This window comes from Sphaeramia orbicularis, chromosome 8 (assembly GCF_902148855.1).
Source record: "Sphaeramia orbicularis chromosome 8, fSphaOr1.1, whole genome shotgun sequence".
Classification (NCBI taxonomy): Eukaryota; Metazoa; Chordata; class Actinopteri; order Kurtiformes; family Apogonidae; genus Sphaeramia; species Sphaeramia orbicularis.
Window position 1 is genome coordinate 23,451,650 of NC_043964.1, and position 288,358 is coordinate 23,740,007.

The window sequence follows — 288,358 nt, forward strand, 5'->3', positions numbered from 1 at the left end:
GTGGGCCCCCGTGGTCCCCCACCCCGCCACCCCGATCACCACCAAAATTTAATCATTTGCTCCTTGTGCCAGTATCAACATTTCCTGAAATTTTCATCCAAATCTGTCCATAACTTTTTGACTTATCTTGCACACAGACAAACCAACGCTGACAAAAACATAACCTCCTTGGCGGAGGTAATAAGTGGCACGGCAAATATATGTAAAGAGCAAAGTATGGAGTATTACAACTATTTGCTGAGGGTAATATACTAAAAATTAAAAAAAATAATAATAATAAAAAAAAAAAAAAAATACATTTTAAAAAATAAAATACACTATATAAAAAATAGGATTTTTTTAACTTAAGAAGTAAAAAGGTATTTTTAAAATAATTGCCTAAGCCTTTTTTTCCAGTTTTTCAGGAAACGCACACAAAAAATGAAACCGTAAATTGAGCATTTGATGATTTTAGCAAAAAAATTCTTGTCAAATGTTATCAAAAAATGACTTGGGCAATTCGTTTAGGATGATGATGACATATCAAATGGCACTTGATAAAAACAATAATAAATAAGAGCAGAAAATTAATGTAAACAACAAAGTCTGGAGTATTACAGCTAGTTGCTGAGAGTCATATGCTTTCTAATAATTGTTTATTGTAAGAAAATTGTACTTGTATTTGAAGAGTTTGACACAGCTGTGTTGCTTATTCAAGAGTTTTCCACTAGCGTATACATTAGATCTACTTATTAACACTGCGATCTGTGTGTGTTTTCTCCAGCTGTGAGTCATTAAAATGCTGTCACCTTCTACTCCACTTGTAATGAACTGCCACAGCGATACATCAGGCGGCTCTGAGGAGTGTGTGTGTGTGTGGGGGGGGTCATGTGGTAAATGAACAGCTGATCCTGCACACTGCATTCCACTGGTGCTTAACATGAGGCCCAGTGCCCTCGTGCCTGTTTGGACTATTAGCGCCGTCTACGTCTCGTAAGCACTCACTCAACCAAAACATGCAATTCACAAATGATGTCAAACCTGCAGACCAGGCTACAACTAATGGCTGTACGGCACAAATTCACTTAGAGGGGTACATGCATAATTTACACATCCTGCCATGGATATAATGGACATCAGAGACCCCCCCATACCAAGGTATTACAAATGAGTCTTCAACAGCAGGAACAGGATAGATCTAAAATTGTTATTTGTCCAGAAAGAACAGATTAAAAAAAACCAAAAACATTTCATTACTGTTTTTTTATGAGTAAAACACTTCATCTGGGAATCCGTCATCCTAAAAAAAAACCCACAGATTTTCATTTTCTGCCACTTCACAACAGATTTAATTCTATTGAAATATCAGCATGTGTCCATAGTTGCATTTTAATGACATTTTAAGCATACAGTGGTGGCCAAAATTATTAGAAGACAACACATTTAAGACGTTTCATTAGTTTTTCTCTTTAATTGGCCCATAAAATGAATTCAGTATCTACAAAGTAGTGCTGTCAACCGATTAAAATTTTAATCAGATTAATCACAGGGTTGCTGCGGATTAATTTAGATTAATCACAATTAAATTTCGTTAATTTTTAATCTATATTAATCGCATTTCATTTTGCATGAGCAAACAGACTCAAGTAAGAAGGTAATATATGCACTTAACATGTTTGTCACTAACTGGGTGATGTGTCAGCCGAAGTACTAGCAAAATCCCTGACTAATGTCCTGTATGCTTCGTGTTAATGTTGTTTTTTAAGCTGCAAGTGCTTCAGTGAAAAGAAAACTCCTTCCTGCAGAGTGAAAATAATAGTTTGTTGGCCGACTATTGTTTTGTTTGTCCTCATATTTCCATCCAGAGGGCCCTTTAGGTATTGTTTAGCGTCTTCCATCTTTATTGGTTTGGTTCTGTTGCCTGTCACTACCGGATCAACTGCCCATTTGTGCATGTGCGACGGTAACTCTACTTGGACAAACTGCCGAAAATGCGTTAGCAGAGATGTTTAAAGTCATTCTTTGCTGCAGATGGGTTAATTGCACTAAAATTTTCAATCAGATTAATCACGATGAATTAATCTGCGTTAATTTTGATAGCCCTCGTTAAAATGTGACTGAGCATTGAAAAGATTAGATCAGGAGACCACCATGAGTCATTAAGAAGAGTTATTAAAATTTATCTGAGGCCATAACAATGAGGATCTCAGTTGGTATTTTATTGTAAAATACAGTTTGATATATTTTTGCTCATCGTCTTGTTTTAATCTTAATGTTGTTTTAATTTTATGTTATCGTCCTCTTATTATTTTTTTTCCTACACACTTTGTACAGGTATCTATATCAATAGATAAGTCAAAGCATTGGCCTGTTTTTTTTTCCTTTGTTGAATAAACAATAAAAGTTTAAGTAAAAAAAAAAAAAAAAGTAAGTAGTCATGTGTTTTTTTGTTTTTATGCTGCAACAAAATCCTTGAGTAAAGTCATTTCATGCCACTGTGTCATGGCTGAAATGACAATAATGTCCTTTGACACTAGAGAAAGTATTTCCCAAGTACAGGAGAACTTCTAGAGTCAAAGTACAGTGCATAGGGATTTATACCAAGAGGCGGCTGTTGAAATATCACATAACTGTCCTGGAAAATGATCTAGAAAGATTAAAAAAAAAAAAAAAAAAAAACTGAGAGACTGTCACAACCACACTCATTTTTGGTTTCACAAATCAAGAAAAACAAATCATTCCAGAAAAAAGTGAATTTATGTGCATGTTCCTCACCATTTTTACTACCATTTCCAGATGATTATTCTAATGTTATGTTGGAAAGATAAACAAGCATCTCAGAGGAGATATAATGGCAACAAAAAGTATGACAAACAAAGCTTTTACTATCTGTGTTCAACAAAGGCACAAAATATCATAATCCTGTGTGTGGTATTAAATTAAGAACAATGTGCCTCATGCAGCAACATTCTCTCAAATTTATCTTATAAATTCACAACATATCACTAAATATTCTTACCTTCCAGATCTGATCTTCCCCAGGAGTGATGAACGTTGAATATCACCTGTTTGTAAATGAAACAAGTGTGGTTGATTGTGTGTAATCATTATATGTGACCACGCCCACTAAACACCATATAAGGGCAGGTGTTGGGCTATATGTAAACAGCTGACTTGGGGTCAGCAATTTCAGAGATGCTACCAAAAAAAAAGGGGCAGTATGAAAAAGAAGAACTTTATCAGCAGCAAAACGGAAATACTTTTAAAACAAACAGAGGAAACATGTAATCTTTCAGAGTGTCAGTACTGGTGTTACAGGAACACAAAAAACAAAGGAGATCCAGGAAGTTCTGTCAGATTCTCAGACGGAAAGAAACTATTGTACTCCATCTTGCAGTGAAAAAAATATATCAATGGATGAGTGCAATCAAACAAACAGGCCAACACATGTGGATGACATCTTCATCAGGGTCTGAATGAAGACTGTTTGACTAACTATAATACTCAGAATAAATAAATGCAAACATACATTTTTTCCCACTTTTTTTTTTCACTGCAAGATGGAGGGCCTTTTCATTTTAAGGACTTGTTGTATCCCCCCACTCATTTATTTATTTATTTATTTATGGGGTCTCATGACAAAAACAAATCTGAAGGATAACATGTTAACCCATAAAGACCCACATATCCACCATCTAAACTCATCTACTGACATAAAGTGTTTAGTCCCTGTTGATCTACTAATACATGTAAATAATTGGTGTAAAATGCAGTTTGTCATCTTTTCATGGTCATCAGATATGACCCATTTGGACGTTCAGACGCTCCGTAGTGAACATGGAAACACCGTCATCTTCTACAACATTGATTCACCCATGGATTCTGATTAATTACAATGGATGTAGATGCTTGTTTTTATGTTCAGTAAATGATATTCTTTACTGAAAACATCACTTTTTCTTCAGTTTTCTGTTTATATATATATATATATATATATATATATATATATATATATATAAAACTCTCAACTTTATTCTGAGCTTTTATGAACATCTACATGATCGGAGGAAATAGGAAATTTACTGATTTATCCTGATAAAATGCAAAATACAGAGGATAATATTATAATAAATGGTGATAAGTCACTTAAGAAAAGGTTAGATACAGAGAAAATTTCATGTGTGAACTCACACAAAAGTAGTGCTGGGTCTTTATGGGTTAATGAGCATCCTTCCTTAAAGTGTTATGTACTGTGTGTGTGTGTGTGTGTGTGTGTGTGTAATGTGCACTATGAAAAGTGACACATATGTATAATACTTACCAGTAAAACCCATGGATTCTGATCGATGACAGTGGATGGAGACACTTTGTTTATGTTCAGTGAATGATAGATTTTGCTGAAAAAGTCACTTTTTCTTAAATTTTCTTTAGTTTTTGATATAATAATCCTCAAGTTTACTCTGAGCTGTTATGAACATCTACATGATAAGTAAATTGTAGGAAAATATCAGGTTTTCACTGAACCCCCCCCCCCCACACACACACACACACACACACACACACACAAAATACAGAAGATAATATTACAAGAAATGGTGATAAATCACTTCAGGATGGTTAAACAAATTTATTTGGGAAGTGACACAATGGGTCCTTTTGGGTTAAAGTGAAAAACATTTATATCCTCTGCGTCCTTTTGTTTGATTATTTAATTTTGTTTTTTATTATTTCTGATACAAAGCTGTCCAGTCAGATGTTTAGACATAAATGTCCCACTATGTTCATAAAGTCGAACAAAACATTTGGTTGTCACATCACACATGACCACTAGAGGGAGACAAAGTTTTTTTTTTTTTTTTTTTTTTTTTTAACAAAGTAAATTACAGGTTTTCTATTAAAATGCAGAGGAAAAATGTTTGACTGGTTAAACGTATCACGTGAGAGCTGTAGATTCGGTACAAAAGTCATTTGAGGTCAGTCAGTTACTGGATAAAACATGAGATTAATTCAAACCAATTAAACACCAGGAAATAAAATGAATCACAACTGGCCTGAGATCAGAGGACTGAGGATAACTTAGACCATCAAATGAATGTTTTTCCATGGAAAACAAGATGAAGCTTGTTGGTAGAGGAAGAGGATGACATGATATAAAGACAGAATTCAGACTAAGTTTAATGTCAAATGACAAACATCTTGGCTTTTCTGATTATTATCAGAACAAACTAAATTGAGATGCAATGAAACAGACAGGCCCAGTGTTCTCTGGTTTGTGTTTTTCCTGAATCAGAAAGTCCAAATATCTCTCAAATATACAGTAATGATGCTGTGTCAAGAGTCTTTGAACAGTCCAGGATAAAACTGGTGTTTACTGAAGTTAAAATTTATGAAAACGTAACAAGTGTGGGGTTTGATAATTACACAGCATCTAACAAGATGTTCAGACATTAATACAATGTGGAAAATTTTTATGGGAAGGTAAAGGTAAATTTACACAATATAAGATAGAACAAAGATATTATTGGACACCTGTAAGACTGAATAAATTAGGTCTGATGAATAACTCACTGTGTTGGAAATGTCAAAATGATAATGGTACTCTGATCCACTGTTTGTGGGAATGTCCAATCATCAAACGCTTCTGGATGGTTGTAGTGCATACTCTGAATAACTGGTTGGACAGAATCGTCCCACTCTGTCCAAGGCTGTGTTTACTGGGTGAAAAAGGACAGATAGCTAACGTATCAAATGGAAAATTTTCTGTTATCATGGTTGGGGTCTCAGTAACAGTCAGGATTATTCTTTAACACTGGAAAACCCCTAAAGTCACACAATTTAAAGATGATAAAGACTGCTTCATATGAATGTGTGCTTCATAAGTTTAACAATAGGGATGGAACCACAGCACCAGTTTGGGAGCCATTCTGGTCTTACATAGCTATGACTGACAGTCAGCAGGATGACAGCTCAACTACTTCCCTCTAGTATTCATTCATTCATTTATTTATTTATTTAACTTTTTCTTTTTGGGAACTTACACGCTTTGTGGTATTTTTGATACTTTTCATGTATGTACGGAAGCCCTCTTTGTTAACATTAAGCAACACTGCATAATTGTTGCGTACCAAGTGAAAACTGTAATAAAAACTTGAATTATTAAAAAAAGATGCATTTTGAAGGGAATGTAAGAGGGTCTTGTATCATTAGTGTATCATAAAAATCCAAAATCATTACTATCACCATTTCTGCTAGTCAGGGAAATTTGTAATCTGAAAATTCAGACAATTATAGTGGAACAAAAGGTACATTATATTCCTGTGAAAAGCAAAGGACAAGAACAAGTACTTCAAATTTCTCCATAAATACTGTATACTGCAGTATTTATAGGTCACTCATATTGTAACTATGTACATTATGGAAAGGACTGATGACTTCCATTGACATTACACTGAATATATATTCATGTTTTTGAACATCTGAATGACAAATTGTCAGATGTTGGAAGGTTTTTAAGGCACATAACTCACTTGACTATGCTTGAGAAACCCAAGAGAGAAAAAAAGCTTTTTCCATCTCGTAAAAAGAAGAATGAATCACATGCAGCCAAAGATTACCTCTTTTTTTTTTTTTGTCTGGTAAATATTTATTGTTATTATATCTTATTATTGACATTTCCTTCTTTCCACTGCTGTTCACAAATACACATTTTAAACATTCACATGATTCTAAATCAGGCTCATCAGAAGTTGTTAAGTTTCGATAGTTTCATCTACAGCTTGTACATGAGAAAATACACTTTAAGACTAGAGCCCGATGGATTAATCTGCCGGCCGATTAATGGGGCTGATAATAGCGTATCACCGATGAATCAACGTCAGCCAATATGTAACCAATGTATTAACTTTTTATGCTGCGGAGATTCTGTCGCTTGCTGCTCCTGTGTGTGTGTGCTGGCAGAAGGGTTAGAGGAATAGTAAAGCCTGTCAGTTTCACTTTCACTTCTGCTCAGATAATGACGCTATCACCCCCACACACGCACACACACAATCACGGATTGCGCCCCCCCACCCCCACCCCGCTCCGACTCCCCTCCAAAAATCACGGACCACTACCCCCACCAGTCTTAATCTTAAGAATAATTCACCCCCCCACGCACACCCATGTACGTACGCTTCCTGTCTACCTCACAGTTTCATTCTGCAGGCAGGCCTGGGTGTTGATAGTGTAGGGGACACCGGGGACAGTTGTAACACAGATCAGTTGTAACTCTTGCAATTGCTCCAATCAGGAACAACTTAGGACTCACATAATTAACTCTGCACATGCTCAGTTTAGTCCTTAGTCCACATGGGCAGTTGTAGTGCCATGAGGCAGACACATCCAAATTTGTGAGTGAAAACATAATTTTGTGGTAGTAATATTTTTTGCTCTTATTATTTTTGTGATTGCATAGTTTGCATTGTAGCTGGACTCATTAAAGGTAGATGTCGCTTACATTTTAAAGAATGATTTACCAAACAATTTTTATGTCACTACTTAAAAAATATAGACTCGCATCTTTTTCAAAAGTCTGCTTTCCCTAGAATAAAACTACTACATCTAAATCCCATGGTTCCCCACAAGTCACATACTAGTCTAATATAAGACTAATATACAGCAGTTTAAAGTTGTGTACATTATCTTTGTGAGATAAACAAAGATTTATGCAACTGTTAATCCACCTGTCCACAATTATCTAATATAAGATTATTATATCCTGTGTAGATCAATGTTCTTATTTCATATATCGGCCAATATATATCGGTTATTGGCCAATATCGGTATCGGCATCGGCCCCAAAAATCCCATATCGGTCGGGCTCTATTTAAGACTCAAAAAGTAGGAGCTCCAATGCACTACGTTCAGATGTGTAAGACCCGCACATACTATGAAAAGATTTTCACCAAAAGTGCTGGATTCATCATCATTAAATCACAATCACTTTACATTATAGTTAGTTTACTGACATTCATTTAGCTTTTACATCATCTTTAAAAGACACAACATAGTATTAGTACGAGTATAATGTCACTTGGTCACAGTACAATTTTCTTGTCTGGTCAGTGCAGTGACAGGCGAATAGCATGTCATATCACAGGGGATGTAACTGTCAACTGCTCACATTTGGGACACAAACTTGGCAGACACTTACATATCTGGGAAGAGTTGCACAAAGTATAAAAGTACAGTGTTACACCAGTCTTTTTAAATACAATTAAATCATGGTTTTACCCTAAAATATATTGTAATGAACATTAAAACTAGCTAATGAATGAAAAGGCATTAACATTTAAACCTGTGAAAGGGACAATACATGAGATACAGTAAGAAAATGAAAACCATATAGTTCTCACGTGATATATTATTGAAATATAATTATGAATATTTGAGTCTTGACTTTGAGCTTGTTTTAAAGTTTGGTGCAACATCATTTAAAGTTTAACCATAATTATGATGAAAAAAACACACTTGTTGATATCCATAGTTTTGTTTAATGTAAGACAGTTTCACAAGTAACTAAAGACGAAAACATCAGATACCAAACATATTGAAGTATTATGTACTGGTGTATTATGTACTGGTGTATCATGTTAGACTAAAAAATAAAGACAGATTTATTTTAAACTGAACACCTCAGCCACCCCACCATCAACACCAGCCACCCAGTCAATAGAAACAAATAACAAAAAAAAACAAAAAAAAAACTACATATGTACCTGAACATTCCCAGTAAAATATCTCATAACTGTTAAACTGAGCTGAGTGGTATGAAGATCTAATGATCTAAGCCTTGTCTTTGTAAAACCAGGACGTAATAAAGTGATGGTAAGTAGGAACACATGGGTCATGATTGTTTTCTACTGATGATATTGCGGAGTAAAAAGTCAGAAGGGAAAGAATTTTAGAGACTGCAGTAGTCTGCCTAGTCATTTTAAGATTTCAAGAACTAAACAGCTACTGTTTGTGCACCAAATAATTGTTTTTATCTATCTGTAGCCACATTCAGAGTCTGTCGATGAAACCAGCCTCTGTTTACCACGTCTGTATCACATCCTGTTGTAAAAGGGTGTCAGAAAAATAGTGCTGAAATAACCTTTGTTCATCCTATTTAACTTTTGTCATTAAATCACCTATAATGCCTTGTTAAACCATTGTGAGTGCCACACATTTCCCTTCAACAGCTGTCAGAGTATTTGTTGGTAATGTGTGATATGCTTTTGTACTGAAATCATACATTCAATGTGCTGGTGTTCTTGTAAGACGTGAAAGACAATCTTCCATTGAAGAGGTATTTCAATTTTTTCAGCATACAGTTAATTTGATCTAAAATCTTTCATGGTTGATTATGTAATTCACATGAATAACTGAATAACATAAGGCACATGATAACACCTTAACAAAGGCCTTACAAAGGCTCTCCTTTAAAAACATAACTACTCTACCCAGATTCCAGCTAGAACATTTAGAATAATAAATATAATAGTAGGAACACTTAGGCTTCATGTTAAGTTTTTTTTTTTTTTTACAGTTAGGGATGATTGTAATCAGTGCAAATGCTGCTGCAGATTGGACAAGTCAGCATCCAACTCAGTTGGATACACTTGATCCATGACTTTAGTCAAAATAGATTCCTCAATTCACTTAAAAATAAAGGGAAGGCTTCACAGGCTTCATCCTGAGGATACAAGAAAGGCACTGTACTTCTGAGTTTTCCATGGGACAACATGGAGCTATTGTTCCCCACATTGTCCCAGGTGAAGCCTGAGCACCCCCTGACTGTGCAGCTGCAGCAGGAGTTTGAATTCAGAAGGCATGGAATGAAAGTAATTGGCCTTGCGGTCATCGTAGTAGTGGTGAGTGAGGGGTTGAAATCCGTGTGGGTGGTGACTGAAGGGCCAGAAGCCATACAGGTGCACATTGGTACAAATTTCCAGCGCCAGGCTAGTCACCACTAAACCAGTGCTGAGCCGGATTTCTCTTACGCCCTGGCTGCGCCAGAAGTCAGTCAGATTCTGGATGTACTCAGGGTTCAAAAAGACGGGCTGAATGGGGATCTCAAAGTCCTCAACGGAGTAAAGCGCCCGCAGGCACGGAGGAGTGGAAAAGGCGAAGCTAAATGCAGGAAGGAGCATCATGGAGTTTCCATATTTTTGGAGACTGTCCACAAATGGACGGCGTTGTCCTTGTAGACCCCCAAATCTGAAAACAATGTAGTTGAACAAGGATTCACATCTTTTACTGTCATAAAAGTACCACAAAGTAAGTACAGGAATGTGCAGAAGTCTTTGACCATGCATATCTATGTTGTTTTTACACAGTTGTAATGAGCATAATATCTATCAGTCTCTTCATTACTACGACTACTACTACTTCTCTTAGGGATCAGCAATGCAGATCTGCTTCCATCTGACCCTGTCTATTGTCTGAATGTCCTCCCTCATCACATCCATAAATCTCCTATTTGTTCTTGCTCTTTGCCTCCTACCTGCTAGGTCCATCATCCTTCTACCAACGTATTCAATATCTTTCCTCTCATTATCTTTATTAAAATACAACAAAAAATAAATTTGAAATATTGGGCAAAACATTAAAACAAACTACATGATTTCTACAGGAAAAAAAAAAAATCAGTGTTCCCATGGCAAAGAGTATTCCAAACAATAAGAAACATTGGACATGTGTTCAATGAAACCTGGTCAAACAGTTGAATATCAGTTCAGTAAATCTCATAAGGTCTGTACAGAAGAGTTCAAGACTCATTTAGTAAAAAGGACGGACACACTAAACATTAAAAATTCTTATTTTTAATCCAAGTTCAGTGGTATCTTCCTTCAGAGACAAAGAAATGTTTCTGTACATTATAATATATCATTATACTCCAAACTTACTTGTCACCTTAAACTTTTGCACAATATTGTATATCAAAATTAGTCACTGCAGAATGATGGCCTCTGATTTTAGATAGATGGATAACTTTTTTTTATAACATCGCCCTGACAGCATTAAAGTGTACCTGTAGTGAATTTTCATTGTATTGTGTTGTTTTTGCATTAATAGCAATTTTTACTTCAAGTTTCAATTGAACAGTACAAAAGTAAAAGCACTGGTTGTAGTAGTTGCAGTAACATGAAACATACTGAAACAGAATATATGGAGTTTTATGTACAGTTTATGGCAATTCAATTATTAATAGTGAAGTGTCAGTGAAGCATGTTACTGTTAAATCTGTGGAAGGTGAGTGAACTAATTTATGTATATAGTGGCTCATCATATGATTAATGGGAAAGTTGTGACACACATTCATTAAAAGTTTTTGGACTTTCCTGGATTTTTTTTAACATGAAATTAAATATAAGAAGTTTAGATTGAAAAATGTGTATTTTAATGGCATTTTTGACAACTCCTACACATCTGAAATGTGAGCCAGACAACTGTTATAGTTTAATCTGATCTGAATCATGTTGCATAAGGTCATTATATTTTTGTGACTTTGCCCAGATACAAACTAAATGAGCCTTACGTATAAAGCTGCATAAAACTGAAATATTAAGTTGTTAGCCTCATTGCATAATTGCCTAAGTCATATTTTTGGCCAACCATGGTATGTGCATAACATTATTCTAACACTGCTGCGTCATTTTTTGCAGATATCACAATTTGGCCAAAAATATGATAGAAAATTTTGCTATAAGGCTAACAAAGGGATAAAAGTAAGGCACAAGTATATCAAATTTAAGTACATTACTTGAGTAGTACCATGAAACTCTTACTCACTTCTTCATATAACTGCTTGGGTTTGCAGTCACAATGTCGGTCTTGCTGCCCACATGTGCCTTAAATTCATTCTCCAAAGGAGGTAGGTTGCACCTATGATGCAGACAAATGTTCATTCTCTTAGTTAACTGTCGTCATTATGTCAGTCGATTTGGTTCAACACTGCTCTCACCTGATGACAAACTGGGTTGAATCTATTGTGTTTCCACAGTTGCTGTTGGTCAGGATCCCTCCGTTTCCAACCACAGCACATGTGTCCCATGTTTTATTTGAAAATGGAGACTCCTAAAATCAACACAAAAAATGTACATGTATTAAAGGCACATCCCACGTCCTCCACAAGCTGGTCATCTGTTTGTAAATATTTTTCGGGGATGGGGGGGTAGCACGAAGCTCATGATGAGGTGAGTGGGCATTTGTTCAAAAAAGGTTGAGAACCACTGATTTAGAGGTTAAAGGTGTAACTACAGCATAAAGTATTTTTGACTGTTTGCCAATATAAAGCTGACTGCTGTTTCACAATCTCCTCCTTCCTCTCTAACTTTCTTATTCTATTATGTCTGTTTATTTTGTTTATGTGCCTGTATGATTTGTTAATTATCACGTTTGTCACATTTGCCCTGCTGGCCAACTGTGGCAGAGTATATGTATACATATATAAACACAAACACACTTATACATGTACGTATACATATATGTAACACCACTTATGTACCAAAACTTTTGAATAATGATAAAGGACTTTGTTAGAGTGCAGCAAAATGTCACTTGTTGACTCTGAAATAAGATGTGCAGTTCTGTCACTAGTTAACATTTATGACTTGAATTTTACAGGTGTCACAACTTAAATATATTATATATGTTATATTAAAATATAACATTCTGTCAAAAATTAAACCAGTCCCTGTGTTTCTTCTACACAAGTGAGTTTGATTATGAGGCTTAGGAAGGTATAAAGCTATTACGGGATGTCGTTTGTTTGTACATGATTCACACTAAACTGTGACAGTTCTGACCTCGTTTGTTTGATTCCAAACAGATCTTTAGTGCAGTTCCTGACAACATGAACCATATAGAAAACAGAGGTAATTTGTGTTTTTGCTGTGGTTGTTTTCTATGTAGAAACAGAGCTAAGCTAACAGAGCTATAATGTAAACTATCAGCTGATGCAGAACATGAAGATTTAAAGAGGTAGTGTTATTTTGAACAGCTGTCAAAATAACCAGGAATATAGTTTTATTTTGAGGAAGAAAACTTGATGATACCATAATACTAATGTGAGCGAACAAAGAGTTTTTATAATTTAATCAGTGAGTGATACAGTCTGTGCACTTCTTTGTTGTTAGTTTTGGTAGAACTTAGTGTGTTCTGAGAGTTTGGCATATCAATATTAGATAGAACCCATTTAGGAGATACTTACCATTATTATTATTATGTCCATGTTAAATAAATAAAATCTAATTTAATTCACTGGATCAGTTACATGTTGGAAGAACAGATACAAACAGGTAATCCTTCTACTTATGCATTCTAAATCATATTATATTGTGTCACATTACTAGGTTCCCCATGTTTTTCCAAAGGTGTTGTGTTCCTCAATAGAAAACGTTATACCTTCATAAATGTTCTGAAAAGCTCCAGGGTTACTTTGCGGAACCTCTGTTTTTCACCATCATACAGAATCTTCGATCCCACCGGGGTGTTGGCCTGGGTGAGAATGGCCTTTTCGGAGCCACGGCACCTGGTGTGCAACTGAGATCTGGGAACCACAAGATTATAGTCAAATAACATACAGTATATGAGAGAAAATGGGAGGTAGAGAAAGCTTTAGCTCTTAAAGAAAACCATCCACTTTCATGTGCACAAAGTTAGTTCTATACAAAGAGTCTGGGATCCTTTAGGGGAAGCCCTTCATTTCTATAACACATGACCTCAAATCGTGGTAAATTTAGACCATCTGCACTGGTGTAGTGGTCCCTGGAGAAGTGGGTATACTCTCTATTTCTGTCTTTTTTTTTTTTTTTTTTCCAAGTCGTCCAGAAAAAAACATCCAGTTTTAGAAACAGTGACATGTAAGACTACTCTATTTAGTTTACCCAAAAATCCATCTGTAGTATTTGCTCACTATTATAAAATTATCATGACTTGATAGGGTGCAGTTTGGAGGTATTACTAGTCACACAAGAAGCTGCATGAATGTAAATGTGTTCAACATGACACAAAGGATAACTTTAGCCTTTCATAACTTTAGCCTTTCATAACATTAGCCTTTCATAACATTAGCATTTCATAACATTTGCAAACTCACAGTTTAACTATTGGTGAAAAAATCTCTTCTCTAAATGTGCAGTCATATGACCAGTAGTTTAAAACAGTGACTCATTCTGAAACCACCTTAAAGCTTACCTCAGAATTATGTATTCCATGAAAATAGGTTCTCTTGATATGTGTCCCTCACTTGAAATATGTTTATTCTGCCTTTCTAGTTCACATTTCCAATAATCGCGTATCTTTCAACGAGACGTGCAGTGACCTGTCAATCAGCTGGAGTGGCAGTGGCACCTGAGGTGTCCGATCAGGTTCCACAGGTGGCCAGCGCTAGTTAGCAATATTTTCCTCGGCATGACCCGCCCTACTCTGCCTCTGATTGGCTCATCAGTCCTCATGCCTAAAGTTAACCAATCTAATCAGTGAAGGTACAGAGTATTAGCCAATTAGAGGCAGAGTAGGGCGGGTCATGGCTTCACCATCCTAGGTGAAAAAAATATCAATTTGGCTCAGACAGTACTGAATGGTGTGTATCAGGGGGATTTAGAAGTGGGTATACGCAATGCTGACTGAAAAATAAGTAAGTATACGCTGCATACTGCCGTATACCCTGGACTACACCACTGACCACATGGTTGTAAGTTCCCCTGATGCAATGCACATTTCTGGTTCTACTTCTCCTTCCCTGTGTATGGCTGTTCTTTCTCATCACCAAGAACAATACAATTGCTAGTTAGACAAACAAAAACCATGGTATCAAAAACTTAGGCAAAAATTCAGGCTGTTGTTAAAGAGTTAAACTGGGATGAATTAACACCTGAACAAAAGCAACCTTGTTAAAATACACTAGCAAGTAGTTTTAAGCATCAATACATTTAAATGACTTCTTCAATCAATATTTAGTATCACCTGAAGAAATGTAACTATAAAATACTGAAAAGACTTTTGAAGAGTAAGAAAATTACAGAATTTTACTCTTTTAAAGTCACTGATTTCAGTCATTTCCACATAACATTCACCTGACTTATTTAGGTTTTAAAATATAAAGTTGAATGATACTTTGAAGATATCTAGGCCTATATGATACGCCAACACCCTGCTTTAATGTAATATGTAAATAATGTTATGTTAGTTTACTGTTTCTGTACAATTCTTGAATGAATAGAGTGGAAGTAAATTACTTGTGTTAAAAAAAGACACTCATAGATAAGTTTCATGAAAATACATTAAAATGTAAATTAAGTCTACCAACATTTTCTAAAACAGAGTTTTATTGAATATAACATTTAGTCCATGGGTCAGGAGGTGGAGCGGGCCGTCCAATAACCGAAGGGTTGGCAGTTTGAATCCCGCTCTGTCCTAGTCTGTCCGCTGTGTCCTTGGGCAAGACACTTCACCCACCTTGCCTCCAGTGCCACTCACACTGGCATATGAATGTTTGGTGGTGGTCGGAGGGGCAGTAGGCGCGAACTGGCAGCCACGCTTCTGTCAGCCTGCCCCAGGGCATCTATAGATAGTGTACCACTACCAGAGGGGGAATGTGAGAGCGAATGAATAATGGGTCAAAAATGTAAAGCGCTTTGAGTGTCCCAAAAAGCACTGTAGAAATCATATCCATTATTATTATTTATGTTTTTGGGGTTCAACAAAGGACGGACATCTCTATTCTGGTTATTCTTCATGGGAACTTTTTGAAAAAAGTTGTTTTGCAGTCATTTGAATATTCACGTATTTTTTTTAACCTCTCTGAATAAAGCAATCACTTACACATATATTTGTCAATTAAAACATAGTTTTAAAAGCCACAAAAGTTGCAGTTTGTGGTAAAACTATTGGAACTATCAGACTGAAAATACACCCATAAAGTTGGAATAATATTTTTATTCCTATTTATACACATCAATAATCACCTTTAACTCTTTCCCCGCCAGAGCATTTTCCAGTGAGTTGGTAGCCAGCGCCAGCCGTTTTGGTCATTTTCACTAATCTTTGGAGGCTCACTGAAAATGTTGTGTTAGGAGTATGTGAACACTGAATACATCAAAAGAAAGAACAGAACTTCAACTTTTAAACACAAAAAACTATTTTATTCTATCTTTATTCGTTCGTGAGATATAAACATTTGAATATTGGTCATTTTCAGGAAAAAACTGAATTTTGAGCAAAAAGCTGAGAAAATTGCATTTTTTTCAAAGATATTGATTTTCAAGAGAAAACTGATTTCCTATTTACATTTTTGACTCTTTCTTATTTACCAACAGTAACACTGTCTTCAAAATCACAAAATAAAATAATAATAACAGCAATAATAATAACAAACAGCTCTAAGATATCCCATCATTCCACAAAATGTTAGGGGAATCCACACCAAACTTTAGACCGAACATCTTGTAAAGCACCAGGTTCCTTCTAAACTTTGCACATTTACATACATCAGTTATAAGTCTAACACATAGTAGTTTAGCTTTTGGATATAAACACCTCAATATTCCTCATTTTCAAGAAAAAAAGAAACAAATGCACTAAATACTGTAGATTTCTGGCCTTTGGCTGCACCAGGTCCTCCTGTTGGACCAGCTGCTGTGTTTGATCTGTAAATAATTCTATGGACATCTAGTTGTTTATCTCTGTATGAATATATGTATTTATTTATTTCATACAAAAGCCAAATCCAACAGTGTCTTCCATGTGTCCTGCTGACATTCTACAGCTGAATATGTTCTGTGTCCTCAGTCTGAATCTGAACTCACTCTAACAGATGCAGACTAGCTTTCCTTTGTCTTGTCCCATGTCTGTATGTCTGTCTTCTCCTTGAATGTCCACTAGAAATGTCTCTTTTCTCTTCCTCCTGTCTGTCATTTTCTCCGTGTTGCTCTGTGCCCCCGCCCCCCCCCCCCCCCCCCACCCGCACCTCCGTGTCGGACCTGAGCCGCTCCTTGTTTCCCGTGTTCCGTGTCCGTCTCCCTCACCTTCTGTTTCTCCGTTCCTGTCTCTAAATGGTTCTTCTGTAGCTCCATCATATATTGAATTGTCAGACTCTGTCTCCATAATCATCTTTAAGGCTTTTGAAACTGCGCGCGGTTCCTGCACAGTCTGCACTTCCTCATTCAGTGACTGCCGCTGGATGCGTTGCCATGGGATACGGAGACTCCAGTGCAAAAACGTTAAACCCGGCCCGTCATTTTTCCGAAAAAGCTGCTTAATTGTTTGTTTTTGGACTAAGGAAAGTAATTCACATGATCCACAATACCTCCAACTACAGTATAACAGTGAAAACACGGATTGACGGAAAATCTCGTCATTGGCGGGGAAGCGTTGGGAAGCAATTGACGGAATATCTCGTCAATGGCGGGGAAAGAGTTAACTAGGGGCAATGATTACATAGTGAGTCTCAGTTACACTTTATCTATCAATAATAAACTACATTGTCAAAATCACTTCATGAGAACAGGGAAGAACCTTTTATTCCAACTTTATGAGCCAAATACATATACGCAAAAGTACAGACTACATACCTGAAATTAACTGAATATGTCTCTGCAGTTTCAACATGACCAGAGTTGTAGTGATTTTCCCTCTTAATATTTTTCAACTTGCTCTTAAAAACTGAGGTAAAATAAACCAAAGCGGCGTCCATTTTGGTGTTAGTGAAGTGTATCACAAGCAACAAAAGGTAGAGTACACTGAGCTGTTTAACTGAAAACTATATGTTTCTTTACTGTTTTTTAAGACAAACTGTGACATTCTTGGCTCATCAAAGTATCTTTGAAATTGACAAACATCGTGTGTGTAAATGGCCTCAAACCGTTGAGCCCTGTTTATAGTTTGTCTGAGGTTAAATCCCATTGTGCACATAAGAAGGGGTGAGACTTGAGCTCTCTGTAGCACAGTACATGAGGATAATTTTATTGCATGTTATGACAGTTTACCTGTACTTTTGGTAATTTTCCTCCTGCTTGGTCCAGGTTTGAGAATAGTGCTCTAAAACTTTATTTATGACTTTACTGTAACACACACAAATACACAGTTAGGTGGTGACATGTAGCAGTTTGATAAATAGATAAAGACAAAGATGGAAGTGACTTTGCTCCCACCTGCAGCCTTTACAGTTGTCAGAGGACACAGAGGGGGCTTTTTCCTCAGTTTTCTTCTGAGGAGGCAGTTTGTCAGGCTCCACATGACTGAAAAGAAATGGAAGACAGGAATAATACATAGAGGCCAGAGATAAAACAGAGAATCTAATTTACTCTGAGCCTTGGAGCCTAGGAACCTGGGATGTTTGTGCTGTCATCATGACTCTTGTTGTGATGTTTACGTCAATACAGAAGGAAATCCTGCCATCAGAGTTCAAGAAGCTCTAATGCGTGTTGTTTCTTTCATTTCAAGATCTCAAGTCTTAACAGATCTCAGTCCTTTTTCCGGCTGCTTAGATGACGTTGGACATGTACCAGATGTAAGTGGTCAGCAGGGTCCCCCAAAACAGGACAGTGATCATGAAAGAGAAGAGTGACTTCCCCTCATACCACCCTCCCTCCTACACTAACCTACTCCCTCTTCAGCATCCTGCATTCACAGGAAAACGGTACCAGAGCTTCAGGTCCCACTCCACAGGACTGTTGAACGGCTTTGTCCATCAGGCTGTCAGGATGCTCAACTCTGTCCACTACCTCCCCCCTCTGCCCCCCACCCCTGGACTGTAACCCACCCCCACATTTACACAAGGACACTACCTTAACAGTTGTGGACATAAGACTCATTAGATTTACAATCTGTGATATTTTCACATCTGCTGCTGATGGTCTTCTGTACTTTATTATAAACATTGCACTATTGTCATATCTGCTACTGCTGTTCCATTATGAACCTCCTCACCTAATACTGAATTGCACTACTGATGCTATTATAAATAGATTTGATATATAACTATAATATTCTATTATAGTTTATACTTTATGCCACTTATGTATTCATATTTTGTTTTTCTTTAACATGTTATATTCTATTGTATGGCATTTAATAACAAGGTGAGAGAGAAACAGTATCTACATTCTTTGTATGTCCTGTGAATCTAGTGAATTGACAATAAACAAGTGAAAAAGTAAGCAGAGCTTACTAATACCCCCGCCTGGTCGCACAACACTTTGCCCTCCTGCTCACTGATACCCTTCCTTCCCAGGGATTAATTTTGAGTCTTGACTTTCAAGCTCTTAGAAACTTTTCCAAAATTTGTAAAAAAAAAAAAAAAAAAAAAAAAAAAAAAAAAAGCAAAAATTGAGAGAGAAAGGCACATGTAAAGAACATATGTGTACAATTTGAAAACAATTAGAGAATAATCCCAAAATTGAATTTCAGCCAGCAAACCATGCACTGCACCTCTCCTAGTGGTAAAGAACATGTGTCCAACTTGAAAAGAAATTGGGTGAATTGTGTTCGAGAAATCAGTTGGGCAAATTTTTGAAGTTGAAATTTACAAAAATTTGTAAAAGAAAAATCCAAAATTTGAAATTCACCCAAGAAACTCTGCTCTGTACCTCTCCTAGTGGTAAAGAACATGTGTGTCAAATTCGAAAAGAACTGAGTGAATTGGGTGAGAAATCGGTTGGACAAAAGTCTTGGACAGACAGAATTCCTGGTCTATTCCTGTATCTATTCCACTCTAAACCCTGCCCTCTGGGGCTGGCGGCAGTATGATAAAAATCTTTTAAACTAGATCTTTAATCATCTTGGGTGACTGAAAGCATGCCTCCTCTGTTATCAATCTCCTTTTTCCGTCTTGTTCAGTCAAACCTTGTTTTTTCTGCTGTTTTGTCTTTTCTCTCTTCTATGTCCCGATCACAAGTGTTGAAATGAGTCTTTTGCTGCTCTTCCACCTCTTCCTCTCCCCTTTGTACAAAAAGAAGGCAGTAGTGTGCAGAACTAAATTGGCCCACAGTTTACCCCTTCACTTGTATGTGTTAGGAAACATTCATCACCATCTCAGTTTCTCAACACTATTAAAGTTTCTCACACACAGTTTCATCCAGGTTTGAGAATACTGCTCTAACACTTTATAAATGACTGTTGTGTAACACACACAAATACACAGGTAGGTGGTGACACGCTGCAGTTTGATAAACAGATGAACAAAGACAAAAATGTAAGTGACTTGGCTCTCACCTGCAGTCATTACAGCTGTCAGAGGACACAGAGGGGGCTCTTTTCTCAGTTTTCTTCGGAGCAGGTAGTCTGTGAGGCTCCACATGACTGAAAAGAAATGGAACAGAGGAATAATACATAGAGGCCAGAGATAAAACAGAGAATCTAATTTACTCTGAGCCTGGGATCCTGTTTCTGCTGTCATCATGACTCTTGTTCTGATGTTTATGTCAATACAGAAGGAAATCCGACCATAAGAACATAAGGAGTTCCAATGCATGTGTTATTTCCTTCATCTCAAGTAAAAAAAGCTGCATCATCTTTCATAAATTGCAGCTCATGGTCAACTGATGAGTATGTGTCTATGCTGTACTTAAACACCCACAAAAATACAATCATCATGTTTTGCATCTGTGGGACATGATTGTAAGAGGACAGATTAGTTTTGAGAGTCTGAATTTCTTTCAACATCATGAATGAACAACCAGTGAACAAACACACAACCATAGACCTTTGACTCTGTGCCATATTTCAGTTGGAGACTGTTGTGTTTTGCATGTCTGTCTGTCCAGCGTGTATCCTGCCAAATGCCCTCTAATTTCAGGTGGGTAGTAGTCTGGTTTTGCCAGTGAGCTGAAATAGCACCTCATGTTTCAAGTGATGTAAACAAATAACGGCAATGTGGTACCTCCTAGAAGTGCCTTAGAGTCTGGAGTGTCTTAACACTGGAGCACATATTCACTAGGTATAGTTTGATGTTTATACCTAGGTGAAATAAGAAAAATCAGCACCTTTTTCATGCTTCAAGGACATCAGCAAAAAAGAATTGGAGTAAAACTTAACCTTAAACATTTAAAGCAGTAGAATGGATCAAAAACATGAAATACAATAGCAGGACACCAACAGGAACCGTTTTAATATCCATACTTTTTAACAGCTGCTCTGCATGTACTGCCTTCTAATCTTTGCTTCATCACTGATTTACCATAATGTGTAGTTGCAGTTGGTATAGGTGTAGTTTGTCAAGGAATCTGGAATCATTAAATGACTGTCATCAATTTACTGTGATATTTATTTCTCAAAGTTCCTTGATTGAAAGAGGTGAGCATTGTTTGCCAATCAAATGCTCAAAAACCTGTCTGACTGGATTCTGTGAAAGTGTGGAACTGTGGGTGTGGTTGACTGTTATCAAATCTGAGATAAAATTCAAATTTTGAAGGCAAACCTTCATTTTTTTGTGTGGTTTTTTTGTTTGTTTGTTTGTTTGTTTTTTGTTTTACTCCACTACATTTATCTGACAGTTTTAGTCACTGTTACGATGACAGTTTTTCACTTTCTATCTGTAAAATGGAAACAACTGATGATTCTGGATGTTTGTGAAAGACCATGTGTTACTTTATGAGCTGAAAGAATTTGACATGTTGAGTTAAATAACCACTTCATAACCCTCTTGGATTAGTTGCATTGTCACAGGCCGGTTGTTTTAGTGATATGTGGTTCTCACAGGACACATATGCTATAAACAAGATTATGATGCATGTTATTTTTTCGTTATTTTACATTCTGCTCCATTCAAGTGCACTTTTGTAGCTTTAGTTTCTGTCTTTCGGTGCCTCATTCTATCATCTGTCCTCATACTGAACATACCTTTTGCTTATAGTACCCCTATGTTCTTACTTAGTTCTGGGTTTTTTTCTACTTGCAGTGGAGTATTTTCACAGTGTGGTATTAGTCCTAACAGATGCGAGTGCTTTTTTCCGGCTGCTTACCTGTCGTTGGATGTGTACCAGATGAAAGTGGTCAGCAGGGTCCCCAGAAACAGGACAGTGAGCGTGCAGGAGAAGAGTGACTTCAAGTGCTGTCCCCTCATACCTCCCCCCTCCCACACTAACCCACTCACCCACTTGTCTCACTTCACCTTGCTCAACACTGACCCGTTACTGCTTTCTGTCACCTTGTCACTGTGTTTAAACTGTGTTTACATTGTTCCTCCTCCCCTCCCCGGCTGTAAACCTCACTCTCTTACAGTCACCAGTCACATTTACACTGGGTTTACTTTGATGCTAGGGTGAAATCTGTTTTTAGTGCATAAATGATGTCGGAAGAAAAGAAGTGGAGTAAAATTTAAGCATATAAATCTGTAGAATGAATCAAAAACATTAAATACAGTAGCAATTAATATCCACACTTAACCCTTTAAGCATCATAATAAAAAGTATAATATTATTATTATAGTATAATAATATAAGTATAGTAATAACAAGTATAATATTATATAATAATATAGGTATAATATTATTTATTTTAATATAATAAAAAGTCATAATACTGCAACAAGCAACATTACTGAGTGGAACAGACAGCTTTTTGAAGTACTGATATCAAAATTGAATATTTAAAAAAGAAAAACTCTGGTATCTAAAGGGTAACATACTTTTTACCCTTGGCCCTCGCTGCAGGGTATAGAGCAGGGGTGGCCAACCCTGGTCACGGAGAGCCACTATCCTGCATGTTTTAGATGTTTCCCTCTTCCAGCACACCTGATGGTCGTTTTCAGGCTTCTGCAGACCTTTATGATAGGCTTATCATTTGAATCAGGTGTGTTGGAAGAGGGACACATCTAAAACATGCAGGATAGTGGCTCTCCAGGACCAGGGTTGGCTACCCCTGGTATAGAGGGTATGCATGTGACGTCACCGCGGTTCCGCCCACCGAGTGGCAGAAAGAGGGAGATGAATGACAGCGTTGGCTTCAATACTGTCTAAATTTAAGAATAATATTTAGTAAAAATGGGGAAGAGCTGTTGTGAGATTGATTGTACGAACAGGTTTGAAAAGCAGTCGGAGCTATCATTTTACAGGCACCGAAAGACAAAGAAAAGAGGAGTAGATGGATCCACAAACCCAGGAAACCAAACCTAGATCTGTGGATCCTGTTTGGTGTCAGGTAACATTAATTTATGCTGTATTTTTGGGTCAAATCAGACCTTAAATGACGTATTGTTTTGGCTGACGTTACTTCTTAGTAAGCTCTTGGTTTCACGATCAGATCTTTCATGGTTTTTGTCTTCATTTTTTGATTATGAACCTTGTGCTCTACATGATTAGTAAACTAACTTAAACTGAGGCTAACCTAGTTTTTCAAATATGGGGGAACTGGAGAATAAAGCTACGATGGAGTATTAGGGCCACATAAGAAAATAAAAACACTTGTCACTACGAGTGTAAACTCATAAAATATTGATATAAAACCCGTAATTTTATGATAATAAAGTCGAACACAAAACAAATCACAATGTTATGAGAATAATGTCGTAGTTATAAAAAAAAAAAAAAACCTCATAATTTAACAAAAACGTCATTCGTTTATGAGATTAAAGTCATCATATTCCTACAATAAAGCCATAATATTACAAGAATAATGTGGTGATTTAAAAACAGGTGGGAAAAATATCCTAATTTACCAGAATAAAGTCATACCCCGCTCATCCAAAGCAGTAGTATCTGTGTTGTATAAAGTACTTGATCTGAATTGGATGTAAATCTCCTCAGTCCCAGTAGATCCTGCATATATTCACTGGGGTCAGAACCCTGTCTACTGTAAATGCACTTTGGATCAGCTGGTTCTGGGCCCTAGTTTTGGACCCTGGTTTTCAGTGATGATGAAACCATGTATATTTGTTTCAGGTAAAAATAGCGATGATCCCCTGCACCCTGGATGTCAGGATACTCCATTTCAGTCCACATGTCAGTGTTCATGGACCACTTGTTCTTTGGTAGCTCGTACAGATCCATGTCCAGTCCAACTGTCCTTCATCTAATTTCATATTTCACATTTTCCCAGTCTCTCTGTGTCTACTGCTATACTCTGTCATGTTGAGCAGGTTGGTTTTTGCCACTCAGTCTGACTCAGAGGGGCATGGCCCAGGGGGGAAGTGATGTATGTGCACACCCTCTATTGTCATCAGTTCGTTGTATATCCATCAGTCTGTCCGTCTGTATGTGCAAACACTTTGGCATGGACTGGAGGCTGAGGGTTTTCAAGGGCACGTTATGTTTAACTGCTGCCACACCTTTCTTGCTTATAAACTATTGTCTGTCTTCATACTGAACATACTTTTTATTTACTGCTCTGCATCTCCTCTGTTTCATCTGTTGTGTAATGTCACGGAAGTTGCCCTTAAAAGATTATCACAGATTTACTGTAATAACAAGTTCTTTGGCAAACAACATACGTTAATCAATCAAATTTTTTTGTTCATTCATTTTTTTTAAAAACCTGTCTGATTGGATTGGCTGGAATTCTATGGGACTGTGCCACTGTGGGTGAAGCTGAATAGAATCAGTGTGATTCTATTCATCCTACTGCGCCTAACAAACACACTTTTGCCCCCCCCCCCCCACTTAGAAACATTTTTCATAAACTGTAAGCCGTTTTATTCTCCGCAGGAGTTCTCATTTATTCTGGTTGGGGTTTACATTCCACCTCAGGTCTGTGTTAGTGAGGCTTTACATCACCTGGCTGACCAGATAACTGATATGGAAAGAAAACATCCAGACTCCCTACTCATTGTTCTTGGGGACTTTAACAGAGCAAACCTCAGCTGTGAACTGCCAAGATATAGACAGCATGTTAAGTGTCCCACCAGGTACAAAAACACTCTGAACCATTCATTCATTCATTTTCTGAACCCACTTTATCCTCACTAGGGTCACAGGGATTGCTTGGAGCCTATCCCAGCTACATAGGGGCGAAGGCGGGGTACACCCTGGACAAGTCGTCAGTTCATCGCAGGGCTGACGACTCTGAACCATTGTTACACTATTTTAAAGGACACATATCGTTCCGTCCCCCGTGCAGCCTCAGGGCTCTCTGATCACTGCATGGTTCATCTTCTCCCAACTTAAAGTTTGAAATTCAGATCTGCTCAGCATGTAATGAAGACTGTGAAGAGATGGACCACTGAGTCAGAGCTGGAGTTTCAGGCCTGCTTTGACTGCACTGATTGGTTTGTTTTTGAGGCTGCTGCAACAGATCTCAATGGACTCACTGACACTGTGACATCCTACACTAGCTTTTGTGAGGACATGTATGTGCCGATGTATTCCAATAATGAACTTATTGTATTTATGCTATTTATCATTTTTAACATTTTAACACACACCCATCACCTAATTTCCATCAGGCTACAATAATAATGAATATTTACTGCAAATCAGTGTGGCTTCTGCTGTTGTCGAGTGTGTGTCTTGACCGCCGAACCCCTGAGACTGACTCACCGAACCCCTAGGGTTCGATCGAACCCAGGTTAAGAACCACTGCTCTATACCAACAAATGCACCTTGGGAGATCCATCTGTCAAACTCCTGAAGTTTGCGGACAACATAACAGTCATTGGCCTCATCCACAACAGTGATGAGTGGAACAGCTGGCCCTCTGGTGTGGTCAGAACAAGGTGGAGCTGAACACACTCAAAACAGTGGAGATGACAGTGGACTTCAGGAGTAGCCCCCATACATTGGCCCCCATCACAGTCCTCAACAACACTGTTACTACCGTGGAAACCTTCAGGTTTCTGGGCTCCACCGTCTCCCAGGACCTAAAGTGGACTCCCAACATAGACTCCATAATCAAGAAAGCCCAGCAGAGGATGTACTTCATGCATCAGCTCAAAAATGTTCAACCTGCCCCAAGAGCTGCTGATCCAGTTTTACAACGCAAAAATCCAGTCTGTTCTCTGCACATCCATCATTATCTGGAAAGAAAACAAAGCCAAATTCCTTGTATGTGTTCACATACTTGGCCAATAAAGCTGATTCTGCTTTATTGAAGTTTTAGACATTGAACCCTAAATTGCATGGCAGCAGCTGCCTACTGGTGTGTGAATGGGTGAATTGTAAAGTGCTTTGGGCACCATGAAGGTCTAGAACATGTACTATATAAGTACAGTCCATTTGTAGGTGTAGTTTGTTAAGGAACTTGACATCAAAAGATGATCAATGATTTACTGTGATAAACATTTAACCATTCAAAGTTCTTTAGCAAACAACATACGTCGGTCAATCATATTTTTAAAAAAATTAACAAAACCAAAAACATATCTGACTGAATTGGCTGGAATTCTATGGGACTGTGTTAGTGTGGGTTAATCAAATATAATCAATGTGAAGTATTTTATAATCCATCTTATTGTCCTTATGGGTTCTACATCATTACATCTCACAAGCAAGCCTTGCATTTTACTCACCTACATTTGTCTGATAGTTTTAGTCACTTTTAAGATGACAATTTTTCACTATCTGTACAATGGAAACAACTGATGATTCTGGATGTTTGTGATAAACTGAAAGACTATGTGTTAATTTATGAACTGAAAGAGTTCAACATGTTGACTTAAATAACCACTTCATAACCCTTTTGGATCAGCTGCATTGTCACAGACTGTTTTAGTGATATGTGATTATCACAGGACAGTGTTACTATAAACAAGATGATCTTAGAGCATATAACATGTTATTTTTTTCATTGTATTACATTCTACTGCTCCTTACAAATACAGACTATGGATCATTCTATTGTTTGTCTTCATACTTAACACACTTTTTTGCTCATAGTACCCCTATGTGCTAACAAAGTTAATGTTTTCTACTTGTAGTTAAGTATTTTCACAGTGTTTTATAAATCCTAACAGATCCGAGTGCTTTTTTCCATCTGCTTACCTGTCGTTGGACATGTACCAGATGAAAGTGGTCAGCAGGGTCCCCAGAAACAGGACAGTGAGCATGACAGAGAAGCAGTGTCCTCTCATACCTCTCCCCTCCCACAGTAACCCAATCATCCTCTCGTCTCACTGCACCTTAATCAACACTGACCTGTTACTGCTTTCCATCACCTTGTTTGTACTGTATTCTGTTTATACTGTTCATAGTGTTCCGCCACCCCTCCCTGGCTGTAAACCTCATTGTCTTACAGTCACCAGATCAAAACTGGCAATCCTTTCCCTCACTGGTTTCTCTAGTTATGCTACCTTTTTCCTCCTCCTCACCCAGCCCTTACTCACCTGGATTTAAAAGGATTAATGCATGTGAATGCTGTTGTTAGATTTTAATTTCGGTTTCAACATGCTAATACAGAAAGCCAGACACCTGGGACTCAGGACACATTATGGTGAAATTGTATATCATGTTTGTTAGTTCAGATCAGCTGAAATATTGTTGTATTAGAGCAGAGCTAGCATCATAGATAAAGCTAACAAATGTAAGAGTTAGAACCTGTTTAATGAACCTTAGCCCTGTTTTCAGAACATACACAATAATATGGAGAGAACATCTGCAGACCTTTATGTTTTGCCCGTTTTCTATAAACTCTTCTTCTTTTTGTAAACTGAACACCTGACAGACCCACAGGTGAACTTTGGAAAAAAGCGTCTGCCAAATGCATGATGTAAATGTAAATGAACTGTCACACGCTGCCCCTCCCCCTCCTTCTCTCGCTGCTTTTGTGCACGCGCCGCACGGCACCACCACAGCATGCAGGGGCGCTTGCGCAACAGAGGGGGCGCTATTGTGCCAATTCCCTGGCACACCGTGACAGATGGACTCAATGTTTTGAAGAGCTCGTGGCACAGCGCCCCTCATGAAATGTAGTGATGGGACTGTTGGCTCTTTGAAGGGAGCCGTTCAATCCGGAGCCGTTCACTGAAAAGAGCCGTTCACTGAAAAGAGCCGTTCAAAAGACTGGCTCTTTTATGTTTTTTGCATTATTTTGAAGCACCAATGTTTTAATGACTAAATAGGCTACATGTGATGATTGACATGACATTTTAAAGGTGTTTAATTGGCGCGGTAGTAAGTATTATCTTACCGTAAAAAAGAATAGTTAGTTCACATGTGTGGGCTAAATACATGACATGAGAGGTGACATTAGGCAAATGCTGGAATTTGACCAAAAACATCACGGTACATTATGTGGACTAGTCTAGCCTAAAAATGAAGAAGAAAATAAAACATTTTCTTATGAAATAACATTTTATTCTCCTCAAAACAATTACAATAAATGTGTGTAAACATACGGAAAAAATTGCACAAGACACAACAGTGATTAATCACTGCAATTACTTAAATACCTGAGCTATGGTACAATTCTCAGAGCAAGAACAGCATGTTGGTAAACATACAGAAAAAATGCACAAAACACAAAAGTGATTTATCATTGCAATTACTTAAATACCTTAAAAATGTAGTGCATTTTCCCTCAGAACAAGAACCATAAATGTGTGTAAACATACAGAAAAAATTGCACAAAACAACACAATGATTAATCACTGTTATTAATTTAAAAAAAAAAATGAACGGCTCTTTACAAAGACTCAGTTCCTATCGTTCATTTTAAAGAGCCATTCAAAAGATTCGATTCGTTCATGAACATCACATCACTAATAGAAGGACTCAATTTTTTTAAGAGCTCATGGCACGGCACCCCTCATGAAATGCCGCCCTGGGCAAATGCCCACTTTGCCCAAATGAGAAACCGCCCCTGACTGTGGTCAGTGACAGGAGGAGCAGCGCAAGTGAAACGTCAGATTCAGAGGTACCGGTATCTGATGTGGGACTGCAGTAACAGATGACTGACAGGAGGCTCAGCCAGGCTCAGCCAATGATTGTATTTGGACCGAATAAAATGATTGGTCAGACTTTTATTAGAAATATATTAGAATTAAACATTTTTTAGTTTCAAAACCTGGTGGATTTCTTTTATATTTTAGTTTGACACACACTTAATAGAAGCATTTTAAGATGACAAAAGAGAAGTGTAAAAATGCCATATCATACGGTATAGCTTTAACCGGTGCATACAGCCTCTGTCCTTTGTCAAAACTACATGTTTTTATTGATGTCCAATGCTTGATGAAAAAGCATATTGGACAGAAATGGCAGAGTAGTGAAGCAGCAGTGTGATATCAGAAAAACATATAGACCATTGGTACAGACATATTTGTGAGGCGAACACTAGTTTAGGGTAGGTGTGATTCAGATCAGCATCTTTTTTGTGGTCAGTCTAAGGCACACCTGTGCAATAATCATGCTGTCCAATCTGTATCTTGATCCACCACACCTGTGAGGTGGATGGATTATCTCAACAAAGGAGAAGTGCTCACTAACACAGATTCAGACAGATCTGTGAACAATATTTGAGAGAAATAGGCCTTTTGTGTACAAAGAAAAAGTCTTAGCTCTTTGAGTTCAGCTCAAGGAAAATGGGAGCAAAAACAAAAGTGTTGTGTTTAATTTTCACTTATTACCTCCGCCAAGGAGATTATGTTTTTGCCAGGGTTTGTTTGTCTGTTTGTTTGTCTGTCCGTTAGTGTGCAACATAACTCAAAAAGTTATGGACAGATTTGGATGAAATTTTCAGGGTTTGTTGGAAATGGGATAAGGAAGAAATGATTAAATTTTGGTGGTGATCGGGGGTGGGGGGGCCCACGGGGGGGGGGCACTGATCTGCCTTGGCGGAGGTCTGCGCTCTCCGAGTGCTTCTAGTTGTAAATGGTACAGGTGTGGTTGATTGTTTGTAATTATTACCTCCGCCAAGGAGGTTATGTTTTTGCCAGGGTTTGTTTGTTTGTCTGTTTGTCTGTTTGTTTGTTTGTTTGTTTGTCTGTCCGTTAGTGTGCAACATAACTCAAAAAGTTATGGACAGATTTGGATGAAATTTTCAGGGTTTGTTGGAAATGGGATAAGGAAGAAATGATTCAATTTTGGTGGTGATCAGGGGTGGGGGGGCCCACGGGGGGGCCCACTGATCAGCCTTGGCGGAGGTCTGCGCTCTCCGAGTGCTTCTAGTTAGCATATGCGACCACACCCACTAAACACCATATAAGGGCAGGTGTTGGGCTATATGCAAACAGAGGATTTGAGGTCAGAAATTTTAGAGATAGCGCCAAAAAAGGACAGTATGAACAAGAAGGACTTTATCAGCAGCAAAACCAAAATATTTTTAAATCAAATCAAACATGCCATCTTTCAGAGTGTCAGTACTGGTGTTACAGGAACAGAAAAAACTGAGCAGGATCCAGTAAGTTCTGTCAGATTCTCAAAGGGAAAAAATATTGTACTCCATCTTGCAGTGAAAACCTCGACCACTCATAAAATGTTATCTTCTCTGGAGTAAGAGAAAAAATAAGAATGCATTTGTTTATATATGGTTTCTTGCATGAGGCCCATTGTGTTTGTGACTTGCATGTATAGATCACATCATATTACATAACCAATTCATGCAGAAAAGTAGGACATTCCAAAAGTTCCACACACTTTTTTCTTGTTATTGTATGTTTGCTCAATCATTACCTTTTATGGACTTCTTCATAAACAACAAACTTTGTTTCTTCACCTCAGTAAAACAGTGTGACTAGTTTTTCACTGTGATCCAGTGTCATAAGTAAAATTAATGGAAGAATACAAGCAATCAGAATTGGTCAACAACATTCCTCTTCTTAATTTCTTGTTTAATGGTTAAAACACAAATGTATTTCACATCTACTGTGACCCACCTAACAGTATTTGAACATAAAAGACCCAGGAATGTCCATGAAGTTAAACAAATGATTTGGTTGTCACATCATACATGACCACTAGAGGGAGACAAAGCAGGATTTTTTTTGTTTGTTCATTTGTCGTGAAGTGCAATTTACAGGATTTAACTAAAATTCATAGACATGTTTGAGCATGTTTGAGCTCTCAAGTGAGAGCTGTAGATTTGATACACAGGTCATTTTAGGTCAGTCAGTAACCTGACAAAACTGAGAATTATTGAAACTAACTGAACAGCAGGAAATAAAATCAATCACAACAGGCCTGAAATCAGAGGTCTGAAGATAACTCCATCCATCAGATAAATGATTTTCTGTAGAAAACAAGACAACGCTTGTTGGCAGAGGAAGAGGAGGATATGATACAAAGACAGAATTCAGACTGAATTTAATGTCAAATGACAAACATCTTGGCTTTTCTGATTATTATCAGAACAAACTAAATTGAGATGCAATGAAACAGACAGGCCCAGTGTTCTCTGGTTTGTGTTTTTCCTGAATCAGAAAGTCCAAATATCTCTCAAACATACAGTAATGATGCTGTGTCAAGAGTCTTTGAACAGTCCAGGATAAAACTGGTGTTTACTGAAGTTAAAATTTATGAAAACGTAACAAGTGTGGGGTTTGATAATTACACAGCATCTAATAAGATGCTCAGACATTAAACAGGAAGTACCGCCTTCATCCTGTGCCTCTGATTTATCACAGAGCTCATCGACACTATCTATCTATCTATCTATCTATCTATCTATCTATCTATCTATCTATCTATCTATCTATCTATCTATCTATCTATCACAGACATGTTGTAACTGTACAAAATAGTCCCCAGGCTAAAGCTCCTTCTGTTTTCTGCGCTCTCCCAAACCCCAGTCTGGCCTCTTACCCTCTCTCTCTTCCTTAAACCAAAGAAAACTGAAGAAATGGGACGTCTTCAGCAAAATGTATCATTAAAGCTATACCAACCAATGTGACATGTCTCACAGCACTTTGTAAAAATTTGAAGATGAGCCCAAAAGCCCCGCCCACTTCCCCCTGCCTGAGCTTGGACACTCCCCTCCTCTCACCTGATGCACACGGTGGAAGCGAAGGTGGAGGTGGTGGTCCGGTCTGCTTTGGTATGGTCGCAGACCCCTCCCTCAGCAATCAGACACAACATTCACCTGCTGCACAGTAGCAGCTCCTGTTTCATCAGTACACCCTGTATTTAAGGGTCTGGTCTGTGCAGCACTGGCTCATTGTCTTCACTGCACCTCATGATCTTGGCGGAGTGGGCCGTACTGTGAGCATGCGGACTCCACCACTGTCCGTGGACATTTGAGGTTTCTGTTTAGATATATTTATTAAAGTAAATTTCAAATATAGAATATACACAGGTATTCAAACATAAAAAAAATAAAAATAAAAATAAATAAATAAATCAAACAAAACCCACTTAACCCTCCCAAACCCCTTGCTGTCACCAATCTATATGCATATACAATATGGCACTGTAAATATAAATAAAGTCACATATCAAGGTGTTACAAATACATCTTGACTTGTTAAGGGCCTTGTACATGAGTCATAGGATTGTCAAAGAAGATTAAAAAAGATTTCCAGACTTTATGAAACTTCTGTTCAGATCCACGTAATGTAGATCGGATTTTTTCGAGTTTAAGGTTGGAGATCACATCTCTGACCCAGTGTCCAACAGAAGGTGGGGCAGGTTCCTTCCATCTTGTAAGAATAAGGCGACGTGCCAAAAGAGTAGTGAAGGCGACCACCTTGAGTCCTCCTGCGGGTAACTGCGGCCTTCCAGGAACGATACCAAACAGTGCAGTTAAAGGGTCAAGGGGGATCGTAACTCCTAGTATATTAGTAAGCGCTTCAAAAATACTCCTCCAATAGTGTTCAAGACTGGAACAGGACCAGAACATGTGTAACAGTGTTGCTTCATTTGTTTTGCATCTATCACAGGTAGAATCAATTTGGGGAAACATTTTAGTCAGTTTGGACTTTGACATGTGTGCCCGATGAACAATCTTAAACTGAATTAAAGAATGACGTGCGCATATAGAGGACGAATGAATCTGCTTCAAAACCGCAGTCCATACCTCTTCACTTATTGTCACCTGTAGGTCTTTGCTCCACAATTGTCATGTTTTCCCATTGAGAGGATGAGATATAGCAGACATTCTCCTCATTATAAAAGAAATGGCACCCTTTTTCTTCAGATCAAAGGTAAAGACATCATCCAAAATGGTAATATTCGGCTTGTTTGGAAAATCTACTATAGTGTTCTTCACATAATGCCTGACTTGGAGATACCTGAAGAAATGTGATGCTGTAAGATTAAATTTCTGTGCAAGCTGATCAAAAGAGGCAAATATGCCTTGCATGAATAGGTCCCCAAAGCATTTGATACCTTTGCTGTGCCAGACAGCAAATGTGCTATCAAGCAGCGAAGGTTTAAAAAAGTGATTGTGTGCAACAGGGCCAAAAAGACAACTTTCCTGTAATGTGTAATGTTTCCTGAATTGAGTATATATCAACATTTGAGGTTTCATAGTCCATACATTTATCATCCTACATAATCCTGCATTGTGTGACACCAAGTACATATATGCGGAGTCCCACTGTCGTAAAAATGTAGCTTTGTGCAGAAAGTAGGCCCGTTGTGTAAAAGTCCAGCCTGTCTCACCTCTGTTACTCCTTCGGCTCAGGGTGACCAGGTGTCCCGCTTTGTGCGGGACTGCACAGCATTATGTCCATTTTTTCCACATCCCACAAATTGAGACAATGTCCCACATTTGATTGGCTCTGGCTCTCCAAAGTGCAGGACAGTCGTCTTTCTCCAGACATGACTTTCATTTTATAGTGGTGACAGCGCTATCACCATTGGCTGTGTCCGCTGTCAATCAGCCAACATTCACGTGGCGTCAGGAGTCCATCAACCTGTCACCGGTGTCCTCCTGAGCTCCGCCCACTGACACACAAAAACAAAGGCAAAAGCCTCAGACACCAGCATATGCAAATATTGGCAGAAATCATGGAAACTCTGCACAAAAAAAAGAAGATGCAACTATAGAAAAGAATGGAAAAATGTTCATGCATGGGTGAAAGTGGTGGGGGATGATTCACAGAGGGTACTCTGCGAACAAACTTATTTCTCTATCACACATGGAGGTGAGATCACCATCTCACCTTTTTTTCCAGGATCTCTGTGTAAAGTGGGTTGTGCTTGAGAACCCCAAAAAGAGAAGAATGCATCCCATGCAGCCAAAGATGACCTCTTTTTTTTTGGTCTGGTAAATATTTATTCTCTTTGACATTTCCTTCTTTCCACAACTGTTCACAAATACATATTTTTACACATTCACATGATTCTAAATCAGGCTCATCAGAGGTTGTTAAGTTTTGATAGTTTCATCTACAGCTTGTACATGAGAAAATGCACTTTAAGACTCAGAAAGTAGGAGGTCCAATGCCATACTTTGAGATTTGTAAGACCCACACTAAGAAAAGATAATCCCAAAGATTTTCACCAAAAGTGCTGGATTCATAATCATTACATCACATCACCTTACATTAGGCAATTTACTGACATTCATTTTGCTTTTACATCACCTTTAAAAGACACAACATAGTACCAGTATGAGTATAATGCTACTTTGTCACAGTACAATTTTCTTTTCTGATGAGTGCAGTGACAGGTGAATAGCATGTTGCAACACAGGGTATGTAACTGTCAACTGCTCACATTTGGGACACAAACTTGGCAGACACTTACGAGGGCCGTTCAATAAGTTCATAGCCTCACCCAGAACAGAACAACACAGACTGGTAATTTATATTTTATTTTTCAACATAATCTCCATTTACAGCAATGCACTTGGTCCATCGATGTTCAAGCATCACTATCCCATCACGAAAGAATGTAACATCCTGTATTATAACAACCAGTATTTCTGGGTGAGGCCATGAACTTATTGAACAGCCCTCGTACATATCTGGGACAAGTTGCACAAAGTATAAAAGTACAGAGTTAAACCAGTCTTTTTAAATACAATTAAATCATGGTTTAACCCTAAAATATGTTGTAATGAACATTAAAATTAGCTTAAAATGAAAAGGGATTAACATTTAAACCTCATGTTTGTTTTCACTTTTTAAGTTCATTTTGTCACACCACAACATTGAATTTCAGTAACACCTCCAAGATATAGAAATTGACAAAATTATCCTCTGACAAAAATAAAGGACAGCCTCAACCTATTTGTGCAAGAGATTTAAAGGTTCAGCCTGTAATATTTAGTGACAACTAGTAGTGAGGTTGCAGGCTGACTGAAAACACAAATTAAAACTTAGTGTCAGTTATTTTGGCAGTTTGTTTAGCTACACTAAAGATCTGTTTGGTCTGAACCATGGATCAACAAACGGCAACTTACCAAAGAAAATAACATCCCATATTAACTTTACACCTTCATACGCCTCATTATCAAACACACCTGTTTAGATTAAATACTGCAATTTCAGCAACAAACTCCATTCTTTTCATTTAGAGTCCTCATTAGAGTTGCTTTTCTGTTCTGGGTTGTGAAGTTAAGGGATGTAAAAAATATAAATAGTCATAGTGGGTGGCAGTAATGTACCTTAATGATGGATGCAACCAGTGGTGTGGTGGTCCCTGGTGAAGTGGGTATAGTCTCAATTTTTGCCTTTTTTTTTTTTTTTTTTTTTTTTGAAGTAGTCTAGGAAAACGCTGTTTCAGAAACATTAACAAATAAGACTACTCAATTTACTTTACCCAAAAATCCATCAGTAGCATTTCCTCACTATTATAAAATTATCATGACTTGATCAGGAGCAGTTTGTAGGTATTACTGGTCACACAAGCAGCTGCATGAATGTAAATGTATTCAACATGAGACAAACAAAGGATAACTTTAGCCTTTCATAACGTTAGTCTACTCGCATAGTTGAACTATTGGTGACACCTTCTCTTCTCTAAATGTACAGTCATATGACCAGTAATTTAAACAGTGACTCATTCTGAAACCACCTTAAAGCTTACCTCAGAATTATGTAATCCATGAAAGTAGGTTCTCTTGATATGTGTCACTCATTTGAAAGATGTTTATTCTGCCTTTCTCATTCATATTTCCAATAATCACGCATCTTTCAACGAGACGTGCAGTGACCTGTCAATTAACTGGAGTGGCACTGGCACCTGAGGTGTCCAATCAGATTCCAGAGATGGTCAGCACTAGTTAGCAATATTTTCCTCTCAGTAACCCACCCTACTGTGCCTCTGATTGGCTAATCAGTCCTCATGCCTAAAGTTAACCAATCTAATCAGTGACAGTAGCGAGTACGAACCAATTAGAGGCAGAGTAGGGCGGGTCATGGCTTCACCATCCTAGGGGAAGAAATGGGCAATTTAGCTCAGATACTACTATACTATACTGAATGGTGCGCATCAGGGGGATTTAGAAGTGGGTATATCCAATGATGACTGAAAAATAAGTGAGTATACTCCATATACCCCTGTATGCCCTGGGCTACACCACTGGATACAACCCACTTTAAAACAAGCTATTGAAGAAACATGGCAGAGTCCATTAAAGGCATTAAAGGCATTCCCATTGAAGATATATGGCCCATCCACACTACCAGGGAAATTTTACAAAATGGACATTTTTCTCTATGTTTGGGCCTGTCAGTCATACATAAATGCACCATTAGGTTAGGGATAGGGTAAATGTAGAAACTGGAAAACAATGGCATCACACCAAGTTTTGCTAACATCTATTATTACTTTGTTTCATGAAAATGCACCTTTACATGACACTTAAAAAATGAATTATTGCATTGGTTTGACAAAAAAATTCAGACACCTCTGGGTAGATGACTTGCTAGCTCACTACTGACTATTGTTGTGCTCTGTGATGTTGTAGGTCAACCAAACCAATGGCCTAACAAGCTGAAAGAGCGCATATCCACCAATCATAGCGGGGCGGGCATGATTTCAATAATAACTCAATACACTACAGTGCATGTAAACTGAGACAAAGACAACAGTCCAATTAAACAGCCCAATAGAGCTATGGTTGTGCAGAATTCTTAAAAATACAGAGAAAGTAACTATCCATTTAGAAAAATACCCATGCTAGTGTAGAAGGGACAATACATGAGACACTGTAAGAAATAAAAACTATATAGTTCTCACGTGATTATATTATTGAAATATAATTATGAATATTTGAGTCTTGACTTTAAGCTTGTTTTAAAGTTTGGTGCTGCATTAGTTAAAGTTTAACCATGATTATGATTAAAAACACACACTTGTTGATGTCCATAGTTTTGTCTAATGTAAGACAGTTTCACAAGTAACTAAAGATTCAAACATCGGATTCCAAACATATTGGTGTATCATATACTGGTGTATCATGTGTGACCAAAAAATAAAGATAGATTTATTTTAAACTGCACACCTCGGCCACCCCACCATCAACACCAGCCACCTACTCAATAGAAACAAATAACAAAAACAAAACTACATATGCACCCAAACATTCCCAGTAAAATATCTCATAACAGTTAAAATGAGCTGAGTGGTATGAAGATCTAAAGATCTAAGCCTTGTCTTTATAAAACCAGGACTTAATAAAGTGAAATCGGCTGACGGTAAGTAGGAACACATGAAAAATGGTGCTGAAATAACCTTTGTTCATTTAACTTTTGTTATTAAATCACCTGTAATGCCTTGTTAAACCATTGTGAGTGCCACACATTTCCCTTCAACAGCTGTCAGAGTATTTGTTGGTAATGTGTGATATGCTTTTGTACTGAAATCATACATTCAGTGTGCTGGTGTTCTCATAAAACATGACAGACAATCTTCCATTGAGGAGGTATTTCAATTTTTTCAACATATAATTACTTTGATCTAAAATCTTTCATGGTCGATTATGTAATTCACATGAGTAATTAGTTAACATAAGGTACTACGAAAGCACCTTGACAAAGGCCTTACAAAGCCTCTCCTTTAAAAGCATAACTACTCTATCCAGATTCCAGCTTGAACATTTAGAGTAATAAATATAATAGTAGGAACACTAAGGGTTTAGGTTAAGTATATTTTTTACAGTCTTACAGATGATTGTAATCAGTGCAATGCTGCTGCAGATTGGACAAGTCAGCATCCAACTCAGTCGGATACACTTGATCTATGACTTTAGCCAAAATAGATTCCTCAATTCACTTAAAAATAAAGGGAAGGCTTCACAGGCTTCATCCTGAGGATACAAGAAAGGCACTGTACTTCTGAGTTTTCCATGGGACTACATGGAGCTACTGTTCCCCACATTGTCCCAGGTGAAGCCTGAGCACCCCCTGACTGTGCAGCTGCAGCAGGAGCTGGAACTCAGAAGGCATAACATGCAAGTGATTTGCCTTTTGGTCATCGTAGTAGTGGTGAGTGAGGGGTTGAAATCCGTGTGGGTGGTTACTGAAGGGCCAGAAGCCATACAGGTGCACATTGGTACAAATTTCCAGCGCCAGGCTGGTCACGACTAAACCAGTGCTGAGCCGGATTTCTTTCAGACCCTTGCTGCGCCACAAAGCAGTCAGACTCTGGACGTACCCAGGGTTCAGTAAGACAGGCTGAATGGGGATCTCAAAGTCCTCAATGGAGTAAAGTGCCCGTAGGCATGAAGGAGTGGAATCCAAAAAGCTAAAAGCAGGAAAGAGCATCATGGAGTTTCCATATATTTGGAGACTATCCGCAAATGGACGGCGCGGTCCTAATAGACCCCCAAATCTGAAAACAATGTAGTTGAACAAGCATTCATATCTTTTACTGACATAAAAGTACCACAAAGTAAGTACAGGAATGTGCAGAAGTTTTTTGTTTTTTTTTTAACATGAAATTAAATATAAGAAGTTTTAATTGAAAAATGTCTATTAATCCCACACATCTGAAATGTGAGCCAGACTACTGTTATAGTTTAATCTGATCTGAATCATGTTGCATAAGGTCATTATATCTTTGTGGCTTTGCCCAGATACAAACTAAATGAGCCTTACTAATAAAGCTGCATAAAATCAAAATACTAACTTGTTAGCCTCATAGCATAATTACCTAAGTCATATTTTGGCCAAACTCTGGTACGTGCACAACTTTATTCTAACACTGCTGCTTCATTTTTTGCAGATATCACAATTTGGCCCAACATATGATAGAAAATTATGCTATGAGGCTAACAAAGTGATAAAAGTAAGGTACAAGTATATCAAATTTAAGTACATTACTTGAGTAGTACCATGAAACTCTTACTCACTTCTTCATATAACTGCTTGGGTTTGCAGTCACAATGTCGGTCTTGCTGCCCACATGTGCCTTAAATTCATTCTCCAAAGGAGGTAGGTTGCACCTATGATGCAGACAAATGTTCATTCTCTTAGTTAACTATCGTCATTATGTCAGTGGATTTGGTTCAACACTGCTCTCACCTGATGACAAACTGGGTTGAATCTATTGTGTTTCCACAGTTGCTGTTGGTCAGGATCCCTCCGTTTCCAACCACAGCACATGTGTCCCATGTTTTATTTGAAAATGGAGACTCCTAAAATCAACACAAAAATGTACATGTATTAAAGGCACATCCCACGTCCTCCACAAGCTGGTCATCTGTTTGTAAATATTTTTCGGAGGTGGGGGGTTAGCAGGATGCTCATGATGAAGTGAGTGGGCATTTGTTCAAAAAAGGTTGAGAACCACTGATTTAGAGGTTAAAGGTGTAACTACAGCATAAAGTATTTTTGACTGTTTGCCAATATAAAGCTGACTGCTGTTTCACAATCTCCTCCTTCCTCTCTAACTTTCTTATTCTATTATGTCTGTTTATTTTGTTTATGTGCTTGTATGATTTGTTAATTATCACGTTTGTCACATTTGCCCTGCTGGCCAACTGTGGCAGAGTATATGTATACATATATACACACGAACACACTTATACATGTACATATACATATATGTAACACCACTTATGTACCAAAAATTTTGAATAATGATAAAAGACTGTTAGAGTGCAGCAAAATGTCACTTGTTGACCCTGAAATAAGATGTGCAGTTCTGTCACTAGTTAACATTTATGACTTCAATTTTACAGGTGTCACAACTTAAAATATATTATACATGTTATATTAAAATATAACATACTGTCAAAAATTAAACCAGTCCCTGTGTTTCTTCTACACAAGTGAGTTTGATTATGAGACTTACGAAGGTACAAAGTTATTATGGGATGTCGTTTGTGGATATATGATTCACACTAAACTGTGACAGTTCTGACTTTGTTCATTTGATTCCAAACAGATCTTTGCAGTTCCTGACAAGACGAACCGTATAGAAAACAGAGGTAATTTGTGTTGTTGCTGTGGTTGTTTTCTATGTAGAAACAGAGCTAAGCTAACGGAGCTATAATGTAAACTATCAGCTGATGCAGAACATGAAGATTTAAAGAGCTAGTGTTATTTTTGAACAACTGTCTGTCATACCTGCAGCCAGACGATAGTCTGGTTTTGTCTGTCTTTTATGTTTTGTTTGTCACTTCCTGTTTTATTTTGTTAAGTTTCCCCTCATGTGTCTTGTCTGTCGTCTTTACTTCCTTTTCCTTGATCGTTCTCACCTTTCCCCTGATTACCTGTCTCCGCCCTAATTTGTGCCACCTGTGTCTAGTTGTCTTCCCTCCCTTTTGTGTATTTAAACCCTGTCTCTTCCCCCTGTCAGACGCCAGTTTGTAACTCTCGTAGTTCTTACCAGCGTTTTGACCTTGTCTGTTCGTTTGTCTGCCTGTTGTGACCCGTTTTTGCATTCCTCGGTTTTTTGCCTTCTGCCTGCTCCCTGTCGGTTTTGTCTGCCTCATCTGATCTCCTGGTTCTGACCTTCTCGCCCTGACTACTGGTACGTGAGTTTAGCCTTGTCCTTATGTCCTGTCGCCTGTTTGATAGCCTGCCTGTGCATGACCTGTTTCCATCCCTGACCTCCCTTTGCTTTTCCCTAGTCGGGAAAAATACCCCAAAGGCCGCTCGGGGAGACGGGCTGTCGCCCTCGATCCGGAGGACGAATCAGAGGAGGAAATCCCCAACCATTATCCTCAAGATTGTCACTCATATTATTTTTACACCTGTGTGTAAATAATAAATCTTTTGAACCTTATTTTTTGTGTCCGAGTTCTGCATTTGGATTCAGTGCTTGTACTAACGTTATCACACTGTCAGAATAACCAGCAATTTAGTTTTATTTTGACAAAGACAACTTGATGATAACATAATACAGATGTGTGCAAAACGAGAGTTTTTATAATTTAACCAGTGAATGATACAGTCTGTGCATTCATTTGTTGGTAGTTTTGTGTGTTCTGAGAGTTTGGAATATCAATATTAGATAGAACCCCTTTAAAAGACACCTCCCATTATTATGTCCATTGTAAATAACTCTCAGTATAATTGCTAAATTTACTTCCGTAATTGTGTCTTGAAGTATTGTTTATTTTGGCTACGTAATGGGTAACTTCCGGGTTGGACGTAGCGGACTTCTGCTTTGAAGAGTAACTTCCTATCTTAACATCACAAGGACAAAAACACGGTTAAAAAACTGCAAAGAGAGTTCGACACAGTGAATTGTTTTGTGTTAGCTGCCCCTCTGAAGAGGCACAAGGTACGTTTGTGTTAAATGTAGAGATGTTACTGAATATTTTGTCTCAAAGGTTTATTAATTTATCATTTATGCTAGCGAGCTAAGTTAACGTTTATTGTTAGGTTTCAGTCAAGCTAATCCTCAGTTATTTTTGATAATGTGAAATGTAATTACTTTGTAGTTACACACGTTTTTTTGTGTGTTCTTTAGCTCTTATGGTTGATTTAAGGATTTAGTACCATTAAATCTAAAAAATCATCAGTAAAGTGTCATCCTTCATGGGGGGGATGCAACATCCATGTGAAGTAAATAAAATCTAATTTAATTCCCAGGATCAGTTACATGTTGGAAGAACACATACAAACAGGTAATCCTTCTACTTATGCATTCTAAATCATATATTTTGTCACATTACTAGGCTTCCTCTGTTTTTCCAAAGGTGTTGCAGGTGTTGTGTTCCTCAATAAAAAAAAAAAAAAAAACTTCATACCTTCACAAATGTTCTGAAAAGCTCCGGGGTTACTTCGCGGACCTTTTTTTCGCCATCGTACACAATCTTCGATCCCACCGGGGCATTGGCCTGGGTGAGGATGGCCCTGTCAGAGCCACGGCACCTGGTGTGCAACTGAGATCTGGGAACCACAAGATTATAGTCAAATAACATACAGTTTGTGAGAGAAAATGGGAGGTGGAGAAAGCTTTAGCTCTTAAAGAAAACCATCCACTTTCATGTGCACAAAGTCAGTTCTATACAAAGAATCTGGGATCCTTATGGTGAAGCCCCTCATTTTCATAACACACATGACCTCAAGTCATGTTAAATTTAGACCATATGGTTGTAAGTTCCCCTGATGCAGTGCACATTTCTGGTTCTAATTCTCATTCCATGTGTATGGCTGTTCTTTCTCATCACCAATTGCCAGTTAGACAAACAAAAACTATGGTTAAAAAAAAAAAAAATTGGCAAAAATTAAAGGTGTTAAAGAGTTAAACTGGGATGAATTAATACCTGAAAAGCAACCTTGTTGAAATATACTAGCAATTAGTTTTAAGCATCAATACATTTAAATGACTTCGTCAATCAATATTAAGTATCACCTGAAGAAATGTAAATATAAAACATTAAATAGACTTTTGAAGAGTAAGAAAATTACAGAATTTTATTCTTTTTAAAGTCACTGATTTCAATCATTTCCACATAAGTTTCACCTGAGTTATTTCGGTTTTAAAGTAAAAAGTTGAATGATATTTTGAAGATATCTGGGCCTATATGATACACCAACACTCTGCTTTAATGCAATATGTTAATAATGTTATGATTATTTACTGTTTCTGTACAATTCTTGAATGAATACCATGAAAGTAAATAACTTATGTTAACAAAATGACACTCATAGAAATAAACTTCATGAAAATACATTAAAATGTAAATTAAGTCTACCAACATTATCTAAAACAGTTTTAGTGAATATAACATTTATTTATGTTTTTGGGGTCCAACAAAGGACCGTCATTCACTGAATATGTCTCTGCGGTTTCAACATGACCAGAGTTGTAGTGATTTTCAGCTCTTAAAATTTTTCAACTTGCTCTTAAAAATTGAGGTAAAATAAACCAAAGCAGTGCCCATTTTGGTGTTGGTGAAGTGTATCACAAGCAACAAAAGGTAGAGTCCATTGAGCTGTTTAACTCAAAACTATGTTTCTTTACTGTTTTTTAAGAAAACTGTGACATTCTTGGCTCATGAAAGTAACTTTGAAATTGACAAACATCATGTGTGTAAATGGCCTCAAACCATTGAGCCCTGTTTATATTTTGTCTGAGGTTAAATCCCATTGTGCACATAAGAACGGTTGAGACTTCAGTTTTCTATAGCACAATACACAAGGATAATTTTATTGCATGTTATGACACAGTTTACCTGAAATTTAGGTAATTTTCCTCCTGCTTGGTCCAGGTTTGAGAATAGTGCTCTAAAACTTTATTTATGACTTTACTGTAACACACACAAATACACAGTTAGGTGGTGACATGTAGCAGTTTGATAAATAGATAAAGACAAAGATGGAAGTGACTTTGCTCCCACCTGCAGCCTTTACAGTTGTCAGAGGACACAGAGGGGGCTTTTTCCTCAGTTTTCTTCTGAGGAGGCAGTTTGTCAGGCTCCACATGACTGAAAAGAAATGGAAGACAGGAATAATACATAGAGGCCAGAGATAAAACAGAGAATCTAATTTACTCTGAGCCTTGGAGCCTAGGAACCTGGGATGTTTGTGCTGTCATCATGACTCTTGTTGTGATGTTTACGTCAATACAGAAGGAAATCCTGCCATCAGAGTTCAAGAAGCTCTAATGCGTGTTGTTTCTTTCATTTCAAGATCTCAAGTCTTAACAGATCTCAGTCCTTTTTCCTGCTGCTTAGATGTCCAGATGAAAGTGGTCAGCAGGGTCCCCCAAAACAGGACAGTGATCATGAAAGAGAAGAGTGACTTCCCCTCATACCACCCTCCCTCCTACACTAACCTACTCCCTCTTCAGCATCCTGCATTCACAGGAAAACGGTACCGGAGCTTCAGGTCCCACTCCACAGGACTGTTGAACAGCTTTGTCCATCAGGCTGTCAGGATGCTCAACTCTGTCCACTACCTCCCCCCTCTGCCACCCATCCCTGGACTGTAACCCACCCCCACATTTACAGAAGGACACTACCTTAACAGTTTTGGACATAAGACTCAGTAGACTTACAACCTGTGATATTTTCACATCTGCTGCTGATGGTCTTCTGTACTTTATTATGAACATTGCACTATTGTCATATCTGCTACTGTTGTTCCATTAGGAACCTCCTCACCTAATACTGAATTGCACTACTGATGCTATTATAAATAGATTTGATATATACCCAGGTACGTAGAATTGCGTAGGGACTCTAGGGACACGTCCCTACCAATATCCAGCCACTACTGTGTAGTAAGTCACTATCAATACAACCGCTGTCTGTAGTGTTTAGTCAATGATTATGGCACACAAAGGGTTAACACTCTGTCTGCTAGAAGTCCCACCTATAACGTAAATGTCGCTTTCCGATTGGCTCTTTGGTTTTGCTAACGTACATGTGATTGGCCATCCCTGCTGTCACTCCATCTACTTGTAAAAGGAACCTACTAGTTGGACCGTTAACTTAAGTTGTCAATATGTTTGGCATTTGTTCTAATTGAGTCACGTTAGCTAGACAGATTTGAATATTAGTGGTGTCATTAACATTTACATTTGTACATGTGTCTTTTTGCGTGCGTGCGTGCGTGCTTGGTAATTAGGATTTGAAGAATGTCAGAGAAAAGAAAACTGGACAGAAGACACTTCTTTAGTAGTCAAAGTGTAAGTTAGTTCAAGGGTATAGAACTGTAGAGGCTCAACAATACAGATATTGGTTAAAAGACATTATTTAATGCTAAACAGATACACTTTTTAAAGTTATTTTTACTTATTATTTTCTTGTATTTCTATGGAAGAGAGCAACTGTTTAAAAAACACAAAGAAAATTTGTGGGGAAAATACAATAAAACCTCTGATTCTAAATGTGATTCTAGATGTGAATTTATCCATATTTTTGGGGAATAAATTACATGTAATAATAGAAAGTAAAAGCCTTTTTTGCTCAGACAATAACTGTATCATCAAACTCTATGATCATTGTATCCCTAATCTAATCTGTTCATATGTCATGCATCAACATATTTGTGTCAGGGGACAAACAGTAGAGACAGGAAGAGATAGACGATAGAGGCTGGAAATTCACGGTGAGGTTAAATAATGGATATGTTCGTCATGGGAATAAAATTGCAGAATGCATTAAATTCTTGTATCGTCTTTAGATGTTCAGATAGGCATTGTAAACATGTCAGTTACTGAATTTTTTTTCTGACTATGATTGTTTGCTCATTTGATCAGCTCTACATGACATGAAATTATAATAAAACATCAACTTTCAGGAGTACTGCCTTTGAGCACTTTTGTGTCCTCACCAATGTCAAAATCAAACCTACTCCCTTTTATATACCTATAATATTCTATTATAGTTTATACTTTATGCCACTTATGTATTCATATTTTATTTTTCTACAGTATGTTGTATTCTATTGAATTGCATGGCATTTAATAACAAGGTGAGAGAGAAACAGTATCTACATTCTTTCTATATCCTGTGAATCCAGTGAATTGACAATAAACAAGTGAAAAAGTTAGCAGAGCTTACTAATACCCCCGCCTGGTCGAAAAACACCTTCCCCTCCTGCTCACTGATACAGGGATTAATTTTGAGTCTTGATTTTCAATTTAAATGTAACAACATCTCGCATATATAAAATGAGAACTTTTGCCAACTGTAACACCACACACGCGGTTTACAGATTGGAGTGCCCATGTGGCTGTTTCTATGTCGGACAAACAAAAAGAAGGCTCAAAGATCGATTGGTGAAGCATAAAAATGCCATCCGTACAAGAAATGTTGATTATGCTATGGCATCACATTATATGGAGGTGGGACATGGAAGCCCCAACACACTGAAAGCGGTTGTTCTGGAAGTTGTAGAAAAGGATATCAGAGGAGGCGACCGTGTAAAAAGACTACTCCAACAGGAGACTTTCTGGATTATAGAACTGCAAGCAACAAAACATCCAGGCCTCAATGGAGATGTGGACCTCTCTCCTTTTTTGTAAAGGGTTATTTCATGAGGGATATTTGGTTATGTGGGATTGGTAATGAGAAAATATGAATTAATAAGATTTTAAAGTGTATTGCATTTGAGCATGTGGTACTAATAGTGGGACTTAACTTTAGAAGTGTGTTTTTTTTTCATATTATTTTGTTTTATTTTATTATACTTTTTGATATACTTTTTTTGTTTGGTTTATTGATTTTTTTTATTGATTTTTTTTATTTTCATTTTTATTACTGTTTTTTTGTGTGTATATATGTGTAGTTGTGTTCATATGTATATGTATGTCTGCATGCATGTTTTTTGTTTTTTTTTTCTTTTTTCCCCTCACACCTCCCTCCTTCAGGTCATTAAAGTGATTGTATGAAGGTGTGCAACTCACTAGTGAAAAAAGCCCTGATAAAGACCAGAGGTCGCAACGTGTTGACTGTATTTTAAAGACTGCCATGAATTAATGAAGGCATTTTATTTTTACACAAATCTTACAGTGTGCCTTGGATATATTTTTTTAAATCTAGCATGCTAATGCGGATTTTTTTGATTCTAAATAACCAGACACACCACAAGTTTCCAAAGAGCACCTGTGGATAATCACCAAGAAGACCCAGCAGCACTTCCACTTTTTTGAATTACAATTAGGGAATAATGTCTGAGAAGTAGAAATTTTAAAAAAAATTTTTTTTTTTCAAAATCCCAAAACTGGATTTCAGCCATCAAACTATGCACTGCACCTCTCCTAGTGGTAAAGAACATGTTTACAACTTGAAAAGAAATTGGGTGAATTGTGTTCAAGAAATCAGTTGGACAAATTTTTGAAGTTGAAATTTGCAAAAATTTGTAAAAGAAAAATCCAAAAATTTAAATTCACCCAAGAAACTCTGCTCTGTACCTCTCCTAGTGGTAAAGAATGTGTGTAAATTTAAAAAGAATCAAGTAAATCAGGTGAGAAATCAGTTGGACCAAAGTCTTGGACAGACAGAATTCCTGGTCTATTCCTGTATCTATTCCACTCTAAACCCTTCCCTCTGGGGCTGGTGGCAGTATGATAAAAAATCTTTTAAACTAGATCTTTAATCTTCTTGGGTGAGTGAAAGCATGCCTCTGTTATCAATCTCCTTTTTCCGTCTTGTTCAGTCAAACCTTGTTTTTTCTGCTGTTTTGTCTTTTCTCTCTTCTATGTCCCGATCACAAGTGTTGAAATGAGTCTTTTGCTGCTCTTCCACCTCTTCCTTTCCCCTTTGCACAAATAGAAGGCAGTAGTGTGCAGAACTAAGTTGGCCACAGTTTACCCCTTCACTTGTATGTGTTAGGAAACATTCATCACCATCTCACAGTTTCTCAACACTATTAAAGTCTCTCACACACACAGTTTCATCCAGGTTTGAGAATACTGCTCTAACACTTTATAAATGATACACAAATACACAGGTAGGTGGTGACACGCTGCAGTTTGATAAACAGATGAACAAAGACAAAAATGTAAGTGACTTGGCTCTCACCTGCAGTCATTACAGCTGTCAGAGGACACAGAGGGGGCTCTTTTCTCAGTTTTCTTCGGAGCAGGTAGTCTGTGAGGCTCCACATGACTGAAAAGAAATAGAACAGAGGAATAATACATAGAGGCCAGAGATAAAACAGAGAATCTAATTTACTCTGAGCCTGGGATCCTGTTCCTGCTGACGTCATGACTCTTGTTCTGATGTTTATATCAATACAGAAGGAAATCCTGCCATAAGAACATAAGGAGTTCTAATTGGCCTCATCCGCAATGGTGACGAGTCTGCGTACAGATGAGAGGTGGAACAGCTGACCCTCTAGTGTGGTCAGAACAAGTTGGAGCTGAACACCTTCAAAACAGTGAAGATGACAGTGGACTTCAGGAGTAGCCCCCATACATTGGCCCCCATCACAGTCCTCAACAACACTGTTACTACTGTGGAAACCTTCAGGTTTCTGGGATCCACCGTCTCCCAGGACCTAAAGTGGACTCCCAACATAGACTCCATAATCAAGAAAGCCCAGCAGAGGATGTACTTCATGCATCAGCTCAAAATGTTCAACCTGCCCCAAGAGCTGCTGATCCAGTTTTACAACGCGAAAATCCAGTCTGTTCTCTGTACATACATTTACATTTACATTTATGCATTTGGCAGACGCTTTTTTCCAAAGCGACTTACCGGGAAAAAACAAAATTTTAAAAAATAATAAATAAATAATAAAAATAAAATGTAATAAAATACAAGAATAGATTAAAGACATAAAGCAGCTGTACAATAAAAACAGTGTCATACAGAAGATTAAAAAGCAAAATTATAGATTAAAAATACAAGAATAGATTAAGAAGACATCAAAACAGCTGTACAATTAAAACTGAAATTTAAATACATCTTCTGGGAAAAAGAAATGAAGCCATGTGTTCACATACTTTCTACATTTTTGAAGGTGTGGACTGACCTGTTTCGAGACATCATTCTGTTGTCTGTCTTCATACTTAACATACTTTTTTGCTTATAGTACCCCTGTGGGCTTACTTAGTTAAGGCTTTCTACTTGTAGTGAAGTATTTTCACAGTATTTTATAAATCCTAACAGATCCGAGTGCTTTTTTCCGTCTGCTTACCTGTTGTTGGACATGTACCAGATGAAAGTGGTCAGCAGGGTCCCCAGAAACAAGACAGTGAGCATGAAAGAGAAGCAGTGTCCCCTCATACCTCTCCCCTCCCACAGTAACCCAGCCATCCTCTTGTCTCACTTCGCTTTGCCAAACACTGACCTGTTACTGCTTTCCGTCACCTTGTCACTGTGTTTTTTACTGTTGCGCCACCCCTTCCCTGGCTGTAAACCTCACTCTCTTAAAGTCACCCACTCAAATCTGTTCATCTTTTGCCTCACTGGTTTCTCTAGTTATGCTACCTTTTTCCTCCTCCTCCTCCTCACCCCTCACTCGCCTGGATTTGAAAAAAATAATACATGTGAATGCTGTTCTTAGATTTTAGTTCCGTATTCAACACGCTAAGACAGAGAGTTAGACACCTGGGACTCAGAATCTCTCTCTGCAACTGGGTGCTGGACTCTTTTGTTCGCCCCCCCCCCCCAACATTTTCTTTGCCCTCCAGTTCCCCCCACACTTTTGGAATCCTGGTGCTGCCACTGTAAGTCAGTAACCTGACAAAGCTGAGAATTACTGAAATTAATTAAACAGCAGGAAATAAAATCAGTCACAAAAGGCCTGAAATCAGAGGTCTGTAGATAACGCCATCCATCAGATAAATGATTTTCCATAGAAAACAAGATGACGCTTGCCGGCAGAGGAAGAGGAGGATATGATACAAAGACAGAATTCAGACTGAATTTAATGTCAAATGACAAACATCTTGGCTTTTCTGATTATTATCAGAACAAACTAAATTGAGATGCAATGAAACAGACAGGCCCAGTGTTCTCTGGTTTGTGTTTTTCCTGAATCAGAAAGTCCAAATATCTCTCAAACATACACTAATGATGCTGTGTCAAGAGTCTTTGAACAGTCCAGGATAAAACTGGTGTTTACTGTAGTTAAAATTTATGAAAACGTAACAAGTGTGGGGTTTGATAATTACACAGCATCTAACAAGATGTTCAGACATTAAACAGGAAGTACCAGCTTCATCCTGTGCCTCTGATTTATCACAGAGCTCATCGACACTATCTATCTATCTATCTATCTATCTATCTATCTATCTATCTATCTATCTATCTATCTATCTATCTATCTATCTATCTATCTATCTATCTAACACTTTATCAATGACTGAAGTGTAACACACATGATGGTGTTTCCACATTCATTATGAAGCCTCTGAATGTCTAGATGAGACAAATGCGATGCTGCTGAAAAGCCCAGAAACTGCATTTTATCTGAATTATTTACATGTATTAATAGGATTATTGGTTCTAAAGTTATTGAACATTTTATGTCAGTAAATGCATTTAGACACTGGCAGCTGTTTAGGTCTTTAAGGGTTAAAAATAAAGCCAAGCCATCATAACCCAGTACACAATAGGCCTTCACCTTAACTCAGTATAAGAGCAAATATATGTATATGCTCCTGATCATTTTACTAAATTATATAATCGTTGGTTGAGTGGGAAAACCAGACATGCAGGTATGATAAATGACTGTTGTGTAAAACTCATTGTTTACACACATCTGTATAATGGTTTCTTCAAGTTTTCTTCTACAAACTAAAACTCATGGCCACAAAATGTTTACAGTCTCTCAGAATAACATTGTGTCTTATAATCTTCACATGCTTCATCAGCTGACAGTTTACATTCATACATGCTCTGTTAGCTTAGCTCTGTTTTAAGACAGAAAACAGCCACAGTAAAACTACAAATCACCTCCATTTTCTGTACGATTTGTGTTGTCAATAGCTGCACCAAAGATTTATTTGCAACTTAGAAAAAGTAATAACATCCCATAATAAATACCTTCATAAGCCTCATAATCAAACTCACCTGTGTAGAAGAAATGCTGCTATTTCAGCATCAAACTCCATTCATTTCATTTAGAGCTGTGTCCAGTGGTGAAAACAACCACAGTGCTTTTAGCTTTCATCACTTTGTCTCTTTCTTTGACACTTCACATGTAGTCTTTTGAGTAAAAGTCTGAATATTACATAATAAAATGCTTAAAGAATAAGACTTTTACTGTTGTACATGTTTAAGGTTGAGCTCTGTTGAACTACTTTATATCTTGATGTTTACAAAATAAAATAAAATTCATTTATAAAAAATTAAAATTCATTTAGAATTGGAACTTTGGCCTACTTTTCCCAAAATGTAATCAGATTCTGCTAAAGTGTTAACAAACAAACCAAACCAAAAACAATACTCCTTGCCTCTCCTTGGTTGGGGGGGGGGGCTGGGTAATAAATAAATAAATAAAATCTACATTTGATGGTCTTGGTTTGTGAAGATGCATTTTGAAGAGAATGCAAGACGGTCTTGTATCATTAGTTTATCATAAACATCCAAAATCATCACATTCACCGTTTTCACTAGTCAGGAACATTTGTAATCTGAAAATGCAGACATTTATAGTGGAATAAAAGGTACAATATTTTCCTCTGAGAAGCAAAGGACAAGTACAAGTACTTCAAATTTCTCCATAAATACTGTATACTGCAGTATTTATAGGTCACTCATATTGTACCTATGTACATTATGGAAAGGACTGATGACTTCCACTGACATTACACTAAATATATATTCATGTTTTTGAGCATTTGAACGACAAATTGACAGATGTTGGAAGGTTTTTAAGTCACATAACTCAAAAACACTTGACTCTGTTTGAGAAACCCAAGACAGAAAAAAAGCTTTTTCCATCTGGTAAAAAGAAGAATGAATCCCATGCAACCAAAGATTACCTCTTTTTTTTGTCTGGTAAATATTTATTGTTATTGTATCTTATTATTGACATTTCCTTCTTTCCACTGCTGTTTACAAATACACATTTTTAAACATTCACATGATTCTAAATCAGGCTCATCAGAGGTTGTTAAGTTTCGATAGTTTCATCTACAGCTTGTACATGAGAAAATACACTTTAAGACTCAGAAAGTAGGAGCTCCAACCCCATACTTTCAGATTTGTAAGACCCACACTAAGAAAAGATAATCCCAAAGATTTTCACCAAAAGTGCAGGATTCACAATCATTACATCACATCCCTTTCATTATAGTCAGTTTACTTACATTCATTTTGCTTTTACATCATCTTTAAAAGACACAACATAGTACCAGTATGAGTATAATGCCACTTTGTCACAGTACGATTTTCTTGTCTAGTTAGTGCAGTGACAGGCGAATAGCATGTTGCAACACAGGGTATGTAACTGTCAACTGCTCACATTTGGGACACAAACTTGACAGACACTTACATATCTGGGACAAGTTGCACAAAGTATAAAAGTACAGAGTTAAACCAGTCTTTTTAAATACAATTAAATCATGGTTTAACCCTAAAATATGTTGTAATGAACATTAAAATTATCTTAAAATGAAAAGGGATTAACATTTAAACCTCATGTTTGTTTTCACTTTTTAAGTTCATTTTGTCACACCACAACATTGAATTTCAGTCACACCTCCAGATATAAAAATTGACAAAATTATCCTCTGACAGGGATGTGCAAAGGATTATAGAGGGGCAGGGGCTCAAAGTCACAAAAGGGCAGTATGTGTGCGCCAGTGGCAATTTCTCACAGACTGCAAGGGAGGCCCGGCTTCCCCTAAAATTACGAAAATTAAATGGTTAAATATGTACGGTTGTGTTGACATTTTATTGACTATAAATGTGTTACAACACGTTCATCTTAAAGATGAGTTCGTTCAAATCAGCTTTATCACAAATCAACAGACTCGATGTTGTTCACTTCTCCATTCCCGTTGCACTGTTTTCTCATCCATCTCTGCTCAGTGTATTTGTCCGTAGACTCCAGGCGTCTCTGGGCTTCAATGGGACTGAGTGGAACAGGTTTTTTCATTGCCTCAAAACTGGACGGTAATTGGATAAATGCCACGATGTTGTCCCGCCCCCGGACGCCGGGCGTTTCTGGGGGTGAAGGGAGCTGTGGGCGGAGCTCAGCCGGGCTGGACGCCAGAATCCCACGTGCTGATTGGAGGATCAGTCGAAAGGCTGAATCCCGTTTGATTGACAGCTATTTTCAGATCTGCTCCTTCACTGACACAGTTCAGTTTAATACCGTCACACATTCTGCTGAGAAAGCAGAGAAACCACCACCAAATTACTCGTTCATTTCTTGCACTGTAAATAAAACACACTCATTGTACTTCCTTGTTTCAATTTAACATAATTTCACTGTTTTCTTGTTTCAGTTCCATAATTTAATCATTTCTTGTTCGAGTTTAATATCGTTTTGTAGACAGTTAAATCAATCATACTGTCGGCTAGGTCGGAGTGAAAGGAGCATCTGTAGTTTAAAAAGGCTGAAGTCTTACACCCACAACACAATGGGCCAAGGCAATGTGAGCAGAGAGGACACTGGTCCAGTCCCTGGAAAAGACACCTACTTGGTACGATAAGGTTACTGACCATTTTCTTAAAAAGGAACGGAGGGACGAATGTATGTTTAAATAACTTGACTTTTTTTTTTTGTTTGTTTTGATGTAAGCTGACAATGAGCTTCCCCTGTCTGAAAGACAAGCAGCCGCCACTGGTGTGCGCCAAATTTTTTTCAGGCCTTTATAATACAATATGTGGCTTAATGTAACATTAATAAAGTAGCCATAGATAACAACAACAACAGCATAGCTGTGTATATTGTGTAGCTGTGAGTGATGCAATTGCTGTTTCTCTTGTGTCATCAAATTATTGTCAAAATGAATCATAATACTGAGGTTTGGAGGACACGCAGTTCAGCGGCAATTCTAAAAAGCAATAAAACACTGGCGTTTTATCAAGCTATATATTGTTGAAGATAAAGATTATAACACATGAACATTCAACTGTGAAACATTGAACATTGACAAAAATATAGAAATAAATACTAGAAAAACAGTCCTGTTTAGTCTGTAGTTCAGCCTGCATGCCTACAGGACTGCAGCCAACATGTTGATCTCAATGATTTGTTGTTGACGTAGCATAGCTAACATAGTCTGAGACCTGTGAATAGCTACACAATAAACTACAACAATTTCCCAACTCCCCAAAACCGAGTCATAACTTCCAAACTGGTAAACTAAGGCTGAGAGAGAAAGGCACATGTAAAGAACATATGTGTACAATTTGAAAACAATTAGAGAATAATCCCAAAATTGAATTTCAGCCAGCAAACCATGCACTGCACCTCTCCTAGTGGTGAAGAACATGTGTCCAACTTGAAAAGAAATTGGGTGAATTGTGTTCGAGAAATCAGTTGGGCAAATTTTTGAAGTTGAAATTTACAAAAATTTGTAAAAGAAAAATCCAAAATTTGAAATTCACCCAAGAAACTCTGCTCTGTACCTCTCCTAGTGGTAAAGAACATGTGTGTCAAATTCGAAAAGAACTGAGTGAATTGGGTGAGAAATCGGTTGGACAAAAGTCTTGGACAGACAGAATTCCTGGTCTATTCCTGTATCTATTCCACTCTAAACCCTGCCCTCTGGGGCTGGCGGCAGTATGATAAAAATCTTTTAAACTAGATCTTTAATCATCTTGGGTGACTGAAAGCATGCCTCCTCTGTTATCAATCTCCTTTTTCCGTCTTGTTCAGTCAAACCTTGTTTTTTCTGCTGTTTTGTCTTTTCTCTCTTCTATGTCCCGATCACAAGTGTTGAAATGAGTCTTTTGCTGCTCTTCCACCTCTTCCTCTCCCCTTTGTACAAAAAGAAGGCAGTAGTGTGCAGAACTAAATTGGCCCACAGTTTACCCCTTCACTTGTATGTGTTAGGAAACATTCATCACCATCTCAGTTTCTCAACACTATTAAAGTCTCTCACACACACAGTTTTGTCCAGGTTTGAGAATACTGCTCTAACACTATCAATGACTGTTGTGTAACACACACAAATACACAGGTAGGTGGTGACACGCTGCAGTTTGATAAACAGATGAACAAAGACAAAAATGTAAGTGACTTGGCTCTCACCTGCAGTCATTACAGCTGTCAGAGGACACAGAGGGGGCTCTTTTCTCAGTTTTCTTCGGAGCAGGTAGTCTGTGAGGCTCCACATGACTGAAAAGAAATGGAACAGAGGAATAATACATAGAGGCCAGAGATAAAACAGATAATCTAATTTACTCTGAGCCTGGGATCCTGTTTCTGCTGTCATCATGACTCTTGTTCTGATGTTTACATCAATACAGAAGGAAATCCTGCCATAAGAACATAAGGAGTTCCAATGCATGTGTTATTTCCTTCATCTCAAGTAAAAAAAGCTGCATCATCTTTCATAAATTGCAGCTTATGGTCGACTGATGAGTATGTGTCTATGCTGTACTTAAACACCCACAAAAATACAATCATCATGTTTTGCATCTGTGGGACATGATTGTAAGAGGACAGATTAGTTTTGAGAGTCTGTGAATTTCTTTCAACATCATGAATGAACAACCAGTGAACAAACACACAACCATAGACCTTTGACTCTGTGCCATATTTCAGTTGGAGACTGTTGTGTTTTGCATGTCTGTCTGTCCAGCGTGTATCCTGCCAAATGCCCTCTAATTTCAGGTGGGTAGTAGTCTGGTTTTGCCAGTGAGCTGAAATAGCACCTCATGTTTCAAGTGATGTAAACAAATAACGGCAATGTGGTACCTCCTAGAAGTGCCTTAGAGTCTGGAGTGTCTTAACACTGGAGCACATATTCACTAGGTATAGTTTGATGTTTATACCTAGGTGAAATAAGAAAAATCAGCACCTTTTTCATGCTTCAAGGACATCAGCAAAAAAGAATTGGAGTAAAACTTAACCTTAAACATTTAAAGCAGTAGAATGGATCAAAAACATGAAATACAATAGCAGGACACCAACAGGAACCGTTTTAATATCCATACTTTTTAACAGCTGCTCTGCATGTACTGCCTTCTAATCTTTGCTTCATCACTGATTTACCATAATGTGTAGTTGCAGTTGGTATAGGTGTAGTTTGTCAAGGAATCTGGAATCATTAAATGACTGTCATCAATTTACTGTGATATTTATTTCTCAAAGTTCCTTGATTGAAAGAGGTGAGCATTGTTTGCCAATCAAATGCTCAAAAACCTGTCTGACTGGATTCTGTGAAAGTGTGGAACTGTGGGTGTGGTTGACTGTTATCAAATCTGAGATAAAATTCAAATTTTGAAGGCAAACCTTCATTTTTTTGTGTGGTTTTTTTGTTTGTTTGTTTGTTTGTTTTTTGTTTTACTCCACTACATTTATCTGACAGTTTTAGTCACTGTTACGATGACAGTTTTTCACTTTCTATCTGTAAAATGGAAACAACTGATGATTCTGGATGTTTGTGAAAGACCATGTGTTACTTTATGAGCTGAAAGAATTGACATGTTGAGTTAAATAACCACTTCATAACCCTCTTGGATTAGTTGCATTGTCACAGGCTGGTTGTTTTAGTGATATGTGGTTCTCACAGGACACATATGCTATAAACAAGATTATGATGCATGTTATTTTTTCGTTATTTTACATTCTGCTCCATTCAAGTGCACTTTTGTAGCTTTAGTTTCTGTCTTTCGGTGCCTCATTCTATCATCTGTCCTCATACTGAACATACCTTTTGCTTATAGTACCCCTATGTTCTTACTTAGTTCTGGGTTTTTTTCTACTTGCAGTGGAGTATTTTCACAGTGTGGTATTAGTCCTAACAGATGCGAGTGCTTTTTTCCGGCTGCTTACCTGTCGTTGGATGTGTACCAGATGAAAGTGGTCAGCAGGGTCCCCAGAAACAGGACAGTGAGCGTGCAGGAGAAGAGTGACTTCAAGTGCTGTCCCCTCATACCTCCCCCCTCCCACACTAACCCACTCACCCACTTGTCTCACTTCACCTTGCTCAACACTGACCCGTTACTGCTTTCTGTCAGCTTGTCACTGTGTTTAAACTGTGTTTACATTGTTCCTCCTCCCCTCCCCGGCTGTAAACCTCACTCTCTTACAGTCACCAGTCACATTTACACTGGGTTTACTTTGATGCTAGGGTGAAATCTGTTTTTAGTGCATAAATGATGTCGGAAGAAAAGAAGTGGAGTAAAATTTAAGCATATAAATCTGTAGAATGAATCAAAAACATTAAATACAGTAGCAATTAATATCCACACTTAACCCTTTAAGCATCATAATAAAAAGTATAATATTATTATTATAGTATAATAATATAAGTATAGTAATAACAAGTATAATATTATATAATAATATAGGTATAATATTATTTATTTTAATATAATAAAAAGTCATAATATTGCAACAAGCAACATTACTGAGTGGAACAGACAGCTTTTTGAAGTACTGATATCAAAATTGAATATTTAAAAAAGAAAAACTCTGGTATCTAAAGGGTAACATACTTTTTACCCTTGGCCCTCGCTGCAGGGTATAGAGCAGGGGTGGCCAACCCTGGTCACGGAGAGCCACTATCCTGCATGTTTTAGATGTTTCCCTCTTCCAGCACACCTGATGGTCGTTCACCCTCTTGTCTCACTTCACCTTGCTCAACACTGACCCATTACTGCTTTCTGTCACCTTGTCACTGTGTTTATACTGTGTTTATATTGTTCCTCTTCCCCTCCCCGGCTGTAAACCTCACTCTCTTACAGTTGCCAGTCACATTTATACTGGGTTTACTTTGATGCTGGGGTGAAATCTGTTTTTAGTGCACAAACGATGTTGGAAGAAAAGAAGTGGAGTAAAATTTAAGCATATAAAGCTATAGAATGAATCAAAAACATTAAATACAATAGCAATTAATATCCACACTTAACCCTTTAAGCGTCATAATAAAAAGTATATTATTATTATTATTATAGTATAATAATATAAGTATAACAATAACAAGTATAATATTATATAATAATATAAGTATAATATTATTTATTATAATATAATAAAAAGTCATAATATTGTGACAAGCAACATTACTGAATGGAACAGACAGCTTTCTGAAATATTGATATATTGATATCAAAATTGAATATTTAAAAAAGAAAAACTCTGGTATCTAAAGGGTAACATACTTTTTACCCTTGGCCCTCGCTGCAGGGTATAGAGGGAATGCATGTGACGTCACCGTGGTTCCACCCACTGAGTGGCAGAAAGAGGGAGATGAATGACAGCGTTGGCTTCAATACTGTCTAAACTTAAGAACAGTATTTAATAAAAAATGGGGAAGAGCTGTTGTGAGATTGATTGTACAAACAGGTTTGAAAAGCAGTCGGAGCTATCGTTTTACAGGCACCGAAAGACAAAGAAAAGAGAAGTAGATGGATCCACAAACCCAGGAAACCAAACCTAGATCTGTGGATCCCTGTTTGGTGTCAGGTAACATTAATTTATGCTGTGTTTTTGGGTCAAATCAGACCTTAAATGACGTATTGTTTTGGCTAACGTTACTTCTTAGTAAGCTCTTGGTTTCATGATCAGATCTTTCATGGTTTTTGTCTTCATTTTTTGATTCTGAACCTTGTGCTCCTACATGATTAGTAAACTAACTGAAACTGAGGCTAACCTAGTTTTTCAAATATGGGGGAACTGGAGAATAAAGCTACGATGGAGTATTAGGGCCACATAAGAAAATAAAAACACTTGGCACTACGAGTATAAAGTCATAAAATATTGATATAAAACCCGTAATTTTATGATAATAAAGTCGAATACAAAAAGAATCACAATGTTTTGAAAATAAAGTCGTAGTTATTAAAAAAAAACAACTCATAATTTAACAAAAATTTCATTCGTTTTTGAGATTAAAGTTCTCATATTCCAACAATAAAGCCATAATATTACAAGAATAATGTGGTGATTTAAAAACAGGTGGGAAAAATATCCTAGTTTACCAGAATAAAGTCGTACCCCGCTCATCCACAGCAGTAGTATCTGTGTTGTATAAAGTACTTGATATGAACTGGACGTAAATCTCCTCAGTACCAGTAGATCATGCATATATTCACTGGGGTCAGAACACGGTCTACTGTAAATGCACTTTGGATCAGCTGGTTCTGGGCCCTACTTTTGGACCCTGGTTTTCAGTGATGATGAAACCATGTATATTTGTTTCAGGTAAAAATAGCGATGATCCCCTACACCCTGGATGTCAGGATACTCCATTTCAGTCCACATCAGTGTTCGTGGACCACTTATTCTTTGGTAGCTCGTACAGATCCATGTCCAGTCCAATTGTCCTTAATTTAATTTCATAGTTCACATTTTCCCAGTCTCTATGTGTCTACTGCTATACTCCCTCACTTTAACCAGGTTGATTTTTGCCACTCAGTCTGACTCAGAGGGGTGTGGCCCAGGGGGGAAGTGATGTATGTGCATACCCTCTATTGTCATCAGTTCATTGTATATCCATCAGTCTGTCCATCTGTATGTGCAAACACTTTGGCATGGACTGGAGGCTGAGGGTTTTCAAGGGCACGTTATGTTTAACCGCTGCCACACCTTTCTTGCTTATCAACTACTGTCTATCTTCATACTGAAAATACTTTTTATCTACTGCTTTGAATCTCCTCTGTTTCATCTGTTGTGTAATGTCATGGAAGTTGACCTTAAAAGATGATCACAGATTTACTGGAATAACAAGTTCTTTGGCAAACAACATACGTTAATGAATCAAATGTTTTTGTTCATTTATTTTTTTAAAAACCTATCTGACTGGATTGGCTGGAATTCTATGGGACTGTGGTACTGTGGGTGAAGTTGAATAGAATCAGTGTGATTCTATTTGTCCTACTGCGCCTAACAAACACACTTTTGCTTTTTTCCCCCACTTAGAAACATTTTTCATAAACTGTAAGCCGTTTTATTCTCCGCAGGAGTTCTCATTTATTCTGGTTGGGGTTCACATTCCACCTCAGGTCTGTGTTAGTGAGGCTTTACATCATCTGGCCGACCAGATAACTGATATGGAAAGAAAACATCCAGACTCCCTACTCATTGTTCTTGGGGACTTTAACAGAGCAAACCTCAGCCGTGAACTGCCAAGATATAGACAGCATGTTAAGTGTCCCACCAGGTACAAAAACACTCTGAACCATTGTTACGCTATTTTAAAGGACACATACTGCTCCGTCCCCCGTGCAGCCTCAGGGCTCTCTGATCACTGCATGGTTCATCTTCTCCCAACTTACAGTTTGAAATTCAAATCTGCTCAGCATGTAATGAAGACTGTGAAGAGATGGACCACTGAGTCAGAGCTGGAGTTTCAGGCCTGCTTTGACTGCACTGATTGGTTTGTTTTTGAGGCTGCTGCAACAGATCTCAATGGACTCACTGACACTGTGACATCCTACACTAGCTTTTGTGAGGACATGTATGTGCCGACCAAAACCTTCTGCACATACAAGAACAATAAACCCTGGTTCACTGCAAAACTTAGGATGCTTTGTGAGGCCAAGGAGGAGGCCTACAGAAGTGGGAACAGAGCCAAGTACAACGAGACCAGGAACACACTGATGAAGGAGATCAAAGTGGCAAAGAGGTGTTACACTGAGAAGCTGAAAAACAGTTTCCCTACAAACAAGCCTGCATCAGTGTGAAGAGGTCTACAATCATCACTGGCTACAGGACACCTTCCCCCCACATTGCAATGAACTGCGAACTGGCTGATGACCTGAATGCCTTCACAGGGAGGTGTGCTCTCCCCGCTGCTCTTCTCCCTCTATACCAACAAATGCACCTTGGGATATCCATCTGTTAAACTCCTGAAGTTTGCAGACAACATAACAGTCATTGGCCTCATCCACAACAGTGACGAGTGGAACAGCTGGCCCTCTGGTGTGGTCAAAACAAGCTGGAGCTGAACACACTCAAAACAGTGGAGATGACAGTGGACTTCAGGAGTAGCCCCCATACATTGGCCCCCATCACAATCCTCAACACTGTTACTACTGTGGAAACCTTCAGGTTTCTGGGATCCACCATCTCCCAGGACCTAAAGTGGACTCCCAATATAGACTCCATAATCAAGAAAGCCCAGCAGAGGATGTACTTCATGCATCAGCTCAAAAATGTTCAACCTGCCCCAGGAGCTGCTGATCCAGTTTTACACCACAAAAATCCAGTCTGTTCTCTGCACAGCCATCATTGTCTGGAAAGAAACCAAAGCCAAATTCCTTGTATGTGTTCACATACTTGGCCAAGAAAGCTGATTCTGATTCTGCTTTATTGAAGTTTTAGACACTGAACCCTAAATTGCTCCCAGTAAGGTCTGGCAGCGCCTTGCATGGCAGCAGCTGCCTACTGGTGTGTGAATGGGTGAATTGTAAAGTGCTTTGGGCACCATGAAGGTCTAGAACATGTGCTATATATGTACAGTCCATTTGTAGGTGTAGTTTGTTAAGGAACTTGACATCCAAAGGTGATCAATGATTTACTGTGATAAACATTTAACCATTCAAAGTTCTTTAGCAAACAACATACGTCAATCAATCATATTTAAAAAAAAAACTAACAAAACCAAAAACATATCTGAATGAATTGGCTGGAATTATATGGGACTGTGTTACTGTGGGTTAATCAAATATAATCAATGTGAGGTATTTTATAATCCATCTTATTGTCCTTATGGGTTCTACATCATTACATCTCACAAGCAAGCCTTGCATTTTACTCACCTACATTTGTCTGACAGTTTAAGTCACTTTTAAGATGACAATTTTTCACTTTCTGTACAATGGAAACAACTGATGATTCTGGATGTTTGTGAAAAACTGAAAGACTGTGTTAATTTATGAACTGAAAGAGTTCAACATGTTGACTTAAATAACCACTTCATAACCCTTTTGGATCAGCTGCATTGTCACAGACTGTTTTAGTGAAATGTGATATGTGATTATCACAGGACAGTGTTACTATAAACAAGATGATCTTAGAGCATATAACACGTTATTTTTCCATTGTGTTACATTCTACTGCTCCTTACAAATACAGACTGTGCATCATTCTATTGTTTGTCTTCATACTTCACACACTTTTTTGCTCATAGTACCCCTATGTGCTAACATAGTTAATGTTTTCTACTTGTAGTTAAGTATTTTCACAGTGTTTTATAAATCCTAACAGAGCCGAGTGCTTTTTTCCATCTGCTTACCTGTCGTTGGACATGTACCAGATGAAAGTGGTCAGCAGGGTCCCCAGAAACAAGACAGTGAGCATGAAAGAGAAGCAGTGTCCTCTCATACCTCTCCCCTCCCACAGTAACCCAATCATCTTCTTGTCTCACTTCACCTTAATCAACACTGACCTGTTACTGCTTTCCATCACCTTGTTTATACTGTACACTGTTTATACTGTTCATACTGTTCTGCCACCCCTCCCTGGCTGTAAGCCTCATTGTCTTACAGTCACCAGATCAAAACTGGCAATCGTTTCCCTCACTGGTTTCTCTAGTTATGCTATCTTTTTCCTCCTCCTCACCCAGCCCTCACTCACCTGGATTTAAAAGAATTAATGCATGTGAATGCTGTTCTTAGATTTTAGTTCAACATTCAACACGCTAATACAGAAAGTCAGACACCTGGGACTCAGAATCTCTCTCTGCAACTGGGTACTCTCTCACAGGAAGGCCACAAAATGTGCGGTTGGCAGTAATACCCCCAGGACCATCACGCTGAGCACAGGGGTCCCTCAAGGGTGAGTGCTCAGCCCACTGCTCCAAGCCCTATTGACCCATGACTGTGCACGAATCTACAACTATATCAACTATACCGTTTGCTGATGATACAACCATGGAGGCCTCATCACCAACAATGATGAAGCCAACTACAGAAATGAGGTTAACCAACTGGTCCAGTAGTGTAAGGACAACAATCTCTCCCATAATGTGTGGAAAACCAAAGACACTGAGGTCGACTTTAAGGGAAGGCACTTACAACATCCCCCACTCACCATTGATAGTGCTGTTGTGGAGAGCATGAGCAGCACCAAGTTCCTGGGGGTGAATGTTACAGAGGATCCATCCTGGACAGATGACACCACACGACTGGCCAAGAAGTAGCCAAGAAGTCAAGAAGATGAGTAAAAGCATGCTTCTGTAATCCACCTCCTCTTCTTTCTGCGTCTTGTTCAGACAAGCCTTGTGTGCAGTGCTGTTTCCTCTCTTCTGTGTCCAGATCAGCAGTGTTGAAATCAGTCTTTTGCTGCTCTACCACCTTTCGAAGTCTACTCCATCTTGTTTCTTTTCCTTCATGTGCCCATACAGAAACTATTCTACTTTCCACTGGAGTCCCCAAGCTAAAGCTCCTTCTGTTTTCCGCCCTCTCCCGAACCCCAGTCTGGCCTCTTGCTCTCTCTGTCTTTCTCTTAAAACAAAGAAACCTGAAGAAATGGGACGTCTTTGGCAAAATGTATCATTAAAGCTATACCAACTGATGTGGCATGTCTCACAGCACTTAGTAAAAATTTGACCATGAACAACCTGCCTCCCTCCAAAGCCCCGCCCACTTCCCCTTGCCTGAGCTCTGCCACTCCTCTCCTCTCACCTGATGCACACGGTGGAAGCGGAGGTGGAGGTCTGGTCTGCTTCGGTATGGTCGCAGACCCCTCCCTCAGCAATCAGACACAACATTCACCTGCTGCACAGTAGCAGCTCCTGTTTCATCAGTAGACCCTGTATTTAAGGGTCTGGTCTGCGCAGCGCCGGCTCATTGTCTTCACTGCACCTCATCACCTGGGCGGAGTGGGCCGCAGCGTGAGCGTGCGGACTCCACCACTGTCCGTGGACATTTGAGCTTTCATAGTCTATACATTTATCATCCTACATAATCCTGCATTGTGTGACACCAAGTACATGTATGGCGAGTCCTGCTGTCGTAAAAATGTAGCTTTGTGCAGACCCATCTGTAGAGTCAAGTACACCTAACTCCCGGACTTTATCTCCATCCTTCATTCACCAGACTCTGACTGCTGCAATCAGGTTGTTCTGTTTATTCCCCATGGTTGTTGTTTATGTTAATAAATCCGTTTTTTCCCTTCATGTGCATTTGAGTCTTATCCATTCACATCCCTAGACAGGAGACTGCGGTTGGTGGCGGTCCTAGCTTGAATGACGCCCTGGACAAGAACCCCCTCGAGCCCCCCCCAAAAAAAAACACATCACAGTTCAGCAAACTGTGATGTTTTATTATATGTCCACAAGGACATCTAAAAATACAGAAAAACTGACAGGGTCTGTGTGGAAAAAAAAAATATAATTTAAATTAAATAGACAATACCTTGACAAGAGCCTACTGTAATGTGATGTGAGTAAAGGGGTAAAGGGCTCCCATGTTTCTAATTTGCCATTCCTGAACTTGTTAAATGAATGATCCATTTTTATAAAGAATTTGCAACAGAAGCAAAAAAAAGGTTGTTGATCTCCTCTAAATATATTAGTCAACTTCTATTTTTTCCTCTAAACAATCACACACACACACACACACACACACACACACACACACACACACACACACACACACACACACACACACACACACACACACATTTGCAAAAACCAACCTGAAGGATCCTCCTGCTGGGGAGAAGTAGGAGCAAACCAGTCTTCATCCTCAGTATCAAACATTAGTGGTGTCTTTGAGGACATAGATGGTGGCTCTCCCTGAAGTGTCCACATCATTCCAGAGGCCTGTATATCTGAGGAGGAAGATGGCAGCTCCTCATCCTGAGGCAATGAGAACATTCCAGAAGTTGAGGGGGTAGATGGCAGTTCATCCTGACCAGTGACATGGGATGATCCAAAATATTTTAGAAGTGCCCCTGAAACAGCATCAAAAGGCAGTAAATATAACTCTGGTTCTGATCTAAAACATCCATGAATTGAACATTTAGCCCTTTCATGCATGAATCATGAGAGGCTTAATCAAGTGTTTTTATTCATCTTTAGACATTAAAAAACAATGCGATTGATTTTTTTTTTTTTTTTAATAAAAACCTATTTATCATGTAGTTGCAAAAATGTCCAACCAGCTGGACACCATGCACTTAATTTATGAAGCAAAGAAACATGTTTTTAGTGATATACTGTGTGAAATCTATGCAATAAAACCATTTTTAATGCTGCTAATCTGATGTTTGCTCACATTTTTATCATACTCTAATACTAGTCATTACTCACTTCATGGAGATAATAAGCAAAAAAATAAAAAAAATAAATATCAAAGTAACAATAACAAGCAACTGATTTACACTGAAACATGTTACTGCAGATCAGGTTTATCGAGAACAGCAAAGTTACAGTAATGGTATGAATTACAGTCTATGAGATAATACATAAGCGTTCAATGTGTTGGCTGATATGAAACTAAAACAACAAAATCCATGAATATACAAGAGAACAACTGTAGAATAGCTGTCAACTGTAGTGACCAGTATGCATGAAAGGGTTAAATAAACATACCACAGACAGTTCCCATCGTTCATTTCATAGAGCCGTTCAAAAGATTCGATTCGTTCGTGAACGTCACATCACTAATAGATGGACTCAATTTTTTTAAGAGCTCGTGGCATGGCGCCCCTCATGAAATGCCGCCCAGGGCAAATGCCCACTTTGCCCATATGAGAAACCGCCCCTGACTGTGGTCAGTGACAGGAGGAGCAGCGCAAGTGAAACGTCAGATTCAGAGGTACCGGTATCTGACGTGGGACTGCAGTAACAGATGACTGACAGGAGGCTCAGCCAGGCTCAGCCAATTATTTTATTTGGACCGAATAAAATGATTGGTCAGACTTTTATTAGAAATATATGAGAATTAAACATTTTTTAGTTTCAAAACCTGGTGGATTTCTTTTACATTTTAGTTTGGCACACACTTATTAGAAGCATTTTAAGATTACAAAAGAGAAGTGTAAAAATGCCATATCATACGGTATAGCTTTAACTGGTGTCTACATCCTGTCCTTTGTCAAAACTACATGTTTTTATTGATGTCCAATGCTTGATGAAAAATCATATTGGACAGAAATGGCAGAGTAGTGAGGCAGCAACGTGATATCAGAAAAATATACAGACCATTGGTACAGACATGTTTGCGAGGCGAACACTAGTTTAGGGTAGGTGTGATTCAGATCAGCATCTTTATTGTGGTCAGTCTAAGGCACACCTGTGCAATAATCATGCTGTCTAATCTGCATCTTGATACACCACACCTGTGAGGTGGATGGATTATCTCAACTAAGGAGAAGTGCTCACTAACACAGATTCAGACAGATTTGTGAACAATATTTGAGAGAAATAGGCCTTTTGTGTACATAGAAAAAGTCTTAGCTCTTTGAGTTCAGCTCATGGAAAATGGGAGCAAAAACAAAAGTGTTGTGTTTAATTTTCTCTTACTTTTTCATTTAGAGACAAAAACAACAGAAATCAACTCCGGATGCACCAAATGTTCTTACCGTCCAAATCTGATCTTCTCCAAGTGTGATGAACGTTGAATATGACCTGTTTGTAAATGGTACAGGTGTGGTTGATTGTTTGTAATTAGCATATGCGACCATACCCACTAAACACCATATAAGGGCAGGTGTTGGGCTACATACAAACAGCAAATTTGAGGTCAGAAATTTCAGAGATAGCGCCAAAAAAGGACAGTATGAACAAGAAGGATTTCATCAGCAACAAAAAAAGGAAATACTTTTAAATCAAATCAAACACGTTATCTTTCAGAGTGTCAGTACTGGTGTTACAGGAACAGAAAAAACTGAGCAGGATCCAGTAAGTTCTGTCAGATTCTCAGAGGGAAAAAATATTGTACTCTATCTTGCAGTGAAAAGCTCGACCACTCATAACATTTTATCTTATCTGGAGTAAGAGAAAAAATAAGAATGCATTTGTTTGTATATGGTTTCTTGCATGAGGCCCATTGTGTGTGTGACTTGCATGTATAGATCACATCACATTATATAACCAATTCATGCAGAAAAGTAGGACATTCCAAAAGTTCCACACACTTTTTTCTTGTTATTGTATGTTTGCTAAATCATTACTTTTTATGAACTTCTTCATAAAGGATAAACTTTGTTTCTTCACCTCAGTAAAACAGTGTGACTAGTTTTTCACTGTGATCCAGTGTCATAAGTAAAATTAATGGAAGAATACAAGCAATCAGAATGGTCAACAACATTCTTATTCTTAATTTCTTGTTTAATGGTTAAAATACAAATGTATTTCACATCTACTGTGACCCACCTAACAGTATTTGGACATAAAAAGACCCAGGAATGTCCATAAAGTTAAACAAATGATTTGGTTGTCCCATCACACATGACCACTAGAGGGAGACAAACCAGGGTTTTTTGTTTGGTCATTTGTTGTGAAGTGTAATTTACAGGATTTACCTAAAATTCATAGATATGTTTGACCAGTTAAACATCTTGAGTGAGAGCTGTAGATTTGATACACAGGTCATTTGAGGTCAGTCAGTAACCTGACAGAACTGAAAATTATTGAAACTAATTAAACAGCAGGAAATAAAATCAATCACAACAGGCCTGAAATCAGAGGTCTGAAGATAACTCCATCCATCAGATAAATGATTTTCTGTAGAAAACAAGACAACGCTTGCTGGTAGAGGAAGAGGAGGATATGATACAAAGACAGAATTCAGACTGAATTTAATGTCAAATGACAAACATCTTGGCTTTTCTGATTATTATCAGAACAAACTAAATTGAGATGCAATGAAACAGACAGGCCCAGTGTTCTCTGGTTTGTGTTTTTCCTGAATCAGAAAGTCCAAATATCTCTCAAACATACAGTAATGATGCTGTGTCAAGAGTCTTTGAACAGTCCAGGATAAAACTGGTGTTTACTGAAGTTAAAATTTATGAAAATGTAACAAGTGTGGGGTTTGATAATTACACAGCATCTAACAAGATGTCCAGACATTAAACAGGAAGTACCAGCTTCATCCTGTGCCTCTGATTTATCACAGAGCTCATCTCTCTATCTATCTCTCTCTCTCTCTCTCTCTCTCTCTCTCTCTCTCTCTCTCTCTCTCTCTCTCTCTCTCTCTCTCAGACATGCTGTTACTATGTACATGATAGTGTTTCCACATTCATTATGAAGCCTCTGAATGTCCAGATGAGATAAATGTGATGCTGCTGAAAAGCCCAGAAACTGCATTTTATCTGAATTATTTACATGTATTAATAGGATTATTGGTTCTAAAGTTATTGAACATTTTGTATCAGTAAATGCATTTAGACACTGGCAGCTGTTTAGGTCTTTAAGGGTTAAAAACAAAGCCATCATAACCCAGTACACAATAGGCCTTCACCTTAACTCATTAAAAGAACAAATATATGTATATGCTCCTGATCATTTTACTAAATTATATAATCGTTGGTTGAGTGGGAAAACCAGACATGCAGGTATGATAAATGACTGTTGTGTAAAACTCATTGTTTACACACATCTGTACTATGGTTTCTTCAAGTTTTCTTCTACAAACTAAAACTCATGGCCACAAAATGTTTACAGTCTCTCAGAATAACATTGTGTCTTATAATCTTCACATGCTTCATCAGCTGACAGTTTACATTATAGCTCTGTCAGCTTAGCTCTGTTTTAAGGCAGAAAACAGCCACAGTAAAACTACAAATCACCTCCATTTTCTGTAATTTGTGTTATCAGTAGCTGCACTAAAGATTTATTTGCAACTTAGCAAAGATAATAACATCCCATAATAAATACCTTCATAAGCCTCATAATCAAACTCACCTGTGTAGAAGAAATGCTGCTATTTCAGCATCAAACTCCATTCATTTCATTTAGAGCTGTGTCCAGTGGTGAAAACAACCACAGTGCTTTTAGCTTTCATCACTTTGTCTCTTTCTTTGACTCTTCAAGTTGTTTTTTGTTGGTTCTCATCCCTTCTGGTCACTTTCTGATGCTTTGGTCAAAGGCAGACACTGGCAGAGTGACTCACTACTCCCTCTGGTGGTCACATAAATCTGGCCCATCAGTATAAATAAATTCAGTTCATATCTCATATCTCTACAATCCAATATATTGACATCTTTGGCAGACCTTCAGAGCTAATTATTCTAAACACCAATGGTCATTTATGTAATTTTTTTGAATGTCAAAGTAGAAATACTACTTGTGGTCTTTTGAGTAAAAGTCTGAATATTACATAAATAAGATGCTTAAAGAATAAGACTTTTACTATTGTACATGTTTAAGGTTGAGCTCTGTTGAACTACTTTATATTCTCTTGGTGTTTACAGCAATGCATCTTATTCCACATGATCATATGTGTGTAATGTTACTGTTCTGTGAGAACCATGCATGTGTAAAAATAAATAAATAAAATCTACATTTGATGATCTAAGTTTTGTGAAGATGCATTTTGAAGGGAATGCAAGAGGGTCTTGTATCATATGAGTATCATAAACATCCAAAATCCTCACATTCACCGTTTTCACTACTCAGGAACATTTGTAATCTGAAAATTCAGACGTTTATAGTGGAACATGAGGCACAATATTTTCCTCTGAGAAGTAAAGTACGTCAAATTTCTCCATAAATACTGTATACTGCAGTATTTATAGGTCACTCATATTATAACTATGTACATTATGGAAAGGACTGATGACCTCCACTGACATTACAAGAAATATATTTTTTTTTACATTTGAATGACAAATTGTCAGATGTTGGCAGGTTTTAAAGGCACATAACTCAAAAACACTTGACCACCACCCCTTTTACACAGCACTTCTCTCACGGGAATATTTTGCCTTTATTGCGGAACGACGTCTGTGTAAACAAAATAGTGGGATCATTTGGTCCCACCTTTATCACAGCTTTGAAACACCTCTGGAGATAGTAACAGAGCCATGATAAAGGTGGAATCGTAATTCCAGAACGATACACAAAAGGAACACATCTCATTCCGCAGCCAAGGTGTGACGTTTTGATGACATATTGCGTGTGAGACCCCTGTACCGGGGGGGTTTAAAAATGAGCACTGGCCGTGTACAGTAAACAAACATATCAACGCGACCAGAACAATGTCGAACTGGGGAGACGCTGAGATCCATGAGCTGTTGTCACTTTGGGCAGAGGATTCTATCCATGCTAACATTTGTGGAACGGTGACAGACTTTGGAGAGGTTAGCAACACCGCTATGCTCAGGGTATTTTCGATGCACAAGTTAAATCACGCTTTCCGCTGCATCACCACCCCTTTGATTCCGGAAAGCAGGCCCATAGTGTAAAAGTCCAGCCTGTTTCACCTCTGTTACTCCTTTGGCTCAGGGTGACCAGGTGTCCCACTTTGCATGGGACTGCACAGCATTATGTCCATTTTTTCCACATCCCACAAATTGAGACAATGTCCCACATTTGATTGGCTCTGGCTCTCCAAAGTGCAGGACAGTCGTCTTTCTCCAGACATGACTTTCATTTTATAGCGGTGACAGCGCTATCACCTTTGGCTGTGTCCGCTGTCAATCAACCAACATACACATGGAGTCCGGAGTCCATCAACCTGTCACTGCCGTCCTCCTGAGCTCCGCCCACTGACACACAAAAAACAAAGGCGAAAGCCTCAGACACCAGCATATGCAAATATTGGCAGAAATCATGGAAACTCCACGCAAAAAAAAAGAAGATGCAACTACAGAAAAGAATGGAAAAATGTTTACACGTGAGTGAAAGCGGTGGGGGATGATTCACAGAGGGTACTCTGCGAACTATATCCAACTTATTTCTCCATCACACATGGAGATGAGTATGACCTGAAACCACACTGTATGTATGTGATGTTTGGTTAGATTTGATCCATATTCCCTTTGAACTATTTTTAGGTCTGGAAATTGAACTGAGAGACTTGAGGCGACAAAATATGCTTTTGTTAAGTATATGGATATTTATTATTTGACAAAATTCCACAGGATATTTACTTTATCTTATTGTATTTTTATTACTGTGTTAGAATGTTAAATGTTTGACTGTTCTGTGTGTGGATGCACAAAGGTTTTTGGTCCAAATAATTTTAAATTGGCTGGAAGTGGAAACAGCTGTTCTACTGTTCTCAGTTCTGTCTTTTTGTCTTATTGCACATAGATTAGTTTACCTTTGAGGGTTGAGAATGTGGATCTATACTTTTATTTACTTTTAATTTCATTATGTCATTATTTCGCCATATTATACTATATGTGAACTTTGAACACACTTTTCAAGCTGTGAGAAATAATCTTAGTGTGCCAAGGCCTTCCAAGGATACAGTGGTGCCAGCTGAGCCATGGACTTATCTACAATTTACATAAACACATACATGTAACAACTCTGAGGAAACCTTGAAAAACCGGTCTCTAGATGCAACTTGTATTCGGATGCTGACACGCTGTCAGTATGCCTGTTTACCCTGTGGTACTAAATTAATCCTTCTGTTTTGAGATGATCCCATGTCTCTCGCCGTTTCTGTGAGCAAACGACGACAAGAACATGTACTGAAAAAAAAAAGAAAAAAAAGCTGATTTTCCAAAAGTATTTAATTACAATATTTGAAACTTAAGGTTTCTTTTTTGAGTTTTTGTTTTGTTTTTACAACCAAAAAAAGTTGTTGAAACCTGTGCAAAAAAAGCAAATAATAAATGCCCAGTGCAGAAATATGTATACTGCGTGCAACCAAATCAAATCGTTATCATTTAAATTTATAACCTCGACAATAAGATGCTCATTGTTTAAAAATCTAGACTTTGTTCCAGCATTATGGTTACGTATCCCACATTGTCCCACACAAACACACTCCTTGTCCCACACGTGGGTCGTAAGCACCCGGTCACTCTACTTTGGCTTGGCTGTGGAAATCAGTCAAAGGTGGAAGAAAGTGGGATCACCATCTCACCTTTTTTTCCAGGATCTCTGTGTAAAGTGGCTTATGCTTGAGAAACCCAAAAAGAGAAGAATGCATCCCATGCAGCCAGAGATTACCTCTTTTTTTTGTTTGGTAAATATTTATTCTCTTTGACATTTCCTTATTTCCACTGCTATTCACAAATACACACTTTTAAACATTCACATGATTCTAAATCAGGCTCATCAGAGGTTGTTAAGTTTCAATAGTTTCATGTACAGCTTGTACATGAGAAAATACACCTTAAGACTCAGAAAGTAGGAGTTCCAACGCCATACTTTCAGATTTGTAAGACCCACACTAAGAAAAGATAATCCCAAAGATTTTCACCAAAAGTGCTGGATTCATAATCATTACATCACATCACCTTACATTAGGCAATTTACTGATATTCATTTCGCTTTTACATCATCTTTAAAAGACACAACATAGTACCAGTATGAGTATAATGCCACTTTGTCACAGTACGATTTTCTTGTCTGATTAGCACAGTGACAGGTGAATAGCATGTCGCAACACAGCGTATGTAACTGTCAACTGCTCACATTTGGGACACAAACTTGGCAGACACTTACATATCTGGGACAAGTTGCACAAAGTATAAAAGTACAGAGTTAAACCAGTCTTTTTAAGTACAATTAAATCATGGTTTAACCCTAAAATATGTTGTAATGAACATTAAAACTAGCTTAAAATAAAAAGGGATTAACATTTAAACCTCATGTTTGTTTTCACTTTTTAAGTTCATTTTGTCACACCACAACATTGAATTTCAGTAACACCTCCAAGATATAGAAATTGACAAAATTATCCTCTGACAAAAATCAAGGACAGCCTCAACCTGTTTGTGATTCAAACATCGGATTCCAAACATACTGGTGTATCATGTACTGGTGTATCATGCTGGACTAAAAAATAAAGACAGATTTATTTTAAACTGAACACCTTGGCCACCCCACCATCAACACCAGCCACCCAGTCAACAGAAACAAATAACAAAAACAAAACAGCAACAACAACAAGTCAGCATCCAACTCAGTCAGATACACTTGATCCATGACTTTAGCCAAAATAGGTTCCTCAATTCACTTAAAAATAAAGGGAGGGCTTCACAGGCTTCATCCTGAGGATACAAGAAAGGCACTGTACTTCTGAGTTTTCCATGGGACTACATGGAGCGACTGTTCCCCACATTGTCCCAGGTGAAGCCTGAGCACCCCCTGACTGTGCAGCTGCAGCAGGAGTTTGAATTCAGAAGGCATGGCATGAAAGTAAGTTGCCTTTTCATCATCGTAGTAGTGGTGAGTGAGGGGTTGAAATCCGTGTGGGTGGTTACTGAAGGGCCAGAAGCCATACAGGTGCACATTGGTACAAATTTCCAGTGCCAGGCTAACCATGATAAAACCAGTGCTGAGCCGGATTTCTTTTAGACCCTGGCTGCGCCACAAATCAGTCAGACTCTGGACGTACTCTGGGTTCAGTAAGACAGGCTGAATGGGAATCTCAAAGTCCTCCACAGTGTAAAGTGCCTGCAGGGACAAAGGAGTGGATTTCACAACGCAAAACGCAGGAAGGAGCATCATGGAGTTTCCATATATTTGGAGATTGTCCACAAATGGACGGCGCTGTCCTGATAGAGCCCCATATCTGAAAACAATGCAGTTTAACAAGCATTCATACAGAAGCGTATTGCATTCACACAAAAAAATTAAATTCGGCTCTGTTTTTCCGAATTAACAAGATAATTATCTTGTAATTACAATAAAAAATACGTTTAAAAAAAAGAATTGGCTCTGTTTTTCCAAATTAACGAGATACTGTTTCCTGAAAAAATTTTAATTCGGCTGTGTTTTTCTGAATTAACTAGATAATTATCCCACAAAAACGGAGCCAATTTTTTTTTTTACTTATTTTATACTGTTTTATGAAAAATTAAAAATTCAACACTGATTTTCTCAGTCCATGGGCCAGTAGTAGCTCATCCACGCAGGAGCTCCTTCTACCTGTGCTGCTGAAAACCTTTCCGGGGAGCATGAAGTTGGTTCCGTTCTTGTAACCGGTTCCGTTACAAGAACCAAGAACCAAGCTGTGCTCCGACCTCCAAGCCCCGCTTACCGCCCTCAAAGCCTTCATTGGGGCTTGAAGGGGCTCTAAACTGCAATGAACCGGGAGACCAAGCTGCACCTCCATGGACCTCAGATCTAGTTCTGAGTAATGCTCTCCATCAGGTCCGACAAATAAATTAATACACATTTACTCTCCTCTGCTGTTTATATGTTATTTAATGCTGGAGAAAGCCTGACAGGAGCCGGTGCTCGAAGCCTGTAGCCCGGCTTCCTGCAGGGCACGACGTGGTGATGTGGGAGCTGGGGTTGGCATTGATGAAGTCAAATAAAATGACATTTGTCAATGACATTTAAAGAAAATATAAACTGCAGAGGAGTGTAAATGTGTATTAATTTATGGCTCTGACCTGATGGAGAGCATTACTCAAAACTAGATCCGTGGAGGAGCGGCTTGGTCTCCAGGTTTGCTGCGGTTTAGAGCCCCTTCAAACCCCACAGGAGCCGGGGCTTTGAGGGCACTAAGCGGGGCTTGGAAGTCAGAGCACAGCTTGGTTCTGAGTTCTGTAAATGAAACTAGTTCCATAATCCTTCAACGGAACTGAATCAGAATCTGTAGAAGGTGAGTGAACTAATTTAGGTATATACTGGCTCATCCAATGACACATTCGTTAAAACTTTTTGGACTTTCTTGGAATTTTTTTAAGTTTAAGTTTAAATTGAAAATGTCTATTTTAATGGCATTGTTGGCAACTCCCACACATCTGAAATGTGAGCCAGACTACTGTTATAGTTTAATCTGATCTGAATCATGTTGCATAAGGTCATTATATCTTTGTGCCTTTGCACAGATACAAACTAAATGAGCCTTACTAATAAAGCTGCATAAAATCAAAATACTAACTTGTTAACCTCTTAGCATAATTGCCTAAGTCATATTTTTGGCCAAACTGTGGTATATGCATAACTTTATTCTAACACTGCTGCTTCATTTTTTGCAGATATCATAATTTGGCCAAAAATATGATAGAAAATTATGCTATGAGGCTAACAAAGTGATAAAAGTAAGGTACAAGTATATCAAATTTAAGGGCATTACTTGAGTAGTAGCATGAAACTCTTACTCACTTCTTCATATAACTGCTTGGGTTTGCAGTCACAATGTCGGTCTTGCTGCCCACATGTGCCTTAAATTCATTCTCCAAAGGAGGTAGGTTGCACCTATGATGCAGACAAATGTTCATTCTATTAGTTAACTGTCGTCATTATGTCAGTGGATTTGGTTCAACACTGCTCTCACCTGATGACAAACTGGGTTGAATCTATTGTGTTTCCACAGTTGCTGTTGGTCAGGATTCCTCCGTTTCCAACCACAGCACATGTGTTCCATGTTTTATTTGAAAATGGAGACACCTAAAATCAACACAAAAAATGTACATGTATTAAATGCACATCCCACATCCTCCACAAGCTGGTCATCTGTTTGTAAATATTTTTCGGGGGTGGGGGGTTAGCAGGGGGTGGGGGGTGAGCTGATTGGTGTTCCGGGGTTCCGGTTGAGTGGACGCTGGTGCGACTTGCTGCCGCTGCTCACCGGTATTTTTAAGGTATTTTTAAAGCGTTTTAAATGGTTTTATGCTTGCAATACATTGCAACATTTTGGACAATTGTATGGCTGTGGGAGACATATCTCCTCGCACTAGCGCCTTGCACTTTGTACAAGGGCTAACTCCATAGCCTACCTGCTGGATCACTTCACCTGGCTCTATCACCTGTCGTTGCTGCCGCTATGTGGACCTGCAAGTTTTATGTTTGTTCTGCAATCGTCTGGCTGTTGCTGAGGACATTTCATCATCCTGCCTCGGGTCTCTGTCAATACACTGCCGCTGAGCTCCTCTGGCTCCGCCGTCAATTGCTAACCCCTCCACCTCCAGTGCTGTTCCACCACCCGGACGTCACTCTTCTCCCACGCAAGAAATACATCCATTGTGGGTCCCGCAGGAATTATCAATACGGCAGCTCCAACCCGGTCAGGTCCTTCTGGTCCGCTTCTCGCCGCCGTCCCAGAAACCCCGGCCGGAATGTTGACCACTGACCGTTAGCCAGCCTAGCCAGGTCGGCTAACGCTCCCGCTAAGCACAACAACACCGCTGTCAACTTCGGTCTCCTCAACATCCGCTCACTCACGAGTAAGGGTCCTCTGATCCAGGAGCTCCTCACCGACCGTAAGTTTGACTTCCTGTGTCTCACTGAAACTTGGCAACAAGCCAACGATTTCTCTCAACTTAATGAATCCACTCCTCCCGGCTATGTTTACATCTGCCGTCCCCGTGGCAACGGTCGGGGCGGAGGTCTCACGGTAATTCACCGCGAGAAGTGGAAGGTCCTACCTGTGTGTGTACCTGCTTTCAGCTCCTTTGAATGCACTGTGTTTATGCTCCCTGGCTCCACTCCATCAATTGTTGCAACTGTTTATCGCCCTCCCAAGTATCACAGTGACTTTTTAAATGATTTTAACACCTTACTCACCCACTTATCTGCACTCTCACCCAATATAATACTGCTGGGGGACTTTAATATCCACATGGACAACAGTACCTTACCCCTCTCCAAAGACTTCTCTTCCTGTTTGGACAGTTTTGGATTCTGTCAAGCCATTGACTTTCCTACACACAAAAAAGGACATACCCTGGATCTAGTCTGCTGTTCAGGTCTCACCCCCTCCAACTGTTCAGCAGATGAAGTTCACATCTCCGACCACTTCCTTCTCTCCTTCAACATCACACTCTGCCTCACCGCTCTGAAGCCATCACGTCTCATCTCATTTCGAAATATCAAGGACATCAGTCTACACACACTCTCCTCCAACATTAACAACATTCTACTCCCGGACTCCTCCTCAACTCCTGATGAACTTGCTGCATTATACAATAACAATCTAACCCACATCCTCAATTCTCTTGCCCCACTGAAAACACGGTCTGTTTCCTTCTCTTCAACTGCCCCCTGGTACACCCCCGAACTCCGTCAAATGAAAGCCAAAGGTCGACAGCTTGAGCGACTCTTCAAAAGAACTGGTCTCACTATCCACATGGACATGCTCAAAACACATATACAGCACTATAAGGACTTAATCACTATAACCACATCTAACTATTACTCTGGCCTAATCATCTCAGCAGAAGGAAACACCAAAACACTGTTCACCCTACTCAGTAAAACTTTCCAGCCACCTGACTCCCTGCCCCCCCACATGTACTCGTCAGGCACCTGCCAGTCTCTACTGCAATTCTTTAATGACAAAATCCACAACATCCACCAGCACCTCTGTCCAAACTCACCGCCTGCCTCTCCACCTGAACCACTCACACTCCAACAGTCATTTTCCAGTTTCCAACTTCCTGACACCTCTGTAATCGCCAACCTTATCAAAAACTCCAAGCCCTCCACCTGTCACCTTGATCCGCTCCCCACACCTCTGGTCAAATCCTGCCTTCCCTCTCTCCTTCCCCTCATATCTGCCATCACTCATTCTTCCCTGACCACTGGAACTGTTCCTCCACAATTCAAAACTGCAGCCGTCACCCCCATCCTCAAAAAACCTGGTCTAGACCCCAACAATTTCAATAACCTCCGCCCCATATCCAACCTGCCCTTCATTTCCAAAATTGTTGAAAAAATAGTCGCCGCTCAACTCCATACACACTTAATCACCAATAGTCTCTATGAGCCCTTCCAGTCCGGTTTCCACCCACACCACAGTACAGAAACCGCCCTTCTAAAAATCACTAATGATCTCCTCCTTGCAGCTGACTCCGGTTCACTATCCATCCTGATTCTTCTCGATCTGAGTGCAGCCTTCGACACCATCTCACACCCCATCCTCCCCAGTAGACTCTCATCTATTGGCATCACCCATACCCCCCTCCGCTGGTTTCATTCTTATCTGTCAGGCCGCACTCAGTTCGTTCAGCTCAAATCCTCCAGGTCAGATCCCACCCCAGTTACCTCAGGTGTGCCCCAGGGCTCAGTCCTGGGGCCCCTTCTTTTCATCATTTACCTTCTCCCCCTTGGCAATATTTTCAGAAAATTTAATATCCATTTTCACTGTTTCGCGGATGACACCCAGCTCTACCTCACCACCAAACCTTGCTCCACACTCCCACCCTCCTCCCTCACCTCCTGCCTCTCTGAAATTAAACTCTGGTTCACCTCCAACTTCTTGAAACTCAACAGTGATAAAACAGAAATGCTCCTCATTGGCACAAAATCCACTCTCTCCAAAACCAACACCTTTTCCCTCATTATCGACAGCTCCTCAGTCTCCCCCTCACCTCAGGTTAAGAGTCTGGGTGTCATCCTCGATGGCCTACTGTCTTTCAAATCCCACATCAATAACGTCACCCGGTCTGCATATTTCCACCTGCGCAACATCAACCGTCTTCGCCCCTCCCTCACCCCCCATACCACCTCTATTCTTGTACACAGTCTCGTAACCTCCCGCCTTGACTACTGTAACTCCCTCCTATTCGGTCTCCCCCAAAAGTCCCTCCATAAGCTCCAACTGGTCCACAACTCTGCCGCCCGCATTATCACCAAAACCCCCTCCTACCACCACATCACCCCTATCCTCCAGGAACTACACTGGCTCCCAATCAAACAGAGAATTGAATTCAAACTCCTCCTGTACACATTTAAATCCATTCACAATCTCGCCCCTCAGTACCTGTCTGACCTCCTCCATGTCACCACTCCAGTCCGTTCCCTCAGGTCCTCCTCCTCTATCCACCTCACCATGCCCCCTGTCCGTCTCAGCACCATGGGAGGCCGAGCCTTCAGCCACTCTGCTCCTCAGCTCTGGAACTCCCTCCCACCATCCATCCGTAACTGTGACTCTCTCCCCACATTCAAATCCAGACTCAAAACTCACCTTTTCAGAATAGTCTACCCCCCATAAGCTCTAATCTCCATTCTACTACTTCATTTCTATATATAGTAATTACTTGTTTTAATCTGTTTATTTCTTTGTATTTTATGAATTGTTTGTTTTATCTTGTTGTACAGTGTCCTTGGGTGTCTTGAAAGGCGCTTATAAATAAAATGTATTATTATTATTATTATTATTATTATTATTATTATTATTATATTTTATATATTGTATATGTTATATTAAAATATAACATGCTGTCAAAAATTAAACCAGTCCCCATGTTTCTTCTACACAAGTGAGTTTGATTATGAGGCTTAGGAAGGTATAAAGTTATTATGGGATGTCGTTTGTTGATACATGATTCACACTAAACTGTGACAGTTCTGACCTTATTTGTTTGATTCCAAACAGATCTTTAGAGCAGTTCCTGACAACACGAACCGTATAGAAAACAGAGGTAATTTGTGGTTTTGCTGTGGTTGTTTTCTATGTAGAAACAGAGCTAAGCTAACAGAGCTATAATGTAAACTATCAACCAGGCCCGGACTGGCTAATCAGGAGGACCGGGACAAGTCCCGGTGGGCCGGTGTGATATTTAGGCCACAAGGGCCCGAGGTCACTTTAAATATATATTTAATATTTTATTTATTTATTTGGTGGGGGCGGTGTTCAGTCATAGCACCGGGTTGATCCCGTAAGCTGCAACCGCTGTTCCTGGGCTGGGCTGGTTTTTTTTTCTTCCTTTTTTTTTTCCAGATGCACCTTGACATAATAACTCCTTGCATACGGTTAGTAGCTCTATACTGTAGCTGTGGAGCATATATGATCTGTGCTCTGTAGGCTGTCGATGGTCAGCTGTGTTTGCTGTTTGAAACATGGATAATAGAAGGAGCAAGGGTGGCGCGGAGAAGGCAAGAATTAAAAAGAGGAAAGCTCTGGAAGCAAACGCAGCCAAATGTGACAAAATCGGCAACTTTTTCACAGAAACGACCTCCCGGTTGGAAACAACTAATGAGGACGATGAAACGGGTAAACCACCTTTCAAGTTAGTTAATTATCGAGTCAGTGAATTGTGTGGCATTGTGGTGTGTAACATAACGTTATGCAATTTAAATAATAGTATGATGCAACGCCACATAACTGGGAAACTTTGTCTTGTAGCTCCTCAGAGTCAGAAAGCAGATCCAGCACCAGACACCAGCCATGAGCCCGCAAGTCCAGAGTGGGCAGGTAGGACTGCTCATAGAGGGAAGATTATTAGAATAAATAGGCTACAATGAAGAGTATGGTGTAGGCCTGTTCAGTATGAAAGGTGCTCTGAGATGCTCCAGGATTCAGCATTACATGAATGAAACTGACACCAAGGCTTTGCAAAATACAAGATTTGTGCTGAGAATTCTGAGCATTTTTAAAATGTGCTTTAGTGTCAGAAGCAGAGCCAGGAGCCAGTAGTGATGAGGGGATTGCTCCTGTCAGGATGGACGGAAAAGGTGAGCTGCTGGAACAGACTGTGTGAACAAGCATTAGTTCCAGTAAAACCACTTTCTATACCCAAACAATAGTACTGGCCTATTTTATTTTTTTATCATTAAAAGTGAGACAGTAAATACACAAAGCCCACAAGTGAAAGGCAATAGCATAAAGTAATGTCAAATAATCTTGCAAATTTTGCCAATGTAAATATATTGATTGGTTAAGTAAGTCAAAATGTCTGTAGATATTATTTTTTATTGTGATACAGGTGCAGGCGAGTCTAGAGAAACTAGAGGAAGTGTGAAAGGGAGAGCAGAGTCTACTGATGACAGAGGAGCAGCTCAGCAGCACAACCCTGAACCACTAGGCACAAATGAGACAGATGAAGATGAGTCTGTTGTTAGCTTTGATTGCTTTGGTCACCCTCAGTCACAGGATATACGTACATTTTTTTCTTATCATCCTTGTCAAACCCCTAATATCACTATACCAAAAGTTTTCAATAGCAAAGATGGAACAAACCGCAAGTGGCTGACTTACTGTGAAAAAAATCAGTCTCTCTACTGCTCTGTTTGTCTCAGGCTTTGCAGAACAGTGTGTAGACCTAACATGTAAGGTTATAATTACATGATTTTAATAATAATTGGTCGTGATCTAAAGTGGGCTGGTCTGAGGTATGAAACTCCAGGGCTGAGAATGAGTCTCAGTCCGGCCCTGCTATCAACTGATGCAGAACATGATGATTTAAAGAGGCAGTGTTATTTTGAACAACTGTCAGAATAACCAGCAATGTAGTTTTATTTTGACGAAGAAAACTTGATGATACAGATGTGTGCAAACAAAGAGTTTTTATAATTTAATCAGTGAGTGATACAGTCTGTGCATTCATTTGTTGGTAGTTTTGGTAGAACTAAGTGTGTTCTGAGAGTTTGGGATATAAATACTAGATAGAACTCATTTAGGAGATACTTCCCATTATTATTATTATGTCCATGTTAAATAAATAAAATCTAATTTAATTCACAGGATCAGTTACATGTTGGAAGAACAGATACAAAAAGGTAATCCTTCTACTTATGCATTCAAAATCATATTATATTGTGTCACATTATGAGGTGTTGCAGGTGTTGTGTTCCTCAATAAAAAACTTCATACCTTCACAAATGTTCTGAAAAGCTCCGGGGTTACTTCGTAGACCTTCTTTTTTTCACCATCGTACACAATCTTCGATCCCACCAGGGTGTTGGCCTGGGTGAGAATGGCCCTGTCGGAGCCACGGCACCTGGTGTGCAACTGAGATCTGGGAACCACAAGATTATAGTCAAATAACATACAGTATGTGAGAGAAAATGGGAGGTGGAGAAAGCTTTAGCTCTTACAGAAAACCATCCACTTTCATGTGCACAAAGTCAGTTCTATACAAAGAGTCTGGGATCCGTTAGGTGAAGCCCCTCGTTTCTACAACACACATGACCTCAAATTGTGGTAAATTTAGACCACATGGTTGTAAGTTCCCCTGATGCAATGAACATTTCTGGTTCTAATTCTCCTTCCATGTGTATGGCTGTTCTTTCTCATCACCAATAGCCAGTTAGACAAACAAAAACTATGGTAAAAAAAAAATTTGGCAAAAATTAAGGGTGTTGTTAAAGAGTTAAACTGGGATGAATTAACACCTGAACAAAAGCAACCTTGTTAAAATATACTAGCAATTAGTTTTAAGCATCAGTACATTTAAATGACTCCTTCAATCAATATTAAGTATCACCTGAAGAAATGTAACTATAAAACACTAAATAGACTTTTGAAGAGTAAGAAAATTACAGAATTTTACTCTTTTTAAAGTCACTGATTTCAATCATTTCCACATAACTTTCACCTGAGTTATTTCGGTTTTAAAGTAAAAAGTTGAATGATATTTTGAAGATATCCGAGCCTATATGATACGAAAACACCCTGCTTTAATGTAATATGATAATAATGTTATGATTATTTACTGTTTCTGTACAATTCTTGAATGAATACCGTGAAAGTAAATAACTTATGTTAACAAAATGACACTCATAGAAATAAACTTCATGAAAATACATTAAAATGTAAATTAAGTCTGCCAACATTTTCTAAAACAAAGTTTTAGTGGATATAACATTTATTTATGTTTTTGGGGTTCAACAAAGGACCGTCATTCACTGAATATGTCTCTGCAGTTTCAACATGACCAGAGTTGTAGTGATTTTCCCTCTTAATATTTTTCAACTTGCTCTTAAAAAAAATTGAGGTAAAATAAACCAAAGCAGTGGCCATTTTGGTGTTAGTGAAGTGTATCACATGCAACAAAAGGTAGAGTACACTGAGCTGTTTAACTCAAAACTATATGTTTCTTTACTGTTTTTTAAGACAAACTGTGACATTCTTGGCTCGTGAAAGTATCTTTGAAATTGACAAAAATCGTGTGTGTAAATGGCCTCAAACCATTGAGCCCTGTTTATATTTTGTCTGAGGTTAAATCCCATTGTGCACATAAGAATGGGTGAGACTTCAGCTCTCTGTAGCACAATACTTGAGGATAATTTTATTGCATGTGTAGCCGGAGGCGTTCTCCCTCCTTGCCACTGCACGGCACTGCGCCAGCAGCGCCGTACCTTAATTGTGGGGCGGTGCCAGACGCGCCTTTATAATCAGGTGAGTGGTCACACCTGACCCTCTCCTTCCAGTCCTTTGAGCCAGCGTGGCGGTGACTGCAGCTCGGCGTGGCGGAGCCCTTTGTTTGCGGTGGGCATCGCAAACATTCAACCCTCAGGTAGTGTGGCCGCTCTCTTTCTCTCTCTTCTTTTCGCTGTGTGCGCACAACGTGCGCATTGGTGACACCGGTGTGTTTTTTTTAGTGACTACAGACGGTGTAGGGGGAACAGATCACCCCGCCGGAGGTTTGGTGGGAAGTAACGTGGTCTGCCTGGTGAGTCGGCGTTGTCTGCCATTCTATCAGACTGTAGCTTAGCTCTCAGCTGATTGCTGCTGTGTTTTCCTGCAGTGTGGGCTGCAGGTAACTGCGGTTCTCCTCCTCCTGTTCTCTGTGACGCTGCGCCAGTGGTATGTATGTATGTGCATCATTCTCTTTAATTGAGTATTTTTTTTGCATTTATTAATTAGAGTGTTTTCTTTTGATTAATTTAAAGGTTGCAGTAAGTGGTGGCCTGTCATCAGCCACCACACTCATTGACTGTTGCTGTTTTGGCTTGGTGGTTTGGTTTTGCTGTCCCGTCTTTTTTTGCCTTGCTGTTCTGGTTTGGCTGTTGTGCTACAGTGGACCCTGGATATCGTCTCTGTCCGGTGCCGCATTGGCCAAGTCGGGTTCGGCCCGAGTGTTTCGCCCCCGGACCTTGGCTCGTCTCCCCTCCCCTTCTCCGGACGGTCCGGCTCCTGCTCGTCTTTCCGGACCTGATCCTCTACCTGTGGCGGGGGGCGGGCATAGATACTTTTTTTGTGTTTTTCATAGTTTCTTTATTGTTTGGATTTTTTTTTTTTTTTTACAATTTCCTTTGTTCATGTTTATTGGCAACACTATTTTAAGGAAATTGTATTTTTCATGGCTTTTAATATTTTGAGTTAATTAGATGTTGGATGGATGTGTGTGAGTGTGTGTGAGTTTTAATCGTTCACTGTCGGCCACCAGTGACCTAGGCACTCAGGCTGTTTTATTAATGGTTGTTTCTTCTTTTTCTTTGTGGTACAGGTGCTGGGTACCTGAGCGGCAGTCCAACCTGGTGGTGGTGTTTTCACGGTTTCCTTGTGTTCTTTTTCTTTTTGTGTGTCGTGTCACAGGTGTGGTGGTGGACCCCTCCCCTTATTTTTGGTTTCCTGCCGCGGTGGTAAGTCTCAGCCCTGTCCTCCCTTATTTTGTTTTTGTCAGCCTGAGTGCTGGCTGAAGGCCTGGTGTGTGCGACATTTTAGTTTTTTTTTGTTAACTGTTTAATAATTTTTGTTCAATAAATTCTGTCTTTAACTAAACATTATCTCTCCCGGGTGGATCATTACGAACCTGTGATCTTGTTAGTTAATTTTATTATTTGTATAATTTTCCCAGGGGTGAAATTCCCCTGGGTGGCGTTGTCGGACAACTGGGTAATCTGACTTCCCCACATACTGCCACACATGTTATGACATAGTTTACCTGTACTTCAGGTAATTTTCCTCCTGCTTGGTCCAGGTTTCAGAATAGTGCTCTAAAACTTTATTTATGACTTTACTGTAACACACAAATACACAGTTAGGTGGTGACATGTAGCAGTTTGATAAATAGATAAACAAAGACAAAGATGTAAGTGACTTTGCTCTCACCTGCAGCCTTTACAGTTGTCAGAGGACACAGAGGGGGCTTTTTCCTCAGTTTTCTTCTGAGGCAGTTTGTCAGGCTCCACATGACTGAAAAAAAATGGAAGACAGGAATAATACATAGAGGCCAGAGAAAAATTGAGAGAGAAAGGCACATGTAAAGAACATATGTGTACAATTTGAAAACAATTAGAGAATAATCCCAAAATTGAATTTCAGCCAGCAAACCATGCACTGCACCTCTCCTAGTGGTGAAGAACATGTGTCCAACTTGAAAAGAAATCGGGTGAATTGTGTTCGAGAAATCAGTTGGACAACTTTTTGAAGTTGAAATTTACAAAAATTTGTAAAAGAAAAATCCAAAAATTGAAATTCACCCAAGAAATGCTGCTCTGTACCTCTCCTAGTGGTAAAGAACATGTGTGTCAATTTTGACAAGAATCAAGTAAATCCAGTGAGAAATCAGTTGGACAAAAGTCTTGGACAGACAGAATTCCTGGTCTATTCCTGTATCTATTCCACTCTAAACCCTGCCCACTGGGGCTAGTGGCAGTATGATAAAAATCTTTCAAACTAGATCTTTAATCTTCTTGGGTGACTGAAAGCATGCCTCCTCTGTTATGCATCTCTTTCTTTTTCCGTCATATTCAGTCAAACCTTGTTTTTACTGCTGTTTTGTCTTTTCTCTCTTCTATGTCCCGATCACAAGTGTTGAAATGAGTCTTTTGCTGCTCTTCCACCTCTTCCTCTCCCCTTTGCACAAATAGAAGGCAGTAGTGTGCAGAACTAAATTGGCCCACAGTTTACTCCTTCACTTGTATGTGTTAGGAAACATTCATCACCATCTCAGTTTCTCAACACTATTAAAGTCTCTCACACACAGTTTCATCCAGGTTTGAGAATACTGCTCTAACACTATCAATGACTGTTGTGTAACACACACAAATACACAGGTAGGTGGTGACACGCTGCAGTTTGATAAACAGATGAACAAAGACAAAAATGTAAGTGACTTGGCTCTCACCTGCAGTCATTACAGCTGTCAGAGGACACAGAGGGGGCTCTTTTCTCAGTTTTCTTCGGAGCAGGTAGTCTGTGAGGCTCCACATGACTGAAAAGAAATAGAACAGAGGAATAATACATAGAGGCCAGAGATAAAACAGAGAATCTAATTTACTCTGAGCCTGGGATCCTGTTCCTGCTGATATCATGACTCTTGTTTTGATGTTTATATCAATACAGAAGGAAATCCTGCCATAAGAACATAAGGAGTTCTAATCGGCCTCATCCGCAATGGTGACGAGTCTGCGTACAGATGAGAGGTGGAACAGCTGACTCTCTAGTGTGGTCAGAACAAGTTGGAGCTGAACACCTTCAAAACAGTGAAGATGACAGTGGACTTCAGGAGTAGCCCCCATACATTGGCCCCCATCACAGTCCTCAACAACACTGTTACTACTGTGGAAACCTTCAGGTTTCTGGGCTCCACCGTCTCCCAGGACCTAAAGTGGACTCCCAACATAGACTCCATAATCAAGAAAGCCCAGCAGAGGATGTACTTCATGCATCAGCTCAAAATGTTCAACCTGCCCCAAGAGCTGCTGATCCAGTTTTACAACGCGAAAATCCAGTCTGTTCTCTGTACATACATTTACATTTACATTTATGCATTTGGCAGACGCTTTTTTCCAAAGCGACTTACCGGGAAAAACCAAAATTTTAAAAAATAATAAATAAATAATAAAAAATAAAATGAAATAAAATACAAGAATAGATTAAAGACATAAAGCAGCTGTACAATAAAAACTGAAATTAAAATACATCTTCTGGGAAAAAGAAATGAAGCCATGTGTTCACATACTTTATACATTTTTGAAGGTGTGGACTGACATATGTTCGAGACATCATTCTGTTGTCTGTCTTCATACTTAACATACTTTTTTGCTTATAGTACCCCTGTGGGCTTACTTAGTTAAGGCTTTCTACTTGTAGTGAAGTATTTTCACAGTATTTTATAAATCCTAACAGATCCGAGTGCTTTTTTCCGTCTGCTTACCTGTTGTTGGACATGTACCAGATGAAAGTGGTCAGCAGGGTCCCCAGAAACAAGAGAGTGAGCATGAAAGAGAAGCAGTGTCCCCTCATACCTCTCCCCTCCCACAGTAACCCAGCCATCCTCTTGTCTCACTTCGCCTTGCCTAACACTGACCTGTTACTGCTTTCCGTCACCTTGTCACTGTGTTTTTTACTGTTGCGCCACCCCTTCCCTGGCTGTAAACCTCACTCTCTTAAAGTCACCCCCTCAAATCTGTTCTTTTGCCTCACTGGTTTCTCTAGTTATGCTACCTTTTTCCTCCTCCTCCTCCTCACCCCTCACTCACCTGGATTTGAAAAAAATAATATATATGAATGCTGTTCTTAGATTTTAGTTCTGCATTCAACACGCTAAGACAAAAAGTTAGACACCTGGGACTCAGAATCTCTCTCTGCAACTGGGTGCTGGACTCTTGTTGGATTCATAATCATTACATCACATCCCTTTCATTATAGTCAGTTTACTTTCATTCATTTTGCTTTTACATCACCTTTAAAAGACACAACATAGTACCAATACGAGTATAATGCCACTTTGTCACAGTACAATTTTCTTGTCTAGTTAGTGCAGTGACAGGTGAATAGCATGTCGCAACACAGGGTATGTAACTGTCAACTGCTCACATTTGGGACACTAACTTAGCAGACACTTACATATCTGGGACAAGTTGCACAAAGTATAAAAGTACAGAGTTAAACCAGTCTTTTTAAATACAATTAAATCATGGTTTAACCCTAAAATATGTTGTAATGAACATTAAAATTAGCTTAAAATGAAAAGGGATTAACATTTAAACCTCATGTTTGTTTTCACTTTTTAAGTTCATTTTGTCACACCACAACATTGAATTTCAGTAACACCTCCAAGATATAGAAATTGACAAAATTATCCTCTGACAAAAATAAAGGACAGCCTCAACCTATTTGTGCAAGAGATTTAAAGGTTCAGCCTGTAATATTTAGTGACAACTAGTAGTGAGGTTGCAGGCTGACTGAAAACACAAATTAAAACTTAGTGTCAGTTATTTTGGCAGTTTGTTTAGCTACACTAAAGATCTGTTTGGTCTGAACCGTGGATCAACAAACGGCAACTTACCAAAGAAAATAACATCCCATATTAACTTTACACCTTCATACGCCTCATTATCAAACACACCTGTTTAGATTAAATACTGCAGTTTCAGCAGCAAACTCCATTCTTTTCATTTAGAGTCCTCATTAGAGCTGCTTTTCTGTTCTGGGTTGTGAAGTTAAGGGATGTAAAAACAAGAAATATAGTCATAGTGGGTGACAGTAATGTACCTTAATGATGGATGCAACCCACCATAAAACAAACTATTGAAGAAACATGGCAGAGTCCATTAAAGGCATTAATGGCATTCCAACTGAAGATATATACCCTGTCAATACTAACAGATAAATTTTACAAAATGGACATTTTTCTCTGTGTTTGGGCCTGTCAGTTATACATAAATTGTCTATTAGGTTAGGGATAGGGCAAATGTAGAAACTGGAAAACAATGGTGTGATAGCCCCTGCTTAGGTGGCTGAGTCTGGGTATGTGCTTGGCTGTGATGTCATTCTGTGTTCTCTTCCGAGGTGATCAGCTGATGCACCACAGTGATTGGGAGCACCTGGGCCCGGTGTTCCTGATGACCATAAAAGTGCCGGATTCGGCGTGGCACGTTCTCCTCTTCTTTCTCTTCCCTCTACCGGCACCGTTTGTTTGCTGTACCCTTTTGTTTCTTTCACCCAAACAACCTTACACTTATACAATCCACACATCCACATGCACACTGCTGATATTACTGACATACACACCTCATGTTTATTTGCATATTTTGTTATCTTGCTTTATGCTTTAATAAATATTTTGCATTAAGTTAAGCACTGTGTATTTCTCCCATCTTTTTGTCACGGCCTAGAGCCGGGTTATGACAATGGCATCACACCAAGTTTTGCTAACATCTATTATTACTTTGTTTCATGAAAATGCACCTTTACATGACACTTAACAAATTCATTATTGTATTAGTTTGACAAAAAAATTCAGACACCTGTGAGTAGATGACTTGCTAACTCACTACTGACTATTGTTGTGCTCTGTGATGTTGTAGGTCAACCAAACCAATGGCCTAACAAGCTGAAAGAGCGCATATCCACCAATCATAGCAGGGCGGGCATGATTTCAATAATAACTCAATACACTCCAGTGCATGTAGACTGAGACAAAGACAACAGTCCAATTAAACAGCCCAATAGAGCTATAGTTGTGCAGAATTCTTAAAAATACAGAGAAAGTAACTATCCATTTAGAAAAATACCCATGCTAGTGTAGAAGGGACAATACATGAGACACTGTAAGAAAATGAAAACTACATAGTTCTCATGTGATATATTATTGAAATATAATTATGAATATTTGAGTCTTGACTTTAAGCTTGTTTTAAAGTTTGGTGCAACATCATTTAAAGTTTAACCATGATTATGATTAAAAACACACACTTGTTGATGTCCATAGTTTTGTCTAATGTAAGACAGTTTCATAAGTAACAAAAGATTCAAACATCGGATTCCAAACATTGGTGTATCATGTACTGGTGTATCATGTTTGACTAAAAAATAAAGACATTTGTTTTAAACTGAACACCTCGGCCACCCCGCCATCAACACCAGCCACCTACTCAATAGAAACAAATAACAAAAACAAAACTACATATGTACCTGAACATTCCCAGTAAAATATCTCATAACTGTTAAACTGAGCTGAGTGGTATGAAGATCTAATGATCTAAGCCTTGTCTTTGTAAAACCAGGACTTGATAAAGTGAAACCGGCTGATGGTAAGTAGGAACACATGGGTCATGATTGTTTTCTACTAATGATATTGTGGAGAAAAAAGTCAGAAGGGAAAGAATTTTAGAGACTGCAGTAGTCTGCCTAGTCTTTTTAAGATGTCAAGAACTAAACAGCTACTGTTTGTGCACCAAATAAATGTTCATATCTGTCTGTAGCCACATTCAGAGTCTGTCGGTGAAACCAGCCTCTGTTTACCACGTCTGTATCACATCCTGTTGTGAAAGGGTGTCAGAAAAATAGTGCTGAAATAACTTTTGTTCATCCTATTTAACTTTTGTCATTAAATCACCTGTAATGCCTTGTTAAACCATTGTGAGTGCCACACATTTCCCTTCAACAGCTGTCAGAGTATTTGTTGGTAATGTGTGATACGCTTTTGTACTGAAATCATACATTCAGTGTGCTGGTGTTCTTGTAAGACGTGAAAGACAATCTTCCATTGAAGAGGTATTTCAATTTTTTCAACATATAATTACTTTGGGTCGGTGGGGAGTCTTTGCCCCAAGTGGAGGAGTTTAAGTATCTTGGGGTCTTGTTCACGAGTGAGGGAAGGATGGAGCGTGAGATTGACAGACGGATAGGTGCAGCGTCTGCAGTGATGCAGTCGCTGTACCGGTCGGTTGTGGTAAAGAAGGAGCTGAGCCGAGAGGCGAAGCTCTCAATTTACCGGTCAATCTACGTTCCTACCCTCACCTATGGTCATGAGCTTTGGGTCATGACCGAAAGGACAAGATCCCGGATACAAGCGGTCGAAATGAGTTTCCTCCGTCGGGTGGCTGGGCGCACCCTTAGGGATAGGGTGAGGAGCTCAGTCACCAGGGAGGAGCTCGGAGTAGAGCCGCTGCTCCTCCACGTCGAGAGGGGCCAGCTGAGGTGGCTCGGGCATCTGTTTCGGATGCCTCCTGGACGCCTCCCTGGGGAGGTGTTCCGGGCATGTCCCACCAGGGGGAGACCTCGGGGAAGACCCAGGACACGTTGGAGAGACTATGTCTCTCGGCTGGCCTGGGAACGCCTCGGGGTCCCCCCGGAAGAGCTGGAGGAGGTGTCTGGGGAGAGGGAAGTCTGGGCATCCCTGCTTAGACTGTTACCCCCACGACCCGGCCCCGGATAAGCGGAAGAGAATGGATGGATGGATAATTACTTTGATCTAAAATCTTTCATGGCGGATTATATAATTCACATGAATAACTGGTTAACATAAGGCACATGATAACACCTTAACAAAGGCCTTACAAAGGCTCTCCTTTAAAAACATAACTACTCTATCCAGATTCCAGCTAGAACATTTAGAGTAATAAATATAATAGTAGGAACACTAAGGCTTCAGGTTAAGTATATTTTTTACAGTCTTACGGATGATTGTAATCAGTGCAAATGCTGCTGCAGATTGGACAAATCAGCATCCAACTCAGTCAGATACACTTGATCCATGACTTTAGCCAAAATAGATTCCTCAATTCACTTAAAAATAAAGGGAAGGCTTCATGAACTTCATCTTAAGGGTACAAGAAAGGCACTGTACTTCTGAGTTTTCCATGGAACAACATGGAGCTATTGTTCCCCACATTGTCCCAGGTGAAGCCTGAGCACCCCCTGACTGTGCAGCTGCAGCAGGAGTTTGAATTCAGAAGGCATGGAATGAAAGCTATTGGCCTTTTGGTCATCGTAGTAGTGGTGAGTGAGGGGTTGAAATCCGTGTGGGTGGTTACTGAAGGGCCAGAAGCCATACAGGTGCACATTGGTACAAATTTCCAGCGCCAGGCTGGTCACGACTAAACCAGTGCTGAGCCGGATTTCTCTTACGCCCTGGCTGCGCCACAAATCAGTCAGATTCTGGATGTACTCAGGGTTCAATAAGACGGGCTGAATGGGGATCTCAAAGTCCTCAACGGTGTAAAGTGCACGCAGGGACCAAGGAGTGGAAAAGGCGAAGCTAAATGCAGGAAGGAGCATCATGGAGTTTCCATATTTTTGGAGACTGTCCACAAATGGACGGCGTTGTCCTTGTAGACCCCCAAATCTGAAAACAATGTAGTTGAACAAGCATTCACATCTTTTACTGTCATAAAAGTACCACAAAGTAAGAACAGGAATGCGCACAAGTCTTTGACCATGCATATCTATGTTGTTTTTACACAGTTGTAATGAGCATAATATCTATCAGTCTCTTCACTACTACTACTACTACTACTTCTCTTAGGGATCACCAATGCAGATCTGCTTCCATCTGACCCTGTCTATTGTCTGAATGTCCTCCCTCATCACATCCATAAATCTCCTATTTGTTCTTGCTCTTTGCCTCCTACCTGCTAGGTCCATCATCCTTCTACCAATGTATTCAATATCTCTCCTCTCATTATCTTTATTAAAATACAACAAAAAATAAATTTGAAATATTGGGCAAAACATTTAAACAAACTACATGATTTCTACAGGAAAAAAATCAGTGTTCCCATGGCAAAGAGTATTCCAAACAATAAGAAACATTGGACATGTGTTGAATGAAACCTGGTCAAACAGTTGAATATCATTTCAGTAAATCTCATAAGGTCTGTACAGAAGAGTTCAAGACTGATTTAGTACAAAGGACGGATACACTAAATATTAAAAATTCTTATTTTTAATCCAATTTCAGTGATATCTTCCTGCAGAGACTGAGAAATGTAACTGTACATTATAATATATCATTATACTCCAAACTTACTTGTCACCTTAACTTTTGCACAATATTGTATATCAGAATTAGTCACTGCAGAATGATGGCCTCTGATTTTAGATAGATAGATAACTGTTTTTATCCCACAATGGGTCATTCAGTTCAGCAGTCTCCAATTTTGGTTCAGGGAGCAAATCATAAATAAAAATATATAAGCAACAAGACATAAACCATTTCAGACAGACATCTTACAGTGAGAGCAGCTTATGAAAACACAGGTAAGTAAGTCAACAGACTCATATAGGTTAATAATAACCAACAACTACACCTGACTCATTTAGCAACCTGATGGCAGAGGGAATAAATCTGTTTGAATATCTGTTTGTTTTTGTATGAGGTAAATAACGTCTCCCTGACGGTGATATTGGGTACCTGTAGTGAATTTTCATTGTATTGTTTTGTTTTTGCATTAATATCAATTTTCACTTCAAGTTTCAATTGAACAGTACAAAAGTAAAAGTATTGGTTGTAGTATTTGCAGAAACATGAAACATATTGAAACAGAATATATGGAAGTTTATGTAAAGTTTATGGCAATTCAATTATTAATAGTGAAGTGTCAGTGCAGCATGTTACTGTTAAATCTGCAGAAGGTGAGTGAACTAATTTATGTATATACTAGCTCATCCTATGATTAATGGGAAAGTTGTGACACAAATTCGCTAAAAGTTTTTGGACTTTCTTGGATTTTTTAAACATGAAATGAAATATAAGAAACTTAAATTTAAAAATGTGTATTTTAATGGCATTGTTGGCAACTTCTACACATCTGAAATGTGAGCCAGACTACTGTTATAGTTTAATCTGATCTGAATCAAGGTCATTATGTCTTTGTGGCTTTGCACAGATACAAACTAAATGAGCCTTATGTATAAAGCTGCATAAAATTGAAATACTAACTTGTTAGCCTCATTGCATAATTGCTAAGTCATATTTTTGGCCAAACTGTGGTATGTGCACAACTTTATTCTAACACTGCTGCTTTATTTTTTGTAGATATCACAGTTTGTCCAAAAATATGATAGAAAATTATGCTATAAGGCCAACAAAGTGATAAAAGTAAGGTACAAGTATATCAAATTTAAGGACATTACTTGAGTAGTACCATGAAACTTTTACTCACTTGTTAATAAAAATGGTTGGGTTTGCAGTCACAATGTTGGTCTTGCTGCCCACATGTGCCTTAAATTCATTCTCCAAAGGAGGTAAGTTGCACCTATGATGCAGACAAATGTTCATTCTCTTAGTTAACTGTCATCATCATGTCAGTCGATTTGGTTCAACACTGCTCTCACCTGATGACAAACTGGGTTGAATCTATTGTGTTTCCACAGTTGCTATTGGTCAGGATCCCTCCGTTTCCAACCACAGCACATGTGTTCCATGTTTTATTTGAAAATGGAGACTCCTAAAATCAACACAATAATGTACATGTATGAAATACTGAGGAAGAAAATATCCGTCCTGGTCTGGAAGCTCAGAAGACACCACTTTTTGCATGCTTTTCTCTGCTGAGTAAACCTGTTTAGCATTGACCACTGATGCTCTGATGATATGGAAAGATGCCTACACCAGGCCTCAGAGACTTACCCTCCCTCCCCCTGGGTGTGAATCCCTTCCCCCTTCCTGGAGTGCAACCCCATCCCTTTCCCCTGAATGTGAATTCCCTTGCTACTTCCTGGAGTACAGCCCCTTTTTCCTTATCTCCTTGTTTGCTTTTTATTTTCTGTTCACTGCTTTGAAGCAAGGTTATAATCGTTAACAAAAACGAACGAAATGACGAAAACTAAAATTGAAAAAACATTTTCGTTAACTGAAATAAATAAAAACTCTAATTAAAAGAAAAAAACGATAACTAACTGAAATTGTATTGTGAGCTTACAAAACTTACTAAAACGTATGAAAATTATGGATAAAATTCCTTTCGTTTTCGTCTTTGTCAATGTCAGATTGATATCAAATTGATTAATTTCACTCCAGCAATTTTAACTAGTGGCATCATACGACACTTCACAGTCTGTCATTTGTGGTCACTGGTGGTTTCCAGTCGTCTTCTGGTCCCCACTCTACCTGGAACATACAGACTAAAGCTGGGACGAAGCAGCACAGTCCTGTCTGGGATTTACTTTAGTGATGCGTGGGGTTGTTGTTTTTTTTTGCTCACTGTGTGTGTGTGAGTGACAGATACAGAGTGGAGCGGAATGACAGACAATGTCAGACAGGTATTTGCACTAAACATCCAGGTAAAGACTGGAGAGTTTATCACCATGAAAAGGCCTTCCAAGGCCTTAACTGCACAGTTTAGAAGAGGAGAACAGAGGAGGATGAAAACTAATCCAATTACAGAGGTATGGAACCTGTTAGAATGTTAAAAAACGTTTGATGTTACTGGCTACAGCTAGCTGAATTAAAATGAAGCAAAGTTGGCTAATAATGGAACTGTAGATGATTAAGATATGAGATATCTGCTAAGGTGTGGTTTACTGTTGATGAACTGGATTATATATGTTTATATATGTTTCTATGCGGTATACTGCTGGTTGGCTGGTTTATATATGTTTCTATCTGGTTAAACTGCTGGCTGCTTTGTGCATCTTCTCTCACGCTTTGCACATCTTCGCATTGTTTTCACGTAAGTGACGTTGTGTATGGATCACACCCCCACCCCCCCAACCTGCTATAGGGAATTTATACATTATAATGTACATGTGTTTGTGTCTCTGCTCAGTCAATGAGCTGCCCTAACCTGACCCCCAAATAAAGTGTCCAGAGTAACCCATTGATCCGTGCCTCACTAATTTCTTTGAATTGGATGGTGAGGAAGATAAAATATATGAAATAACTAAAACTGATATTAAAACTAAACTAAACTAAAACTAAGCATTCAGAAAAAAGATAACTAATAAAAACTAGCAAACATGCTCTAAAAACTAATTAAAACTAACTGAATTAGAGAAAAAAAAAGTCAAAACTAAATAAAACTAAACTATGATTAAAAATCCAAAACTATTATAACCTTGCTTTGAAGTAACTGTATAAATACCATCTGAAAACATAGATTCAGGGTCAGACTACCAAAACAGACTCTGTCTGCATCAGTACTCTCACCGTGCTCCGGAACACTAAATAAAGCCACACTTATTGCTGCAAACTTTGAACCAGGCTTTGAGATTTTCTTCAACAAATGGTGCTATGACCCAGATGGCAGACCTTCAACGGAGCCTCCTCTTGCCAGACAAAAACAATGCCAGTGACCTAACAGCCAAATTTCAGCAGTAAGGGTCCTTTTAAAAATCCAAAATTATGTTGCTGTGCATTGTTTAGGGTCTGAGAACTGGAGTCCCAAAGAAGGGTGACGGTATTCAAATTTGAAGTAAGTTTGCTGTGTGAGTGTGGACAGAGGTTGTTGATGAGGTTTTTGCTCTGTTATTGTTATCCTGTGTATGTCTAGGAATGCCTGTATTTCATAACTGACTTGGTTGTAAAAATTACTTGCGTAGAATCCGACTTGCTCTCCAGTGGTTTAACATCTCAGGTAAACAGTCTGGGAGACACTGTAAGGAAAGTGTCTGGGACACTGTCAGGTAAAAAGACCTATACAGGACTGGTAGGAAGAAGTGGGGATGATTCGCTCTCCCAATACTTACAGGTATATTTCTCACTCGATGTATATCTCCTAAGTAGAATGTTGATTAGAGGGAATGGTAAAGTGATTTGTGGGGAAGAGAAAGTGTAAAGAAAAGTTGTTTTGGTGTTGGGAGGGATCTTACAGAAAGACAATAGAAGTTATTTTAGTAGAGAGTCAAGGAAAGAGCTGACCAGTCCTGTCAAGTACATGTACGAGAACTACGGTTCCAGTAGTGTTAAATTTGTTGCAACGTGGGTTCAGTTAACTGCAAATAATGGTCTGCTGAAATTTCCCTAAAACGGGACATTTGACCGGACCAGATTAGAAAATCTAAGGGAGAAACTGAGTTTCCGCACAGATAAAAACCACCACTTCAATTCCCTCAGATTTTGGACAAATGAAAGTAAATGTCGTCATGCAGAATCTCAAACAGCTTCACGTACCGATCAAAATAAAACGTGAGTAACCCAATTGGATAAAAATAAATAAATAACACAATGCAGACAAAAGCTAAATTAAGGACTGATAATTGCTTCTGTTGTGGTGAAACAGACCACTGGGTGAGAAACTGCCCAACCCAGACATACCCTGCCTACAGCACCTCCAGTAAGCCTAATGGAAGACCATCAAACCCCACAGTACAACTCACAGAGCTGCCAGGATAGAAACCAAAGTGAAACAGATATAAATGTGATCCAAGTTCCTTTAATTAAATTGGGGGAAAAAAAAAACGGATCAAGAATTTCATCTAATGGTAGATGTTAATGGTAAATCAACATCATTTCAAGTAGACACAGGAGCTTCACTTTAAACCTTAAAACCAACAGAATCAACTAATCTGAAAACATCTAAAGAAATTGTCAGAGCTGTAGGAATTGGAGGTATTCCTATGTGTCTACCAGTATCTGAGCCGACTGTAGTGTCTATAGGTTTTTTCACTGAAAGCATGTCAAGTTTAACCCCATAACTGCATGGAAGTCATCTCTTGTTAATCTAAACCTTGTTTTGACCTTTCTGAAACTCCTCTTTCTAACTCTGATCTTGTTTTCTATACTGATAGCTCAGCATACAGAGAAAATAGAGTGCCACACACAGGGTATGCAATTTGTGATCATTTTTCAATTACTGAAAGTGCCACTACGCCACCCTCAAGCTCCGCCCAAGTAGCTGAGTGATATGCATTGATGAGAGCCTGTCATCTTGCAAGAGGTAAAACTGTTAGATGTATGTCAACTACCTTCATCTAATGCTGTTGTTAAATGTGGGGCTCACACCAAATCAAATGATGCTGTTTCACGTGGCAATGCTTTGGCCACATGGTTGGCCAAAGCATTGCCACGTTGCCAAACTTGATGTTTCTAACCAGCTCTGTTCCCTAACCAGAGCTATAATGTAAACTATCAGATGGTGCAGAACATGAAGATTTAAAGAAGTAGTGTTATTTTGAGCAACTGTAAAAATAACCAGCAATGTAGTTTTATTTTGACGAAGAAAACTTGATGATACCATAATACAGATGTGTGCAAACTAAGAGTTTTTATAATTTAATCAGTGAGTGATACAGTCTGTGCATTCATTTGTTGGTAGTTTTGGTAGAACTAAGTGTGTTCTGAGAGTTTGGAATATCAATATTAGATAGAAACCATTTAGGAAATACTTCCCATTGTTATTATTATTATGTCCATGTTAAATAAATAAAATCTAATGGAATTCACAGGATCAGTTACATGTTGGAAGAACAGATACAAACAGGTAATCCTTCTACTAATGCATTCTAAATCATATTATTTTGTGTCAAATTACTAGGCTTCCTCTGTTTTTCCAAAGGTTTTGCAGGTGTTGTGTTCCTCAATAGAAAACTTCATACCTTCACAAATGTTCTGAAAAGCTCCGGGGTCACTTCGCGGATCGTCTTTCTTTCACCATCGTACACAATCTTCGATCCCACCGGGGTGTTGGCCTGGGTGAGAATGGCCTTGTCGGAGCCACGGCACCTGGTGTGCAACTGAGATCTGGGAACCACAAGATTATAGTTAAATAACATACAGTATGTGAGAGAAAATGGGAGGTGGAGAAAGCTTTAGCTCTTAAAGAAAACCATCCACTTTCATGTGCACAAAGTCAGTTCTATACGAAGAGTCTGGGATCCTTCAGGTGAAGCCCCTCATTTCTATAACACACATAACCTCAAATCGTGGTAAATTTAGACCATATGGTTGTAAGTTCCCCTGATGCAGTGCACATTTCTGGTTCTACTTCTCCTTTCATGTGTATGGCTGTTCTTTCTCATCACCAATTGCCAGTTAGACAAACAAAAACTATCGTTAAAAAAAAAAAAAATTAGGCAAAAATTAAGGGTGCCATTAAAGAGTTCAAGTGGGATGAATTAACACCTGAACAAAAGCAACCTTGTTAAAATACACTAGCAAGTAGTTTTAAGCATCAGTACATTTAAATTACTTCTTGAACCAATGTTAAGTATCACCTGAAGAAATGTAACTATAAAACACTGAATAGACTTTTGAAGAGTAAGAAAATTACAGAATTTTACTCTTTTTAAAGTCACTGATTTCAATTATTTCCACATAACTTTCACCTGAGTTATTTAGGTTTTAAAATATAAAGTTGAATGATATTATGAAGTTATCTAGGCCTATATGATACACCAACACCCTGTTTTAATGTAATATGTTAATAATGTTATGATTATTGACTGTTTCTGTACAATTCTTGAATGAATAGAGTGAAAGTAAATTCCTTGTGTTAACAAAATGACACTCGTAGAAATAAACTGCATGAAGATATATTAAAATGTAAATTAAGTCTACCTACATTTTCTAAAACAGAGTTTTAGTGTTTTAATTTATGTTTTTGGGGTTCAACAAAGGACAATCATCGCTATTCTGGTTATTCCTCATGGGAACTTTTTGAAAAAAGTTGTTTTGCAGTCATTCAAACATTCAGATATATTTTTTTAACCCCTCTGAATAAAGCAATCACTTACATATATATTTGTCAATTAAAACATAGTTTTAAAAGTCACAAAAGTTGCAGTTTATGGTAAAACTGTTGAACTATCAGACTGAAAATACACACATAAAGGTGGAATAATATTTTTATTCCTATTTATACACATCAGTAATCACCTTTAACTAGGGGCAATGATTACATAGTGAGTCTCATTTACACTTTATCTATCAATAATAAACCACATTGTCAAATTTACTTCATGACAACAAGTAAGAACATTTTATTCCAACTTTATGGAAAAATATATATATTATATACCCAAAATTACGGACTACAGATCTGAAATTCACTTAATATGTCTCTGCAGTTTCAACATGACCAGAGTTGCTAAATATTTTTCAACTTGCTCTTAAAAAAATTGAGGTAAAATAAACCAAAGCAGTGCCCATTTTGGTGTTAGTGAAGTGTATCACAAGCAACAAAAGGTAGAGTACACTGAGCTGTTTAACTCAAAACTATATGTTTCTTTACTGTTTTTTAAGACAAACTGTGACATTCTTGGCTCATCAAAGTATCTTTGAAATTGACAAACATCATGTTTGTAAATGGCCTCAAACCATTGAGCCCTGTTTATATTTTGTCTGAGGTTAAATCCCATTGTGCACATAAGAAGGGGTGAGACTTCAGCTCTCTATAGCACAATACATGAGGATAATTTTATTGCACGTTATGACATAGTTTACCTGTATTTTAGGTAATTTTCCTCCTGCTTGGTCCAGGTTTGAGAATAGTGCTCTAAAACTTTATTTATGACTTTACTGTAACACACACAAATACACAGTTAGGTGGTGACATGTAGCAGTTTGATAAATAGACAAACAAAGACAAAGATGTAAGTGACTTTGCTCTCACCTGCAGCCATTACAGTTGTCAGAGGACACAGAGGGGGCTTTTTTCTCAGTTTTCTTCTGAGGAGGCAGTTTGTCAGGCTCCACATGACTGAAAAGAAATGGAAGACAGGAATAATACATAGAGACCAGAGATAAAACAGAGAATCTAATTTACTCTGAGCCTTGGAGCCTAGGAACCTGGGAGGGATGAGGACTGACAAGCCAATCAGAGGTAGAGTAGGGCAGGTCATGCTAAGAAAAATATTGCTAACTTAGCGCCAGAGCCAGGGCTCTGCTTAGCACTGGCCACCTCTGGAACCTGATTGGACACCTCAGGTACCAGTGCCACCCCAGTTGATTGACAGGTCACTGCACGTCTCGTTGAAAGATGCACAATTATTGGAAATGCAGACAAGAGAGGCAGAATAAACATATTTCAAGTGAGCGACACATATCGAGAGAACCTACTTTTATGGAATACATAATTCTGAGGTAAGTTTTAAGGTGGTTTCAGAATGAGTCACTGTTTTAAACTACTGACCATATGACTGCACATTCAGAGAAGAGACTTTGTTGCCAATACTTCAACTATGCGAGTAGGCGAACGTTATGAAAGGCTAACGTTATCCTGTCCTGTCCTGTCTCTGTACACTTGGGGCTAGCAATGAATGAACATGTGAATATGAAGTTGGATATGACTACTTAAAGGTGCAGGAGACTTTCGTGACCAATTTTTCATCAAACCGGTAAAACCCCAGTCATAGCCTAAGTATCACAAATCTGTAAGTCTTTCTGTGATTACTCGCCTGAATCTCTTCCCTCACGGTGAACTATTTTGAAGTGTATTCCACCATAAACAAACCATGTGTTGACAAACAGAGCGGCTAGGTAACTCAGGCATCTTCGGAATTTTGTCGCAACATGCATTGTGGGAAGTGGAGGTTCGTGCTTGTTGCAGCTGCCACTGCCAGGTGGAGCTCCACTTCCTTTCAGCCGTTTCCGCGTTTCAGCCATTTCCGTGTCGTGTTTGTTGCAGCCATATGATATCATATTGATGCACTGCTGTTTCCAGGCGGCTACACAAACCCCCGCTTCCCACAATGCACATCGTGACAAAACTCCGAAGATGCCCAAATTATCTCCCAGCTCTGTAAACCAATGGTTTTTTTTATGATGGAGTACACTTTGAAATTGTTCACCGTGACGGAAGAGATTCAAGTGAGTAATCAGATTTGATGAAAAATGGGTGACGAAAGTCTCGTGCAGCTTTAAACAGGAGCTGTAATTAAAAATAAAGTTGTCCTCCGAAGAGGGGTGGTGGTGGCGGTTTTAAATAAATTTAAAAAAAAAAGAAAAAGAAATTTGCAAAAATTTGTAAAAGAAAAATCAAAACATTGAAATTCACCCAAGCAACTCTGCTCTGCACCTCTCCTAGTGGTTAAGAACATGTGTGTCAAATTTGAAAAAAAAATTCATAAATCAAGTGAGAAATCAGTTGGACAAAAGTCTCAGAGAGACAGAATTCCTGATATATCTATTCAACTCTAAACCCTGCCCTCTGGGGCTGGCAGCAGTATGATAAAAATCTTTTTAACCAGATCTTTAATCTTCTTGGGTGAGTGAAAGCATGCCTCCTCTGTCATCAATCTCTTTCTTTTTCCATCTTGTTCAGTCAAACCTTGTTTTTTCTGCTGTTTTGTCTTTTCTCTCTTCTATGTCCCGATCACAGGTGTTGAAATGAGTCTTTTGCTGCTCTTCCACCTCTTCCTCTCCCCTTTGCACAAATAGAAGGCAGTAGTGTGCAGAACTAAATTGGCCACAGTTTACCCCTTCACTTGTATGTCTTAGGAAACACATTCATTGCCATCTCACAGTTTCTCAACACTATTAAAGTCTCTCACACACAGTTTCTTCCAGGTTTGAGAATACTGCTCTAACACTTTATCAATGACTGTTCTGTGTCATGACCTGGCTCAGAGCCATAACAAAGCAACCAAACAAAACATGTACGGTTTACCAAAATTTATTATAAGTGATAAAAGAAAGCAAAATAATTCAACCAAAAGACAAAGAAACAAAACTGAAACCATACCTGCCCAGATGATAAACAACTCAAAACCCAAAGGAACAAAAGGTCTGGGCTGTGCAGCAGCACAGCCCATAAGGAGCAGGGAAAGGAAAGAGGCTGAATGCCTCTATAGCTTTATAGCCACATCCCAGGTGATTGCAGAAGACAGAGCACCTGCAGGCCCTAGAGCTAAAGCAACTAGAAAAAAATCAAGAAAAAGAAAGGCTGGGTCGTGAAAGTTGTAATACACACAAATACACAGTTAGGTGGTGACACGCTACAGTTTGATAAATAGATAAAGACAAAGATGTGAGTGACTTGGCTCTCACCTGCAGTCATTACAGTTGTCAGAGGACACAGAGGGGGCTCTTTTCTCAGTTTTCTTCAGAGCAGGTAGTCTGTGAGGCTCCAGATGACTGAAAAGAAACAAAACAAAGGAATAAAACATAGATGCCAGAGATAAAACAGATAATCTAATTTACTCTGAGCCTTGGATCCTGTTTCTGCTGACATCATGACTCTTGTTGTGATGTTTACGTCAATACAGAAGGAAATCTTGTCATAAGAGTGTGAGAAGTTCCAATACATGTGTTATTTCCTTCATCTCAAGTAAACAAAGCTGCATCATCATTTCATAAGTTGCAGCTTATGGTCGACTGATGAGTTTGTGTCTATGCTGTACTTAAACACCTACAAAAACACAATCATCACATTTTGCATCTGTGGGACATGATTCTAAGAGGACAGATTAGTTTTGAGAGCCTGTGAATTTCTTTCAACACCATTAATGACCAACCAGTGAACAAACACACATCTGTCTGTCTGTCCAGAGTGTATCCTGCCAAATGCCCTCTAACTTCAGGTGAGTTCTGGTCTGGTTTTGACAGTGAGCTGAAATAGCATCTCATGTTTCACTACAAGTGATGTAAACAAAAAATAGCAATGTAGTATCTCCTAGAACTACCTTAGTGCATAAATGGCGTCGGAAAAAAAGAAGTGGAGTAAAACTTAAACATGTAAAGCTGTAGATTGAATCAAAAACATTAAATACAATAGCAAATAATATCTACACTCAGGGGTGATTCTAGTATCAGAGGTTTAGGGGTGCTGAGCATCCAGAGTGCAGGCTGGCCAGGCAAGAGATCTTTCACTATTTTGTACATTTTAAAGCAATTTTGGACCATCATTCCCACATTTGTGAAAGAAAAGCATAACATTTTTTGGGTAGGGGAAACTCTGTGACTAAACCATCCAATCTGATAAAAGTTATTTAAATTCTGAGCCACAGTAAAAGGGGAATGGATTGGAATCATAAAAGAAATATATCCTAACCCTAATGTCTGGTAGAAGGCAATCCTCCATTTTGATACAGCAGCTCCTCAACATATATATAATCATGTGCTTACTTAGTTAAGGCTTTCTGCTTGCAGTGGAGTATTTAATCTGAACAGATCCGAGTGCTTTTTTCCGTCTGCTTACCTGTCGTTGGACGTGTACCAGATGGAAGTGGTCAGCAGGGTCCCCAGAAACAGGACAGTGAGAATGAAAAAGAAGTGCTGTCCCCTCATACCTCCCCCCTCCCACACTAACTCACTCACCGTCTTATCCCGTTACTGCTTTCTGTCACCTTATTACTGTGTTTATACTGTTCCTTCTTCCCTTTCCAGCTGTTAACCTTACTCTCTTACAGTCACCCTCTCTAACCCTAACCCTAACCCTCTCTGGTGAGCTCCTCCTCCTCCTCAGAGACCCAGCCTAACACACTCCTGTTTACCCAATAAGACTTCAACAGTACCTGAACCAGACCTGGTAGGACCTGTTATACTGATCTATCTATCTATCTATCTATCTATCTATCTATCTATCTATCTATCTATCTATCTATCTATCTATCTATCTATCTATCTATCTATCTATCTATCTATCTATCTATCTATCTATCTATCTATCTTGTTCCTGGTATCTGCTGGAGCTATCCACCCAGTTTGAAGGTTGCTGCCCCCCGTGCCCCAATCACTGGCACCACTGTTGCCTTCACACCCCACTTTCAACCCTTGGTATTTCTTCTTGTGTTCTTTCTTTCTGATGTTGCAAAATTGTATTTTCTTCACCTGTAATAACCAGTGTTCAACCTGTAGGGAGCAGATGAAATGGAGATTTAAAACATAGCATGCTCCAAAATCTATTTACAATGTAAGATTTTTTTTTTTTTTTTTTAATTGAAACATCAGGGTTTGTCTGCTTGTGTAGAGAGTCAGAATATTTATTGATATCATTAAGAATATTTATGTACTTGCATATGGAGGTGTATCTGTGTGTTTATTGCCTACAACATCCGTGACTCAGGCTTTGTGTACAGACATCTACAAGTGTTGACACTGGCCTTCAGGTTGCGATCAGAAGTTGTATCTGTTGACGTAAATACAAGTGTTTCCAACAGTAACTGAAAACTAGTTGGTAGAGCAGGGTAATAATTCTGCAGGTCATGTGTTTATGATATGTTCACGTTGCTCATAAGATAAGAGAGAACGTAACATAACATAACATGTCTACAGCCTCTTTCATTTGTCAAAGTACATGTTTTTTTTGGTGTGCAGTGCTTGATGAATGGTTTAATCACTGCCGATGATCATGTGAAGAATTTGCTTCAGTTTAGACAGAGATAAAATGTAGCCTGTGTTTTAAGTAAACTACTAACTGATAAAAGCACATTGGATTGAAATGGTAGCGAAGCAGCAGCAAGAAAAAATCAGAAAAAATTACAGGTAGGGCCTGTTAAACTGAACCATACTATTCATTCAATGCAATACATGATCATTTACAACTAAGACTTTCGGCTGCGAGCTGCCTCAGTTACCCTTGTTCCCGGTATCTGCTGGAGCCATCCACCAAGGTTAGGGGTTTCTGCCCCCTAGTGCCCCAATGACTACTGGCACCACTGTTGCCTTCACACCCCACTTTAAGTTCTTGGTATACACTTGAAATATTATTTTAATTTAGATAGTTGAATTCTTAAGTTTATTCACATATTAGTCAGTATTAGTTAGGATTCCTTTGTGTCACTAGATTTCTTTGTTTCACTTGTTAGTGGTAAAGTTCTTAGGATAGGTCACATCTTGGTCAACATACTAAACTGACAGATTTATGATCACAGGACTTAGGTTTTACCTTAGGCACACTTTTAAATACACATGCCCACATAGGATCGTAAACCACAGGAAATAAAAGAGGTAAACACACTATCAATATCGGGTTTTACATAGAGTTGAGGTATCGCATCTGCTTGACTTTAGAGTCAGATGACATCAGTCCATTTTCTGTGACCCAACCCACCTAGCACAAGGGGGTCAGCCCATAGTTTGAAGATCAGGTTACAAGGATGATAAAAATGATGTGCATTGGAATATCTGGATCCATTTCCTGCTTGGTGTGGATCCTCAGCACTGAGTCATATGTTGTACTTTGTTTGTGGTCAGATAAGCCAAATTAAATGTATAAAAATGAGACCTAAAAGAATCCGGACTTATTCTTGGAGCTTCCAACAAAAGAATGCATTAACAAACTCCTGATCAAAATTCTAAGACCAGTTGAAAAATTGCAAGAATTTACATTTTGCACTGTTGGATCTTAAGAAGGTTCTAAATAGAGTTTCAAAATGCAAAAAGAACTGGGAATGATACAAAAAAAATTGGGTGAGCAATTTATTGAAAACAGTTAAACTGAAATAGGCTGTTCATCAGCCGATCAAAAGTTTAAAGACCACAGCCTTGAAAAGCCAAAATCTGCCCAAAAATGTGGACGGACAGACAGATGAACTTCAACCAGATCTCATATAAAGGGAAATTTATTCTTTAAATTTTCGGTGAATGTAAATTGGCCATAGGTGTGAATGTGAAAGTGATTGTTTGTTTCTATGTCAGCCTTGTGATGAACTGGCGACATGTCCAGGGTGTACCCCGCCTTCACCCATAAGTAGCTGGGATAGGCTCCAAGCGACCCCCGTGACCCTGGTGAGGATAAAGCGGGTTCAGAAAATGAATGAATGAATGATGAAATTTTCAAAACAGGAACTAGGTTTGAGTCGGCACCTTTTTTGAGTGTAGACTAATTTCTTTTTGTGTACATTTGTGCTCAAAATTATTCACTGCCATTTTTTGTGAATTTTTATTTTTGTGATGAATGTTGTATCTTTGCTAGTGGCACCAGAATATACAGAGGAAAACATAATAATAAATGGTGATAAATCACTTAAGAACAGTTAAATGTTGATAAAAGTACTTGTGGAAGTCACTCAGTAATGATGGAAAGTTCTTTTCAGATAAATAATTCTTTTTACACAGCTCCCAAAGAAGAACCAGCTCTTTTAGCTGCTAAATGGCTCTTAATTTAATATCATTTGTAGCATCATATCTCAACTTTAAGTAGCTAATGTCATGGGATTGTGTGTTGATAAACCTCCAGTGTTTATATGAGAAGCCTTACAATTGTGCATTTTGTGCATTTTGTTCTGTCACAAAAGCATTCTTACTTCTAATATTTGAATCAAACTTTTAATTGCACAAAAACACATGAGCAAACACATCCACAGAACACAACTAGAACAGAAACACAACCAAAACAGAAGCAAACTCAGTAACCAAACAGTATGAATGTCAGGTTGGCATGGACAAAAATCAGATGTGTTAGCTTGGATGGGCTGATGCCATTCCTTCTATCTGCAAGTACCTACCCCATTTTTGAGAAGATTCTCTCAGAAGGAACAAATTTTGGCAGAATACAGTTGCGGAAAAAATTACTAGACCACCCTTGTTTTCTTCAATTTCTTGTTCACTCGAATGCCTGGTACCACTAAAGGTACATTTGTTTGGACAAATATAATAACAACAAAAATGGCTCATAAGAGGCAAGGCAAGGCAGATTTATTTGTATAGCACAATTTATACACAGGGCAATTCAGTGCTTTACAAAAATGGAAAAGAGACAGGTTAAAAACACACAATTATAATTAAAACATAAATAATAATCAATTAAAACAAAGCAAAAAAGAAGCGTGCAGATAGAACCCTTTCAGTATGCACAGTTGAACGGAGCTGTTTTCAGCCTGGACTTGAACATTATCACAGCAGAGGTCTGTCTCACGTCATCAGGAAGACTGTTCCAGAGTTTAGCTGCATGGAACTGAAACGCAGCTTCACCCTGTTTAGTCCTGACTCTGGGCACCAGCAGAAGACCAGTCCCTGAGGTTCTCAGGGTCCGAGATGGTTCATATGGCACCAACATGTCACAGATGTACTTTGGTGCTAGACCATGGAGAGACTTATAAATGAGCAGAGCTGTTTTAAAGTCTATTCTCTGAGCCACAGGACGCCGGTGCAGAGATCTGAGCACAGGACTGATATGGTCGTACTTCCTTGTTCTAGTCAGGACTCGAGCAGCAGCGTTCTGGATGTATTGCAGCTGTTTTACAGCTCATTTAGAGAGTCCAGTGAGAAAGCCATCACAGTACAGCAGAACAAGAGTTTAATTTCAGAGCTGATATCGAGCCATTTTCCATGGTTTTCTTGATAATGACCAAAATCACTTCAGGTCTTACATCAAAAGCTATGGCACTGTAATGTCAAAAACAGTGCTTTTAGGCATTCCATGTTTTCTTTTCTGTCTGTTTTAGTCACATGATACACACAGGAGTTAGCACTTAATTGTATAACCATTGTTTTTGATGACTTTTGATGGTCTAATAATTTTTTCCACAACTGTACATAGTCTACCCTCCATCACCTTCACCAGGCATGAGAAGACTGAGGGGTCGGCCTGATATCAGCCACTGTGGCTCATCTGTTGGTTGGATGAGGGGTTCCTCAAGATAACATCCCATCTTGGCTCCATGTCTACCATGTTGCCCAATCAAAATGAAGTTCTACTGTGAGCAGAGATGAGCCACAGAGAGTTAGAGCTGAGCAGCGAAAGAAAAAAAAGTGGGGAGTCATATCACCTGATTCACTACAAAGCATCGGCTCACATCACTAATAACAATGTGCAAGAAAAACTGGAATCACACATGTGAGATGTCTGTATGACATGTCAACATTCACAGTGTTTAATGTGTGATTCACATTATTACCGGTAATTTAGATTGTATTATCGTGTTGGCACTGACATGATAACATCTGAACACCGAAAAGTTGATTCAGTGGAAAGTCCGTAACCATGAGCAACATTTCTGAGTAAACATTAGGTATTTGTCGTAGACCTAGCCCTGCCTAAATATTTAACTTGATCAATATTAGCTAACTCCACTGTTAGCTTTCACTGTCAGTATATAAACCTGTGATCCACCCATCTCATTCTTTTTGATTTATGACCAGATAGCACTACATAAATTCAGGTCATCCACAGCTTGAATTGTAATGTATTGATAGAGGTTGGGCACACACGTTTTCCCAGCTGTTAAACTATGCAACTATACTGTGACTAATCCCTAAATACTAGACTAGAACTATGTTTGCGGTGACTTCCAGATGATTGTCAAAACATCTAACCTATTGTAAATTATAAAAGTATAACAGTGAGTGAAAACAAAGGTTTAATCTTGAACAGTGAGTTGTATTTTATTTGGAAAGACCTATTTTAGAACTGTTTTTGTGGTAGTTTCCAAATCAATTTAACTTTGCATCTAACCTTTCCTTAGTAGTTTGTCACCACTTACTATAAAATTATTCTCATCATTTTGTATTTTCAGTTACTTCAGCCAGAGGATGTGAACCCAAAGGTCACCTTACTTTTTCCTGCAGCACTATGAGTATTTGCTCTATGAGGGCACGACGCGGCAGTGTGGGAGTTGGGGTTGGCATTAACCCTTTCATGCATAGTGGTCACTCCAGTGGACAGTTCTTCTCCAGCTGTTCTCTTGTATAGTCATGGGTTTTGTTGTTTTAGTTCCATATCAGCCAACACAGTGGACACTTATACATCATCCCATAAACTGCAATTCATCCCATTACTGTAACTTTGCTGTTCTTGATAAACCTGATCTGCAGTAACATGTTTTAGTGTAAATCAATTATTTGTTAGACAAAAAGTTTTGGGGTTTTTTTGGGTTTTTTTTGCATATTACCTCCATGAAGTGAGTAATAACTAGCAGTAGAATATGTTAAAATGTGACAAAACATCAGATTAGTAGGATTAAAATCTTTTTTGTTTTTATCTCACTTTCTGATATTGGGTTTTAAACATGTTTCTTTACTTCAAAAATTAAACGCATCGACATTTTTGTAACTTCATAAAAAAAAAAACACTCAGTTGCTTTTTTTTTTTCATGCCTAAGGGGGGATAAAAACAAGAAGAAAGAAAAAAATCTTGACTATGGTTGTCATAATTCGTGCATGAAAGGGTTAACTAGAAGCACTCGGAGAGCGCAGACCTCCGCCAAGGCTGATCAGTGCCCCCCCCCGTGGGCCCCCCCACCCCCGATCACCACCAAAATTTAATCATTTCTTCCTCATCCCATTTCCAACAAACCCTGAAAATTTCATCCAAATCTGTCCATAACTTTTTGAGTTATGTTGCACACTAACGGACAGACAAACAAACAAACCCTGGCAAAAACATAACCTCCTTGGCAGAGGTAATTAAGTCAAACAAAATTTCGTTCGCAGCATTAAAGAAAATATAAACAGCAGAGGAGTGCAAATGTGTATTAATTTATGGATCGGACCTGACGGAGAGCATTACTCAGAACTAGATCTGAGGTCCATGGAGGTGTGGCTTGGTCTCCCGGTTCACTGTGGTTTAGAACACCTCCCAGTCCCACAGGAGTAGCCTTCTCGAATAGTTTTCTAGAAAAAAAAATTCTGCTCCAGAAATGACATCACAAACGTCACAACTGACAACACAGAGCACCAGAAGGTAACACCATAAGTTTGGTGAAAAAACCAAATGGGTTTCTAGTTATGATGAAGAAACAAAATTATGACAGATGGATGACCATGCTTATCACAAATCCCCTGCATTTATACACCAGAAGAATAAAGTGAAAAATCACAGACATAAAATATTAAGACAGACCCATTTCAATTTGTCAATATCTGGTTATAATCCTCAGAATAGTCTTTAAATGGACAAGAAAAACACCTCAGACATTTTAATCTAATGTGTAGTTCAACAATAGGAGTGAATGTGTTTCCTAACTCTTCTGTTGCCATCCTTCTTACACTAAACTAATGAATCACCACTAATTAAATAATTTCCAACATAAAATAAAGAAGCACAGGAGGTCACCAGTGTCTTTATGTACACTTTTATTGTCAACACTTGACGGGTAGCAGATTCAGTCAGAACACAAGGAGCCAGATTACTTCTTGGTCTCCTCCTCCTTGGACAAGTTCTTGATGATCTCCTCCTTCTTGGCCTGGAGGCGCTCCTCTCTGCGCTTACGAGCCTCCTTTGTCTTGGAACGACGAGCCTCGGCCTGATCACTGCAACAGACACAGATAAGAGTTTGAAAACCAAGCTGAAAAAAGTGGGAATCTATCTGCTGAAACAAAACATACATAATTAACACACATGTTAATATTAACTGATCAAACTCTTCTATACTTACAAAGGTCACGTATGTCATCTCTATACTATTGTATGTGTTGACTTGATTAATAAGCTTAACTGAAATTGTTCTGTCGCATCAAGTCCCTTTGTGTATTTGTCAAAATGGAATTCACCAGGACATGTTTGAACTAAAAGATGATTAAAGTGGACAGATCACTGTAGATGTATAAAAACCAAATTAAAGGAGTGATATTTTGCTTTTTTAAAATGGAATTATGCTTTTTAAAACATTTCCCTGTGGTCTACATAAACTGTAAATGCTATTTGGGTCTGAATTCTTCATTAAACTCCACTGGTCCATCTTCAACCCTATTTTTGAGTAACGACACGAGAAAGGTTGTTTTAAGCGCTGGCCCCTCAATTGCAAATGACCCCACCCACTCCAGGTTTTGACTGTGCGCTCTGTCCCGGTGTTAACACAAGCCACAACTGAACATTTTAGGTAATCAGCTTGAAGTTTGAACATATTTTCACTATGGACTACAACCGCTGCTGCTAATAAACAAATATGGCGTACTCAGAGAAATGTTCGTCAAAAGTCTTGACCTCATATGTGCAAATGTTGTGACGTAACTAATTATAAAACATAACAAATTAGAAGGAATTGAAACTGGTTGTAGAAATCCACTCGATTTTTGCCGGAATGAATATAAAGATAGCTTTGCAGCACCTGGGGGATTCAAATTCAAACTTTATGAACTTTTAGGGTCCAAATACACAAAGAAATGTACCAAAGACTAATAAAAGTGGGTTTAGCAAAATATGACCCCTTTAACTGACTCCATCTGATGTCAATGTACATAATCCACTGTTTCTATAAACAACTAAACATAGGTTTGATCAACACTTACGCCAGGAGCTTCTTGCGGGCCTTGTCAGCCTTCAGTTTGTGAATGTGCTCCATAAGAATACGCTTATTCTTGAACACGTTACCCTTGGCCCTCAGGTAGAGGCTGTGGTACCTGAGGAGACAAAACAGGCATCAGGACAAAATACAAAAGCTGCACTAACACATGCTTTTACAATGTATATCCACGGTTTATGGTTCTTGCTTTTTTAATGCTTTTATGTTTTATTTTTTTTCATGCCATTTACTCGTGTGCAGCTCTGACCTTATGATCATGTCAGTAGCTTTAGGTTTTTAATGTCTGATGTTGCTTATGTTTCATTTCATGCTCCATGCTATGTTTTTTTTAAAAGTGTTGTTAGTTTAACTTAAGTCAGTATAACATTTGCAAATATTTGTGCATCGCATGGCTGGAATATATAAAGATCAGCACCAAATAGGGTTAGGCATTATGTCAAATTAAGTCCATTATGTTCTTATGTCCTTAATCAAGGTTTTTGCTTTCTGAAAATCATGAAAAATACCTACATCGTAAAATCGAAATAATTCATCTGAAGACCTTTCTTGCTTAACAAAAATTCAAACTGCAATCTGTTTGCTTGTTGCAATATATTAATTAAGAATGTGTTTCTCCAGCCAAATATAGCATATAATATCAGTAAAGAACAAGTATTTTTGAGTCCAATTTGGTCTTCACTTCATGTAATCAGAAAAAAAAAAAATTTGGTTAAAAGAATAAATAATCTATAACACTGGCTAAAAAAAGTATTACATTTCTTGGTGCATTGCCAAACTCTAATGCTACATACTAAATGCAGCATTATGAAAACGTTATTAGTTAAATATAATTATGTTCTGATTACAAAATGTTTACGGTTTACTTTTAACTTTCAGTTAAACATAAAGCATACAGCAACAGGGGAAAAAGAATTCCAATCAATGAATAATACAAATATCTAATGCAAAAAGAGTGCAAACCAACTTACATATGCCTGTCAATCTTCTTGGACTCCCTGTAACGACGCAGCAGACGGCGCAGGATCCTCATGCGATTCATCCAACACACCTTCTCTGGCATACGGGCGTTGGCTGTACCCTTTCTCTTACCTAGAGTCAGACGTTACAAAGACATCTGAGCTTTAATGGGTCGGTTCACCTCAGTCCAGTTGCGCTGTTAGTCAGAAATCATGTAACTTTCTTGTCAGACTGTCAAATAGTTGTTTTAACATACCATAACCCATGTGTCTTCCCTTGCGACGTGCCAGTGTGTTCTTGCGGCAGCGGGCCCTGGAGTGGACCGTAACGGGTTTGCGAATGATAAGACCATCCTTCACCAGTTTACGGATCTGCTGACCTGAGGACAAGAAAAAAGTTAACATACATGGATTCTCTGATAAATCGGCACAACAAAGTCTATACAATAAAATCTAACAGATGAGTCATGCTTTATGTGGACATGATCGGTAAAACGGTAGACGCTTTCATCTTTTCATCCAGTGAGTTAATATTGTTTCAGTCAAAAGTAATGTAGGCGCTTTGACCAGCAACAGAAACGACAAGCGCTATCAGGTTATTATAACAGACATCTCATCGAATTTTGTTACTGGATGATTACATACCGACTGTTCTGACTGTAGGACTGTGTTTTCAGTTTGATATACTAATTTCTTAGGGCATACACTGTTTTTATTTGATTGTACCGCAGCAAAAAATGACTGGAAACAGAAGGGAAGAGACAGCATGACATCCTGACAAACATCCTCTAGTCAATGATTCAATATGCAGAGAGTAAACATTTTATTTATTTTTTTTTTTACAACTATCTTATGTTATTACTTACAAAAATGTACAGAGGAGACGGAAATGTTAGAGTGACTATGGTAAGGCAAGGTCACATTTACTGGTGTATTTATTCAGTTATATATACATGATACACATGGTCTATATATGTATAGAGTTTATGTTTATGCATGCACTTAGGTGTGTGCATGTATAGTAATACACAATATTATAGCAATATTTAGCTTTTTAAAGAACTTTTCTCCCCTTTTCCTATTTTTCTCTTTCATTACATACTTGTTTATTTTTGTGTATTATTTTATTTTATAATTGTGCATGATCATGTATATTGTAATCTTCTGTTATTTTTTTTACACGTTACACAATGGTGTGGCACTTAAATTTAGAGGAGAAGGAAATATTAGTGTGATTTTGGTAAACTCCAGTGGCTTTACACAGCTGCCACAGCTAGCAGTTACGGACTTACAAGTGACGGTTCATTGGGCAATAACTTTTAAACCAGATAACTTACAGCAACTTGCAATACATATTTCTGTAGGCTTTTCTAAGTACTTTAACATAGTTAAATGAAAGGTTTGTCTTAAATCATTTTTAAATATGAAATTTGCAAAAAACATGCTTGGTCATCTTTGCTCAGCTTGAGTAAGCTGGTCCTGCTTATGTAAGTGTAGAGAGGCCATTCTGGCATGAAAAGAATCCTGTAGTTGACAGTTTGACTGATGCAGACCCCAAAAAGAGTCTCCATTGCAGTAGTCAGTAATGACAAAAATGTAGTTTTCGAAACCTTTAAGCGTTAAATATGCAGTAAAACAAATGTCAGCAATGCAAATTACCTGACATGAAAAACCGTTAATAAGTGCAGTACACATCGCCACACCAACAGATCAATTCCACAGAAAAGACTGTAGGTCAAATATTAAGTATAATATCCGTTCATTTAAATAAAATAACTTTATAAATGTCCCTCTTGATCAACAGTATGCATTAACAGGAGTTATGAATGATTTGGATATAAAGGTTGGGTAACAGAGAGTCTGGTCTGTATGTTTTGGTTTCACTAATCTGTCACTGGTTACAGAAATATGAATAATAAAAGGCATTAAATGCAGGAATCAGTAAATTTACATAATTTTAGGCCTAGAAATTATTCAGTTGATAATGAGGTATAAACAGGTTTCTGAGAAACATCAGAAGTTTTCAAACTTCAAACAATTTAAACAGATGTAACTTTTTTTTCACTTGTGTTCAAAAAGCAAAATTAGATCCCTAAACTAGACAAATTAAACTAACAGATGAGCCCATTTACTATGTAATATGAAGAAATATGATTTGGACCCATGATGTTCACTTTTGCTTGGCCAGGCCCATTCATTTACACACTTTAATCAAGTACTAATGTCAATTAATTCATACATCCTATCAAGTACAACAGAGTATAGAAACTACACCTCACATTCAAAATTTTACACATTACACAGACCTATAGAAACCCAGTGGTTGTGAAGAGGAGTCTTCATTTGACCATATACTGTCAGACTACACCTAAACCCAACATTAACATTAAAGGGTCAGGTCATAATCTATAACTATTTAAGTCTGACAATATAAAGACTAGCTTTCCTGCCAACAATATAGATCAACCTCAGAAGACGACAAGGGATATGTCTATCCTGGATCAGACAGTCAGGACATTTTAAAGCATCCAGTGAACATGTGTCTTTCCATCAGTGCATTTATTTCACACAGGTGCTGCCAACGAGCCCTTACTCTAACAAACAACAGCAGAGCACTGTCACGACTGTACCCCAGTACACAACAGATTATCTGACATTTCCAGACAAACTACGAGGCTGATTTTTGCTGTACTCACGGGAGTTGGCGTTGGCGATCTCGTTGGTCTCGTTCGGATCCAACCAGACCTTCTTCTTACCGCAGCGCAGGACGCTGGAGGCCAGCCTCTTCTGGAGCCTGAGCATGCTGCGAGAGACACACACACACACCGATTCAGACACGTGTTACATTAACTGTTAACTATAAGCAATACGTGTTTTAGACAACTGACAGGAGGGCAAGTTATAAAAGATTTGTTTGTATTGTAACACATCATCAGTGGCTGGGTCTGTTAGCCGTAATGCTAAAGCTAGCCGGGATGCCAACATGGCTTCCCGGTCTGCTACATCGTGTCACTCAAAATCTCGTATAATTGTGGAATATAAGTTTGGGAAAGAGGCACAACCTATAGATATCACTAAATGAGGAAGATGGTGTGTCGGTAAGGGGACGTGTTGTGTCAAACGTGTGTGTTTTAACACTAAAATTTAGTCTTTTTCTTTGCCAGCAACTGCAGTCCTACCTCATGGCTGCTACTTCAATGGGAAAGGAAGGCTCCAGAGTCGGGCTGGAAGCTACCACTATAGAGGAGAGTCCATCTGTGACAGTCAAACAACTCAGTCTTTACCTGCACGACTTAAAATACCAATTATGCTCACAGACTTTCATAATATTTGTTTTATTGTGTATTTGGATAAAAATCGTTGGCATAAACACATTCTTGAATGTATTCTAAACTATCAAGTCGCTGAATCCCCCCTACCTCTACAAATATAATGGTACCTACCCATATGCTATAGTGCATTATGGGTAAAATACTATTCTATGCATTCTCTAGAAGCGCCACATGATGGCAGCAGCGAGAGCTGAGACAGACCACTCTTATTACTCAATAACATTTATTTATTGATTTACTTATTTATTTCAGTTTGCACAGAGAGTAGGAGCTTAAATAGAAACCCAAAGCTGTTTAAACCCATTAAATCACCACTATAAGGTAATAATTGTCTTTTCCTATAACTTATTGATAAGAACAATCAAAACCTTATAGCTTACGCTAGGTTTAAGTTGGTTTACTTGTTACAAATCACATCAGTGATCTGATCCTGCATTTCCCATCCTCAAATCTGAGCTGTTATTTTGTTGTCAGTTGTCAAAGTAAAATGTGAAACAATAATTTGAATTTTCCTTATCATTATAAAAAATGTGTTCTCTAGAAGTGTTTATAAAAATGATTATACACAAATATACACAAAGAAGCCAGTAACAAAAAACAGAACAATATGAAAATGGCAAAAAAAAAAAAAAAAAAAAAAAAAAAAAGACCCTAGATGGAAAGGCATGTCGAAGGTGTAACATAATCAAAACAATGTAAAGGATGCAACTAGAAGAAAATGACAAAAGGCACACAAGATCTAAATGGTATAACAGCTGTAAAAAAAAAAAAAAAAAAAAAAAAAAAAAAGAATAAATTACATGTTTAAAAAAAGATGTGTTGCAGCAACAAGATAAATCAGTGACAAATATAATGTCATAAAAGAACAAAAAACTTAAGTAAAAGATGCTCCAGTAAAAATACACAAAAAGACACATGAAACCAAAAATAACATAGAAGACATAAAACAAAAAAAAGTAAGTAATGTAAAACCAAAATTATGTAGAAGGTGTGACAAGATTAAGGTTATATAAAAGGCACAACAAGATGAAAACAACAAAAAAGAAAAAAAAAAAAAACTACTTGACAACAATTTGAAATCAGCCTAGAACAAAGTATTTTATTCAACATAATATTCTGACAATTGAATAATCAGTAAAGAGGTAAACATCATGCTGATTTTGTGTACTATTGCAAATTTGGGTTTGGGAGTTGAAGAAATTTAGGCACCATTGCTCTGGACATTGCAATTTCTCTGTTATCCCTCAAACAGATAAGAAAAGATGTAAGATAAGGTATTTAACTAAACATTAAATAATAGAATTAATGGATTTAGAAAAAGAAATTGCCCTGTATAAGGACATTGCACTATTATATATATATATATATATATATATATATATATATATATATATATATATATATATATATATATATATATATATATATATATATATATATATATATATATATACACATATATATATATAGTCTACAGTGATATTACACTATAAACCTATAAACAAGGTCCTGGAGACTGTGCTGCAGCAGATAATACAAGAAATTATTTTGGTTGGTCAACCCTATATTCAGCCTCATACAACACCAGTGAGTGTTCTGTACCTCAGGGAATATCAAAGAAAAATGGCTTCCATTTATCTTGTGTCAGGGTAAAACAAGCTTTTGTTTTTGTTTTTATTCTCTTCAATGATGTCTACAGTACATGAAAATGGAAAACCCTGGGTAGTTTCTTTATGTGGGTAGGTTTAGATCCCCAAAATATTGCATGAAGTGTTTGATGGATTGTAAGTGAAATTCATTTTATTAAAGACACATTAAACAACAAGATTTAGATAGAAGAACAAACTGATGTGCAAAATTTCCATGTAAGATGTATGACCGTGAGGGGCATGCTAAGTGATTAGTCATATGAGTGGCATCCAGAAAAACATATCCAATTGTCCTGAGTGATTTAGTGAGAGGCAACTTAGGAAGCCTGTTGTAAAAATAGCCAGCTGGTACATTTCCATGCCTGGCTACTTATTAAGGTTGCCACTGTTGCATCCTCGACTCTTCAGCAGCACCCCGTCGTCATGGTAACGCTGCAAGCTGCATAGAGTGGGTGCATCGGGATCGCATTTATGTGACTTCTTCACCTCAGGTAACCCAATATCTCAACAGAAATCTGACATCACCCAGTGAAGAAAAACACAAAGTACCAGGTCACACATTTACCAGAAGCAGAAGAACCACATATCTGAATCTTAAAGTCAGATGGTCTCTATGAAACCCTGCGATCTCCAACAGAACAGGGTTCGTAATGTGTTATCTTATATTTTAGCTTTGCTGTTAAGGTTCGGTTGTTCCTATGACAAGCTATTAATATTTATGTGCAGTTCAGAGTGAAGAACTGCCCTGCCTCAGTCCAAAGTGGACCCTTTATTTGCAATGCAATAGCTGATCAGCACTGTCTCGACAGTGTCTAAAAGCCAATTATTTAAATCAGGGATGAATCTCTGAGCGATTACTGAATGGATATGCAGGAAACTTTTTATATTTTTTTTGTAGATCCTGATATTGGACATTTTCCTCTCATGAATACAGATCCATTAAATGAGTCTGCCTCGTAGCAGCTATGATAATGTCAATGTAATCACACTTAACTGTGACACTTTTATCTTTATGCTCTCGAAATCTGAGATGTGTTACTTAAGATTTCCACTTCTCAGTTGTCAGTCATAAAAATGTAGATTTTTTTGCGCTATTTGTCAAGTCAGAAGCAAAACTAAAGTATTCACCAAGAAAAATCTACAACATGTCCATTATTATGTTCCTAACCATAACTAGATGTGGGAAGTCTGTCAAACTTTCAGAACAACTGAAAGCAGAAGCTGTGTGAATAGAGCTCATAGATTTAAACATCTATTTGTTCAGTCATATAATGTTTTACCAATTACTAATGTCTGCTATTTATCAAGTAGAAACATTACACCACTGTTTTTTCTCACTAGTTAAAGTAATAATTTAATAGAACATAGCTAAGTTTCCTTGTAGACACACTGACATTAAACACCATCACTCATTAATTCATCTTATATGACTGTTTATATTATCTATATTGGAGTCTGTAAATCTGACAGAAGATATATTTTTTTTCTTTTCTGACATGAAACACCACTTATTATCGAGTGTTATTGACCATGTTACTTATTTCACTTCACATGGATGCTTATAAACAAACAAAAAACAATATGATGATTTTATTTCAGTTTAAGGATGAGAACACGTGAAGGGATTTTTCCATCTTCATTGCATTCACAGAAATATCAAAGTTTTGTAGTAGTGATTCTGAAATATCAGAGTACTGTGTTTCAGAGCTACTTTCATAATTTGTTAAATGAACTAATATTAACCCATACAGACCCAAACATCCATCATCCATTCTATTCTATTCTATTCTATTCTATTCTATTCTATTCTATTCTATTCTAAATAATTGGTGTAAAATACAGTTATTCATCTTTTCATGGTCATCAGATATGACCCATTTGGACGTTCAGAGGTTCCGTAGTTACCGTGGAAACACCGTCATCTTCTACAACATTGATTCATCAGTAAAACCAATGGAGTTGGATCAACAGTGGATGGAGATGCTTGTTTTTACGTTCAGTAAATGATAGATTTTACTGAAAACATCACTTTTCCTTCAGTTTTCCCTGTTTTTGATATTATAACCTTCAACTTTAATCTGAGTTTTAATGAACATCTACATGATCAGTGAATTAAAAATAGGAAAATTACTGATTTATCCTGATAAAATGCAAAATACAGAGGATAATATTATAATAAATAGTGATAAATCACTTAAGAAAAGGCTGAATATAGAGAAAATTTCATTTGTGAACTGACACAAAAGTAGTGCTGGGTCTTTATGAGTTAATTAGCATCTTCCTTAAAGTGTTATGTACTGTGTGTGTGTGTGTGTAATGTGTACTAAGAAAAGTGAGAAATATGTATAATACTTACTATTTTGGTTAATGTGCGTATGGTCATAGGTTATTTTTTGTATTTTCACTGTGAAGAACCAACCATCCTTTGACTTTACAGTCTTTTTCAGTATTTCATGGTCAAAACAGTTCATTTTTTATCATAAAAAACCTGAAATAATAGTCACATTTAAAGTGATCAAACAGATTCCACAGAAATATACATATTAGTGGGTTTTTGCTGATGAAATTAACACTATATGGTGAAGGTAGCTCCTGTTGTCCTTTCTGTGAACCTCTATTTCATGACTGTTACCGCAAAAATTTTCCATTGTGTCCTTTGGAATTCAACTGTGACAATATTGAAAACACTACAGAGTGACATGGTGAATGCCAAACCTTTACAGATGTAGCAACAGTAACTACGGGGGGGGGGGGGGGGGGGGCTTAGTGAAGGGTTTATTGATGCACAATATGGACATGCAGTTGTAGCTGTTCTTTGCAAATAACAAATAGGATGATCTAAATGCCAAAGATGTTAATACACATTGGAAAACTCAAACATCCTGACCAATAACTAAGACATTAACAAACGTTAAGTGTGACCCACAGTCTCTGATTGTGTGTTTCGCTGCTGCACATGAAGTTTTTCTTGGCGGAAGGTGTCGACCAGCAACTGCAGGATTACAACAGATGTCGCAGATGTTTTTTTTTTTTTTTTTTTGTGAGAATCCAGAGCTGTCTTGTCAGAAACGTCAAACGGCTACAAAATTAATCCTAAAAATTGGTGCTTCATTGGTTTGCAGATTCAGTCATGGTGGTCTGTGTGGCTCCATCAGGTCTGATTACATCACACTGTATTGTCTCCTGAATGTTACAGATGGAAAAACCAACATAAATTTGTAAACTGAACAGCTTTATTGGTGTTGATTCTACATTCTGTGGACTCTGTAAGATGAATGCCATTCTATCAAAGGATATTCCCTCATTTGGTGTTTTGATGATGGAGGTGACAGAGTTGGCTAAAATATCAGTCCAGATTTTACACTGGTGTTCAGATGGTTGAAATCTGGCAACTGTGAAGGCCACAGCGTATGATTCATTTTATTTTCATACTCATCATAGTGTTGTCATAGAGTTATGACTGAGACCAAATACACAACACAGACATTATGCCAATAGTTACTCAAGAATATGATGGAAATAATATGTGGACACTCTTCTGATTAGTACCATTTTTATTATTATATTTGATTCAAGGTAAAAAAAAAAAAAAAAAAAATCATTGAAGTAATGTATTTGAATTTATGTTCATACAGTCAATAGTACAATCTTCCAGTGCTACTTTTGCAGCAGTTCCCAAATGAATTTTCCTCTAGATTTCACCTTTCTTAAGTGATTTATCAACATTTATTATAATACTTTCCTCTGTGTTTTGCATTTTTTCAATGAAAATCATCTATTTTCCTATATTTAATTCACTGATCATGTAGATGTTCATAAAAGCTTAGATTAAAGTTGAGGGTTATTTTATCAGAAACAGAGAAAACTGAATAAAAAGGGACTTTTTCAGCAAAGATATCAATAACTGAACGTAAAAATAAGTGTGTCCATCCACTGTCATTGATCCAACTCCATGGGTTTTATTGGTGAATCAATGTTGTAGAAGATGACGGTGTTTCCACATTCACTACAGAGCCTCTAAATGGCCAAACAGGTCATATCTGATGACCATGAAAAGATGATAAACTGTATTTTACACCAATTATTTCAACATGTTAATAGGTTTAGTGGATGAACAGGTATTAAACAGTTTAGATCAGTAGATGAATGTGGTTACTAGTGGTTGTTTGGGTCTTTATGGGTTAAAACCAGCTTGAATAATAATTTGTGAATCTGCTTCTGCGTTTCACATTCACCTTGGTATATGCCTTTCAGATTTCTGTTTGGTTTTATATAATCACTTGGGAGTTGTAACCTGAAAGAAGAACATAAAATGCTAAGGGCTGAAACTCAACAAACTGCTCTATTACAACACAATCACTCAACAACAGATCTATTTGTTTACCATTATGGACTGAAAGTGATCCTCCAGAAGCACCACACATTCACAGATCGTTTTCCTCTAACTCTGTGTCTACACTCCTCTTCTTTTACATCAGTGTGTATCAGCAGAGCTACACCTCCCCCATATTGGACTGAAAGTGGATGTCAATATAAAGCACCTTAATTTTCCTCTTTGCTTCCATACTATTTGATGCAAATCCGGACAGTGAAGTTTGATTATTCTTCAATATGAATCCATCCCCATCCTGCTGTTTCTTCTCGTAAAAAGCAATGATCAAACTCTGACATTACAATATCTTTGAGTTGTCCTTTATGCCGGCATCTTACTGATTTAAGTTGTGTTTTTATTCCTAGCTATTAACCCACAAAGACCCAAATATACACTAGTGGCCAAAATCATCTACTGATCTAAACTGTTTAATACCTGTTGATCCATTAATCCTATCAATACATGAAAATAATTGTTGTAAAATGCAGTTTGTCATCTTTTCATGGTCATCAGATATGACCCATTTGGACGTTCAGAGGCTCTGTAGTGAACGTGGAAACACCATTATCTTCTACAACATTGATTCACCAGTAAAAACCCATGGAGCTGGATCAATGACAGTGGATGAACACACTTGGTTTATGTTCAGTTAATGATAGATTTTACTGACAAAGCCACTTTTTCTTCAGTTTTCTCTGTTTTTGGTATGATAACCATCTAATGCACAGGTGTCAAACTCCAGTCCTCGAGGGCCGGTATCCTGCATGTTTCAGGTATTTCCCTCTTCCAGCCACACCTGGTTCAATTAATGATCAGCTCATCAACATGCTCTGCAGAAGCCTTATAATGATGGAATGGCTTCCAGGTGTGATGGAAGAGGGAAACATCCAAAACATGCAGGATACCGGCCCTCGAGGATCTGAGTTTGACACCCCTGATCTAATGTCATCTTAACGTGATGATTAATAGACATCATCAGTAAATTAAATATAGGAAAACACCTGATTTTCACTGGAAAAAAAATGCAAAATACAGAGGATAATGTTATAAGAAATGGTGATAAATTACCTAAGAAAGGTTAAATCAAAAGAAAAAAATAATTTCGGAACTCTCACAAAAGCAGCACTGGGTCTTTATGGGTTAAATACTTTATTTTGAAAGTTTGATGTTTTCTTGCCTGATATTGTTGTATGACTTAAAGATTTCCCCAAACTAGCATATATGTATTATAGGAAATAGTAAGAAACATGTGTATAAGTGACTCTTTTAGATATGTTATGAATACATGACCAACACTCAATTCATGCATTTTTACTGTGCAGAAACCACTTTAATTTTTATGCTTCTTCAGTCCCTGCTTTTTAACTGACACACCAGTTAGAGTACAATCCAACCACCCTCTTTTTCTGGGCAAATTAGTTAATTTTCTTACCACAATGAACCTGAGATAACGATCACATTTAAGGTAATTAAACGTCCACAGGAAATGAGGAAATGCTTGAGTATCTAACACTCAGAGTGGGGAATACTGCTGCAATTGAGTAAGAGACACTCAAATGTACTGGGCTTAAGCTGGATAAAACATTACAAGACTATCTGGTCACTAACAGTGTATTCACACTTAACCCTTAAAGACCCAAACATCCACGAGTGACCAAAGCCATCTACTGATCTACCTGTTGATCCACTAATCCTATTAATACATGTAAATAATTGGTGTAAAATACAGTTTGTCGTCTTTTCATGGCCATCAGATATGAGCCATCTGGACGTTCAGGGGCTTCGTAATTACCGTTGAAACACCGTCATCTTTTACAACATTGATTCACCAGTAAAACCCATGGAGTTTGATGTGACAACCATCATAGACACTTGTTTTATGTTCAGTTAATGATATATTTTACTGAAAAAGTTACTTTTTCTTCAGTTTTCTCTGTTTTTTATATAATAACCCTCAAGTTTAATCTGATCGTTTATGAACATCTACATGATCAGCAAATTCAATATTGGAAAATGCCTGATTTTCACTGAAAAAAAAAGCAAAATAGAGATGAGTATTTCATAATAAATGGTGACTTATCACTTAAAAAATGTTAAATATAGAGAAAAAAAAATCATTTGGGAACTACCACCAAAAGGAGCACTGGGTCTTTATGGGTTAAAAAAGCAGCTTTTATGAGTACAGTTGCAGGTTATATTTAAAGTGCAACACTGAATGACAGTAATGATGTTAACTAATAAACCAGAAAATACATGGATAAATTAGTGGCATTCCTGAAATCCTAAGTAATTCTTGTTTAAGTTAGTAAATGCACAGTCCATTCTGAGACTTCAGAAATACAGTATCAAAACGAAAGCTGATCTCAGGTTCTTCATCTTATCAAACCAATAAAAAGAGACCTAATGCTCTTATGTCTGACTTTCCCAAACTCAGGGATCAGGACCCAAAATGTCCAGTTTCTTATATATATATATTTTGATGAGAGCAGTTGAAAACCAATAATCTACATTCAGTTTAAATTTCTTTGCTTGCTTGAACACATCACTGATCTGGTCCTGCTTTTACATAATGTTAATATGCATAAAAAATGTGACTTAAGATTCATAAATAAATTAGATTACTGTTCTTTAGGAAACTGCATACATGTTGATGTCACCAAAGTGGTTGTGAGGACGAAATAAGACTAAAAAACAAAGTAAAATACTGAGTGAAAGGTGAAGAAAAAAGACACTTATTTGTGATTCTAAAGTATTTGTAAATGACACGAGAAGATAAAAATTATACAAAGCATGCCACAGCACAAAAATGACTCAACAAGACAAAAACAATGTAAAGGGTACAAAGAAACAAAAACTATGTAAAAGTTAGAATGAGACAAAAAATACTTAAGAGATGCAACAGCACAGAAACAATGTAAAAGATGCATCAACACAAAAATGACATTAAATATAAAATGAGATGAAAGATATTTCAAAGATGGAATAGGACAAAAATGACTTAAAGATGAAAAATGACAAAAACAATGTAAAAGATAAAATTAAATGTAATAGGACAAAAATGACATAGCTGTAACAAAACAAAAACAACGTAAAAAAAAAAAATAATAATAATAATTCAACAACAACATAAGAGATGCATCATGACAAAAAAAAAAAAACAAGACAAAATTACATAAAGGATGCCACAACATAAGGAAGCAACAAGACAAAAATAATGTATAAGACCCAAGATAAGAACGAAAAGATACAACAAGGTAAAACAGGACAAAAAGGATTTAAAAGATGTCACAGGAATAAAAAAAAAATAGACAAAACAAGATAAAATTGTACAAAAGATGCAACAAAATGAAAATGTGCACTTTATTTAACATTATTTTGACAGTGTAAGAGTCAATAAAACTTAGACAGTATGGAAATCTGTTATGTGATTTTTGTTATGTGACTGTGTTGAAAATGTTTGTGAACATTGTGAACATCTTGTTTTCCGAGAAGTGACCACTCTCATAAGGATTTTCCTTTAATTTGTCACTAGTCACACAGTGAGGCTATATCATGTAGTTTTTCTTTTATCTAATCATGTTATTTATCCTGTTGTACCTCAGTGTTTATCTTCTTAAGTTATGTTACATTCATATTTCTTTGATAATGCATTTTCTTTTTTTAATCACTTTTATTATTGCATTTTATCAGTTATTCTATATGTTGCATGGTTTAGGTTGTACATAAAACACCTCTCAGTTAACCTCCACTCAGGTTTTGTTTTGCATATGTCAGTCTATTGTAAGTGTATTTTACTTTTTTGTTTTATTTCCACCTAAAATGACTGCACTGTAATAGAACACTGTGATCCTTCATAATAATAGAACAGAGCTGGGTGGGCAGTGCCATATGTGTCCTAGTTTTTCCACCAAATTCTTCATTTGTAACAGTTATTATAATCTCAGTTAGTGATATTTATTTGTTGCTTTTTGTGCAGTTTTTGTGCAATGTTTTTCCTGTATGTGTTAATAATTCCTGTCCTTTCTCAGCCTCATTTACATCCGAGCCTGATCCACCTCAACAGGATCAGTCAGGTTTCTGCTGATTCCCCTCAAGACCACATTTTGGAGATCCTTCAAGTAACGAGGCTCCTAAACCAAGGTTGTTATCGTTAATGAAACCGAATGAAATGATGAAAACAAGAGTTAAAAAAAACATTTTTGTTAACTGAAATAAATAAAAACTATAATTAAAAGGAAAAAATGATAGCTAACTGAAACTGTATTGTGTGCTTACAAAACTAACTAAAACATATAAGGGTCATTCCATATGAAATCAACAGATTTTAAGAAAATTACCCACCTGACCCTCTCAGATTTCTCTAAATTTTTACATACTTACAGAACATTATATATGATAGAAAAATCCAAAATTTCAAGGCTTAATTGTAAATAGTTCCAAAGTTATGACCATTTGAAGCAGGTAGGGGGTACCCTAAAATTGCGACCAAAATTAAGACTTGAAATTTTCGGCTATTTTCAGGCTTCTACAACTTCTGAACTACAAGAACTAGAGGTCTGAAATTTTCAGAATCATTTCACAGGAATCTATAGTCCCAAGAAATGTGAAAATATTTACTCAAAATTTATAATTGCATGTTACAGACAATGACAAAGTTGAGATTTTATCCATCGCGAACTTCTAAAATGCTACATTTGGCCACTCATTACACAAAAACTAATCATCATATTCATTAGAAATTTTATGTGCTATATCTTGGCTTCTTAGGGAATGGATCTGTGTAAAATGAAAGTCCTATGTTATGTTATGTATGATATATGAACAGCTTAAAATCAAAAATATCTGTCCGACCTTTGGATTCAAATGCCAATATCAGCATGTGGGATAGGTAGGATCACAAAATAAGACACTATGTGAAAGTACAGGGACTGCCCTAAATTTTGACACCGAACACAAATTGCTTCTATAAATCTCATATTTTAGCCGAAAACGTCCATATTTAATTTGAGCATTTAACATAGAAGGATTTATAGAAGCAAGTTGTGCTTGGTGTCAAAATTTAAAAATAAAAGACACCATGTGAAAGTACAGGAATTGCCCTAAATTTTAACACCAAGCACAACTTGCTTCTATAAATCCTAAAAATCAAATGGTCATAACTTTGGAACTATTTACAATTAAGCCTTGAAATTTTAGATTTTTCCATCATATATAATGTACTAGAAGTATGTAAAAATGTAGAAAAATCTGAGAGGGTCAGGTGAGGACCACTTGATGAAATTATATGGAATGACCCATAAAAATTATGGATAAAATTCCCTTCATTTTCAATTTATTTCGATTTAGCAGTTTTAGCTAGTGGCACCATACAGTACTTCACAGTCCGTCACTTCTCGTCACTTGTCATTTAGTCGTCTTCTCATCTCCACTCTACCTGGAAACATGGAGACTAAAGTTGGGAGAAAGCAGCAGAGTCCTGTCTGGGATTTATTTGAATTTGACGGAGAAGAAGATAAAAATACGACAAAACTAAAATTAATACTAAAACTACCCAGATAGCAAATATTTTGGCAGTATTATGGCATACATTTGGCATTTTTGGCTTTCTTTTGGCATTATGAAAACCTTTAGTCTTAACTATGGTATGATTAAGGTTATCCATAATAGATATGGAGGCACCAGTAGTATATGGCTGAGTTATGGCATATGTGTGGTTAACCAAAAGACTGGGCAAAGAGCGGGATCAAGTATAGGGATGGTATGGCATGTTCATGGCAAGACAGAAGATTGACTAAAGAGCGGCAACATCTTATTCCATATATGGATGTGTTTTGGTTGTGTTTTGATATATTTCTGTAAAGCCAAAACACTGCGCAAAGAGCAGGAATTTCTTCCCAGAAGAAAACCCCACTTCATTTTAAAAGCATGATCAACACAAATTTTGGGTGAATTTTGGCCTCCTTTTGGCCTCTCTGTGGGTCAGTTTTGGCTACTTTTTGGCTGGATTATGGGGATTTGGGGCTTTTCTGGGACAATAATGGCTATATTTTGGAAGTCCGCAGTTAGTTTTGGGTGAATTTTGGCTTCCTTCTGGTTTGATTTTGGCTTGCCTATTTTGGACCATTTAAGGCCCATACATCCGCCCAGAACTTTGCCAAAATGGCATGCCAGTTTTGGGCCAGATTTAAGCCATAATGATTTTGCTATCTGGGTAAGCATTTAGAAAAAATGAAAACTAATTAAAAACTAACAAACCTGCTCTAAAAACGAATTAAAACTAACTGAATTAGAGAGGGGGGAAAAATCAAAACAAAATAAAACTAAATTATAATGAAAAATCCAAAACTGTTACAACCTTGTCCTAAACTAGGCATGAAATTCAACTGTTCCCACCCAAGCCCCCCACCCCAGCCCACCCCAGTCTGCGGCCCCTGTGCGCCCTGGGCACCAGTCTCTCCGTCCCCACGCACAGCCCCTGTTGTCCACCCATCAATCGGTAAGTGAAGGTGGGGTCTGGGTAGTGGGGCGTGGACCTCGGCTTCCAGCTGGAGCCTGTCGAGCGCACACAAGAGGAGGAAACGGCGTCAAGGCGGAGGTAAGAAGAGCAGATCCAGCCGGTAGTCTGATGAAGAAGCCTTCAAAATAAAAGCCTGTCAAGTAGAAGGCTGTCATTAGATCCAGATTTGTTGTACAAGTCACTGAGGAGCAGGTAGGGTCTAAACCAGGGGTGTCAAACATAGGGTCCATGGGCCGAAACTAGCCCACCAAAGGGTTCAATCTGATCCAGTGGAATGAATTTGTGAAATGCAAAAATAACATGGAAAATACAAGCAGTCAGTGATGTCATTTTTAGTTCAGTACAGACCAATTCAGTCTCATACGGGCCAGACCAGTAAAATACTAATAAACTATAAATAATGACATCTCCATTTTTTTTATTTCTGTTTTAATGTGACAAAGTAAAATTTGGCTATATGAAAATATTTACTTTCACAAACTCTCCGTTCTAAAGAAAAAAAGTGAATAACCTGAAATGTCTTAACCTTCTGAGACCCCAGTGTCAGTAAAGTACAAACTTTTTTGTTTTTTATTAAATAAGTGCCGATATTGGAAATATCATGATGCAACAGTTTTTTCAGATGCAGTTTTTAAATTTTTTATGGAATGTCCTTTGTGGTGGACAGTTTTCTTTTCTTTTCTTTTCTTTTCTTTTCTTTCTTTCTTTTTTTTTTTTGTATGAAGTTGTGAAACTCTTGTCCACAAATGTGGCCAGTGGGTCTTAGGAGGTTAACAGAAGTAAGTGTAATTTTAACAGTATTGTGCCTGTTACTAAATGTTTTGTGCCTTTTTTATGGTTCACTGGACATTGTGGCAGATTGTTTATACTACTACTACCCTTTTCTCCTGTAGATCCCTCTCTTACTGATAGGCTATAGACAGTAGTTGGTTTAATTATTCTAAACAGCTACATTCATTTGCAAAGTTGGCATAGTTAAAGAGAGAATTTGCAAATGTCTGATGTCTGATGAGATCAGGGCTGCAAACTCTGTCTCATCCATTAAATCATTTCAGGACAAAGTACTTTTGAGTGATTTTCATTATGTTGTCTTATACTGCAGTTCACTTTGCCTGAGTTTTTCTGGATTTATTCTAAAGCAGTATGTACTCATGTTCTGAAACGTGCCAAATAAATAAAACATCTTATTATCATTTTTATATAAGAGCAGGAAATTTACTTGAACAGTGTAGGTGGTTCAGTCTGTGCGAAATATAAATAATGCAAATGGTGCAAACTTGTGACCTCTGGTTATAAATATATACTTTTTCCTAAAACTTTTACACTTTGGATGCATGCATTAGCAAAGTTTATTTTATGTAATGGAGGCAACACAGAACACAATGAACTGTATAAGGGAATAGTGGATATTTAAATGGTTAAAAGCATTAGTGAGAATGTGGTAACGTATATCTGCCTTATTTTATTTTATTTTATTTTATTTCATTTTATTTGGTAAGATAAGATAAGATAAGATAAGATAAGATAAGATAAGATAAGATGAGATAAGGTGAGATGAGATGAGATGAGATAAGATAAGACTTTATTGGGGGATATTCAGGTGTCTCATCAGCACTTAAAATACAGGGTGACAGTATTTTCTTTTCTTTTCTTTTCTTTTATTTTATAAGATAAGATAAGATAAGATAAGATAAGATAAGACAAGATATGATAAGACTTTATTGGGGGATATTCATGTGTCTCGTCAGCAATTAAAATGTGGGGTGACAGTATTTTATTTTATTTTATTTTATTTTATTTTATTTTATAAGATGAGATAAGATAAGATAAGATAAGATAAGATAAGATAAGATAAGATAAGATGAGGTAAGATAAGATAAGACTTTACTGGGGGATATTCACATGTCTTGTCAGCAATTAAAATGCAGGGTGACAGTATTTTATTTCATTTTATTTTATTTTATTTTATTTTATTTTATTTTATTTTATTTTATTTTATTTTATATAGATCTCCATCCCTTGTATTTTGGCCTTATTAGGTTCACACTTGCAGATATGTGTACAACGCAGTCATACTTTATTTTTAGTTGCATTTTATTATACAGCGAGAAGTGTTTAACATTAAAATTTAACATTATAATTTTATTTTATTTTATTTTTTATTAATTCCATATTTTCCTTACTTCATTTTTCAATTTACCTTCCAAAATCCCATATTCATGTAATTCTAATATAATAAATAACCTTTCTAGTGACGGTCTGACTCGTTTTATTTGTGAAATTACGCACCGGATGCGTCGTGGTGCCACTGTGCGTCTTTGTCGTCAGCGTAAAACCCTGGTGCGCCAGTGTGTAACGCTATAGGCTGGAGGGAGGCAGCTGTTGCCATTATATTATCAGCCAGCTCAGACACATCATCCTGCTTGGAGAAAAAAAAATGAGTGTGTCGACACCATCCTAAACGCACCAAACTGAAAATAGATTGTAAAAAGTTAAATCAATGGTACAGAAAAGTAGTATGTCCAGGACGCCTTCGACCTCAACCCAGGAGATCCAAATGGACATGTTCGACCATCATCCACACTCACAGGTAAGAAGAGCGCAGAAAAATAAAAGAAAATGGATATAATGTGAGGGAAAAAAAAAACCCAAACATACTGATCTGAGAACAGGATCATTAATCTGAAGGTGGTTTCCAGTAATAATGACGCCGGTGACTTCTCCAGATTAACAGGTTGTTCTGCAGTTAATGTCGTCTGACTCTAAAATAACATCATTTTACGCACAGATTTACGCTTTTTATCGCTTAACATGTTGCAATAAAAAGAAAATAGACATAGGTTTAAGGTTGTGTTTATGTTAATGTGTGTTTTCATGTCCAGGTTTGTGTTTTGCAGGTGATTGTCTAGTGTTGGTAACCATATGTGAGGATGTGATGTAACGCTTGTTTTTATGCTGCCTGTCTTCTGGATCCCTATGAAAACCACGCCTTTGTTTAACTAATGAGTAATTAATCATGTGGATGTGTATTAGATGCATGTAGAACTCTTAAATGTGGCTTTAAAAGCAGTAGCAGAGTTGAAGATGAGTTTTATTTCATTGATATTAAAGTTCAGAGAGGCTCAGAAAATCCTCTTGGTCACTGGAAATTAAAAAAAAAAAAAAAAAAAAAAAGGGAAAAAATAGAAAATCCTCTGCTTCATGAAGTGATGTTTCATTCATCCCTCAACTTTTTTTTTTTTTTTTTTTTTGATGGTGTCACTTCTTTACAGCCGCAAATAGGCTGTGCCGCTTTTAGGAAGTGACATGATGTTGTGGGCATGTTCAGTCATAAATGGATGACAAGAAAAAATAAAATAACATAAAAAAAAAAAAGATGAGAATATCTAGAACAAACACACCCACGCTGAGCTCAGTCATCATCTCTCCAGAGATAGAGAGAGGGGAAAAAATAAAACAATAAAAATATATATATCACCTCACCATTGACAACCAGCTCTTAAAACCATGCCAAATCCTGATCTCCTCCTCTTTACTCCCACTCCTCACCTCTCACTTCCCCCTCATATTCCACTTTCCTCACTTTGAATCTCCCACTATCTTCATCCTGCTCTCACCATCTCACCCTGTCTGTTTTTAGCACTCAGATTTGTATCATCATGCATGGCTGTGGTGTAGAAACAGATGGACCCCCCCAGACTTTTTTTTTTTTTTTTTTTAACAGTCAGCGGGGAAGCAGAGTATGTGTTAGTGTCTGATCAATTAGATATAAAGTTCATGCAGCAGGTCATGCCGGTGTGTGTATTTATAACTCGGCTGTGGAGAGACAAGCACAGAACTGCATTTCTAATATCCTGAATCAGATTGGGGGGAGTTTTGTCTTGGAAGAAATGAACTGTGGGTCGGGAACTGATCCGAATTCAGTGCCTCAGGCCATCTTAGATTAAAGATCGTGTCTGTTGACCGCCACCAGATTGCAGATCAGTGTCCAGGAGAATAAAGCATGAAAAGTGGAAACTGAAAAGGCAGACCTAAAGCTTTTACTGTTCTAAAATGTTTAATAACTTTTAGTCGATTAATCCTATCAATACATGCAGTTTCCCAGATTTTCAGCAGCATCAGATATGACCCATTTGGATGTTCAGAGGCTCCGTAGTGAACATGGAAACACCATCATCTTCTGCAAAATTGATTCGTCAGTAAAACCCATGGAGTTCGACAAATGACAGTGATAGTTAATGATATGTTTTGCTGAAAAAGTCACTTTTGCTTACAATTTTCTCTATTTTGACATAATAACCTTTGATTTTACTGTGAACTTTTACGAACATTTACGTGATCAGTGAATTAATGATATAAAAATACTTGACTTTAACTAAAAAATGCAAAAGGCAGAGGATAATATTATAGTAAATGGTGATAAAAATGCTTAGGAAAGGTTAAATGTAGAAGAAATTACATTTAGAAGTCACTTCAGATATAGTTGTAGGTCTCTGTTCTCTGTTTGGAAATTTCTTTAGTTGTTGGTTTATTTGACAGGGACATTGGTCAAAGGTACTAGAACTGGATTCAAGATGCACCACTCAGGATCAAGATCAAAACTAGTTTATTAACAGAATCCAAACAAGTGGTGCCAGGCACAACAAACCCCACCCCTCACGCATATTGTACCTTATTTTGTCATCGATCCAGCTGATGTCATCATGTCTATGCGTGTGCTCATATCAGCATATCAGTTGCCTCTACATATGTGCCAAGGTTGAAATAACTTGAAACAAAATTGATGTTTTCATAGACATTTGAAATTTTGCCCATTAAAAGTAAAGAAGGAGAAGAAAAAAGATACAAAAAATTCATAAAAATTATGAACTTTGACCAACTTTTCCCAAAATAAAATGACATCTATTCTTGGTTACTGGCAATCAATAAACCCAATTTGGTATGAATTCAACCAATAGTTTTGTTGATACGGACAGTTGAAAATTCACCCATTACAAGTAAATGGGAAAAAAAAAAGATTTTAAAAATTCATAAAACATTTTAACTTTGACCTACTTTCCCAAAATGTAATTGGATCTATTCTGGGTCACTGGCAATCTATAAACCCAATTTGGTCTGAATTCAACCAATAGTTTTGCTGCTAGAGTGTTAACAAACAAACAAACTACCAAAACCAAACACAATACCCCTTACCTCCCCTTCGGGGGGTGGGGTAAAAAGGCTAGAGATACAAATATGTACTTGGAAATTCAAAATCCCTAATCAGAAACAGGAGCAAGGTCCAAAAAACACAATGAGCTAACACAGGGGATAGAAAACTGTGGTATGAAGGGCGACACAACGAACAGGTGGAGAACATGAGTAACATGGACATGAACAGGACACAAGTGCAACACATTAGGGCTGGGATAGGTAATCAGACAGAAGGGAAGGCAAACTCAGACCAGGAAGACAGGACCTGAAAGAGGACTGAAGACAAATAACCCAGAAAAAGAAGATAAGACAGTGATTTTAAGATAGTTACATTTTGCAGATGTGACATGTAGATTAATTTACATTTCTGTGACTTCAGCCGAATCAGTCCAATTGCTGTTTTTCATCTGCAGTTCCCAGAGAACAAGAAAAAAAGCCACCCTGCGGCCATCATGCATGTAACCTTTGAATGTACACTGATATTTTATGAACATCTACATCAGAGGTTATAAAGTCATTTTAATTCAGGGGCCACATACAGCCCAATATGATCTGAAGTGGGTCGGATCAGTAAAATAATAACAGTGAAAAAAAATTACATGAACAACTTGAAATGTTAAGAAATATAAGTGCAATTTTAACAATATTATGCCTCAGTTTCTATATACACATGTACATCTTAACTTACGGATCACAGTGGATCTACAAGGACTTAAAAAATTTAATAACAGTTAGAATTTTGTTAAAAGACATTTCATGGTGTTCATATTTGTTCAGGTTATTCACATTTTTTGTGAAAGGAGAGTTTGTTAATGTAAATATTTTCATGTACTTTAACTTTTTTCCATTAAAACAAAAGGAAAAATTTGGAGTTGTCATTATTTATAGGTTATTATGATAGTATTTTACTGGTCTGACCCACTTGAGATCCAATTAGTCTGTATGTGGCCTCTGAACTAAATGATTTTGACATACTTGACAGTTAATATCGTCAGTGGAATTTTTGCATTTCACTAATTCATCCCACAGGTCAGATTGGACCCTTTGGCAGGGCAATCAAAGCGGGTTTTGGCCCATGGGCTGCATGGTCAGTAAATTAAAGACACCTGAAAATACTTGATTTTCACTGAAAATATGGAAAATGCAGAGAACAATATCACAATATATTATAATAGAACCCTTAGTACAAGTTAAATGTAGAGAAAATATTCATTTGGAAGTATTAAGGGTTAAAATTGTTTCGATCCTCCTGTTTAACTTTAAAATAACCAACTTTTGGAGACTCAAATCAGCATTTTTCACCATTTATGTATTGGCTAAACATCTTTGCATTTAACTAATATATCCAGGTGCAAGACACATCTGAGCATTTAACATAAGTTAATAGGTTAAACCAATGGTCCCATATTACACTGGTTGTAATACGTTAACAATGCATTAAAAAAATTGTAGATAAATCAGTACCGGATGTTTCACTGTAACTCACCGGTTCAAAAGATTAATTTGCATACACACAAAAAAAAATAAAAATAAAGGGGATAAGCATTAATTATATAAAAACATATGCATACAAATATAATATCGTCTGGACATGCATTGGGTTATTTAACAGTATGCAGAATATCTGGAGATGTAGCAGCAGAGAGGGTCTCAAAGTGCAGCAGTGAATGTGCTGACTGTTTTGACACATTAAATATAATTAAACCTGTTCGTTCTTTAGACGTCTAGGTATCTGTTATTGCTATATGAGTAATTAATCGTGTGGGTGTATATTAGATGTATATAAGACTCATAAATGTGTTTTTTTTAAGCAGTAGGAGAGTTGAAAATGGATACATCTAATATTTGTTGCTCATAGATTAATATGGCTTAAAGACATTATAATAGCTTGATTGAACTGAGTAAATAACGTAAACAGAAAAGAGCATTGGTGTGGGTCAAACTGTTATTTTACACATCTGTATAAAATAATCAGAAGTAAAAGTATCCACTGGTTGCAGCTGTGTGTGTTTTCTGTTGTGACACCCTGCACCCTGCTGCCCACCCCCCCCTCAGCGCTCTCTGTTTTCCATTTTAAAGCCCCCTGCTCACAACAGCACCCTCTTTAATTATACAGTTATAATCTGGGAGGATGTTTACCAACAGGAAACCTCCCCTCCCTACTTCCTCTGGCATTTTGCTGCCCTTTGCCGACAGGAACCTGTCCATCGTGGCTCTGGTTGTGGAGACTCTGCCCAGTACTCGTCTACACCTGCACAACTATAATGGTTTATTTCATAAAAACCTGCGACGTCCTTCAACAATGTAGAGGATGAGTAAATATCCTCAAAGTAGGGGGTTTATTTTATCAATTTAGCAAACGTCTGTCTGTTCTGATAAGAGATGATACTGATGTGATAAAGCAGAGCAGCGTTCTGACCAGAGGGATTATCCAATAGATTGTAAATAAACCCACTCCCTGTTCTTTATATACAAGCCTAAACTGATTTTTACTTTACAAAAAAATCCTTTTTTCAACATTTAGGGTTTTCACAGTCATGTTCTGGTTTGACTTTGAGCTAAAACCCTGAAGTTTATACATACATACAGTTTGATAACAGAATACTTTTGTTTGTTTGAGATAAAATGTTGGATATTTCAAACACGTAGAAGTAAGTATACCCCAAGAACTCAGTCAATAAAGAAAAACTGAAATATAATACAAATAGAAATTAATAAATACAATCTCTTTATGCATTCAAAAAGGATTAGGAGGAAGTAAACACTTATTTATTCTTACTGCTTCCTTGTTATTATATATAGATATATTCATACATACTCACACATATATAAATACATACATACACATATGCGAGTATATACATGTATACGTTCAGACAGTTGTTTATTTTGTGCCACGATTGACTGCTTGACTAAAAATTTGTGCTGCCACGCATAATGTTTATAACTGACTCCTATTTTCTGGAATAATTCTTAATAGTTTAGAGTATAAATTGTCAGAAATTGGTGGAAAAGTGTTTTCCAAAGCCAAACTTGATGTCTTAAAATATCATATTTAATATTCCATTACTGTTGCAGAGGAGGAAAGAAACCAGAAAAAAGAAAGAAAAAGAAAATATTGGTATTTTTTTTACATTACTCAAACTGATTATTATCAAAATTGTGATCTGTTAATTGTTTCAGCTCTACTGTAGATATTTGTGGTTATAGTATCGGTATATGTTAATGGTCTGTTGCCCCTGGTCAGGATAGTTATCTGTATTGGATATCTGAAATAATCTGGTCTTAAACAACAGCTGAAACCAGCCTCTGTGCTACTGTTCTGGAGTTTGACTGTATTTCACCATTGAGCTGGGATTTGATGGAGGAGATCAAAACATGAGATTAGATAAGATCATAATGTAAACATCCATGTGGTCTGTTTCCGTTATAGTAAATTCAGATATTTGTTTCTAAACACATTATATGACAAAAGTAGTTACCTAAATCATGTGAAAACACTATATAATACTATACTACACTATAAAATATTATGCCTGTTGCTAAATATTTTATGTCTTTGTAGAACCACTGTCATCTGTAAATTGTTGCACATGTGTAAATGTTAAGCTGAGTCGTAATATTGTTAACCCATAAAGACCCAGTGCTACTTCTGTATCAGTTCTCAAATTAATTTTTTACTATTTCTACCTTTCTTAACTGATTTATCACCAATTTTTTTTATAATCTTATCCTCTGTATTTAGCATTTTTTGGTGTAAATTATGTATTTTCCTATATTTAATTCACAGATCATGTAGATGTTCATGAAAACTCAGAGTAAATTCAAAGTTAATTGTGTCAAAACGGAGAAAAATGAAGAAAAAACGACTTTTTCAGCAAAGATATTGCTAACTGAATGTAAAAACAAGTGTGTCCATTCACTGTCATTGATCCAACTCCATGGGTTTTACTGGTGAGTTATTGTTGTAGAAGATGACAGTGTTTCCACGGTAACTACGGAGCCTCTGAACGTCCAAATGGGCTATATCTGACAACCATGAAAAGAAGACAAACTGCATTTTACACCAATTATTTACATGGATTGATAGGATTAGTGGATCAACAGGTGTTAAACAGTTTAGATCAGTAGATGGTTTGTGTTTCTATGGGTTAAAATTGCACTTATTTTATGTGAAGAGAAATTTCTGGTTGTTCATTGTTCATGTTATTCACATTTTTTAAAGGATAGGTTGTAGATGTAAATATTTTCATTATGTAATTGTACTTTTTTCACTCTAAAACAAAGACAAAAGGTTGGAGTTGTCAATATTTATAGGTCATCGTGTTATTATTTTACTGCTCCGGCCCACTTCATATTCATAGATCATAATGGGCTGTATGTGGCTCCTGAACTAAAATGAGTTTGACACCCATGCTATAAGCTATATAGAACTGAACTGTGACTGTAGCTTCTATTTAATCATTTTTATGTACAGGAGGTTTTTAATGGGCCAGAAACCATGGCTAGATGACACGCTGAACCCCTCCCCTAACGTTTAATCATAAAAACTAAAGTGAATGAATTAAATAGGCGGGAAAATGACCGTTTTAGTCACAGGATAAGAGGCGGGAGGTTGATTCTCTGTAGGTCATGTGTCCTCTGGCTTGGAATTGGATTGTGGCTTGGGTAGCTCAGACATGTTCCGTGGTACAACTCCACTGAAGCTGCTAGAACATCCATTTTTCAGCCCATAATGGTATGTGACACCTGAGAGAAGCCGAATCTTCCCCTGATTGAATGTGGTTTAAGCGAACACTGGTCATTCTTTCTCTTGAAACTTTATGTAATGGGTCTTTTTTTTTTAAACACTGACATTTTTTATGCATTTATGACAGCTATAATCTCATGGAAAAGCTTTTTTTTTTGCCCCAGGGAAATAGCAGAACCTAATGATCAGATGTCTTTATATCTGTCACTTTTCATCCTGAAAGACCTAAAACTATTTCAGTCATAAAGTTGCACTGGAATGTGTCAGACTTAAAATTTTCCTGATTTACTACCCTTTATTGTAATATTATTATCTCCATTTTACTGTGAAAAACAGGTATTTTCTTATAATCAATTTACTGATCATGTAGGTGTTTGTGAAATTTAACAGTAAATTCAAAGGTTATCATATCAAAAAAGAGAAGACTGAAAAAAAGTGACTTTTGGCAAAATATATCATTAACTGAACGTAACAGCAAGCATTTACACTGCAACAAAGGTGTCTATAAACAAGATAAAAACACTAAATCTGAGGAAAAAGGTACTCAAAACAAGTGAAATATCTGTCCATGCAGCAAGATAATTTCATTTGACAAGATTTCTTGAATTAAGATTGTTAAATCTAGAAATAAGCATGTCTACAGATGTATGAACATTTAAAGTAAGAAATTAACTCTTAAAATAAGATAGCTTATCTAACACAGGGGTGTCAAACATGCGGCCCGGGGGCCAAAACCGGTCTGCCAAAGGTTCCAGTGCGGCCCACGGGATGAATTTGCAAAAATTACACTCCAGATATTAACAATCAAGGATGTCAAACTTGTTTTAGTTCACGTTCCAGATACAGGACAATGAGATCTCAACTAAAAATAATCGCATAATAACCTATAAATAATGACTCCAAATTTTCTTAGTTTAATGTGAAAAATATAATATTGCATTACACCTATAAATAATGACAACTCCATATTTTTCTGCTTGTTTAAGTTTAAAAACTTACATTAAATTATGAAAATATTAACATTTACAAACTATCCATAAACAATAAAATCTGAAAAACCTGAAATTTTGTGAGTAAAATTTTAACATTATACTTCCTGTCATTAAATATGTTGTGCCTTTGTAGATCCAATCCATAATATGCATGTAGAAATCGTAAGTTGAGTTGTAATATTTTTAAAATTGCACTTATTTTTCTCAAGAAATCTCAGTTTTTTCAGGTTATTCACATCATTTTTGTTTGGATAGTTTGTAAATGTACATATTTTCATAATTTAATTCTGATTGCACTAAATCAAAGAGGAAACATTTGGAGTTGTCATTATTTACAAGTTATTATGCTATTGTTTTACCGATCTGGCCCACTTGAGATCAATTTGGGCTTAATGTGGCCCCTGAGATAAAATGAGTTTGACACCCCTGATCTAACACTTTGACATCTACATTTTTAAAATTTATTTATTTATTTATTTTTATCTTGGTAAGAACCAAATGATTTCCAGTGTACAGCCTGCTGCTGAAAAGCTGAGAAACTGCATTTTATCTGAACTGTGTGTCATGGTAGCATTAATGGTTCAAAAGTTATTCACCATTTTATATCAATAGATGTTTTTAGACAGTGGTAGCTGTTTTGGTCTTTAAGAATTAAAAATCAACAAACCATCATGACCCAGTACACCACAGACCTTAACTATGAATCATGAGAAGAGCAAATGTATTCATAGGTTCCTGATCATTTTCCTGATATTTATACATTATAAAATACAGGTGTGATAAATGTCCGTGTAGTATTGATATTCTATAATTCTCAACATCAGGGGGAAGTCATGTAACAGAACACCCTTAGGACTAACAAAACTACCAATGAATCAATACTATGTATCCACAGACTGTATCACTCACTGAATAAAGTATTAAGCGCATTCTTTACACACATCTATATTATGGTATCATCATAATAACTTTATATCTTTATAAGCCTTAGAATCAAACTCACTTGTGTAGAAAAAACACTACCATTTCAGCATCAAACTCCATTTTTTTTCATTTAGAGCTGTTTAGTGGAGAAAACAACAACAGTGCTTTGAGATTTTATCACTTTTTCACTTTCTTTGACTCTAAAAGTTGTTTCTTAGGGGTTCTCAGTGTGACTCACTACTCCCTCTAGTGGTCACATAAATCCCCCGGCCCATCACTGTAAATAAATTCAGTTTATATCTCTACAATCCAATACATTGACATCTTTGGCAGAACTTCAGAGCTCTTGATTCTAAACACTGTAATAATAAGTTTAGGTAATTTTGTTAATATTACATGTAGATCCTTTAACTGTCTTTTCTGGTCCTTCAAACTAGATTCTTTATATCTTACATTTATCAAAGAAAATTCTGGTATAAACATACTTCTGATAGAATGTTGAAACAGCAATAATTCAAATAAAATCAGTCTTTGGGAATGGATTTACTTGACAGTCCACTTGTGAACACTGGATGAAAACAGGTCCAAAACAGGACACTAAATTAATATAATGTTCTTTTTTTCCTTCTAAAAACAAGAATCTTTAAAGTAGTACTTATAAACAGAAAATATCATGTGTGTACACAGTCATCATATTTTCACCAGTGCAAACAGCTTTGATTCTTGGATAACTTTATCAGTGTAGGTGGATGGAGCAGCCAACAGTGATGTCATTTCTATCTTTCTGTTTATTCTCCTGCTCCATATTTGATTCCACATTTGAGTCATGCAGACTAAATGCCTATGTTTTTTCTTGTGTATCATGAGTTCAGACTTGGGCATATTGCACTTTACATCTCATCTCATCAGCAGCAGTCAATCACAAAACACTAGATACATGATTTTGCTGCGAGACTGATCTCATAAAATTCTGTAGTATATCGCACCAGTTCTTATGGTATTTGGTGTGCTATGTGTATGCACTTTCGACCTTTCGTTATGTTATGCAACACCATTTGATCGTGAGTCAATTTACGCCAAGATCTCCGGTTCACATAACCCTAACTGCTATCCCTAACCTTTAACCGTAACCCTAACCCAAGCCCTAACCCTAACTGCTAACCCTAACCGCTAGCCATAACCCTAACCGCTAACTGTAACCCTTACTGCTAACCCTAGCCCTTGCCCTAACCCTAACCGCTATCCGTAATCCTAACCCTAGCCCAAACCCTAACCACTGACCATAACCCTAACCATAACCCTAGCCCTAACCGCTAAGTATAACGATAATCCTAACCGTAACCCTAAACGCTAACCCTAACCACTAACCCTAGCCATAACCGCTGACTATAACCGTAACCCTAACCGTAACCCTAACCGCTAACCCTAGCCCTAACCGCTAACCCTAACCCCTAACCATATCCGTAACCCTAACCGCTAACCCTAACTATAACCCTAACCACTAACCGCTAACCCTAGCCCTAACCATCAGTGTGTGGTATTTGACACGGCGTGAGCAAACATGCGGAAAGCTTATAATGCGTACTGACAATGCAGTAATAAAAAGTGTCATGTGTATTTATGCGAGTCATGATATCACGTTGTTGTTGCTGCTGTTGTTTTAGATGGACAGGTACCAGATGTGTTGTTGTTTCATCTGTTCACACTGGATGCCTCTTATCGGCTGTGTGTTTTTATGTTTGGTCGAACAGGTCATGTTTGTTTAAAGGCAGATGGGACGACGTCACACATCTGAAAGCCTTGGTCTGTCCAGTGTCACATGAAGAGACAGAGATAAGAAAATACTGAGTGGAGACACTATCAGTGTCAGCAGGTTTTGAACCCATCACCTCTGCTCACTTAGGAAATTATCAATCACATTCAGTAAAATGTTATTTATATAGCGTCAAATCATAACAAAAGTTATCTCATGACACTTTGCATTTAGAGTTGGTTTTATAACAGACTCTTAATCCAGTTTATAGTTTGGCTTAAGAGTCTTTGATTTAATTGGGGAAAGAGGGGAAATGGGGGGTGGGGGGGCAGATGGATGGAAACTGCTCTACAACTGTTGCTAGTGTAATTATCAATAGCTAGAACAAGTGTCTATAACTGTTAATACTACTACTCCAAATACAAGTACTAACAGTGGATATACTACTATTGCAGCTGTTATACAAACCTCTACCATCTATGGAACTATATAACAAACACTATCACAACTGTATGGATAAATGAGTGATGACAAGCTAGTTATTGTGAGTTAGATTTATTAGCTTTTGCAGAATTTAATTAAAGAAAATAATGTTGATAGAATAGCGTAGCGCAAATAAAGTCATATATAATACACAATATAAAGGTCATACACTAATAATTCATTGGACCACCTTTACTTTTGACTATGAGACAGATTTGCCACTTATTTAATGTCACAATAAATATCACAACATTTATTTCCACCCAGAGTTGTATTTTTTTTTTTTTTTGTCAAGATCTTGTATGGATGATGGAAAGTCAGGCCACTGTGTAAAGACTTCTCCATCAGTTTCAGGTTTGGACTCTATGGTGTCCAATTGAATGTGTGAAAATTATTTCTCGTGTTTCTGATCCTGTTGAATCCTGGGGTTGTCGTCTTGGAATACGCCTGTGTCATCAGCAAAGAAAAAAATCGATTATGTTCATTCAGTATATTTACTTATAGAGTGTTTGGACCCTTAACATTGCTGAACTTAGACCTGATCAACTGTAGGCACTAGGCATGATGGGTAATCACTTTATCTGCCTTTCTTCTTATCCTCATGTGTCCACCATTCTGGAACAGGGTCAATCTGGACTCATCAGACCACATGACCTTTTTCAATTCAAACAGTTCAATCTTTAGGCTTCCTTGTGAACTGTTGGTTGTTTAAGAAATGAGAAGCTACTCACTGCATCAGTTAGAGTCAAAGGACATGTTGCAGCTAAAACATATGAATCACTGCAGTAATTATCCAATAGGGAGGATCTGATCTATTTACTTTTTTGTGGCTGGGCTACGGTGGCCCAGAAGTGTCAGTGCATTACTGTAAATCTTCATAAACCTGTAATGGGTTTGTTCTTTCTTTCCAATTTTAAATGCATTATGTTAAAGTACAAATAAGGATTGATTTCCAATTTTAAGTGTGTATAAGTGCTAAGTGAATATCCCAAAGCCAAAACAGGACCTTTTAGTTCTTAATGTGTTCTTAATAGAGTCAAACTCTATAATTGCCTTTCACAAACTGTTTTATGATTCGCTTATTTGAATATAAAATGCTGAGATGTTTATATTTTACAGATCAACTCCCAGTTCTTGCAAATGTCTACAAATATTAGAGACATTTTTTCCATATATTTGCTGACACCCTTTTCACAGCCTCAGTATTCTGCTACTGTAATATTACTGGTCAGTTATTTCTTTTCATCTCTTGGTATAGTAGATGTTGTACAGCTAGGATGAAACCAAAATAAAATGTTATATTAAGACTGTTTTTAGGCAAGATTATAGTTGTCTACACTAAATCTGAGGTTGATTTATCAATATAGAGCTCACTCGGTTACTCTTAAATTTAGCATTTTCTGAGATTTTCCACTAGTTTGGCTCAGTGTCCCACATCACATGATAGGGAGTTCTTCAGTGGGCAGGTGTAGAAAGACGCTGAGGACCGAGGAACCCTCAGAAGAATCCTTTGGACGTATTCTGCATTCTGGAAGCATTTATTGGAACAAGCTTGTGAGAACAGATTGCTCTATACGAGAGATTACTCCCTGAATCTAGTTCTGAATGCATCTCCCATTGAACGTTATGTCCTCTTGAGAGCCAGCAATGCATTTTTGTCCTCTGTAGAGGACAAGAGTTTCAAAGCTTTACTTAAAAAAACAAAAAACGCCGTCCACTGCAAAGGACATTCCATCAACCCAAACATCCACTGCCAACCAAAAATGTCTACTGATCTAAACTGTTGATCCACTAGTCCTATCTATACATATAAATAATTGGTGTAAAATGCAGTTTGTCACCTTTTCATAGTCATCAGATATGACCAGTTTGGATGTTCAGAAGCTCCATAGTCAACGTGGAAACACCGTCATCTTCAATAACATTGATTCACCAGTAAAATCCATGGAGTTAGATCAATGACAGTGGATGGAGACACAGGATTTATGTTCAGTTAATGCTATATTTTGCCAAAAAAAATCCCCTTTTCTTCAGTTTTTTCTGTTTTGATACAATAACCTTTGACTTTGCTCTGAGCTTTTATGGACATCTTCATAACCACTCAATTAAACAGGAAAATAGATGATTTTCACTGGAAAAAATGCAAAATTCAGAGAATAAAATTATAATAAATGGTGATAAATCACTTAGGAAAGGTTAAATAGAGAGAAAATTTCATTTGGGAACAGCCACAAAAGTCAAACTGGGTCCTTATGGGTTAAAATAAAAAAAAAAAAGTATCTGGAAAAACTGTAGCATTGTACTGTTTCCATTCAAGACAATTATTTAACCCATAAAGACCCAAACATCCACCACTGACTGAAACCATTTCCTGATTTAAATGTTTAATACCTGTTGATCCACTTATCCTATCAATACATGCAGTTTGTCATTTTTTCATGGTCATCAGATATGACCCATTTGGACGTTCAGAGGCTCTGTAGTGAACATGGAAACACCGTCATCTTCTACAACATTGATTCACCAGTAAAACCCATGGAGCTTGATAAATGACAGTGGATGGAGATTTTTGTTTTTATGTTTAGTTAATGATATTTTTGCAGAAAAAAATAACTTTTCCTCAGTTTTTTTTCTGATTTGATATAATATCATTTAAATTTAGTCTGAGCTTTAATCAACATCTACATGATCAGTGAATGAAATATAGGAAAATACACGATTTACACTGATAATAAGAGAATATTACAACAAATGGTGACAAATCACTTTAAAAAAACGGTTAGATTTAGAGAAAAAAATATTTGTGAACTGCCATAGAGGTATCACTGGGTCTTTTTGGGTTAATGTAAAAAAAAAAAAAAAAAAAAAAAAAAGACAGAACATTTACGTTCCTGGGTCTCAGGAGCATTAAGTACAAATATTAGATATATGACTATGTCTCTGTGTGATTGGCCATTTGGGGTAAATCCACCTATACTTTTGTTGTGTGTTGAAGGACAACATAGTAACTGACACAAATATGCACCCTTCTAATGGGGACAGAAGGAGGTAGTTTAGGAAAAATGTGTCTATGAAGCAGATCCAGACAGAGGTTAGAATACCAGGCAAAGTGTGCAGGCCATACAACCTCAGAAATTCAGAACTAAGACATGGATCAAACCATGACTTATGTTCAACACATCAGTACAGGCACAGAAACCATTCTGGCTCACCCAGCCTGTGATCTGCATGATTATACTTCATGATCATAACATGTACTGGCACTCTTGGAACCTGGACAAAGATGGGCCAAGAAGTAGTATCTGGTGGTACCTGGTGGTCCCTGCTGTCATGTAGTAGAAATGCCAAAAAGCTGCTGAGTCGAAGCGAGATAAGATTACACAGACAATGGAAGAGCATCAAATGTTATAAGCAACTGTTGGTGTTAGAACTGTGTGATATGGCCAAAAATTTCCATTTGGATTTTTTTGATGTTAAGGATGACTTACAAGTTTAATCGATTTATTTTGGCTGCATAAAGTGAACACAAAACACGATTCAGAAATGCCCTATCTCTACTAAAACTAAAGTAAATGTCAAATTCATAGTTAACAACAACTTCAAATGTCTTAAATAAGTGCAATTTCAACAACCCAGTTCATCATTTACACATATACATACATTACAACTTACAGACACACAGTGGATCCACAAATGCACAAAAATTTAGTAACAGGCTGATTATTCCCTGTTCATATTTGCAAATATCTATTCAGATTATTCACATTTTTTGAGAAGATAGTTTGGAAATATTAACATTTACTTGAGATCGAAATGGTCTGTATGTGAAACCTGAACTAAAATGATTTTGACACCCTTGATTTTTTATTATCTTCAGTGTAATTTTTGCATTTTACAAACTCATCCCAGGGGGTGGATTGGACCCTTTGGTCAGCCAGATTTGGCCATATGTCTGACATATACATACACACACACAGACACACACACACACACACACACACACACACACACACACACACACACATATATATATATATATATATATATATATACTATTTGGTATTATTACTAGCTGTGATGAACTTTCTATCCCATTCCATTTTGATTATGCAGAAAAATGCATTTATTCAACAGTATATTGATGGGGTAAAAGTCAATAAAAATGTAAATGTAATTTATAGATGTGGGACCTGGGGAGCTAAAGAACCCCTGATGTATAAAACCAACTGTTAAAATAACTAAGTATCAGGTCATACATTTCATTCTAACTTTTTATACTTTGTCTTTTTTATAATAAATGCCAAGGACAACTTACAGTTAAGTATAGCTCACTCATGATCCATCACCTCACACGTACACAGCTTCATTTTTGTCGTACGCTATCATTCTGCTGTGACTCAATCGATGCAGCCTCCTGAAATGGAAAGGTTTTCCAGCGCTGGATAAAATGCAATCTGCTGTAGGTTATTGTTAGAACAAACCTTTCAAGACAAGTCTGAGATAGAGTTTATTCACACAATAGATTCAGTTTTTTGCCCTTATTCCACAAAAGACAATTTTCCTATTAAGCTGTTGACAAGGCTAATGTAATTTAATATTCCACTAATATTCTCATTTACATGCAGGCGTGCAGACTCTGATCAACATAAAATGCTCCATACAGTGTCCTTCAGCTATGCCCTTTAAATATTCCCTCATGTTTTATTCCTTCAACCACCTTCTTAAAAAGGTCGATGTGGCAGTGTTAACTCATATCCAAAAACCTGTTGGTTTCCAAATCTATGGTGATGTTTAGAAGAAGGAGTTTTCTCCTCCTGAGGGGACGTGTGTGTTTTTCTTTCAGGTATTCATCTCTACATCATCCTGAAAAAAAGATGGTTTGTTGGTCTGAAGATGCTGTTTATATAGAATTGGGTATTGTTAGAAAAATGTCAATATCAGTGCTAATATCGATGACAATTTCCCATCTTTACTTGTTTACCTGTTTCAGCTTGTTTGTTCATTGATCTCAAAACTGTTGAGCTACTTATATTTTAGATTCAGTGTTAAATAGGGATGCATTGATTTCAAAATTCTTGGCTTATATGATGTTAAAAATGGCCATTTTATCGATAACCAGTTCCCAAAGTAATGTTATTCTCTGTTTTTTTTGTTGTTGTTGTTTATCCTCCAGCTGTACCAAGGAAATCTGCATTACACAGATAAATTGATTAATTTAACTGTTTTAAAGACATTCATTACATTATGTTTGAATGAGAACAAACTGAACCATAAAATGTATGAAAAAACCGGATGCAATAGATAGATATCAGCCACTGTCAACGCTGATATGGATGTTCAGCCAAGAAATAACTATTAAAACTAACTAATTAAAATCTAAACAGTTTTTTTGTGTAAATAAACTCATAAAACCCTAATAATATCTGTGTATCCCACATGTTTTAATGGTAAAAAGCTCCAAACTTTTTTTTTCACTTATTACTTTATTTGATAGACAGTGCCTATTAAAGAAAACGCCAGAAGAGTTAGAGTTCAACCAACAGATTTTCATCTTTATTAATAAAACTTGACAAACAAAAATATCCTAAAATACTGTACAGTGTAAGTGGTATCAGTCAATACTATATACACTAAATGGACAAAAATATTGGGACACATTGCTTCTATAGCGTATAGGACCTCCCATACCTGTTGATTTGAAATATTATGATAAAATGTAACAATAATAATAAGAAGAAGAATGTTTATTTGTAGAGCACCTTTCAAACAAAGTACAAAATGCTTTACAAAATACATAATGATAAAACATGGCAATGTGAATGAAAGAGTCATAAAAATCCACTAAATACCAGGGCTAACAGCCAATATAAAGAAGCTAAACCAGGTGTAAGATGATTATATCTCTTTGTTCTGGTTAACAGTTGTGCAGCTGATTTCTGGAGAAGACAAATGACTAAATCAGTACTCAAGCATGTGTGATTATAAAGCTGAGTTAAAGAGACCAGATGTTTACTTGTGTTTTGTGCATTTGTAGATCCACTGTGAACTGTAAAACACACTTTATAAATGGTGGGTTGAGGCATATTGATAAAATTCCACTTTTTTTTGTTAGGAAGTTTCAGGTTGTTTATGGCTATTCGTGTTATTCACATTTTTTTTTTTTTTTTGTAAGTATAGTTTGTTGTAAACATTTTCATTATGTAATGTTACTTTTTTCCCTGCAAAATAATGAGAGACATTTGGAATTTTCACCATTTTAGGTTATTATGTACCACTTGAGATCATTGAACTAAACTGTGTGACTACTCAAGTATAAGATGGTCTTTTTACTCTTAAACAGGGGGCATCTGGAGTTGAATCAGAGACCTCTTGATCTGCAGTCAAATGCTTTACCACTGAGCTATACCCCGTTACAGAGTTGTAATGCAATGATCCCCATGTGGTTTAATTTGGTAAATTGTTAAACAGTCTCTATAAGTGGCTTCACATGTACAAACATTATGTGAATGTGTATTTCTGAGCTTTATTGTAACCGGCAGTTCTCGCTTTACACACTGGGAGAACACAGCCAGCCTCCTGATTGTTAACAAATGCAATTACTCTGCTTTGTGTAACCATGGCGATTTGGGCTCGTAATGCAATGTGTGGCCTCTGCCCAACCCGGATAGGCCATTTACCAGGGGTCTGCCAATCAGATTACAGGGTCCCAGTTTGCATCAAAACATGAAAAATGACGAATCATAGAGGCTGTTAATGGACACAGTAGTATGGGACCAGGAAGCGTGGTTTCTGCTGGACTTCCTCTCCGGTTTAGTCAGAGGCTTTTATAAATGTTAATGCCTCGTATGCCCCTGGAAACGAGGTTTTCCAAGAAATGTTATTGTGCAGTGATACAATCAAAGTTTTCTTGCATTTCTCATTCCTTTTTCTTTTGTGTCTCTGCACTCCAACCTTGTTTTCTTCAGGGAAAGTACGGCAAGAGGAAGAGCCGGTTTAAGCGCTCAGATGGAAGCACCTCCTCCGACACCACCTCCAACAGCTTTGTCCGACAGGTAACGTTTCACACTTAATCCTCTCTGCAGACCACTAATCCAGGTGATAGGCTGGGCCTCATCTTTTTTATTTAAAGAACAATCTAAAGGCAAGTTAATGAATTTGAACCCAGGACTAGAATTCATTTGTCCTTAATAATAACATTTGCATCCCACAAAATCAGTTGTATCTCACAGGTTCTGTTTTTGCTAGAATTAGTGGTTTGATTGTTCTTTTGAATCAAGCATACTTAGTTATAAAGTTGGAAGTAAGTGCAAATATAAAACTATCAGTAGTCCATAGCATCATTTGCAGACATGTTGTATATTTTGTGCACAGCCTGCGAGTGATCCCCAAAACAGGAGTGAAGTTTACATTCATGACCTTAAAATGGGATAGTTAACAATATTACGTAACATTACTACAAGTCATAAACCTCTGACTATTTCAAATAATAGTTTTTCCTCCAAATATCTGGTTTTCTTTCAAATACAGCAGATATTTCCAATAGTTTTCTCCAAAACTTGCTTCACTTTTTGGTTTCACGAGGTGCGACAAAAAAGAAACGAGACTGTGGCAACCATGCTCATGACTCAATGCCTACTGGCTAACCACTTATTTCACTGTGTTGCGCAATTTCTCGCCAATAGTCTGCTATGATATTGTTCACTTATCTTACTCCGTTCTTCTGTTTCAGGCTTTTGTGTAACATAGTGCTGTTAGGCCTTGTCACGCAAGTTTTGTGAAGCACAGTGATAATAAACATGGAGCAAAGAGTTAATTTGAAATTCCTTGTTAAGTTGGGGAGGAGCCCAAGATCAAGATCATGCTGATCAAACATTGACACGGTGCTCCTTCCGGTCATCCGACAAAACCTTGGACACCATCTTGGCACACACCTTTGGCCTCCCCAGCTCCTCCACCAAGATGGTACGCACTGACTCCCTGTTCAGGCTGAGCTGTTCCGTCATCATCCTCACTGTCAATCTGCGATCACTTTGCACCAGCGGTTTCACTCTCTCAATGTTCTCATCTGTCTTCGTCTTGGAAGGCCGTCCTGACTTGGGGTCATCATCCACCCACTCGTGGCCTCTCTTGAAGCGTTTGTGCCACTTGAAGACTAGCGACCACAATATTGAATCTTCTCCGTAAGCCTCACAGAGAAGTTTGAGACACTGTTGGGCTCCTCACCAACTTAACAAGGAATTTCAAATTAAATCTTTGCTCTTTGTTTGTTATCACTGTGCTACACAGAAGTTGAGTGATGAGACCAAACAGCACAATGTTACACAAAAGCCTGAAACAGAAGAACGGATTTAGATAAGTGAATAATATTATAGCAGACTATTGGCAAGAAGTTGCGCAACACCATGAAATAAGCGGTCATGAGAATGGCTTCCACAGTCTCATTTCTTTTTTGTCACACCTTGTATGTATATTAAAAGTTGTGTCTTTTGCTATTCCGTTCGATATCCATCTTGTCTGTTTGCTTTCAGTTGGTTTGAACTTTATGGTGATTAAGTTTTTCTATATATGTTATTGATGTAAGGTGCCATTTTCTAAAAGTATCTTTCTCTGCTAACATTAAGATGTACCACTTATTGGTTTTTTAGAGGCCAAGAGGATAGGGCACCCTCCTCCTCTACATTTTGCCTCTTCTTTAACTGAGTAATTTGATTTAAAATGTACAAATATTTTTGATTTCTAGACATTTAACCTAATTTATTCCACATAGCTGATGTTTTTTAATGACAGACTAAAAGCTATTGCACTTTCAGTCGACTCAATGGATTGGACAAGGAGTATTTTTGCCATTATTTGTATAATTATGTTTTTATCCAGTTTTCTTTTAATCATATATTTATTTTCCAAACCACTTAATCTTCTGGAGGGTCACAGGGCATAGCCTGGATGTGTTGCCAATTCCATATGTACATGAATTAAAACCTATTCTTCTTAAGCTCTGATGCAGTTATAGTCTGATAATCATCTCCTTTGGGACTGATTTACACTCAGTACTAAGTACAGCTTGTGTTGTTTATTTTTATATTTAACAGTTTTGTTTATTTATTTACATCCAGTAACAGACTTATTTCCGCTGGATGATGTGATGGTTAGGATACCTCTATGTTTCTGTTTTGTTTTGTTTTTTTAATGTTTTGATCCATAAGCCTCTGTTTGTTTGCCTTTCTTTGTTTTTAGTTAACTTTATGAGAAATGCCGCTGGGAACTCCCGTCTTTAAAGATCTTGTCAAAACATTCACTTTTAATCAGTCATTTTGCCTAAAGGCTTAATAAGTTTTGTGCTGGAGTTTGTAATTTGTAGAGTTTAACACCAATATCTGTATTCTTTAAATGTACAGTATGTCAGTTTACTTGTAAAATTACCAAGTAAACACGAGGTTCATAATTATGAGTAAGTGTACACAGTTGTGTTGTAGTCAAGAGTGCCACCAAGTCATGACCAAGACCAAGACAGGGTGAGACCGGTCTAGATAAGAACAGTTTTATACACTGATATGGAGTTAGGAGTGAGAAACCTGTTACCAATGAGCAGCAGAATGAGGAGCTTGTGGAAAGACCAATCAGGATTTGGCTAAATGTTTTCCACCTTAAAGTTTAAACCCTGGGCCATTTGTTTCTAGTCTTAACGTAATATATAGCAATGATTAGCCAGTAACAGAAGCTTCATTCATATAAATCCAAGTTAGGATCAGAAAAACAGCAAAGGTAAGACGCAATTCATTATCATTGCTTCATAATGCAACCTTTACTTTTGATCTTCTTTGTCTTTCAGTGAATTTTAGCAGTAGAGAAATAATACTTGTACTATTGGATCTACTTAGTGTTAGCTTAGCACTGCTAAGCTAAGTTTGCTAAGTTTGTCTCATTGGTCTGATGTTTTATTAAATTATTCATGTCATACGCTGGTCTAAGACAGTTAGTTTATTTTAAATATTTGCCCATTTACATGTTTGTTGTTTGGACTGTGTCCTGTTTCCTGACTTTTTGGTTTTGTTGAGCTTTTAGCTGATGTTCTTCTAGTTTTGTGGATGTATAGCATGTGTATATCACTATAAGCATCATGTAACATTACCATGACAACATAGGCAACTGAGGAGATTCTCCAGATACTCCAGAAATATTGGAATCACACCTCAGTAATTATGTTAATAAGTAAATCAGAAAAAAAATCTTAAAATAAAACTCAGCTGTGCTCAAGACCAAGACATGATCAAGACCTTCTTGGAAGTCCAAACCAATCTCAAATGCTCTAATGCTAGCACACAGGAGTGGCTTTCTTAAGCTAAAAGAAACCATCTCTTCAAGGTGTGTCCTTGTTTTGTTTCAGCTGGATCATATTTCACCAGCTGCTGCTCTTTGCAGATTTTTCCTCCATGTCTGAGAAAACTAAAGCCTGTTGTTTCTGTCTGTCTCAGCCCACATACTCTACTGTATCTCACACTTTGAAATGGCTTTGATAGCACCGCAGTAACAACAGTAAACCCCCTGCGACTACAGCGACACACACCTGTGGAGTGAAAGACAGTAAGGGGGCTCTTGCAGTGATCATCTATCCCCTCTCCTTCTGACCCCCCCGCCCCCATGTGTAAACGCATTGATCGGTTTGTCAGGGGTGTTTAGTAAAACCTGCCACTCATCAAGCAGCAGACACTCATTTTCCTGTTGAGACTTGGTCAAGAATACATCTGTATTTCCTCTGGGGAGTTTCAGAGGCGGGGTTAAGGTTTGGCGCTCCTTGTCTGGTCGTGACATTTCTCAAAGCCACGCTGTGTCACACTTAAATGAGTCCCCCTTTTCCATCTGACCTCTTCGTTTATGAGAGGAAATGATTTGTCCTGTGCTGAATGACATTTACCTGTTCAGTCCTGGCGTTTCTGAAGAAAAAAAAACAAAAAAAACAAAAAGAAAAAAATCCCTTGGTGGTGAAGACAGTGAGTCTCCTGTGGTTTCTAAAGGTTAGCCTCATCCTCACATCCCACTGTCTTGTCCTTGGCATGGAGAACGACCACGTGCAGGGGGTGTTCGTAATCACTCACACTGTAAAAGGAATTCATTACCCACAGTAAGGATGATTTAATGCTTCCTGAGAAAAATATCCTCCCCTGTCTCATGCTGTTGCACAGAATTTCACTCATCTAGGCCAGCAATGGAAGTAAAAATGCCTCACATAATCCAAAAATTGATTTAGAAACTCAGTCCCTTCATGTTTTCAGTATTTATAAATCTTTCTGCACATTAGGATTGAATAAACAGGCTTAGGTTATATAAAAAAAAAAAAAGGCATACAGGCTTCTTATACATACATATAGCCTATTTTTGCCTCTGCTTGAACAACTCAAAGCACAGCCCTGTATAGGCTTTACAGTCTCACACACACCTACGCAAGTGCACACTCACCACATACACAAATACACGAGAGCCACAATCAGCCAACGGTGGAGCTGGCTGGTACACTCGGCCTGGTTTCCGTGGCAACCGGGCCACTGAATCTCCCTCTGTGTGCAGGCACAGTGGGATGGAGAGGCGAAGGAGAGGATGTTAAGATGGGTTTGTGTTTGTGCGTGCGTGTGTTCGTGAGTGGGTGCTGCCTACGTGTTGGTTTATACGTCGAGTTCAACAAAACACTCCGTCTTCAGGTGTGCAGAGACGAGCGAAGTCTGTCTGCCGCGGCGTGGAATCAGCAACATGTCTGCTCCTGTTCCAGATGATCAATGGAAAATGTCTTGGTTAGAGATTTTTTTGGGGGGGGATTGCAGATATTTAAAACACTTAAGCAGTTGGGTCTTTTGCAATTAGCAGAAAGGAAACACACAAACATCCACATCATGGCAGTGTTATAACATAAGCGTGAAATCAGAAGTACTGTGATGATGAACATGTAACAGCTGCTTCCCAGTTTAGTGTCTGAAGGACCCGGCTTTGTGGTCTGAGTCCTTCAGGTCCTGAAGGCCGAGCTCAACCTACTCCTCTTCTAAATGACATGGTCTAGACGACAAAGAACACAACTGACGGTACGTCCAGTCTCCTGGCAACTAATGAAGAAAAAGGTCACCCTGGATGTGTTGCTTGATACATATGTTTATTTATATAGCCTAACAGATGTGAGATTTAGTGGAGAGATGCGTAGCAATGTCAATATTAGGCTGAAGTTCCATTTATTAAGAATCAAAATGAAAAATACTGTGGAGGGGAAGAAAAGTAGACGAGAAGCTTCCCATAGAGCCTTGAGGTTATTCATAAATTTAGAAAATGTAAGAAGGAATCTAATGTTCCACTTTTCTATATCTATGTGGTATATCGTTTTAGCAAAAAATAAAAATTAATCAAGCTGTGTTTTTAGTTCTTGTAGCCAGAACACACTGTATTAAAAGAGGGATTTTAATTAAATTTTTTCCCATATCACCCAGCTCTACCATCAATCAGAATGCTGCATAATAGCATGAAAAGCAGTTAAAGTTGATCAGTATTTCCTGTCAGTCAGTACTATATTGTCTAATTACAGATTTTAACCATCACTCAGTTAAACTCAGTGAACTGCCTCCATGGTGGAGTCTGTGGGGATGAGTTGAGTGTCTCTTAATGCATGTGGAGTCAGGCTGTTAAATATAAGATAGACTAATTAGGCCAAAATTATATCTATTATTGAAAATTCTGCTTGATTTGTATCATCTAAAGCAGGGGCATCAAACTCATTTTTAGTTCAGGGGCCACATACAGCCCAATATAGACTAATATATAATCCCAAATGGGCCAGATCAGTAAAACATTAGCACACTAACCCATAAATAATAATTCTGAATGTTGTTCTTTGTTTCAATGTTAATAATATTATGTCTCAGCTTCTCATTTACACGTGTGCGTGACATTTTACAGATCTCAGTGACACAAAGACACAAAACACTTAGTAACATGCATAATATAATCAAAATTACACTACTTTTTCTTTAAAAATTCATGGTTGTTGAAGTAATTGTACTTTTTTTACACTAAAACAAAAAAAGTGAAAAATTTGGAGTTGTCATCATTTATAGCTTATTATGCTATTATTTTACCTCTCTGATCCACTTGAGATCACATTGGTTTGTATGTGGCCCCTGAACTAAAATGAGCTTAACTTGATTGTTAATATCTTCAGTGTAATTTTTGTATTTCATAAATTCATCCCACGAGACAGATTGAACCCTTTGGAGGGTCGGTTTCAGCTTGCAGGCCGCATGTTTGACACCTCTGTCTTCGAGTAAGTGTGCATGTCGATTGAGAAAGATAAATTTCTCTAAGTCTCGAAAAATGTTCCAAATTCTGCTCAATAACACTTCAAATTGGTAAGATGCATCCTCATGAAAAACCATATGTAAGCTTAATTTGGACCTCTTGGTGGGGCAGTTTGGGCCCACAAGCCGTATATTTGACACCCCTGATCTAGAGCCATCTTTTGTTTCACATTTCCTGCATCACATTGTCCTGGGTTTTCCATGTGTGATGGGTTTACTTGGTTTAGATGCTGGAGAAACATGCAGAGCTCTCATCAGCCCAGGCATGTGATTCCCAGAAGCCCCAGTTGCTGCTGTGTGTGACTGCATGAGGAGGCAGCTGGTGGCTCTGTTAGCAGCTCTCCATTTTGTCAAACCCCAGCTGACCAGGCTGTCATCAGCTAGCAATGTGGGTAAGAAAAAGACAGTTACGTCCGCGGAAAAGCCCATGACACCATGGTGTCAGAGGTCGCCCTCTAGTGGACAAATCAGGAATGTGTCACACACCCCCTTAAAAGTAATTACTGTATCAGGCTCCTTTAACTGTTTGAACAGCACCTCCAAACCTGAGTCCTGCTTTAATCCTGCATGCTCGCAATGCAAAATATGTACTGAACAGCTTATGCTTTCAGTGTTTTGCACTTAATAATTACATTTCTGATTTTTTGGACTGCTTTATATTCACTAGGTACATGAATTTTTAACAGTAAGTATTGAGCATTTACTTTAAAGGCCTGAATAGTCAAGCGCCAGTTGCTTCAAAGCGTTACCGCCCAGATCATTGCTCTTCATGTCCTCAATTTACTGCCGTTGCATTGAACCACTAGCCCCCTACCTCCCCTCCACCACCACCACCACCTTGCTGCTGTTTTTACCCTCCCCTCATATCCATATTAATCCTGCGTCTGATACCCTCTTTCCGGCAGATAGACAAACAGACAGAGTAACAAAGCAAAAGAGCGAGGGGTTGGGAATAATGAGATCAGAACAGAGGACAGGAGGAATGGAGCAAAAGAGAGGAAAGGGGGGGGGTGAGGAGGGGAGGGGGGTTTCCCTGGGCACTGCCCCAGCCTTCTCTCACGTCAGTCAGGGCATTGAATGGCTGACGGCTGCATACCAAGCCTCCTTCTGGGTCTCAGTGTGTTCACGACCCTGTTTCTGCCTGGCCAGGGCTAAATATATTTCCCCAGTTTGCAAATGTAGCACAAGTCCTGCAACCCGACCCCCAGCCAGCTCCAGCTCCCTTCCTCTACACAAGGTTCACGTTCCTCCGGGTTGTGTAGCAGGGGGGTGGGCGTGTGTGTGTGTGTGTGTGTGTGTGTGTGTGAAGGGGTTGGAGGTTAAGGGAGCGCTCGCCTATTCTCACACATGCGACACTCTTTTCTGGCTTTCTCTCTTATCTCACACACATACACACACACACACACACACAAGCACGAACACACACTCATGTAACACTCATGCACTTGTCACACTAACAGACGGATACTCACACTAGTTGTCACACACATATACACACGGTACTCTGTCTGTGGACTCTGGCGTTGCCCCCTTGGTTTGCCGTGGTGTGGCGAGCGTGGCAAACGAGGTATGGAGAGGACTGAGAGGATTCAGAGGCCCGTCATGGTAAGAAGGATCTGGATTTTGCTTTGCCCGACTGGAACTAGAAGAATGCGTTTGTCTGTATCAGGTTTGAGTTGTAGAAATGTAGTAAAAGCACTGCCGGCCTTGAGTAATAACTGGAAAATCTAACTTGTTGCTCATGTGCTGATAGCGCTGCACCTCCTGGTCTACGTCTTTCTCTGCTCCCCCTCTTCTCCTGCCTTGCGATTCCATTTTGGGCCGGGCCACAGCTGCTGGAAAGGCGCTGTGTTTTTAATTAGACTTCCAGTCCCACCGGTCGCCTCCACTGCTATGTGCACTGCCTGCCCCAGCGCCGTGGCCTTTTTGGGGGGCTTTTATCACCGCAAGTGCCCCTGTTTGAGTCAGGCCTGGGCGTAGACTTGTTGCATGATTATTAGCATTTTTTTTGGAAGTTTAATAGTTAGTTTAAGCCTCAAAAACAGTCACCAGGGATAAAAGCAACTACTTAACTAAAATGTTTAATAAATTCTGAACCACTAATCTTATCAGTATGTTGAAATAATTCAGGTGTTATTCAGTTTCTCATATTTTCAACAGTATCAGATGTGATCCATTTGGACTTTCAGAGGCTCTATATTGAACATCTTTTTCTGTAACTTTAATCCACCAATGAAACCCATATAGTTTGACAATTAGATGTTTATTTTTACATTCAATTATAGTCACTTTTTCTTCAGTTTTCTGCTTTAATATGATAATAACCTTTGAATTTATGAACACCTACATGAAATATCATAAAATACCTGTTTTCTTTGACTAACAATGCAAAATACAGAGGATAAGATCGTGATAAATGGTGATAAATCACTCAGGAAAGGTTAAATGTAGAGGAAAATTCATTTGGAAGTCGGCACAAAATTAGTTCTAGGCCTTAAAGTATTGACAACTGCAGGGATCATGTGATTACAAATAAATAATGCCTTTTACTACTCACTGGGACTGTTTTCATGTAACTGACTTTACCCCGTCCCACGAGAGTATTAATTTAATATTTCCCCCTGCCTTCCCCTTCTCCAAGCAACAGTACTTTATTCCGATCCCTACTGTTTATATGAGTAAATATGCTTAACTATTTTAATTTGTACCCATGTGTGTATTTTTATATTTTTGTAATTATAGTTTTATAGTTTTTAGAATCTACAGGCTTCATCTAAAGAAAAGTTTGCCACACAGCAGCAAAAACAATGTAAAGAATATTGAATCTTTGCAGTATTTTAGCTTTATATGCATGTAAAATAACTAGAACTTAAGATATGCTACCTAAAAAAGATAAATAGATAAATAAAGCTAAAATATTCTTTAAAACCTTTAACAGTGTATTTATTGTCGTGACTTTAAGACCAGATTAAAAAAAAAAGAAAATTCTTTGCAGTGTTTCCCAAACTGAAACGTAATTTATAAGAATATTTGTAATGAGATGAAATGCATTAGTGGTTGGTACTGATAATAACACATTAAAAGTCATGTTATGTACAGGTATTTGTAAAAGATATAACAAAAGACGTTAGAAGAACAAGAAGTTCACAATATAAAGATGCAACAAGACAAAAACAAACCTATTCTCTGATGTATTCTTATTCATATCTTTATTAGCTTTATTTAATCTAAGAATATATTTAGGTGAAGGCCTCATTTATTGTGTAATCGAGAAAACACAGGTGTTACTGGTTGTAAAAACAGTTAATTATGGAAACAGTAAAAACTGAAAAAAACAGAACCTAAAAGGAATTATACTCAGAACATGGGTAATCAATGGTGACAAAAGTAAAAACTAGCAATAAGTGACAAATCAGTGAAACATAAAACCAAATAAAATATGAATTAGTGGAAACAAGAGCAGTTATTATTAAAATATAGTGAAATTAAACATTTGAATGTGCCTTAAAGATACAAATGATGCCATCATAAGCCTTTTCTGCACAGTAAGTAAAACTAAAACTTCCACATTAGTAATTTTGTAATAGTTTGAGCTTAGAATAAAAGCATGAAAAAATTATTAACTGCAGTATAATATTAAAGCCCTATTCATGTACATATGATCACATTTAATGTCAGTGCGTTTTCCCTTCAGAGTCCCCTTGTTTGTAAAAATGGGGATTTCTAGTGAGTTCGGTCCATGACTCATCTTTCTAGTCCTCACCCTGGTCCTGGTGATACTGCGTTCGTCCAGTCGGTTGCCATGACGCTGCTGCTGCTGCTGCTGCTGTGACAGGAAGGGAAAAAAAAATGAATATTGCCATTTACAGCCACTGGCCCTGACTTTCAGACAGGAAATCAGTCCAATGTGATTCCTCTGTTTGTGTATCTATGCTGTACGAGACACCTTTTCCCCTCCAATCTCGCTTTTATCTGCATTTTTCTGGTCCTGTACCGATCCTTTGAGTTAATCTCTATCCCGATGTGATGTGAATACTCAGTGGATCTCAGTCTCGACTGTTAATGCATTCAGTTTGTCTCTCAGATGAGATGTTATGTTGTGGTGACCGGGGTCCTAAAAGAAACTGAGATAAAGCAAATATGAAAAGGATATTTAATGTTGTAGCCTTGCCTCCTTATTTTTATTTTTTTTGTGTAATTTCCACTTGAAGAGAACTGATAAGTATGAAGGTATTTTTATCTGTTTAATTATCAGGGCAGGGGTTTGCAGCATGTGTTAGCACTCAGATAGTTATCACTTCTTAGTCATGACACCTGCTGCTGTTGCTGTTCTCTGTGAGATCCAAATCTTTGACCTGTCATCTCACAGAAAGCACAGCATCGATCATTTCCTGGACATTTTAACAACATGCAATCGGAACGAAACTGCAGCAGTGTCAATGCTAAACAGATATGTTGCCTGTCGTGAGCGTCTGAGTCGACTCCAGAGGCAAAATCTACGCCGCTGCATCCAACCAACAACTCATTTCCAATTTCCCTTTCTATTGAAACCATTTACAAAGAAACCAGGGCATCAGAAGAAACAATGTTAACTCATTTCCTTGCTGCAGGCTGACTCTTTTCAACTCTCATTATTCAAAGCGTGTCTTTTGCCGTCCCGCCCTCGCTTCTTATTCTATTACCCCCTCCTTCCCTACATGCCCTCCACCCCCTCTCATTTTTTTTTTTTTTTCAGTATCAGTGCTGAGGATGTTTAACTGTGGAAGCCACTGCTCACAATCAGTTCATTTTTGTCCTCATGACTAACTCTCATGTCTCGCACCTTCTTGGAGGTGTTTTCGGAAACCAGTCTAGACGCTTTTTGTATGAAAAAAAAACAATCATTTGAGCAAAAAATATCAGCATTTCCGCTCCAAAATCAGGCTGTGATGTTTTGTTTTGATGTTGATGTTGATGTTATTCTCCATTCTCTACTGGCATCGCTAATCCACATGCTTCAACAAAATAGCTCATTGATCACCTACTAAAAAAAGCTTTTATGCAATTTCCCGCTGCTGATATCCCTCCAGGGTATTTTATTCACTATCGATCCCTATATCTTGGTCTTTATCCCCGTCCTGATGCAGTTCTCGCTGGCTGCCTGTAATAAGCTGCGGAGTTGGTTACTATGACACTGCTGGGGTCTCTCGTCGGGTGCCGCCAATAGGAACGCGGCTCCAACATCAGGTGGCCTGTAGCTATTTTCAACAGGAGCTGTATGTGAAGTGAAGCAAGCAACTAAATTAGAGACACAACCCATTGACATGAGAGAAGAAGAAGAAGAAGATGAGGAGGAGGAGGAGAGGGAAGGAGTGTCAGGAATGAAAAGGAGAAAGATTGTCAGGCTTTATCAACTTGTGGATAAAGAGGAAAAGGTTGAAATCAGTCACTGTTTTATCTTAACCCTCGTTCAACTGCGATATTTGGTGATGTCGGCGATGGGAAGAAACATGCACTTCAAATATTATTTAAAGTGCTGCAACTGTCTTAAAATCAGTGGATCACAGGGCTGCGACTAATAATCACTTCATTTCTTGAATAACCTGTCATTTATTTTCTTGAATAAGTGATTAGTTGTTGTTTAAAATGTCAGAAAAAAGAGGATAATGTTAAGCAGTGTTTCCCAAAGCCCACGGTGATTTCTCAAATGCATGTCTTTTGTCATTCATCACCCAAAAGATGATAATGATAAACTTTATTTTTCGAACACAAGAAAGAAGAAAATCATTCAGGGGAACAAAAGGGAAAGAAAAAAGTATAGATTTGAACAGAATAAGCCAAAACCGTATAAAATGCCCAAAATAAAATGTACAAGTTTTTCAATTTAGCACTTTGTGTTCAAGATGGAGTAGGAAGAGGCTGAATTCATCTTGTCCCAAACCAGTTTTATGTTACTTAACTAATCAACGTGAGAATATAGTACACAAATTTGAAAGAAAACAATCTAAAGCAGACTTATAAGGCCCTTACCATCAGCAACTGTTCTTTTTCTTTATTACATATCTGGAAAATAAGATTTTTATTTATCTTTGTAAATTGAATTACTTATTATTGCTCAGTTTTTTCCATACCATTCCACAAAACCACCCCACATCATGAAATGCACATCTTTTTAAGTTTTTTCTTGCAAAATGTTGCTTCATATTTAGTGTCCCTCTATAGTTACTGTCATAGAGTAAGAAAGAAATTTGAAAATAGAATAGAAAGATTTTAAAAGATTCAGAAAATGGAACACATGGAAACATCATCATCTGCAAGACTGATTCAACAATTAAACCCCCATGTAGTTTGACAAATACAATTATTGATGTGTTTTGCTGAAAATGTCAGTTTTTCTTTAGTTTTCTGATTTAATACAATAATATCCTTTGATCAACATTTATTTTTTTCTAATATCTATATGGCCACTAAAGGAAATATAGTAAAACATTGAGAAAAATATTGATGAGGGTTTCCCAAAGATTTCCCAAATGTATGTCTTGATTCATTCATCACCCAAAAGTAGCCTATTTAGTTTACTGTCATTGAGGAAGAAATAAACCCGTAAATTTTAATATCTTGAAAGCTAGAATCAGAAAACTTTGTCTCAAAAAATACACTTCAGAAACAAAGTGAAAGTAAAATGTTCCTCTATGCAACTGTAAAGTCACATTTATTTTAGTGGTTTTCATTCTAAGTTGATGCTGAACAAAAGCCACAAAATAGTACGGCCACTGGTACTGCTTTTCTGTTTACACATACTTATAACATGGAAGGCTGGGAAATGTTGCATCAGTTGATCATAATAATTAGAACAGTAAATGCCAAATCATTATTCCTTTGGAGTTTAAAGGTATTTTATGTAGTAATGATATTCCAAACAGTAGGGGGAAATCACGTACCAGAACACATTTAGTGACCAAAAACCTCCAATGAAATCAACACCATGTATCCACAGACTGTATCACTCACTGAAAAAAGTATAAAGATCATTGTGTACACATATCTGTGTTACGTTATCATCAAGTTTTCTTCTTCAAATTAAAACTAATAGTTGATTATTTTTACAACCACTTAAAATAACACTGCGTCTCATAATCTTCACATAATGCATCCTCTGATAGTTTACATTATAGCTCTGTTAGCTTTGCTCTGCCACAGTACACAGTAAAACCACAAATCACTTCTGTTTTCTGTACGGTTTGTGTTATCAGAAGCTGCACTAAAAGTTTGTTTGGAATCATTCAAACATGGTCAGAACTGTCGCAGTTTAGTCCATTATTTAGTCCAATCCAATATTTTGGCATCTGTGACCAAACTTCAGAGTTCTTAATTCTAAAAAAATAAAGAAAATTGAAGTTTTTTAATAAATTAATGTGAAAATACTACATTCAGACCCTTCAAAGGCAGTTGAAATTCATGTTTATGGACAGATCATGACAAACAGGTACAACATTCAAAACTACTCTGAGGAAAAAGTGTACGTATGTGAGTAAATGAATTAAAATAAGTGTTTTAGACGATGATGAAAACAAAAATCAACTCTAAGGACTATTATAATGAGATTAATTATGACAGTCTAATCATTTGATCTTATTTAAGTTTTTATCCAACAGCAATAAGACTGCTAAACAAAAGTTGAGGGGGTGAAGTGAAATAATGGAATGTGCAATAATAGGTGTAATAGTGACCCCTCAATTGTGCAATATTTCTTTTTTTAATCTTTACTAACAATTGATTTATTTATTTTAGTGCAGTTTTTAATATTTTATCATATATATGGGTTGTTTTTAGTTGGTGTTTTTTGGATTCTTTTTCTCTGTTTTTATTTCATGCTGTGCATTTTGCTATTTCGTTCTTTAAGAGCGTCTGGGATGTTTTTATTGAATGACAATTAATAAATCTGAATCTGAATCTATTTGCATCCCTGCAGTAAATAGTAGTGTAATAGTCGTGTGATGCCTCAATCATTCTGTCACCTGTAATCCAAATTACTGTCAATAATCATACATGAGATATGGTAGAAATCACACTTTAAGGCCACATATTCTGTATAAATAACCCTCCCAGCCCTGGATTCACATGTATTGACTTTTATATCCATGCGCATCCATCCGTCCATCTATCCGTCTTCTGTCTCCCCGCCTGTCGTTTTCATTCTCTGGGTGTGTGTGACGTGAATCAGCTGGATGAGTGGTTCAGACACACAACCGTTTGTCCACACACAACCGCAGACGCACACTCAGAGTCACCACCTATCCCTCCCACTCTCCATATTTTGCTGCATCACTGACTCGTTGTAACAAGACGGCTGGTCCCAGGTTATTCCACACGTCATTTCGGCTCCTTTCTGAAAAGATTCCCGTGGGTTCTCCCCGTCAGCGAGTGTTAACCTTGTCTTAGTCGGTGCGCCGTGTTGGGATGCACCTGTACGGTTTAGGAGATGAGTCAGAGCTGGTAAGTGGGTGGTTGTTATTGTCCTCATTAGGAGGTATGCCACTCACAGCATCGTTTCACCTACTTGAGCGAGATGTGGGCGCTCCGCTGTGAGTGTTTGAGTAAATGAAACAGGAAGTAGGGATGGCATGTGGATGCCCGAGGACACGAGGAGTAGCCAGGCATTGTCGTGACAACAGGGAGTGTCTGCACTTGTTTGCTGTTGCCAAGGTACAAAGCGCCTCGGTACGACAGGTGGCTGAGCTAGAATCAACATTAGTGTTTGTCGTTTCATTTCACATCTAACAGAGATGCACCGATGTAATCAAAGGTTTAGAGGAGCATTAATCACAGGTAAACGCATGTGGATTTGCTGAAACTGAACCCAGTTTCTCTCCTGGTGTATTCATGTCTTCTCTAAAATGTGGGATAGTTTTAACCATTAAAGATATTGAATTATTTTTGGTGCAACTTTTGAATGAATTTTTTCCTCTGCATTTTTTATTTTATTTTATTTTATTTATTTGTTTTATCCTTTATTTATTAACCAGGAAAAAGCTAATTAAAATTAAAAATCTCTTTTTCAACAGTGTCCTGGCCAAGACAGCTGCAGCAGAAGTGACACAATATACAAATCACAGCCATACATTAAATCTTACGTACATCATACATCCATACTAAAAATATACATAAAACACAATAAAAGTCAGTTCTAAAACCACATATAAATCACTATACTAAGAACATACATATAAAACCCCATCAATTTAACCTTTCCTAAGTGATTAATGTAATATTATTGTCTGATTTTGGCATTTTTCAGTGAAAAACAGGCAAAAAAGGTCAGAGTAAATGAAAGGTTATTATATGAGAATAGAGGAAACAGGAAAAAGAGACTTTTTTGCAAAATACATCACTACGTGAACGTAAAATCAATTTCCAACCACTGTTATTTGTCAAACTACATGGATTTTATTGGTGAATCAATGTTGCAGAAGATAATGGTGTTTTCAAGTTCACTGCAGAGCCTCTGAACGTCCAAATGGTCATATCTGATTACAATAAAAAAGCTGAGAAACTGCATTTTACTCAGATTATCTCAATGTATTGCTAGGATCAGCAGTTCAGAAGTTATTAAACATTTTTGATAAGTAGATGCTCTGTGTCATTGGGTGTTTAGTTCTTTGAGGGTTTTAAGGGAGTTAAAAAAAAAAAAAAGTAAAATGTGGAATGAAACGATAGATTTCCCAATGGGTCATATCTGATGACAAACTGCATTTTAACTGAATTATTTACATGTAGTGGTAGGATTAATGGAACAAAAGTCATCGAAGCTTTTTGGTATCATTAAAAAAATACAGTTTCTCTCTTGTAGATGGTGAAGGTGATCATTTTGTTTGTTTCTACATGTTTTGGCAATATAAGTTTAGTAAAGTTCTTTTTTTATTTTTAGATGTGTCCTTGTGATATATTTATGTGCATTTTGGAAAATAATATTATAAAAGGTTGACAGAAACAGCTTTCATCAAGATTTTTTGGCATGTAACAAACGGCAGCTTTGTATTCCTTTCTCACACCTGTATTCTTGTCTACACTGTTGCCGTAAAGTTGGAATAATTTTGTTTTCAGACACATTCCTCTTTTTTACTCCAATTATTATTATTCCCAGGATGTAATGATAACATACTGAGTCCTACACTTTATATATCAAGAATAAATCATATTGTCACAAACATGTCATGAGAAGAGGTACAAATATTTTATTCCAATTTTATGGGCAAGTTCTGTTTTTCTGTTCTGTATCAGATTTTTAGGCATATTTTCAAGACCTAACCTCAGAAAAAGTTTATGGAAAACAACAAAATTGCGAAAAACACAATATGTCTTATCAGAACAGTGTTAATTTACTGGTAACACCTTTTCTGAATAAGTTCTAAGAAGGGATTATTGAACTTATGCTTTAAGAAAAAGAAGAAGAAACTCCAAGCTTTTCTGTCTTGTAGATGTCCAAGACGATCAGTTTTGTTTGTTTGTTTCTTCTCCTTCAAGATTTTTTGGCAGGTGGTTAGTAACTGCTGTGTTCTTCTCCATACCAAACAGCCCATTTTATTCTTTCCAAACTCATGTATTTGCTTTTTTTTTTTTTCTTTTTTTTGCAACATTTGAGATGTTTCCTTCAGCATCTCCACAGTCATATGGACTGTGACAGAACAGCATGTTTATATTTCTGCTAATGTGGCATTCAGATGGAAACTCAGCTTTCATATCTGACCCTGGATCAGTGATATCAGGTGTTCACAGTGAGCGTACTCTCTCTGCTGTCTCATTACACGTGTGCAGACTTTCTCTGAGGGAATTTTTCATCATTACCGCATATGTTTGATGTCATCTTTATGCATTCTCACCTCTATTTTAAAAACCCACACCTAGTGACTCACTTCTTCTGCCTGGCACTTTCAGCTGTCCGCATTCTTGTCAGCACCTCCTACAAAGCGCCAGGCAGCTTGTCAGCCCCCCCCCCCCAAAAAAAGAAAAATTAAAATAAAATACAGCAAGAAGAGAACAAGTGGGATTGTTATATAAATTAGACACTAGAACATTTCTGAAGTTCAGGCTGCCTCCCTCAGTGCATGCTACCGTGGGCTGCAGGCTTCCAGGAGGCTGGTTTTTTATTGTGGTATGGGAGTCTAGATTAGGGTCAGCCACAGAGAGTCAGGTTACCATGCATGAGTGGTGGATGTGTTGGAAACCGAAGCCACTTCATGAGAAATTTATATCCCCGCAGATATTATAAAAAGTCCTCAGGCCGCTTTTTCCTCTCTACCTCTTTCTACTTGACACACCCACTCGTTGAATTTGTTCTACCTGTGCAAAAAGATTTAGCGCCTCGGCCTCTTGGATCTACGGTGGAAACGCAGCACGGCTGTTATGCATCCTCTCCACCTCCAGTTACATACAGTAGAGTCAGCTTTCAGGCGATATGAAGGCCAAAGCTGTTATGTAGGTTATGCACCGGAGGATAAACACAAGCAGGTTTTCACTCATTGAATTTATCATTTTTTATCCACTCACTTCTTATTCATTACTGTTGACGTCTGATTTATGGACACTGGGCTGTAGTAACATAACGCCTTAAGGTATAAAAGCTAACAGCTGCCATTCCATTGCACATTTACTTATTGAAAAAGATGCAAATAGATGAAGAAACTCACCTCAAACTGCACGTTTTCTCTCCAATTTACATTCTCTGAAAGGTAGTATAGTTTTTTTTAGTTTTTTGTTTTCTTGATTTATTTTATTTACTTCTAAAAATAAATTACTCTTTAAGGCTATTACTCCTTTTCCTTTTTTGTTTAAGTAGGATATGTATGGATGCTTTTTTTTTCAATCATAATAAACCATTTGTTCAACTAGACCACCTAAAGTGACACCAAGTCATGACAAAGACATAGACCAGAGTTTATCAAGACCAACAAGACCATGACTTTGGGGGGGTCGAGACCAAGACCGGGCTAGGACCACAGCAAGGGCATTATTGGAATTAAGTTTTTCAGACATTATAGATTCATATGATTGATGACCCATCCACACTATTGATTATTTTTTGCCATACAGGTACATTACTTCTCTGTTTTTGAGAAAAATTCAGTCAGTTTACAGCATGGATATTACTACAAACTTGTGTAAATCATTGTTTCTGTTTTTTTGGACAACTTTTTGTGGACACCATGAATAATACTGGAAAAAGTATCATATGCAAAGGCTTTAATCTGTCATGAAAGTGAAACGGTGACTAATGCACCTATATGTAATGTTTCAGGTGATTGTTCTTAATACAAAGCACCAACAGATGTGTAAATTGGAGTGTGATTTCTTTGTTTTCTTTTCAAACATTTATTTTGGAGTATTTGGGGTTCATTCGTTGATTTAAGTGGAGAGACACTATGGGAATGACATGCATCAAATGGCTTCAGAATTTTAAATAATCTTCACTTTAGAAAGCGTTTTTAAAAATCAGGTTTTTTTGCATCCTAAATTGCCCTTTACCTGTAGACAGGAGGCTCAAATACAGAGTAAATGTCTGTTTTGCAAAATATTCCCATTAGTGTGAATGATGATTGCCTTTGACAGTGAGAAGCAGAGTGAGATCAAATCAATAACTGGCCAAATGTTTCTCAACTTTCAATAATGATGTTAAAAATTAAATCCAAACATGCACCAAAAACTATAGCTGTGGTAGATCTGGATACCACAACTAAAATATTAAATCTGGATTTTTCACTGTAGACAAAACATAACTTCAAATCGTCTTTTTAGATGAATTAGATGCTATATTCGACTGGAGGATGAATACAAAACACATACAAAAAATGAATTCACTATTAATACAAGAATCAAGATTTTGCTTTTGAATGTTGATTTTTTTGTTTAGCAAGAACATTCTCCAGAGGAATAATCTCAATTTTGCATTTTAGGCATTAATTCGATATATTGCTCAGCTCTATGGTTTGGTCTTGATCCAGAGACAAGACCCAGACTAAGACCAATCTGGAGTTACCACTGATAATAATGCACTAAGATACTGTGAAATCGTGATGTTTTCTCTGTACCGTGAATATCTGTTGTAGACCTGACACAGTCTACACTTTGTTCTGTTTCTAACCTTTATGTCATCTTGTTAATGTGTGTACTGTGTGTTCCAGGGCTCTGCAGACTCCTACACCAGCCGGCCGTCAGACTCCGACGTGTCCCTGGAGGAAGACCCCGAGGCTCTGAGGAAGGAGGCCGACAGACAGGCCCTTGCCACGCTTGAGAAAGCAAAGGTCAGAGATCATCTGATGCACCGTCATCTCTTATACGCATGGTGTAGTCACGGTTACAATGTTTTAATGATAGCGGGTCTCTGATCCTTGTGTTCGGTGTTTCTGGTGATTTGTTTTCTGCATATTAACGTCTAGTCTTTCTGATTAATGCTGCAGACCAAACCGGTGGCTTTCGCTGTGCGGACAAATGTTGGTTACAACCCTGGCCCCAGCGATGACGTTCCTGTGCAGGGCATGGCCATATCCTTCGAAGCCAAAGACTTCTTGCACATTAAAGAGGTTCGGACTTCCTCAATTAACCCTCATACACTAAACAGACAATAGAAAGAAATGCAGAGGGGGCACTAATATTGATTGTGGTAGTGAGAAATATTAACTTTCTAACATTAAAGTGTATCTCTACCCCAAGCACTGCATAATTTTGAAGGAATTATGGGAGATATGTGACACCGGATTAGTGTCTCTACAGCATGGGTATCAGATTCATTTTAGTTCATGGTCCACATACTGTCCAATTTGGTTGCAAGTGGACCGCACCAGTAAAATAACAGACTAATAACCTATAAATAATGCCTACTTCAAATTTTTTTCCTTATTTTAGTAGGAAAAAAGTCAAACTATTTACAAACTATGCTTTAAAAAAATCTGAAAAACCAGAACAACTATAAACGACCTGATATTTCTTACGAAAAATAAGTGCGACTTTAACAATCTTAAGCCTCAGCTTATCATTTACAGATGTACATTATGACTTACCGATCACAGTGAATCTACAAAGGCACAAAGCTATTAGTAACAGGTATCCGGAACTGAAAAATATAGCATTTAACTTCGGATCAAAACAACTTGTCAAGACTCAGTGACACCCGTGAATGTCAGTGTCGTCTGTGTAATTTTTGTAAATTCATCCTGCGGACTGAATTACACCCTTTGAAGGGCTGGCTGTGGCTCACGGGCCATATGTTTGACACCCCTGCTCTGTAGTCTGAAGTCTTAAATAGAGAGTTAACAAAAAATCTGTTGTTGTGTGAATGTTGAGTCAGTACGCACATACTAAGTGGGAAGTGATGGAGGCAAAAAAAGTCCCAAACAGTCCCTGTCCATGATCTGAATCACTCATCATCTTGTATGTATGTATGTGAGTTACAACCAAACTATATTTAGCTTTCCTCTAGTTTTCTCTGGATTCTGGAGGCTTAGGTGGTATTTAGTGGCTTTTTTTTTGCCTTATCTGACTAAAATCTGTGTGTTTTTGCATAATTTTGCCCTGAAGTTATTACAATATAGACAATATCTGCATGAAGTAAAGTGGATATATTTTCCTGTATTTACAGGGCAGTGTTTCCATTCATTACCTAGATTGTAGGAGCCCTAATTTGTCCCCTGGAGTTTACTCATTAATCAAACACATAACTCTAAAGCATCTGTGTAAATCAGCCTCAGTGAGTTCCTGCAGCTGATGGACTTACAGTAATTATTTTTTATTTATTCAGCAGCAGCTTAACCTTACAACGAAGTATCGTTATAATAGACTGAAATAAACTCACTGATCTTCTAGCAACCTGTACTACACAGAGTATTGCTACAGACCCATAGATTAGTGCTACATTCTTTGTAAATTACTGTAATTACACTGATAAATAAGACATTAAGAACAAACCTCAGCTAGGCAGCAAAGTTTTACATGCCTGTTATTTGGTTTTTTAAAGATATGATGCATGATCCCTCAGAAAAGTAGATAGAAGGCAAAGTAAGAATGATCAACATCAAATATCAGAGGTAAGAAATACCAATATTAACAGCAAAAATGGATATGTTTTGTCACAGTACAGTCTTATTATTTATGTTTAAGGCTGCAGGAGTGAAAATTAGGGGCAGAATTTAAGAACACACACCTTCCTTCTTCAGCTCTCTTCAGTCTGTCTAAATAAAAAACGTAATATAAACAGACGTTACCAGATGTCACAGAAAAGAGAAACCACTTTGATGGTGAGCAGTAGACTTACATCTGACTTAAATGGTAATTGCAGCTGCCAGTCACATATTAAAACCCCTACCTATCTGGAAACACCTATGATTTCCACTCAGACCTCTTGAATTTTAATTTACTGAAAGCTAATTATGTCATTTTTGTCCATTGATGCTTAAAAAAAGGATTGCAGTATCTTTTTAAAGCAGGGGTGTCAAACTCATTTTAGTTCAGGGGCCACATTAAGCCAAATTTGATCTGAAGTGGGCCCGACCAGTGAAATAATAACCTAATAATATATAAATAGTGTCAACTCCAAACTTTCCTCTATGTTTCAGAGCAAAAAAAGTTAAATAATGCGATGAAAATGTTTACCTCTACCAACTATCCTTTAAAACAATGTGAATAGCGTGAACAAACTGAAATGTCTTAAGAAAACTAAGTGAAATTTTAACAATATTATGTCTCAGTTTATTATTTACACATGTAAATTATGACTTACAGATCACAGTGGATCAACAAATACACAAAACATTTAATAACAGGCAGAATATTGGTAAACTTGTACTTCAGACATTTCAAAATGCTCATATTTGTTCAGGTTATGTTTGTTTTAGTGTAAATTCAGTAAAATGACATGAAAATTTTTACATTTACAAAGAGTTGTGAGTATTTAGAGGTTATTATGATAGTATTTTACTAATCCGACCCACTTGAGATTAAATTGTTCTGTATGTGGAACCTGAGCTAAAATCATTAATATCTTCAGTGCAATTTTCGCATTTTACAAATTCATCCCACGGGTCAGACTGGATGCTTTGGCAGGCCGGATTTGGTCCCTGGGCCGCATGTTTGAGACCTCTGCTTTAAAGGCATACGAAGAGAGTTTTGTCACCGATGCCTGTTTCTTGTGCCGTTAACAGAAGTACAACAACGACTGGTGGATCGGGCGTCTGGTGAAGGAGGGCTGCGAGGTGGGCTTCATCCCCAGCCCCGTCAAACTGGAGAACACCCGTCTGCTGCAGGAGCAGAGGATGAGACAGAACCGACTCAGCTCCAGGTGAATCTGAACGGACCCCGCATCGACAGAATCACACTTTAGAAACAGGTCAAACTTGAGTCACGACTCACCCACGAGAACATGTTCCACCTCTTAAAAGAGAAGAGAACAGTACAGTGAGTCAATGTACTCCACTGTGAACAGGACGCCGTGTATATATAGGGCTCTTTGGTCTAAGTTTGTGTTTAGTTTTATTTATACTGGACTGAAACTAAAATCTAGGTGATCTTGTTTAGTCAGTACAGTACACATACACCATGTACTTTCATTTTCATGTCGATACAAGCTTATGTTAGCATTTTAATCCTTAAATAGCAACTATTTTTGTGGTGTTTTCCATATGAATTTTTCTCCACATCTAATTTTTACAGGGATTTATCACTATTCATATTCAGTGAAAATGTGGTATTTTCGTATGTTTAATATACTGATCATGTAGATGTTCACAAAAGCAGAATTCAAAGGTTGTTTCAGTTACTTTGACTAATGCATATTTCGATATTGAGCAAAGTGTTTTAAGCATTTTATGTCTAAATTTTTTACCGAAAGGTTTTTTGTGAGAACTTCCAAATTAGTGTTCCTCATTTAATCTTTTATAAGTGATTTATTACCAATACTTGCAATATTATCCTAGGCATTTTAGGTTATCAATTTATTAAAACAGAGAAAACTGAAGAAAATTTGACTTTTTTAACAAAATATATCATTTACTTTACTGGTGAATCAATGTTGCAGAAGATGACACTGTTTCCATTTTACCTGAATTACATGTATTGAGAGGAGTAGTTGTTTAATAGTTATTATACATTTTAGATCAGTAGATGCTTTTGGTCACTGGTAGGTATTTAGGTTTTTGAGGGTTTTTAATATAAGAAATTATTTACCTTATTTGAGTATTTATATTTTTTTAGCATTACTACATTCCTACAACTACTACATCTTAGAGTATTATTTGTCTGATAGCTTTATTTAAATCAAATTCAAATTTTTCATGCACTTACTGTTAAGTAAACAATAGAAATATACATTTTTTTTCAATAATTCAATAATTTATTACCCCGCCCCCTGAAGGGGAGGCAAGGGGTATTGTTTTTTATTTGGTTTGTTTCTTCGTTTGTTTGTTTATTTGTTTTTTAACACTCCAGCAGCTAAACTATTGGTTGAATTCATACCAAATTGGGTTTATAGATTGCCAGTGACCCAGAATAGATCTGATTACATTTTGGGAACTGTTGGTCAAAGTTCAAATTTTTTATGAATTTTTTAAATCTTTGTTTTTCCCCATTTACTTATAATGGAAGAAATTTCAAATGTCTGTAGCAGCAAAACTATTGGTCGAATTCATACCAAATTTACGTGGCCAGGGACCTAAAATAGATGTCATTGTATTTTGGGAAAAGTAGGTAAAAGTTAAAATTTTTTATGAATTTTTTAAATCTTTTTTTTCCCCTATTTATTTAATTATATTATATATTATATTATTTTAATTATTATAATTTCAAATGTCGATAAGAACATCACTTTTGTTTCAAATTACTTCAAACTTGGCACGTATATAGATGCAGATGATATGCTGACATCATCACATGCATAGACATGATGACATCAGCTGGATCGATGCCAAAATAAGCTACTATATGTGCAAGGGGCAGGATTTGTTGTGCCTGGCACCACTTGTTACTATTACTTTTATTGAATGGACAAAACAAAATGTTAACTGTAGATTTTAACAGTTTTGGATGCATAAATAAACAGTGATTCTCTGATTTATTGCTGTGTTTTTGTAGACACTGGTCTTACGTAACACAAAAGTGAAAATAGAAATGCAGAAGGTCAGAGCAGACACCATATAATTTCCCTTTTACTCAGTAATAACTCTTGTCTGTTTTCTCGTTACAGTAAATCTGGTGGAAGCTCCAGTCTGGATGTTGCCACGGGAACGCGCCGGCCCACCCCACCTGGCACAGGTAAGGTCAGGGAGGGGGGATGGGGGCGGGGGGATCACCGCATCAACAAGAAGCATAGTGGATGTGCGTGGGTGTTTGTGTGCGAGTATGAGCGAGATGAGACAGGCGGCTGATATTTAGATGAAGATTTTAATTGGCTAGTTAGTCAGGCATGATGATGAATCACGCCGTGTCTCAGCGGGTTGCTGCGTGAAGCGAGTGAGGTCTTGGGAGGTCCGTCATTAGTACGCAGGACGCCACCGAAATAGAGCTGAGAATGGGCCTCGCTCATTAAACTTGATAAGTATGTCTGGCTTGTGTGCACATCACTGGACGGCGGCTCCACATCCACAGACAACAGCAGAGAGGGGAGCGCCAGCATCAGAAAAACCCACACAGATTGACTTCTAGTTTTTACCGAACAAAGACAACCAGAGTGTGAACTACAGGGGAACCAGGGCGGGGGACATGAGCTCTTTTAATAAGACATTAACCCCCCCCCCCCCCACACCCCCACCCCAAAAACCTAATCTGTTCAGTTTTCTGTATCTTCATCATCATGTATCATGCGTAAAATTAGGCTATTACTAATTTATGATTCAACCATTAGACTGACTCATCACTAATTCACTCAATAAAGACGACAACATGCTATCTGTGTCATCACCGTCGAAGCATGGCGATGCAACATCATTAAGTTATATCTCTTTAATTCGTAGATAGATAGATAGATAGATAGATAGATAGATAGATAGATAGATAGATAGATAGATAGATAGATAGATAGATAGATAGATAGATAGATAGATAGATAGATAGATAGATAGATAGATAGATAGATAGATAGATAGATAAATGAATAAATACACTTGATGTCAGCTGCTGTGAAACAAAACAGAAGAGGAACCTTATTTTGTATTCATATTAGTCATATTCTTACTGTTAAATTAAAGAAAAATCAAATACGTCATTTCATTAATGTGTGTATTGTTTCTGATGTCAGAATCAGTGATTAAGAAATGACGAGGAAAGATAAGACCAGATAAGATAAGATAAGACAAGATAAGACCAGATAAGATAAGATAAAACCAGATAAGATAAGATAAAATCAGATAAGATAAGACCAGATAAGATAAGACAAGATAAGATAAAACCAGATAAGATAAGACCAGATAAGATAAGATAAAATCAGATAAGATAAGACCAGATACGATAAGGTAAGATAAGACCAGACAAGATAAGATAAGACAAGATAAGACCAGATAAGATAAGATAAGATAAAGATAAGATAAGACCAGATAAGATAAGACAAGACAAGATAAGATAAAATAAAATAAGAACATTAATATATATATAAAGTAGCACTCAATAAACACAGAATAAGTACATAAAAATATGTAAGAGCAAAGTATGATCCATATTTACAATCTTACAAAAATAGGTTAGTGATTTGATTTTCAACTGCAGATACATAAGTCTCACTCCCTCCAGGAAATACACAGGACCGCAGCACTTTAAACTGATGGATTTAATCCATTTTTTTAAGTTATCAAAATAGAAAGTTATTACCACAACATAATGGTGGAAAATTATGTAACAAACGTAAATGCATATATTGTACCTTGTTGGTTGCATAATCAAGAGGTAGAGGTCCAGTACTATAATCATTGCCATTTAACATAACTGTTATTTTATTGTTCATAGAACAGAAAAATATGACACCACCTGATTCCTCTGCTGCTGTTTTTACATCACTCAGCTTCAGCATAACATGTAAAAAATGTATTCATGTGTAATTTTAATGTAGTTAAAACTATGTTAATGAAATGACATGAGATAAATAATACACAAACAAAAACTCATAGCATAAATTAAGTGTATTGCTGTTAAACCAATGACAGGTTTTTCATTGTCAAATACTTTTATGACCATATTTTATATCTGTAATAAACCTTATTAACATAAACACCATCTTGATTTATCTTTTTCACACTTCCACGACGCTGAAAGATGCACACTAGCAGTTATTTTTCTTCTCTTTTCCCTTTTTTTTAATCCATATTATTATGAGAAGGAATTATGATGAAATTAAGTGAAATCAGGCGCTCTGTAAATGCTGAATCCCCTGTGTCTGAAGTCTAGGTCTCACACCCTCCTTGTATCCACTACTTTACACCTGCATCAATAAACAACAAGCCTGCCACGAACCCCGATCCCTTCAGCCCTGAACCTCCCACTACTTTCCTACTACTTTATCTACTCTTTTTCCTCAACAGCCACTCGAGCTTTTCACATCTATGCTCCAAATTTTGTTGCTTTTTTCGACACTAAAGTCACTACCTCCTCTGCTGTTTGTTTTCTTATTTCCTGCGGGGGTCGACCGATACGTTTTCACCAGAGCTAATCACAGACAATCAGAATTTGCATTTGAAGTACAATCTTCAAAACTAAAATATCACTGAAAAACCTTGGGCACATGTTTAGTGTCTTAAAACAGAAGTGCACTGAGTTCCCAGAAACTGAGAAAAAAACCTATTGTTTGACTGAAATGTCACGGTGGAATGTATTTTGATAAAGCCAAATATTCTGCAGGTGTTTTTGCATCTCTTCCCCAACGCACCTGTTGTTGATTCAAGTGTTCAGAGACCTTTTTAGAAATATATAAATAAATGAAATCACTCCTCCAAGTTTTCTAAAGGAAATAAAGTTGAGTGTGGATTTGTTGCCCCAGGTGGTGACAGACAGAGTTGCACAAGAATTTATTTACTTGGATTTCAGATAAAACAGTAAATGCTGATTCAATCGGTCGACCCTTAATCTGTGCCTTCTTCATGATGATCAAGTGTTTCTTTTAATCTCTTGTCAGTGTCATTTCCAGTTTATATCATGCTACTGTGTTCCACCTTTCCAGTTTCAGTGTATGCTGTGTTGTTTGTGTGCCATCTTTTGCAGTTTCCTCCATGCCTCTTTGTCGATGCATCTCATGTTCTCTCTCCTGTTTCACTTCCCTCCTCTGCTCCTTCACCTCGTCTTGCTCTTTTCTTCCTCTTCTTCTTCTTTTTCTTCTTCTTCTTCTTTTTCTCTTGTCCTTCTCTGCTCCACCTGCCCTGCTGCCCATCAGCTCACGTGGACACGTCCACAGGGGCCTTTGACGTTGACCCCCTCGACCTGGATGCCGAGGAGCCCCCTGAGTCGCAGGGTGACCCTCGCTCCTCCAAGGGCATGTCAGGCAGCGTAACATCCCCTCAGGCCAACGCCCACCGACTGCCCTTCTTTAAGAAGGTAACATTAGGGGCCCAGGACTCTGCTTAGCTCGCCAACCTCCCCCCTCCCCCTGCATCCGTCCCCTCTCCTCCAACACGTGGTCGGGTCTAATCGTCTACTTGCTCTTGTCTTTAACTAACTGCCCGTGACTGAACCCTCCCTGTCGCTACCGTTGCTACCAGATCTAACGCCGTTCAGCCCCTCAGGCCTAACTTAACTGGTGTTTTATTTCCAACAGAAAAGAAAAAAAAATACATGACACCATCTTATTCTTCTGCAGCTGTTTTTGCATCTCTCAGGTTCAACCCAAGCTGTAAAAAACTGTATTCCTGATATAAAACATATAAAATATATGTATAAATAAGTGGCACTCAATAATAACTGTACTAAGAAGTACAGAAAATATGTAAGAGAAATTATGATCCATATTTACAATAAGAATAGAACAGTGATTTGAATATCAGCAACAGACACAAAAGTTTCACTCCCTCCAGGAAATACACAGGACCGCAGTACTTTAGACTGATGGATTCATTCCATTTCTTAAAGTTATTCCCAAAATCCACCATCAAACTGTACATAATAGAAACTTATTCCTGTGACACAATAATGGAAAATTAAGTAATCCGTTAAAAGATGTACATGTACATACTGTACCTCGCTCTTGCATAACCAAGAGGAAGAGGTCTAGTACCATAATCATCATTGTGTATTATCATTTAACTTGACTGTTATTTTGTCGCTCAAAGAAAAAAAAAAGTGACACCACCTAATTCCTCTGTTGCTGTTTTTGCATCAGTTAGCTTCAACATAACGTAAAAATGTATTGCAGTGTGATTTTATTGCAATAAAATAAATAACATATAAACAAAAGGTCAAAGCATAAATTAAGGGTGTTTTCACACTTGAGTAATCTATTACAATGTGTTATAGTGTTGAGCATCACTTTGTTTCGGTTCATGTTCACACTGCTCCATGCTCCCTACACCCTGCCCATGTAAACAGGTGGAAGCGTACTGTCTGTTTACGTCTGGCAGCAGCACTTTTTCATCAGAGCCGCTCTGCTTTATGGTAATGTTTGTGACATCACAGCATATCATACTCAGAGTGGGGCCCAGTTGTAGGTAATGCCCCCTTAAACAAATGTCCTGCACCCTCAAATTAAAGTTTCAGAAGGTAGGGAAAGAGAAAATGAGCTGCACAACAGTGGGAGACTTAGAGGAATTAGTAGTGTCTTCAGTTTCACTTTCACTTTGTACGGTGGTATGATCTGCGCGTACTCATTGAGGTACATGCAGTACGGTACGCACCCCCGTATAATCCCCCCAGCGGCATGTGCACCCTTCACATTCCTGATTGCCACCTCATATATGACTATCTGGAACTGGCCCCACTCAGAGTGGTAGAGAAAACTGTAGTTATCTATTTCTATCACTGTGGTCATGTTCACACTGTAAACAAACTGAGACCACCTCTTCCAAGCGATCTCAGTTCAGTTGATTTGTTCCAGAACAGAGCGCGATTACTGCTTTCACATATGCCCAATCGAACCGAGCCAAAGACTTATTCCAGAACAACGGCTCCAATTGATCCAGGTGTGAAATCACCCTAAGAGTATGGCTGTTAAACCAAGGACAGGTTTTTTATTGTCCAGTACTTTCTGTAATAAAGCTTTTTTACCATTATTACTAACATATACACCATTTATTTCTCTTTTTCCACACTTCCATGATGCTGAGAGATGGACACTAGCCATTATTTTTCATGTATTTTCCTGTTTCTTTTATCCCTATTGTTATAAGCATGAATTATGATAAGAATAGGTGAAACCTAGTGCTCTGTACATACTATACCTCCTGTGTCTGACTACAAAAAAGCTCCCTCTCTGTTGACTTTAACTAACCACTTCACGCCTGAAGCGTCCCTGCTGCTGCCGTGGCCCCCAGGTCTAACAGTGTCGGGCTCCTCAGGCTCCATTCACGATGGTTATGCTGGGATATGTTTGGATGTTTGTTTCTGTGCTTGTCAGCCGAGGAGAGGCGTTGAGGCAACTGATAGACTCTGAAATGGCTGCTGCTGCATATCAGTCTAAATCTATTTTAAAATGAAGCCACAGTGGACTCAGTCTGTTTCAATCAATAAACAGCTCCTCTCCCAATCCCCTCCCTAACCCGAAACTGTCAATAACTAAACATGCTCTTGTGTTTTTGTGCTTTTTCTCTCGCTTTTGTGTGGAATGAAAACGTAGGTGGCCCAGCTAAACAGAAACAGAAGTCGGTGAGTGTTGTTTGTTTTCTAACGAAACTAACCTCTAACATTTTATCTCTGTCTCCCCATCCTCTGTTTCTTTATCTTACACTTTCCTTCATGCGGTAATAAGAAATCAGCCCGGTTTATCTCTGCTGAATATCTTAAGCTTCATTTCCCATCTTGGCGATTTTTTTTACCAAATCTTCACAGGATCATTTGTAAATCACGCCGATGCCTCTGTGGTTTCAGTGGAGCTTGAATCACAGCTGTCACTGTGCAGATGCAGGTGCAGATCCAGCCCAGACCCTGTTAGTCAGTGTTGAACAGTAACACATTCTGACATGCTTTCATTTCCATTTATGACAGCTGGTTTGATTTGTTACAGAGACACACAAATCACTTTTTCAGCACAATTTGAGTCGCATGTTAAGGCTCTGAGACCTCAGAGTGAGGACAGCCGTTACACAGGGCACTGCAAAAAGGGAAATACAAGAAAACAAAGTAGCCTTATTTCTCAATAAGTATGTATTAGAAATGTAATATTTATCATTTTGTTAATAAGATAGTTAAGTCAATATTGAGCTATACAGTATTTTGCATAATATCCCAGCAGAGGACTGTTATTGTGCTTCTTTTAAAGGGGTTGTATGTAGTATTGATATTCCAAACTCTCACCAGCAGGGGGAAGTCACATACCAGAACCACCAATGAAGCTATGCTATGTATCCACAGACTGTATTACTCACGGAATAAAGTATAAAGCTCATTGTTTACACACATCTGTATTACATTATCATCAAGTTTTCTCCCACAAAATATAACTCATAGCCACATATTTTAACGGTCTGTCAAAGTAACACTGTGTCTTATAATCTTCATGTGCTGAATCAGCTGATATTATAGCTCTGTTAGCTTAGCTCTGTTAGCTTAGCTCTGCATTTAGACTGAAAACAGTCACAGCAAAACCACAAATCACGTCCGTTTTCAGTACAGTTTGTTTTGTCAATAGAAGCACAAAAGATCTGTTTGGAATTGTCCAAACAAGGTCAGAACTGTCACAGTTTTGTCTGAACTGTGGATCAACAAATGGCAGCTTAGCAAAGATAATAGCATCCCATAATAACTTTATACCTTCATAAGCCTCATAATCAAACTTCCCTTCATATCACTTATTTTCTTTGACTCTGAAAGTTATTTCTCATTGGATCTCATCCCATCTTTGATGCTTTGGTCAAAGGCTCCATGGTGTTAGTTTTCCTCACCATGGGAGACCAGCAGAGTGACTCACTACTCCCTCTAGTGGCCACATAAATCCTCTAGCTCGTTGGTGTAAATAAAATCAGTTCATATCTCTATAATCCAATACATTGGCATTTTACTCAGAACTTCAGAGCTCTTTATTCTAAACACTGTAATAATAATTTTAAGTCATTTTTTTTAATATTTGAAAGTAGAAATTCTACATATAGCCCCTTTGAGAGTCAATTGTACAATTTTTCAAGTAAGAACATTATGTTTATCATAAATGTCTGTGTTTTCAGTGCTGGTAATAAGCGCTACTTCCTTATATTTTTCTAATTTTAAGGCCATTTATGGTTTTTCAGTGGTTAAGCTTTTATTCCACTATCAAATCTAACCAAGCAAAATTTGTTTACTCAATTGGATGATTTTTCTGCTTAATACACAACAATCTGATTTCTTTCAAGGCCTGTTTTTGCAGCATGTTATGAACAACATGACTATATTTATATTCAAGAGTTAAACCTAATTTCATCTTAATGACTACTCTAGAAAAATAAAAAATAAAAATGTAAATTTGTGCATGTTCTTAAGCAGTTCAACTCTGTTTAAGATAATTTACTACACTATTTGCTATGGTTAATACAGGATTCTACATTAATTTTCCTCTATCATCTGCCACTTCGTTATGTTACCATCCCTGTTACTCACCACACTCTGCTAATGTTATTCAAAACCAATGAGAACTATTGTTATGCTCAGTGCTCAGTTCTGCCCCTTTAGAGACAAGAGCCATTTGGAAACTTTTGTAATATATATTTTTAGCTTGTGTGAATACAAATGAGGTAAAATGAGCTTCGGCCGCTCTGCTTTATGTAATGTAATGTAGTAAAACGGGGCACTCTAGCACTATCTCCAGCCTGAAGAGCGGCACAGCTCACAGAGGAGGGGGCGTGCTTGGATTATGGATATATAAAGAAAAAAAAAAACACATCCAATTTGCTAAGGGGATAAAGGACATGTGACTGTTTCGCCCTGCTCACTCTGAAAAACACATGCTTATGGAGTCATCATAGATGAATTATTCCTGTCATGATTCATAATGGATGAATAAGAGCTGAGTTCATGGTGCAGTATGGATTGTTTGTGTGTGGGTGTCCTGTATAAGTCATCATGTCAGCTATAGGTTTATCCATTTTTATACATGAATGGCCCTGAGGAAAACTGCAGACTATAGTATTTGTACTGTAAGCTTTTCTCAGATTTTAAGCCCACAAAGATAAAAAGTAGTCTGCACACTGACGACTCCAAGTAGGACGTTTGATAACTTCTGGAACAAAAATGGAGCTTTTTTCACAGAGAACAATAGACCTTTTTCACAGCAGACACAGGTGTATCATTAACAATGGCTCTGTTCTATTCAGGCTGTTCTAGATGTAAAACAGAGTAGGAATTATAGTCTTTGTACACATTACCACAGCCAATTTACAACCCCAAATCCAAATAAGTTGGTACTAAATGTAAATATAAACAGAATGGAATGACATGTAAATTTCATAAACCCATATTTTATTCACAACAGGACATAGAAAGCATGTTTAAACTAAAAAAATGTACAATTTTAAGAAAGAAAAACAAGGCCATATTGAATTTGATGGCAGCGACATTGGGATGGAGGCAACAAAAGGCTGGAAAAGTAAGTGTTACTTAAAAGAAACAGATGGAGGAACATTTTGCAACTAATTCACTTAATTTGTAATAGGTCAGTAATAAAAACAGCATCTTAGAAAGGATGAGTCTCAGAAGTAAAGATGCACAGGTTGACCAATCTGTGAAAAAACTGCATCTGCAAATTGTGGAACAGTTTCAAAAGAGTGTTCCTCAATGTAGAACTGGAAGCAGTTTTTTTTTTTGGTTTTTTTTTTTGGTAAAATGCTCTTTGGAAATATGCACTTGTAACACATTATAAGTCAGAAAGATCTCTATGTAGAATTGACCTAATTTAGTTTTGCAAGTTAGTTTTCATGAAGTAATCATCAATTTGAAAATGTAAATGATTAATTTTACATTTTAACAGTAATACTGACGTTTGGATTTGTACGTTAATCTTCTGTTGCAGCTGTTACAATCTAATAATCATGTTATTAATGAAGAATCTTCCGCTTTTAAGCTTGACTATACAAAGCCGAAGTCCCGCCCCTTCTGGTTGTGTCCCATGGGATTTTCTTTCGGGAAAAAAAAATTAGCTTTACAGTCAAAGAAGACAGACAAGTTCATTTTTGATCCTCTGTGAATTATGCGTCATTTACACATATGATGTTTGCCGATTTAAAAGATGGTTTTTCATGTCATGAAAGTCACAGTTTGTGTTAAAACTGTTGCAGTATCAGACTGTGAAAATACATAAATAGAAATATCACACACCTCAAACTCATGGAGGTAACGTCATCGTAACTGTCTCATAGTCTGAAGATGTCGCTGCAGCTTCAACTTGACAAGGCTGGAATGATTTTCACCTCTTTTAATACTCTCTCACCTCAGTCTCAAAGATGGAAATAAAATGTGCCAAAGCATCAGTTGTTTTGGCTTGTAAAATTTTCCCAAAAATCATATGTGCATAGTGACACACCTGAGATAAGACTGAAAAATTGTCTGTCGCCATTGACCACCGTTTATGTTTTTCTGAGGATAGGCCCCATGGGACGCAGCTGAAGGGGCTTTGGTTCTACTGTGTATACAGGTCTGAGGCCACATTTGTGCCCTGTTATTAAAATGATGGTGACTTTTACTCTTGTTTATATCTATTGAATCAGTGTGTAAAAATCCAAGAACAGAAAGTTATATCTTTTATTGTAATAGAACTACTTTCCACCATTATAAACAGTTCTTACTTCTCAAAAACCACCACAGCTTGGTCTTTTTGTGCTACTATAAGACATCTACACTGCCAAAACCTCTGAAAGCTGTCATCAAAAAGCCTCACCCTCTTCTTTCTTCTATAAGTCCTGAAATGTATCCAACTAACTGGCCTGTAGCTATTTCTAATAATAAACATAACATGCTGCATACTTTTAATACCCCTTGGCCTAATATACAGGGTGTCCCATAAGTCTCCATACATAAGAAAAATAAACGTTTCTTGACATAAACCATTTTTAATTATATAATATGCTCTATATGACTGCCATTTTGTCGGGAACACATTTCAATGCGTGTCCTCCACTGCTGAAGAACTATAAAGAAGAAATATAAAGAAATACATGTTAGAACCATATGTATTATGTCTCCTATGTATGGAGACTTATGGGACACCGTGTAGTGTAAGATTCTGATGAAAGACACTGCCCTACAATTTAGATTAGATTGTCTTTGTGTAAAACTTATTACATGATGATATTACAAGATGACAACCACTTCCTCCAGAAAAAGCAGAAGAATTTTAAAATGACATTTATTTGTGTTTATTAAGATCATTTAAAAGTGTAAAAAGGATAAAAATCTGAATAATATTTGCTTTGCACACACTGGTGTTAATGGATTAAACCAAACTGACACAGATTTTTACATTAGCACCTTCAGAAAACTGCATTTGTTTAAGATAATCAGCATAAACCGATCCATCTGGGATGAGGAATGTGTTTCGAGAATAAATGAAAATAGCAGACGAGGTGCTGAAGCAAAAAGAAAAAGATGAAAGTGCAAAGAATGACGTTGGTGTTGGAGCATTATCACAGTCACGAGAGCTCTCCTGACACTCCGGCATCTATTTTAATTATGGACACCTTAATTATGTGAGACTGCAGACTTAGAAATAGAACTAGAGAGTGCTTGGGCTGAGGAATTGATCGCTGCTTCTGAACATTCATACGCAGTCAATAAAACAAATGGATTCCAGCGTCTGAACGCCGCCATCTATCAATCTGACCATTCACACCAAGGAAGGAGACAGAGGGGAGGGGTTTGGGGAGGTGTGGGGGGGTTGTGTTTGAGTTAGTGTTGATTGATGTTCATGTCTGAGTCTGTGTCTGCACATCCATGAGTCTTTTTCATACTTTGATGGTGTGTGGAGTTTGTTCGGACACATTTCGACACCGTGACTCACTGGTGTTTGGGTTGTTTTCAGATGGAACATGTCCCCCCGTATGACGTGGTTCCATCCATGAGACCCATCATCTTAGTCGGGCCGTCACTCAAAGGCTACGAGGTAAGGAGACAAATAAAAACATGAGCCTGTTTGGTGCCTCATTATACACCCATATGATCTTCTATTATATTGACATATAGGTAGAGCTCTAAAAAATTGAGTGATTCATAATTTTACAAGAAAGAAGAAGAAAAAACTCAAATGTTTTCTTTAGCCTGTGTGACACCTGTATAGAAACAAATTTAGACTCAAAGCAAAAACTGGAAACTCAGATGTGACAACATACAGCAGGTATGGCCAGAAAGATGCATGACAGATTTTAAAGTTAAAAACCAGACGATAAAGATGCGAAATGCACAGCAGATGGCGTAAACAGGAAGACTGGGATGTGAGAAATAACAGATAAATAAATAAATATAAGAGCAGCTTGAGGACAGTAAAAGTACAAACATTGTGCATTATTTGTGGATAAATTACAATTTTTAAAAAAATTTAATGAAGCTGGAAATGACTGGAGTACCATATTAACAGTGAATATATTACAACAAATAGGACGCACCAAACCGATTTATGATTTAGTCATTTTTCACATCAGTGAAAGAAGCAAAAAACTCCATTAATCATCATATTGGATATATTACACAGCGCCACAAATACAAATGCAGGCAATCTTTACAGGACATCTAACTATAGCTAATTTGTCCCTTGTAAGCTTTCAAAGTGGTTCTCAGATAAAACACATTTATAAATATTTTTTATACAAGAATCTGCATGTAACTTTGTAAAAAGGACACGAAAATTACATGCTACTATTTTTTCAAATATCTTTTTATTCTCTCACAGGTACGTTTTGGGAATCAAACCAGTTATGCTAGGCAGAGTGTTTCACAAAAATGACCGCTGTTGCAAAATCACTCACAATTTATTTGTGTTTAAATGGTCAGGTTCTGCATGTAACAATATCGGACACGATGGGTTCTGCGCGAAACCTGGAATAAGACTCCCAATTCATGAAAAACCCGCAGGTCTGGATTAGAAAAACCACTAGGGTCTTCAAATTTAACACAGTGTCTTTATTTATAGCGGTATATAAGACCATTTCAAGCCATGTTTTCAAGATCATTTTGGTCCTATTTTTGGCCCCAATGTTTTATTAATAATTCATTAATTTTGGGATGGCTCAGAGCAAGAGTATTTTTTTTTTTTTCATTTATCTGAGGTCATCATTAGGTACATCTTGGGGGGAAATATGTCTAAATTTCTCTTATATTATTGGGTCTAAAATGCTGGCAAAGTACCAGGTACCAAAATGAACCCAGTTTCATTGACGCACCCATCTCTACATTCCAATACATTCGTCTCTTTGGCATAACTTTAAAGCTTTTTATTCTAATGAATAAATGATATTGTGTGTGTTTTGTGTTTGTAGGTGACAGACATGATGCAAAAGGCGCTGTTTGACTTTCTGAAACACAAGTTCGAGGGCAGGTAAAACTGAGCATCTGTTAGTCCCAGACACTGTGTCAGCTCTTGTTTTAATACACTAAGCCGGGTGCTCTGTTACAGGATATCCATCACACGGGTGACAGCAGACATCTCTCTGGCCAAACGTTCAGTCCTCAACAACCCCAGTAAACACACCATCATCGAGCGCTCCAGTACTCGCTCCAGCCTGGGTAAGACCAGCAGCAGCTTCAGCCGCCAGCTCACAAACCACCAACACCATGAGGAGAATTTCAGACCATTAAGTGTGATTTTCCAGGGGTGTTTTAGGGAACTCCACCCCTCTGGTCTATCTATATATTTCTACCTCTGATGAATTATTTTTATCTCCAGTGGTGACAAAATTGACCTCCCCCTTAGAATGATTAATGCGTCTTCACCAATAGACTATATAAAATACCCAACATAAAGATATTTTTAAAGCAACATGAGGACAGACTATAGTGCAAACACAATAAATTTAGAAATGGACTTGGACTCTGTCAGCACTCAGTAGAAATGACACCACAAACACCATCCTGATCCATTCACAGGTTTTCCGAAAGCCTCCTTAGTCTATTTCAACATGAAAACTACAGCTCTATCCATGTTACTGAAAGGGGGATTTAAGTCTGGCATGTGAAGTAAGCATTTAATCTTTTCTTGTCCTTATGTGTCCTCAAAGGGAAAGGACAAGGTGTGAGTTATAATTCTGAAAAACTTGTGAAAATATTCCTGCAAATCCAGTGGTTAAGATCAAGCTCAATTTATTGGCAGCAAAAAATAGCCTGAGATCCTAAAAATCCTTCAAAAACGCACACACACACCCTCATTTTTTCACAAATCACACCCCAGTACTGTTATTAATATTAATACTACATTAAAGCTCAGATAGTTATATGTTTATGATAAATACATTTATATTCATCACGTGACATCCATTTAACCTCTGTCACTACCACTGTGTTTCATATCATGTTTACAGAATGTGTGTTGTAACAGCCATGTACAAATCAAATTAAACATATTTCATACCTAAAATAAGAAGAAAATGAAATGTAAATGCCAGGAAGTTGAGACAATAATATGTAAGTAGTATGGAAAGCATGAAAAGATGATCATTTGAGTTTCAGATTGGCGTTTTTAATGTGCTAAACCTGTGCATTACTCTGTTTCTATATTGTAATTCCTTGCTAGACATGGACAGGTTTTTCCCGTTTATTCCTGCGCTTTATTCCTTCCTGAGTCTGATCTGGCCTCCTCTCTCTCTTCATCTTGTCTTTTCCTGCCCTTCGCCCACCCGCCCCCTCTTATTCCCACCACCCATTTCTTCCTCCACCCTCTTTTTGATTCAGACGTACTGGGTACGTATGCTCTCCTTCCAACAGAAACAATGAAAACCTCTCTCCTTCTTCCTTCCTTCCCCCTTTTTCTTCTCACAATATTCATCATCTGCTCATACTTCATTTGTCTGCCTGTCTGCTTGCCTGTCAGTTTCTCTGTTCCTCATACTTCTGTGTGACAGCCTGTAGTCTGGAACAAAAAGAAAACCGTTACAAAACCAAAGTGGGAGCTGATCCGTGGGAGGGCGGACGCTAGCTCCATAACTGCGCGCAGAGAGGGAAGCTGATACCTTCCATACTGCTCTTGCCCTTATATTCTGACCTGCAGTGATCCCTTGCTACGCTATATGTGTATAAGCCGTCAGCCCCGTAAAGTCTGGAAGAATTTGTTAGGTGTTTGCTGCAGTTAAAGCCCGTTTTTTAACCTTTTATTGAGTTAAATGGAAACCTCAGCCACTATTTCTTCACATAAGTTAAAGTTCCCATCTCTTATCACTTTGTGGAGGCCCTGTTTTCCTGCCTCCACGTTTAATTCTCTATCCTCCCGTCCTCCGGAGGCTGTTAAACTGTGCACAGGCCTGCTCTCTCTGCAGATTGCTTTGCCCCTGTTATCTCTCACCACTGCTGGAATGGCGGCGCTCAACCTCGGAGGAGCTGAGGTTTGACCAAACCGACTAGAAACATTCTAGTTGTGGTTTTAATCTCTTCCTTTCTCACACGTCAAGAAGCTCCAAAATAAAAAAAAATAATAATTAAAAAAAAGGGGGTGGGGGGGTGGGGGTGGGGTAACTATGCTCCAAACTCTAAATATCAACCACTTATAGGCTGTTGTTGAGGAACAATGAAAACAAAACGCCCAAGCAGTTTACAGACTTGAGTGATTCACCTGAATAATTATTGCCGTGCCTATTAGCGCTAACAAAAACTAATGTTCCACTCCATTTGTTCGATTAGGGTTTTTTTTGTCTTGTTTTGTTTACATGGTGAGAAAGTGTGCCCTTATTATTAGTTATTCCAAGTGCCAAATGCATTTCATTCTTAAGTGCCTCCTTCTTTCACACTTTAAAGTAAAAAAAATAAAAAAAATTATAAATAACACAAGGGTGCAATAAATGAACGGAGGTGGCAACAGAATGACGATGCTGCACTGCTCCATTTAGCTGTGCATAAATGGAACTGAAACTGTGATATGATCTAATTCATGCGCTTGGAACTGTTTTTTATTTTCAGATATTTGACATGCATGATGAGTACTAACACGCTGGTGATATACTTGTTGCAAAGTGAAGAGAATCTGTCCACTGTAGCTGCTAACAAGAGGTCTATATCATTGTTTTACTTCCTTTTTTAAGTATATTTTCTGTTTCCTGGGCCTTTAGCGGAGGTACAGAGTGAGATTGAACGCATCTTTGAGCTGGCCCGAACCCTCCAGCTGGTCGCTCTGGATGCAGACACCATCAACCATCCCTCTCAGCTGGCTAAGACCTCCCTGGCTCCCATCATTGTTTATATCAAAATAGCTTCGCCCAAGGTAAAGCAAGGAATTCCTCTGTTTTCCAATTATAACGGCATGTTTAAGAACAAAAACTGATGGTGTTTTCTCCCTCCAGGTCCTGCAGAGGCTCATTAAATCCAGGGGAAAGTCCCAGGCTAAACATCTAAATGTGCAGATGGTGGCTGCGGACAAGTTAGCTCAATGCCCACCTGTGAGTAATCCTATCAGTGCATCAAAATCTAAATAATTCAGGTAAAATGCAGTTTCTTAGCTTTTCAGTGTCATGAGATATGATCCATCTGGACATTCAGAGGCTCTGTATCGAATGCAGAAACATCACTTCGATGCTGATTTACAAGTAAAACCCATGTAGTTTGATGTATAGACACTTATTTTTATCAGTTAATGATTTATTTTGCTGAAAAAGCCACTTTTTCTTCAATTTTCTCTGTTTTGACATAATGACCTCTGAATTTACTCTTGAGCTTTTATGAACATCCACATGGTCAGTAAATTAAATACAGGAAAATACCTGATTTTTTAATTTAAAAAATGTGAAATGCAGAGAAAAATATAACAAATCTGATATCTGGTGATATATCTCTTAGAAAATGTTAATAGCAGTGAAAATACATTTAAAAGTCTCCACAAAAGTAGCTCTAACGGTTAAGTTAATTAGTAAACATGTTTTTAGACTTTACTTGACATATATGTAATAGAAAGTATACAAATGAAAATCCTGTCCAAGAGAGCAAAATAATGCAATATCTCACTTTATTTTATTGTGAACATCTGCTCTGTATGTTCTCCACACAGAAACTAATGCAAAAATGCAGCACATAAACAGTCCCATTTACATCAGTTCCACATCTTTATGAAATGAAATACAAATCTCCTCCAACTCCAATTGAATATTAGTTGACTCAACTATGCTTACCATTTCAACTAATCAATTGCACAACCTCAGTATACAGTACTGTGTAAAAGTCCTAGTACAACATTAGGTTTTACACTTAACATGTCTTTAACCCTTTTGTTCAGACGACATGAGCTTTATGTCAGAAATTTTCTGATATTTTATACCAGGTTTCATTCAACATGTCAGGTGTTTCTAATTTTTTGTGCTGCTTCTTGTCATGGGGTCAGAGCTCACACTAAATAGTGACTTTAACCTTTACACCACATTTAATTCCATTTTTGTGTTTCTATTAAGCCTGTGGACATATTTCCTGTAAGAAAAGAGAATGAGAAACAAAAATGTATGCTCATTTCAATCCTGCAAAAACAACAAAGCTTAAGGTTTTGAACAGTGTTATATATCCTCCTGAGACCCAGGAATGCATTTTTGTCCTCTGTAGTGGAGTTTCATGGCTTTACTTTAAAAAAAAAAAAAACGTGTCTGAAAGAACTGTTCCATCATGCTGTTTCCAATCAAAGCAATTACTTAATGTAAAAAAGCAAAAAATTTTAGTCATGGGAGGATATGTACTAAAAAAGATGTTTGCTAGGTCCTTTCAGGTGAATTGCCAGTATTAAAGGAAGGCTCAGTTGGGCTTTCAACTCTAAATACAAGTAAAATACGTGAGAAACATGTGGCCCTAACCAGAAAAATAGATTCCAGTTTAATACTAGATCAGCAAGGGTCAGAACAGGAGCATCGTTGTGTTTGATAAAATATCTATAGTGACAAAGCTAAATCCAAAACATCATTTATAAATTCTACAGCCAAATAAAACTGGAAAATATAAGCTACGTTAAAAAAAGTAATCTTTAAAGGCTTGGCAATCTGTGGTTTTCTTGAATCTGTAAAGCTTTTTATCTGTCTGACAGAACACGGGGAACCTGCCAAGTCTCTGGGGAGAGAATGTCTATGAAGGAGTTTCTTTAAAAATATTCACCCCCGAATCACTACAGACCATCTGCATCAATTCCCTCATTTGCGATGAATGACTTCGTTCACAGTCACAGTCTGCCTGACTTTGTTTTGTAAAGTTTTCTTTTGGCAGCGCTGGAGGTATATTTGTGTTGTGGAGCCCATTATATTGCACTGAGGCAATAGGATAATATATCAAATTAATCCCATTAACTGAGTTTTGCTTTATGGAAATTTTGAAAAATGCCTAAAACACAAAATTATGATAATTCAAGATTATTCCTCTTGCTCAGACTCAAAATGCAATCTGTTCACTTCTTGTGGTATATTAATTGACTCATGTATGGCTATTGGATCCGATCAAGCGGTAACACGTGGATACATTTGGTGTTCATCAGTCTCTGTCATGTAAGCAGAGTAACTTATATGCATGTGTTATACATATTTGAGTAGGTATTTATAAGAACTTTAACATTATGTATAACAAAATTTAGGGAGGTAAAATTTTTAAGTGAAAAATGTCAAATTACTGCTCAGTAAAACGTGCACGTAAAACGGACATCAATTTTTTAAGCTGTACAAACATTCAAAACATGCATTTCTCGACAGAAATTGATATCAAGTAGGACAAAACCTTTTAGATATTCTGTTCAACAATGCTAAAAATACATTTTGGAGCAAAATATTGAAAGGTCTCTGTTTTATTGACATGAAAATGTTGTAACATGTGGACAGGCTGCCATAGTAACACGTGGATGACTCTTTACCATTGTATGCATCACCCAAAATGTTGACTTATTTTTTTAAAACAACCCAGATATAATCACAATGGTTTATTTAATGTATTTAATACTAACACAGTGTTACTTACAACTTGTGGTCCATACTGATATAGGTAAATTACAAATATAGTGTAATTTCTCAGTAATAATTCACAGTTAATCTTTTTAAATGTGACCAGTGTATGAATTCACAAACTTCATCATTCAGAACTTTAATTTCTCAAAGTAATAGACAGTCTTTTGCATGTTTTTTTTGTTAATGTAATGCAGCCTAGCAGAAGGTTCGGAACTTCTCCTGTACTGTGTAAGTGGTATTTTAAAAAGGATAACAGTTCCATAAAATAGAGATTTTTAGCTAAAAAATGAGCCCACTTGATAAATGATGTGTGCAAATTTACTTTTTCATGTTGATGTTCACTTTCACTTGAGTATTTTTGAGTCATTTCATGGAATTAATCATCCGTAACATCAAGAAAACAGATGAGACTCTCTATCCAAATCAACCAGCTCTATATTCAAGATTCAAGAAGTTTTGTGTCTTATACACAGCAGTACTGAGCAATGAAGTTCTTACTTTGCAAATTCCCTTCACATGACTAACATAAACAATTAAACTAAACTAAAATGGAATAAAGGAAATAAACTGTACAATTAAAACAACTTAAACCAAACTAAAAGGAAATCAACTGTACACTAAGTAAGGAAAAATAAATAAGTAAAATGAAATAAAGCGAATACTCTATACAAAGAGTAAGTGTATCAGGTGTATCATTCATTGTACTTCAAAAATACTCAAATCAGCCAATCAAATCATTCATGAACATGATTGAAGTGGCATGGTAAGAGTGACTGATTAGCTTTATGTCTCCCAGCAACTGTTTTTATTTATTGCAAAGCTTTACACAACAGCATTGGATGTCATTCCCTTAGTTTCCTGTTTTCTCTCTTCTCTTCCTAGTAAAAAAAATCCCCAGACACATATCCAAAAACAGTATTCGACCTTTATCCTGTGGTACTAACTGTAGTAATTATTTTTGTGCAAAAGTAGAACAAAAAATACACACAGCAGTGTAGCTCCTGTGCAGCTGTAATGTTTCGAGTAGAATTGCTCATTTTCAGAACTCTAGAGAAAATATCTTAAATACCCCAAATTCCTTGGTGTTACATCATGTGATCAGTCATACAAAAATATACATAATATATATATATATATATATAAAATTATTTTAGGACAAAAGAGGGATGGGCTTTTTGATCATGTGTATAATGTGTAAAAGTCAAGTTTAGAAGGTAAATTTAAGGTCTGTGCAAAAGTTTTAGGCCACCTTTAGTTTTGTTGTTTCCGCAGGATTGAAGTACAAGAAAATACAGGAAATATGTCCACAGCCTTAAAAGTCACACGAAAAACTGATCTCAAGGGGTTGTAAAGGTTAAAGTCACTATTTAGTGTGACCTCTGACCCTATGACAAGAAGCAGCACAAAAATTTAAAATATCTGACACGTGTTGAATGAAGCCTGGTATAAAACATATGAAAATTAATGCAGTAAATCTCATATTGTCTGAAAAAAAGGGGTTAAAGACATGTTAAGTGCAATAGGCGAACACACTAAATACTACCACTTTGGTTTATAGAAACTGTTTCTACCCTGAAGCATTTTTTTACTGATATGCATCCCTCATATATATTAGATTGGAACTTAATCCAGAGACTGAGAAATCTATATATAAGGACGTTAGAACTTTACTAAACCAACAAACATAATGTAGGATGGAGACTTTTGCACAGTAGTGTTGAAATGGATAAAGTGATGGTAAAATTCAGTCCATAATTTTTTGATTAAATTAGAGCTGAGAGAACTTTATTGATCCCTTGGGCAGAGCCCTCTGGGAAATTAAGCTTCCATTAGCAGTACAACACCATATGTACAGCTATAAGAAAAATTACAAGATAAAAAGGGAAAAGAAAATAATGATAGCATCAATAACTATTAAAACAGTAGTAAAAACAGGCAATTCTTTTTTTTTTGCTTGTTTTTTTTTTTTTTTTTTTTTTGCTTTTTATTGATTTCCAAGAGACAGACATACATAACACATCAACACTTACCACACTAATTGCACAATAAAATGCAAACTAACCTCACTGCACACACAGACACACCTACACACAAAAAACTATGTAAGAGAAAAATAAAATAAAGATAAATAAAAAATATAGTAATAATAGCACACACAAAGAAAAAGAAGAAAAAAAGGGGAGCTGTCACACTCAATAGCTTTACAGACGAGTATAATCTATTGTTGCTTGAGAAAGTATATTAAAGGTGTATAATAATAATAATAATAATAATAATAATGTCACAGAAAAGGCTCCTCATAATCAAACTGTTTCTGTGCAGGAGTTATTTGACATAATCCTGGATGAGAACCAGCTGGAGGATGCCTGCGAGCACCTGGCCGACTACCTGGAGGCCTATTGGAAGGCGACACACCCCCCGAGCAGCAACCCCCCCAACCCTCTGCTCAACCGCACCATGGCCACGGCAGCCCTGGCCGCCTCCCCCGAGCCGGTCTCCAACCTGCAGGTACAAGTGCTGACCTCGCTGCGTAGAAATATGGATCTATGGCCCGACATGGACGGGGCTATACCCACCGAGGGGAAAGTGGAAGAACACGCTCTCTGAAGTCCAGCGAAGGGAGAAGGGAGGGGGGGACTTTAACCCCGGCAACTCGACCCAAACCCATCACCCTGATCACACATAGATGCACCACCCATCTCCCTTCCCTTTAACACAATGAAAGAGTGCAATACGCTCAGTCACTTAAGCTGTATATAGAAACAAAACGCATGTAGATGAGGTTGCGATGATACACTGAAACACACCTACAGTATGCAGTCATTTCTTTCACATTATCAGCATCTTAAAGCACTTTTACAAATGTAGCAGCGCAAACCAAACTGCACAGGACTTACGGAATAACCCGAAAGGCACCTCTACCCCTGGAGCCCCCTTACATGTCACTGTAATTAAGAGTAAAATGATATCTCCTGCCCCCTCCCTGCCCTCTATGCTCCGTGGCCTCCTTTCTCCAGCACTTTTCATCTCTGTGAGGCTGAATCCGGTTTGCTGTCCTCCTCCTCCTCTGCGTTGCCATGGTACCGCCCCTGAAAACAGCAAGTCATGTCCGCCTCTTCAGACAGAAACGCTTAGTTTGGTGAATGCTGTTACTAACACCGCCCAGTTTGATGTGTAATCGGTTTAGAATTCACACCACGGGATACTTCCTCCCAAATTTAGTCATTTTGATGGGTGAAGTATTTCTGCTTTTTGACTGAAGCATGCTTTAAATCTGAAAATATTTACTACCATTCTAACTGAAACTTGTAATATTGTAGTTTCAAGCAAATAAGAAACGAACAATCCGAAAACTAAATACTAATGACGAATATCACGAGAAGAATAACAGAACAATAATAAAAATAAATATGAAACAAGGAGCAGAAGGAGAAAACTTCTGGCTTTAAGTGTCCAGAGTTCCACTAAAAATACTGTTGAAATGGCACTGAATTACAGATTTCTTCTTCTGATTTTAGTCATTAACGTCACACTGTACAGATGATGATACAATGACATTACTACTTCAAATGTATGCATAATTAAACTATAATGCAACAAACGTGATGATGCAGTTGACCTGTGCATGAGGAAATTTTCTCCATCCAGACCTCCTTAAATCATAATTGACCCCTGGACTAAAGGAACATGAATAATCCTTGACACATATTTTGACTTTATGATGAATTGTTCTTTAGTGGTCATGATTTCCATAAAAATACCCAAATAGTAAAAATATGGAGAATCAAACCCCTCTAATGATACGTAACATGTCTATATTGGCACAGGTATTATGTTTATTACTTCATAGACATTGTGGGGTGGTCATGCCCACAGGGGTCACCGGTGACCCAGTGGACATCCAGGGGCTACACAATTGAAGAGCCATTCATTTTCTGAACCGCTTCGTCCTCAATTACAGATCAAAATATTAAACATATGATTAGAAGAGAATACAGGATACATAAGACAATAATAGAAAAGAGTACAATAGCTTTATAAAATCTATATTAAAATGAATAAAAATCAAAGGAATATACAGTCATCTAGACTTACACAGCAATAAAAATTAATGAAGTCTTACAGTGCAACAAGAAAATAGTGAAAGTAATAGAGTTCATCTATTAAGTTTATGAAAAGAAAAATATTTTTACCCTGGGGTACATTTAGGGTAAATGTAACCTCTCATGATTTTTTTTTTTTTAACAGTTGTTAAATGCTGCTTATTGATGTTAAGCCTGGATTCTGGGCTCAACTAGACCTGAGTCCATGGATTAAAAAGTCCTACTTATTTTATATTCCTTAAATATGTCCAATTAAAAGACCATAACAGTAACTGACTCTACTGGAGACTCTACTGGTATTTATTAAGTTATTTAAAGTAATAAAGTCTGAATCACTCCTTCAGTGGTTGGAGGTGATTTTAGTCAAGGGAAAAACCAACCAGAGGGTGGCACTGTTGCACTGTAATACCACGGGTGTAGTAAATACTCAATAACTAGTCTTGAGTGTGTTGGTTGCAGGTTGAATGATCAGTTAGTGACTAATTTTTATTAATTTATTTATTTATTACTAATGTCTGTATGTGCATTGTGCAAACTGAATATGTGTTATAACAGACCTGTACTCAGATGCTTTTATACTGAAACAAACCAAGAACAAGCATTCAGACTCTTTACTTAAACACAAAAAAACTCCATTACATGTAAAAGTATCAGCACTGAAATATACTTAAATTATTTAGTTAAAGGTACTTCTTTGTTTCCTCTGGCTAATATGTTATCATGCTCGACATTAGATTATTAATAAGAAAATATGTATCAGAAATCTTGTTGCAACACGTTACTGTTGTTTCTGCTGGAGGTGGAGCTACCTTCAACCCCTTCATTTCCATTTTATGGAAGAAAAACAAATCTGTTTTTGTTTTGGAATATTCCTCTAATCTTTGGCTATGGGTGAAATATTAGATTTGATTTGACCATTTATTGAAATGAAACCATATGCGAGGTTGATTGGGTAAAATCCCTATTTGGTGGAGCTGTTGACAACTCATAGACTCATCTGAAATGTGATCCGACAGAACACTGCTTTGTGTAAGACGTCAGAAGATAGATAGGATTGGCAGTCACTGATTTAATCTGTAACAGTGTTTTGTATGTTCAAGGAGCAAAGTGGAGAAAGGTAAAAAGTAGAAAAATAAAAATGGAAATGGGAAAATGTAGTTGTTCTAGGCTGCACTACACCACTGGTTTATTTTTTATTTATTTAAAAGGGGACATTACATATTGATGAACATATCAATGCCAGAATTAGCCAAAATGCTACTTTACATCTGTAGTCCCTGGCTGGTCAGAAGAAACAACAATAACAGAAGAAAAACAACACAAGTATAGCTCTGAAACTCTTTCCCCTACAGAGGACGAAAATGCATTGCAGGATCTCAAGAGAATATAATAACATACAACATTAAATATTACACATATTGGCATAACATTTATCATTTATCAACACAGATCTGGTTCTTCTTAAGCCGTTGTTTGAAAAGGGGTTTGAATGCATTGAAGGTAGTACATTCTCTTCCTGCAGCTGGAATGTTATTCCATGTCTCACTACCCTTGACTGATAACACCTGTTTCCTGTATGTTGTGCGTCTATGAGATGTTGCACAATCTCCTTGAGGGGATTCTTATTGTGTCAGTGTTGATTGAAGTCTGTTTTGTGTGCACTGACTGATGCTAACCCTGCACTAACTGCTGTTGCTGTTTGTGTCTCTGCATGTTTGCTGTGGTGCATGGCCGTGACTCGCTGCAGGGGCCGTACCTAGTGCACGGCGAGCAGAAGCATGAAGGGCCCCTGACAGAATGTGGAGGGAGCAGCACTCTGCACGACTACCAGAGCGACCTGGTAGGGAAGCCTCAGCAGCAGCAGCAGTCATACCTGCGCTCATCTCGCGGGCAGCTACGAGGGGGGAGCGGCCGGGGTCTGTCACGGCAGGACACCTTTGACTCGGAGACCCAGGGCAGCCGGGACTCTGCCTACACCGAGGCCGGCGACTCCTGCATGGACATTGAAACCGACCCCTACGAAGAGCCCGAGCCCTACCGAGGAGGAGGGGGGAGTCGTCTGCATCTGGCGCAGCATCACGGCCGACAAGCATCCTGGGAAGACGAAGGCGCGGAGCCGGACCAGGAGAACCTGAACCACCCTCCGATGCCGAGCCAGATGCAGCCGCATGGACGTGCCAAGCTGAGGGAGCGTTACTGCCAGGACCCTGGGGACACGGGAGCCAACATGAGCCGCAACAAGAACCAAGACGACTGGGGGAGGGACGTCTACATCCGCTGAACATGCATCATAACACAGAGGCGAGGAAGGAAGCTACTGGACAGACTGAGGACAGAGAAAGAGAAGGGACGGGAGGGGGTAGGAGGGGGTAGGAGGGGTCAGTTTGGGTTCAGAAGGAACTGAAGTGTGGGTTTGGGGCCACGCCAGTCAGGCCGACAAATTAACCTGTTTACATCCCAGTACAATGTAAAGAAACACATCTACTGCCAGATGCCATTCTCATCAACTTCTTCTTGCAATTCAACTTATTTATGTTTAGAAAAAATAATATTGGTCTGTTTTTGTTTCCTATGTTAATACTGCATGAATATCATGGATTTCTATACTGACAGCACGAGGACAGTAATTGTTCCGATTGTGAATCTCTGATTGTGATTTGTACAACTCAGTCTCTCCTTCAGTTGTAGAGAGTGAAGGCTGGTAGAGCTGTAGTTTGTCCTGTCTGTCCTCTGCGGTCTTAAACAGGGTCTACTGTCACCATCCCCACGTTCAGTGTCAGGGTTACCTTTATTTCACTCAGTGCTTTTGGATTGGAGGGTTTTCTGCCCGTTTTAGAGATCTCCAAGTCTTTCACCTCCACTTTCTCATCACCCAGACCTTAAAAAAGCCAGTGGAGAGTTGCCATATTTTAACATAAAAAACACAAAACAACAAAGATTACACTCCAAAGATGTTTACTTCTTCCCTGACCTGGTTCAGCCACTGCACCCCCGACTATTAACATCCAACCCAGTCCTCCCATTTCTGTTTTTTCCTTTTCTTTGTGGGTGCTGAGAGCGCCTGGAGAATTCGCTTGTTTTGAGTGTGGTGCAGATCTAAAGCAGCACTGCAGTTGTAGTTGTGTGAATGAAACGTCCTGCCTTAGTCACTCCCACCCTGAAACACCCCCTTATTTCAAGAAAACTTCAATCACAAGTGCCGGAATGTCTCGCCAAGCCATGTCCACTATTGCCACGGTGGGATGTCTTAACTCTTGTTACACTCGTTTTCATACCATTTGTGTGTCTGTTCCTGTCTCGTGGCTACTCTGCACCGTAGCCCATACTGTCACTCCAGCACGTCGCTCATCTCTTTTCTTTGCACCAGCTTCGTCGTCTGTTTTTTCAGGGCTAATGGTTACATAAAAAAAATATATATATATTTGTGTGTGTGTGGCTACTCACTCCGAACTTCCACCCATACAGCTAGCTTGTCTGATATTAAACGCCACTCTCTTCTTACTCTTGATTTCTGACTGAATTAGTGTTGTTTTTCCTGTGGACATTTGCAATTTTTTTTTAATCTTCAGTTCTTGTGAGGTAGAAAGAGGAGGATCAAGTGGGGAGGGGGGGTAGGATCAACTTTGGTCTTTACTCAGTTATCTATAACAGAGAATCCATGAATGTCTTTGGCGGGCTGCTTTAGCCCACCCTGTCTTCAGTTGAATAAATAAATATTAAATAATGATCAGTAAATAATGTTATTGTTGCGTTATCGCAATTGTTAAAAATATGAAATAACATGTATCATTGGTGCCTGATTGTAGCTACATTTTGCTTTTTCTGCCTTTCATTTTTAATCTGTGGATAAATTCGTATTTTAATTAAAAATTTAATCAGAAAATGCCATTGTGTGACTTAATTGATATGGTGAGATGTTCAAGTGCACATACAAAATAGGTAAAAAATGGCTTTTAACCTTTTTTTACACACTTTATGTGCATACTCTTTGCTCATTTGTTGTGGTGTGTTTTATTTCCCTGGGAGCACAGTTTCTTTGTCAAAAACTAAACAATACAAACTTTTCTTCACACCAGCTGCCTGTAGAGCCTGTTCAGTCAAGATGCAGGGCAGGACCGACTCTACACCTGGAAACAAACAATACTAACATTGTTTACTTCCTTGGAAACATAGATTGAGATCATTACTCAGAAAAAGGTCAAAAAGGTGTTACAGCTCTACATTGTTCTGATACAGTAGCATACTCATATTACAGCACATGTGATCACACCTACCAAGGCTTTCAGTCTTTGGCGGAAACGTGAATAGAAAAAGACTCGGGTAAATGATCAAACTGTTCTCAGGATGTGGTTTTATTTTGCATGTTCAGTTCTGTTTTGTTATCTCATCATCTGCAACTGCTCTGACAGCGATGGAGGAAGTGTCACAAGCAACAAGTTTCCATCTGAAGACTTAAAATGACCCTTTAAGATGTAGTACTACCTTTACGGTGACTTTGAAATGCTTTTTTCCCTACATTTAACATTTGTTATTACTATATTATCCTCTTCATTTCGCATTTTTTGGTTAATATCATGTATTTTCTCATATTTAATTTACTCATCATGTAGATGTTAATTAAAACTCAGAGTAAATTCACAGGTTAGTATATCAAAACAGAGAAAACTGAAGAAATAAGTGACTAAACATAAAACTAAACATCTACATCCACTACAGTCTTTTGTCAAACTATTGGTTTTACTAGAAAATCAATGTTGCAGAAGATTACAGTTTTTCCACATTCACTATGGAACCTCTGAACGTCCAAATGGGTTAAATTGATAGGATTAGTGGTTTAATAGTTATTAAACATTTTAGATCAGTAGATGCTTTTTGTTGCTAGTGGTTGTTAAGCAGGGCCGGACTGAGACTCATTTTCAGCCCTGGAGTTTCATACCTCAGACCGGCCCACTTTAGATCACGACCGATTATTATTAAAATCATGCAATTCTAACCTTACATGTTAGGTCTACACACTGTTCTGCAAATCCTTCTAATTCAGTGTATTTTCTAAAATATTTCCAATTCAGCGCAAGTAAAGGTTGCTTCACAAATTGGATTTATTTCAACAGTGAGTGCACATTGACATCTCCAACATTATTATTCCTCACAACACAACAATAACAAAATCTGTATTTTTTTTTCTTATAAGTGTTAACATTTTTCAAACCTTTAAAATGTTTGAAATGAAATTAAAGTATAAAAATATTAAAAATTAAAAAAATAAATAAATAAATTAAGCTTGCTGCACTTTCTAATAACTATTATTTTGGTATCCTCTGCAACAAAAGATTTCCATCACAACTTACTTGCGGTTTGTTCCATCGATGCTATTGAAAACTTTTGGTACAGTGATATTAGGGGTTTGATGAGGATGATAAGAAAAAAATATGTGTATCCTGTGACTGAGGGTGAGCAAAGCAATCAAAGCTAACAACAGACTCCTCTTCATCTGTGTCATTTGTGCCTTGTGGTTCAGGGCTGTGCTGCTGAGCTGCTCCTCTGTCATCAGCAGACTCTGCTCTCCCTTTCACACTTCCTCCAGTTTCTCTAGACTCGCCTGCACCTGGATCACAATAAAAAATAATATCTACAGACATTTTGACTTACTGAACCAGTTCAGATCTTTACACTGGCTAAATATGCAGGCTTATTTAATATGACTTTATACTATTGCCTTTCAGTTGTGGGCTTTGTGTATTTACTGTCTCACTTTTAATAATAAAAATTAAAATAGGTCAGGACTATGGTTTGGGTCTAGAAAGTGGTTTTACGGGAACTGATGCTTGTTCACACAGTCTGTTCCAACAGCTCACCTTTTCCTTCCATACTGACAGGAACAATCCCCTCATCACTACTGGCTCCTGGCTCTGCTTCTGACACTAAAGCACAGTTTAAAAATGCTCATAATTGTCAGCACAAATCTTCTATTTTCAAAGCCTTGGTGTCAGTTTCATTCATGTAGTGCTGAATCCTGGAGCATCTCAGAGCACCTTTCATACTGAACAGGCCTACACCATACTCTTCATTGGAGCCTATTTCTTCTAATCCTCTTCCCTCTCTGAGCAGTCCTACCTGCCCACTCTGGACTTGTGGGCTCATGGCAGGTGCTGGATCTGGTTTCTGAATCTGAGAAGCTACAAGACAAAGTTTCCCACTTTCGTGGCGTCGCATCATACTATTATTTAAATGACATAACGTTATGTTCCACGTCACAATGCCACACAATTCACTGACTCGATAATTAACTAACTTGAAAGGTGGTTTACCCGGTTCATCGTCCTTATTAGTTGTTTCCAACCGGGAAGTCGTTTTTGTGAAAAAGTTGCAGATTTTGTCACATTTGGCTGCGTTTGCTTCCAGAGCTTTCCTCTTTTTAATTCTTGCCTTCTCCACACCACCCTTGCTCTTTCTATTATCCATGTTTCAAACAGCAAACACAGCTGACCATCGACATAGCCTACAGAGCACAGATCGTAAAAGCTCCACAGCTACAGTATAGAGCTACTAACCGTATGCAAGGAGATGTTACGCCAGGTCACGGTGTCCGCAAAAAAAAAACAGGAAGAAAACAAACAGTTTACTTTTAGAGGGGGTGGGGCCCAGGAACAGCAGCTGCAGATTACGTGGTCAACTCAGTGCTATGACTGAACACCGGCCCCCAAAAAATAAATAAATAAAATATTAAATACATATTTAAAGTGAACTGCGGCCCAAATATTATACCGGCCCACCGGGAATTGTCCCGGTCCTCCCGATTAGCCAGTCCGGGCCTGTTGTTAAGGTCTTTTGAGTATTTTAAGGGAGTAAATGTATAAATAACAGTAAAATTCCTAAAAACACCAACATGCCTGCACAAAAAGATAAAATGTGGAATAAAAAGATAGGCTAAACTGAAATATGTAAAAACAATCAAAACTTCTATAGCATGCCCATGATATCATTTGAGTAAATTTAGAATATGGGTTCAAAATGCTGATTATTAGGGGGAAAAAACTGTTGTTTCTACAGCAGTTTTTGGGACACTGGGACAGAACGTGCTGTGAAGGTTTGTTTTTACCAAGTTGTTCAAAGGTTATCAAAAGCAATCTTAACCTTTGAAAGAAACCAGAGATAACACAACAAATGCTGTGAGTGCAACCAGGGTGGAAAAACTCTATTTAAGCTTGTATTAACAGAGGAGAATTAAGAAAGGAAGATATTTTAATTAACCCTTTCATGCATAGTGGTCACTACAGTGGGCAGTTCTTCTCCAGCTGTTCTCTTGTATATTCATGGGTTTTGTTGTTTTAGTTCCATATCAGCCAACACAGTGGACGCTTATGCACCATCCCAAACACTGCAATTCATACCATTACTGTAACTATGCTGTTCTTGATAAACCTGATCTGCACTAACACGTTCGAGTGTAAATCAATTGCTAATAAAAATTGCAAACATGATAGAATGTGAGAAAACATCAGTTTAGCTGCATTAAAAATGTTTTTATTCCATAGTTTTCACATGTATCACTGACTGATATTGCGTTTTAAATAAATGTTTCTTTGCTTCAAAAATTAAACACATGGTGTGCAAATGAGAGGATATGTTTGTATCTCCAAGAAAAATAGGTTTATTAAAAAAATGTCAATCACATTGTTTATTCATGCCTAAAGAGGAATAAAAACACACAAAAAAGTCTTGACCAAGGTTCTCATAATTCATGCATGAAAGGGTTAATAATATACAAGTTACTTTTGCTATCAACCTGAAAAACATCACACCCTTTACAGGTAATGATCCCTTTATCAGTACATGGTTATACAGTATATTTATGTGGTAAGTACCTGGAAAATACCAGAACACACCGATGGAAATTCAAGGGGATTCCTGGTTCACAAGGTTCTGCTTTCATTTGTTTTTATGTTTCCTTAATGTTCCCTGAGGCAGGCATTAGAAAAAAAAAAAGAAAAAAAAAAAAAGGAGGAACTACTGTGTTACTTCCTTTTCCATAAATGGAAGGGACATGTGTGTCATGTGTTGCGTCATCGTTCCACTCCGGTCGTTGGTGTGACATAACGAAACACCCGCTCGTGTGGTGCATTCAGGAGCTCCCAGTATTCTCACTTGCGAGCTCCGAAATCGGGTTTTCAAAGAGATTTACATGGAAAACATTGATAGTCAGCAGTTTTGTGTTTCCCTGTAAGAGAGAGAGAGAGAGAGAGAGAGAGAGAGAGAGAGAGAGAGAGAGAGAGAGAGAGAGAAAGAGAGAGAGAGAGAGAGAGAGAGAGAGACTTATCCATTGTATATATGGGTGCTTTCCTTTCATTTTATAGTTATTTATTTTTTTAATTTATGTATTTATCCCTTTATGGCTCTCTGTAGCTATATACATATATAATCAGCCAGTGGTTATATAATGGAGTAAAATACACAATATTGTGGTGGCCTTGAGGGTCAAAATAGGATAACATTTCAGAAAACACAATATTCCACAACATTCTACTAAACATGTCATTCCACTAAACACACGTGAAACGTTGCATTTTGTGATTACTTGTTTATGGACTTTTGTTTAGTTTTACTGAAATATCGTTATGTCGATACTCAAGCTGCTGAATAAAAGTGATAAAAGTGATCAGCAAATCAGTGAAAAAAACTGAACATTAGGCATAACTGCAACCTTTAAAATAGCATAATGAGCAAATAAATCAGCTAAAACAAAGAAATGTAGTAAAGTAAAATGTAAACGAAAACCCCTTCAGACCTCTAAGTCCTCTCAAAACATTAGGACATAACTTAAGCTGTCTTTCTAGTGCACAGGTGTCAAACATGCAGTCCGGGGGCCAAATCCGGCCCACCAAAAGGTCCAGTCCGGCCCTTGGGATGAATTTGTGTAATGCAAAAATTACACTGAGATATTAACAATCCTTTCATTTCGGGCTGCATATTCAGACCAATTCAGTCTCAAGTGGGCAGGATTCAGTAAATACTATCATAATAACATAAAAATAATGACAACTCCAAATGTTTCTCTTTGTAAATATGTTAATGTATTTACACTAAAACAAAGCTTAATTTTGCAAAAAAATGTGAATAACCTGAACAAATATGAATAACATGAAATATCTTAAGAGAAGTAAGAACAATTTTAACAAGATTCTGCCTGATACTAAATGTTTTGTGTCTTTGTAGATCCACTATGATCTGTAAGTTATAATGTACATGCGGAAATGATAAACTGAGGCAGAATACTGTTAAAATTACACATTTTTTTCAGTTTGTTCATGTTATTCACATTGTTTGAAAGGATAGTTTGTAGATGTAAACCATCTCATAATGGAAATTTACTTTTTTCGCTCTAAAACATAGAAAAAAGTTTGGAGTTGACATATTATTATGTTATTATTTTACTGATTTGGCCCACTACAGATCAAATTTAGCTGAATGTGGCCCCTGAACTAAAATGAGTTTGACACCCCTGTTCTAGTGTTTATCACCCCGATAATCTATAATATCTGGGTTTGTACATGTAATTTATATTACCATTACACCGGTCTACAATTATTTTAGAAATTAAATGTGCTAAATCTTATACACTTTAATAAGATGCATTGTAAAAGAAATGACAAAAGTGATGGTTAACTGATGTTTCATTGTATATGATAAAGTTTTATTACACATACTGTATATATTGATTTATGTAGGCTACAATAGATTTATACATCTTCCACTAGAAAGAAGCTAAAAAAAAAAAAAAGAGAGAGAGAGAGAGAAAGAGAGAATGTAACGTGCAGATAGTTTTTTGAAGTGGCTCTGAGACAAACATTCCTTCTCAGTAAAACCTATTCTCTCATTAATTCATACAATATCAGATTTTCACCCAAAACTGTACAACGGCCATATTTCCCACAACACGTGAATGCAGCATTACTACGCTCTTTTGTCCGTGACTCATTCGACTGAAAAATCCCGACGTGTTTCAGTGAAACTCCTCCCATCATCAGCTGAAGTACAGACTGACAGCGATACCTGTATTTTCAACACAGTGGAAGCCGGAGCTGCGAGGAACAACACAAACCTACTGCGAATGAAGTCAGTCGAGGGTTTTTCTCTGGATTAATTCTGTTGTTTTCATTCATTTACTCACACACCTGTTGACCATGGGACTCCTTCTGACAAAGATGTTGGCTGTGTTCGGGGACAGAGGTGAGGATACACTTCATACTGTTGTTTTTAAGATTTATCAATACATCGATCTTTGAACATATAGATCACAAAATGTATGTGTATTATAATCATGTGTAACTAAATGTAAAGTGACTGTATTACCACGTCACATATAAACCCTACCTGTTGTGCTCTATGTAGTTCAGTGGATTAAATTCCTTTTAACCCATATTTTGGACTGGTTTTATTGGCCAGGAGTCAAACCTGGAATATCAGGTGGAATATGAGCTGTTTGTTATTCATTATTACATCAGGGGTGTCAAACCTCTGGGCCATGAAAGAGTACAAATAGGTCCCATGGGATGAATTTGTGAAATGCCAAAATTACACAGAAGATATTAATCATCAAGGGTGTTCAAATCATTTTAGTTCAAGGGTAAAATACAGAACGATGTGATCTCAAGTGGGTCAGACCAGTAAAATAAAACAATAACCTATGACAACTCCAAAATGTTGTCTTTCTTTGTGTAAAAAAGGACAATTTCATGAATATGTTTACATTTACAAACTTTTTTTTTTTTAAATGAACATGAACAACTGAAATTTCTAAAGAGAAGTAGGTCCAATTTTAATAATATTATGCCTGTTACTAAAGGTTTTGTGCATTTGTAGATCCACTGTGATCTGTTAGTTGTAATGCACATGTAAATGATAAGATGCGGCATAATATTGTTACAATTGCACTAATTTTTCTTCAGAAATTTCAGATTGTTTGTGGTTGTTCATGTTATTCACATTTTTGAAGGGATACTACTGTATGCACACATTTTTGTCATGTAATTTTACTTTCTGTTTGAGATCATATTATCTGTGTGTGGCCCCTGAACTAAAATGACTTTGGCACCCTTGTATTATATCATGATGATATTCTTCCCTGTTGTTATCTGACTACATTTGTCTTCTGATGCTGGAATTCAAACAAATTATTCAGTTTAAGTTCATTGATGATTCATTTAACTTCTACAACTTTCCTACAGAGCACAAAGTCATCCTCGTGGGCTTGGACAATGCAGGAAAGACAACCATTCTCTACCAATTGTAAGTGATTTTTCGACATGTTTTATCTAGTCGGGAATTAAATCAGCTTTGCATGTGACTAAAAATAGTGTCTTCCCCTCTTTGTTGTGTCCAGTCTGACCAAGGAGGCCGTCCACACGTCGCCGACCATTGGCAGCAACGTTGAGGATATCAGTGTGCGAAATACTCACTTTTTGGTGTGGGATATCGGAGGCCAGGAGAGTCTTCGAGCGACCTGGTATTCATACTACTGCCACACAGAGGTGAGTGGAGGAAGGAAGTGAAAATATCTGTAACACTGAAAACAGGCCATATGAAAAGTGAGAATACACATGAAAAGACAGTGTAGTTTTGTAGGTCAGTGTTGAAGGAACCATTGTGTGTTAACCCATATTGTGTTTTAACCTATATTGTGTTTTAACCCACATTGTGTTTTAACCTGTATTGTGTTTTAACCTGTATTGCCTCCTTTTTATCAAACTTGGCCCCTCATGTTGTTTCTTAGCACACTTACATAAGTGTTCATGCAATATATAGGTCTGTAGTGGACTTTTTGTGCTCCATCATGTCATTACAAAAGTCACTGATAACACCACTGTTGATAACGTGAGATGTCTGCGCTCTATTGATTTATTGAGCAGTATGTGTGATATGTGTTGTGCTGTGGCTTTTTCAGATTGTCATTCTGGTTGTGGACAGCACAGACCGGGAGCGACTAAGTCTCACAAAAGAAGAACTGCATCGAATGCTTGCACATGAGGTACAAACAACAAATGTCACATGTTGATAAGGGATATAATGTGATATAATGTGTGTTATTTTTGCAGAAATTGGAATTTTTTTCATAAAAATTACGTAGGTTGTTAATCTCTTACATCAGACAACAAACAAAGAAATAATACACAAAGTAGTAGCATAGTATAATTGTTTTATATCAAAATTTGACAATTATCAGCTTTATAATACAAAAATATCCTTTATTGACAAGACTATAGCTGGTCTTTATGTTGTTATTTAAATGCTTTACTGAGAAAGTTAACATATCCTCCTGAGACCCAGGAAAGTAAAAGTTTGGGCTTTTTTACATTAAATAAATGCCTTGATTGGAAACAGCATAATGCAACAGTTTTTCAGATACATTTTTTTTGTTTGTTTTTTATAGAATTTCCTTTATAGTAGACACTGTATTTCTTTTTTTTTTTCTCTAAGTAAAACTGTGAAACTCTTGTCCCCCGCAGAGGACAAAAATGCATTGCTGGGTCTCAGGAGGATATTAAAAAAAATTCAATGGAGAAATTACAAGATACATAAATTGCAAAATCAAACTCTTTGTTCCAGTGAAACTGTCTGTGGTTGGTGTTTACGTTCCACTGCCGACGTAACACCAGTGTAGTTTCAACATACGTCTGAGTCAGCTTGTTGACATGTGATGAAACATTCCGCTGAGACTGCAGTTCTTTGTTCTCAATTTTGATTCAGGGAGATTTTTCTGCTATTTATGGGAAATATTTCTGCTGTCTAACCTTATACTGATGTCAGAAAAAGTGCCAATATTTAGAAATACTGTCTTCATTGGACACAGGACCTGAAGAATGCGGCTGTTCTGGTTCTAGCCAACAAACAAGACGTCAAGGGTTCCATGACGGCGGCTGAGATATCGCAGTGCCTCACACTCGATGCCATCACCACACACTCCTGGCATGTTCAGGCCTGCTGTGCCTTAACGGGAGAAGGGTGAGTCCTGATATAATCCCATCACTGTCACGTGTATGAGTCAAGATCTTACTGATTCAGCTCAAGAAAACAAGTAATGTTTCATGTTGTTTTTTCTCTCTGTCTCTCCAGTCTACCTGCCAGTCTGGATTGGATGAGATCACGGGTTGTGGCGAACTAAAACTAATCCAGTGGATCGCATTTCCTTAAACTGAGCCAGCGTTCAGGCACTATAGAGACCACAGGGCCAGGATCTGACAGTGTTTTGGGCAACACAGGGTTGTTTGACATGAAGAATCTGAGGCCCATCAGACTTTTTTTACACAGCGACATGGAGACTGAGATGAACATGTTTGGACACTGGATGGTGATTTTTGTTTCATTGAAGGACATAATCTGTCTGGCTGGTTGAAACTGTGAAATCTGTTGACAAATTCAGATTATCTCTGCTGAGATTATGAATATGCATAGTTATGACGCGGCATATGTGCAATATGTTTCCTGGAGTGACTCTGTTTACTCAAATAGAGTTTTCCAGACCAGAAATACCACACTGTAGGCTTTTTATTGTTGATTGTCAAATGAAATCAACATCTTCACTTAATTTAATTGGAAAGTTGCGGTAGTTTGTAAGGAAATTGCAGTAAATGAACAACAGATTAGTAATAGCACACCTTGGGAAGACATGAAAACTAATTACATTTTACGGGTAAAAATGCTAGTCATTTAGTCCTGATCTTTGATGGGTGATTCTTATCTTCAGTTGCTTTATTCTTTATTGTGTGTAAATCCTGTGGTATGATATTTAAGATTATATTTTATGCAAGTGAACAAGATCTTTGACATACCAAAGTAAACACCAAGTAATTTCTTTTTTACAAACAAGCACTTAACTATTTGCTATTACTGTATATTACAGTAATGTCCTCAAAAGGAAAATAAGCTAGCTGCTAAAGACTCCATGTTATATTTAAAAGGTTGTATGATGTACTTTTAAATAAATGTTTATTGAGTACTGAAAGTGTGCAGCAGGTGTTGATTTCTTTTGTAGCTGTTTTCCACACACTCTTTAACATAATGACATCAAATGTTCCAGGACTAAAGATAAAAGATTGGAAACTAAAATAAAAGTTGAAGCATTCATTGTAGGAGCTATTTGTGGGTTTAGTTTTTTTGTTTAAAGTTAATTTACCTTTTTTGTTTATTAACTTAGTATTTTTTGCTGATTTTTTATTTTTTGTTTGTTTAATATTTAGAATATATTTTTTTTTATTTTTATGGTTATTGTTTTCATTCTTTGGTATTTAGCACCTTTTTGTTTTGTGTTTTCTTATTGGTTTAGACCGTGGGCACCCTGGTATAAATAGGGAGCACAAAGTTAGACCAGCATGCACCTGGGTAGGCTCATGTTTTTTTTTACCAGACGATCAAACAGGATGAGCAGGAGAAACAGCACAACAGGCCTTAGTTGTTGTTTGCCTGCAAAATCTTGAAAACAAACCACTTGAACTACACCTATGTTATGGACATTGTATTTTTGACTGCGTAAACCACAAACCCATGGTGCATCTAGTGGTTATTTGAGTTCTGTTAAAGTCTTAAGTTGAGTCACATTTAAGTTGATTTAATTTTGATGACAAATAGCCGCTACATTCATGAAAACATTATAACTAACAGCTACCAAGAGGCAAACTACAGAAAGAGTGCGTGTGTCACGTGTGTTACTGTGAGCCAATCGAAACTGTTCCCTGACACAAACGCGCAGACGACTAAATTTCTTAGCCTTGATGAGACACTACTACATGTTTGGTGAGTTTGCTTATTTTTTTTATCTTTGGTTTTGATGATTTAAAGAAGACAGAGATACAAAGTAGGCCTATATGTGTGCGTTTTGTTCCCGGATCACTATATGGGTGCCGAAAATGGGCCTCACCTGTCGTAACACCCCGAACAATCAGAAAAACAAATCAATTAATTAAAGTTAGATCTAATTAGACGGCGTCTTAATTTACTAGTCCATGGATAAGATGTTAAAAATCACCAGATAAGTCATGTAATTATTATAGAATCAGCAGTTTTCACTAAATAGCTAATTATTCTGGGAGCTGGGTCATCTCTGCCACAGGGTTCCATTTAATATCTCAGATTCTGGTGTCTCCTCAGACCCCAAGACTGGGACGAGGTTAGAATTTTCCGTCTTAAAGGCAAAAAAAAAATCATGAACAGTCACTAAAGAAAATGTAAAAGCTATTTGAGACACTGTGATACACTCCGTTTTTCAAACATTAAATATTGTTTTGATTTTAACAAAGATATTAACTCTTTCCCCGCCAGAGCATTTTCCAGTGAGTTGGTAGCCAGCGCCAGCCGTTTTGGTCATTTTCACTAATCTTTGGAGGCTCACTGAAAATGTTGTGTTAGGAGTATGTGAACACTGAATACATCAAAAGAAAGAACAGAACTTCAACTTTCAAACACAAAAAACTATTTTATTCTATCTCTATTCGTTCGTGAGATATAAACATTTGAATATTGGTCATTTTCAGGAAAAAAAATGAATTTTGAGCAAAAAGCTGAGAAAATTGCATTTTTTTCAAAGATATTGATTTTCAAGAGAAAACTGATTTCCTATTTACATTTTTGACTCTTTCTTATTTACCAACAGTAACGCTGTCTTCAAAATCACAAAATAAAATAATAATAACAGCAATAATAGTAACAAACAGCTCTAAGATATCCCATCATTCCACAAAATGTTAGGGGAATCCACACCAAACTTTAGACCGAACATCTTGTAAAGCACCAGGTTCCTTCTAAACTTTGCACATTTACATACATCAGTTATAAGTCTAACACATAGTAGTTTAGCTTTTGGATATAAACACCTCAATATTCCTCATTTTCAAGAAAAAAAGAAACAAATGCACTAAATACTGTAGATTTCTGGCCTTTGGCTGCACCAGGTCCTCCTGTTGGACCAGCTGCTGTGTTTGATCTGTAAATAATTCTATGGACATCTAGTTATTTATCTCTGTATGAATATATGTATTTATTTATTTCATACTAAAGCCAAATCCAACAGTGTCTTCCCTGTGTCCTGCTGACATTCTACAGCTGAATATGTTCTGTGTCCTCAGTCTGAATCTGAACTCACTCTAACAGATGCAGACTAGCTGTCCTTTGTCTTGTCCCATGTCTGTATGTCTGTCTTCTCCTTGAATGTCCTCTACAAATGTCTCTTTTCTCTTCCTCCTGTCTGTCATTTTCTCCGTGTCGCTCTGTGCCCCCGCCCCCCCCCACCCGCACCTCCGTGTCGGACCTGAGCCGCTCCGTGTTTCCCGTGTTCCGTGTCCGTCTCCCTCACCTTCTGTTTCTCCGTTCCTGTCTCTAAATGGTTCTTCTGTAGCTCCATCATATATTGAATTGTCAGACTCTGTCTCCATAATCATCTTTAAGGCTTTTGAAACTGCGCGCGGTTCCTGCAGTCTTCATTTCCTCATTCAGTGACTGCCGCTGGATGCGTTGCCATGGGATACGGAGACTCCAGTGCAAAAACGTTAAACCCGGCCCGTCATTTTTCCGAAAAAGTTGCTTAATTGTTTGTTTTTGGACTAAGGAAAGTAATTCACATGATCCACAACACCTCCAACTACAGTATAACAGTGAAAACACGGATTGACGGAAAATCTCGTCATTGGCGGGGAAGCGTTGGGAAGCAATTGACGGAATATCTCGTCAATGGCGGGGAAAGAGTTAACATTATATAAAAAATAATAGCATGTTAAATCAGTATAAAGACACGTTTCAAAAGAAGGAAGAAAAGCTTCCTGAGGGGGCATCCGGATTTGAACCGGAGACCTCTTGATCTGCAGTCAAATGCTCTACCACTGAGCTATACCCCCCTACGATTTTGCTATGTAGCTATTATAGATATTCAATTATACAATAGGTCGATGTGTTGTTTATGTTTAGTATAAATTTCTTTTTTATGACAGTTATGCTGCCATATTTTGCTAACGAACACCGGTTTTAACTTGTATTTGGTAGAATAAAACATAATTCTGGCCATTAGGGGGCAGACATGAGCCCATTGTGGACAGTATAAAAGCTGTACTTCACTATTTCTACTACTTTATTTATTTATTTACTTCAATATTACTTTACTTGTATTTTTTCCAGTTTTATTATTGACTCTAATAGAGCAGTTTTCTATTCTAACTTCAATATGCTGAATACAGTCTATTACCAAAACTATAGCAGGAATAAGTTCTTTATAGCTTAATTTAATATACAAATATGTGAATTCAATTTAATATAGATAGATAGATAGATAGATAGATAGATAGATAGATAGATAGATAGATAGATAGATAGATAGATAGATAGATAGATAGATGAAAGGAAAGATGTGTTTTTTAATTTTGATTTATTTACTAAACTTTATTTAACCAGGACAAAAGACTCATTGAGATTAAAAATCTCTTTTCCAAGAGTGTCCTGACCTAAGAAGTTACATAAAATGTAATTTTTTTAAAGAAGAAAGGTTAGATTGTATTTAATAGAATTAAAACACAAGAAGGATAGAGTTTTCTAAAAGATGGTTAAAAAACACACACATAACTATTATGAATTTAATGTTGAACTGAGTGGGCATCACAGTTTAATGTCCCTGATTCTTTTGAAAATGAACTAAATTAACATTATACCAAAGTAACTATGTTTACATACATAACTAAAGACTGCAAAAATAATTATTCAGGCAGTGGAACACATATTTGGGGAGACTGTTTTGTTCTAAATGACATTTCAGTTTACATTAAGAGTAATGAAAAAAGTCTGATTTTAATCAAATGATTTCTTTTTCTGTTTTTTAGATTTAGAGCCATATTAACACATAGACTGTTAATGTAAGTTGGCAACGTGATTGTTTGACTTTGCTAATTTTTACATTTTCTCTCATAGTTTGCATTTACATTATTCAACATCATTTATTGATTTATTGTTAAGTAAACTGCCTACATTCAAACAATATTACGAAGGATGTTACAAAGACAGAATAAATGTGAGCAGGCCAAGACTTGAAAGCTCTATAAGGCAGCATGATATGAGTCATTCTTACTGCTTCCAGGCTTTTTAATCAACTTAACATGTTCCAGCTGAGCAGATGTCCCCTCAGGATGTTTACACTGAATGTCTGGCCTTCTTTAGGTTTTTGGTCAAGTCATTTCACATAACGTTTCCAAAAATGCAAGATAAAGTGCTGTGTATTATCATAAGCCTTCTTTCTTTATGTTCCTGTCAAGATCCCCTGGGACGTTTTTGTTTCATGTTTAATGGTGTTTTTTGTCTGATCTTGAGCAATGCAGTAAATCTTACTTATTTATTTCAGAAACTAGGAGACATTTATTTGAAACTGTGCATCTGCAGTCACATCTGAGCTCCATCTTGCAATATCTATACAGTGATTGGATAGGTTTTGAACATATGGTATCTACTGTATTCAGCTTAAATGTGGTGATGATGTGTGAGGGAAAGGCACAGGTGTTATTGATAACAATAGCTCTTATTTCCGCACTAACATTCACACAAGGAGCCAAAAACTGCAGCAGCTAAATGAAATGTAGCTATCATAAAACCTGATAATATACACCTGTGTTTATTATAGCTTCTGTATGGGGGCACTGATTACAGAGCACTCTAAACTCTAAACTTCAGTGACATCTACTGGCTGAAATGTTTGCAACAAATCATCTTCACTTCCATGATCACCTCTTTGTACTGACCGTCTGCTGAACCTCACAATCAGGGAATAAAGTGCCCAAATACTATTATACCTTTGCAATCTGGGCAAACAAAGCATCACAAGGACTATTTTCTGACACAGTGGGGAAAAACCTGCATGATAATTAAAGCTCAGACTGTGATATTGTATCTTAAAAGTAAAGATTCAGTGCATCATATGACTATGCATGCACCATAAATTGTCCCAGATGATTGCAGAGGCCATGGGGTTGCACAATATTGGAAAAAGTTAAAATTATATATGATATAATTATCAGTCTAAAAGAACTGGGGTGATTTTGCAGGTACAAACATATTATGTGGGTAAAGAACAGCCAGAAAAGAGCAAGTTTTCATTTTGTACCAACAAGCTCAAAAATTGTACCATTTGTCTGTCCATAGTACTTCCACATCTATCTATTTATATGTCTGTAGTACTGCCTCATCATTTAAATATTGTAGATACTGTATATTCTGCACTTTCTGCTTATTGCACTTATATTTAGATGCTAACTGCATTTCGTTGCCTTGTACATGTGTAATGGCAATAAAGTTGAATCTAATCTAATTAAAATTAAGTTGCCATACTTCACATTTGACATGTACATTGCAATGACAATTCTGAAATTTTATAGAGACTTAAAGGGTATCTTTCAGAATATCTTGGAGTTATGGGCACACAAGTTATGAGCAGTTGGGATTTTTTGTAAAATTCGTATTGATATTAGATATAAATATAGTCTTTTAATTGGTCCTACTAATCCTTCTCCTCAGCAAAAATAGGAAGAAAAAAGAAAAAGTTCAGTGTGTGGGCTTTAGTGATATAGGAGGGAATTTGCAATCAACTGAACACCCACTTAAATCTTCCCCTATAGAGGCCAGGAAAAAAGAAATGCAAAAATCCTTCATTAAAACCAAGGCTTTTTTAGTTAAGTTGATATTAACTCAGGACAACACTAAAATAGAGGTCGACCGATATGGGTTTTTCTGAGGCTGATGCTGATTTTTTTTAAAATTTGGTCAGTCGATGGTCGCTATCTACAGCCAATTTTTGAGGCTGATATTTAAAGCCATTTTTTTTTAACCACATTGACCATAAAATACAATTGAAACACTCAGATAATTAAGATTTTTATGCAGCAATATAAATGAAATTATTAATACACATAGTACTCTTTTAACATTTATTGAACTTCAAGTGCTGCCCACACAGGTGCCTGACCAAATATAACATTTTTACTACTGATCAAATATCGGCTTTCGAAAAAAAAAAATTAAAGCCGATGGCCGATATTGAAAAAAATCTATATATCAGTCTACCTCTACACTAAAACATAGACAATGGCAAATTCACATTGGATGCCACACACTGTTTTAGCTGGAAGGTTGAAGGTTTGATTCCACATCTATCTGGAGCCTTTCTGTTTTAAGTCTGCCTGTTCACTCCATGCCAAACAGGTTTCCCCCACCACTAAAAACAGGTACATATAGGTTAATTCTCCTGTTGGTGCCTCTGACCACGGTGCTGATGAAGATCTGGAGTTGGTCCTCAGGCACCTTCAATGGTAGCTCATGTGCTAATGCTAATGCTAGGTGTTGTGTGTAATAGTATAGGATGGGTAAAATATGGAGACCAAAATTCCTTATGGGGATAACAAAGTGAGTTCACCTTTACAAAACAGAAGAAGATGTAGTCTGGTCTAAGATCTTGTAGAAACATAGCTCTTGTGAAAGGTGACCTGCTCCTTCTGTAGATAAAACCAGGTCACTCTAAGATAACGAACATGATCCTTATTTTAATATATACAGTATATAGTATACAGTATATACTAATGAAGACATAGTTATCAATATTATATTCCATTTCTACAGATAGATCCTCCCATAGCTTACATCTTGGACCTTTAATGTTAAATAAAGGCATGACTGCCATATCGCTCCAGTGGTTTTGGGTGTGTTTAACCAAAACATTCAACATGGGTTTGTGGCATGTGTTCACTTCTATATCTTCAATGAAAAATGCCGTATTTACAGTTTATTTTGAACATAAAATTAGTGTGACATTTCTGTCTGAACATTCACACCTGCTGCTGTCGACACTATTGGCTGCTGGTACACGACTGGGTACTGATTACCTTTCCATCTGTGAATCCTCTCAAGGCTCAGCTACCATTTTCCCTGCCAAGGATTCCATGTTTGCACTCAGAGCAGATAGTAATGATCAAAGTGGAGACTTTGAGAGGTGGTGGAGTCGGCCACAGAGCTTGTAAACCTCGTCTTCTGTCAGTTTTTTACGTGCCATAAAAACCAGGCTTTTACATCAACTGCTGGAAATTAAACTGCAACAAATACACTTTTGTTCCACACAGGCCGCAGAAGGATGTTGATTTTAGAGTACAGACACAGTGTTTTGAAAAGTCATATACAGACCTGACGTGAGATGTGTAACATTGACTGACTCTGATTTGAAGGCCTGGCATTGTTAGCATCATGATCTCCATGTCTAATCTCAGATGTCATACTTCACAGTGCTGGTTTGGACGGAGGGAGGCGCCATACAGCTGCTTCTTGGTAAGACTTGATGGTCCTATTTTTACTTTTATCGCTCAAAATTATGAAAGCGGGATTTTAGCTGCAGTTCCACAGAATAATAGGAATATGTTCTTTTTTTTTTTTTTTTTTTTTAGAAATTGCAACTACAATACTTTAAATGGATTTAATGTGTGCAGAGTTGACTTTCTCCTCTTGGCTCCACAGCCTCCTCAGCTGATCCATGTGTCTTTGTAATCGCCATGGCAACGAACGAACAGCACTGAGGAGGAGAGAAAGGGTGTAGTTAGAAACAGGGTGGCGAGTGGAGAGACCGAGAATCAGAGGAGGCAGGAAGAGGGATTTAGAGTTATTGCAAAGAGAGGAAAAGGAGGAAGAGAGAGCTGAGACTGGGCAGCTTATGAATTATTTTTTGTCTTTTGCAGCCAAACATGTTTTTACGTTTGATGATGCTACTTATCTGTCTCTCCCAAACAGAGCTTGCAAGTGTTTGGGCCCAAAAAACAGGTGAGTTTCTCATCTGCTACTGCCTGTTTGCATGTTCCTTCATTAACACTAATCTTTCCAACAGAGCTGACACTTACTGCATCCTCTCTGGTTGATATTACAGGTGCAATAATTTTTGCAGCTGATTATGTTTATGGAATGCTTTGATACAGTGGAGAATCAACCTTTGCATGCAATTTCCCTAAAGCTGGAAGACCAGTTAAGTTTTTTATTAATGAATTTAAACGGCGCTGCTACATGTGCAACTATTTCTATTTTAACTTGCTGTAAGCCACAGAATTTTAGTAGGAATCTTTATGGAGCAGCAAATGAGCATGCCATGCCCTTTTTGTTTTATGTACAAAAGTGAATGACCTAGTTTACCATAAATTGTACAATAAAAATACCCTTTTCCACAAGCATGCGACTGAGTCTAAACAACATCCCGCAAACAGCCCGTCTCAGGTTTAAAATTAGATTTAGACTTTGTTTTTCTTCTTGCCTCCCAGCAAGAGTCTTGCACAAACTTTGGAGGTTTATACTCTTAGAAAGTAGACTTCGATTTATCAGCTGTTTTGTATTTATTGATACTGTAAAAAAAAAAAAAAAAAAAAAAAAAAAAGTGTGTGTGTTTTGGAGGTGTGCTGATTGAAACAGCCTAATATATTTCCAGTTCTCAACTCCCATCTGTGATTTATCACTTGAATCAACATCTGTAAGTAGTGGTCTGCAATATTAAATGTAAGTCAGAGCTTTTCTCGCTTCATTTCATGTTATCTTGTTTATCAGCTGATGAAATTTAGCAGCACTGTTAAAACACCTTCAGAAAGTCATGTTATCCAGAAGAGCTTTTTCTGCAGATGGAAATGTGCAGTTGAAACAGTATACTGCGCAGGAGGTTCTCAGATAGGTGTTGCAACATAACAGGTCAGTTGTCCCTGTTAACCTTGCGTGTCCTCCTTTCTTTTGCTTCATTTGTTCTTATCAGTCTTGTCATTGTCTACCATTACATACTGTTTTCATATCGGTCTTTACAAATTACTTCAGCCCCGAGAGAGTCATCTACACCATCTGAATCAGACTGTAAAAACACAGACTCCTGCATAGAAAATGATTTGTGTACCAAGCACTGGCCTGAGTGTTTGACCTCTTGTCTCCTGTCCTGCTGAGAAGTTTGTTTAACAAATAGCTTGAAGCAGATTCAGACATTTTGGAGCTAAGCTTGAGCTGGAGGAATGAGACAGAAAGAGGATAACATTGTTGAGGGAGATTGGATCATAGATGGGATGTTATTGTCTGTGGATTTGAAATAGACTCTTATTTTGCAAAAGTCATGTGCAATTTGATGTGTTATAGCATAACACGCTCGTGTTTTGAGAAAAATAATGTGGCAGGAATGAAAACGGTTATCTGCCAACAACTGAGCAACTTCTGCTGTAATTTGGAACAGCAATGGTATGGGAAATGATTTCAGTATTTTCAGCTTTCGTCCCCTCATTTATTCCTTTTATCAGACAATAAAAAGCAGAAATAATGTTAGATCTCAGACAATAGAGCGATTGGGTTACACCATAAGAGAAGAAAAGCAATCAGTGCATCATGTTTACTCCCTCATGTCTTGATCCTTGATTTGGTCAATTTTCTAAAATAGACATGTTATAAATTATAAATGTCATTTAAATTTCCTTTTATTTATCACTGAAAGAGAAAGAGAAGCCGCATATTATGTCAGCAGATTATAGAGGCCAAAATACATGCAGAGAGTGGCGCCACCTGATCAGCTTTGTTAACATTTAATAATGGAAGAGGGAGATTTCAGTCAAATATTTACACTTTTTGTCTCATATATAAATCCCTCAAGACCATAGTGTTTTATTGTATTCCTGCTTTAAACTCAGCTATGTAATCCTACCACACAGTCTGAAATGAACTATACATGTTTATTGTGGGTGATGTGAAGGAGTCTGAGCCAAGTCCTTCAGCCTCTGCTCAGGAAGGGTGTGTCCTCTCAGTCCGTTGACCGCTTACTGAAAAAGGCAGCTAAACGTCGTGGTTTGGTAGCTCCTAAAGGAGTGGGCAGAGGTCATTTTCTATCCAAGACATCTGCCCGTTCGTTGGCTACAATAGATGAATGGTTCTTGTTTTATCATAGTGCCTGAAGGTCTTATTTGTCAACCATATTGCTCCCATTCTCTCAAATATTTCTGAATTTAGCTCAAACCTCATGTTGTCGTGACCAAGGGTGGTTTTCACTGAATGACATTTTTCTCACATTCTGACTCATAAAGAACATTCCAACACTGGCACACATAAATACAGACTGGATGTTTTGCACACAAAGGGAAATTTAACAAAATCATCATTTATTCTTAGCTATTATCTTCACACCGAGGCCCCACCCCTGTGTTCTACTAAATAGAAGAACACTCATGCAAAACCCAAATCAAGGCTGTTGCTGATTCACCACATAGGCATTCTGGGATAATCCTCTCTCATTATGCATGCAATAAATTACTGGAAGGGTGTTTTATCACAAATACATGTATGAATGAAAAGACAGGACGAACTTTACTGAATCAATGCTCTAAGTAGGTCATATGCAAAATTACATAATGGTGAGTTTTAATTTTAGACGTGCAGACCGTAATTTTAATCAGCCTTAATTAATTTGACTAATTAGTATACGTGAGATCACTGATATGAATGATGAAAAAAACACACAATTTCTGCTTCTGGGCATGAGAATGTTAGATGAAATCTTATAATTACTTGTCATGTATTCTTCTAAGTCCATGCTATTAAGTAAAGTCTATTTCAATTTGCATATTATATACAATCAGATTCTGTTTTAATGCAATGGAAGGTTATAAGATATCCAACAGAGAATGGAATTATCCTGTGAACAATTCAGTTGGGACTGTTTAAAAGTGAATTTGTCAGTGTCTGGTGGACTCCCTAGACAATATGACTCTCATCTCATAATTCTGATGATCTGCCAGTGATTTTAAGACTACTAACTGGGAGACACTACAAACTAAAAGTTCATTTTGAGAATAATCTGTGCTCCTCCCAGCTGTTATGAACCGGCTATGTTTATCAGCTGCACTGCAGATCTTAATAATTCTGTACAAACCTCTCCTCTTACCTCATAGATGCCATAAGAGGGTGGATCTGGAGCTCAAAAATCACACTTGGAGTTTTAATATAGTTGTCATGAATGCATTGACGTACCGCTTAATTGAATCAAAGGGTGGAGTGAAGCATTTTTGTACAAATATAATTAGCCTATGAGGTTATATGGGTTGCCACTATAGAAAGCCGTGACACTGTAGTTGTCATGACTGTGGAAGACATCAGTGTTATAATTGTGTGAATTCAGACTGATGTTTAGAGCAGACCTCACCAGCCAGTGTCCCACATAGTCTGGACTCTGGGGGTTTGGCATAGGGCATAGTGGAGCTGACAGGCCTGTGTTACCCTCCCACACTCGGGACAGAAATGCAGGCATCAAACCAACGTCAACTACATTTTACAGACATAAGAGGAGCTGCATCGGGGTGCTGGCAACCTAAGCACCCAGTTGAGAAGCTCATGGGAATGTGTCCAAATTCAATATGTCATATGTAATATACTGTAGTGTTGTTTTCTTGTTATTTATCCAGTTTTGTGTGGAGACAACTGAGTCAAGGCTGCTTTTTAAACAACAGTGAGCCCATGCAAAACTAGCTGTAGTTTATTTTTCACCAGCCGACCTTATGACCTTATAATGGGAATGGAAGTTGTGTTTTAGCCTCACAAATCACTTTGAAACATAGACTCATCTGAATTTTAAGTATTTCACTTTGATTTCTAAATACACAGGTCACAAAGCAGATCACTCTGACTGAATTACTAAAAATGAGACTTATGTAAGAAATCCTTAGATCAAGTGTTAACTCCACTTTTGTCAGAGGTGGACTTCATGTCTTCCAACCTAGTTTCATCTTCTCCTCAGATTTCAAACTTGGGCTTTGGAGACCCCAGTATCCAGTTCTTTAACAAACACTTCATAGTTTACACCCACAGATTTTCAGTCTTTGCATAGTCTTTATAATCAAAGATAAACATGACAGAATAAAATGTAAGAGTTACTGACATTTAAGTGCATTGAGGTCTAATTTAGATCAGGTGTGCAGGATTTGAGTCTGAAAACAGGTTATATTTTCAGGCAAACCCTCTTAATGCAGATCTAAAAATACTAAAACTCATTTCAGCACAAAGATGGCGTGTAAAGACATTTTGCTGGGATGTACACCAGGGACTTGACTCTTCGGTTACTGCTAAATGTGACTTTATTAAAGAGAGTCCACTACAGCAGCAGAAAAGGGTAGGTGGCTATGCTAGCTTGACTTGACAGATAGCAAACAACGGGTTAGCTCGAGTAACAACAAAGACGGACAACCTTAAATCGAGGGTTTGTGAGTGTTTGAGCGTGGGAGCCTAACCAGATCACTGTTAGATCTGGCAGATAAGCCCTGCTCAGTTTAATCTGCTCAGTTATCGACAGTCCCGACATGAAAACACCGGAGCAACAGAGACTAACTCTTCGTGGCAGCCAGAGCTGACCACGGCGGAATATTCACGGTGTTTCTGCCGGAAACTGAACGCGACGGAGTGATTTTCTTGGCTTTTTTTGTTCGTAAATGTTTCCGGCGTCAAACAAAAAGCCTCCTGTAGTTTGCTGAAAGCCAGAGACAGAAAACAGCAAACGTTGAGTACAGGAGACCGCTCTTATTTAGGGTTAGATGAGACACTCCGCCAGTAAGACTGAGCGTTACCGGGTTTTATATACTCTACGTTACGTCACTGGTATGTGCCGTAAATGTATAGAAAATGTCGCCAACAAAATTGAAGATTACCGTAACACCGTGAAAAATAGAAAGGGTTATATTTATTTAATTTTCATCCCATATCAGTTATTAATTTCGACTGGACACGATGTTTAACCCTACCCATGATTTAAAAAAAAGTGATAAATATATAGCTTATCTTACAACACTAAGTGCTAAATCTTAGAGGCTCTGGATAGACTTTCAACATGTCCTGATAACCAGCATATGTTGTAAAAGGCTGCCAGAAACTTGGGAGTAATTTAACATAGTTTTGAATTTTCTCAGTCCAGAAAGTTGTTCAATTCGTTTGTGTCTTTTGAATTACCTCCAAGATAAGGTCACCTGCCATAGTAACGCTAACCTTTAAATTAATAAATTCTGACAAATAGTTCTTGCTGCAGACATATAATACTTAGATTGCATTTTTCTCTTATTAGGAAACCTTACAAGGACTGCTTTTTATAAAGCTAATGGAAATACAGGATGCATGTGGAAAAAACACAAACCCTGGCTGCTAAAACAAAAGTGCAATGTTGGCAACGTTGTGAAAAACCTCCTTGAGTATCATTGCCAAGTTGAGACAGTCACATATTTTTCCAAAGGATGCATTACTGATAAATTCATTGATCATGTTGCATTTCTGAATGAGTTTTCCCATGCAGCTGCCATTAATGAACATTTTTACAGACTAAACTTAAAATGTTTTGAAGATTAACCCTTAAAAACCTAAATAGCTGCCAGAACCAAAAGCATATACTGATCTATCAATTAACTGAAATAATTTCAGACAAATGCATTTTTCTGCTTTTCAGCATCATCAGATATGGTCCATTTGGATGTTCAGAGGTTCTGTAGCGAACCTGGAAACACCATCATCTTGTGCAACATTGATTCATCAGTAAAACCCATGTAGATTGACAAATGACAGTCATCTTAGGTTTTCTATTTTCCTCTGTTTATATAATAACAACCCATGAGTTAACCGAGAGCTTTTATGAACATGATCAGTAAATTAAACATAGGAAAATACCTTAATTTCATTGAAAAATGCATTGGATAATATTGTAATAAATGGTGATAGAACACTTAACAAAGGTTAGATGTGGAGAAAAAATCATGTTAAAGTCACCACAATAATAGTTTGAGGTCTTTCAGGGTTAAAAGGCCATACTAGTACTTTATATACCATCAAAAGGCTTGACTTTTTCAATGAGGCTGCAGACATGCTTTTTACACCTCATAGAAAATCACAGTGCGGTGCTAAAGTAACTGCTAACATCAACAAGGAAGTGACTGAGCAAGGCCTAGAATCTAAACATGTGGTTTCAACAGAGGACAAATCATCAATTAAAACACCTCAAACTTTAAAACAAAACCTACCTACCTCAGTGTGATTACCAAGCAGGGTTTACCTTGTTTGTAGATCCTGACAGTTCTGTCCGAGCAGCAGGACATGGTATTGTTTTCTCATCATTCAGCAATGGCTTTATCCAACATAACTATTTCCAAAGTAAATTGTAATTTCTCTGAGAGCTGAACCACAACAATAAACAGGTTTCTTAAGAGGCTGAATAAAACTGTCATTTCAAATGTTGCCTAAAGTGTTGAAAAAACACATGCTTTCTTGTTTCTGTTTTTTCCCCATTAAATTGAAACAGTAGAAACACAGTATTTTAGAACCTGAAACATGTTTATGCACTTTTTTCGACCGTAATATCTGATTTTAAATTAAATCCAGGACAACATACTAACCTTAACTGCTTTTTTCTTTTAACTGTTTTTGGCAGATAATTTGTACACTGTGATCTCAGAGCAACATGTAGAGTCAACTAGAGGCGACAGTCAAGCTCACACAGCCCAGAGTTCATCTTCAGGCCATAGTAGGATAAACAGGGCGGTGTTGGTTGGTGGAATCACCGTTGATACTTGGCCAAATAACATGACACATGTAGTGGTGAGTAAATCTGTACCACAGTGTTTTGTAGGACTGTAATTTTTTGTGGCATTAATTATGTTTTTGGCTTTTGATATGTTTGAGTTGTTTGAATTGGAGTTAAACACTGCCCTCTTTTGGAAAGTAAGTTTACTTTTTTCCATTTATTTGGACAGCATATGACAGCATGTAATTTCCTTGTGTGTATAGTGACCTTTTGATGCCTGTTTGACATCCTCTCTGTCATCAGCCATTACAACCTGTGGTCCTTTGTGTCTTCTGTCTGGAAGGAGGACTCTGGCAAGTATTACACATGGCGTAGCTATGGCCCTGAGGACCAGCGCACAAAGGAACTTTGGGTAGACATGAGCAACCTTAGACATGGACAAGTTAGAGTGCATGGCATCCTGTCAAATACACACAAACAGGCTGCGGTAAGCATCACACACTGTCTTCTGATTCCAAAATTCATGTTGCTTTGTTTCCAAAACTGCTGCAGTTTCAACTGCTAAAGTGAGGACATGGAGTGGTGCACTCTATGTCGTAGAAGTGTATGTGTGTATAAATGTGATCAAGTTTAGTGATAGTGAATTAAGTGTTTGACAGCAGGTCAAGAGGTCCCTAGTTCAAGCCTGTTACCTGTGAGACACTTGACAATGTGTGTAGAACACTGGCAGTGGGTCATTAAAGAGTCTTTTAAGGCATAAGTAAAACGTGTCAGTTATATCAACACTGCAGCACACTCTTCATCAATCGAAATATCCTTGAATATCCATCATGTAACATGTAATTTAGCAGAACAAACCATCACTAGATCTAAAATATAACTAATCAGCTAATTGTGGAAACAGGTGGTATAGCTCAGTGGTGTGTGTGAACTGCACTAGCTTATAGAAGTACAGGTTAGTGTCTAAGGTCATATGTTGCACGGTAATGTGTAATTTTGCTATTTATGTATTTTTGTTATGTTTATTTTCAGGTGTTATATGGCACCATACTTCATATTTAACCTCTTATGTGGCTTTTAGGAACACATTTGTTACTAATAGTGAATATTTGTCACTTGAATAAGTTTGTTTTTTTTACATGTTTGTATTACTTTAAGAGCTCGTTAAATAGGTTTATTAATAGGGGTATAGCTCAGTGGTAAAGCATTTGACTGCAGCTCAAGAAGTCTCCAGTTCATCTCTGGGTTCCCCCTTGTTTAAATGTCCTGTGAAGTTCTGTAAATGCTGTGTGATTACATAAAAGGCTTGGACTCATAGGTTAGAGTTGTCAAGCTCAACATATTATTTCATCATTAGAATTTGCAGCAGTGATATTTTTAAATATTTATTCTCTTGTCACACAATTTCACACAATAAATGTCTGCCCAGTGCTTGAGTGAAATACTTCAGCTAGACACACATAACTATTGTCTCCATGTTTTAAGACCTTACGCATTGCTTCTAGAGGAGCTGAGGGACTGGGAAATGTTAAACCTGTGCAGCAGCAACAGAGCTGCCATAGGGCTGTCAGCACCTGTCCAGTCCTGGTCTGAACTTTACTGTCAAACACTGGGCACCTGTATAATACAGACAGCTCACTTGACAATTTGGTGGATTAGCCAGGCATAGAAAAGGAAAACTCCTGTGCACTGAAAATACACCAAGACAATAAGACAGGGATTTACCAGGTCGAAATAACATTGGCTTTTAGGCAAGTTCAGCTTAAACCATAAGAAAAGAGACAAACGGTGAAAATGAATGTCATGTTAATACTGTTTGATAGATAGATAGATAGACAGACAGACAGACAGATAAATAAATAAATAAATTCTTGGAGTTTCATAACTGATAAAACAATCGTCTGAAGTACAATATACAAGCGATACTCATTTGTAATATATTTCTATCATTTATTGCTTTTCAAACTTACAGTGGTGGAAAAAGTGTTTGGACACCCCATGAATTTGTGATATATTGCATTAAGAATAACTCTTAAGTTACTGAACTCAGTATTTTTGCCATTCTCGATATCTACATGCTCCCTTCTGTACATGCTCTGTTCCATCGAGGTCAAAACTTCTGTCAAAACAGCTGTTTAAGCAAGGTAATGAATCACATCCAGGGAAAAAAAAAATAATAATAATAATAATTTGTAGTTGTTTGAGTCTGTCTGATGCCACAGTTTTCGAAACGTTCATAAATTTCATTATTATATTCGAGATTGTGTAAAATTTTTAGTGTGCCAGTAAACTTTTTCCACTACTGTGTAATACAGATAAATTAAACATTGGTGTTGACTATGGATTTCAACAGGAAGTTCACACCTTGTAACCTCAATGACCCTCTCCCACAGAGTGAAGCTGTGTCTCTACATTTAGCATATCATTGCAAAACAGTTACATCAGACTGGAATTAGGAAAATATTTACCAAGGACAAACTGTGCACTGACACTGAAGCCAATCCTTCTGTTGCCCCCAATGTGTTCTGTGGGGGTATAGCTCAGTGGTAGAGCATTTGACTGCAGATCAAGAGGTCCCTGGTTCAAATCCGGGTGCCCCCTGATTTATCATCAAATATTATTGTATTTCTTCTGTGGTTTATGAAAAAATAATATACTAGATTAAGTGATATTTGTGATTCACAAGAGGAATGAGATAAATGTTGACATAAAAGAATACTTGATTATTAATTCAAATCAATGCCACATAGTGTTTCATCACATACATATAGCTTGGTATTTTACAATTTTTTTTTTTTTTTCTTTTTGCAGAGGGTTGCCTTGTCATTTGACTTTCCTTTTTATGGACATTTCCTGAGGCAGATTACCATAGCAACAGGAGGTACACTTGATTTTCCAACAGATGTTCATATGACCTTTTCTGTGTTTGCTCACAGGAAAGTAGCATTTTGCAATTCAACAACTTATAATAAAATTATAATACATTTGTCCATCTGGACATTTTCAGGGTTTATCTTCACCGGGGACATAACTCACCGTATGCTGACTGCTACACAGTACATCGCTCCTCTAATGGCCAATTTTGACCCCAGCTTTTCCAAAGAATCTACTGTGCAATACCTGGATAATGGTAAAATCTCATGCGTTATGGAAACATGCACTAGATTTAAATTGTCTTCCAATTTGTTTTTTTTTTTTAACACATTGCTGGTGTTCAGGTGAGGTGTTTGTAATCCAGTGGGAGCGAGTCAGACTCCAGGGTAAAGAATCAGAAGGTGCCTTTACATTTCAGGCTGCCCTTTACAAATCAGGAACCATCACATTCAGCTACAAAGATGTGAGTCAGGCTTCTATTATGTGATCACTGAACCTTCTGACATTGCTTTCTTGATGTGTTATATACATACATTGTTTGTCTTTTTTGCGTTCACCAGATACCTCTGTCATTAGATGTGATCAGTTCTGCAGAGCATCCAGTGAAAGCAGGTTTATCAGATGCCTTCACTGTTTCTTCACCTTCGACTCAATCACCAGGTGAGCAACCACTGATCACCTCTGTCCGAACCAAAGACAGCCTTCAGGCTTTAATTTCACATACTTGTACTTTAGTTGAGTACTTACTTACATATTTCATGCCACTGTTTACTTGTACTCCTTTACATCTCAGAGGCAAATGTACCTTTTACTCATTAACTTTCTTCTGACAGCTTTACGTTCATTTTAGATTGCAATTTTACGTTCCCCTTACATCAGTAAAAATTACAAACCTCCAGAAGTGCTGATTGCGAATATTAAACTGAACTGATGAATTGCTCCTCTATGGGTTGAAAAATTCTTGTCCCTCTTAAGTTAAATAAACCCTCTGAAAACCATGTTGGATTCACTGGAGAATACATTATTGTAAAAGCTGGCCTGGTTTTCTGAGCTCGTAAAAACTGACTTTTTACAGATTCATGGTTCTCACATGACAGTGATGTTGCAAACAAATTATGATCTCATGGAATATGATGCATTACTGTAGCTCAAACTACCAACATTATATAAGGTAGTTAAAATGAGCTCAGCTGTAAAAATCTACAGCAGTAAAATGTAAAATACATACTAATGCTGCAGTAAAATGAATAAAAAAAACATCATGTCTAGCTGTAAAACATTACTATCTACTGTGTAAATGTTTCTGATAGTCTTGATAGATGTGTGTGGTTGTGTCTGTTACAGACAACACACAGCGGCAAACAATTTATGAGTATCACCGAGTTGAGATAAACACTACGAAGATCACAAACTATTCTGCTATTGAGTTCACTGCACTACCTAGTAAGTAACCATATGCTGTTTATATCAAAAATATCAAACGCATGATTTTAATATTCAGTATATTAGTCTGTATTTTCACTGCATATAGTATTTACCTGGATCTGCTTTGCTCTGTTCAGCCTGCTTGCAACATGACAGCTGTGATCTCTGTCTCTCATCAAACCAAACCTCTGGGTGTAGCTGGTGTAATGTACTGCAGAGGTGAGTAGAATTTCATACCTGTGGAGAACAGAATCCAAATGCAGGTTTGTCTGGGTTTTTTTTTTTTTAATCAAGTGGTGCAGTACATAACAAAACATGTGAAAGACATGACAATAAATAAGACAAAACAAAAACAGATACTAACTGCATATTCATCATTATACATTGGTGTGTGTGTGTGTGTGTGTGTGTGTGTGTGTGAGAGAGAGAGAGAGAGAGAGAGAGAGAGAAAAAAAAGAAAAGAAAAGACAATGTAATAGGTAACGGATGCAGGTTTATCTGTTTAATATACATATATTTGGTGTTTTTCAGGTGCTCAGATGGCATGGATAGACACAGACAGGAATGGTTTGACTATGCATGTTCAGAAGAGGTAAGAATACTCATCAGTGGGTTATTAATAAGCACAATGACAATAAACTTTATCTATTCCACCTTTCATATAAGAAATGCAACTTGAAGGGTTTTACAAGGACAATGAATGCCCCAAATGGTTTAAATGAAATTGATACAGACAGAACATACAAATGGTACAAAACACCACAATTAGTGACAGGTAGCTCAGTTCTAGTTTTAGTTACCACAAATGCAATGTCAATTTCAGCCTATCTAAGAAAAAATAATAATAAAATACACACACATTTTTATCCATGCAGTCCATCCAGATTATGCAACAATAATAGTGCAGCTGTGTTTGCACATGAATTAAGTAAATGCAACAAAACCAGCTGTTTTCATTGTCTTGGTTAAATTAATTTCAGCTTTGACATATCACACAACCTCCCTTTTTATTGTCAACATTCATATTTAAGACATCTGGAGTCATATTTGCACATATCTTGCTTCCAAACAACAACATGAACCTGCAACTTTTTTAACACCAAGCCTGCATGTCTGTCAAAATCTAAGTCCAACACCAGAGAGTTAAGTAACTTCATAATCCAGTCAGAATGGACACTCGTCTCATGGCCTACCAGATGAAAAACTGGCAGAAAGGTCTTTTTATATAAGGAACAGCACAAAATATTAGCTTGTATTTTCACATATGGTAAAAATAAAGGCTAATATATTGTATTTTTACTGGCCTTCCTTAAAATCAATTCTCAATGATACAGGAAGGAAGTGCAAAGCAGTTGTAACTGGTTAATTGTGGTCTCTGTGTTTTTTTTTTTAATTATGATGTGTAATAACTGAAATAAACCTGTCTATTACTCTATACATGGGTAGAGCAAAAATGCAACCTGTGAGGATTATTCCAGGGATGACACCTCCTCTATCACACCAGAGACTGAAGGCGTGACCTCTTTAATTCCCCGCCAAAAGGGCTGTGAAAGTGTTGGTGAGGCTGATTATATATATGGAGCAATCCATGCAATGATGTACTCCATATATATATAATAAAATAAGGTTTACTTTTAACATTACTATTCTTTGATTTTACATCAGATGAGACTAAACATCACGTATTCAAGACCGGCAGTGGTGAGTTTATTCTTGGAATCATTCTGATGCTACTGTGCAACAGGATATTTATCATGTTTACTGTTTCCATTTATGTTTTATTTGATACATCTACATAGATAAACTGAGAACAGCAATCACATGTAACTGTCAGTGTTTGTAGCACATGGTAGTTAGCAGCACTTGTCCCTGGAAAGGCTTTTACAGACTCAAAAAAGTAGGATTATTAAGTATTACTAGATAAGATAAGATAAGATAAGATAAGATAAGATAAGATAAGATAAGATAAGATAAGATAGTCCTTTATTACTTCCACAAGGGGAAATTCCAGATTTACAGCAGCAATAGTGGAAACAAAGCACACAAGAGCAAAAAGGAGCAAAATCAAAAATAAAGACAAATAAAAAAGCTATAAATTCTATTTACAGCTGTGCACAGGCTGATCATGCCACAGGTTGGATAGGGGAGATACTAATATGTACATCTATACACACTTATCTACACATATAATTATATATATAGACATGTATACAGATTATACATATGAGTATGGTTTATTGCACGAGTACAGAATGTACAGAATGAGTACAGAATGTAAGAAATACAACAAAATATTGTAATGCTCATTATACATTACATATCACATTTAAAAATCAACATGAGCACAGGTTCATTGCTGAATAAACTAGAATTTAGCGGCTCTCTTGAAGGTGGTGAAGCTCATAGCAGATTTCAGTGTGAGTTTCAGAGAGAGTGATTTTTGAGCAGATGTTTTACAGAATGGAGGTTGGCACACTCCACATGAAGCTGCTCTGCTGCTGTTTATATGCTGTGGAACAAGTCTATTTAAAGCATGTGAATACTGGCTTTATGTAGTTAAAATCAATAAAATTCATAAACTTAGCATCTTATATTTACTTCAAATGTAGCAGTGATAAGAACTTACTTGTTTTTTTGTCCAAAATTTGTATGGCCTCATTATACAGACATTCCGTGGAGTCTAGACCAGTTAGACCAGATCAACCATATTACAAATGTGAAAATATCATTAAATTTAGACATAGCAAGGCACAGTCAAATGTCAGGTAATTTCTGATCATCCTAAAACCATTTCAAATCAGTCTTATGTGCCTCACAGATCTCTTTAACGTGGCCTTTAAAATACAATACAATGTAAGGTAGTGCCTAAATTTTTCTCCAGTCTTAACTTTTTGACAAGTTCATCTTTAATTCTAATATTCAAGGAATCTGTAGCAGAAAAACACACAGACTTTCTTCTCTTAGTAGTTAGTCAGACAGCAGTTATCAAGTCTAACTGATGCTTTTGTACATTTGGGGTGTACTTTTCAGCAGCATCACAGGTTTTACCAGATAAATGGAAAACTATGTCATCAGCGAACATGTGACCATGTATGTTTTCCCTGCCTACAGATGTAAAAACAGATCCTTCAATCAAGAATGAAGGGCTGCCGAATACTGCAGTGATTGCTGGTATCGCAGCTGCTTTGGTGCTACTTCTGGCTCTGATACTGGTAGCTCTTTATATCAACTGTCATCCCCATGCTGCATCACCACTTTACCTCATCCAGGTGAGCTCTGCAAGTGTTATACGCTTTACACGATGCTGCGTATTATTATTTCTCTGCTAAAATGTTCATATTGTCTGTGCCTAATTTTTTTCCAGCGACGCAAGAGCTACTGGCCCTCCTTGAAGTTTCAGAAGCAACAGACAGGTTACACAGAAGTGGAAGGTGAAGGACATCATGAGAAAGACAGCATTGTTGAGGCCGGGCCATGTTGAAACCATGTGTGGAAAGTTGGAAGAAGATGAACAAGATTTGCATTGAACTGATTTTCATATTTTCATGTTTCATTTTCAGACATTTACATTTCTCCAAACATTCAAACATTTACAGTCACAACCCAGTTAACTTGCACATTACTGCAATGTTTTTAAGGCTGTTCATCATTCTGTAGAACAACCATGAATTTTATGTGATGTTAATAATTTTGTATCTGTATTTTGTATCTCTACAGCAATAACGGTGGCTACTTTGAAAAGCTTGATCTAATTTGAACTACAGTCAACTGTGAAATGAATGCCACCAGCTTAACAACCCTTGAAAAATACACCAGCGATTCTATTTCATATAATACAAATAAAGATCTGGATGTGTTTTATTTGGGTTCCCTGCAGCTTTTTATACATAAAATCAGTGGAACTTAGGGCAGAACATGTCAGAATTGGTATATTAACCCATACAGACCCATTGCTACTTTTATGACAGTTCCCAAGTGAATTTTTCCTCTATATTTAACCTTTCTTAAGTGATTCATCACCCTTTATTATAATATTATCCTCTGTATTTTGCATTTTTTCAGTATAAATCATGTATTTTCCCATATTTAATTAATTAATCATACAGATGTTAATTAAAGCTCAGAGTAAAATTGAGGGTTATTTTATCAAAAACAGAGAAAACTGAAGAAAAAGTGACTTTTTCATTAAAATAGATCATTAACTGAACATTAAACAACTGTCTCCATCCACCGTCACTGATCCAACTCCATGGGTTTTACTGGTAAATCAATGATGTAGACGATGACAGTGTTTCCATGGTAACTATAGAGCCTCTGAACATCCAAATGGGTCATATCTGATGGCCATGAAAAGATGACAAACCGCATTTTACACCAATTATTTACGTGTATTGATAAGATCAGTGGATCAACAGGAATGAAACAGTTTATATCTGCAGATGGTTTGTGTCAGCGGTGGCTGTTTGGGTCTTTATGGGTTAAGAAGTCATACCCTGATAACTCACCTAGGTCATGAAATTTCTTGAAAGTAAAAAATGTAGTAAGTAAAGTTTTTTTAAGTAAAGGTATTACATTTTTTATGAGACCTTACAAACTTCTAAAGCTCTGTCCCATTGGAGTAAAATTGGATTTTTAGACAATTATTGAATGCTGAAGAAGTCACAATGGTTTATATACACTGCCATAAAGTTGGAATAATTTTGTTTTCAGACACATGCCTCTGTTTATTCCTACTTATACACATTAGAAATCACCTTTGACCAGCCGCAATAATTACATACTGAGTCCCAGTTACACTTTATCTATCAAGAATAACACACAGTAATCACACTGTCACAATCATTTCCTGAGAAGAGGTAAATATATTTTATTCCAAATTTATGAGCAACAGTGTACATGTAATGAATATTAACCCTTTCATGCATAGTGGTTACTACAGTGGACAGCTATTCTCCAGCTGTTCTCTTGTATATTCATGGGTTTTGTTGTTTTAGGTCCATATAACTCAACACAGTGGACGCTTATGCACCATCCCATACACTGACATTCATACCATTACTGTAACTTTATGTTCTTGATAAACCTGATGTGCAGTAATGTGTTTGAGTGTAAATCAGTTGCTAATTGTTATTGGATTGTAACTAACAGTTTTCTTAAAAAGTTGGTTGGTTGTTTTTTTGGGTTTTTTTTGCAGCTAGTATTAGAGTATGTTAAAATATGAGGAAACATCAGATTAGCTGCATTAAAAATGTATTTATTTTATAGTTGTCACACATTATATCACTTTCTGATAATGGCTTTAAACACAGGGTTCTTTGCTTCAAAAATCAAATGCTTGGTTTTTGTAACTCCCATGAAATATACTGTAGGTTCATTAAAAAAAAAAAAAAATCAATCGCATAGTTTTTTCATGCCTAAACAGGAATTAAAACAATCTGGGGAAAAATCTTGCCTAAGGTTCTCATAATTCACGCATGAAAGGGTTAATATCCTGTCAAAAATGTACTCTTGCAGTGTGGATTTTTCAGCTGCAAATATATATTTAACAAAACCTGTTTTTTTTATGCCTCACCAAATAACTTTAAGATATCAAAAACTGTAGAGATTTTTTTGTTCATTTGGTATCTGCAAAAAGTATGTTATGCTGCACACTATGCTTAGGGTTCAGTACAAATTTCAACTTAACAGAGTGAAAATCACAAAATTGGCAAAGCTTAAAATACACATTGGCTTACTAGTGATGAAACTAAGCTCCAGGGTCCAAAAACACTAAAAACGAGAGTACTGGGATTGGACTTTTACGATTTTACAAGGCCTCGTAAATTTAACAGGAATTTTCACATGATATGTATCAAGAAATCCATTACATAAAGTTGGAAAACTTCTGAATTCGGTGTGAATCGACAAGAACAAACCCTTCTGTGAATACAGAGTACATCCATTACTCCAGCAGATGGCACCATAGGCAAATAAATCCACATCAAGTAGGACATGCGATGAACGTGGCGGATGTGTAAAAATGTGATTTGAAATCATGGGCTTGGTAAAGCTATAAAAAAAACTGGAACAATAAATATGATCGCATGAGTTTGCTATGCAAGCGCAGATGTAAAAAGACAGCAAGCGCGATTATTTTGGCCATGCACGAGGGTCGACCTAGATTTGCGTGCGCGGAAGTGAAACATGCAGCTTTTCTGCTAAACATACACACGCATAGATGTTGTAGTCACACACCACGTGTACATGTTCGAAGCTTGTAAAATAATAACCTAAATATTCTGCTAAGTGAAAAAGCCAAACCTCCCACACGCTCCAAGTCGGGAGCGCGCACTCGGAGGAAGCGAGGGCGAGGAGAGGGGGGGCGGCGGGAGCGCGCTTTCCGTGTCTGGTTAGTGGACTGACAGCCAGCTGTGCGGCTACAACGACAACAACAACCTCTTGGATTTGCTACATACAACTAGATTAGTGTCGGTCTGCTACTGATCATAATCGTTCACTGTAGCTAGTTTCTGCCTTGAATACTTGACAGCAGGCAGATTTAACCTGTATCGACGGCTGTTTCCGTGCTAACTAGCTAGAAGAGCGTCCCTCCAATATGAATCCGTTGTGTAGCAGATGTCATAAAGTCGTTTACCCCGTGGAAAAATTGAATTGTCTGGACAAGGTAAGAGCAGATCAAAACTCTCTCACTTCCCCGCTTTCTCTTAAAAATAACATCCCACAGCCTCGTTCCTTTTGTCTCCCCGTTAAACTCAATTCTACACCTTTAAAATCACACCCTACACTGATTTTTGTGAATGAATTGAGCAGCCAACAGGACAGGTATTTCGCTAGCTAGTGATGCTAACGGTTAGCCAACGTCTGCAAGGCGATGGCACATCAGGGCGGACTGGAAACAAGATTACACCCAAAAGAAACAATCACTTTAAACGAATTGAGTCTCTACAAGTTTATTTCGAGCTACAGGGTGAGGAGAAGACGATGAAAAAAAACCCAAACCGGAGCTTTATATTGCCTCCGAGTCGTGTCTGGTCGGGGCCTTGCTTCTGGCATTTGAAGAAAACTGATTGATAACGTTAGCTAATGACTCTAGCCAACCTTTCCCGGAATAAAAACTTCCAGAGGGAATTCACCTTACTAATGCATACAAGTGGAATAGAAAATCACGTGTTTTGACTAAAAGCAGTCCAGTCTCTGTTCAGGGCAGCGTGGAGTAATTTTTATTTATTTATTTTTTTACATGTCTATTTCACTGGCTAATCCAAGTCAGGGATGATTAGTCCTGCACTCTCGATTAGTTTTCAAAAACAGCAGCCTAATCTCAGTCAAGGTGATAATCTAATCAATGTTACACCTACTGACTCATGTTGAGGTCTGTAATTCACTGTAGAGAACCCATATTGTACATATTTACAATGGAATAGCATGTTTTTGTGCTTCTAGTTGGTAAATGCAACTATAACTTTGCACTTCCTACCCTTTTCAAGCAAAGAAAAGCACACATTTTTGACACTTATAATGTGGGTGGGGTCTGCTTTGGATTGCATAAGATTGGCGATTTTTGTATTCTTATATAAGGATACTAAGCATAGCTAAGGGGCAAGTAGATAATTTGTCTAATGGATGTCTGAATTGCTATTGAAAATCAATCCCTGTCAAGACCTCCTTATCTGTTGGGTTTGACAGATGAGAAAGGTGGGGAAAGAGCACACAAAGCACATTATCTAAAGTAACATCAGCACTAGATTAGGCACATTATTGCTCTGCTGCATGGATATATTCTTGAATGCACCATGACTAATGTTTTCCCAAAGTGCTTTAGGATGGGGATTGATTTACCTCAGAAATCCTTTTCAAGCTGTTCGCCTAAAAATGCAAGTTTTGTTTGCATGTTAGAAGGCTAGTAATGATAAAAACCAAATTGCCACAAGTACAGCCTGAATATGCTTTGGAATCTAGTCTAAAGTGGAGTGCATTCCAGCAGACAGACACTCCCATAAAACGTGCTCTGTCAGAGGCCTGCTGTGCCATCTCCCTTCTCTGAACCTAGCTCAGGAGAGTAGCCTGCCGTCTGTCTTTGCTGCCATTCCGCATCAGCGCTCACCTCTTCAGACATGCCAAAACAACCTCCTAGTTTCCACAGTGCCCTTTCTTGTTGGTTTAAGGCAGCCACAGTCACATATGCAGGAGAATATGCTAGGCTAGCTCAGTTGAAAGCATATGAGCTGAGGGGGTTATGTGACGCCTGCTTTGGTATTCTCAGCCACAGATGAAAACCTTTACCTGTCCATGTTCTTGTATTTTGGTCCTCTGTGGACAGTCTGCCACAGAGGCTTGTTTGTCTGTCAGTTGCATTCCTGCAAAGCAGGGCAGAGTCTAGCAGAGGGAACAAGCAGCCGAGCACATGTAAAGACAGGAAGTGAATTTTAGTGGAGGCTTTTGTTCGTGAAGGGATTTTTACCTACTTTTTTTTTTCCCTCCGCCACTTAAAACGCCTGCTGATAGTAAGGCACTTTATATATGCCCACGTTTGTGTTAGACCTTAATTTGTCAGAGGCGCTCTTTGTTTTTTCAAGATAAGGAAGTGAGCCGATAAAACTTGTAACAAGGAAGTAATGCAGCATCTCACCAGCACATTTACTTTTAGGTTGATATGCAGATATCTGTAGCAATGAAATGATTTGCAAGTGTGTCAATTTGCGACCACTAGCCATTTTCAATGCTCAGGAAGTGTGTATTACAAGATAAATTAGGTGATCTCTGCAGAATGGTTCGGCTTAAAGCGCTGCTCTCACTGAAACACTTGTCTCCGCTGGAGTGTCTCTGAACTCACCATCTCTATGGGCTGTCTGCATTTGGATGAGTTACAGATCCAGCTTTTTCTTCCTGTCACATGATTTATTTATATGCTGACACACAGTATGTGTCACTGCATTGTAAATTAAAAAGTAATAATAGTACATCTGCTGTTATATATATCAATGTAGGATTTACTGTTTAATGTCCATAAGTAATGAGTTAAGATGACTTGTGTTCTGACAGCTGCTGTGCTGGCTCTGAATAGGCATTTTGGCTCTAACTTATAGTAGCAATGTGAGAACATTATGATAAATGTTTACAGTATTTGCATGTTTTTTTTCCAAGTTGAAACTTATTTTTATGCTTCAAATACAACTTTTGACACCACAAAGGATCGCACACATGGCAACTTCTTTCAGAGATTAATTCACAGCCTCACTCGAAACAAAACAATCCTTTAGTAGAGAATAAATTCAGATGAAATATGGCTGGATTCAAGCCAGTAGGGAGGTTGTTTCGTCAATATCAGCATGTCAGTGTTACAGCACCAACAGACAACAAATGGCACCAACTCTCAAGGATTCTGCTATCATGTATTTGTTCTTGGATGTTAATAATAAGTTTGGCAAGATAGCCATGTTGTTACGGGTGCCTGCGATGTCCCCCGCTCAACTGTTTTTGTGGTGACCTTTGTTGTCACTCCCTTCTTTGGCCTGTTTTCTCTCTCCACTATCAACTGTGTAATAACAAATTAGTCTTGTTGAAAAATGGTTGAAAGCCAGTTCATGAAGGCATTAGATAAGAGCAGATAAGACTGAGAAAACTGATACATGCGCTCAGTAAATTCCTACAGTCTTATGTAAATATAGTAATTCTGCGATTGTGGATAGTTGTGTGAGTTTTCACATTTAAATGGGTAGGGTTTGTCTTCATTTGCTCTCTGATGATTCACTGTGAATGTGTTTCCTTTGACCACAGTATTATTAGTTATAGGAATTTGACAGCCGTGCCTGTGTATAGACAGGTTATTTTCAGAGCTGATTCACGTTGTCCAAAAGCCACAAGAGGTGAGGAGTCTGTCCAGTCACCTCCCTGCAATGATTCACAGGCACAAACACACATTACAGTCAAAATCACCTGAGGTTTTGACTTCACAATATGCAGCCAGGTACTTCTCCTTTGAGCATTTTATTACCAGAAAAAGGAACTGGTAGGGCCATACATGTTCTGTTTGCTTTCCCAATGTATTACAGCTTCATTTTTTAAAGGCAAGACTCTCAGTAGCACTGGCTTTAAAGGGAATTAACACATTTTACCCACTGACATTTGTAAAGTGAATTTATGAGATGATTAATGACGAGGCAGGCATGTCTGATCAATGCTTGTGACATCGTGGACTGGTCTAGGCAGTGCATTAAGTGCAAAATCTAGGATAGTATGTCTGTTCAAATTCAGGTCTCCATACCAGCCTGAAAAACGCCCTTGGCTGGGGTAAGAATTAATTGCATCAGGTGAGGCAATAATTAACCAGTGTGAGTTAGAGTTTTCCTCTATTAGTACTAGCCAGATGTGGACATTTTGGCTTTAGGCATGTACTGCCTCATGCTAGAATAGTCTTTTACATTTACTCATATACAAAATTAGCTGTTGAAACGGGGCCACCCTGTTTGCATCTGTTTGTTTTTATTTCATTTAGCTACTAATTTAGATTAAAAGTCAAAGAGCAGCTATGTATTTAGGCTGCTTTTAAACTCTGGGCATAATCTGCCTCTAAAATCTCTAAAACAAAGTGTTGTAGATTGAAGTTAATTGCTTCTGATTGACCAAGAATTATGAAGCATTTCATCAAGGTCCCAAGAGATGTCCTTGAGTGTTGTGAGGCGTAGCATTCCTCTGATGCTTACTTTAGTGACTGCTGGACCATGCAAATCCATTCACTATGGTTCAGAGATTAATTATATTTTTTTTTCTTAAATCTAAAAATAAAACAATCAGATACCCTTGTTCAATCTGTATTGAAAATAACACCAGCCAATCTTACACTGTCTGATAATTTTGTCTGCAAGTTAGTTGATTGGTAACCACCCGCTTATTATGTTCACATGCACAATAATGTACCAAAGTGATTACAGGTTATGTTAACAGCATATTTCATTTACTTATTCATGATTAGGCAACAATTTCTTTTTTAAATTTGAAATTATTCTTGTTTTAGGAGCATTCTTTGGACATTCTTTGTGCAAAGCATTCAGAAAATGCATCTTTGTTGGGGTTTTATTGGAGTTTGCAGCACAGTCTCTTGTCTGTTTCAGCAACTAGTTTGCAAAGATTGGTTAGAGATGCATTCCCAAAAGAAAAGCACACATCTCTGGGTGGAAGGGAAAACACACGTACTATTAAATATTGTGAAAGACTTGGATATCAACAGTGTTTTGGGATATGAGCACACATCCCAATGCTAACATTCTCAAAAAGAAATGAAATATGTGACTAGATATTTGAAGGGTGTAGCCATAGGATATACATCATCCCAGGCATTAATTGGAATATACACAGCTGCATGTAAAGGGGGAGTACTTGATGTAAACAGCACAGTAGGAACATTGTCTAGTCAGAATACGCCATAATCCATGTAAACTAAATTTAATACAACTGCAACCTGAAGCAGTGCAATAGTTTAGATTTGGTCACAATGAGCAGAGAGGTAGTTGGTAAAAGTTGCCAAATAAAATAAAGTAGGTATTGCACATTATTTCTGATTAAGTTTATATGTTTGCATTGGAAGGAAAATCACTTTAAAATGTTCAATAATCTATGCATTATCCTTGATGACCAAACAAGGATCCAGATCATAAGTGCGAAACCCAACGTGGCCCAATAGAATCACTACATGGCTTTTTTTTGTGAATCTATGCTGCGGTAATATGAACATAGTTCCAGTCATTCATTTTTTGAACCACTTAGCCTAATCCTCAAGAGGGTTGCGGGGGCGCTGGAGCCTATCCCAGCCACCAGCAGATGAAGGCAGGTACACACTGACCAGACATGTTACCAGTTTATCACAGGGCTGACACACAGACAAACAACCATTCACCCTCACATTGACAGCTCCTGGTGATATAGAATGACCTATTAAGGTATATGTCTTTGGGTGATGGGAGGAAACTAGAATACCCACGCAGACTCCACACATAAAGGCAGACCATGAGATCTAACCAGGAGCTTCTTGTGGCTAACCACTGTGACACCCTAACATAGTTAGAGTTGTAGTCAGTTTTGAATAGCTGATATTGTGCCTGTTGACTTACTTACTGCATTAATGCTGCTCACACTGACAGTATGTATGATATCTGATATGGTATCTTTGTTGCTTTTATTGTGTTATCATTTACTTCTTGAACTGCATTTGGAGACTGTTAACTGAAATGAATCTATCTACCTGTCTGTCTAATCAGTTTCATTATGAATTCACTGGTGATAGTTTGGCAAACTAGCTTTAGTTGTAAGTGAGCTAAAAGATTTGAGTCATCAGCCTTGTTTGGATTACACACTGAATAACAATACTGAAATAGCAAGTGGTGGACACAACAGGCCCACAGGATTTGTTGCTGTTAGTCTGTTGTTGGTCCACTGTTAGTCTGTAGTTAATATGTGAGAATGCACTCCTAAAGCTCTTGCTAATCATCCCTCTGTTGGATGTGAATGCATGCATGTTGTCTGAAATGGTGTTGGCCTCCATTGTAGCTGCAGGCTTTTTGTCCAGCCCATTCGCAAAGAAGCTATGAGGCTGACTGAGCATTTTTTCTCTTGACTGGAGTCATCGGTCCCTACTGCCACACATGCATCTCACTCAGTAAGACATATAACCTACATAGAGCACTACATGCATGTTCACACACATGATTCAGATACACAGACAGTATAGGAATACATTCACACATGCCCTTGAGCAGCGCTGATGCACGCAGACAGTGCTGTTTTTTTATGGGTATTTTATTTCTAGGGCTCCATCTCTGCAGTGTCCTCATTTTCCAGCTGATTGCCAGATCCTGCCTCGGTACCCAAGAGCCAGGTTTTCCTGGAGCTGGACAAGGCTAACTGCTAGATGGCCTCTCCAACACACACTGGGGATGCTCATTTCTTCCCCTCATATCCTTACCCCTTACCTTCTCCACTTACTGAAGCATTTATGTGTCTAAGATATATAAATGCTGTTGATAAAAAATGCAAGAAGCCAAAATTTGGGTAAAAACTCAATAATAATGGTTTTAGTTTAGGCATGTAATTCACAGAGGCACGTAATGTATTATTCAATGTGTTTAGATTGGTGATGATTCATCCTTATGTGTCTTAACTGTGTTATAAGTGACCATGTACATTAAATTGATCTTATAAAGAAAACAGCAACCACTCATAAGAAAGAAAATAATATGTGCTCAGCTCTAGCAGCTGGAGAATAAATACATTCTAAATTCAACATTGACACTCAGGGCATGATTGAGGTTTTTACATCCATCCCTTCCAACAAAGTTGGACAATTAAAAGACTCATCACCTCCTAATGTGTTCCCATCTATCCTCAGTCCAACTGACTACCTTCAAGTTGTTTACTTGTGATCAGTCTTCCAAGGAGGACTTTAGTTTTAGGAGGGTAAACAAAGTCTTTGTTCATCTGAAAGGGTCATATTATCCACATGAAGGTCTGAGCCTGATGCAGGTTTTCCTGCTGGAATGTAGGTTAGCAGGTTGGGTGAGGCTTAGGAGTAGTTTGTTAAACAGTTGAGTTCAGCATGCTTGTGCTCTGGAGTAGATCCAAGGTCAATATTTATCATGGGAAACAACAGAAGTGTCAAAGTCCATGCTCACTTTCACATTTTTCCCAAAAGCATGGGTTGCTTTATCTCATCATATAATTGTAGGTTGAGCAGCAACTGTATGTGGCATACTGGCATACTGATCGTCACCAAAAGCATGTGGTGAAAATTGCAGAATGCACCAGATTTCCAGATATATATATATATATATATATACACACTACACCAGGGGTTCCCAAAGTGAGGTACGCATACCCTCAGGTGTACTTGGAAGAAGCCCAGGGGATAATTGAAATGTTTTTGGAAAAATACATTAAATAAATTCTCATGTACCGAATTCAAAAATAATGAGAATTAATGCTGAAATATAAAACACAATAAATACATTCATATAATGGTTTTATTGTCAATCATCTTGTTTAAGCTTTGCTAACATTTTAAGAACATTTCTATTTTATTTTATTCAAAATAAGTTTATTTGAGTAGCTAAGTAATTATTTTTTTTGATGAAAGGTTCTTTTATTAATTAAGGACCAATTTATTTATTTTTCTTATCAATGAAAGAGGGAACTTTTCAGTTTATATTTTGCACACAAAATGTACTTAAATTTTATCTAGCTAGCTAGCTAGCTAGCTAGCTATATGTATGTGTGTGTGTGTGTGTGTGTGTGTGTGTGTGTATATATATATATATATATATATATGTCAGGGTAGAGACTGTGATCTGGTAGGATCGGCGATTCTACCAGTAGAAACTCCGATCAGAGTCTCTACTGGTAGAAACTCCGATCCTGCCAGTAGAAACTCCGATCGGAGTCTCTACTGGTAGAAACTCTGATCCTACCTACCTAACCCTAACCCTAACCCACATCTGGACTTTTTAGTTAGTCTCAGCACGCTCACATAATATATAAATAATTTATGGAAAGCACCAAATATTAAAACCATTTGTGAAATATAAAATGACAACAATTTTCTCAAAACCTTTGGAATTTCAACATTAACTTTGCATTTGGCAATTCTATTGGTAAGATCGGAGTTTCTATCAGTAGAGACTCTGATCGGAGTTTCTACTGGTAGAGACAACGATCGGAGTCTCTACTGGTAGAATCGCCGATCCTACCAGATCGCAGTCTCTACCCTGACATATATATATATAACAGTTAAATATATGTTGTTTGTTTACAAAGTTTTCAAAATATAAATACAAACAGACACCTTTGATACAGGAACAAATTTTGCCACATTTTTTTTTTTCAATCAAAAATGCTGAAGTGAGAGTTGGGGGTACTTGGCTAAAAACAGTATATTTCAGGGGGTACTCCACTGTAAAAAGTTTGAGAACCACTGTACTACACCTACCAAATTTCACCATACACAGCTTGAGTTATCTGCATGATGTAGTACATCCCCTAATGCAAGACAGTTAAAGACTAGTATTTAAGATGCATTACCACCATCTGCTCTGCTGGAGTGTGGACCACAGTTCTTATTTTACATAGATTAAATATGGATACAGCTCAGGGAATTTTTGGCAAAAACAGTGCACTGGAGGGTAACATTTGACTTACTGCGATGTATTTTACTACAAATGATTTGCAGCAAAAAAAAAAAAAAAAAATTCCATGGTGGTAGTTGAAACAAGCCAATAAGGTAGCTAACTCTATGAAGAACTAACAACAACTATTAATGTGGTCACTTTTATTTACCAAACAATTGTCTACGTAGATATGTAGAATACTGTTATGCAGGGGTGTGACGATACAGTCAGCTCACGAGACAAGACGATATGCGATATTGGGTTCACAAGAACGAGATGAGATGCTATTTCACATTACTTTTTAAGAAAACTAAAATGTCAAAGTATATGGCAGGACAAACGCATGTTTTTTTTTAACAGAGTTACAAAACAATGTAGGTGCAGTTCTCTCGCATTTCTCCTGTTATTGCCGTGGTTCTGGCACTTGACTCTGGGAGTTCAGGTGCAAAGGCATCTGTCAGTGTTGTCTGGCCTTTAGCCATTTTATTCACAGGTACAGTGGATTTGAAAAGTGAGCTGTGGTGGTTCTGTATGTGTCTTTGCATATTCATGTTAGCTGTGGCGTACAGTGTGCTTACATATTGCCCGTGTCTTGTCTGTCACTCGGTTGCCATTTATTATTTCCAGGCGCGCCTGCAGAGTGAAATTCTGAGGTATGCATGGACTGCACGAGGGGTGAATAGTTCATAAGACCAGGGGGTTGTCCGCAGTGTACCTTACCGATCTCCCACCTAGAAGTTTGGATAGCTCACAGTCTGATAGGCTTCTGCCCTGTGCCCACAAGACAGCTTTTCACTTAAACGAGAACTATCGTCACGATTTAATCTTGCGAGATCTCGTGCCACGAGATCTCGTCACACCCCTACTATTATAGGATAGAGTATGCATGTTTGTTAATGAAAACATAGCAGCCACCACAGCTGCACATCAGCTGAAGTTGAAGAAGGAAATGGACTCTTCCTGCACTATGCTGTTGTTTGTAAGGGGATTTACCATTGCACTGCGAGCCACATCAGTGATGAGGAAGAGCAAGCATTGAAAGAGTAACAAGATGTATCCATCTGCGACTCCCTGAGGTCCTGATTGGGCTGTACTGGGAGAAGGAGTTACCGTGTAGGGTTTGGCCCAGTGCATTTGGCTGTGGATCACAGCTTCCACTGTGAGCCTCTGCTTTTGTCTGCTTCAACGCAATATTGCTGGGCCACAGCTACAAACACACACACACACACACATACAATTTATGTGTTGTCATCAGATACTACACTGGGTGGTCCATCACATTTCTGCCCAGACAGATGAGTCCAGATTGAAGATGAATTTTTGATTATTTTTGATAATAGAGAGCAGAAATGTGTACAGTGAAATATCAACTGTGCTTTGTGATTGGTTGTATTTTATATTTAGTGTAGCACTTATACGATATGCCTGCTATCCATCTGCAGCTTTCACAGACAGTAAACCTAAGGAAGATGGTGATTTATTGTTGGCTGTGTTCAGGGCTTTAACATATGCTACAGTATCAGCCTGTATCACTGCACACAGGAAAGTGATAGATTTTCCTGTCAGTAATGCCCAGTTCTTATCCTGAAAGGACTGCTGGGATTCAGACTTGGATTGTGCATGTGTTTGTGGGGAAAAAACAGAAAAGAAGTCATGTTTTATCCTGATGTTTTGAATCATCTCTTCTGTGCTGTTTGTTTGGAGGATTTGTGTTTTGTGTGTGGGCAATTGGTGTAGAAAGTGATAAAGAGTGGGAGAAAGAATGAGAGGGATGGCAGAACACCCTGAGGCCATGTTAATAAGGACTCCCTCTTTCTCTAACTCCCTTTCCTCTCTCTCTCTCTCTTTGCACTCCTCCCTCCCTTCCCTTGACGATAGTGGGAGCAGCCAGATCATTGCTTCACTCTCTGGCGCTTTCTCTCTCTTGCCCACCCCTCCCCTGCTTCGCTCCCTTCCTCCTGCTTTCTCTAGCTCCTTCCTTTCATGTTTCCTCCGTCCTTCCACATTGCTCCAACCCTCCCTCCCTTGTCTCACTCTCTCGATACCTCTTTGAACCCTCAGGCCAGTGCCAGGAGAGAAGACGGAAGGAGGAAAGAGGGCAGTTGGGTGGGAGGACAGGAGGAAAGGGTGGTGAGGGACTAAGGGGAACAGCCTCTCATGGTGATAGAGAAGCTACAGACACACACTGGCCTGCAGAGATGGACAGAAACCGTGAAGGAGTGAAGATGAGGCCTTGAAACCAAGCAGTATGTCTGCAGCTCAGTCTGTAAACAACATATATTGTACATGCAGAAAAAAAATCTAGTGCAACAGGGTTTTTGTTAGAATATCAAGAGGCTCAGGCGCTTTTTCTTTGTGAGAGAAAGCTGGTGATATTTTTAATTTTAATATTATTTTCATATTCATTTGGGGAGTAAAACTGAATAGGTCCTACAGGTTGCTATCAACATTGACCTGCTACCTAAAGTAAACTTTATGATAACAGGACTCTCATCTGCATTTTGGAAATGTGGTTATTTATAGTATGAGTTGACAGTACAAAGGAATAACCATCAGATCTGCGATTATCTTGGCAATGAGCATCTGTCACCAATCACGCAAACTCTTCTCTGAATAGGTTGAATGACGGGTTATTCCAGTTGGTAGTTCACCTTTTCCTCTTGAAATCAAACTGCACACTTCATTATTTTTTGTCAGTGTGTAAAGCTGACACATTTATTGTGATAGTTTAACTAAATCCCTTTTTGTGTGTTTGAGTGATGGAACATGCAATATGAAACATTCATACATGGTAATTTGTGGATTATGTTGTGCTGGGAACTGGTCATGGGTTGACATTAGTGCACTAAATTTCTTAGCTATAAATGCTGTTGCTACACACTTGCCAGTGTAGAAGAGTCAGTCCCCAGTCCAGTTAATGGATGTAGGCAACTGAGAATTTATTTAAAGTTTTCTATTCATTGACTGGAGGAGGGAAAAAAACAAATATTACATACTTAACATATGTTTCATATTGTACCTTTAAAGCACTATACATTAACACTTGCCTTTTCTATTGTGGGGAAAACTGCAGTACATCAGAGACTGTTAGCTTACATTGTAAAAAAAAAAATGTGTGAAAACTAACACCAACAGATTAGACAGCATCAGGAGACATATGTGTCATCAATCACAAACTTTACAGTTTTTCCTCACAGCTCACATCAGAGCATATAAATAGTAACTGAACAAAAGGAGAAGTTAGCCTCCTTTAACACTTCAGTGGAAGCATACAAAAACTACTGTTTCCACATTGCTTCATTTGTTTTAATTAAACAGTCAATAACAGTCCCTGTTCTTTGTGTCTGCACCCAGTGTCCATCCCAGTGAAACCCCACAGGAATAGAAAGTAGCTGTAATCATTTAGTTGCCTTTCTTGTGGTAGTTGTTGGGTGTTTTTAGTCTGTTTATGTGTGGCAGGCTTTCCTTTAGGGTGAGATAAAAGTGAACTAACGTCTCAAATCCCCTCCTACATTTCACATGTTTTCTTCTCTCTCTTTGACAGTACTGGCATAAAGCATGCTTCAGCTGCGAGGTCTGCAAAATGACTCTAAACATGAAGAATTACAAAGGCTTCGAGAAGAGACCATACTGCAATGCGTAAGTCATCATTTTGTGCATATCAGTAAGCATGGCTCATCAGGCTGCGTCCAAGAAAACACTGACACAAGGGTTTAATCTGTCCACAGACTGAAATAGGACTCTCAGATTATGTGTGCATGTTGCAACCCAACTAAGGCCCCTCTCTCCCTCCTCTGCTGTTTATCTGTGACTATCCCAGCTCCCCCCTCAGAGAAAAGGCCTATATATGTGGTGTGGGAAAATGCCTCCCTCCCTCCCTGTTCTTGGAGGGGAAGTGGGGGGCATCAACAAAGGAAATTCCTCAAGTTCCTCTACAGTGACACAGGCAGATACACTGAAAACTAGCATGTCCACTCACGCTTCAGCACATAGTCACTCACTAAAGGCTCATCAGGATTCCACTGGATCCCCCTCAATCTGTACTTAAAGTTGTTTTCCTGCTCCTTCAGTGTGAGAGTTGGAGAGTGAGCGCACATGAAAGGGAATGCTTCATGTTCTGACAGGCTCCTTTGGATTTTTTCCTCAACTAAACCGCCAGAGGGACATTTAAGGTTTTATGTGAGATTGTACATGTAGAAACAGGATGCATCCCTTTTTAATACACATTTTCTGATACAATAGTGTTATGTGATAGCAAGAGACATGTCAATAACAAAATGAAATTGCTCTGTAGTGTCACTTAACATAACAAATGCACAATTTGGTCGTGTGATTAAACCCCAAGCATTCTCTTCCCTTGGAAACAGACAATCATCTCTTGATAACTTAGTGTGCTACAAGTGATAGAGAACCAGTCATTTAACAAGTGTGTTGTTCAGTCGCACCACTTTTCTGGTAAAAATAATATCTACTGGTTAGAGACAAATCATCTATGTATCACACAGGTACAGCTCAAGTAATCATAACTGGAAAATATCCAAACAGACTGTAAGTTATAGGTAAGGTGGCTATAGCAGCGACATGACTAACCAAGTGCCACACAAGTCTGTTAAATGGCAGCAGCTACAATAAACCAAATGTAATGCCGCACAAGAAAAAATCTGACACACTATCAGCCTCTTTCTTGAGCAAATGATAAAACTATTTGATTAAATGCACAGACTAATCCTGAACAACATGTGCTTCATTTAGAGCAAAAAATATCAGACTCTGTAAACACGACTAAATGCTGTAATGCGACAGTACCGATCTGTATTTTGCTGCACATTCTAATTTATTTTGTTTATTAGTTATCACTATTGACTGAAACATTTTTTTAACCAAGCCCTACTCCATATAATCATAAAACAGACTCTATAGCACTATAGTTGTACACTTTTCTCTGTAAATAAAAATGTTTACTTTAAAGAATGGTCACAGTTAACCTGAGGGAATAAAAAAAGCCACTTTCCAGTTGTGATAGGCAAAATACAAGATACATGCAAATAATTTCCATGTTAACCAAATGTGTTTCTGTTGCTGGATTACACATTGCTCACAGCTGAACGTGTGCATTGTCCTCGCATGATGTAATCTAACAGACTTGGACAGTTTGGCAAGCAACAGCAGAAGCAGAAAATGATGATGGCTTTCATATTCAGGTGTCCTGGTAACATAAGGCTGTGTGACAGTGAGCCAGACAACAAAATCAGGACCCAGAAAGTGTTTTATATATATATATATATATATATATATATATATATATATATTAATTTCTGACTTCACCTTTCACTTTACCTGCTGTGACTTGTGCAAATGCCTGTGTTGTTAGATGACGTAATGTAGGAGTGCATGTTCAGCCATGAACAGCTAATACTCCAGAAACAGAAATGTGGTGTTATTCACCTCCAGGAAATTATTTGCATGTATCTAGTGGTTGGTTTATTGGAAGAGGAGTAATTTTAGCATAAAAACCCAAAAAGTTCCATGCTTTGCTGTAGTTTTAGTAGTTGTAGTATTATGTTTGGATCTGTTTTCTAGATGCCTGTCTGCAGCAACTATCAAGTTAACTATTGATAATCATTCATTTGACATTAGGGAAGTAACGATCACTGGTATAATGATAAACTTCGGTAAAATTTCCAACTGTTAGTCTTACCATTTCAAATTCTAATTACCTGCGCCAAGGAGGTTATGTTTTTGTTGGCGTTGGTTTGTCTGTCTGTCTGTTTATCTGTCCGTGTGCAAGATAACTCAAAAAGTTGTGGACGGATTTGGATGAAAATTTCAGGAAATGTTGATACTGGCACAAGGAACAAATGATTAAATTTTGGTGGTGATCAGGGGTGGGGAGGTGGCACTGGTCTGCTTTGGTGGACGTCTGCGCTCTCCAAGTGCTTCTAGTCTAGTTATCATTAAAACTGTGTTCAATTACCGCACTTTGAGAAACTTATGGTAATGCTGCTCATTTCCTGGAGAAGCCCCAGCACTCCAGGTGCGCATGTGCAGTTTGCAATGTTTTGCATCTGAAAACATGGCGGAAGGCACCCGCACGCAGAGTCCTGCACAGTTCCACTTTTCCAAACCCAGACCTGCCTGTACCCTTCCAGCTGAGTACCACAGCCTGACCCGCTACCCGCATTTTTTTTCATGTCCAATCCACACCCGCCCGTACCTGCGTACATTAGACCCGCAACCCAACCCAACCTGTGATTAAGCACATTGTTTACACAGTAACTCACTTTTAAGGGCTTTATTTTTACCCGTGCCTGTACCTGCAAAATTTCTTTTTTTCTTTTCTTTTTTTTTTTAACCATCCCCGTATGTTTGTACCCACGGGTACCCAACCTGGTGCAGGACTCTGCCCACATGGACAGCACTCCAGAGATTTTTCCACCCACTAAAAGGACAAAGTCAGAAGTCTGGATGTATTTTGGATTTTCAAAGGATGTTGAAGGGAAATTAATTGAAGATCGTCAACCTGTCTGCAGAAAATACAGAAAAACAGCCTCTGCGAGGCTTTGACATCTCAAAGGTTAGAATTTCATGGTTTGGCATGTATAGCAAACTGAAAGCAAGTGAAATACAAAACCTTTGGCTTGAGGAAGTTTTAAAGGCAGTTTTGCCCATTTCCTGACATTTTATAGCACTGTCAGTGAATCAGTTATATTATCAAAATGGCAAGTGATTGATCTGTAATAAGAAAAAAAATGCAGCAGCCACAGCCTTACACCTGTTCCCTACCTCCCTTCTCCGACATCTACAGCAGGTGTCAGCCCACCATCACTTTGTTACAACATGCTGAAGTGACTTATTTTTTTTGCCTTTTCCTGCTTCCGATGATTCCTCGGCTTCTCGCGCCAGCAGGAGCTAAGTTCTTCAGAGCCTGTTTATTATGCCTCTTTCCGTTTGTTTAAAACAAGCCTTGTTAGTGTAAACATCATCAGTGGAAGAGTTTCCCGCTTCAGAAAAGGAATGCACCCAAAATTCTCTGTTATTATACTGTGGGACGACTACTTTATCATTACTCGTCTTCTATATTTGTTCATAGTAACTGATATAGGCGTTGTTTGTTTCCTCTGTAACCCCCTCCCATGCCCTCCCTGAGAATCCCATCCTCGATTAGACACAAGAGTCACAGGAAGATTTACAGGGATGGATAAGTGGACAGAAAAATTCTTAATTTCCCCTGGAGACTGCAGTAATCATTGGTGAGATGATGTCTTAATGGCTGGTATTCAGTAATAATACTGACATCAATGTGGTGTGATTAAAACTTGTCATAAATGTTCACATTTAGTTGAATCAATGCCAGGCAGTTTCCCTTCACAGAACATTACCTTGAATCATGGGTTTTGGGTGAAATTTTTTTTTTTTTTTTTTGTAAATGTGTTCTTTAATAACCAGTAAAGCTGAATGCCCTCTGTACAGTGCCGCCTGCTTGCTTGTTTGTGCTACATTTTCCATTTAGCTGAGAAAGTCACTTTCATTGGAAGTTCACCAGTAGAGAAGCCTCATCAGTAGAATATCAAATGAACTTAAATACTTGAGCTTCTTTCTATAAATCTGCCAGTCATGTGCACTGAACACAGATGGGTGATGAAAAAAAGTAGCTTCATGGGAGTGGTCTCTTGCAATCTCACCACTCCCCTTCCAAGCCCTCACTGAATAGTCTGATGAAAATGATGTGAATCATATGCTGAGGCCTTCACAGTTGCCAGATCTAAACCCAAATGAACCACTACACGCGGCTGGGTAATGGACTACGGTAGTTCGATGTAGTTCTATGGCACCAGTCAAAATTAATCAAAAAATGTCTGGCCGTTTGAGACAATAAACATTTATTAATGGTATAATGCAAAAAGACCTGAATTTCATTGAATGGAACTTAAATAATTTGTGGTCTGTAGGTTCACATTTTATGCTGTAAAACTACTTTAGAGTGGGAAAATGCCACTTAGCTGAAACATAACACAAAAGAAAGTAAAGTCTATTCATGTAGCGTCTTTCACACATAAAACTCACAAGTTGCTTCTCAAAAATGAAGTGACATAGAGGTTCAACCCAGAGAGCAACAGTAAAGGACAGTAAAAGTATAGTAAATCACTGTAAAACATAAAACCATAAAATCCCACTGTACCTTAAAGTTTGTCTTAACAAAACGGTCTTCAGCTAAATTGGCACAACTTTAAGATTTTTAGAAATAGGTGAAACAGACAAACTAACCACCTTATGCAATATTCTGATAAATATATTTTTCTTATGGAACTGCTTTGATTATGAAGAAATTTACAGAAATGTCAATTGGCTGGAAAGTTTCATACTATTATTTTTTTGTTTGTTTGTTTGTTTTATTAAAATGGCAAATTGTTAATGAAAAAAGTATTGTTAAGAAAGAGGTTTGATACCCAGTCCTAAACGTAGGAGCCATTATGGACCAATATGTGATATATCACTGTTTACTGCCCTGATCACAACCTGAAATGGGAGAATAGCTTTGGGGGAAAATGGTTCCATCAGGTAGATTTTAGGGACTTCTACAATCACTGCAATGGATCACTGACACGTTATGAATGAGATCCTTAATGAGACACTTTTCCTGGCTGCTCTAGCTGTTTGTCTTTCATTAATGCTGCTTTTACCTCATTTACTGTGAAATATGTCCTGTGACTTCACTCTATCCTGCTCTTCAGTCAATGAACCAGTTCAGTGTACATGGAGTTAAAATGTTGCTCAAGAATGATATATTACATCCTTTTTTTGGTCTCACAGGGTCAAGTCGGCTTCAACAACAGGTCTCTCCTCCTGGACAGTAGAGTGTTTTGTGTGTGTGTGTGTGTGTGTGTGATTACAATTGCATGGCCCCCTCACACCTCCCCATCCAAATACATCTCCCCTCCATTTTGATCACTCTCTATTTAGCGTTCACAGAGCTGAGTTTGTGCATGTGTCAACCACTCCCGTCTGCGACTCATTACCTTGTTATACAGCCCGACAGATAGAGATGAGTGTTCTTGTGACTCACTCATCCCCACCAAAAGGCACAAAACACAAGCATGACTGCACATACACAGACACACAGTACAAGAACCCACTGAGTCACTAAGGCTATATCTGCAAGCCTGTTGTATATTTGGAGAGCCATTTACTGAGCCTGAAGTGCAAGGACACTTTCTGAAGACGCATTCAATACAACATAAATGCTGTTAACAGATGCCGGTTGTTGGGTGTGTGGCTTGAACACACACCCCCTGCCTTAGACAAGCAGGGGTTTTCAAGCACAGTGATGCTCTGCAAAAGGAAACGTGCTTCACCACAAACCAGACACACCCAACTCCAAGGCAAAATGGACAGATATTATTATTTCCTAGCATCAATCAAAGGACATTCCACAAGAAAGATGTGCACTTTGGGTAAAGTGGCTTGTGGGAGTATCGGAAGTACAAAATGTATAGCATAAAGAGCATTTATGTCTAAAATATCAACCTACTATGTACTTTGCTATGATTGTCTCCACTTGTACATTACCATTAGTGACACTTCCATTATAGCTATGTACCAGATATAGGATAGCATAAGATCGACTATACATATCTGCAGATTCCATTAGCAAATAGGTACTTGTAATTAAAAAACAAACAAAAAAGAAAGTGTCATTTCTTTGAAGGCAGACACCTTTGCATGTTCAGCTGCTAACTGAACAAACCACTATATTTGTATTTTCCTGATAGGTGCAGTGTTAGGAAAATGAGCTGTAAAAGCTCAGTGTGAGCATGCACTGACCTGCATGTGTTTGCGGTGTTTTGATGAATGCAAGCAGGGATCAAATGCTGGGTTTTGTTGAATATCAAAGTTTAAAATGCCCACTTCAAGCAACATGTCTTGTTTTCAGATCTGACTGCATGTTCACTCTTTCATCGTTCTCTGGGGTTACTTTAAAGTGGCTCATATATCTTTTTTTTATAGTTTTCTATATAAAATACTTAAGCCGCAATCCTTTGTTTTTTTTTTTTTTTTTTTTTAACATTGGTACAAATTCTAATTTGGTGTGTTGACCATGTTGTCAAGGAAACGGTAAACATATTGCCTATATGGGTTACCCAGAGGCATAGATAGTGGTTAGAAATGTTTGAGGTCACCCAGCACCCTGAGGCCGGCCTTGAACTGCAGTCCATATGAGCTGTTAGATTAGCAAGAGGGTATTCCTCTCCCTGCACGATTTCAACCCTGTTATTTTTGCTTTTTTTTTTTTTTTTTTTTTGTTATTTTTCAATGCAAAAGGACCACACAGTACCAGTGATTATTTGTGGATCTGAATGCTCCTAGTGCACAGAAACCTCTAGTGTATTAAAAAATTGACTAATGTCTTGCAGACACAAGCCAGTGACAGCGGTCTAAGAAATCAATAAGCAAGCATGCAGTGAAAGTCTGTTGGAATGACTCTTGGTGTACCGCCTGCATGCATGTCTGTGTGGAGACTGAATGTTTATGCTTACTTGTGTATATTTATGTTTGGATTTGTTTCAGGCAGAGTATTTTCTCCTGAGCAGGAGGAGGTCCAAGGGTTATGGGTCCACGACTGTCAAGAAAATTCCCTGAGTCCGTTCAGAAAAGAGACTCGCCTTCATGCTCTGCTGAAGGGGGCTGCCCATGACATCATTCACACTCACCCACTGTCTCTTTGACCCCGTTGCTGTGTCTGTTGTGTGGAGTTCCTCTTCCTGTTATCCCCCATAGGGCTGTACCCATGTCTGTGTGTGCATGTTGTGCATAATTTTGTGTGTGTGCCCGTGTTTTGTAAGCTTGCAAAGCTTTTTCCACACCTGCTATGGCTTTCCTCCAAAACTCTGCAACCTTGAGGCTCTCATCCCCCTACACAGCCCCTGCCTGCACTTCCTCTTTTTCAGAGTACCTTGGCTCCCACTGACAAAGCATTGTGTGTTATACTGACATGCTTTTTGTCTACAGGGGCTCCTAACTCAACCTCAGGACCACCTTGAATAACAAATGCACCCACTGTGGGGCCACAGACTGCACACTGCTTGAGTTACTCAGATTTTAGGCGTCACAGTAGGGGCCTGAGTGAAATAGAGGCTGGCATCTGTTGCTATTTGTTCACTGTGTACTGACATTTTGGTTGTTTTGTGTTAATTTTACAGACACTACCCCAAGACAAACTTCACGGCTGTGGTTGACACTCCAGAGAACCTCCGCCTCAAACAGCAGACTGAGATACAGAGCCAGGTAAGTCACTGTGCCAGTAACTACCCATAGATTTCTTGGTTTGAATAAACTCTTGTTGTAACACACAAACATAAGCTGCAGTTATATGGATAATATGTCTTCAGCCTAGATGTTCCAACTTTTTTGTTTGTGTGAATATCAAATAAATTGTTCATATTTTCACCTACCTTGTCTTGACCCACATGATCATCAAAGCATTAAACAATCCTTAAAAGTTTCAGAATCTCATGAAAAAAGTTATGCCATCTATAGACCAGTTTAGTTTCATTATTGTCATGGGTTTTTTTTGCACCCTGAAAACTCATTACACCACCTAATCTTATCCCTTATGGAGCAAATATGTACATGAAGAATACATTTATTCAGAGAGAGAAATGACCAGGTTAAGCTCTCACATGATTATTAGACCCTAATATTTAGAGATTATAAATGGTTTAGACCAAACCCTTTCAGCCCAGTTGAAAATTCCTTCTGAAAGGGGTTAGATCAGATTGGCTTTGTCTGAATAAGGTGGCAATTACATACTAATTGGGTTAAACTCCAGTTAATAGGAGCATTTTAAGGTCTACCCAAACAGCAGTACAATTTATTCACAATGTGGCATTGTTCCACACAAACAGTCAATAAAAACAAAAAAGCCTATTTAAAAAAAAAAAAATCAATTAGGCAGCGAGAACTTTCTTGAAGCCAACTTTCTCATTATATAACCGTCTAATTTAGACCCAGTTCAAGATAAGTTCTTACCCTCAGTATTAAGACAGACCTGGGAACTGAAGCATGAAATTGATTCACAGCTGACAGGTAAGAGGCAGGGAGGTCTTCGGCCATGGACTGGTATGATTTATTTAATGTTCTGAAGATGAAGGGATAAAAGTTATGTCTGCTAAAAAAAAGGAAAAAAAGAAACTTTCCTAGCTAGACACATGTTTATATGTAGTTTACACCACTAGAGGCTTTTGGGTCCCATTTCCACGACGAACAAGGTGCAGGTTACTGTAATTTAGTCATGTCCATGTTTTCTTTTCATTATCCTGTCCAGCAGAAATGCCTTGAATACACTGTAAAACTCTTAAAAACAATCATTTGCAGTGCTAGTAACTTATTAAGATGCTTTTTTTTGTTTGTTTTTGTTTTTATTCAGGGTAAAATTAAGAGACGGAACCTTGTATCACTCCATTTCCCAATTTTGTTAATCACTTCACTTCCTTCATTGTCATAACGCAACTTCATTTCAAGTTTTTGTCTTAGGCTGAACTTTGGCCAAAAAAGAAGTGGGTAAGTCTGAGAAATAGTTCTCCAAATAATGCTCAATTTAGGGTATATTTATAAGCCTGGACAACACTACACTACTATGACTGTTCCCACTGAACCTAAAATAACAGAACTAACTCTATCAAAAAAAAAACCATGAGACAAAAATATCTATCTGAAGTAGGTCATGTGTTACTGCTTTAATAAAGATGGCTCTGATCGAGATTGAGGGATTTGTCCTTAACCCTCAGTTTTTTACAGTGTTTTCTTTGGCTGCATGTAACTGAAAGAAGCTTAATTCACACAGAGTATAAACAAACAACTGACAGTTCGAAGGCCATCATGTGAGGATTCTGTTCATGCTGCGCTTGAACAATTGTTTCTTAGCGCTCTGCTTGCTTGTATGCATTCACCAATGCAGCAGTTCCTAAAATTAAGAACTCTGTAGCTCAATTTGATATCTGAAAATCCCCCTTGATCAACACACCATACATTTTTACTTTCACGAAGAGAACAATGGCCCCACACTTATAAATCCCAGCAAAACCCACTCACTGGACTCCTTTCTGTGAAATCTTGTTTGTGTTTTCACTTTGCTTTCACTAATTCTTTTTAAAATTCCGTTGTTGAGGTTGATTCTCTATTAATGGCTTTCCTTTGCCACCTAAAAGCCATCACTCCAGTTTAACTCTGTCCCCCCCAGTGATGAGATATCACGCATGTTCCAGGTCAGAATGTAGGTCAGGTAAATGAAGAATAATACACAATTTAAACCCCACAGCTTTGTTTTAAATATAAGCTCTTAATCAAATAGTTTTATGCTTCAGACCTCGGACAAAAACATGGCTCAAAAGGCACATTTCTTTATTAACTGTGAGTATCAAGTACTACAGACAATGTAAAATACTAGTGTGTGTATGAAACAAGGGGTTTTATGGATCACTAGGGTGGGGGTAGTAGTAATATGGGGAGGGGTATATCTGAGCGAGGGGATTGAGGGACAGATGGTGTTTTTTCCACATGGATTGTATTTCCCAACAGCCCCCCAAAAAACACTCAACAACCATTATATTGATGGTTTGTCATAGCAAGACTCCACAAATGATGGACACAAGTGACAGTGAAGGATTTTCTTTTTAATTTCTGTTGTCTTGTTTTACTGGTATTGTGACATAGAAGAGCGGACATAACAGTATAATATAGTGATCTACAATGATTTGTGGGGAATTTATGAGAACAAAAGGTTACCACTTACAGTAAACGCTTTTGTCTCTTGTAAAAATGTGACATAAAGTGGAAGTGTTGCCCATGTAGTCTGTTGCAAAAAGCTCTCATGTGGTGACCATATGTATTGTGTGTATGATGACGCAGAAATGTCCAAAAACCACTTGAACTTTGATGCCTGCTGTTTGCTGTACACTTTTGTCAGTATAAGGAAGTTGAAGGTGTTTGTGGAGAACTGTGGTCATCTAACCCCTCGCTGCTGCTGCGTTGCTACGGGAACCCTATTGCTATGGCAGCAGGGTAGAGGTTTGTCACACCTCATTACAAGACTTTGCAGGGGGAAACAGAAAGAAACAAGACAGAGAGTGAAAGAGAAATAAAGAAAATGGAGAGAGTGGATTGGGAAGGAGGAGAAGGAGAGCAATGAGGCGCACATGAGCGAGGAGAAAAAAGGAAGAGACAGGAAGGCACCAACGCAGAAAGAGGGGAGGAGTGTGGGGTGAAAGAGGAAGAGATAAAAGTAAAATCCCCAGAGGAAGGAAGGCTAGAGGAATGCAAATAGAGGCACTGAGAAAGATTATAATGAGGAGGAGCTCAAGCTCTACAGAGCGATTCTGTCTGTTGCTGTTGAGGCAGTAAAATATGAATGAATGAAAAAGGAGCTCAGAGAAGAAGGGGTTGTGGGTGGGGAAAGAAAGCAGAGGCGCGATTGGAGGAGACTCGCCCATAGATTCAAAAAGACAAAGGAGATAGACTGAGAAATAAAAATAGGGGGAGGATCATATGTTAGCTGAGGGGAGCAGAGTGAGAATGAAGGACAAAGATGGGTCACTGCCACATTAATCTTCTTCGTGACTTATCTTTGTGCACAGGCTCAACAATTGCATATAATTTCCTGTGCAATGAGGATCCGCCATAGTTTGCACCTAATTTCTCAGTGGACGTCACACTAGGGGTGACAGCAGATATGAACGAATCGAGCTTGATCTTTCACACACATGCACATCAGCTGTGAATCACATCCACGTCATGTTACCACAAGACACTGGGAGGTGAGAGGAGGATGATTGGTCAGCAGGGATTTCAGACATTGAGTGGATGTTGGGAGGTGTGGAGGATGGAGGGATGAAGCATGGGTCACTGTGGATCCTGAAAAACTCTGACATTTTCAAGATTTAGATGTCTGCAATTGTATGAGTGTAAGCCTAAAATTGAATGTATGACCATGCTTTGTTTTTAATGAGCACATCCATAATGTGCTTCCTAAACCTATTTGTTAAGTGTGTAGCATTCATCAGGGCTGTCACAATTAGTTGATGATTAATTGTTATATGAATGACTACGATTAAGAATTTATCCTTTTTTTTTCTCTTCCTTTGAATCATCTGAGCCTGGCAGTTTTTTTTTTATATATATATACAAGACTGATGAAGAAGAGCTATTTATTGTCTGAGAGTAGTGTGACAATAATTTAATAAAAATAAAATGTCATTTGTTTACTTTTTAGGCTTGGTAAGAAAAAACATATACATATATATATATATATATATATATATATATATATATATATTTGTATATAAACTAATGTAAAACAATGAAAGTTACATGGGTCGATGAAGGGGACACAACAAGATTACATTAATGGGCACCAGTCAGAGTTAAAAAACTGGGAGATGATATCTATTCTTTTTTTTTTTTTTACAAAAATTGCTATTGATGTTGGTTTTTTAGCTGTCGGTTAAAGGTTTTCAGAGCCAGTATCATAATCACATTTTAACATTAAAGAAGATTGTCCCGTTTGAAGGCTGTGGGTGGATAAAAATAAGAACACAATATTACAAGACAAATTAAGAGCACAATGCTGCAAGCCGTGACTAAATGTGGTAGGCTTTTGTTTTCTGTGTATGCTGTTTTATTTTGGTTAATGACAAGGTGGTTCTTCTAGCTAATGTGCACTTAGTATTTCTGATATTGTAGTTTAGTTTCCCATGGCTTTGGCTGCAGTGACACTATTTTTTGCTTTAATAGATTGAAAGGGTCTGAAGTTATTGGCTTTAAAATGGGCAGATACCTGCTGCTTCATTCTTTAACTAGTGCCGGAAATTGGTGCAGTCACCATAAATGTAGAGGAACTGGAAAATGCGGCTTTTATGTTTGTTAAAAATACCTGACTTCCTGTGTCAGGTTGGTAAAGTGGTTGTGGGTTTGAGTATTTAAAATCAGCCACAGGGCTGCATCGAGGGAGGAATTTCTGATACTCATCTAACGCTGCATGGGCTGGACATTTCCTCCTCTGCCCTCAGGGTCAGGATAGGGTGGGAAGGCTAGAAAAACACACACATACACACAGGCTCTATTTGTCATACACTACCTCTGATTCTGACCATATATGGTTTCTACGTAAGGCTTTTGCTCCCCAGCAAACAGGAAGTGAATGTCACCACAAAAGAATAAGCAGTATGTTAAAGCCAACTATACTTTCTTTGCACAAATTACACACACTAGGCAAGTTAGACTAAAGCTAGCATAGACTAAAAAATAACTGAAAAAAAAAACAAAAAACTTTTCAAATGCATAGGAACTAAAATATAATGACACTTTCCAGTGGAACTTGAACTAAAATGAAATAGAATAACTTTTTGGTTTTCCCCAAATGCGACTTGCCTTTCATACTATAGACCAACATGGCTATAAATAGATAATCATTTGTAATATTATTTTGAAGTCATGCGTTCATCATCCTACTTCTTTCATTTTTTGTAAATCAGGGCTTTCCTCATGTACCTGGAAAAACTAAAACTGAATTCAAATCTAAACTAGTCAGTTCCTTTTATTGAAAATAAAACTACAAGTGTTTACAGACGCATAAAACTAAACCATAAAAGCCAAACTGAAAGACTTAAAGTGTCAAACAAAATTGAACTCCGAAGGACAAAAACACAGTAGTGATGCTTAATTTAGTCACATTCTCATCATCATCACCTTAATCTTATCACAAAGATGGAGAAATACAGACTTATGAAACAAAGTCTGAGACGTTTTCTTTGCCATGATGAAATTTCTACTGTTCAGTAATATATGATAATATGATAAACCCTACCACGATGATCTGGTGATTTAAAAAAAAAAACAACCCAAAAAAACAAGATAATCTTTGCCATTTTCATGTTTGTTCTTCCAGTGTAAAATGTTATATTGAGTCAAAGCAGAGTTCATTACAGCTTGGGACTAATAATTCATGAATATAATTCTGTATTCATTTCAACCGAGCAGAAAAATATCAAGGCATCTTTTGTGTTTTTTAAATATGTATGTTGAAATCTAGGTCGCAGCATCTATAAATAATAATTCACATATTTGTTGGATTTTCCTTGTTGACTCACGAAAACAAATCAAACTGTTTAACTGCTTTTATAAATAATTCCTTATAAAATGCTTTGCTCACTTTGCAGGTTCGCTACAAGGAGGATTTTGAGAAGAATAAAGGGAAAGGTTTCAGTGTGGTCACAGATACACCAGAAATGAAGAGAATCAAGAAAACGCAGGACCAAGTCAGCAATGTGAGTATCAACATCGCTGCCATCGGCATTTATCTCACCTCAAAATGTTAACAGATCTTAAAGTGCCAAGTGTGGACATTTACAGCTCCTCTAGTGTTGTCGTTTTGTCTCTATCAGCCACTTTGATCTGGCATGAGTTGTCTAGTTCCTGTATGTGTCTACATTCTCTTTAAAAAAAAAAAAAAAACATTCTGTTCCCTTTTTGGAATTGCTGACATTGCAAATCATGACTAAAGCTGGGCACAAACTTAAGACGAGCAGAAACACTCGCAGCCTGGACACAAAACGCACAGACAAGTTTACACTCACTAGAGCAGATTCCTGTCTTCAGCAGTCAGAGAGAAGTCAGTCCAATGCATTACACACTTAACGTAATGACAGAATATCCCTGGTCGACCATATCTTGTGATAACTGTCTGTCATCTGAGTTCTTGTGCCAAAAAAAACACAGACATCATCCGGCACTCTGTCTGCGGCGCAGTTCACACTGAAAAAACAAAAAGAAACAGTCCAAAAATAGGGGAAAATATAGAGTTTGGGTGAGATCCTGGTGGAGAGTTGTCTTCAGTGTGGCCTGTATGGAGATAATTTACAGTAGATATATTCGCAACTTGATGTAGATTAGCTAGTGTGCAGTTTTTTTTTAAAGCAGGGTGTCAAACATATGAATCACGAGCCAAAACCAGCCCTCCAAACGGTTCAGTCTGACCCACAGGATGAAATGACAAAGTGCAAAAATTGTACAGAAGACACTGACAGTCAAGTGTGTCAGTAGCCACTTTTACTCAAAGATCCTGGAAAAAAGGTGAGATGGTGATCCCACCTTTTTGCCACTATTGACTGATTTCCACAGCCAAGCCAAAGGAGTAACAGAAGTGAGACAGGCTGGACTTTCTCACAGCGGGGCGGTGGCGCATTGCAGCATATAGTGTGATGTATAACTTGTGCGTTGGAAATACCCTGAGCATAGCGGTGTTGCTAACCTCTCCAGAGTCTTTCACCGTTCCACAAATGTTAGCATGAATAGAGTCCTCTGGCCGAAGTGACAACAGCTCGCGGATCTCGGCGTCTCCCCAGTTCGACATTTTTCTGGTCGCATTGATGTTTGTTTACTGTACATGACCCGCGCTCATTTTTAAATCACCCCAGCGCAGGGGTCATAGACACATACATCATCAAAACGTCACACCTTGGTTGTGGAGGGAGGAGGTGTTCTTTTTACATAGCGTTCTGGAATCATGATTCCACCTTTATCACGGCTCTGTTACTACCTCCAGAGGTGTTACAAAGCTGCAATAAATGTGGGACCAAATGATCCCACCATTTCGTTTACACAGAAGTTGTTACAGAATAAAGGCGAAACATTCCCGTAACAGAAGTGCTGTGTAAAAGGGGCTAGTGAGTCTTGACAAGGTGTTTTGATCATAAAGGTAAATGCTATGTTTCAGTTCCAGATGCCTGTTACTAAATGTTTTTTGCTTTTGTAGATCCACTGTGATCTGTAAGGTGTAATGCACATGTGTGAATGATAAACTGAGGCTTAATATTGTAGCTCTTATTTTTTCTCAAGAAACGTCATGTTCATGGATGTTTGGGTTATTCACATTTTTTGTGAAAGAATAGTTTGTAGATATAAACATTTTCAAACTGTAATTTTACTGTCTATGCCCTAAAAGAGGAAAATATTGAATTGTCATTATTTGTGAGTTATTATGCTATTATTTTACTGGTCAGGCCTGTTTGAGGTCAAATTGTGCTGTATGTGGGTCCGGAACTAAAATGAGTTTGACTTGTATGCTTTAAAGTAATGTTGTATAAACACTCATTCTAGTGGCGTAGTTCAGTTATTTTCCATTTCAGTCCACACCTCAAACCTCTATGCTTGCTTTATCTCATCTTGTGTGTCCTGGTGACCGTGGCAACATGGATCTGCAGTGTCAGTCTGAAATATTAGACATGTTTTATGATTACTGCCATTGACTTGACTCTTTACACATCACATGCTAAAAAGATTTTATTTGCGGACAGATTCACATTCAGGTTCGACCTGATAGACATGAAGTGTGTGCCGAGTTTGACTTTTAAGCTGGTCCTGTGAAGCTTTAGGATTACATAACTAAATAAGATTGATCACTGGAGGTGGGAGAATTGCCTTTCTTGTTTGCTTGCTTTATTTCACTGGTTGACATTTATTTCCTCCTTCTTATACATTACAGAGTTTCACCAGACTCGTATATAAAAATGACATCTTATGTTTTCCCTATGCTGCTGCTGTTTTTACACCTTTTGCCCTTCTCCTTACTACATCAGTAAATATCAGCCTCATGCCAAGTACATCCTCTGTTCACACAGCTCCTCATTTAAACTAATGAAATTCCCCTCAAATCACTCTCCTCATGCCCTATTCTCTGCCACTCTCCCCTCCTGTCTCCCTTAGCTCCAGTTATTGATTTGCCTTTCCTCTGTAAATACAGGGCTGTTGTGCAGAAATGCATAGGTGTTTAGACTGTGTCCCTGGTCTGCTTAAGTCAGCTGTAAAGACCTTTATTTCCATGTGAAACACACATATGTCATAAACATAGCCAGCTCTAGAACGGCCTCTCTAATGGCGTAATTAGTGTGGAGGGCGATGGGTAATTACTGCTTCCATTTGATGAAAGATCTTGTGTTAGAGATCAAGGAAAACTGGAGAAAGATGCACATATATTACATATATTTAGAGTGTACACACAAACCACATCAAAATAAAAGCATTATGGAAGGATGTATCCAGGCACAACATGAAGTGTTTTTAGATTTGATAAACATGACATCTGCTTGTAATCAGTGCGTCATTCACAACATATCATATGAGAACAACTACTTCAGATGAATTACATAGCTTTGTTTTTTGTTCTCTTCTCTGGATGCAAAGAAACAAACCAGTTTATTGAGCACCAAACCCTGAATGCCAAGAATTTAAGGCATGTTCTCTCCATCTTCTTGTCTAGACTCTTGTCTTTATTGTCATCATGACTCTTCTCTCTTCACTTTACTTTGATTCTGTACCATTTCCTTTAAGTTTCCTCTTGTCAAGCAGCAAAGATTGAGATGTAAGCAGCAGGGTTAGTTCAGCAACAGCGCTTCCTGTAAATACACACATACCATCTGTTCAACCTGCTCCTTCAAAACAAACAAAAATAATCTCCCTCACACACTCTCACACAGCATATTGCACTTGAGAACAGTCACTGTGTTCTCTCAGTCACTCGCCTCACTGTCCTTGCACAAACACTTCGTCAGCCCATCCAGTGTGTGAATACACTCCTCACTAATGCCGCCGGCACAGTGGGCTCTTTGAGTGCGGGTGTAAGCAGGGACAGAATCAGGGTTGTAAATCTTGACCAAGGCACTGTGAGTCACTGTTTTCAGCCTGGTAATAAGGGTTATTTAGTGCAGTCATAGAGAAGTCACTCAGTTTAAGTTTTATCAGTGGGGCCCTGATTCATGTTGTTGCACTGAATGCTCCCTTTGTCATATTGATGAAGTCAGTTATAGATTGATCATGAGTGTATTCTACCTGAAATTGCAACTCTTTATTGTCAAACAGTGTTATATTCACTTATGTGAAAAGAGCTGTTTGAAATATTCATTCACCCTTTAGTCAGCGGTAATATAAAGGGTATGTTACATTCTGGTATGCTTAGTCACAGAAATGACCACTCCCTGTTTCCTTAAATTGCTGGCTCATTCTTACACTAAGCATTAAAGCTTTGAGTTAGTTCCCCTTTTTCACTTCACCTGCTTCTGATGTGTCAGCAAGGGTTGCTATGCAACTCTTAGCTCACACTACTTCCTGTCGTTGAGATGTCATTTCCTTGCAGTGTCAAACTGCTGCCGGAGGCTTTGCTGCACGTAGCTCGCCCCACCTATCATCACAGACAAGGGGGATGTAGAGATTAAAGTGGAGACCTCTGGTGGACATGAAATGAGCTACACACTGGTTGCTTCATAGAAATATAAAATGATCTGTAAATTTGAAGCTTTTGCTGTTTGTGTTTGCAGATTAAGTACCATGAGGAGTTTGAGAAGAGGAAGATGGGAGGAGAGGTCCCACATCAGCAGCCGCCTAACCCCTCTTCAGGTATTCCTTTTTAAAACAATCATGCACATTTTCAGTCAAGAGTTACAAGTTAGTAGAAGTATATGGAAAGAGCTGCTTAAATTTTTTTGAAACTTTCCCTCTGTAACAATTCACTCAATTCACCCAAATTCCAAAATAATTCTATTTCTATTTAGTCGTTCTTTACTGACTCCTGATCGCTTTTCTGTGTGGAAAAAAACATGTTCTCCTCTTCCTGCTGTAGGTGATTAGCTTTCATTTTGTACACATGCATATTAATTGATGTTCATACAAAACATTCCTATCAAAACTGCAGTTTATGACCACTGTTGCCCATTGTTATTCATGAGATGTAATATTTGGAGCGAGCAAGACACAGGCCAAGAGATACAGAGCTGAGCAAGTGTAGTGAGACAGACTCAAGAGGGATGCCCTGGAAGCAGAACATCAAGTGCTGACATCAAACTTGCAGTGGCAAGAACATGATTTAGCCCAACTGTGGCTCCTATAGTTCACAGTATATTTCCTCTCATTGTAAATACTGACACCTGCTTTGACATGAGGGAAGACATGTTTGATATGTATAATGAGGTCGTAAGGCCTTTTCAGTCAGAAAACCATGTCCACATCGATAAACTCGGAGACATACAATCCCAACTGAACATACAATTTGGAACACATGCACACGCATAACCACAATACTCATAGAAGTGTTTGCTACCTTGAGTTCAATCTATTCAACTATAGACAGTTACGTGGTTGCAGAATTTGTTGTCTCGCATTGTCATGAAGTAAATTTCATTGATTGATACTACTACTAATAATAATGATAATAATAATAATACATTTTATTTGTAGACGCCTTTCAGGACATTCAAGGTCATTGTACAAAATTGTTATAATAACCTCCAACTGGATAGTCAAGTCCCCAGGCAGTTGTTTCAATGGAAAAAGGTTTTACCGGGGGAACTTTTTGCTTGCTCAAACTCAAAACCAATGCTATTTAACGGATTTAGAAAGTAGTTGAAGAGATAGAGCTAAGTACTTGGGTGACCTGTGTTTGCATTAACATGCCTGGTTTACTCCAGTACACAGAACAGCATTGTTCAGAAGGTTGTGTAACGAGAAATCAAGTACCAAGGGATGCATGTCTTGGCTTGCCATGTTTTCGATTTCTTCACTCTTTCGAAAAGCTCAGGCAGACACAGACAGGAGGCGAAATACCTGGGGTTAATATGCATTTGCTGTGTTGGTTGAAATCTTAAATCTCCTCCACAAAATGTAGACTGCACATTGTAAGATTACAGCCTGCTGCTGGATTTCACTACAGACTGTAGTTGTCTGGTGTTTGAGTTAGAGAGTATAAAATGTTTCCAGCTGTCTGCAGTTCATTTATTTGTGCTCCCGTCCTCTATTTGTTTTATCAGCAGCCTACCAGTCCTCTGCAGCTACTCAGAACTACCACTATGATCCTACTCCTGAACCAGTGCGCCAGGCGGCCGCTGCTCCACCTCCTAGCGCTGGGGTGAGTCTTCGTCAATTCCCTACTCGTCTTTTGTTCAGTATTGCAGAAATCAAATAAGAAAACAGTGTCATTTTTGTGTCCACAGAAGCGGTACAGAGCAGTGTATGACTACTCTGCTGCTGATGACGATGAGGTGTCCTTCATGGATGGCGACGTAATCGTAGACGTTCAGCAGATCGATGAAGGCTGGATGTACGGCCGCGTGGAGCGCACGGGCCAGCAGGGCATGCTGCCTGCCAACTATGTCGAGGCCATCTGAGCGAGAGGGAAAGAAACGAGGGAGAGAAAAAAGAGGAGGAGGTAGAGAAAGGGAGGGAAAGAAGGAAAGGAAAAGCCCAGTGCCATCTCATCTTATTGCCGCTTTCTCTTGATTTTATTCTTGTTCCCTAATCTGTCCTGTTAAAGCCCATCCCCCTCTTCCCCTCTCCTTTTTGCGTCCCTGCTCTGCTCTTACCGTTCAGCTCTCCAACCACAGACCCTCTTTCTATCTGTCTGTCTGTCCTCCTCTGTTTGTCAGTCTGCCTGCCTGCCTCTTTCTGTCTGTGTGTGCTGAAGTCTGTCTCTGTTTGGATGTCCATCATCCTCCTTATCTTTTCCCCAATCCTGGCGTCACTCTCGTGTTGTCACAAGTGGAAATTGAAAGTCTTAAAAGATAAACTCACAGTTCATTGCAGTATGTCAGGGGTCATGCCGTGTCACGCAGCGCCATCTTAGCTATTGCACTTAACAATCCTGACTCAAGGTAATGCAAAATGATGCATTGAAAAAATATATAAAACCTTTTTTTCCCCAAGAAGTCAGTGAACTCATGGTTGCCATGATTGCAGTGGACAGTAACAGACATTATTCAGAGGAAGAAGTACCTTTATATTATGTTGGGCATGGCATTTTCATCAATTTATTCTTTTCTGTCATTCATTTTGCAGCTTTATCTTGGCCAGACTGGAAACACAGTGTAAAATCTCAGTCTTATCAAAAATAAGCTTGAATATTTTGACTTGTGTACATTCCTTTAACCTCTAAACCTGTCGCTGTTGCATCAATCAGCCACTTATCAGTCTTAAATAAGAGGTTTTTAATATATTTATAGTTGCGACACATCTCGCCTGGTGTGTTCACCCTTGTTCAGCACTGCATTGTGGGTATTGTTGTGAAACTGGAATTGTAGCCTAACTGAAGAGCACCTCCTGTCGTTGCCTCACTCGGTAGTTCAGTACAGGAGGGATCAGGGACAAGTTAGGGGACATTATCAGTCCATCTCTTACAGCCACACTGGACACATCACCTCAGTGTGGAGATACTGTAATATATATACCCTTATTCCTGTTTTTTGCCGCCTGGATGCCTTCAGTCCTGAGAGAAACACAGTAAGGTTTATGGTTAAATCTTTTGGAGATAGAAAATGGGAACAATTCCTTCCCCGTTACTTAACTACCATAAGATTAATCCCATTTATAATAGAGAAGGCCAAGCACAACTATATATTGTATTTTTTTTTTAATGATTCCACACTTTGTGATTATACATTCCTGTCTTTTTCCACGTGGGTGAAATTGTTCCTTTTCTGTGGTGTATGTTTCTGTTGTTATTTCATGCTGTTTTATTCCATTGCCTTTCTTATTGTATTCTCAAGAAAAAGTTATTATATCAAAAATACCAGCAACTCAGTTTATGAACCAAAACAGAAGAGTTAATCTGGACTTGTTAAGCAGTCACAGTATTAGACTTTCATGGGATTAATCAATCTGCTGTTTCGGGTCAGAACGGAGCCGGCTGCCTGTTGAAGTCACATGAATGCCTATGCGTTCAGTTCACTCTACATTGCCAACAATTTTTATGTTTTGTTTTTTTTCCCAGTCGATGCACAAATAAACCTCAGCCGCATTTGGTTGGTGGCAGTCGCCTAAATGTGAAGAAAGTTGGTTCATAAACGCATAATCAAGCATTTAATTTGCTGGTGTGTCACAGAAATGCTGTATTCCTCTTTCCCTCCAAATACTGTCGTTGTGTGAGGACATTATCAGACAGACTTTAAACACCATATTTGACCATTTCTCAGTGGTGTAAATAATGTCACTGGCCCCTGACCATACACACCTCTTCACCCTTTTCTTGCTGTTTCATTCTCTCCTGCGATGCACTGTGACTGTCACAGATATGACGGATCAGGGCGGTGTGTTTTTAGGTGGGGCGGGAGGCGGGGTGGGATAAAAAAAAAAATTTCCAGCTTTATTAAAAAAAAGAAGAAAAAAAGAAAAGAAACATGGCTCTCACTTTGTAGCTAGTTGACATTGTACAATTGTATATGTATCATAAAGGTAAGTTAGGGAAATGTTTTTACAGGTCATGGTGCTTTGGGAAGTGGCTTGCCTGCAGAAAAAAGTGGTTCATATTTTTTTGAATGTTACGAAGGGGAAGTGATTTGAGTTAAAAAAAATGACTCATTGAAAAAAAATCCAGTGTGGTGCAAGTTGGTGTTGAACATTCATGAAAATTTTGCAACTTTCTAATGTGATGAATTGTGACAGTGCTGATTAAAATATACTCTGAATCAGAAAAAAACCCAAACTTATTGGGTAAATAAGTTGCCAAACTAAATGGAAGAACGTACTGTATGTATGCCTGTATTTTGCATTAACCTCTATTGACAACAGGGCGAGTTTATTTGCAAAGCAGATGCTAGATCGGAAGCTGTTTTAAAGCTCACGGTTGTGTGTTTCTCTGTAAACTGAGGAGTTGGTTGTTTGGCTTGAAGAGAAATGATCGTTGTTCCTGGCTTATGACGTGTGCTTAGATTTTCTTTTAATAACAAAGCTACTTAACACACGTAGCCTCTGTTACTATGCGGATTACAGCTGGTCCAAAGCGTCTCTTACGTTTAGGTTGAGGTTTGTCAGTTGCTGTTTTGAATGAAATGTATAAGTGGCCATAGGCAGCCAGTGTTGTGTCAGTGTGGCTCATGTTGGGTTGGAGGCTTGTGTGGCAAAGTCAGAGTCAAATTTGAGCATGTGATGATGTAAGTGTACGGAGCTGGGGGGCTACAGAGGGCACTGACCCAATGCTCTCAATCTCCCAGACTGTGAGGCAGGGCAAGTTGTTTGTCTGACCTGGATATTAGTCAGGAGTTAACCTCTTTGCGCCAAATACCGCTCTTCTGCTCTGGCATCACTCAATCTACTGAACCATAACGTCATATCATAACCCCGTCTCCACTCGGTTTCTGTCTCATATCCTGTCCTCCGTTTTTGCTGAGATCCCTCTTTTCCTTCAGCTGTCATCGTAGGCTCCTGCGCTTCTGACCAATCATCCCCTGCTTATGATACTGGTTATATACTGTAGACTTGCAGACTGAAATCATGTTATCCACAATTGCAGGTTTAGCATTCGGACCAGTTATGTGCATTCCATCTTAAACTGTTTTTTGTTTTTGATATAATTTTGTTGTTTTTGAGGGGTTTTTTTAAATGAAGATAAATATACCATATGCATATTGACACACATTCAAAACTCAGATTACATATTCAGAATTAAGGACCTGATATCATCTCCTGTTGCCCTGTTACAGCACTTCAAATTGTACTTATGATTCTGCAGATTCAATAAAATGTCATTTTTTCTCAGACTGTTGTTTGTGAGTCCTCTTGAACTAACTTGTGTGTCCTACAGATGTTAAAGTGCTTTAGACCATCGTTAAATTAATCTGGTGGGGAGCTCAGTGAAAATATTTGCTGAGTGGTCACTTTTTGTCTCCAGTCCCCATTTTTTATGCCTTTTTTTTTATTTATAACCTACTGTTACAACTGTCTGGTCACTTGTGTAGTGCTTTATGTCCACACACTTGTGTTTATTATTTAGTAGTTCTTTTTTTTTTTTTTTTATCAAGGTTTTTTTATTTTAGATTTTCAAATGTATGACAAGAAACATGCAACTTGAACATGAAACTGTTGTATCCACTTCCTATCCAACTGCCCCCCACCCACCCACTCCACCCATCCCAAGTACTGGACCTTCAAAAAGTTTATATACAGCCAGACATAATATAGTTGCGTACAAAAATACATAAACCCCCTTCTAATATATGTAGCCTATACCTATACACGCATGCATATATGTAAGTTCACATACACATAAATAAGGGGGTAGAAAATTAAAAATGAATGAATCAAAAGAAAAAGTAAAAAGGTACACATTTATTGGAGTTACAGATATGTTGGTAGCTACCATACCTTCGATTTAGTAATAATTTAATTACATATTTAGTAGCTAAAAGGAATATGTAGCACAATGTCAGTGTTTGACTATTTTACCAATTTTACTGTATAATAATCATTTATGACTATTTCCATTTATGCTTTTTCAGAGGGAAGTGTTATAATTTTCACATTTATCTGACAGGTCACTCTTACGTTTTACTCAACAAAATCTGTGAAACTCTTATGATTACTGGGAATATAATCATACCAGTTGTATACAAAGCACCTTTACATTTAAAGAATTACAATAGTAAATGCTTTTTGCTTACTTTCTTTTTTTTCCTATATTTTAAATACATATTGCTGATTGAACTGTGCTTTTGCACTGATATTTTGTACTTCCACTTCCACTTATGTACATACAAGCAGAACTTCGCAGAGGCTTTATTTTACTAGCAATAGAAAAAAGTGATAGATACTTTATACCAAGCAGCAGTGGAAGGAGTAAAATTGCAATACCACAGTATAGAAATACTCCTGCATCCTTACTTAAGTAAACGTATGAGAGTAGTTGCATCAATTATACCTAAGGAACCAAAGCAAAAATGCATTAATTCTATATCTGTCTGTTACAAGATTATAATAACACTGGCCAACATTGGTTTTGCTGCTAGGAGAAAAATACCTGATTTTACCCAAACAGGGAAGCTTATTCCAGCTGAATCCAGAATTTCTTCATTAAAATTACTTAATATTCGTTTTCTCCTCTCACACCTTGAGTTTTTTTTTTTTTTTTTTTTTTGCCAACAAAGTGATGAGCGTGGTGAAAGATTATATCAAGATACGGGTTTCAACAGATGGTGTTTCAGTCTTTTCTGAATAATTTAGAGCCAAGATGATGGGCTCTGCTACTTAGGTTTATCCTTTATTAGGCTTAATTTTCATATCTGTATATAAACTTGATCAGTTTATTATCAGCAGATAATGTAAATACATGATAAAAGACGTCGGTTTAAGATTAGACATTTAGGACAGATGTTTTTCCTCCAGTAGCAGACATGATTATTTATTTATGATTTTTTTATTTTTATTATTGCTACTACTACTAATACTAGTAGTAGTAGTAGTAGTAGTAGTAGTATTTTATTACACACTTTTCTACATTATTTATTACCCCATAATTAGTTTAATATTTGAGCTGTAAATAGTGTAATTTATGGGTTAATGTAGTAAATATGTACATTAATCTTGCTGCAGATAATGATGTGGTATCTAAATCTATGACAATGCATTATTATTTGTTTTATGTTAAGATAACTCGTAAAATGTTCATAAACGCCCGTTGCAGTCAGTTCATTTTCTAATTTAGTTTTTATGAGTCTGATACAACATACATTACGGTGGAAAGTAACGTGGACATTTTTCCCGGAAGTTGGCCTTACAGGTCGTGTTTTCATTGGCTTAATCTTGTCCTGTTCGCGTCCTCGTGCTTCATAAGTAATCCTTTTTTATTAGGCAATAAATAATGATGGCTGCACAAACTGCGGGACTTACTTAGAGATCAAAATCTGTCTTAAAATACAAATTCCGGACCTTTATCCTAGTATCTACTTCCGCTTTCTGCATGAAGAAGAGGGGGAGGGGCGAGCCAATCGTCACTACGTTCATTTCCGAAGTATTCCGATCTTACCCGATCCTCCTGCACTGGCTTTGGAGCTGCTGTTTGCGCTGCGTGTCCTTTAACATCCAACACCGTCCTCTCTGACAGCGTCTACACCATGGTGGACATTTTGGTGTTGATGTTTTTCGCCATCATGGGCCTTGTCTTTCTCTCCTACATCATCTACATGCTATGATGAGGCGACGCGGTGCAGGAAGGATGAGTGTTTTTCCTCATCTGCATCCCTGGTTTCCATCATGGACCATGGTGAGGAAGTGCTTCATTACATAAAATAGGTATTCTAAACAAATAATCCTGTTAAGATGTAAAATATCTGACAGTAGAAGGAAATTCATGTGATGTGAAAGCAGTTTGTATCATGTAAAAGGTGGCTGGTTTATAATGTGTTTTCCATTGATCCGTTGAACTGCACCTGCGCCAGTTGACATACTTCTTTGTTTCGATGATAGATTGTAAATGTTTGAACCATGCTGCCGATCTGTTTCAGGTAGAAGAGATGGCTTTCCATTGGAGGTTTCCCGTGGGATGTGAGGAGTGATCCAGCTCAGAAGGAAAACAAATGGATAAGCAGAAGAAGCCAAACTTTCTGCCTGACTGTCTCCCTTTTGCACTGTCATCACACTGTCAGCCTCCTCCTTTCTAGGATTTCTCCAGTTTGGCCAAGACTCTCCACCCCAATTACCTGTCTTTAACCAATCTGTGGGTTTTGTACAATCATGCATGTTTATTTTCTTTGTAGAGGGGAAGACATTGTCACTGCTGCACAATTCCCTGTGAATGCAGAATGGTTGAGACGGTTTAATACAGGTGTAGAGTTTGCCTTTTAATATCACTGTGATGGTGTGTAGGATGCATGCAGGGTGTGCAGCCAACCTCTACTTATGCTTTGTTTTGTTTGTTTTGTGTCACAGAGAGGCCCTGTGTGGTTCCCGCCCGTCCTCAGTATTAATATCAAGGTTTTAATATCTTGCCAATATGTTATGCTCATCACAACAGTCAGGATTTCCCCAAAGGTCAAAGGGGCATGTGTCAATACAACATTTCTGCCACAACTCTCTGTTAATGGTTAAAATCAGTACCACAATATCCTCAACACTGGCAAATACAATACAGTAACGTCTATTATTTGTTGGATTTTGTTTGTAACCGACATGCATAAAGCAAACAGTGTTATATTATACCTCACCTGTTATTATTATCATTATAGTATTATACCTCCTTGTTCTGTTGCATATAAATATATTTAAGTTTACTGATGCACAAAGGATTTTGGGAGTTAATTGCAGTATTTCACATATTATGACAAATAAAGAAGATTTCTGTACATGTTGTTGGTTCTTCTTTAGCCCATTTTTCTAATTCAATCAGTATCAGTTAAAAAACTGCTTGCAGGTTTTTTCACTTATACTTTGACACTTAAGAAAAAAAGGCAAATATAATTCTTGCAAGTATGTGGTTGTTCTTTTTATTACCTTATTGAAAAGCAAGATCCAAATAAGACTTTCTAGGATGTTTCAGCAGCAACAATTAATGTAAATTCAACCATCCATTCATGCATTTATCTTCTCTTAATCAGATCTGCACAAGCGGAGGAAGATGGATCTATGGATCAATGGATGGTTGAATTTACAGTAATTGCTGCGTTTGTAACATTTCAAGCTTGTGGAGAGGTTGATCAATTTTAAAATTAAGTTAAATGAGGCAATAATGTGTTATCAAATATAAATGAAAATGTTTCTCAGTTTTACTAAAATGTATCTTAAGTGTGAATGTACTTAATACATTTTAATTATTACTATATCAGTAGCCTATATTTTAATTTCTCTTACTTGCTGCATGCAGAAAACTACTGGGATTCAATGAATTCAGGTGTTTCATTGCCAATGGGGCTGGAATAAAAAATGATAATGACCAATTTCATAATATTATTTTGTACTAAAATAAATATCACTGCAACATACAAATTTATTAAATCAGGTGTAATCCTCATTGAGATCAAAAATCTATTCTCTAAGAGGGACCTGGAAAAAAGAGCAGGGTAGACATTATTACAAAAGTATATCAAGGTAAAACAAACATCTTTTATACATTACAAATAAATACACACAATATCTAATTATTTAATAAAATTAATAACATTTCATTCAGTAAAAGAAAAATTCAAGATTATACGAACAAATACAGTAATGATTTAAATGCAAGTTTAGAAGCATATTGACTGAGAATGTTGGGTTTTTATTTTATCCTTCTACTTCCAATAGAGTTAGTTCTGACAGATTCAGGTTCTTCTGTAAATCATGTCATGAAATAAGGAGTAGCAAATCTTAAAACCCATTTTTGACTCTGGAAACAAGAATTTTTTATAAGATGCTCTGAGAAGGCAGACAGTATCACTTTTAGTTTTTTTCACATGTATAAAGATAAGATAGCAGCAGCTCAGAGACGGATTTATAAATAAATGCCAACTGATGTGAAAGAGATGTGGCAACGGCATACAGAGTACAGTGGTGAACATTTTATTCTGTCTGTAGAGTTAGTTTTGTTTACATTGTTATCTATAATGCTCAGAAAATGTTCCAGAGTTTGTTTTCACTTAATTTCTTAATTTATTTCCTAAAATATTAAATATCAGTCATATTAACCCATAAAGACCCAAATGTCCACCATCAACCAAAAGCAGCTACTAATCTAAACTGCTGATCCATTAATCCTGTCAATACATGTAAATAATTGGTGTAAAATGCAGTTTGTCATCTTTTCATGGTCATCAGATATGACCTATTCAGAGGTTCAGAGGTTCTGTAATGAATTTTGAAACACTATCATCTTCTGCAACATCGATTCACCAATAAAACCCATGGAGTTGGATCAATGACAGTGGATGAAGACACTGGGTTTATGTTCGGTTAATGATATATTTTACTGAAAAAGGCACCTTTTCTTCATTTTTTTTCTGTTTTGATACATTAACCTATGAATTTACTTGGAGCTTTTATGAGCATCTACATCAGGAGTCTCAAATATGCAGCCTGAGGGCCAAATGCGGCCCACCAAAGGTTCCAATCTGGCCTGAGGGATACTTTTGTAAAGTCAAAAATTCCACAGTCTTGAATTGAATTAAGCAAAAAAAAAAAAAAAAAAAAAAAAAAAAATCAGCCTGAATTGAGGAAAAAATGTTGAATTAAGCAAAAAAAAAAAAAAAATCTTTAATTAGTAAAAAAAATATATATATATTGAATTAAGCCAAAAAGTAAATTCAAATCTTGAAATAAGCCAAAAAAAACAAACAAACAAAAAAAAACATCTTAAATTAAGCAAAAAATCTTGAATTAACAACTAAAAATTTTTGTCTTTGTTTTAGTGCAAAAAATAACATAAAATTATGAAAATATTTACATTTACAAATTATCCTGTAACAATAAAATGTGAACAACCTGAACAAATATGAACAACCTGAAATGTCTAAAGAAAATTAAGCACAATTTTAACAATTTTCTGCCTGTTGCTAAGTGTTTAGTGTCTTTGTAGATCTGATTTATAGTGCACATGTATAAATGATAAGTTGAGGCAGAATACTGTTAAATTTGCACTAATTTTTCTTAAGAAATTTCATTTTTTTTCAGGTTATTCACATCTTTTTTTGTTTGGTTAGTTTATAAAAGTAAGTAATTTCATGATATAATGTTTTCTTTACACTTTAACAAAGACAAAAATTTGGAATTGTCATTATTTATATGTTATTATGTTATTATTTTACTGGTCCAGCCCACTTCAGATCAAATCGGGCTGAATGTGGCCCCTGAAGGAAAATGAGTTTGAGACCCCTGATCTACATGATCAGTCAATTAAAAATAGGATAAAAGATGATTTTCACTAGAAAAAATGCAAAATTGAAGGGATACTATCAAAATTAATGGTGATAAATCACTCAGGAAAGGTTCAATACAGAGAAAACATCATTTGGGAACTGCCACAATAGTCACACTGAGTCCTTATGGGTTTATTTGACATTTATAATCATGTATGATATTTCAAATGACTGGGGAGTCCTACAAGCTGTAAGTGTGATATAGCCCAGCATTTTAAATGTAAATGTATTGTGAAATTTGCATAATTTAAGTACTGACCACTGAATAAAACGCTCTGTGCAATCATCTATTCTGAGCTCAGAGCTGAATAAGTAAAAATGTTAATTTATATGGTATTTATACTGTGCACTCACGTATAGACAGGGCAGATCTGCATAGTGGCTGTCATAGCAGCCTCCGTCCAGCAGATGGTGCTGTTGACCTTCAGTGCAGACAGTGGTTGAATCAGCTGATGCTGCTGGATTCATGAAGTAGACAAATGGGCTCATATAGTGTGTGGAAGAACTGGTTAAAAATTGGCGTGTTCAGCATGTTTGGCGTGAAGGAACAAAGCTGTTTTTGAAACTCCAGAGCTGCTGTTGTTTTTATAGTGTTTACTGTGCTTCCGGCTGCCACACTCAAGCTACTGGGTGATGTTTTATTTCTTCTGGTAACTACAGTACTCACCATTGTGTATTTATACCAAACTTGGGTGGCCTTGTCTCTCTTAAAGGCCTGATAAACACGGGATTTTGTTCATTTATAAATTACTTATTGGTCTTTTACCTCAAAAACATTGCATTACTATGTTTTAATATGGGAACCGTTAAACCTGTTCAAATGTTTGGTTTTTTTAAAAATTATTTCTCAAGTAGTAGCTTTTCTTTCTCTGATTTTCATTGTGCAGCTCACATCATTTATATGTTTAGAGCAATGTTTAATTTCATTAAATTTTACTAGTAACTGTCTGTGTTTCAGCTAATTTAAAAGATTTATATATTTTTTAAATGGTTTTACTTGTTTTCTTGGATCTTTTTTGCGTTTGCTTTGGTTTTGTCACCAATTATTACCCATGTCCTGAGTGTATTAACATCCATCCATCCGTCCATCCATTTTTTCATGCTTTATCTTTACCTCAAATTATTGTGAGATTTAAAAAGGATAGGAATAAAATAAATGAATTGTTTTACTTTAATTCATACTCCAGCTATCAAAATCAGTGGGAACCATATCAGTATCACCATCTTACAGTACATAAAATATTGTTTGTAATAATATCATTTTTGATTGTAACTGACCAGCAATTATACAGCAAAGAAAAAGAACTGATACAGAAAAGAATTAGCAGCAAACATTTTCCTGTTCCTTATAAAACCATTTTTACTGGTTCACTTACAATTTTAAGTGTTAATTGCTGTTAATTTCCAACAAATTTCAGTACATCTGGTGGTTTCTATGGTTTTTTATGCTTCTATGGGTTATGATATATATCTCTTGCACTGCCTTGATGTTGCATAGGGTGCATATTTGTTTTAGTTGGAGCATAACCCTTTACATTGTGTTGCTTCTCATCATTTCTTATTACAGTTGTTCTTTTGATATTGTATGAAAAGACACATTACAGTTGTTCATCTTTATTTAACTCTAATAGCCTAAATAAAGATAGTTTTTCTTCATTTCGTCCACAGATTGACTCTTTCTGATGATTCACCATGAAGAATGTTCATCATCATTTGAGGTCAGCTGCTTCTTCTGTTCGGTAGCTTCTACTTATATTTGACAGATTTTAACCCTTCTCTTTATTTTTGAACTTCTTGTGACACTATGAAACTTCATTCCCTGGCAGGGTTCCCACAGGGTCTTAAAAAGTCTTAAAAGTCTTGAATTTACAAATCTGCATTTAGCCTAATATCTTTAAAAAAGTCTTTAAACGGTATTAAATTTGATATGGTAGGTCTTAAGTTATGTTGCCATAAAGTTGTTCACAGTGTTGTTTAAATGTGTCTGTTAAAAGTCAAAGCTGCAAAGAAAGTAACGTTAGTCGACTCAGTTCCACTTGACAATTTAAATTGAAATCAGGAACCAATTATAGCTAACTTTGCAGCACCCGGTGAGAAATGACTCGAAACAGTAGGAATCAAGGTGTTTGAGTAAATAAATACATTTTCCTAAATTCTAGGAGTCGCAAATTTTTGCCAGTATGACTGTGAAATAGGCTGTGGAATGGGCATTAAATCCTGTTCTAAGTAGTCTTAAAAAGTCTTAAATTTAACTTGTTGAAACCTGTAGGAACCCTGCCTGATGTATTTGTGAAGACTGACAGTTCTGTGTTTAGCACCACCCTCTTCCTGCCTCCTCCCGCCTCCTCCATCCATGTAGCTAAAGTTTCTCCCACATGTGTGCACTCTGGGAAATAATTGAAATTCTTCTGCTGATAGTATAATCTACCACTCTCACTATTACAATACGCCTGCTGTTCTGTGTAAGAGCACACACCAGTCACTTCAAACGGCGTTTTGCTGTGCCCAGATCAAATGACACTGCAGCAGCCTGGTCTGCATGTACAGAGAATATGCATTGAGTTTGGACTATAGAAAGTAGGGCAGGACTTGTTTTGCTATTATCTACATGACCTTGTTGTCCTGCTGCTGCAGTGTAGACCTGCATTCCTGACCCCCACCTCTCTGTACTTCTTGCCCCCTCACAACACTCCTAGTTTGTATATTAGATCATGTCACAGCTATGTAATGTGTTCAGTGAATCAAAATAAGCCAGAACAGGTGCTCTTTTGTTTTTGAAGACCTCGGGGTTTCCTCTGGAGGAGTATTTTTGTGCTAATGCCGTAATATGGCACATTTTGAAGTATTTCTTTAAAAGGAAAAATCTACCCATAAAACACTCTGGCACTGTTATAGCTACTGGCAATAACCCAGTCAACTCTGAGCTCGTTTTGTTGTCCTCTTGTATTTTCTTTACTTCTTTGGATAACCATATAGCTGGAAAAATGTGTGTAATGTGACATCACCTCCAGATGTTTCCAGAACAATGTCAGAGATTTAAAACATAAATAATAAACCTCAGTTTTTTGCCAAGCCCCTTGAAGGTAGAGTGAGTAAAACTTTGGCAGATTTAAGGGGATCTAATCGCTGAAATGGAATGGGAGTGTATATTTTATAATGACACATTTAATACAGAAGTGGCGGATCACTGTTCATGGAGATCACCATTTTAAAAACGAATTCCTCCCTTTGAGTTTGATGCTGAAATCCTGTGTATCTTCTACACATTGAGTCCGATTCGGAGGCTTATGAAGGTATAAAATTATTATGTAATATTATCTTTGCTAAGTTGCTGTTTGTTGATCCATGGTTCAGACTAAAGTAGGACAGTTCTGACCTTATTTGGACAATTCTAAACAGATCTTCAGTGCAGCTATTGAAAAACACAAACTGTATAGAAAACTGAGGTGATTTATGGTTTTACTGTGCCTGTTTTCTGTCTAAAAACAGAGCTAAGCTAACAGAGCTATAATGTAAACTATCAGCTGATGCAGCACATTCAGATTATAAAGATGAATACTTGATGATACCATAATACAGATACGTGTAAACAATGAGCTTTATATTTTGTTCAGTGAGTGATACAGTCTGCGGATACATAATTTTGATTCGTTAGTGGTTTTGGTCTTTAGTGTGTTCTTGTAGATCTGATGTTTAGAGTTTAGAATATCAATACTATATAAAACCTCTTTAAGTTAAAAGCCCAATATTGACATGACAGTTACTGGATCTAATGAGGGTTATTTGCATTTTCAAATTTTTAGTGGCGGCCATAGCTGAGGATGAAGTGGGGTATATAAAATTGACTGAAATCTTTAATTTCAATAGTAGATGCCACTGTATGTTATAACCTGATCATTTAACGCTGCCATGCAATCACTGAGCAAACTTTGCATGACTTACTCCATTACTTAGCTTTCAGAATATTATAACTCCTGTAACTCCTATGTCTAATAACAGGCATTTTCAGACAAATCAGGGTTAAATATGTGATTGAAAGCTGTAATTATCAATTGCTGATCATCTGTGTCCTGACATGAATGCCTGGAAAAGTGACTTCAGCATGAAACACCGTCAGGTCAGTTATTTGATTTGAACTGAGAAGATAAAGCTGCAGAGGGAAGATGTGTGCTTTCATATTCTCACTTTTTTTTTTTTTTTCCACCCATTTTTTTACCCACGTGTTGTAAATTCATCAAATAATTTGCCACAATATCAACACATTATACTAAAAGCTGCACATACTCCTCATGAGTGTAGATGCCTCTGAATGTCACACAATGAATCTTTAGATATCCTCTCCAAAAAGAATATAGTTTTGTTCAAATAATATTTTTGCCCGAAATAGTTTTTCACCAAGGATGCCAAATAACCTGCAACTCTCTCATATATTAGTCATTTGAAAAATGTAACATTTCAACACTAGGTGTTTCCTGCTCTTAAAAGTCAGTTGTGAGTTGATGTGCAGTGATGGCATCAAGTTTTCATGTTTCACTTGTAATAGTTGCCTATCTGAGCCCGACCAGCACTAAAATATTTATGATTTCGCAAATCCAACTGTTAGATCCACCTTATAAAGTCATATTTTCGGCAAGCGCTGAAAAAACATTCCACCTCCTGCAGCCAGCTGAACATGAAAACATGAGGACAGGAATCTGAACATGCATCATTCTGCATAGTCAGACTGAAAGATTACAGGAAAGGAACATGAAAAACATTCATTTTCAAGTGGAAGTGGGACTTTATAAATCAAAGACGAGGCATTTTTCTACATATAAATATTTGGCCGTGCGTACAACAGTTATAAAGGAAGAAATCCATCATATAAGCAGTTATACACAAGCAGAATGCACTGTAGCCATACGACAGCCTATGTTTCAAATAAAAAATGACCCTCTCTCTTCCAAATATAACGTGTCTCTTGCTCATGGGATGATATTTATATTTCTATCAAGGGGTCAATGTAAGGAACCTCTGAGAAATGTAAGTAACCACAGCACAGTCTGAGAAAAACTAGAGTAACTCATCACATAATAACTTCAGGAATGCATTAAACATACCAGATTGATGATATGTAACTGTGTAACCCTGAGTATCCCTGTGTGGATTTCTCCCTAAAATTGATGCTGCAAAATGTGACCCTTGACACATGCCGCTAGTATGTAATAACATCTCCCCTCTGTGGCACCTGTAACCTCCCGCAACCTTTGGTGGAATGCCAATGAGATAGAGTGGGGGGCTGGGGGATAAATCAGCAATAACACAATAGGTGGAGGGGGGTCGGGTGGAGAGGATAGAGACAGAGCAAATAAAGAAAAGGAGGCAATGAAAGAAAAGAGAAATAGAGGGACAGGGAGAGGGTGTAGGAGAAGGTGGAGGGATGGGAGGGGTGGTGGTGGGGGTTCCGTGCTTCGCCATGGCCTTCAGCGTTGGAGTTCCTGTTGTTGTGCGGTGGGAGTTTCCCTCTGTGCTGCCTGAGAGGGAAACGCCAGAGGATGTCTTTTTCCTGGCTGATCAAGAATGCCCGGGCCTCGAGGTCTTTCCTCTTCTCATGGGTGTTTTATACATGTTCGAGCCTATCACAGATAGAGGCGGGACACAAATATGCATCGAATTACTCAAGATATACTACAGTTATCGCCTTAATGTGAGAACTCTGTCAGCAGGATCGCTACCACACCTATTTTCATGAGCCATAATGGAAGGGTAGGGCACGGGCCAAGGACCAACCAGTTAAATTTTGTAGCAGAGAGGTCAAGGCTTCAACACTGTGAGCCCCAGTCATGGTCAGTCAAAATAAATTAAAGGATAGTAAAATAAACTAACCATGAACCATTACATTAATCATGGAAGCGTTGACAAAAGCAGGTCATAATTTATGGTTTGTTTACTTTCTGAATTCACATCTAGTATTGCACTGTCTTATTCTATTAATCTACTGCAGTACACATGAAGGTATGCACGTGTGGAGGCGTGCAATTTATATGCATATATTCCTATTTTTTCGTTTTGAACTTCATAGATTCTTGTATATTTTGATCCAGGACAGAAGTGATAACTTGTTTATCATAGCATATGACACTGTAGCTTTCATAACCTTGTATCATGCAGTATGTTAATATCCTGCAGTATTGATATACTGGTGACAGTTATTGATATTTGTATGAAAACAGATGGCACATGTTTTAATCAGTGTGTGTTTGCTAAAGAGGCAGTAAGCTAAGATCCTATGAGGTTTTTGTTGATTGCTGACACAATGCAACCATGAATACATAAGTCCTGCTAAAACAATGACTGTCAATCTTAGATGCAGTTAGGCAATTTGATGCAAAATCTGAGATCAGCACTCCACATATTGCTTCTTTGACATAGTATGTTTCTTTTTTCCTCTATTGTAGATGATTGCAAGGGGGTGGGAGTATGTAAATTGTACTTCATCCTGCTCCTTTTTGAATGTGTTTTTTTTTTTTTTTTTAAGTTTCCTTGTTTTTTGTTTTTTGTTTTTTTTTTTTATATTCAAAATCTAAAAAAATTGCACTATATTACTTACTCTATTATTATTATTATCATTATCATTATTTTGTTTAAAAAGGGACAGTACACATTGATGAACAAGATGTAAAGATGTCAAATTATAGCAGAGGTTAGTAATTTGCATTCATTGTCCTCAGGTCTTCAACAAAAACAGGTATCCCAAGTAACTGCATACCAAAAATAACTGCCTCGCAGTGTATTGAAGGATCTCTGTATCTTGACACCATTGTTTTCTATCATGATAGTATTTATTCTGTGACCACCTCTACTCGCAGAGTTTCAGTGTCAATGATATGAGCTGGCCTTTCCTTTTATGTTGGAGCTCAGGTGATGTAACACTCATGCATAAACATCTCTGCAGAGAGGCATGTACAGGGGAAAACATTCCTGCATGAGCACAGGGATGTCTGTCTGCTACCAAACACAGAGGACTACACGTCCCAACATGCCCCCCCCCTGCACACACATACAATAGGAGGCGGAGGCTATAAATCCTTCCAGCCAATGGCTTTGTGTCTAGGGATCTGTGGTTGGTGTGTTGCACGGCAGCTGTTGTCAATGGCAACTGAGGTTTTCAGGGAAGCATGAGCTGGACAGCTGGTAGAGGGTCCCTAAGTCCTCTGCCGGGAGTCACATGGTTCAACCAGCAGCCAATCTGAGCCCTCTGCCCTCCTCTCTGCCTCGCTCCTTCGCTCTCATTCGCCAGTTCTGGCTCTCTTCAGCTGCAGCAGGAGGGGGGAGGGGAGATGGAAAGAGAGGAGGGAAGTGGAGATACAGAGGGTGGGAGGGAGGGGAGGCGAGGCGAGGGGCCAGTTTACGCAGGGAAGGAGTGAAAGAGCTTGAGCACGAAAACGGAGAGCGGGAGTCTCCTCTCTTCTCTTATCAAGAAGATAGGTGAGGATCCCACACACGCCTTGTTTTGTCCTCCAGGTTCCACACAGAGCAGCAGCAGAAGCACAGAAGACAGAGGAACAGACAGAGCAGAGGAGTTCGGCTGGATGTATGAGACTGTCACACTCAGAGACACAAGGAGAGACAGAACCATGCCTCTGTGGGGCAGCACAGCAGCAGCAGCAGCAGCAGCAGCGGTCGGCTGCCAGGCTGCCTCGCCTGTGTGAGGAGATTGCTTTTGGGAATACTGAACAAGGAAAAGAAAACAAACGGAAAGAAGAGAAGAGAGGCAGCCGGTGATCTCGTGCCATGACTGGGAACAGGAGGAGGGAAGAGGCTCGCTGAAATCATGGACCAGGTGAGTGAGGATGCAGAGGAGAGGGGAAAAGGAGGGCGGGACTGAAGGGGAAGTGAAGGGGACACTTAATGTAGAGTGCTCCACACCTTGCACAGCTCCAAAGCATCCATCATCCCATTTTCCCCCCAAGGCATAAACAAACACTGCTTATCCTGCAGGGTGTGTTTTCTTCTCCATGGTAAAATAGGTTTCACTCTTGGGGAAGAGGATGAGTAAGAGGATGAAGAGGAGGAGAAGGGGTTGTGGTGGTGGTGGTGGGGTTTGTGCTTGCCATCATTCAACCACCGGCAAGTGGCAGGCCTCTGGAGGAATGACACAGCTCAAAACACCACCGGCTTATCTGTGGTTATGGATTACCGGAGCAACACTTGAGAGATAAGGGGAGAAAGAGATGGAGAATGAAGAGAAGGGGTGTGGCCCGTCCTCTGTGACATGTAGTAACCGGAGGATGAAGGCGTGAGATGGGATGTCATGCAACAGGGTTCTTTTCAGAAACTCTTCAGCTTCACATCCAGAGCTGCCGGTGTGTTCATTCATAGCAGGCGAGTGGACGCTTTGCCGCTTTGTAACACTGTGTACTCATGTCAGCAGCCTTTACAGAGCGTGTCATCCACAGCTCCACTTGTTTACTCTCACTGACAAGAGCTGCACCGCTACAGCGAGGAGGTTTTTACCTGATGGAGGTTTTTGTCTGAGTCATTTAAATATTTTAGAAGTGCTATCAAATATTTGGTGTGTCGTTTTTTTTTTTTTTTAACAGCCTCTGATGTTCACAGAGGCTGTAGTTTGAATCAGGTGATGATGAATGGGTCTAAGGAGGAGGAGAGCGCCAGTCTCCTCTTTCCCCCCCTCCTCATTTCAACTCACCAGCAGTGTGTGTATCCTGGTCATTGATTACCTCATACCCCCCCAACTCCCCCTCCCTCTGTCTCCTCTGATGCTCTGTCTCTTCTCCTGAGGTGGGGAGTGGTGCGAGCAGCAGGTTTGGGTGTTTAGGGAGGTGTACGGGTGACACGGTGCAGCCCTGCCCTTCATCTGGGTGAATTATGCATGTGGTCAAAGGGGGGAACATCTCCTGATTTTGTCGGCTCAGGTCAGGGTGACGTTAGCCCCCAGTATAGCATGGATGATGTCACCGTGTCTGCCAACCAGACAATGTGTGTTTGGGTGTGCATGGGTGAACACACATGTAGAATCAGGGGCATATGTCATGAATGTAGCTTTAAGGACATGCATATATATGTATATAGGCACTGATGTTATAGTTTGTTTTTGAAGTGTTTGCTAGTTTAGTTTAATTTTTATTGTCTGATCATCCTTAATTATTGTCCAGTTTCAATAGTTTCAATGTTAGGTTCAGTCTTTTTTTTTCTAATATTGAGTATTTTAACAGTTGTACAGTATAAAAAAAGTCCAAATTCAGAAAGTTTATGACACACAAAATATGTAATATTCAATTTTAGTGTGGTAAAATTATCTTCATGCATGATATAAGCTGACATAATTGAAAACTTTCTCTACAGTGTCAGTGAGATAACTTTTTTCTGAAGCCTTGTTTTTTTGAGCCACATTGTTTGTCACATTTTTTTTCCCCTCCGCCTAGTTTTCCTTATTTGTCCATTTTTGTCAAGAGTAACCTTGATACGTGCGTACATTCTGTTTTTGTTTGTAATGTGTTTATCTCATAACCTTATTCTCCCAAATAGGGAACCACAGGCAATAACTCAGAGCGCTGTGTTGAAAAACATGTGAAGGCCACATGTACGGGTCGTGGCCTCGGTATTGCATACACACACAATCTGAATGAGTTCACATTCTGCAAAAAAATGAGAATGGTGTGACTTACGGCATAATATAGCAGACAGGAAACAAACACTATTTATAAGCCTGCGCAGTGCAGTGAAATGCTGACACGGCGTGGCCTTGGTGCAGCACTAAGGCTGGGGCAGTGTCACTTTTTGATAGATGGGCCATATTGTGACGTAATGGTCAAATATGATTACAGTACTTCCTGTTCATCACGTGACTGTGCGTTAATTTAGCAATGCTGCTGCAAAGCTTTATCTCTTCCGGCTTTCGTCCTCTTTGAGTGTTTACACCAAAGTGGCCTCATCAGCCTGGTCTTTTAAGATGATTCTGGATATAAAGTATGACATCTAAAGAGGTACTGTCATTTAGCAGTGTAAACATCAACTATCGGTCCAGTGTAAACTGAAGCATGTACTGTTTACTACAGTCATGGGAAGGCTGCAAAGTACACAGGACATCACCATGCAGGATCTGAGTTTGTCCTTGTCATTGTCTCTGTTTCATAGTTGTCTATCTAACATCAGACACACATGTTTGAACACACATCACTGATAAAGAGGGCAGTGGCCCAGTGAGGGACAGGAAAGGGCTGGTTATATAAAGTGTCTATGTGCTGAATGGAGGGCAGCAGTGGGACATCGTCTCACTGTGAGCAGAGTCTGTCTGAGCTGCATTCTTCTGCATCCAAGTAATGCCGAGCTTCGGTGTCTGCCCATGATGTAACTCATCCTCAGCGGAGGTGTCTGGTTTAATAACTTTATAAAACACCCTGCTTGACACCAGGAAAATTTGCAAAACAGGATGATTAAATGCCAGACTGGGTGCATCTCAGCTGGGGCCATTAGTGCTCACAGATCAATAGTCATTAAGGCAGACGTGGGCTGGGTTGCGGTGACTATTACCCTGTGAACTCAGAGTCTGAGATGGATCTGCCCGACCACATCCATCAGACATGAACAAGTGGTTTTCTCTCCACTGTAACAGCCTGAGAGCTACAGAGGGAAGTTAGTTCTGGATGAAAACAGCTTCTCTACTAAAGAGGAAGAGAACAAACTTGACAAGACCAACTCTGACAGGTATTGGATATTTATGTGCTTGTGCACGAAAAATATGAATACATTCACACAATACAGAAGTCCAAAGAAAGTCCCACATGGTGATATTTCTAGTAATTCCCTTTAGCTTAGGTTATGGCATTGTTTCGTAGACTTTATTTGTCCCAGAAGGGAGATTTTGTTTCCACATGATTGTACATAGAATTGTCACATAAACACACACATCGACATCAAATAGAAAAGAAAACATACAGAAAAGGCAGACATATCACAAATACACTTAGTTGTGGCAGACATGGCGATAAATGTGGCAACAGATATGAGAAAGATGAGAAGTATGCAATTTCAGTGCATTTATTTCCATCATTTTATGGACACATAACATTGATGAACCTAGACCTGACCTAAACACTGCCCCCACGGGCTTGTACTGTAGGCCCAAGGCATGATGGGTAGGAACAGGGTCATTCTGGACTCATCAGACCACATGACCTTTTTCCATTGAGTCTAATCTTTATGCTCTCTACAAAGTGATGGTTGTTGAAGAAATGAGAAGCTACTCACCAAATCAAACATGGTTCCCACTGAAAAGTATTAATCACTGCAGTAATTATCCACTGATCTTATCTATTTGCTGAGTTAAATCCAGATGGGGACTTTTTTTGGCCAAGCTCTGTATGTGCTCTGGAATTTGGGATATGTATCATTATTATTGTTTTTTGATTTTTTTTTCATTCCTATGCTGGACCAACTCCAAGGTTATAATAGTTTTGGATTTTTCATTATAGTTTAGTTTTATTTAGTTTTGACTTATTTCTCTCAAATTCAGTTAGTTTTAATTAGTTTTTAGAGCAGGTTTGCTAGTTTTTATTAATTTTATTTTTTTTCTAAATGCTTAGTTTTAGTTTATTTTTAGTATTAGTTTTAGTTTTTTTTTTACCTCCGCCAAGGAGGTTATGTTTTTGCCAGGGTTTGTTTGTTTGTTTGTCTGTCTGTTTGTTTGTCTGTCTGTTAGTGTGCAACATAACTCAAAAAGTTATGGACAGATTTGGATGAAATTTTCAGGGTTTGTTGGAAATGGGATAAGGAAGAAATGATTAAATTTTGGTGGTGATCGGGCGTGGGGGGGCCCACAGGGGGGGCCACTGATTGTTAGTGTGCAACATAACTCAAAAAGTTATGGACAGATTTGGATGAAATTT

General features: G+C 37.8%; 8 protein-coding genes, 3 long non-coding RNA genes and 2 other non-coding genes across 19 annotated transcripts; 7 read left to right on the forward strand and 6 right to left on the reverse strand.

The window, feature by feature from the left end:
• Window positions 1–9,453: 9,453 nt before the first annotated feature.
• On the reverse strand, window positions 9,454–27,063 carry LOC115424140 (alpha-2,8-sialyltransferase 8E-like). 2 transcript variants are annotated; one of them, XM_030141244.1, is made up of 8 exons: window positions 26,916–27,063; window positions 20,218–20,304; window positions 18,156–18,242; window positions 17,991–18,065; window positions 13,408–13,552; window positions 11,966–12,078; window positions 11,794–11,886; window positions 9,454–10,218 (listed from the first exon to the last, which is right to left on the reverse strand). In XM_030141244.1, exons 1-8 carry the CDS (start codon window positions 27,032–27,034, stop codon window positions 9,750–9,752), a joined length of 1,188 nt encoding a protein of 395 aa, XP_029997104.1. In that variant the 5' UTR covers window positions 27,035–27,063; the 3' UTR covers window positions 9,454–9,749. The 2 variants fall into 2 exon arrangements, with proteins under 2 accessions (XP_029997104.1, XP_029997105.1); XM_030141245.1 differs by lacking the exon at window positions 26,916–27,063 and adding an exon at window positions 21,966–22,382.
• A 9,829-nt stretch (window positions 27,064–36,892) lies between these two features.
• LOC115424139 (alpha-2,8-sialyltransferase 8F-like) lies at window positions 36,893–62,200 on the reverse strand. Of its 2 annotated transcripts, XM_030141242.1 has the most exons (9): window positions 61,980–62,200; window positions 54,824–54,910; window positions 47,686–47,772; window positions 43,555–43,641; window positions 43,390–43,464; window positions 41,959–42,100; window positions 39,281–39,393; window positions 39,109–39,201; window positions 36,893–38,588 (listed from the first exon to the last, which is right to left on the reverse strand). In XM_030141242.1, the coding sequence occupies exons 1-9, from the start codon at window positions 62,096–62,098 to the stop codon at window positions 38,120–38,122; spliced, it is 1,272 nt and encodes a 423-aa protein (XP_029997102.1). In that variant the 5' UTR covers window positions 62,099–62,200; the 3' UTR covers window positions 36,893–38,119. The 2 variants fall into 2 exon arrangements, with proteins under 2 accessions (XP_029997102.1, XP_029997103.1); XM_030141243.1 differs by lacking the exons at window positions 54,824–54,910; window positions 61,980–62,200 and adding an exon at window positions 48,806–48,942.
• A 9,636-nt stretch (window positions 62,201–71,836) lies between these two features.
• On the reverse strand, window positions 71,837–103,421 carry LOC115424138 (alpha-2,8-sialyltransferase 8F-like). Its single transcript, XM_030141241.1, has 14 exons — window positions 103,248–103,421; window positions 102,098–102,184; window positions 99,723–99,809; window positions 99,554–99,628; window positions 97,708–97,852; window positions 93,508–93,620; window positions 93,336–93,428; window positions 85,568–85,654; window positions 84,550–84,633; window positions 84,383–84,457; window positions 81,367–81,511; window positions 75,109–75,221; window positions 74,937–75,029; window positions 71,837–73,392 (listed from the first exon to the last, which is right to left on the reverse strand). The coding sequence occupies exons 1-14, from the start codon at window positions 103,334–103,336 to the stop codon at window positions 72,864–72,866; spliced, it is 1,815 nt and encodes a 604-aa protein (XP_029997101.1). The 5' UTR covers window positions 103,337–103,421; the 3' UTR covers window positions 71,837–72,863.
• Window positions 82,809–84,214, forward strand: LOC115424143 (uncharacterized). Its single transcript, XR_003936055.1, has 3 exons — window positions 82,809–83,011; window positions 83,097–83,167; window positions 83,243–84,214. It is a non-coding gene; the product is annotated as an uncharacterized LOC115424143 (long non-coding RNA).
• Window positions 103,422–110,048: 6,627 nt separating the features above from the next.
• On the reverse strand, window positions 110,049–115,420 carry rpl19 (ribosomal protein L19). The gene is made up of 6 exons (XM_030142151.1): window positions 115,370–115,420; window positions 114,887–114,993; window positions 112,448–112,570; window positions 112,203–112,323; window positions 111,221–111,331; window positions 110,049–110,242 (listed from the first exon to the last, which is right to left on the reverse strand). The coding sequence occupies exons 1-6, from the start codon at window positions 115,372–115,374 to the stop codon at window positions 110,119–110,121; spliced, it is 591 nt and encodes a 196-aa protein (XP_029998011.1). The 5' UTR covers window positions 115,375–115,420; the 3' UTR covers window positions 110,049–110,118.
• A 15,011-nt stretch (window positions 115,421–130,431) lies between these two features.
• On the forward strand, window positions 130,432–198,149 carry cacnb1 (calcium channel, voltage-dependent, beta 1 subunit). 3 transcript variants are annotated; one of them, XM_030142010.1, is made up of 15 exons: window positions 130,432–130,650; window positions 149,121–149,207; window positions 168,641–168,760; window positions 168,917–169,039; window positions 171,653–171,789; window positions 173,689–173,756; window positions 176,857–177,017; window positions 184,612–184,692; window positions 186,062–186,120; window positions 186,199–186,308; window positions 187,470–187,478; window positions 188,837–188,988; window positions 189,068–189,163; window positions 194,006–194,191; window positions 197,534–198,149. In XM_030142010.1, exons 1-15 carry the CDS (start codon window positions 130,561–130,563, stop codon window positions 198,065–198,067), a joined length of 2,013 nt encoding a protein of 670 aa, XP_029997870.1. In that variant the 5' UTR covers window positions 130,432–130,560; the 3' UTR covers window positions 198,068–198,149. The 3 variants fall into 3 exon arrangements, with proteins under 3 accessions (XP_029997870.1, XP_029997871.1, XP_029997872.1); XM_030142011.1 differs by lacking the exon at window positions 187,470–187,478; XM_030142012.1 differs by lacking the exons at window positions 176,857–177,017; window positions 187,470–187,478 and adding an exon at window positions 179,248–179,276.
• LOC115424639 (uncharacterized) lies at window positions 196,945–201,194 on the reverse strand. Its single transcript, XR_003936114.1, has 2 exons — window positions 201,135–201,194; window positions 196,945–197,993 (listed from the first exon to the last, which is right to left on the reverse strand). It is a non-coding gene; the product is annotated as an uncharacterized LOC115424639 (long non-coding RNA).
• A 4,629-nt stretch (window positions 201,195–205,823) lies between these two features.
• arl5c (ADP-ribosylation factor-like 5C) lies at window positions 205,824–209,790 on the forward strand. The gene is made up of 6 exons (XM_030142426.1): window positions 205,824–206,013; window positions 207,012–207,072; window positions 207,167–207,314; window positions 207,728–207,811; window positions 208,634–208,785; window positions 208,897–209,790. Exons 1-6 carry the CDS (start codon window positions 205,968–205,970, stop codon window positions 208,943–208,945), a joined length of 540 nt encoding a protein of 179 aa, XP_029998286.1. The 5' UTR covers window positions 205,824–205,967; the 3' UTR covers window positions 208,946–209,790.
• A 2,804-nt stretch (window positions 209,791–212,594) lies between these two features.
• Window positions 212,595–212,666, reverse strand: trnac-gca (transfer RNA cysteine (anticodon GCA)). The gene has a single exon. It is a non-coding gene; the product is annotated as a tRNA-Cys (tRNA).
• A 4,780-nt stretch (window positions 212,667–217,446) lies between these two features.
• Window positions 217,447–232,475, forward strand: LOC115423965 (plexin domain-containing protein 1). Of its 2 annotated transcripts, none has more exons than XM_030141010.1 (14): window positions 217,447–217,602; window positions 224,240–224,406; window positions 224,676–224,819; window positions 227,144–227,213; window positions 227,340–227,462; window positions 227,551–227,669; window positions 227,767–227,866; window positions 228,551–228,649; window positions 228,769–228,850; window positions 229,163–229,223; window positions 230,078–230,189; window positions 230,297–230,332; window positions 231,743–231,900; window positions 231,996–232,475. In XM_030141010.1, exons 1-14 carry the CDS (start codon window positions 217,527–217,529, stop codon window positions 232,110–232,112), a joined length of 1,464 nt encoding a protein of 487 aa, XP_029996870.1. In that variant the 5' UTR covers window positions 217,447–217,526; the 3' UTR covers window positions 232,113–232,475. The 2 variants fall into 2 exon arrangements, with proteins under 2 accessions (XP_029996870.1, XP_029996871.1); XM_030141011.1 differs by lacking the exon at window positions 217,447–217,602 and adding an exon at window positions 217,724–217,800 and having other exon boundaries at window positions 231,996–232,474.
• Window positions 226,862–226,933, forward strand: trnac-gca (transfer RNA cysteine (anticodon GCA)). The gene has a single exon. It is a non-coding gene; the product is annotated as a tRNA-Cys (tRNA).
• A 2,515-nt stretch (window positions 232,476–234,990) lies between the features above and the next one.
• Window positions 234,991–270,350, forward strand: lasp1 (LIM and SH3 protein 1). Of its 2 annotated transcripts, none has more exons than XM_030141013.1 (7): window positions 234,991–235,295; window positions 247,328–247,422; window positions 254,982–255,066; window positions 260,994–261,101; window positions 265,146–265,224; window positions 266,634–266,728; window positions 266,814–270,350. In XM_030141013.1, exons 1-7 carry the CDS (start codon window positions 235,227–235,229, stop codon window positions 266,985–266,987), a joined length of 705 nt encoding a protein of 234 aa, XP_029996873.1. In that variant the 5' UTR covers window positions 234,991–235,226; the 3' UTR covers window positions 266,988–270,350. The 2 variants fall into 2 exon arrangements, with proteins under 2 accessions (XP_029996873.1, XP_029996872.1); XM_030141012.1 differs by having other exon boundaries at window positions 234,992–235,295; window positions 266,631–266,728.
• Window positions 270,351–272,495: 2,145 nt separating this feature from the next.
• On the forward strand, window positions 272,496–273,928 carry LOC115424916 (uncharacterized). The gene is made up of 2 exons (XR_003936140.1): window positions 272,496–272,848; window positions 273,090–273,928. It is a non-coding gene; the product is annotated as an uncharacterized LOC115424916 (long non-coding RNA).
• Window positions 273,929–288,358: the final 14,430 nt, after the last annotated feature.

Bases quoted from the DNA above. Each gene is read 5' to 3' on its own strand.
- lasp1 (XM_030141012.1), top strand. From the start codon at position 235,227: ATGAATCCGTTGTGTAGCAGATGTCATAAAGTCGTTTACCCCGTGGAA. The intron at 247,423-254,981 runs GTAAGTCATCAT...TTAATTTTACAG, and splicing joins AAGAGACCATACTGCAATGC to ACACTACCCCAAGACAAACT. The intron at 266,729-266,813 runs GTGAGTCTTCGT...TTGTGTCCACAG, and splicing joins CTCCACCTCCTAGCGCTGGG to AAGCGGTACAGAGCAGTGTA.
- rpl19 (XM_030142151.1), bottom strand. The intron at 112,571-114,886 runs GTGAGTACAGCA...TCTTGTCCTCAG, and splicing joins GATCGCCAACGCCAACTCCC to GTCAGCAGATCCGTAAACTG. The intron at 110,243-111,220 runs GTAAGTGTTGAT...TGTCTGTTGCAG, and splicing joins GCCCGCAAGAAGCTCCTGGC to TGATCAGGCCGAGGCTCGTC.
- cacnb1 (XM_030142010.1), top strand. From the start codon at position 130,561: ATGGTACAGAAAAGTAGTATGTCCAGGACGCCTTCGACCTCAACCCAG. The intron at 130,651-149,120 runs GTAAGAAGAGCG...TGTTTTCTTCAG, and splicing joins ACCATCATCCACACTCACAG to GGAAAGTACGGCAAGAGGAA. The intron at 171,790-173,688 runs GTGAATCTGAAC...TTCTCGTTACAG, and splicing joins CAGAACCGACTCAGCTCCAG to TAAATCTGGTGGAAGCTCCA.
- LOC115423965 (XM_030141010.1), top strand. From the start codon at position 217,527: ATGTTTTTACGTTTGATGATGCTACTTATCTGTCTCTCCCAAACAGAG. The intron at 224,820-227,143 runs GTAAGCATCACA...TTCTTTTTGCAG, and splicing joins ATACACACAAACAGGCTGCG to AGGGTTGCCTTGTCATTTGA. The intron at 230,190-230,296 runs GTGAGGCTGATT...ATTTTACATCAG, and splicing joins AAAGGGCTGTGAAAGTGTTG to ATGAGACTAAACATCACGTA.
- LOC115424139 (XM_030141242.1), bottom strand. From the start codon at position 62,098: ATGATTGGGTTACTGTGGGAGGGGAGAGGTATGAGAGGACACTGCTTC. The intron at 47,773-54,823 runs GTGAGAGCCAAG...ATTTCTTTTCAG, and splicing joins GACAGCTGTAATGACTGCAG to TCATGTGGAGCCTCACAGAC. The intron at 38,589-39,108 runs GTGAGTAAGAGT...CATTGTTTTCAG, and splicing joins CCAAGCAGTTATATGAAGAA to ATTTGGGGGTCTATTAGGAC.
- arl5c (XM_030142426.1), top strand. From the start codon at position 205,968: ATGGGACTCCTTCTGACAAAGATGTTGGCTGTGTTCGGGGACAGAG. The intron at 207,073-207,166 runs GTAAGTGATTTT...TGTTGTGTCCAG, and splicing joins ACAACCATTCTCTACCAATT to TCTGACCAAGGAGGCCGTCC. The intron at 208,786-208,896 runs GTGAGTCCTGAT...CTGTCTCTCCAG, and splicing joins TGTGCCTTAACGGGAGAAGG to TCTACCTGCCAGTCTGGATT.
- LOC115424138 (XM_030141241.1), bottom strand. From the start codon at position 103,336: ATGAGGGGACAGCACTTCTTTTTCATTCTCACTGTCCTGTTTCTGGGG. The intron at 102,185-103,247 runs GTAAGCAGACGG...GTTTCTTTTCAG, and splicing joins TGGTACACGTCCAACGACAG to TCATCTGGAGCCTCACAGAC. The intron at 93,429-93,507 runs GTGAGAGCAGTG...TCTGCATCATAG, and splicing joins TCAACCCAGTTTGTCATCAG to GTGCAACTTACCTCCTTTGG.
- LOC115424140 (XM_030141244.1), bottom strand. From the start codon at position 27,034: ATGATTGGGTTACTGTGGGAGGGGAGAGGTATGAGAGGACACTGCTTC. The intron at 11,887-11,965 runs GTGAGAGCAGTG...TCTGCATCATAG, and splicing joins TCAACCCAGTTTGTCATCAG to GTGCAACCTACCTCCTTTGG. The intron at 10,219-11,793 runs GTGAGTAAGAGT...CATTGTTTTCAG, and splicing joins CCAAGCAGTTATATGAAGAA to ATTTGGGGGTCTACAAGGAC.